We start from the raw sequence: 288,358 nt of genomic DNA, 5'->3' as shown, positions 1-288,358 counted from the left end.
ACTGTATTATTAGCGAAACACCTTTCTTATAAAACATCCACTGAAATGTTGCAAAATGACGTGCACAAGGCAATGCTTTGGTTCTCTAATAATGGAATTGTTGTAAATGCCCAAAAAACAAAACTTGTTTGTTTTCGCTCCCCACTTAAGACTACTGTTATTAACTTGCCTCTCTACCTGCATGAGTCAGACTGTGTTCATTGTAAATGCGCACCTATTCCATACGTGGATTGTGTGAAATATCTCGGAATCTATTTCGATAGTAATTTATCGTGGCAACATCACTTATCACTTATTTGTTCCAAACTGAGGTCAGTAGCCTGGCTGTTATTTAATATCAAAAGTATTGCACCCTTGTGTGTAAAAAAGATTATAGCACAGGCACTAGGTTACAGTGTGTTAAGGTATGGCATTACAGTCTTTGGCTTTTGCTCGGATCGTTGGAGATGTAGAGTTGACCGGATTCTAAAAAACATTCTTAAAAACGTTGCGTACAATTCCCCAATAGTAACATCTGCAAACATCTTCCGTGAACTTGGGCTACCAAACTTCCATTCATTACTTATAGAAACAGTTGTCGTTAAACATTTCTGGAATTCCGATTTCAAACAAAAACGTGCCGCCGCAAGGGAGCTAAGAAAGCATGTCCGTTATGTTGTTCCACGTTCAGCCACAAGGTATGGCGCGGCCAGACGCTGTGCTTATGTGCCTGACATATTTAACAAACTACCAGAAGAGTTATTTAACGCGACATCAAAAAGAACGCTCAAACACATCTTAAAACAGCTAGAGTAAAATTACCCTCTTGTACGTCGCTTTTTTTTTCATCGCAATATTTACCTCTTCAATTTTTTGTTATATGTAGATAAACAAATGTTATCTTGTTCTTAATTTTTTGCCTTTCATTTTTTTGTTTTTTTTTCTTTTTCTCTCATCAATTTTTGTACATCTTTTGCCTTGTCTATCATATTCATTGGCACGGTCCTACAAGCCAACTAAGGCTTAGACCGGCCTGCTTGTGTTGTTTTGTATATTGTGTGGCAATAAACATTATTATTATTATTATTATTATTATTATTATTATTATTATTATTATTATTATTATTATTATTATTATTATTATTATTATTATTATTATTATTATTATTATTATTATTATTATTATTATTACGTGACGATGGTCTCAATGAACACCCGTTGTCAGATTTATTTGCAGAGCATGACAGGGCGGGTTCAGTAAGGGATGGGAACAGATTGTAACCTTGGTCGTGAAGGACGTAGAGACCACAACAAGGTTCGGACGAAGTCGGATCATTAAACCGAGCCGATTGTCGCAAAAAAAAAGCCATTTTCACACGTATCAGTGTGCAGCACCCCATTTGGCCGCTTGCCCTACAACAGTTGCCGGTCACTTGATAGCCTTTGGGGAGGTTCACGAGCGCGATGCGTGGCACGCACGCGAGCTTTGCCAGGCAGTAAACACACGTCGCTCTGGCGCTGCTTCTCCGCATTCCGGAAAAGACGATCCAAGCTCATTTGTTGCCTGTGAGGGATTATATCTGCCGTTCGCACCTGTAATCCACAAAATACAGCTGGAAGAAATACTGTTCGATTATATGAAAGGGAACACTAAATGCAAGCTTTAAGTCACTTAGGCTAATGAAACATTCCTTCAAAGCTCTACTCTTGTTAATTTCGCTGTAGGAGGTTGGTTAGTAGAATATAAAACGAATGAAATAGCTTTATTTTAATATTTCGCCGAAACGGCGGTGCCGCTAAGTCAGCGTGACGTCACTGATTTCAAAGCATTTTCTCGCATTTAGGTCTCTGGTGACGCATTAAAAGTTCTTCGAAATTTACTAACGGTGTTCGGCTCTTTTAGAATAGCATCTAGTCCATCTTCGCCGATGAAACGTTAGTTAGGGTAGAACTGAAAGTTTCCGGGTTGGTAACCGTTGTTAAACTTCAGCACGCGCAGAAGACAAAGGACGCAGGAAAGTTAACAAGCAGACGTTGACCCGTAAGCCAGTTTGTTTTTGCGGTAAAGATCACGCCCAGCTAAGTACGGTGAGCACGTGCGCAGAACGATCGAAATAAAGTTAATAAAGGGCAACAACTAGCAAAAGGGCACGCGGTGCTTTAAAGAAAAAAAAAAGGGGGGGGGGCGATTTTTTGCCACTGAGTGCGACAGCTGACTCGCTAACGCACATATCTGAGCGCCGTATCGTTTCTAAAAAATTACAAATGAACTCTGGGGCGAGCCATCGCCTGTTCACTTGCTTGCGACCTTCGCCTTTAGCACGCGCTGGTGTTTAACGAGGGAATTGGGCCCGAGTTGACGCCCTGAATATTCACGTCGTCCTGGCGAGCTGCTACGTGACATCGTTCGCCACGTGTCGTTGCTGTTTGCGTCCTTTCTGGACTATACCAGGCCACTTATCAGGGTAAGAGTGGGTTTCTTCGATATTATAGCAGAATAATTTAGAAATCAAACCGATCAACCGAATTATCTCTTTAGCGTCCCTTTAGTGGCACATGGTTTGAATTCTGCGCTCGCATACTAGAGCAAAATGCCAGATCTACACCTCTGGTTAAGCTCCCTGCCTTTCCCCTTTCCTCTCTCTCTCTCTCTCTCTCTCTCTCTCTCTCTCTCTCTCTCTCTCTCTTCTATTTCAAGCAAATGTATGCGCATACTTTTACGCGGAGTGCATGCTCGACGCATTATGTTGTTTTCTTACACGCTAGAAAGGCGCCTTCCTTTATTTTATATGTTCTTTATTAGGCACTAACTTCTTTGGTTCTTCCAAGTTCTGTAGGTGGTGTTGGCTCACGAAATGAGATGAGTTCTTTATTGACAGGGTGAAAGGGCTTGAGGCACAAATTTGGCAATAGCTTACTCGTTGTTTCATGAACAGCTGGTACAGTTATACGCACAGTTTTTAACATTTACGCACTCTCATGTGAAAGGGTTGTTGACTGGCAGCGTAGCTGCGTCCATGTCAGTGACGATGGACGAGGGGCACGATGTTCCACTGTGGGCGTTTTGATAAACTGACCGCGAGCGCTCGGAGATCGATCTATGCCACGTAAAGTTTGATATAAGTCCTTTATTTTGAAATACATATTGGTAAAGAAGTTTTTATGCACTCGCGTTGTAAAGCCTAATTCATTTCATGTGTTCGCCGAAGCCTGGTTTGACTCAGCAGCTGTTAACAATGTTTTTTTTTTCTTTTTGGCCGCCGCGTTCACATCGGAAGTGGCAGGTGATAGGCCCCCTTCCCCCATATTGTACGAGAAAACTGAAGAAAGAGGGAAAGGGGCAGCGTGTGAATGGAGGAGTATATAGTATTCAGTATTTCGAGCAACGTGCATGATGGTGCGCGCCGTGGCGTGAGCCGAACATGATATCTGACATGCCTTAACTATTTAAGGAGGAGGAGTGGTGTTTCTTGCTGCAAACGGACCTAATCTTGCAAAAGTCGCCGGCAATTGCTCCAACGGAGCAAATGTGCTAGCGTCTGCAACCCGTTGCGGTTCGTCTGTGAACATGATAGCACCCGGTAACGTGAAACTTAACACGGAGTGCGACAGGCGGTTCTGTATTCAATCCACGTTGACTTGCACGGCTCCCCAATTACACTCCAGCCACGTGAAATTCGTTCTTTAAGGAATAACTACGCCAGCTAAACGTAAATTGGTAGCCTAGCTGTCGTCAGCTGGCCGAGCTTGATTTTTTTTTTTTGGTTCACGCAATTAATATATAAGATTCAGAGCAAGCAAGAGTGCTGAAATTCGCAGTCTATGCAAATTTCCTGAACTGCCTTACTGTTGTAATCTGTTCATTTCACTTTATGTTACCATTCTTAATTCACTCAACAACTTATAATTCCTTGACAGGCCCGCGGCGAAATGGTGGACACGATTTTCAACCACCTCCGGGTTTTTCCTTACCTCATTAAATTAAGATTCTCGCACGACGTTAGAGATATGCGATTATTTTCTGTGTTCTTTCATGTTTCATACAGTTGCGATTGCTTGTTTACAATTTTTTGTTCATATTAGGCTTGCGCAATAATTTTTTTTTCTGTTCGAAGCGAAGTCGAAGGGAATTGTAACTGGCTTCGAATAATTTCGAAGTGAATAGTTCGAATGGTGTCGGGACTTGCATAAAAGCTGAACCAAATGAAGAAATATGGGGTCGCAAAATTTAAAAAGAGAATTTTTTTTTAAAGATGGCAAAATATTAAGAAATGGTTTTGCCAAGAACGAAAGTTTCATCTCTAGAAATAGCTTATTTTCAAAGTGCTGTTGTTCGGACGTATTCACTCAAATATGCAAGTTTTTCGACGTTCTTTACAATGCCAGCAGCACTAAATTCGTTTGCACGCTTTTGGTCAATGTTCCATACTACAGTGGCTACTTGTGCTTCAGTCTATATTTGAAATTGTGTGATGGCCGCAGCCGCGGGCGCGTTTCCCACTCGTCGGTTGTCGCAATGCCACGAAGTGCGACCGTGATTGCATGACGCCGGCAAGCTGTTTTGCGCGTATATTTAGCTCGCCGTTTTCTGTCTTTGCAAGCGAGCTTGATCCGGGCAGTAGGAGCACAGTAGAACTTGATAAGTGCGATCGCTCTAAGTTGCAGCTGGTCGCCCCTGTGCACAAAGGCCGCTTAATTCTGCAGCCTTCAGTGCTTCAGTCCAGACCACGCGCACGCGCGATCTCATTCCCGATCGCCCATCAGCGGCAATCTTCCCACCACGTGCATGTGCGTTTGCTGTTACGTCAGGCCTAACAAGTGCTGCTTTACGGGCTGGCGACGCAGTGGCCATGCGGATCTCGGTGAAGCCGAGATACCGTGCCGCTAACGAAAGCGAGAGTGCGAGGGACAACCTCCATGGCGTCAACTTCCTTCACGGAGGCCTTCACGTATGCGCGGACTTAAAATCGAGCCAGGCACCTTACGGCTTCTGAAGCTTCAGTCACCGTTGGGCCTGATTTTCACGCAGCTGTCATCCACCCCGCCCTGTCACCATCAGGGCAATGATTTCCGTGAAAGCAGAACCTGGAGAACATTTCATCGTTTGTTCCTCCTCAATAAGAGGATTAATTTTGACCATCTGGAGATCTTTAACGCCACCCTAAGGCACTTTGCACTGGTTTTTGCATTTCGCCCTCATCGAAATGCGGCCGCCGCGGTCGGGATTCGATCCCACGACCTCGTGCTTAGCAGCGCCTACCATAGCCGCCAAGCCGCCACGGCGGGGTGGAAGGACGAATTATGTGCGTGCGTGTTGAGAAAATTTTTTCGTTGTATCTTTCAACGCACTTTGCAGAAATGCTGCAGCAGTTAACGGGAAAAGAAAAAAAAAAGTGCAAGACAGCGTCCGCGGTATGAAATCTCGCGTAAAATACTTGAAACGTAACATCGTGTCACAACGATGACAGGAAACATTTTGCGCAAGTTCGTAGCGCCATTAAGTGTCAGCACGTGAAATCATTCAGACGAGACGCATACAATTCTGCTGTTGACAACTTGCTGGTGCAAAAGGCGTGCTTTCTCTAAAGGACTATTCGCTGGCGTTTGCGACATGGGCTGTACGGAAGCAAAAGGAAAACGTAGGACATTTGAGTATACAGTTACACGAAGTTACACGCGAGCGGATCAAGCCCAAATTGCACGTGCCATGGGAATAACCCTGAGCGCGTTTTTCCGCGTGTTTATTTCGGCCGCAGCGAGACAAGGAACTAATGCATTTTCACGACGGACATAGTACGTTTCTTGCGAGACATTTACGCGCCAATACGACCTTTCAACTTGCGCATAACTTCATGTATTTTGCTCAACCCGCCGTGTTGGTGTAGTGGTTTTGGCGTTGCTCTTCTAAGCAGGAGGTCGCCGGATCAAACCCCGGCAGCGGCGGCCGCATTTTTTTAGGGGCGCGCACTGAGTAGACGTTAAAGAACCCCAGGCAGCCTAAATCAATCTAGAGTCCCCCACTACGCCATGCCTCGTAATCATATCGTGCTTTTGGGACGTAAAACGCTACAATTTATTTACTTTCTTCTACTGATGTATACGTACGAACGCTTAGGGTGCCTCGTGGGTTATTTCTTGTTGCTTAGCGCATTATTTCTCGTCTTTGCTGTTCCGGTTTCGATTTTACCTCGAGAGTGGTAGACACTGCACTTCGTTAACGCATGACCGACGTCAGCTGTTTAGCGTTGTCGACTGACTATCTTGTAGAAGATCGGTTTTTTATCTGATCGTACCCGCAGGAAAGTCGCCTTGGACGATGTTATCACTCTCTCTCTCTTTGCTTGTTGTTGTCGTTGTTTCCTCTCAACGGCTTTCAGCTTCAGATTCACTGCACATCCGCCTCTACGGCGTTTTTCATCTCGCCCATGTTTGCGTAAGTTGTATTTATTGTTGTGTTCGTAGGGCATTGCACGTTTTGATGATCTGTTGATGGCGGTATTCGTCAGTAATTAGGAAAATAAAATATGAACCTTTGGTTTAAAGTTACGCGCACAGTAGGTTAGGAAGGACGCATTAGGGGAGAGTCCCGTCAAAATTTTGATCATGTTATAGTCTTTAACGTGCGCCTGAATATCCGTCAAATTAATAATCGCGGGGGGAGCTACGTGCCAGAACCTCGATCTGATTATGAGGTACGCCTTGTAACATAGGGGACTCCGAATTAATTTGCACCCATTGAAGTTCCTTAACGAGCACTTAAATCTAGGTACCTAGGTGCACGAATGTTTTTTCATCCCCCCTGGGACATGAGGAACGGGGTACGCGTCAAGCACCTAAACAAAAAAAAAAGAAAGAAATCTTGCAAAAAGAAACGCACGCACGTTGTGTCAAGAACAATATCACCATCATTTATTATTATTATTATTATTATTATTATTATTATTATTATTATTATTATTATTATTATTATTATTATTATTATTATTTGTTTTCACAACTTATATACACTTGACAGGAAACGGAAATAGAGGAGCAGGCTGGCAACTGCCAGCGGAAGGGACGCAACGCCTGCCTACTCTTCAGAAAGGAGGAGACAGAAACATAGAAATGGAAGATAGGAAGGAAGGGAAATGAAGAGGAAAGAAAGAGCAAGATGGGGACAAATTTCAAAGAATTAAGCACAACACACACCGTACAAATCACACACAGTACAGGTCACACAGTAGGGCCGGTCACTGCAGGTCACGCCACTAAAGAATGCCGAAACAGAAGAAATAGTGTTTGAGGTCCCGTCACCGGAAAACAGAGATATATGCTACAAATGTGAGCCTTAGTTTCTTTTAGAAAAGTGAGAAGAGCGCGATGTGCCTGATCGCGTCGAGACGCACAATCACAGGGGTACAAACATTCATCGAGTGTCGTAGACCGCAGGCCAAGGCTTTGATAGCCCCTCCCTAACGACATGCACTGCGCAGTGAAAGCGGTACACTCCAATACCAGGTGCTGAAGTGTCTCGCAGCAACCGCATATGTACATGATGGACTGGCCACACGTCCCCGTCGGTACAAACTTTCACACACGTTCACAAAGCCAACCATTAGCGTGAGTAGTTGTGCTCTCGACCGCCCGAACACGGAGCGAGAAATTTCCATTTACAACGCGTTGGTCTGTATTCTGCTCGAGCTGCTTGAGTAGATGTTGACGAATCAGCAGTCTAGCGTAATATAGCTTGGACGAAATTTCAGGGCAGACACAGTTGTTATGTGTGCAAGTTGGAGCCGACTGATCAGCCACTTCATTTCCGGCGATCCATACGTGTGAATGTGTCTATTGAGCAGCGAGAGATACCCCATGCGATAGAATTTGGTTGGCAGAGTCAGTAATGCTGTCTAACTAAACAATACTCAAGCAAGTAATTACGGGATTTGTGTGTCATGACGATGACAATACCATAAAATATTATTTCTAACGCTGGCAAACTCTCTTACTGAAAGGCAAATTGGTTGAAATTAAGCAGTAGACAGTTTTGTGGAATGAGAACAAAGAAAAAGAAAGGAACTGTCCAATCTTGGAAACACCATGGCACATCTTCATTCTTTGTGTATGTGTAAGGCTATCCTGAACATAAATGTCTTAAAAGTGAGGTTTCTTGCTAAAAGTAATACGTGTGCTTCAACTACTGCACATAATCGCAGCGCATTAACAGATTGCGTGCCGAAGTTTGCTCCTACTAATTGTTCGTGAGATCTTCCCACGAAGAAAATTAGGTCAGAGCAATAGTGTCGGCGTACATATAGGCGACACTTGCTCGAAGGTGTCGCACGTGCTGCAGCATCTCTGCGTGCCATGCGTACCGGTCCAGGCAGGCTTTCACGTGCATTTCACCGTGAGAATACGTCGTCTTTGCGGTCACATTTATTCTCTTCCACGTAGATGTTGAGTTCAAACAAAAAAGAGCATAATTGACATGTGTTTCGCCTATGAACTGGTGGTCTTGTATTCGAATATCCACTACATTAATTCAACCTGCGTCTGTTTGGAGGAAAGCATGATCAGCCTAATGAGAAAGGAATTGCGGTTGCTACACGCTACGCAAAAGATTAGTTATCGAGAATGCAATGCAGGGCTAACATCAGCATGCAAAGCATCACTTACAATCTGTTTCCTCCAACGCGGTGCTTAATGTCAGAACCGAACGTCATACTCTTTCATTTTTCTTTCTTCTTGCCGTTCGACGTCGCGTCATATGAAGCCACGACTTCGCTATCACCGGGATCGGTCACTCAGTGCAAAGGATAACATGAAAAGAATCTAATCGGAGGAACGCGACCCTTTTCAACACACCGACTCTGGAATTTCTGTGTACTGAAAATTGAGGCAGTTCATTATAGGCTCATTTGAAACGTCATGCAGCGACGGGCAGCTAGATCGCTGCGACAGCCAAGAACATGGATCAAGTTCCAGTGTGAACTGAACCAGTTCCAGTACCTCATTCATGAGTCGATCAACGGGGTTGTGGTTAGCTTCCGCACTTCTCAAGTGGACACTAAAAATCCACACGAAATCAGTTGCTGCTACTCTTAGAGAAGTCTTTCAAAACTACCTTGTTTGATTTGGCGGGATATTGTTTAATACTGGATGAGAAAGAAAAAGTCAGAATTTTCCCTTTTTGAATTTCCAGCAGTGACCTTCGCTCTTGGACGTCATTATGACGTCACGCCTATAGTTCATTGTAGTATCGGTTCCTATTTGAGGCATCCAGCGCAAGAAAAGCTCTAAAAAATTCCTAGGTTCACTGTTCGGTTTCTTCAGAATGTAACGCACTTCTTTGGGGATAGACAATCAACCGGGCACGAGCAGGTGGTGTCGACATCCCTGACGTCAGGCCGAGCTGGCGTGGAGACTATAGGATGGCGTCACCACGCGTCTTTCATATTTGCTTTTTTTTGTTTGTTTGTTTTTTGTTCGAGTAGCCTACCACGGTCAGAGTGTTCGCTATGCTCTTGCTTCGGCGTAATTTGCTAATAAAATCTAACTTAATATTTGTCTTTATGTCTCTTTGAAACAGTTGACAATGAAGTCGTCCTTCTTTTTTTTTTTCTCTCTTTCATGGTGATTTCACTTTCTTAGAGCAGCGACCTTTGCTTACTGGATATTAGCGTGACGTCGTAAGTATTTAGCAGACAGACATTGGTGTGCATATAAGGGGATGTTGTGACGTTCACGGAAAGTAATGACACAGAGCGGCTTACAAGACGGGGGAGGGGGGGTGGAGGGGGGGCGGAGGGGGAAGGGCGTAAATGTGCTGACAAATTTCCCCGTCCTTTAATACCGCGTAATGAACTCGAGAGCTGACCCACCCCATCTGTTAGTGCGCTCAGAGTTTACGACACAATTCTGAGCATTTTTTTTTTAGAATAGGAAAGCCAGCGCTGAAGCGAATGGAAAAGACAGCGATACCAAAAGCACACTCGAGGACAGCGACATTAGACTCCTGCTTCCACCGAGCTAAGAAAGTGCGAAATTACACTTTTGATATTGGTAGCCATTCGGCAAGCTCTGGCACAAAACTACGAAGGTGAGACGTCATTATCAGTGAATCGTAATTCCTTTCTCGATGGATATTGAGGAAATATCATTCCTTTTTTTTTTGATGAGTTAGTTGTGGTGTGTCGGATTACACATATGTGATCGCGTGACCCACCAGAGAGCCGAGTTGTATATTCTATAAGGTACAGCTGATTAAATTTTGTCGACGGTTGGGACGGCTAGCGCGAAGTACCAACACTCCCAGAGACAAGAGAGAGAGAGAGAGAAAGGCGAAGGAAAGACAGGGATGTTAACCAGAGATTCTCTCCTGTTGGCTACCCTGTACTGGGGGAGAGGCAAGGGGATGCAATAGGTGAGAAAGAAAGAAGGATAAAAAAAGGAAGAAATAAACCTAAACACACACACGCACGTACACGCGAACTATTTCTGTGGGCACTAAGCTTGCGAAACAACGCAATGTGTTGAAGCGCTCTTCGACAACCCTGACGCGCACACGCTCCGTGCGCGAAGCAGACAAGATGCCGTGTGACACGTTGTACTCGTACGTGTTCTTTCAGATGCAATTGTGGTACAGCGATTGCCGTATTTGCAACAAGGTTGGTGCTATCCCAGCAAGTAAAATTGAATTCGAGCGCTGCAAATTTCGTCAGAAATAATGACTTGCGATATTCGCGCGGTGGCGCCCAAAAAGTACCCTGTCGGTGCATCACTGCAAAATTTGATCTGCTCTGGAGTTGGAATTTATTGGACGTATCTCGAAGCGCACCGGCACACGCACACGCAAAAGTAGAACGGAAAATGCCTGGACACCGGTTCACTCGCGATTTTCTCGGGCGCAAATATAAGTGGCTAAAATTGTGAGTTCTACTTTTCCACTTCTAATTCTACGTTCTACTTTTCTAATTCTCTTCTACTTTTAAGTGCGTGCTCGTGCGCTTCAAGGTATGTCCATTCTGAACGTCTAACAGCTAGCCTGACTCGCTTTTTTGCCTGTCATATCACTCGTATGACCTTTGGCAACGAAGAGGTCAGTCTAGAATCAAACGCAAACCTATCATGGCCTTATAAAACTTCCTGTGAGGATCTGCTTTTAAAATGTTCACGGTGATCTCGTGTCTCTATTGTTCTTTCTTACTTTATGTTATTTTTTAAAATTTTTGCTAAAACAAGCAGTCAACGTTATAGAGGGAGCTCCTACCTAACGACGCACCCGTAGGTTAGTCGGGCACCTAGTCTACGGAACGCTGCATGTGCATGTCTCGAAAACCAGTGAATGCCATTCGGCAGTCTGGTCGCAAACGGGCAACACCAGCGCGCCGCTAAGGCGGGCACCCCACGCGAGGGTGGTTCGAGGAAGCCTGGCTCACATGCGAGTTTGACATGTTGCGAGAAACAGTGAAAAATGACCATTGACTGATTGGGCGATCGATTTTGCGTGAAAAGCTGCATCGTAGGCTACGAAGGATGCCGTGTACAGTAGATGCTTACAAATAAATTTCTACTGCGTGGAGTTCTTAAACACCAGCCTGAATCTTAGTGCATGAAGGATTTGCACTCGGCCCCCATCAGGATACGACGGCTGTGGCCGAAATGACAAACCCGCGACGTCATGGTCAGCACGCCGTACGTCGTAACCGCTGAGCTAGTTATCAAGCGGGCCATGTGTACCGTTAATGCGAACGCAGTTTTCAGTTCATTCAACGAATGCAGCAAATATGCGTTGCCTCCTCGGAGCCACTGTTTGTCGGGCCTTCTGTACCTCTTGGCAGTCAACAGGTAGCCAGCTGGCTTCTCCTCCGAGGCAACTCGCGAGCCCGTCATTCACGGAGAGGAGACGCATGCGCTTCGCTCGAAGGACGCGCTCTTTTCTTGCTTTGCGCACTGCCGCGGTGAACGCACCGCTTCGTGCCGTTGTTTATGGGACCTGCGGGGCCCACTCAGGCAAACACTGATCCTTCCACGACGCCACTCGTCAACCGCACTGCGTACCGTGCCGCTTGCGAGGACACAAACACACACACACACACACACACACACACACACACACACACACACACACACACACACACGCACGCACGCACGCACGCACGCACGCACACACGCACGCACGCACGCACGCACACACGCACGCACACACACACACACACACACGCACACGCACACGCGCACACACACACACACACACACATTATATATAGTTTTCTTTTTCTATTTTCCTTTCTGAGTTGCGCCAGGATCGTTGACGATGCCATTATTCGCCTGTTTGTACCAAGGTTATCAAATACAGGACAAACAAGGTCAATTATTTCGAGCGTTCGAGCCCCTTCCACAATGACCAGCGAGGTCTGCCGGGAGCTGTTAAAGTTACGCGCGACTCCGTGCCTGACGAGGGTTTGAGATTCCTTGTTTAGTGTCCCGTTGCAACGACAGTAACATTCTTAACTCACACTTTTTGTTGCGTTTGTGGTCCTTCTCCGTCACTATACAGGGTGTTTCACTTTACTTGAGCCAAACATAAAGAATATGCAAATGCTATACTGGACAAAACCAAGGTAATGTTGTTTGTCGTCGCTTGGAGATACTGAGATTATTGTTTGTTTCTGGATAATTAGATAACCTTAATTAATTACTGTAATTCTCAATTATTATAATTAGATTAAAAGTGTCAATGTGAAAATTGTACAGTAACGTGAAAAACTCCCGATACAGCTTTCTGTTGCTGAATACGTGCTACATAAAAACCGAGCGTGAAAGAAGCCTGCGAATACACGCAAATGCCTCGGGTGGCCAGTTGCGCGACAGCTACGTGGTATTTGCATAATTTAAAGGTTGGCTCAAGTTACGTGAAACACCCTTTATAGCCTTGTGTTGCTCCCCGATTCGCGATCACCGGCCCCGCAAGTGGCTTCTCCTTACACAGCTGAATAAGCTTTTACAGCCAAGCTGTCAAAGGCTACTTTCCCCACTATTGTATCCGCGTGTAGAAAAAAGATCCCGAACAAAGTGCAATGCCGCGCCGACAACGGCGGAGGGGACGCAAGTGTTAAGCCCTCCCCATGCGTGGGCCGATCCCGAAGATAGTGCAATGCCGGGCCGGCCCGCAGTGGAAGTGCAGTGGGCCCACATACACAGCTTCGCTGGTCATCCTTCTTCACAGAGTGGAAGGACACTGAGCTTTTTGCTATTGTACTTTTTTGTCTCAACTACGATCGCGTTGTTAACGTTGCTGCTCTACCACCACTGTCACCGCATTTGCATTGGCATCGCGTGCAGTGCATCCGTGACCGCCGTGTGGCGACTTTTGACGCGTCACCCACAAAACGCCGAGGAACACAACAAAAGGCGAGGGACGACGGGAGGACCCGGGTGGGAAGAAAGAGCACATCTTCGCGTGAAGCTTGTCAATGCGAGTCAATGCCGCACGCTCGGCTTAGCTACCTGCCTTGTGGCGCAGCTCTCGCCCTTTCACCACTTCGCCTGATCTCTCTCACTCTCTCTCTTTCTTTGCGGCGACGGAGGCTGCTTCTCACTCGCGCGACTTCTTTCCTCCTTTCCAGCGCTGCCTTCACCGGCTTCAGCGAAACCGCGGTTGTGGAGTGCTGCGACGGCGTGCGCGCGTGCCCCCTCCTCACCCCGCAACAAACTCCCCTCCACGTCCTCCGGATGGTAGCAGACGCAGCAGCGGCTGCGGCGGGACCCTCTAGTATCCGGAGCATAAATAGCGATCGCACTTTCTCGGCCGGCATCAGTCGCTCAAGGCAGACCGGAACAAACCGATCGGAAAACCTGGGCGCGTAATATATAAAGCCGAGTTCTTTACTGGGACGGGTGTTTTGGGCCGGCCGGTACTGAGCGGGGACCACCGCATGTGCTGATCTGACCGGCGGTTCGGAGCATCCTACGCGGAGTTCTCACTTCTGTTTTCCTGTTCCACTCGTCGCCTGGTGCGGATTGCGCTAAGTGGTGGATACGAGAGTCGAGCAGTACCGTAAGTACCGTAACGCGCGTGCCTTAACACACTTTTATTTTTATTTTCTTTATTTTTAGCACATGTTATGTTAGTTCATGTTATTTTAAGCTCCTTCAGTTCTTTCTCTTCACTCTTTTTAACTTTCACGTTTTTCTTTTTGTTCGCGTATCAATTTGCGCATTGCGCCCGAACCAACTTGTTTCTGTGATCTCGTTGCATCTATGAAATTTCACATAAAACGCTGGATCGAGCTTCTGCTTTATGGGGTGATTTTTTTTTTCCTTTCTTGGTGTTGTAGCTTGAGAAGTGCGTTGATAGCTGGGGAGAAGCAAAAAGAAAAATATTTTTTTTTCTTTATCAAACCGGAGCTAGAATGGAAGCCCTTCCTTCAACAGAAAACCTTGCAGATAGGGAATAATTTGTTCCTAAGTCAATGATCCAAATGCGCAACGTCGGTAAACACAGACCCAACCGCTCGTATGTAATAGCTTTAGGAGTCCCAAAACAGCTTGCTCGGTTTTTAGTGTTCCATTACGCCCTCTCGATCTGATACCGACCGCATGCGGTAATTCAAACACAACGATCCCACTTTCCCCTCCCTTGTTTTTCGTTTTGACGAAAACGACTATTTGATTACTGCACGCGTTATCCTGAGCCGTCTTTCCCTTTTTTTCATTTTTACCTTTTGTCCAGAGCTCACCTCACCGTTAGAGCTCACCTCATGCTCTCCTGCGTTCTCGGCACTTTCAAACCTTAATGGTATAATGATTACAAAAGTGAGACTATCAAAAGCTCAAGAGAGAAGAAAAAGCTCGAGAAAGACAGCCTTGCAAGATAACCCTATAAAATGGAAGGAAAAGTGCTTCTGCCGCCTGCATTTGACCTTGGGAATTATTGTTTGATTCCTCGTTCTTTCTCTGGCACTTTCGCTCGTTCTCGTGCTCGGTCGTCGGACTTTGACAGCCGATGCAAAGGGGCGCGCGTTTTCTTTGATTTGCGAGTGGCGTTTTTCGGCGTATGCTAAATTATACGATGCTCTGAGACACGCATGCGGCTCTGTTCACTGCGGAATTACGCAATCAAACACGAAATGCCACCTAAATATTCTCGCTAAAACAAATATACGCCTTCAAGCGCCTCACTCAGTTAATAAACAAATCTCTTTATTGAAGCGTTCGGCTATTCGATCACATTGACGATCATCGTCAATGGCTTCTGCGCATTTTTTTTTCTCTTTCTGTCAATGTTTCGGAAAGAAACTAGCTTCGCGCAGCAGAAGCACGGCGTTTTCGGCCAGTCAGTCTATGCCACATGTAAATGCGCACTTGGACTGGACGTGCAACAACCACTGGGCTATCGTGCAGCATTCAGGTTCGATAATCTGTGTGAGGTTTCGGACGCCACGCTAAACTCTGAGAACGGAGGCATCTATGCACGTACTTCGGAAGCCACGACATTCAATATTATGGCGGGCGAACACGACGTTGTGTGCACGCGCAACGAAAGGACCATTCATTTTAATATCTCCGAATTTCTATCTTTTTGTAAAGGGCACGTTTTCTTTTGAAGCCCTGTTCTCTAAAGTTAGTCCACGTTACTATTTTTTTTATGCGAAGCATATTACGAGGGCTCAACCCAGCTCCTCAGGCGCGGCGGTGACCATGAAATCACGTGACACCGTGACGTCACGACAGAGGAGAAGTGGCTTTGGCTCAACTCTTGCAAGACGGGCTGGGTGGGAATCGAACCAGGGTCTCCGGAGTGTGGGACGGAGACGCTACCACTGAGCCACGAGTACAACGCTTCAAAGCGGTACAAAAGCGCCTCTAGTGAATGCGGTGTTGCCTTAGAAACGCGCTGTTTCTAAGGCGTGCGTCTCTTGCTCAGGCGCACATTTCGTTGCCGCGCCGAACGCTGCTTTGCTCGACGCTCACCGCGTCCAATGCGGGGCGCGTAGTCGCTGCCCTGTAGCCCATTGTCTTACACCCCTTGGCAGGTCGACGGGAACGCTGTCGCGTTCCACTCTTGAAGGCGAAGAAGTAATGCATGAGTTGTTTCTTCGTCTAGCCGAACCAAATATAGCCAAGCAACAGCAGTTCACCAGGCTAAACAGTGGTTCAACAACTAAAATAAAGGCTAGTATGCTTCGCATCCTGGGCTTAACCTTACCTAAGCCACAGCCATTTTTTTGGTAGAATTTACACTTTGCCCGGCACCATACTTTCTTGCCTAAGTTTTGTCTCCCTTCCTCCGTCTAACCACCTGCGGCATGGCAAATCCCCCACAGTGGATAAACGCCGTAGTAAGCAAGCAAGCACATTCATGTTAACAACGGCGTCCGCTGCGAGAGCTCTGCGGTATTTTAATGCCTCACCATCTCACGTGTAGTAGAATGCCAGGCTTGTCTTTCGTTGATGCTAAGCTACATGGTTGTTTAAGGGTAATTCATATGAAGAAGTAATCGTTTAGGTATGCATTTGCGTGATTTCGAAGGGCAGAACACTTGTTGCAGGATGTGAAGTTGTGAACGCGCGTTGCGCGCCTCCCAAAGTGGTTGGGAAGTTTTGTTAAGTCTCTCTCCCACTGTCTCTATCTTTCTCTCTCCCTGTTGAGGTCACAATAAGTCAGTTCTGCGCCAAAAGAATCACTGAAATGGGTTCATCTTTCGATTTGTCTATTGCTAATTTGATTGAACACCGAATCGAGTTCTCATCGACTCAGTTTTAGGCGCTGGCTATCGCGATTTTGGCCATCGATACTCTCAACATTAATCTTTTTTTCCACTTCACTTTCACTGCTTTGTTAATGCTTTATTATTTTGTCATAAGCCTTTGAAACATTCTTGCAAGTTCATAACCTTTTCTTTTCATTGTTCTTTTTCTTAGGTAATATTTTGGCATAGCCAGCCCGTTCTGTGGCCCCGCTTCCCATATTCGACAACTAATAATGAAGAAAATGTGTTATTATTACTAAATGTATGCAAGGAGCTGTTGCCTACTCCTTTGCTGCGTGTACTAAAAATAACACTCTAAAAAGAACGCAGCCATAGCAAAAGGAATTGATCTGTTCTGTTGCACAGGGACTGCTGTGTAAACATTGAGGTATGGACGGTCTCGGATAATTCATTTCTCTGCGTTCTGCAGCTTGCTCCCTGTACTAACTTCGATTCACTGTTATGTTGCTGTGGATGGTTCGTGGTAATAACCATAGTGAGCCGGTACAGATCGTTCTGACGTGTTACGTATTTTTGCTTCTTGCATCTCAGGAGAGTCCGATCTACAGACAGAACAAGCAACCTAAATTCCCCTTTCACTTGGTACAGGAACCGACACTTGGTAAGTCTTCAATGTCAGTCTTCAATTGTAGTGCCCTGCAGTGGGCGTAGCTATGGAGGCTGCTGCTGCTGGTGCTGCTGCTGCTGATGATGATGATGTCCTCCAAAGCCGGATCACGTGTTCTTGCCTATCCTCTCGCTCTCTTCATCCGCGCAGCGCCGTTGCCATGGCTCTCGCCGCTATCGTCTACTCCGCCCTCACCGTACCTTCTGCCGCTGTCGCGGCACTGCCGCGGTGCCGGTGGCAGGCGCTCCTTGCCGCCTCGCGCGTGATCCACGGCTCCCCGCTCCTCTATCTCACCATCGCGTAGCTGTACGACTCTCAGCCATGTCTTTCGCTTCCTCCTTTTACGGGGCACGTTCCTCGGTGCCATTTGTCGCCTCTGGCAGTGCTTGCGCCTGGCTGTCCTTCTCCAGCCTCCACTCTTGCCCCTTACCTGGTGCAGTGCCGATGAGTTGACTCGGAAGACAGTTATAGCGTTTCGTCCCCTTACTTCTACTTTCCACCCCAACCTTGTGCGGCCATATGGAGGCCTGTTTGTGAGTGAATGAATATGTGACCTCTACTCAATACTCCTGTTCTCCACCCGTTTTGTCATCCCACCTCGGAAGAAACATTAAATAATAATTGCTAATATTACTCCCCCCCCCCTTCTCCGCGGTGGTGACCAGCAATAATATGGCTGGATGGCGCGTCGCCGCAGCGCCGGCTCGATAGCGTCGGATCGCAGTGTGTGCTGCCCAATCCGAAACGCAGAACCGCCTCCGTTCGGCACTGCGTGTTCTGTGTACGGTTGCCTGTTGTTGAAATAAGGCAGCAGCTGCGCTCAAAGATGGCATTACCAAGAAGCGTAGTCATCGGTCAATTTTTTCCTTCAATGCCTTTCTGAAAAACAAAATACCATATCAAAAGCCCTTAACTGACTGTTTCACTTTTGTTTATAATTATATTTATTGATATTTCTTGCGCTAAGAATATTACTGTCTTAGAGCTGGAAACCCAATGTTTAAGACCACAAAAATAAATTTGTAAAGTAACTACTGTCTGCTGTTTGTCCTTGAAGGTTTCAATCCTGCGTTTAAAGCATATAAATAAGAATATTAGCAGGTTTCCATCGCTTGCCTTGGAAAGTCGTTTTGTTTCAATCTCCTCGACTCTGCAATGGAAGATCATAAATAGTCCAGAGAAAGTAGCACCATTTGAAGCTCGCGAGCTGTCGTCAATAGGAAGTTTTGACATAGCGAGACGAAAAAAAAAAGCGTAGCTTCAGACGAAAAAAACTAGGATACCGTTTGCTACCCTACCCTCGAGGATGGCTAATATATCGCCCTGCCCAGCCATTGTGAAATACGCAAAGCAATAAGACTGGATAACTGAAATCATAATTCATCGTTAACGAGCGTGTCGTCTCTGGTTTGATCTACGGAATACAGTCTCTATGATGGTTTCCCGTCTCTCAACGCGCATCATTCTGAGTTGGAGCCAGGCTATTGTGTGCGCTGTTTTTCTCTTTGAGAGCATGACTTCAGTTTACACCGAGGAAAGCTGGCAAGATGGCGCAACTTGACAGGGTTCCACAGCGACCACCCTGGCGCGGAATAATGCAGCTTTAGGAACAGTGTGTGCACGTGGCATGCATAAGGTGAAGCGACCGCACCCTGCACCCGCCGCAGGGGTTTAGTGGCGGGGGTTTCGATTCCCTGCCGGGGCGGTTACATCTCTAAAGCCCGGACCACACGTACGCTTGCGGACGCGCGCAAGCTCGCGTTCACGCGCCCACGCATGCGCAGATGGTGCGACATGGCTCGTACGCGTCGAAACGCGGCGTGAGCGCGGGGAACAGCTCCTCCCTGTTATCGCGCGCTTGGGTTGCCTCGCGTCTGCGCGCCTGGCTACGCACCTACGGCGCGGAACGTTCAACTCTCCGTGAAGCAGATTTATATCATGCAAGAAAGTGGTTCTTCTTTCCTTTATGCGCTGATCTAGCAGCTATAAAAATATAAGAATTAAGTTTATAGATATCGAAGCATTTCGAAACACTATCGATAACAAAGTACGAAGCGGTGCCTACCAAGGCGTCTGTGAGTGAGCCCAGTGAGCGCGCGCTGTCGCGCGTCTTTGTGGATGCAAACCGCCATTACTCGCGAGGCGCTCAAGGCGCTAGGCGCGCGGACGCGAGCTTGCGCGCGTTCGCGAGCGTACGTGTGGTCTGGGCTTAAGGAGACGAAATGCAAAAACGCTCGCGCATTTTAGGTGCGCTTTTAAAGAACCGCAGGGTGTTGAAAAGGTGGAGCTTCTGCGAAAACGTATACCATTACATGAGGACGGATGGATGGATGGGTGGATGCTGTGAGTGTGCCCTTATGAACTTATATATATATATATATATATATATATATATATATATATATATATATATATATATATATATATATAGAGAGAGAGAGAGAGAGAGAGAGAGAGAGAAGAAAGAAAAGAAAAGTATAGCGCGCAGAATTCCCATCATCAAAGAGTTTCTGAACGCCTGTTGGGAACTTTCAGTCGCCTCTTGCTAATCGATTGCGGATACGTTGACTTTGCCCCGGCTCTCCCTGAACGCAAGGTCTTCAAGGAGGCCAAAGGCACGAGCAACCTAATCATTAACCGTACATTCGGTTTCTTTTTTATATAGTATTCGCCCACAGCACTCATGTTACACGAAAACATTTCAAACGCGTTATAGTAGGACAAAGCACAGCAAGATGTCGCCACCAGCGTTGCTACGGCAGTCCAGGGCTCTTTTACCGCAGTATTCTGTAAATAATCGTATGTTTACCGCAAAACCAAAACTCTCAAATTTGTAAATTCAGTAGAGTGTTTTAGTCTGTCAGGAACTTCTTAACGTTAGCGGATTACCGGGTTCCTGTAACCACGGACGGCAGTAGCAAAGCTGGTGGCGACTTCTTCTGGTGTTTTGACCAACTGCAGTGTTCATTTTGTCCCGCGTCAGTGTTATCGTCGTCAACAAATAATAAAAGTACGGTACGTGAAAGATTGCGTCGCTACCAACGCTTTACACCAGCAGTGAATATTTCGGTCTCTTCAGTATCAATTTTGCGCCACCAGACGTTGCTACCTAACAGCTGCGGAAGCAGTTATGGACAAACTAGAGTTCTTTGGTAACATAAACTATTGTACGTCACCTTACGCAAAGAATGTGCTAATTACGTTGACTTCACAAACATGTTTTCACGGCGATGGTGGTGAAATTATCTGCGGCTAGTTTGAATTTGGAAAACAACGTACATACGCTGACGACCCGCGGCCAGCGTGCGCTTAGGCGTTTTCTTTTTTTTTCTTGTCGATAAGCCAGCCGGTCGCATGGGCAGTGTATCCTATTCCTTTTTAAAAAGGACCCCCGACACCCTCCGCCCCCTTCCCCAAAATTTTCTTCTTTTTTTTTTCGGCGACCGTCAACTTCATTGAATTAGGCTGCCATCCATACTCTAATTGAATTGAAGGCATCGTTCTGCCGGCGGCGTTCGCTGTACATCGTAAAAAATGATGCGATGTTTTGTGAATTGACTTCACGGCGAGATGATTGAGACGCGGCTCCGAGGCTCCACAGGTGTTTTGTTTTCTGTTTCCCTATTGCTGTATATTTGCCGAGATGTATTTTAAGTTCATCCGCGAGGAGATGGTTACGAACCGCAACAAGTGTAATCTTATCAGAGATATATACACGACTGCGTCAAAAATGACCCAATAAGCAGAAGGTTCTCCAGCCAGCCAGACTTTCCGTCAGCATTCAATTTGCCTGCGCATTTTCCTGTCGGCGTCCTTTCCTGTCATTTACGAAAATTCGCCGCTACCGCTGGCTGCCTTGAGCATACCGCGACGTCCATCTGATGATGCCTGTCAATTATCTTTTTCCGCGCTTTGTGGCTTGTTAGGCGATATTCAGTTGCTCTCTGTTTTTTATCTTTTTTAATCTCAGCTGTTCGGTGTTCAGCTCAGGAAAGTGTCAGATAACACAGGTGTTTTCCTGGGACACTCCTCCTACACGACAGCGCGGTTATTTTGAAAGCGTTAACACGTGAAACACCGATAAATGCACTAAAAACACAGTTTCATTTCCTCCCAAAGAAGCGAGCTTCTAAGCGGCACGTAATTACCGCGCAATTCCTGCAACACTTGAATCTTCTGTCCAGCCGGGGCTTTGGCTGAACATTCGCTTATAGCGCTGTAGCATTCCCAGGACCGTGGCAGCTGATCGGTGACAATTCACCAAAGAATAAACTGCCGAAGGCACTTGCGCCAATCATGCGCCAATAACCGCGGCTGGCCTCGACAAGCCGCACCAGGAAGCCCCCGGAATGTTTGTTGCGTCCGTGAGGCATTTCACGGAAGACTGCTCGGCACCAAGTTCAGTTCGCGATGTAATAGATAGTCTGTTAATAATGGCTCGGATACGAGAAAAGCGATGTAATTGCATTATCAAGTTGTGGAGGGTCTTTCTCTAGGTTATATATATATATATATATATATATATATATATATATATATATATATATATATATATATATATATTTATTTAGAGAGAGAGAGAGAGAGTCAAGTTTTTATGCACCTGCATTTTTTTTTTAATTTTGAAGGTGGCGCCTAATTCGAGATATTCAACAACGAATTGAAAGTGAACCGGCATCACCCCGCTATTACTTCGGATAGAAATACCCCGCGACGAACATGTGGAAAAGTTTGAAGGATTGCATGACGCGGCAATTACTGATACGGCACGTTGGGCCGGATGCTAGCCAGGCAGAACGTTCTTAGTGTTCCTTAGTGTTCCTTGTTCCTTAGTGAAATGTCGCTACCCACTCTGGGGCATCGGCCATGAATCAGGCAGTCAAAAAAAAAAAGAAACTCTTCCCAATCTTTTCTTCATTTTTAAATGAAAATAAGGTAAAATGAAGTAAGTATCTTGTAAATGGGAATTAATGTGTCTACTGTTAGAGGCAGAACCTGCCGTATGAGTGTGTGCGACGAGTGCAGTAATTCGAACTTCGTCGCTCTTTTCGACAAGGGGCGTTTCCGTCTGATGTGATAACGGGGCTAATTTCGTGCCCTCGCAGCGCGCTAAGTTTCGATATTGCCTGAATTCAGCGTTGAACTTCGGTTATGAATATCTCGAATGAGATATTCATAACCGTACGATTTTCAAGATTACGGAAACGATTTGCGTACGATTTGAGTACGATTTTCAAGATTTACGGAAACTGTTGGTGCATTAAATACTGATTGCCTCCAAAGAGAGAGATAGAGAGAGAAAGAGAAGACAGAAAAGGCAGAGAACATAACCAGACACACGTCTGGTTTGCTACCCTCCGCTGAGGGAAGGGGATATACTGATGAAAAGTGAGAGAAAGAGAGAACACTTCCGCGCACATTTGAATGTGCGCACGCAGTCCACAAACGGTCGCCAAGACCTGTCGACGTGAGGTACTGCAACAACGTTTTCGTGGCTTTCTACGCCATTGACGCGCGGGGTCATATGCACAACTACCCCCAATGCACTGATAAAAAAAAAAGCTTATTTAGGAATTTTTGTGAAATCGCCTTTTCAAGCTTACGAAGCGGGCCAAGTTCGTGGAAGGCACACACGGCAATATAACCGGAATGGTTGTAAGCTAAGCTTGCTGATACATATCTGCGTGAATACTGGGGGCACTGCGAAAAAGCTGGACACGATTAGAGAACACGAGCGAACAAAAACAGATAGTCGGGTCACTTTCATCCCTGCACATGCGCTACAATGTCACTGGCGTTACGGTGCTATCTGGAATCGGGGCTTCCATTGTAGAATCCACTGATCTGCCCGGTGCCTGTCGTAGTGGCACCTCGCACCACATTCAGACAAAGTACCTCGTTGCAAGAGGAAAACGAAGGAACTGGCATACTTGAATCGACAGCAGGGGCCGCACTTCGCTCTCGCACCAAGGCGAGCACGTAACGCAGCCATGCAATTCAGTGATCGCCTGCGCGTCCTCGGGCTCGTCAACCGCAATAGCGCTTAAAGGTTCGTTTCTTGTTTTGCGGCCAACTGCCGCTGACCGATTGTCATTTAGGCCATAGTGCATAAAAGGGGAACACAGGTGCATTGCGACTGTCTTGCGGAGAGCAGCCTTATAGTACTTCGTATATTGCCTGAAAAGTTTCCAGGGTGTTCTCTTCGCGGCAATTCATTGAAACTTTTGGTATTGCATGTAGTTGGGTGGCCTTTCACCTCCAAAGGTTCAGTTGGTGTTACCTGTCTGTCTACATTTCAGAAAAAAATAATTGGTATATGTCGCGATTTTTTTTATTTGCCAAGTGCCGCTTCCCCTACCCTTGTTCGATGTAATGAGTGTTTGACCTTTTACTGCTGAATGGCTTTATCGCAGGCTTCGAGCATTTTTGCTTCTTTTTTTTGCCTGATTTTTATTAAGAATTATGTTGCTAAGGAAAAGAAGCTTCTGAACCGGAGCGCTTGGTTACTGAAGCGCTAAAGTAGAATATGCATTTCCTTTCTTTCTAGTTCCGCAATGGCCAGCCTTGTCATGGACCTGGTGGAACTGCTCAAGTCGCACGCCGACCCCCGCACTAAGGACTTTCCGTTGATCGGCAACCCAACGATGGTGCTGACCCTTATCGCCGGTTACCTGTACGTGGTCAAGGTGTGGGGGCCCCGGTTCATGGAGGACCGCAAGGCCTACGACCTCAAGCGCGTCATCATGGCTTACAACGCCTGCATGGTGGCGCTCAACGTGTTCTTCTTCTACAAGTTCCTTTCGCACTCGTACTTGGGCGGTGGTTACAGCTGGCTGTGCCAGGGTATCGACTTCAAAGACCCCGGGTCGATCACCATCGTGTCCTACTGCTGGTGGTACTTCATGGTGCGAATCCTGGACTTCGCCGACACGCTCTTCTTCCTTCTGCGCAAGAAGTATAGCCACATTTCGTTCCTACACGTCGTCCACCACAGCCTGGTCGTCTGGAATGGCTGGCTCTTCATCACGTTCGGCGCCGACGGCCAGGGCATCATGGGCGTCTGTATAAACTCGTTCATCCACATCGTCATGTACACCTACTACTTCCTGTCCGCCCTGGGACCCTCCGTGCAGAAGTACCTGTGGTGGAAGAAGTACATCACCACCATGCAGATCGTCCAGTTCGCCGTCTTCATCGCTTTCGTCTGCGTGCCCCTGTTCAAGGACTGCGGATACCCGCGCTTCCTGACCTACCTTGCCGCGTCACAATGCTGCTTCTTCCTGGTGCTGTTTGTCAACTTTTACATTCACACCTACGTGAGAACAAGAAAGGGCGAAGTGCATTTTTTCTGCGGCAACTACGAGGCCACTTCGCGGGCCACCGTGCCGGCCAAGGAAGGCGAGCAGCCAACGACGAATGGAAGGAGAGTACTCACCAACGGTGCCGTCGCGAACGGCAACGGTCACGTAAATGGCTGCTGCAACGGTGCTGGACTTAAGAAGAGGGAAGCCAAGATACGCACCCATTAGATTGCGGGGGAAAAAAAAGCGTGGGCAGTGAAATGTTCGGAGTGAGTGCCAACGATGTCACGAGCATCTTCAACGTTCGCGACGTCGTCGGGACTGACAATGGGCGCCTTGCGGGACTGAATCGTTATCATTGTGGTGTCCACCAGCTGACCGGAAGCGTCTATTTATTTTCCAGCGTTTGTCAAAACGTGGCGAGCTCTACTGATTATTCTAGGGCGGCGAAACTAATCGGACCTACAGCTACGGACGTGCGAAGGTTGTACAGCCGCCCTGATTTTTAATAATATAGCGCGAGCGTCGACTGAACTGCTGGTGAGCGCCTTATAACGGCGATAAGCGTTCAACAAGGCGAGTGCAACAAGGCAACAAGGCGAGTGCGCGAACTCTCGCCTTGTTGCACGCTTATCGCCGTTATAAGGCGCTCACCAGCAGTTCAGTCGACGCTCGCGCTATATTATTAAAAATCAGGGCGGCTGTACTTATGGACCGACGCAAAGCGCACTGTCGCACGGCGTATTGTCGCTCATCGTAGTTATGTGTGTTACCACATGGTGGATGGTGGTCGTGTGCCTGTTGGGTGTTCCATCTATTGCCTGCCGGGCAGTTAGAGATCAACGAACTCATCCTGCGTGGACTGAAACATTAAATGTGATTCGCGCAGCGCATCTGAGACGAGACGTAAGGACACAGATACACATACGCAGGGCAATAATGTCCTTTTGTCCCGTGCTAGATGCGCCACGCAAATGGCATTTAAAATCACGCGTCAACAAGCCGAACTTGCAACCTTAGCTGAAAGTAATGTTTCGTTTTTTTTTTCATTTATTCATATTGCACGTTCACCTTCATTTCACGTACGTAGTAAAACATTTCTAGTTCGCTGCCCCCCTTTTTTTAATTCATGGCAAAGTATGACAGTGCAGTTGCTGCAGAAGCTGTGATATAGCGGCTCTTGCGTGTTTTGTGTGTCGCGGTCATGCGTCTTTCAACAATTGTGCGTGGCGTGTCTGCGATTTCATCATGTCTCTTGTTTTATCACCTGGCAGCCAACTACTGTACATAGACGTTTGCTGTAATGTTGTGCTTTTTATGAATACACACGTTTTCATCAGTCATTGTTGCATTTCCTTTTGCCGTTGACAACCTGCTGTCTGCAATCTTGTCTCCGCGTATGCGTTCAAACCAATTGAGGGCGTCTTTTTCTTCCTTTCTATTCCGTTGCGAAAGCAAGCGAAGACACTCGCTTCTTGCCTGGCGATTCCGTACCCCGTGACGTCTACCCAAAAGAAAAAAAAAACATATTCTGTTCACCCACTTGCTGTCGACGCTAATCACTCATTGTTCCGTCGCCGCAGGTAATATAAGCATGTAACAGAAAATATATTCTTGTTTTTTGTTCTTTTTCGTTCTTAAACCTTGTCCTTAATATGTGCTGACCTCGAATACGGCTGTTCTAGAGCAGCGCTCTTTATTTACGGAACCGTCTTTTTTATGAGAAAGCATCAAATGACCCATTGAGCGAAAAAAAAATCGGACCCTTTCATAAAGACCGTTGAATATGAAGCTTTCCCCTAATGCAAACTGAATCGAAGTCCGAAGCCGACGACCATGCAACGAACCGAAGAAATGCTATAGCGGCCCGATGCTATGCATATGTGATTTGTTTGCTTGCTTAAGATTATATGCTTAGAACGTTGAAGTTGAATGAAGACACATTTCGTCAAGTTGCATAGCGCCGTGTGATTTATGAACGGTCTCGGGCATCTGACACGATACGATCCCGTGTACCGACAATGGCATGCAGAAGCCATGCGCATCCATCGACAAGCCGATCCAAGCGCGCGCACCAACGAGACGGAAGCCAATCGTCGTCGCCGCGCTGATCCCGAGTTCCGCAACCGGGGGAACGCGGCCAAACGCCAGCCACTCGACGCTGAACCACCCGAAGAGACGTAACTGTTCAAGTGGTTCCGCGTCGACTCGCTGGCGATACGCATGGCTTCTGCATGCCGTTGCCGATGCACGGGATCGGCCTTACGGGCCCGATCGCGCTTACGTTCGCGTACGGAAGCATCTTCCTCTGCCGTGCGGTGCACGTGCGGCTTACCCGTGGTGACGGCCGAGAACACACTGCGTCACGCCCGTAATGGCAATGCAGATATATTCAGTTCGTCTGGGTGACGTGGCGTTTTCCCGTTGGTCGAGAGCATGACATTATCCCCATTGCTCTTATTGGTACAACTGCGAATGCAAACTAGGCAGATGTGTAAGTCGGCTTTCCTGCAGTGCGTTTTCGGCACCCGCGGACGAATCGGTGAGACATAGGAAGCTTCGCTTTGACAGCCGGCGTCTGTTGTCTGGACACCGATATTCCCATTGGCTGGGTACACCTACTGGGGTTCGCATTCACAACTCATAAATGCTTAGGTGTCCGCGCATATTTTTTTTTTGTCTCCATAATTTCTTTTTATTTTATTTGCCTGACGTAGTATGCTCGACGCATAAGGCCCTGGGACATCCAAGAATGCCTTGGTGAAAAAGACGTGTTACCACGCAAGATAGATGCAGAAAAAATCTTATTCATAAAGCGAGGCATTGTCTATAGGTTTATCGAACTTGACTTCCGAATTGTACTGTTGACGACGCTTAAGAGCCCAACTTCTGCCGTCTTGCGTACCAAAACCACGATGAGATTATGCGGCACGCCCTAGTGGGGCCTCCGCATTTGTTGGCCACCTGGGGTTCTTTAACGGGCACCCAAACCTAAGTACAGGAGCGTTTTTCTATGTCACCTGCATGGAAATATATACCGCCGCTGCCAGGAATAAAACCCGCAATCTCGTGCTTAGCAGGGCAACGCACTTCTCTGTATCGCGGCATGTAACGGACGATCGCACGCTCTTCCTGACGTTCAGTTACGCAAGATTGTGGATATGCCATCGTCTAAACTTCTGGTTTCATAGCAAATAAAAAGTAATAACACAGCCTCTGCTATTGGTTCAAAGTTCCGGACTGAATACTGTGTTGCACATGCATCATATATTACTTCCATTGGTCACGAGCATTGTCTCTCAAACCGGTCAGCAGCACGCAGATATTGATTTATTTCCATTGCAGCCCATCGATTCATCACTCCAAACAAGACTGTGGACAAATGAAAGCCTTCGACCACACTGGAAAGGCAAACGTTGCGCGTTTTACTTCAGATTCACGTTCCTTTTTTTACGCAACTCACATATTTCTTTGTGGTTATAAATGACGGATGAGGATAACCGTTAACACTGGGAACTCGCACGAGGTAAACATGAATGTGCAGCAAAATTTTCCGCTATTGAAAATGAGTTATGCGTCCTTTGCTGACAGACGACATTAAAGCCATCGGTGGTGTAACGTTATAGCAAGCACAGTCTTGCTTGCGCCTCCTAAACTATGTCGTGTTTCGCGTTTGTTTGATAATCTTACTGTTTCGCGTGAATCTACAACTGCACGAGTGTTCACAAAGAGAGGTTCATCAAGCATTCTTCATCGATTGAGGGCACATCGGTAGAATAAGTTCTCCGGCATTGCGACTGACTTATAGCCACACTCAAAATCATGGCAGCTGTTGCATCCTTCATAGAAATCTTGTGGCACCCCTGCTTGTGGCTAGTAATAATTGCCAAACTATGTTCAAGCAGGCTGGTTCAGGTTTCAGTTAAAGCTCCTTGGTCCTCGAATATTTCGATTCGTTTAGGTGCATGACCCACTTCGATTTCAGCAGCACGTTACCCCACGGAGTGAGTGTCAGTTATCACAGTAATATAACGTGAACAATGGTTAAACCTATAAAATGACTGCCTCTAGAATAGAGCGTATGCTGGGAGAACTAAAAGAAAAAACTTTTTTTTCTATCCTATGGGTTGCATTTCAACCCTGAAGATTACAATGAGTTCTTTTCGGCATCTCTTTCTCGTATTGACATTCGGGCTACGACCCTGAATGCCCGTCTACTCACACCTAATGTTTTGTCTTCTATAGCTCAGCTGAATCAATTGACAATGTCGGGATCGACTTGGAGCCACTATAACCCTGCAGGTTGATCCAGGGATGTCGGCATGGGTCCTCTTCAAAGACGAACAAGCACACTGTCGAACAAAAGAATATATGGGGGAGAAAAGCACGACCTCGGAGACAAATGAGAGAAACTGGAGGAAGTTGCGGCGCCCGTTGTAAGCGGCGCGTCTCGCTGGGACACAATAGACGCAGCTGACACAATGGAAAGGCATGGCGAAGCCATGTCGTCTGATGTCAATGCCGCTCTATCGGCTCCACCTCGTTGCAGCATTTCTCAACCGCCCAAGGACGGATGCTTGGCGGCACTTTCGAACAACGCAGCCGTCGTGGGCACGGCGAGTCATTACACGACGGATGTAAGCGGAACGGGAAACCGTATTATTCGGCAAATCCCTCGCGCCCGCCGCGAAGCATTCATTAGCATCGACGTGAGCTACCGCTATTAGAGCCACTTCATGTTGGTGCAGTACGCGATTTCGCCTAATGAAGTGAGCGCTGAATAAATTGCTCATGCGCAATTGGCTGGAAACAACAACGAAACGCGATCACTGCAGCGTGTGGTGACTGGTATGCATACGTCATTAGGTGAATTTAATGAAACACGGTCACGTAACGCGTTGACGTCACGGCCGTACGCCAGCTTATAACACAATTTACCTGGGCCGCTTGGTCCCCAGATGTTCCAAACACTACGCATACCATGCGATTAAGGGCTTAGTTGCCGCGAAGATTGCAATTTGATCTGGCCGACTATGCCTTGGACTGAAAATGGATTGTCCTGGTGCCGGCTGTTGGTTTTCAACACTGAGCGACAAGCGTATACCCTGCGAGCTCAGATCTACAGGGGAGCCGGTCAGAAAGTGCAAGTTAACATTCCCCACTATTACGGTGATCCGGCCTATTAAAAGAGTAATACATAGACGACTTCTAGGCACTGTGTACGTTAATAGGTTTTCTATGCCGAATATAGGCTGATCCGAGACTTTGGCCGGCTATAGCTCAGAATCAGGGCCCGTAAGAAAGATGAGAAAGAGGGAGAGAGAGATGTATACTATCCTAAACGAGAGCTGGAGACTCTTGCTTGGCTGACGGCAGGGCATGCTATTCCAGCTGTAGGGTCAAAGATATGGCGTGCACATTGATCAGACAAAAACACAAACGAGAAATACATATATTGACAATTACACAGTCAAACTGATCATAAACTCTGATTAAGGCCCGTATTCACACAACTTAGTCCTTTCTTCGCTGGCCGCCACTCAGGCGCACCCACCTTCACACAGAGAGCAGCGTGAAAATGAGATGACCGCCTCGTTGATGACCGATCCGATGGCAGGTGGCATTTACGTATACCACGGAAAGAGATATTGAGCACGCCTTGTTGCACCGCCTTAATCACTCTCTTCAAAAACAAAAGAAGGATAACCTAGGCGAGAAACTACTCGCTCCGGACCGAACGTTGCTCTCACGGGGAAATATTCTAGCCCTCATCAAAAATAGAAGTGCAAAAGCATGCCAATTAGCACCTCAGCATATATATATATATATATATATATATATATATATATATATATATATATATATATATATATATATATATATATATATATATATATAAAGATGTTATCCTCAATTCATGACACAGAAGCAGAATAAAATAAACTTTATTAAAAAGAATGGTCTGGTGGTTTTGATTGTGGTGGCCTCAGGTGGCGACTCGAAGTCCTTGGACTCACGAAAACACACACACACACACACACACACACACACACACACACACACACACACACACACACACACACACACACGCACACACACACACACACACACACACACGCACACACGCACACACGCACACACCTGCAGCCACCACACTCAAAACCACCGGACCATACTTTTTAATAAAGTTTATTTTATTCTTCTTCTGTCTCATGAATTGCGGATAACAACAAGAGCACGTTTTGCATACACCATACCTTACTTAGTTCCACTGATGCAGTGTCATCTTTCCACGAAGGCCACCTGAACTGTGTCTGGACTCCTGTGAACTATTCGTTACTGCACCGCGACCTTTAGTTACATTTTGTTTTATTACTTCTCTTACCGCGGCCTTTATTTGCTAAAGCATCGCTTAGCTAAGCGATCAGGAGTGGCCAGCATCGCGCATTATGCCAACGTCTCCTGCGCACCATTGAAAAGCTACACAAAGCCTAAGAGCGAAACAAATGTGCTGATCATATTAGCAGCGCACGTATGTAGACTTAGCGTGGAAGCATGTTATATGTCTAGTGGCCACATCACCCCATTCCTCAACAGACAGAAGTACCACGCACTGTACGGAAATCAAATGGGTACGTACGCTTTATTTCTCGCATATTCATGCTCGCTTGTATTAGAACGACGCAGTGGCGCCATTTGAGTTCTCTTAGGGTAAGTCGACACCCCTTGGAGGAGGATAATTCTACAGAGTTTCCTACAAAGTTTACTGCAGGGAACGCTGGAGCTACGATTGTTCTGCTACCGTAGAAATGATGGTCAGTGCATAGATGGATTTGACTGATCTCCGTGCTTGTGGCTTCAAGCCTTCTTGTGAAGTTATTTATTACGCGCTATATACGTAAAATTTTCCGAGCATTCATAGTTTTCTAGGCACAGCAAGCGATTCGTGCATGCTTAGTCATTGCGAATTCTTTCAATTATGACGCAATATTTTGCTTAATATGACCCACTTCTACCAAGTTACAAAGCCGTTTGAAGACACAGGGACGCAGTTTAGTCAAACATATGCACTGTCCATCACTTTCATCACGAATTCTTTCAATTATGACGCAATATTTTGCTTAATATGACCCACTTCTACCAAGTTACACAGCCGTTTGAAGACACAGGGACGCAGTTTAGTCAAACATATGCACTGTCCATCATTCCCAGTCTAGCTGAGCCGCCATACTTGATTGAAACTCCCATAGACGCTGGCGCCAGAGTTCCTTTTAGTGACGCTTTTAGAATACTGTATGAGCAATTCAGCGCTGGTGGGATACTGTCTTCTTTAAGAAATAATTTCGAGGTAGATTGTCACACGATCTTTCTTAATCACGATGCCACCGGATGGTTACAGTGAAGGTGTTACCAATCGAGAAACCTATGAAATGACTCTGGTGAAAACTTCCTAATTTTCTCGCTCTCATTTTTTTATTTTTTTTTTACACTGATTGAGACAATTCGAGTAGCATTGCCTCGTTGACGAAAAACCTCTTTACGGAGACAATACGACTACCTTCTTTTTTTATTTATTATTTCTTTGTTTATTTTTTTAGAAAGCTTCAGGTGATTGCTTTTGCTGTTCTGTGAAAAATTTTAACATTTGAGAAAGATTATTGTAAGAAGCCCACTCCTAACACCGATGTTGTCTACGTGGCCAGATAAGCACAAAAAACGACTCAAGTGCACAAATACAAGGAGTGGGCATGACTCGGCGAAGAATGGTTCCGCTCCGCCACGTCTCAAAAGCACCGCGTGTCGTGAAATCTGTCTGCATATTTCCCACTTGGAAACAGCAAGCCAGTCGTCCCTCCAATTCTTTCTTGTTCCTCATTTTCCTTTACATGCGGTGTGCAAAGTCGCCCAAGGCGCTCCTCTCCGTCTTCTTCTTTCTCCGTTTACAAAAGTAGGGTTGTGGCCGTGCACGTTGCACGAAAGTAACCTGATACAGGCCGCTCCATCTCCCATTTGTTCTGCAGCGCTTTCCTGCCAAAAAACAAAACAAAAACAAGAGCACTATGCGACGTATACAAAAAAACACCGCCCTCTCAACCTTCGTCACTCGCCACTACGCGACCTTGAGCTCGAAGTGCAAAAAAGACGCAAGCCGCATCGGGCGCTTCTCGAGGGGGCATTGAGGGGCACTCATTGGGTGCAAACAGGCAGAGGATGCCGAGAGCGTTGGCCGCGACTGCCTCGAGTCACTCGGCCCCCCGAAGCACAAACCGCATCGTTAAACAAAGAAAGGCAAAGGAAGGCGACGAAGAATGTGTCCAATTGCTCAAGCACAAAAACAAACGTCATTTAATGCGCGCGCGCATTCGTGCATGCAAGCAAATGCAAACGCGCGTACACGCGCTCGCTGACATTCCCGTGTGAGTGCATCTAGGTCACGAGTGATGATGGAAAGGAAACAGAGAAACGCTGCCTGACCATCTTGGACAAGTTTGCCTCGGAGGGTAGCGAGGTTGAGGGGGATGGTTGAGAGCCTCGGGCGGGAAAGAGAGAGACGCGCCTTTCGGTGCCTCAAACAAGTGCACGCGAGGTTCGATAAACTTACACCGATAAACTTACAGTACGGGGTCCCAGAGCACAAGAATGCATGGGAACCTCCTGTCAGGAAGTTATATAATCAATAATTGTGGAGTACGACAGCACATACATTTAAAAATGTCGGGTCAAATATTTAGGAAGAAAGAACAGGGGTGAAAAAAGGGCCAATACAATAAAAAACATATGCGCAGTAAGAATTTGATGTTAGATATTGATCGGAAATCATAGCAACTACTTTTTGAAAATTACTGATGAAGAAGGATGTTTAAGGTGTGATGGAAGAGAGAGAGAGAGAGAAAGCCAGGAAAGGAAAGGCAGGAATGTCAACCAGATGGGCGTCCGGTTTGCTACCCTACACGGCGGGTAAGAGAAATGGGGAATAGAAAGAGGAAGAGCGTGTGCACTGAGAGCATGTGAGAGGATGCACAGAGATACTATAGGCGTGATCTCAAACCGGTGCACTTCAAGTACTGTACTAGTGCACCAGTTGCTTTTTGCGCCACTGACGGTTGTGGCCACAGTCCGAGTATCTATAACTCAGAGAACGGTCTCGAGTCCAGTCGGTTTAAAGTTGTCCGGAGAGAGGGGCACTGCACGTCGTGGCGAGGAGAGATATACAATAAGTGCTGGATGGTTTCCTCGTGCCTACAGGAGTCTCACATCGCGCTCTCTGTCATTCCGATACGATAGGAGTAAGCGTTCGTGAATGCCACACCCAGCCACAAGCGGCACAGCAAGGTTATTTCGCCGCGGGAAAGGCTGGATGGTAGCTGTAGCCATACCAAGGGTTCCAGCAATGGGAGACGATTACACAATGCTAATGTAGTAAAGTGAGTGGTATGTCTTGCTTAACTCGAGTGCATCAGGGTAACAAGAACTCCCAGCAGAAGCGAATCTGCTTCGGTTAACAACTACCAAGTATCTGGAAAAATATTGGATGAGATGAACTAATTTATAGATTCGAAAAACAGAAGCGTGAGATCAAACTGGACTAAATTTTGCTTAGAGCGTATGCTGAAGCTTTGAAGTAGATGTGAAACTCTGGAACGATGTGTATTGGATGTTAGTACTCTAATAGCTTTTACCCGCCGTGGTTGCTTAGTGGCTATTGTGTTTGGCTGGTAAGCACGAGATCGCGGCATCAAATCCTGGCCATCGCGGCCGCATTTCAATGGGTGTGAAATGCGAAAGCACCCGTGTAGTTAGATTTAGGTGCACATTAAAGAACCCGAGGTGGTTTAAATCATTCCGGAGTCCCCCACTATGGCATGCCTCATAATCAGATCGTGGTTTCAGCACATAAGACCCCATAATTTACTTAATTTACTCTAATAGCTTGGTTCTGTATGTATTGTAGCGGTGTCAGGTGAATTGGATAGGTCTCTCCCGTTGATTAGATGAGTGATTAAGATGGCTAAGAATAAAAGTGAAGTATAATTTAAAATGATCGACGTGGTAAAATGTCGCGTTAAATATTGTCGGGCTCTTATGACATACACAAAGTTTCGTTTAGTGTACGCTATGGGATTTCCATACTTGAGGTTAGAATCTAATATTACTACGAGAAATGAGCCCTCGTCGAGTGTGGCAATAAAATTATTCCAGAGGGTACTTAGCGGGTTAAATTAAGGAGTTCTTTTACTGGAGTAGAATATCTTGAATATCGTTTTAAAAAGATGAATTGTAAGGTCATTGTGGCGGCGCCATGACCTTACAATTCATCTTTTTAAAACGATATTCAAGATATTCTACTCCAGTAAAAGAACTCCTTAATTTAACCCGCTAAGTACCCTCTGGAATAATTTTATTGCCACACTCGACGAGGGCTCATTTCTCGTAGTAATATTAGATTCTAACCTCAAGTATACGTTGTTGAGGTCAAAGTTAAGTTTGCCTGTGAAAGCACACACTGTTCGGTCAACAGCTAGTATTGAGGTGTCATCTGCCTAGAAATATGGTTCTGTGCTAGAAAGACAATCGGGAAGATTATCCATATAAATTGAAAACAAGAAGAGTTCCAAGAATGGATTCTTGAGGGGGCACCCTCAGTTTCTTTTATGTAGACTTTGGTGCAACACCATAGCGCAGTAAACAGAACGATGTCATGCCAGCTAGCCCTAGTCGAAGCCTTATAATGAACATAAGCACGAAGGTGTCGTACCATGAAAACATTTTGTCTCGTTTTCAAGTGTTGCGACGACCCTGCCTACACAGTATCTGCATTTCCATAGCACGCGAATGTCATGAGCACACATTTCTTTTGAATGCGAGTCATGCGGAGGACCAATCTGCTATGCACAAGCACACCACTGATTCGGGCCCCAGCTGAAGGCGAACTGCATTTTCGCTGTCCTGCCGCTAGGCCAGTGCGTTTACGCCGGCAATAAAATATTGTGGAGAGTGAAATGAGAGGCGTGCCGTTAATAGGCCTTTTCTCAATAGGGGCATGCCAGTAGCTGAGAACAAACGTTAAGTGCCAAGAGTCATCGGGATACGTACACGGAGAAACGGGAGGAAGTGATGTTTCGGTCAGAAGACGTTTGGCCGGACACAGTGACTCATTCGGTGGGAAACACGAAGACGCGATGTCATCAATGAGACACGATGTAGGTGTTTGCCAACACTCGGTGAACACGAACACGCGCCTCTAAGGACGCTTACTGCGAGCTCACGAAAGCTTGTTGCCCCCAACTGCAAGTTGAGTGCCTCAAGGAACGTCGTGTAAGCTGCCCATTTTGTTCGGCTCAGAGCAACGTCCAGTGAGTCAGGAAAGCCTTGGAAGCCACGTGCCTTCCTTTCTGGCTATGTTCGTCACTAGGACGAGTACAACAACAAAACAAGAAAAGTAAAGTAAAACCACCGCGAAATCCACGAAGTTGTTCGGCTAAAGACTGCAAGCAACACCTCTTTATGTTCTGACATGTGTTCCCCACTCAACGGCCCCCTCTTCCCCCGACCCCTTCTTACTACTCGACATTGTTGTTTTCTTTCAGGCGGGCTTCTGGCAGCCACGAACAACGAGCGTGGTGAACCTGAAACGAGAAACACAATGTATTTGTCCAGGGTCCACCACCTCTTCGGCACGCAGCAACACTGACGACCTTTTCGGAGGACCAACACGGCAGATTAGTGAGTTTTTGACCCTGCTTCGTGTAAAGCAAAAAAAAGAGGCCGGGTCATCTAGAGGCTGTTTTTGTTCGTGAAGTCAAGCGGTCTTGGGGGAGAGGGGTTCTCAAGACTGTACAAAAGACGAACGCCGTCCCATTCTTCACTATTTCTTAACGTTGCCTTTCACCACTTCGCGATACCTTCGCTGTCCCCGCAGTTTTCAAGCTTCTACCATGCCGCACTGAGAAACCGTTTACTCAAGTGCTCGTCGCTGAGGCAAGTGAGTGAGAGGCAGCTCCTAAAGATTTGTAACGCCTGTCCTGTAACGGATGATAAAATGCGGGATGTGCTACTGAATAGTTGGTCCCCTAAACCATGACAACTTTGCAGGCTTTTCTTGTTGCGGTGCCAAGCAGTGAGTACGCACACCCAGACACTAGCTGCCTTCGTGTTTTGTAAAAAAAAGCATCAGTTCCGAAAAGTCCGCCCCCAGCTTTTCAAACAATCCAGAACCCGTGCAAACTAAGTTGCTATGGCGAAGCTGAAGGATACCTCATGCGTGGCTAGGCGTAGTGGCAGAAGAAACTGCAATCAGATTTAAAAGGGGACCCCGGCTAACGTTAGAAGGCTTTTAAATATGTGTGTATGGAAACTACTGGCACAAAATTGACGCAGTGCTGTTTGTAGTCGCCCTTTGCTGCCGACGGCACCTTCTGCATGCCATTAAATTGTTGTAGTTGGCTAAGATTGCATATTGCTTCTTAAGGTGAGAGAGAGGGACAGAGAGAGAGAAAAAAACATTTATTACGGTGAAACTTTGTTTGCCTGTAGTCCCCAAAACGCAAGAATATGCATTCCATCATTTTATTTGGTGGCCACATGTCTTAGGTTAATAAGGATCTTTTCTCACCTGACAAGCTTTAACACGAACGTACGTGAAAATATGCGCAAATTTTATTTCTTGTACTCTTGTTTCACACATGCGAATCAAAATCTTTACTGTCACGAGTCATCATGTGACTTTCGGTTTCGCATTCGGAGGAGGAGGATGAAAAGGAAGGATGGAAAGGTAGGGAAGTCAACCAGACGCACGTCCGGTTTGATACCCTACATAGGTGAAGGGGTTTAAGGGATGAAAAGAAAGGAGATGGAAGGAAGAAGGTCCTATTGGTGTGAGTACATGCGGATGTCCGCAACTTCACGCCTATAATCAGTCACTGAGGCCAGTCGTTTTCATAAAACGTAGCAGCGCCCGTGTCGCTTTGTAAGCCTGCGACACATGGGGTCATGGTCCGAGAATCTTAGTCTCTGAAAATGGTCTGTTACTTAATCGGTTTAACACCCTCTGAAGAACATCGCGTTTGTTGTCACAGAGATCACAAAAACACGACACGTGCTCAATCGTCTCTTCACAGTTGCACGAGTCACAGATGGGTGTGTCGGACATTCTAATAAGGAAAGGGTGGGCTTCCGTAAAGGCCTTTTCGAATTTCGCCTATAACACCATGTGTAGTTAGGTGGATGAGAAGGCATGCTATTCGCAAGCTGAAAGTCGTGTTGAACAATATCCAATGGACATTAAATACCCATTGGAGATATCAATGTGTCGCCGATATAACTGGTTTGTGTTTCTCGCCATCGTTTTGTGTGTTCTTGTATCATCTAGCGAACGGGTGGGGGGTGGATGGGCGCTGTACCTGGTAGCGTAAGCGGGGTGGTTTTTCAACATCAGGCCGGACGACAATCTTGGCAAAGCCGTGTTTGCACCTCCATACTGCATGTTATGCATACTATCATCGTTAACTTACTTAAGACCAAATGTGTCCTTCATACAACGGCGTCATTATCGCTTCACGGCAAATATGGCATTGAAGATCCCGGCTGCAATCATTAGCGTTTTTATAGAGGCCTGCATCGCTCACGTCAGGGACGAAAACTTCATTGAGTCTGCGCGTACCTTTCCTCGTTGCAAGATTTCAGACATATGTCTCTACTGGGGAGACAAACTGGAGCTTATATGGAACCAGATTAAGAGCGTATGCACACCTCGGAGTCAGCAACCAGAACTGGTTGTCGCAGTGCTCTATATAGGCGTTGCATGTTTGTTAAGGTATGTCCATACTGGTGTCCATCTTGCTTCACTGTAGTTCATTGTACAACTCTAATGTAAGCTGGCTTTGTCTAAATCAGTTTGACAAGGTGCGCACGTTACTTCCAGCATTGCTGCCGGTATTTGATCGCCAACAATGAGCGAGTGGGAAATACCTTGGACATTCTTTAAAATCCCAAAGCTACTAGATGCCAGTCAGCGCCTGTCAGTCTTCCGGTCCGGTGTGTGTTTGCCGTGCTACATTTTATTGCGAAATCATTATATGCCGCATAACGCGAAAATCTGTCACCGTAGTCGGCGTGACCGAAAGATGGTACCAAAAATGGACGACGGCGCAACAAGTTAATACAGGCCACAAAATGCTCGGATTGACGTCAAGTTTCTGAGGGAGGCCTCTGTAAACAAAGTAAATTAATGGCTTTGAAAAGCAATGTTGGTAACTTTCGGTCTGAACTGCTTTATCCTGTAACTTAAAAGTTCGTGACCACATCGCGTTTTCATACCGTACGTGTGGAGACAAGCTTCATAAGGGAGTCTATGGGGTCCGAACGAAGGCATACCACGAAAATCAGAAGGTGTGTAAATTGATGTAAGGGAGGCACTTGTAACCGAAAAGGAAAATGATAGATCTGATATGTGGTGACAAAGAAGAAATGGCATTGCTAAAAACTGCATGCGGTATGCTTTGTGCTTGTGCTTTGAATGGTCGCTAGAAACGCGCGTGGTATGTGAACGCATATGGTGACTGCGGTGCCTCGGGTCGAGTTTGGCTGCAATGTATTATGGCGGCGGACTTTCTGACCTTCACCTGCGCGTAGTACAGCACGGCGTGCGCTGCAGAATGGTCGATAGACCACAAACAGAACCTATGCATCCTCACAGACGCCAGACAGATTCATGTGCGACATAGTAGGGACTTTCGACGGTAAAAAACGAAGCACCAGTTTTGGACTCTCACTGAATCATGTCGCCGAGTCCCATCGCAGACAAGCGTACTACTACAATACATAGGTTACATGTGATTCACGAGACTTCGCTCTCCTCTAGGTTTTGTGTCGTCTGGGGAGCACGTTAGTAGAAGCCGTTCCCGTGCGTCACAAAAAAGGTTTCTTTTGATGTGGGTATTCTTCTGGTGATGCAGGTTCGCTACCGAAATGTTTAGATCGACGGAAAATACGGTTGCCTGCTTGCATCTCCTGAATGACACATCAGCCCTTTCGAGCGTTTGCTGCAGCCCAGCAAGAGATACCGCACAGCGTAGGTTCATCAGTTGGTCCACTCCTAGCTTATATCATATACAGGGTGTCCCACATAACTTGAGCCAAAGTTTTAAATATGAAAGGCACTCGGGACGCAAGTTGAACCGAATGCTTAATGTTGGCACTGGCCTAGTGTTACTCAGGCTATTTTATTTATTTTCCCCTTAACTAACGGCTTAGTTATGTTTAATTAATCAACTTTTTTAAGTATTGGCTGCAGACCCCCAGTGTGATCGCAAAGCCGTAGGGCACCTTGAGAAACCTCTCAATTGTTTCCAACACGATATATCTCCCGTACTTTTTTCGGCGCTCCAAAGAGTGCCCGCGAAATATGAAAAAAAGAAAGGCCGGAACACGTGACGGAGCGCTTGCGCACTGTGATTGGGCTGCCCTCAAGCGTGCGATGGATGAACAAGGTAGGCTGCAGCGAGACTGGCCCGCGACAGGGCGTTATGCCTGGTGTAGGTATATGAGCATGCGGCTCTTATTGCATGCCAGTGCAAATGCATGCTGCTCGCCGAGCGTTATGGCACATAAAACCCCCAGAATTTCAACTTTTCTTGTAACTGAGCATAACTAGGCTGGATCGTATACGTTATGTTACCCTCGACCAGAGTTAATGCACCTCGATGACTGGGACAACAACCGGTAATACTCTACCAGCCGAACGCCGCGAAAAAGCAGCACGTGAAACAATGCGCTGTAATCCGCGGCAGCATGATTTCTCCTTGCATCTGTTTGTGCTGCATTCTTTAAAAATGTCCACCCTTTGGGGCTTGTGTAGTCCCATAACAATAATCGCCACCTGTGTTGCCCGTATTTCCTTTCTTTAACAGTGCGAGCCCGTTCCAAGTCACGAACAGCTTGTGCGTTATCAGCGTGACACAGCATTCTCGACAGGAAGGTAGAGAGCGCTGAGGTTTCAAGAAAGGAAACGCAAGCAAGGCAGATCACGATTATCTTTGTAGGACAAATATGCACCTCAAAGGGTGCAACTGTTTTAAGAGGTCGCAGACATTTACGCAGAGAAATTTGCAGGTTTGAGATCGCCAGGCTAAACACGCCGGTAAGAACATAATAAAGGACAAAAAAAAGAACACTGAGATAAATGATAAGGATGGGTGGTTGGGATAAGGATGCTATGAGCGTCCCCTTTGGAACGGGGTGGTGGGTTGCCCCACCAAGCTCTTGTTCTTGTATTTCTTACTGACCTACCCATGTTAAAAACAACTAAAAAAGCAAAGAAAAATACAAACAGCGATGAATTCCCATAACCAAACTTTCTGAACCCCGATTGTAAACTTTTTTGCACGACTCCATTGGTTGTCGTTTACCTACTTTTCTTCCACCAATCTTCTAATCGCCGCTTACTAATCTCTACTGCGGACACGTTTACTTTCCCCTTGCTCTCGCTGAACCCAAGGGTTTCAAGGAGGCCAGAGATCCTTAAAGCGACCGCTGGGCAGATATCTTCACATTCTACAGCAAAGAGGCCGCGCCATCTCACGTGAAAGACTAAAAGCCACGCTGAATGGTTTCTTGAAGGTGAATGTAGATGGCGCCAGGAAGGCATTCTTTCTGTGTTTTCCTGCTCGCGTTCGTTGGGGTGTGCACGCGCACCGAGATGGTCGTAAGCAGTTCGGTCGTTAAGAAACACGGCGTTATTGCCGATTTGGGCTCCCTCATGTTTTGGCAGCTTTAAGGACAATGTCTGAAGGCTCTGAGACAGAGATAGTAGCGGAGAATCATGCTCGGTCCGCACAACACGAAAATCCCGATTTTTTCTCATTCGCCCTCTTTATTTTCTCCCCTCTCTCTCGCACACCCTGCACACACACACACACACACACACACACACACACACACACACACACACACACACACACACACACACACACACACACACACACACACACACACACACACACACGCGCGCACGCACACACACACAAACACACACACACACACACGCGCGCGCGCACGCGCGCACGCACGCACACAAACAAGTTTTCCTTTTTTTTTTCGGCATATATAAGTGTAACTGGGGAGATACGAATAAAATAGGACCACTCGATTTCATTCACATACAGCATACGTGCACACGGAAGTTATCAAAAATATTTCCCTACAGGTTGCCGAAAGTAATAAGCGCCTTTCAACCTTTCAACGCAGGTTAGTTGCCATGACGGTGCAGCGTTATCTGCTTCCGGCATTTGCAGAAAAAAAGAGAGAGAGAGAGAGCTCTTTAATGTTTAAAAGAAAAACGTGCAAGGAAGCTTGGATTGTGTTTCACGGCGAAAATGCGTACCGTGACAAACAGTATGAGGACAAAAAACATATATTGTTTTCTCCATTTACTCATATCGATGTAATCACTTTCGTGTGAAATGCGCATGTTCCTAAAATAAGAAATAGCATCAGGCCGTGGCATGCGACATCTGATAAATAATCCAGAAGAGGCAGGAGCGTCCATAATGCGATTCCCAAGTTTGGGCTTCGTTTAGCTTACATTCGGAGGGAACTGGACCAAGTTGTTTAAAGGGACACTAAAGGCAAATATGAAGTCGACGTGGACTCTCTAAATACCATTCCAGAGACATCGAAACACTTGTTTCGTGCCAAGAAAAGACTTAGTTTACGACAAAATTGTATCTGAAGGGTCCGAATATGTTTTTTTTTTAATTCAAATCTCCCGTCGCCCAACCGGGCGAGTGGTGACGTTACATACGTGAGCGAGTACAATTATGTTGAAATTACAATGACTAACAACCTAAATTGGAATAGTCACATTACTGCTACCGCCTCTTCTGCTTTCAGACAGCTATGTCTACTTCGCCATAAGCTTAAACATGCATCGCATGAAGTAAAATAATTAGCCTACACCACTGTTATTCGACCCAAATTGGAATACGTATGCGTTATTTAGGACCCGTTTACCAAAATCAACATTAACGCCCTTGAAAGGATACAGAGAAGAGCCATACGTTTTATTTTTCCAAATACGGCCGAGAAGAGTCTATAACTGAGTTACTGCAGACAAACGGTTTTAACACCCTTCAAACGAGGTGAAAAATAATACACCTGAAGTTCATTTACTCCTTCATAAACCGTAAAATTTCTTTAGATCCTAGTCCATACATAACTCTCTCTGTATCCAGGAAAACCCGTCATTCCTACCCCGTTGCTCTCTCCCCTTACGTTGCCAGAACAAACCTCTTTAAGTTTTCTTTTTTTCCTTGAACTATATAGAAGTCAAAGATATATATATATATACATATATATATATATATATATATATATATATATATATATATATATATATATATATATCTTTGACCTTTCCCGAAAGGTCGCCGTTTCATGTATGTATGTATGTATGTATGTATGTATGTATGTATGTATGTATGTATGTATGTATGTATGTATGTATGTATGTATGTATGTATGTAAATGATCCAGATGCCTTAGCGCGCGCATGCGAAATACGAAGGAGCGTTTTCATTTGTAGTGTACGTGTAAGCTAGAGCATCAGCGTACCCACTGCCTACACTGGATGCTTTTAAAGCTGCCGAACTTCATTCTTCCTTGATTTCTCTTTCAACGCGATATGTTAAGGGCCCCGTATCGCAGAATATCCGGTGTCGGCGTCCGGTGCCGGCGGCCATCCCCGTGAGCGATAATTCTCGTATATATTTAGGTATATGTACATGCCATGCATTGGTATGGACCGTTTTACTGAGGGCACTGACATTTTGCGATCGCAGCGCCGCTAATCGTGCGGCGCCATGCTGGTATGTGGGATCGCGCTGGAGGGTGTACGGTGAACGTGCTGTTGACGACGAATGAAAAGTTTTCGCGCTTGGCCGAGAGGTGTGAACAAGTTGTTTGGATTGGAAAGCTTCTTAGCGTGTCGTCACTAAGCTTTTCGATTCGATATAGCGGCAATATTGAACGGCGACGGGCATAGAGGCGCTCCCGCAGCTCTCCCAGCGATCGAAATAGGAGGCGAGTCAAGTCTGAACATTGCCAAAACGTGACGTATACATGCAACGTGTTATTATTCTATGGCTAGCCTTGAACTCTATTAAGGTATCACTCAGGCGATAACAATCAGAGGTGTCTCCATGTGTCATGCGGTGTGCCGCACCAGCGTACATACCAATCCAGATAACTGCGAAATTCCGAGGAAGCACGTTTTGCTAGTTTTCTTGGTCCTAAAATTTAACCGAATCTATCTTATATATAACTGCACATTTTTTAATGTCATCCCTTCATTAAGGCACTTACTACATTTGAGGCTCTGAAATTTCCTTCGGCACTACATTCCACTATTATAAAACATTACTTCTTATCTCTTCTGTGTATTAGATGGCCTCCTCGACTTCACCTATCTTTCACTTTTTTGTCGGCTGCACAGGACTGAATTTAACTTCCCTAGGAGTTGATTGGGCTTAATATAATACATCACTAATTATATGTTCTGGGCATTACAAGGCCTAGCCACTTCCACTTCTGCCTCTAATTTACAACTGAACAACATCTTTAAACTAACAGCGCTAACGTGAAACTTGGACCCAAGATAAGAGAAGGGATGATACACTATTCTCTTGTGTCCAAGTTTTACTTTTCATGCTGTTAGTTAATACTTGTCTAACCAAATAGCCCAAACGTCCAGCCTTTTTAAACAGCATCTATCCATGCCTAATAACTAATTTTTACTGCCATTACTCAGCCACAGCGTCTTGTGCGTGTGACTAACTGGAGAATGCGAAATTAGAGACAACATGGTTACATAACTGTTATGGGGGTGGCCAGATTGCTTAGAAAATTGGAAACTAATTTCGCAACAGCAGTTCCGGACAGCCTCGAAAGACACAGACAAAGGACTTTCGCGAGCAGTCTAATTTTTCCCGCTACTCGGGAAGAACCACTACCTTTGACGTCATTACGTAATGCTTTAACGCATAATTCTTCTACTCGCATGAAACTTTCACGACGCACCATCCGCGAGATGAGGGAATGCTTAAGGCGCTACTTGTTTCTTTTCAGTGGAAACCAGCGATGAACATCAGCATTAATCTAACTTGCATCCACTGTTAAGTTGGCAGGGTTAACAAATTAAGTTAATTGTTGATTAAGCCTTGCGTTGGGGTTAGTCAGTATAACATTAATGTATGTGATAATGCATTTACACGATGTATGTACCGCTCGCTTACTAAACAATGTGTTATTAGGCGACAATATCTTTTGTACTTTTGAGACTTTCATCTACATAAGTGTGGAGACATTTAGATTGTATATTGTATGTACCATGTATTCCTGACGTCATAGTCTTCCTGTGGAAGCGTTGCGTGATAAGTCCTGATGCTTGTGTGAAAAGACTATTTGATATGTAGCCTTGAACCCTGTACGATGTATGACGGAACCACTCAAGAGATGAGGAGTAGCCGGCGCCTTAAACTGTGCGCCAACATCTCCTTATATCATATCAATAAAAAAAGCATTATTGGTATACAGCCCCGCTCCACAGGTTTTCGAGACTCGCACAGCAGTCTCGTAACCTGTGGAGACTCGCACAGCAGTGAAACCAGACTCGCACAGCACCAGGGACCATATTCAAGGAATATGGTCCCACACTTCATTAATGTTGTTCGCTGGGCAGTTTATCGTGGTTTGCGCTGGTTTATTCTTGTAGGCCAGCTCTCGTAACCAATTACACTTTGGTCATTGGGGGATTAAACACATAAATTTCTGCTCATCCGCGCTCCTTCTTTTCTGTTCTTTTTTTCTTTGATTGTCAATTTGACAGGTCGGCTGACTTTTTTTAACAATGATAAAATCAAGTAAACCCACAGTGTCAAATCCTTTCCTAAATTCCCTATAAAAACGCCACGAAGTGACAGCCAATTCAGTTTCTTTATGTGCTATAGCGTGCTGCGGAAGACAAAGACAGAAAGCGACTAAGTAGCCAGATCTTGGTCCCTCTATACTCTTTACAAAGAAACATGCGTTCCAGTAACATTCTTACTACACATTTGCATTGTCTTCAGGGACTGCATTTCCTTTCACCAGGTGTACTTATGCCAATGCCTTTAATTCCAGGTAAAGAAAGAAAAGCACCTCAGGCAATTTTTTAATTTTCTTTTAAATGCCCCTCACCAGGTTTGGTCGTTCAAACATGCAAGCGCAGTGCATTCTGCACACGCTGACGATTGCGTCTTGCCCCCCTCCCCCCCCCCCCCCCCCCCCCTGAAATGCGCCGAAATTTAAAACCGAGCGCCACGTGTCCTTCCTCTCGAGAAAAGCGTTGCTCCGAACCAGGGAGTCAAGATAGCACGCACAACAAAGGTGTCGTAAAACACAGCCTAGCATCGTAGGAACTTATTAGGGTACAGGCGCATAACGGCGGTGTTTGGTTAACGCACGAAAGTAGGCAAGGAAGGACATAGACGAGTAAGTAGCCAGTCTCATGTACTACGCAAACGCCGCCGTTATGATCCTGGCAACGTCTCTCACGATGACCTGTCACTTCGGTAAATCATCCAAAGCGAAGCACACGACGACGCCACCAGAAATGCATCGCGCAGAAAAGAAAGAAGAAAGGAATAAAAAGGTAAAAGAAGGAAAAAAAAACAGGACACGACAAAGAAAAAGAGGAATAAAAAAAACTAAGGTGGGGCTCGTCATATCAGATCGAAGCGGTTCCTCGGCTCCGGTATGCGAGAAGGAGGGGAAGGAGCGTCCCTTGCGGACGCTACTCAAGACATAGGGAGAGAGTGCACCTGTTGGGATTCACGCTATAGGCTCTTGGTGGTACGGTAAAGCGGCATTTAATTTCTTCTCTCTCCTCTATGAATAAACTGATTAAAATATAGTTCGGTAAAACAATCCCTATAGACGATCGTTCTAGAAATTTCAGGGTATAACTAAAATTTACGATGGGGCCTGGTGACGTGCGCTTTCAGTGTTCCTAGTTTTCATGTATTTTCTGTTCATCTCCATTACGCAGAGACTACGGCAAGGCAAGATGGCTGCGGCCACCAATGACACCCTTGAAAAGAGCACCATCGTCGAGAACTCTGTGTACAAGTCATTCATCGACAATCCCATCTATTTCCTGGCAAACCTGCAGCAGCTGGGTGACCCCCGCACACGCCACTACCCTTTAGTGATGAACCCGCTGTTCGTATTTCCTCTCGTCGCCCTCTACATATACTTCGTCAAGGTATCTGGTCCACGCTGGATGAAAGACCGGCCACCTTTCCGTATTGACGGTCTAGTGCGGGTGCACAACCTTCTCATGGTGGTGGCCAATCTCAAACTCTGCGCCACGCTTATGTGCTCCATGTACCTGCCCGGTGGCAGCTACAGTTTCTGGTGCCAGGGTATCACTGGCGGCGTCGACAACAGCCTCCAGGAGTTGTACAGGACCGGTTGGGTCTACGTACTTTTCCGATACGTGGACTTTTTGGACACCGTGTTCTTCGTGCTCCGCAAGAAGTTCAACCAGATCACTCACCTCCACGTCATCCACCACGTCATGGTGACGTTGAACGTCTGGTTTTGGGTCCTCTTCGCCCCGGAGGGTCAAGTGGCATTCAGCCTGGCGCTCAATTCCTTCGTGCACGTGGTGATGTACTCCTATTACTTGTTGGCCAACATGGGACCGTCGATGCGCAAGTACCTTTGGTGGAAGAAGTACCTGACCACGCTCCAGATAGTGCAGTTTGTGATAATAGTCGTGCACATGTCCATACCACTATTCGTCGACTGTGGTTTTCCCCGGTACCTCATATTCTTGGGTGTCGTGCAGACGCTACTTGTGCTAGCATTGTTTCTGAACTTCTACAAAAAGTCCTACATTGAACCTGAGCGCCTCAAGGCGCCGCCAAAAGTCACGGCGAGCTATGGAGACGCCACCATGTACAAGCATGAACACAAAAAATATATGTAGCCTTTCGGTTATTTTTCTGAGAACTATTACGCATCCCAGAGTCGTGAAGAGCGTTGAGAATTACTCTTTATGCCACGGCTATTTTGTCGCTTCATTGTTTTTTTCGAGCGAAATGCACGACGTCCAAGCTGTACAATCTCGTCGCTTTTGCCTCTCTATTGCATCGTTATCATGCCAGCAATTCCCAATTTTTAGACATCACGCAACGAACCACTGTTCCCATCCAAATGCAAAGAGGAGACATTGCAATACCATAGGAAGTTCATAAAGATCAAAGGAGTGCATCATTAGCAAGAAAGATTGATGATGTTCGCCTTTAAAATGTTTCTGCGATGTGGAAGGATGCGGGACGAACTTGAAAAGTAGAGCTCGACGACAATCACTGCGGATGGTGGCGACGGATGAATCTACGATTCGATCAGGAGAAACAAGTGCTGAATAAATTTTGAGTTATTAATCAGACCTCATGAAGTACATAAACACGAATAATGTATAGGTATGGGGCCCTACAAGGTGAGACCATTGTAAAAGGTAAAAATACACGGTATTCCAATCTGTTTTCATTTGAATCTCGTGACATCAAATTTACATAACCGGTGACGTAAGCATCGGGCGGTGACCCGCAGCGTTGTTCGAACCGACCAATCAAACGCTCTCCTCGTATAATTATAGGAGGCCACTTCTGTTTGCTTTCAAAACGAATACTATTGCCTATCTTAACAGGTTGTTCTTATCTAATTGGCTGCTGTGAGGAGCACGCAGCATTGAAGAGGGCTTTGGTGAGACTAAGCTAGCGCCGTGAAAAGAGATAACCGGATGAGGAGGATGGTGCCGGCGTGTGCGATTGGCCCGCTAACACTTGCGTAGGTTGCGGTAGGTGGTCGAAAATCGGGGTGCCGTGCAACAGAAGGTTAAACATGCCGCTAAAACGAACATCCACAGAAGAGGAGTTATCAGAACGGTGCCTTAAACACACCGAAAGGGCTCGACAACTCTATGCTACCATGCTAGAATGTTTATCACACGGAAGTAAATTCATACACCCTGGCAGCACCGAGTAGCCTGTGTGCGGGTGATCGGTAGAGAAACATCTATTCCTTTCGGAACGGGGCAGTCTCCGGCTATAGCGAAAAGGATGCAGTTTTGTGAGGCATATTAATGCATCTTTAATGCATACAAGTAATTTTGATGTGGCGAGTTTTCGCACTTTTGCGACGTCGTGTGACAGACAGGCGAAGTGAACGCAGCCTAAAAACTTTTGGCCAATAGCGATGGGCTAATGGCAAAACGGCTGCAGAATTTTTTCTTTTGTTCGGTCAAATCATGGATAACCAGAGTGTACACGTCATATAATATATTAGAGCCATATGGGAGAAATGGGATAGAAACAGTTTGTAATAACTTTACATATTAGCGCTTATGGTTCATCGAAGCTTGCACAATTTGTTCGAAGTTCTGTTTTTCTTTTTTTTTCTATCCTGTTGAAAAACCTCTGTGACATGTTATGCTACGTCCAGAGCCTTATTTTATCACAGGGTATGTCTCCATTCAAACACAGGATCATGTACATCATCATGTGTTTATACGTTTGTAATTGTATTACGCGACATGTGGGAAGCTATAGCAATGCCTGGAAATTGGTAAACACCACTACTTAAGAACTTGGTCGACAACTACATTTCGCGTGAAAAGTAGACGTTGCTCTTGATTTATGTATTCTTTAAGCAGGACAAAATAATAAGATTACCTTGCGCTTTTTGCGTTGTATATGAATTGACGTAATAGTTTGGGGAGATCTGATCAATGATTGGCAGGTAATGTTTATATCACGTACAATTATTTGCTCGTTTGGACAGAAGGCGTGGCTGCGTAGTAAATATATAAATGCTTTCACAAACTCATTTATACAAATAAATATTATAATTAAGAGTATCTTTACAAAAATTAACACACGTTTGTCTTCCATCGCTGCACAGGTAAGGAAGGAAGTGCATTAACCAAACAATAAGCACACGTATGATACCAGTTATTATGGTAAAGACAGCTTCGACAGGAAAAGCGTCAGCCGAAGGAATACGTTAAGCTATAGGACGCCTGCTTCAACAGTTCACCGGCTGGAGTTACACTGCCGGTGAATGTCACTTTCATGACCCATTATGGACTACACAAATATAATCAAGGGAAGTTTTCCGTTATATTTGTACAGCATTACTTATGCTCTAAAAAAATGAGAACGTCAGTTTTCACTTTTATTTTTTGGTCACAATTTCATTTATGCTGTTCTTTTTCTGTTTCGTAGCAGTTTTTTCGGTGTCATTCATCCTTTAGGAGCCCTTATTTTAAGGTCATCCTTGAAGTGCCGCGAATGTACAGCCGTCATTAAAAGCATGCGGACATGGGGCTTTGCAACCCCACTTATAAAAAAATGTACAAATAAATTTAAAAATAAAGTAAAGTAAAAAATACCTAAAAGAAGGAGAAATAAAGAATCGCTTCGCTACACCATCTAACAACCTAATGGGGACAAATTAGAATCTGTTTGTAATTCCAGTCATGAAGTGCTCTTTTCAGTTACAGGTTGCAAGTCAAGGCATAAAAAGCATTCGCTTTAGAACGAAAGCTCTACTCCTCGAGGTACAAATCCTATGATTGGTCTCGGCGCTCGTTTCACCTTCAGCCACCGGCGCACAAGTGTGAAAGTATGACGTCGCGTCACGTGATCCGCTGCGGAGAGGCGTCGCATGTGCGCTAGCTCGAGCCTCGCCGCTGTGTACCACGTGACTAGGCGACGGTTTAACAGCTGCTTCGCCAGCGCTTGGTCGCTCAGTCTCGCCATCGATGAAGCACTCGCCGGTGCGAGCGCGTCAACTGTTCACCGCAGGCCTCAGGCTCAATCTGAGAACCCTGCCGATATGGCTCACCAGGAAGAAGCTGTGAAGAAGCGTGCTAAATTAGCGGCCGACAGATGAAGAGCGAGAAGTGGAGAAGAAACGCAAATATTACCGAGAGAACCCTCTTATGTGCAATAAAACATTAAAAGAAGCAAAACCGTGTCAAATCATGCTTAACAGATTCGCTCGTATAACTAGCTTGAAGCGACGTTAAATCCCCGCCACCTTTTTTGGGGGTTTGCCGGGCCCCTGGCCCATGGTCCTCATAATTTGTAAATGGGTTTACTTACGCTCAGACACACGTAGCGAGATTATGCACATGCTGATATCGCACAGACACGCGTGGCCGCAACTTAAAGTTAGACATCCTTCTTTATTGTCTTACTTGTGCTTAAAAAATTAAGCAAATCAAACCTATGTGAAGAGAAGCTTTCGTGAAGCAGTTAATCAAGTGCTATAAGTTTGCCCATTTCATTCCTGCCTCGTTGACGTAAAGGAAGGTAGCGCCCGCCGGTACTACGCAATGTGCCACATTCGTCGATCATCTCACGGGGATAGCTGGCATTGGCAAGATAGAAGTACACATACGATTGTGGCCTGATTGAGTGTGCGGAAATGCGCAGTCTACCGACTTGCGCAAGCGCGTCATGTCCAGGTAAGCCGTTGTATAGTGAGTGGTATTCTTCGCCTCGAGATCGAACTACAGGTGGCAGCACCGTCGTCGCGTTAGTGCGGATATATAAAGGTTGTCGATGGCGCGCATTGTAGTGTACACTGCGCAGTTCCGCTCTAGACACTTTGGCCAAATTTTTAAGTAATGATACGCGCTGACTGCAGTGAAATGATGTGCACGGTCTAGCGCTGCAATACTATATTTTTGCACGTAATGAGCAGCACGCTTCTATTTACAAGAGAAAAGCGAAATCTTATTCAACGGAGGACTGACATTCAACCATCGGTATATTATTGCGGCTTTTTGTGCATGTTTTGCTTGCGTTCCGTCTACTCTATTACTATTTTTGCGTGATTTAATTAATACCTCATTCTCTGAGAACCTCGTAGTGGCTTAAAAAGTGCTTATTCCTGTACAGCGAAGATGAAGTAATGCAAGTGAATGCGCCCTCTACATCGCCAACTGTAGGCATAGATCTCCGTTTCCTTTGTTTTTTTTTTCTTTTTTATTTCGCTGTGAAATGCAAGCAGTCAATGAATTCTACTAAGCAAACTAGGTGTCATTGAATGACAGTACTTCAGTATGAGCATCTGGTTGCTCCAGACTAGATTATTTTGACCGCCCTTATACGGTTGCCCGTCCGACAACCATGAGGCAGAGGTAAAAATTATTCGAAGAGCTAAAATGATAAGGCTGTTTTGTTTCAGCTAATAATGGCCACTGTTTTGCTTCAAGCTAAAAACGTCACAACGAAGATCAAAAAGAAATTGCAATAGCCGCCTATCAACTCAGTGTTATAGCGTCCTGCCTCTACAGAGCGCCATGTCGAATAAGCTTCTTATAAAAAATGCGATTTTAACTTTCACTTTGCGGCCGCGAATCACAGTATAAAAGCGCACACTTTAAATGCGAAGCATTGTGAATTCTCCATAGTGGCATCAGAGCCGCATATTGAAAGAACATCCCTGGCAGCGTAATAACTAAGCCAGATAATTGAATCATTTAATCATCGATAATCAGTGTGCACATATAATATCAGATGGTGCATTTTCGCCATCTTTTGTGAGATCGCGTGAAAGACAGGCGCTGTAGGGGTGGTCCGAAAATTTTTCGGACAACCATCAAGGGCTGGTTGCAGAACGGGAATAGACAAGTTTGCAATAGTGTTATGTTACAGCAACTCTGGTGGCCAAATAAAGGTTGCAAAGATTCAGTGAAACCGCTGAATGTAAACCCTGAAACAATGAAGTATTTGCCGCACATAGAAGTATTTTGTTGCAGAAAAAGAAACTGCACCTTTTAACTCTACCAATGATGGAAAGGTTAAGGGGAACGAATGTATGGGCATCACGCTTTTAGGGTATGTACGTTCTTTCCATAAATGTGCATATGACTTATATGCATCCAATGGAACACCAAGGTATTTTTGTCGAACACAAAACACTTTAATGTCAGCGAACCCTGTCAGCTTAAATATCCATGAGCCTAACCACAGTCGCAAGCTTTTAGCAGAGTTCATATGTGTATCGAAAATAGTTTTCAAATTCCTCTATCATTACCAACCACAGTTTTGATATTACATTTGTTCGTATGAAAAAAACAATCAAGGTCGTCCGTATATCCGAGTGTTATTACCTCACTTCGAGAACACTGAAGTCATGAATATTGCTAGAGTGAATTACTGTTAAGCGAAGTTGCTTTGTGCAGAGGGCAAATAGTAATGATGACAACGTTTAACCTTGCTTCATAAAGGAACGCATAAACACAGGCTTTGAGATGCGACCAATAACAATCTGACGAGACATTCGTCTATAATACCGAAATGCTGCCTATTAAAACCTGCTTAAGTAGGAAAGACATCATTCTATTTATATTCGATTAACTGCCGTCCTTGCGATGTACTAAAGACTATACAATACTGCTTTATTGGCTGCAAGGATGCCATATTATTTTAGTACGTTCTCGAAACGACTTTTAAAAGGAGCTTTATGTAAATCCTTATAGCCTACAATATCTTATGCCACCTCAATGTAGAGATGTGCCTTTTGGCATGCTGATACTTGTAGGGTTACCGAGCTTAAGGAAAACATGCATGTAAGATCGGAATGCAAAATCAATTGCATCTTCGCAGTCAAATTTCATTGAAATGGCTTCACAGCTAAATGTCATTTTCGATCAGATTTCTAACCAGTCTTGTATTCATGGTTTATGAAGTGTATCTCCTTGGCTCTTTTTTAGAGAAATGCTTCTTGCATTATTGTGCTGTGAAGTATTTGCTTTGTGCTTGTAGGCGTGGTCATAGCTGTTTTGGCAGATATGTATATAACTTATGTCTGCATTGTTTTTTTTATATTTATAATAAATACAACTCAAAAAAGCGATTGTGGCCTGATGATTAGAATATCAGGTTTCTGTTCTGAGGGACCGAGGTTCTATCCCACCATCGGGCACGCATTTGAAATTTCCATGGGGCACCTAATTGAATGTGACAGTAGCTGCACCCCACAACCATAGTCTGCAAAGTCCTGAAGGATTAGAAAAACAAGGTTACGTTAAAATACGTTCATTAAGTTCTGACCGATGCAGAGGAGGAGGAGGAAGAGGATGAGCAAATAAAAAGAGAAGGCAGGGATGTTAATCCGAAAGGCGTCTGGTTGGCTACACTACCCTGGCGGACGGGAAATAAGGAACAGAAAGGTAAGATAGAGAGAGAGGGTGGGAAGGGGGAGGAAAGCCGTGGTGAGCTCGCGCACGCACGTGCAGGGACTGAGCGAGTCAAAGACGTTCACATAGGCCGGTCGCCCTCAAGGCAAAAGTGCCTTCACAGCTTTGTGGGCCGACGAGCGATGGAGACAGTCGTCAAGTAGCACCTGCACAGACAATGGCCGATTGTCCAGTCATCGCAATGCGATAGATGATGTTTCTATATCCGACTGAAATTGATGACAATGGCGAAATAAATGTTCGATGTTCTCTTACAGACGTCGCTGCAAACGTCGCATGCAACACTATCTGTCATTCCAGTCAAAGTGGTGGACGCCTTCGTAAAAGCCACTTCCAACCACAGCCGGTATACAGTCGAAGCGATGCCTCACGTCGGTGAAGCCTGGGTGGAGGTCGCAGTTTGAGCGCAGGGTTCAGTTCGTACAACCTGGTGCGCCTTATATTTGGGGTTTTCCACACTGGTAAAGAGAGCTTGCATGCCAAGTGACGAAGCTGCCTTTCAGCTGTCCTGGAAAAAGGAATGGGAACGCTGTGTTGTTCTTGGTGTGACTTTCGCGCAGCTTTGTCTGTTTGATCGTTTCCGCGGATCCCGTCATAGCCAGGTAGCAACTGGCAAATAACTTTGTGGACATTCTGTTTGACGCCGCGGTGAAGTTTGACGATTTGTTATGTTAGCTGTTCGTGAGCTCCACGTCTTAGAATTGACTGCATGCTGTGTAGTGCCGGTCTCGAGTCTGAAAACACGGCCCATGTACCAGGACTCTCTGTGTCAACAAATTGAAGCGTACTGTGCAGATCAGTGAGTTCTGCAGCCATGGACGTCGTGACATGTCACGTATTGAATCGCAGTGTTACTCCTCATGTCGGAATAAACACAGCACCACCAGAACTGTTTGATGTGGTCGATCTGCCAGTATATATATGTACGTGGGTACTATATTTGTCGTACAACAGGAGTAAGCTCAATTTTTTAGTGCAGGAAGTGGTAGATATGACTTTTTCTAAAATCCTAAAATTCTAAGGTGTACTTCAGCACGGCACAAACACCATGGAGAAGACAACAACATGGCCCCAAGTATTTATTTATTTATTTATTTAAAAATACCTTACAGGCCTCAAAGTGAGGCATTGAGTAAGGGGGGCAGTACATAGAAAATACATTGAATACAAGGCATCTATAAACCGTGTCTGTTTACAACCTACAACCAAAGTACAACTGAGATGAAAAAAGAATTATTTAGATCACGATTCACTAGGGAAAAGAAGAAACATAAAAAACATAATATAATAACAAGGAATAAATCACACAGATTTTTCAGTGAAGTCGTGTAATTAATAACAACAGTAATGATGAAAAACAGTGACATAAAAGTTACGGACGCGACATTCCAACGAAACGGTAAACATAGCGACATAACAGCAATAATGCGAAAATAAGCTGTAAATATAGTGCAAGTATAGAAAGCATTGTGCGACAAACGTAAAACTTCACTTTTCGTTAGTCATGTATTCAGTCAAGGCATCATGGAATGAATCGTAGTTAGATTGGCTTGCAATGCTGTCAGGGAGCGAATTCCATATTCTGATAGCACGAGGAAGAGCAGAGCAATGGAATGCCTTTGTAGACCCGTAAAGGCGGGCATAGCTGAAATGATTATGAAGCCTATGTGACGTGGAGTAGGGTCGTTTCAAGCATGCGGGTGTTCGAGTGGAGTGAAGGAATTTGTGGAACAGTGTTAAAAGGGCAATGTCTCGGCGAGTGCTCAAGGATTGTAATGAAAGTTTAAGTTTTATTTGTGTAACACTAGACTGGTAGCTGTAATCGTTCATGATGAAGCGGCTTGCTCTATTCTGGATCCGTTCTAGCGTTTCAATTAGGTATTTCTGGTGAGGGGACCAAATGGGAGATGCATACTCGAGCTTGGGACGAACGAGAGTTAGGTAGGCTAGGTTGCGAACATTTGAAGGAACATTTCTTAAGTTGCGTCGCAAGTACCCCAACGATTGGGAGGCATTAGCTGAAATTGACGTGATATGGTCTGTCCAAGAAAGATTTGATGTGAATATAGAACCCCTAGATACTTATATTGTGTAGCTGTTGTAACAGTGTAATTGTTAATATGGTAGGGATACTGTGAGGTTGCCGACTTCCGGGTAAAAGACATTACTTTGCATTTTGTGGTATTTAATGTCATTAGCCATTTATTGCACCAGTTATTGATTTGTTGAAGGTCTTGCTGAAGAATGAGATGATCATCTGAGTTTTTAATTGGGCGATAAATTATGCAGTCATCGGCGAATATTCTGATGGTGGAGGACAAATTTTGAGGTAAGTCGTTAATAAATATTAGAAAAAGCAAGGGACCGAGGACGCTACCCTGTGGTACACCAGAAGAAACGTCTGTTACGGAGGAAGAGTAGTTATTTGCAATAGTAAACTGCTGACGATTAGACGGGAAATTTCGGAGCCATGACAAGGTCAGACAGTCTAATTTAAGTGCGGAGAGTTTTGATATTAGGCGACAATGTGCTACACGGTCGAATGCCTTCGAAAAATCAAGGAACAAGCAATCAATTTGTAAGTTATAATTTAAGTTAGTGTGTAGGTCTGTTGTAAATTCAAATAATTGTGTATCGCACGAGAGGCCCTTCCTAAAGCCATGCTGATTATTAAAAAGGAAGTTGTTAGTCTCAAGATGCCTGTAAATATGCGAAGCGATAATGTGTTCAAGCAACTTGCAGGGAATGCATGTCAGTGAAATGGGACGATAATTCTCACAGGAGTTCCTGTTGCCATTTTTAAATACAGGTATAACTTTCGCCATCTTCCAATCTGCGGGAAGGTGGCCTGTCGCAAGTGATTGTCTGAATATGTAAAAAAGAATTTTGCTAGATATTTCTACGGTATTCTTTAAAATCTTTGAGTTTATACCATCTATGCCACATGAAGAAGACATTTTAAGGTTATTTATGAGAGAAGAGAGGCCCTCCAAAGTGACTTCAATAGGTTCCATGTATTGGTAGCCTAATTCTGAAACAAAAGGTATATTTAAAGTGTTCTCTTGTGTAAATACAGAGCTGAAGAATGAATTAAAGACCTCCGAACATTCACTGGCTGGAATAGAAATATTGCTGCTGTTATGTAATGACAATTCATCTGATTCGTTCTTAGGCTTTATTATTTTCCAAAACTTGGCAGGATTGTTCTTAAGCAGCTCAGGAAGATCATTAGAAAAATATTTATCTTTAGCTTCGCCTAAAGCTGAGCAGTACGATTTCAGGTACGTTTTGTAATTCTGCCACGCTGCTGATGTGCGATCTCGATTAGCGATATTATACAAGCGTTTCTTCTTGTTCCTCATGCGATGAAGCTTTTTAGTAAACCAAGGGTGCAACTTATCGTTAGTTATATTAACGAGTGGAACATACTTGTATACTAATGCGCACAGTGTATTTTTAAACATGAGCCAGTTTTCTTCAACGGATCTATCGTAAAATGATGGCCACATTGTGTTTTCGAAGAAAGTTTCAAATTCTGAGATTATTGTGTTATAATTGCCTTTATTGTAATCACGAATTTGTTTTGTCGTTTTGCCCGTAACCGGTGGCGTTGTGTTTATCGTTATTTGGAGCAAATGGTGGTCGCTGAAACCATCCAAATATTCTATGTGACCTATTGTTTCAGGTGCTGTACTAAGAATGAGGTCTAGAACATTGGCACCACGTGTGGGTTTCGTGACAGCTTGAAATAGATTAAAGTCTAACGACAAGTTGATGAATTCAGACCATATATGACAAGGAGATGATAAATTCGTCCAATCGATTAGTGGATAATTGAAATCCCCAAGAAGATAAATTAAATCAGCCGGGAAGAGTTCAATGGCTTTGTTGATTGTGTCGCGGAGAGCATTAATGAAAGAATTGTTAGAATCTGGTGCACGGTAACAATTACCTATTAGCATTCTAGAAGATGACATCGTGCAGGCCACCCAAACAATCTCGAGATCAGAATTAGTGTTGACTAAAAATGACGTAATGGTTTTCTTTACACCAATCAAGACACCACCTCCTCTTTTAATAGTGCGGTCACACCTATATATGTCGTACATGTTTGAAGATGAAAAGATTTCATTATTTGTTATTGCAGAATGCAGCCATGTCTCTGTGAAAGCGATAATGTCCGATTTGCTGTCTTCCAAGAAGGAAGAGATGACATCGCGCTTTGATAATATGCTTCGTATGTTGGCGTACGATAATGATAGCGAGGGTGAAGTCGAGGTTAGCTTTAGTACTTGGTGACTCTGTGCGCATGCTCCAAACCGTAGCGGGACAACTGCACTTGCAGAACCATCGTAGATATAAGTTCTCGATTCAATACGCAGCTTGTCCACTGAAAGCTTGAAAGCCTTATTCTGGGTTTTCGCAAATTCAATTAGCTTTTGTCTAGCACGTCGAGTTTCAGGTGAAAAATCTTCGCGAATGGAATATGACGTTCCCTTCAGTTTGTGTGCCGAAGAGAGAATGCGATCTTTGTCCTTAAAGACGGTCAGCTTGGCTATGATTGGTCTCCGTTTGTTCTCGCAGTATCTTCCCAACCGATGCACCCGCTCAAATTGTTGTTCACTTATTTTGATGCCCAGCTTATCCCCACAGAAGTCAATTATTTTTTGCTCCGACTTTATCCAGTCTTCTCTAGGGTTATCTTCCAAACCGAAGAAAAGCAGATTCGAGCGTCGCAGCCTATTCTCGGAGTCATTACAGCGTGCCTTAATAACCGCCACCTGCTCAGACACCACGCGTACGGCGTCGGAATCTGTCCCAGCTTTAATTGTGCAATTTAACTCCATTGCCTTTTCCAAAGACACAATCTTATCACTTAAGATTTTAATTTTGTCGTCAGCTTCCACTTGCTTCTCCCTGGCAGACTTCAAATCGGCTATCAGGGAAGCTTGACCCTCTTCAAGCCGGCGGATAGCATCTATAGCTTGGGCAAGTGAATCTGCTTCACCTTTTGTCATAGGGCCAGGATTAGATTCTATATCTCCCGAAAGCAACAGCAAAATAGCAGACAAGGAACGAAATTTGCAAGTAAACAGAGCCATCAAAAACTTCAAATTTTCAACAGACTGTGGTGGGCACGACACCGCCAACAAAGAGTAATTACTACTTCTAAAACAATGCGCAGCTTTCAGGTAACTAACCTGTAATAATAACCAGCGTGAGTGCGACATCTTGGATGCGATGTCGTGCCCGAAGTGGGAGCCAGCCAGCTGTCCTTTATATCCTGCCTCGGCCGCCGTGAACGCACGTGTAATCCCAGGTTGCCAGGTGGACCACTTGGATTCATCTGTAACTGGTGGGTGATGTGCTGAAGTTAGCAATCGTCGATGCGGATTGGCAGGCGGTAGCAGCAGGTCGGCAGGCGGTTGTCGATCCGGGCGAAGACGCATGGACGATACCATGAGCGTTATCGTAGCCTGTAATGTAATGTACCCCGATGTAAGCGAGGCATGATATGCGCTGACAGTTGTGCTAAATGACGTGCGGGGTCTTTCCATGGTGAGTGCGGTGAAGTGGTGGCAAGGGGTCCGGGCAATGTGTCTGACATGTGAACGCATTGTCCCGACGGTGCTATGCGTCGTGATTGAATAATCTTGAGCAATGACGATAGTTTGAGCCGTTAACGCACTGCGTGGTAATCCAAGGCATATGTTCAGAGCTTGGGCTTGAATGCTCTGAATTGTACGCAAATTGGTTTTCCAGGTGTGGATATAACAGGTAGGCTTTACCGGAGAAGCCCAACCCTGTGCAGCTGTATAACATGGATTGTGTACACCCCATTTCTTTCCTGCAAGGAACCTGAACCGATGACATAAAGCAATCAGTCGCTTTTTCACGTGGTTCACGTGAGGAGTCCAGGACGAGCCTCTGTCAGTCACAACACCTAAGAACCTGTGACTTCTCCTGGACGATATCACGTGTCCGTTGATTGATATGGCGTACGCAGGCATTGGCTTCCGGGTAAACGCCACTACTGCGAACTTTTCCCACGTCACCTCCAGATCTTGTTTACGAAGGTTGCATGGTGTCGATGAGGCCGCCTTCTGAAGCCGAGCACAAAGCTGAAGCCGTATCACCTCCGAGGTTTAGACACAGATGTTGTCGGCGTAGATAGAAAGTCGAACGGCGCTTGACAGGTCCTCCACTAGTCCAATAAGGGCTAGATTAAAGAGCGTTGGGCTTAGTTCTCCGCCCTGAAGGACTCCGTGGCTACTGTAATACTCGGGTGTCGGGTCAATCCCGGTGAGCACGTAGAATGATCGCATCTGCAGGTAGCTGCGAACCCAGAGTTATGTCTTGCCACCAAGTCCTATTGCTTCTAATACCTTAAGGACGGCTTCGGGCGCGACGTTATCGTACGCCCCTTTAACGCCTAGGAACAAGGCAGTGGACAAGCGTTTACAGGCCTTCTGTAATTCGACGTACGTTACTTAGTCGACAAGATTGCCTATAGATGAACAGCCGCGCCTGAATCCTGTCAACGTGTCTAGATAAATTTCATGGTGCTCTAGGTAACACTCCAGACGTGTTAGAACCACCTGTTCCATCACTTTTCCTACACAACGAGCAAGCGCGAAAGGACGGTATGACGCAACGTCCAAAGCGACTTGCCAGCTTTGAGAAGCGGAATCAGGCGACTTGTGTTCCATTCCTGGAGAACCGGGCCAGTCTGTCACGAGTCGTTGTACAGGAGCAGGAGTGCCTTTCAAGCCCGTTCACCAAGGTTACACAGAGCGCGGTATGTCATGCCATCTGGCCCTGGCGCTGAGGAACGCATGCATAAAGCAAGCGCAGCCTCTAGTTCGTCCAGATAAAAAGGGCACTCCATACGGGGATCACGTAAGAATTGTAATTAATTGTAAGTAAGGAAGAAGAAGTGTATCTGTTCGGTCGCTGTTTTTATGTGGTGCTCTGAGTTTTCTGGTTTTTTGGATAGTTACGGTTACCTTTGACGACGATTGAAGATCGGGTGAAGATCGGGTGAAGATTCGACGAGCCAGGCGCCTTACAGGTACGACATTTCTTTTTTGAAGACCTGTCTATTACCCCGCCGCTACGGTGGTCGGAAGCCGAGAACATCGTCACGAGCCTTATGCTCGTCCAAACCTAACAAGCCATATGAATGACGCTACGGGCCGTAATGAAAAGCCTGGAGCCTTGCAAGCGTCACAAAACTTCATAAAGCCGGCACGTTTGGTTCTCCCCAACTCAGAATCAACTTCAGCGAACTCAGGAATGATGGCTGATGGTGAAGCCGAGACCAAGAAACCTCGCCTAGAAGACGGCAAGGACGATGATAGAACATCGACTTATGAGCTAAGTGATGATGAAGATATGGGTGAAGATGCGCCATTTACTGTGGTCACGTATAAGAAAAAGCGAGCCGAAGGCATTCCGGTTGTCTTTCGCCCAACAAATGAAGGTACTACTTTTTGGCAAGTAAATCCAAACCGAGTGTCTGCCGAAATAGTTTCTGCTGCCAAAGAGAAAGTACAGTCTTTCAGGACGACCAGAGATGGAAGTTTCAGTGTTAGCGTTGCTTCCTTAGCATCGGCGAAACGCCTTTTGATGCTCTCAAGTGTAGGTGGCCTGGAAGTCAAGCCATTCATCCCAGAGTCGTACACGCAAAACGTTGGGAAAATAAAACATGTGCCTCTGCAGTACACAGACGATCAACTCCTAGACTTCTTGAAAGACGCAGGAGTTATATCGGCACGCAGACAGATAAGGTATTCCCGCCAAGAAGATGGAGCAGTGAAGTCATATCCACTTCACACGGTAATCTTGACTTTCAGAGACGACCGCCCTATTCCTGGAAGAATTTACTTGGGTTTCACCAGTCACCCTGTCGAGGAATACCTAGGACCCGCACTTCGCTGCTATAATTGCCAGAGATTCGGGCACATGGCGAAAACCTGCCGTAGCACACGTAGATGCAAAATATGCTCAGAAGACCATGACCACAAGCAGTGCAAGTCACTTCTTCAACCTAAATGTGCGAACTGTGCGGGGAACCATGCCGCCTCCTTCTCAGGCTGCCCACAGAACAAAGCAGCGGCGCAAATGCGTCGACATGAACTAATTCATGGAAGACAACCGCGACGTAATGAACCCGCACCAAACCTCGAGATTGTTCATCCAGTGCCAGATCACCCACCTCAGCGGGCACCGGAACCACCACAGCCAAGAGCACCAACAAGATATCCCTCCTCTAGAGAACAACCAACAGTGCAATCAAGCGACCAATCAAGAGGATCACAGTCAAGAGCCCAGTCCTATGCATCAGTACTACGGAAACCCAGAGGACAACAGGCAGAAAGTAATACACAAGAAAGCTCCTGTACTCCCAAACATTTCTCTCAGCGACCTTACGCATCCACTGCAGAAGTAACACCAGCTAATAGCGAACATACTACAGCATCGGTGACACAACTGATTTTGCCAATGCTTTTCGCAGCTCTTAAGGCAATCCTATCTGCTTTGCCGGAAGCAAACAACCTACCAGAAGTAAAAGCCTTGTTGCCTCTAGAAGCACTGTTGTGTCAACAATCCGGGCCGAAACTGCGGCAGGCACTACATGAATAACCGCTACAAAAATGTCTCCATATTTCAGTGGAATGCCAACAGTCTTCGAAGAAAGTGCGCTGACTTTCGTAAACTGCTTGTGCAATACAACTTCCCAATACTTTGCATTCAAGAGGCGGGAATCACCGACGACTTTCGCCTCTCGAATTATGTGATATATAAGACTTCTCGTCAAGGTGCTGTTAGCAGAGTGCTCCTGTGCGTCAGAAAGGACCTACCATCTTATCAAATTCAGTCCAGTGATTCAGACTTCCCGGAATTCATCGCATGTAAAGTATCCTTTGGCAAGCTCTGTATAACAGTGATTAATCTATATCTACAACCTTCAAACCGGATTTCAGTAGAAGCGCTAGTGGATATATTCAAAATAGCTCATTCTAATGTATTTATATGTGGCGACTTCAACGCACACAACATCATCTGGGGCAGTGATCACTGTGATGCACGGGGTAATGTTATTGAATGTGCCATAGATAAATGCAACTTGACTGTTTTAAACGATGGGTCGCCAACATTCCTTCGTGGATATAATTACTCAAGCTGCATAGATGTTACCCTGTGTTCACATGATCTAGTGAATGGTGTGGGATGGACAACAGATATGGAAACGCGCGGAAGTGATCATTTTCCCATTCTTGTTAACCACCCTAGCATGCACTATGATATCAGGCGTTACAGCAGACTAACCAACTGGCAAGCTTTTCGATACCGCCTAACGGATCAAATTCACCAACATGCAACAGTGGAAAAATTTACAGAATTTTTGCAGAATAATATGAACATATGCACAAAGAAGGTCCCAATACCAAAAGACTATGCTGCAGTTGACGGAGAATATGAACACCTAAGAGCCATCCGACGCCGATCCGAAAGAGCTTACCGACGGAGCGGAAGTTTAGAAGCATACAGAAACGCTCAGAAAATACACAATGTAATGCGCAGACGAATGGAAAGCTTAGGCAAACGGCGCTGGCGCGATTTCTGCGGCACGCTGTCTCCTCACACGGCTGTCCCACGAATTTTTCTAGTAATTCGTTCTTTAAGCGGACCTGTAACACAAAGCTTCCCATTTCGTGCTCTCGCTGTAGCCAGGGACACGTGTGAAATATTAGTTGCAGATGAATTTTGTGAGCTAATTTCCAGATCTGCCTTTTCATCGTAATGTGCAGAATTTGATATTTCAGTAGAGTTGGCTAAGCGAAAAATTACTGCTTGCTACTGGGCCCAACATCCTCAGTTAGATCACACTTTCACATTAAACGAGCTCCAATGTGCAATTGCATCATGTCGCCAAAAGTCCGCTGCTGGGCCGGACGGCATTACGTACAATATGCTAAGAAACCTCGGACCGACAGGTGCAAATGCGCTCTTAGACATCTATAATAACTTATGGATAGAGGAAACTGTACCTGACTCTTGGAAAGTCGCTCGAATCATACCAATTTTAAAACCTGGTAAGACGCCCTTGTGCCTTGAATCCTTCCGCGCCGTTAGTTTGACAAGTTGTTTATGCAAAGTAATGGAGAAAATGATTGACGCGCGACTTCAATGGTGGTGTAATGAAACGAAGGTGTTGTCCAACTACTTAGTAGGTTTTAGAAAACATAGATGCACAATGGATGCAATATTAGATATAGTAACCTGTGTGGAGCACGAGAGTGCACGTGGAAACATGACGATAGCAGTATTCCTAGACATCAAGAGGGCATTTGACACCGTTAGTCACGTTCATGTCCTGCTAAGCATGTTGGAACTTGGTCTGTCTGGCCGGTCCTTGCGATGGATTTCTGAATTTTTATCAGGTCGCAAAATATTTGTTCAGACGGGTGAAGGAAAGAGTTCTGAACATATTGTCAAACAGGGAGTACCACAGGGAAGCGTACTCAGCCCCTTCCTTTTTAACTGCGTCATGGCTGATTTAACGCAAAGACTGCCATCACAGTTAAAGTTTTCACTGTATGCAGATGATGTGTGTATTTGGACATCTGGGTCTAAAGCTCAACTACTCCAGATGGCATTGCAAGACAGCATAAATATCATCAACCAATTTTTGAGAGAAAGAGGAATGGTACTATCACATGCAAAGACTGCTGTATTGCCCTTCACTCGGAAGGTGTTAAAAAATTTCACTCTTAATCTGGAAGGACACTCTCTAACGATTGTCACACAGCATCGATTTCTTGGCATAATACTTGATAGGCAGCTATCCTGGGCACCCCACTTAAAAAAACTCGAAAACGAGGTCAATGCCATAGTGACTGTACTTCGCAGACTTGCAGGCACATCATGGGGCGGATCAGTATCGTCCATGCTGACTGTTTACAATGCATTAATACGACAAAAAATTGCATATTCCGCGCCCATCTTACACGGACTTTCCCACACGTCAGAAGAGAGACTTCAAAGACTTTTAGCTAGAGGACTACGCCTGTGTCTAGGAGTTCCACGAGCGACTTCGAGTTCTCTTGTAATAGCTGAGGCTCGCCAATCACCATTTCCAGTTATGCGAACTACAGAAACATGCCGGCATTATTTCCGCCTTCAAACCCAGCATAAAAACCACCCATTGGCTCTAGACATAATGAATCGAGATAGAAGTTATGTTCATATAGAAATTCAAGAAAATCTTCACATATTGCCAGAAAATGAATTTTGGAACTCAGACATCGAATATCCTCCATGGCTGCTTGCAGTTCCAAAAATTGAATTATCAGTAGAAGGGATATTCAGCAAAAGAGACATGTTCATTCAAGCTGCTCAACAACTAGCACTATACCAGATATATATGCGGTATTCAGGATACACACACGTCTATACAGACGGCTCCAGTACAGCAACCTCTTCAACTTCATCATTCATTATACCGCACCTCAACAAACAAGAATCATTTAAGTTATCTCGTGCGACTTCGTCCACAACGGCTGAACTGTTCGCAATCCTATGTGCGGTAAAATTTATATTGTCAGTAGCAGAAGCGCAAAAATGGGTAATTTTCAGCGATTCACAGGCGGCACTAACATCACTCTGCAGCACAAAGGGGAAAACATTCAGCGACAGTATAATATATGAAACACTTAAATACCTCACAAAGGCAAGCGAAGCAAAACATGCAATAGCATTCCAGTGGATACCAAGGGCATTGCAACATTCCTGGCAACACAGCAGCTGATGAAGCAGCACGACAAGCGCACCTGAAAGATGATACGGCTCCGCTCCCAATATCAAAGAATGAATTACGCTGCATTATAAGGACAACGTCTTTCAACATGTCTAGAAACACTTGGTTTGACCAGAATTCTAAGAGCTCTGACTTATATCATATTGATCCATTTATTGAATTCAAATTTTCATTGTCATTAGATAGAACTATGGAAACGCTTATTCATAGATTAAGGCTAGGCACTGCCTACACAAAGCATTTCTTACACAGAATTGGCCGAGCGGAAACCCCCGAATGTGATTGCGGATTTGTAGATGAAGATATATATCACCTCCTTCTAGATTGCCCACATCACGACACACCAAGATGCCGACTTAAATCAGCGCTAAGTAAATTAGACCGCAGACCTTTCAGTTTAAGGAAACTTTTGGGCCCTTGGCCAACAACGGCCTTGCAGAAGAGCGCTTTAAAAGCACTAAAGACTTTCTTTGAAGACAGCGGCATCGCTGGACGCTATTAGTGCTTTCATTGTTTTGTTCATTTCAATGTGCCTCTATATATCCATCTGTTTGGGAATTATGTTATGTTGACTGCTTTGTTGTGACTGTGAATGATTGTTTACACGATGTATATACCACCCGCTGACTAGACAATGTGCTATTAGGCAACAGTATCGTTTGTACTTTTGAGACTTTCGACTACATAAGTGTGGAGACATTTGCCATGTATACTGTATGTACCCGCTGACCCGCTGACTAGAAAATGTGTTATTAGGCGACAGTATCGTTTCTACTTTAGAGACTTTCGACTACATAGGTGTGGAGACATTTGCCATAGTCTTCCTGTGGAAACGTTGCTTTATAAGTCCTGGTGCTTGTGTGAAATGATTATTTGATATGTAACCGTGAACCCTGAATGATGTATGACGGAACCACCCAAGAGATAAGGAGTAGCCGGCGCCTTAAATTGCGCGCCAACATCTCCTTATATCATATCAATAAAAAAAAAGTAAAGCACGTACGCTTTCTGATGCGTGATTATATGTCATACGCTTTACTTTGATATCGTTCTGCGGAGAAAAGAGGCCATTACTCGATCATTCAAGTGTCGCATGCACAAATGGCGCCATCGTCGCGCCACGCATGACGCAATCGGAGCTAAAGTGTCTTTTATAAAATAACAAAAATACAAAAATACTAAACATAATGAATGCAAAGATGGTTATTGAAAAGCTTCGTTTCATTCAAAAGTTAATCTAGGAGCTACCTCGTGGCAGATATGGTGGCATTTTCTTCTCTCTGATGTACTAGAACATTAAAATTATTGTGCCGTTTTGGTGACCTGTCTAGTGCTAATGTGATAACGTGCTTCTATATGCGTACACCTGTTTTGCTTGAGCATTAATGAGTTTATTCCAGCAAATATGTGTGCGCGAATATAAGTAAACTTGGTTTCTCTCTGTGTTTATTATTATTTTTTGGTCCTGTAGTATGTGCCAAGCTTATTTTGTATCTTATTAACTTTGCCTAAACAACTTTGTTATTACTTATTGTTTGGCAATAAACAGTTGATAACCGTTTCAAGTTATGTGCATGCATTTATTTCCAAGTGTGCGTAACTTGTTTGCCCTAATTGTGAAGTACCAAATTGTTGTGTATTTATGTAACGAGGACCGACACCCCGTCAGGCAGTGTTCACCTTTTGTCTTGGCCACCCCTTAGACTTTGTCTGAGGAAAGAAATAAAAAAACAAAACAATACGTTTGCCTCGCACACGGCATGTAAAGAAGCGTAGTCATTTGTATACCCCTTAATGCCCATACACCATCTGCAGCATGCACGAGACGTTCCACGTACATCACAGCCGCTGCGCACTCTTCAAACAGCCTATCTATATATTTTTTAGCGGACTTATATACTGGGAAAAATTTCTCAGGAATAAAGAATACTCCCGCGAGTAGGCACTTTCTCTGCTTTTCGAAAGCGGTTCTTGCACATTTTCATAACGTCATGCTTCCTTGTCGAAACACTGACGAACTCTTTAAAGCGAACTTTTTGGACTTTAGATGACGCCGAGGCCATTTAATGTAGGTCAGAATGCGCTTCATAATGACACGAATGAAATGTACGCAAGTGTCCTTCGTCGTTTCCCCGAGACGGCTTGCGTAGAATTATAAACGTCATATCTACGTCAGTGTCGCCCTCTGTAGGCCAATATCAAGCCAGGACGCCATGCTCGTGAGTACAAAAGAGGACAGCAACGAAAGAAAACAAAGCTCAAATAATGTTAACAAGGCGAACGAACAAACAAGAAGCTTGCAGCTACGAGGAAGCGAGAAAGAAAAATCTGAATTGTCTCGCATGCAGACAATGAAATTATACCTACTCCCGTGGCAGCAGGCATTAAGCCGGGGCGCCTCTGCGCGATCTCCATTGTGCGAGACAAACAAGCGGCGGCTTTACTGAAGTGAGAAAAGAACACAAGCAATAAAATAACGAGCAATCTAACGCGGATTATCATGATGGGCGAAACTCACAGAGTCTCTCTCTTTCTTTTCATCCACGTTGGAAAGCGCCGGGAAAGAGAAGTCTCGGTGCGTTAGGCATGCAAAAGAACGCTGCCTCGGAACAACCTCACAGAGAAATCTACACGAGTATCGCAGTCCGTAAAGACGGCGTTAAAGGGAGCGACCCGCTACCGACCCCCAACCGCTCGTTTTATATCAAATTAAAGGCGTGGAATCCCCCGATAACCTGGAATCAACAAGAAAGTATTTACACAGGAGAAAACGAAGAGTTCAAGGGCGACGTGGACCCTGCTGTCATATTGAATACGGCGAAGGTGAGCATAAATATGACTTCGATTCTTTCGTGTTAGAAAAAAGGTAATACGGGCTACAAGTCGACAGTATTAGGCGACGAGTATTTGCAGCAGCGGAGAAGTAATTAGTACCATTTAGAAAAGCCATTCGGACTTGCAGTATAGGGACTGACAAAATAGCCAAATTACAGAACTTTTCTCTATCTATTCGACAAGAGAGAGAGAGAGAGAGAGAGAAGGGAAGACGGAAAGGCAGGGAGGTTAACCGGACTGAGTCCAGTTTGCTACCCTACACGTGGGGAGGGGAATGGGGAGTGAAAGGGGAAGAGAGAGAACTTAAGTGTAGGATGTCTATAGTCGGGCACTCAAGTCCGTTGCCTTCAGGTAGCGAAAAAGCGCACGAACTGCTTTCTGGGCCAATGAACTGTGAGGCCAGGCTCCCAAGATCTTCGCTTCCGTAAATGGCCTGTCATCCAGTCTATTTAAGGTACACTGGAGAGCCTCACGTTGATTATCGAGGCGAGAACAGTGGCACAGAAGGTGACTGATGGTCTCTTCACACTTGCACTTAGCGCACATTGGTGAGTCCGCCATTCCAATGCGGTAGCTGTAGGAGTTGGTGAATGCTACTCCTACCCACAGCCGACACAGCAGTGTTGCGTCACGTCGTGGAAGGTTCGCTGGTAATGTAAGTTTCAGTGATGGGTCGAGGCTGTGTAAACGACACTTAGAGTTCTGTGGTGTATGCCAGCAACCTAACGTGATTGCACGAGCAAGACTGCGAAGCTCTCTTGCAGCGTCGACTATGGATAAAGGTATAAGGAGTGTCGGTGAGCCAGCCTGGGCACGTCGGGCAGCGTCATCGGCGAGGTGATTACCAGCGATGCCACAGTGTCCCGGCAGCCACTGAAATATGATATCATGCCCTCATTCAGATGCGCAATGGCAGGTTTCGTTGATTTGTGACACCAGCTGTTCATAATTGCCACGGCGTAAACTTCGCAAGCTCTGGAGGGCTGCTTTCGAGTCGCAAAATATTGCCCATTTGTTGGGCGGTTGTTCTTCAATGTAGTCGACAGCAGCGCGAAGAGCGGCCAGTTCAGAACCTGTAGATGTCGTTACGTGTGAAGTTTTGAACTTGATGACGACAGATTGAGATGGTAGAACAACGGCGCCCGTAGAATTTTCCGAGACGGAACCATCCGTGTAAACATGAATTTGGTTAGCATATGAAAAATGCAGAAGTTCCAAGGTGATCTGCTTGAGAGCCGCGGTGGTCAGGCTAGCTTTCTTCGCTATTCCTGGAACAGCAAGGTACACAGGAGGCTTCTTCAAGCACCACATAGGGGATGGCGTTCTTGTTGCGGGTGAGTGCCTCAAAGACAAAGAGTGCCGGTTAGCCGCAATCGATCTGGAGAACGCTGCCTTGGGTCTTTTCTCAGGCAAGTGAGCGAGATGGTGGTCTGGGACTCTGGATATATGGCGAATATGCGTCCGGAGTGTGTCGATATCTATATAGGTCCTTATTGGGTTGTCTCTCGCGATGGCAATTGTTGCCGCGGTTGAAGCATTTCGAGGTAGCCCCAGACATGTTCGAAGGGCTTGGCCTTGAATGCTCTGTAGGACATGGATGTTAGTTTTGTTAGCATTGGACAGCACTGGTGTGCTGTATCGCAAGTATCCTAGGAAGAGCGTCCTGTATAGTTGAAGCATAGATGCCACGGATGTGCCCCACGTTTTACCGGCAAGAAACCTTAGTATATGGGAGATAGAAGCAAGCCTCTTCTTCAAGTATGAGATGTGGGGGCTCCATGAAAGGTCTCTGTCTATAATAACGCCTAGGAATCGGTGAGTTTTTGCGTAGGAAATTGGTTGGTGGTCAATAGAAATGGGGTACCAGGTCATGGGCTTGTGGGTAAAGGCGACTAAGGCGCACTTCTCGGTCGAAATGCTTAAGCCTTGCGCACGCAGGTACGATGATGTTAGGGTCACTGCTTTTTGGAGCCGCGCACGCACCTGGAGACGTGTAACTGCCGAGGCCCATATGCATATGTCGTCAGCATATATTGAAAGGTGTACTGTATGCGGTAGAACGTCGGCAAGGCCAAGGATTGCAAGGTTGAACAAAGTGGGGCTAAGAACCCCACCCTGAGGGACGCCACGGTAAGTGTAATGGTCAGTAGTTCGGCCATCTGCACTGTGCACAAAGAAGGATCTTTTGAATAGATAGCTCCGAATCCACCGAAACATGCGTCCACCAATTCCATTATTTTCCAGGGCATCAAGGATGGCTTCATGCGTTACATTGTCATAGGCGCTTTTCACGTCGAGGAATAGTGCAACCGATATACGCTTGTGGTGTTTTTCTTGTTGTACAGACGTGACTAGGTCGATGACGTTGTCAATAGAGGAACGGCCTCTTCTAAAACCAGCCATGGCATCGGGGTATACGTTGTGGCGCTCAAGATACCATTCTAGGCGGGTGAGAATCATTCTTTCCATGACCTTCCCAACACAGCTGGACAGCGCAATGGGTCGGTAGGACGCTAGGTCAAGTGGCGACTTTCCAGGCTTCAGGAGTGGTATCAAGCGGCTGGACTTCCACCGCTCAGGAACGACGCCATCATTCCATGACTGGTTATAACATTCCAGAAGTATGCTTCGGCCATCTTCACCTAGGTGGCATAAAGCAGCGTAGGTGATGCCGTCTGGTCTTGGCGACGATGAGCGCCTGCATGAGGCCAGAGCAGCGTCCAATTCCTCAAGTGAGAAGGACACATTCAATTCTGGGAAGCGTGTCACAGGAACCTCACCCAGAATTTCGCTACTGATGGTGACCACACTGCCCGCAATCTTCACACAGAAGTCTTCGGCTATATCGACCTGTGAGCGGCCTTGATAGAGGGCTAGGGATGAGAATGGGTATCTATTCGACAAATATGCTGACGGAATTATCGCATGCCGTGTGCATCACACTGAAAGCTCAATCGTGTACGCCAATCGAAGTCCGAAATTCTGCTCCTGAATGGGTCCCAGATTTACTAATACGAGTGCATTCGAGGGAACTAAAAACGTTTTGCTACCAGCCGATTTGTATAGGGCTGACTCCAGGCAATTCATCAAAAATAGATCGACCAACCACTCAAGTCGCAGTTAAAAAGCAACTGAACCGAAAACATTGTTTGGGTTAATTTAATTACACAAGTAAGTTAACTGCCTGTGTTACTTATAAGAATGGTATCTGAACTTCAAAACTAATTAAAAAAATTATAAGCACTAAAATCAGCAGTGACTTCTCATTTATTTCTAATGTTCAGTGATTCTAACATGGCAGACCGCTCACAGACTTATAGTCAAATTTAGGTTTTGCTTCTGAAATCGGCTTTAATATACAAGGTGTAATTTTTTTACACAATGCATATTTTGACAGAAAAATCTATAAGCGCAGCGATCGTGAAATTTTTGCAGACATGTTCCTAGGCTAGGCGGGTATATTTTGTCGCTAATAACGTAAGCTTCAGAAGACTAATCAACAAAAATAATTAACTCTTTTTATTAAGGGCTCAGGACGCAGTTGCTTAAATAGCGAACTTGAAGGCAGCCACGTTATAATGCATCCACATTTCTTAACATTCCTGGAAATAACACCTAATTTGAGGTATTTGCCATCGAATTTCAACGGTAAATCCAGGCAATATCGAAACCTAGCGCCGTGGAAGCGTAGAAAAAATTCCAAGTTTTACCTGAAAGGCCAAGCATTGATTGCGATATCAAATTAGTAGATAGCGTTACGAAGTAAGAGTAGTAGTTTTGTGGGCCGTATAAACTTTTAAACATTCGCTTACTCAGTAAATTAACAAGCATGGTGTCAAGCGCGCACAAGCGAACGTGAACACGTCTCACTCGATGACCGGGAAAACTCGCTGTCCAAAACACTGGAGTCAGCAAGTGTGGTAGCAACAGTGAGCGAAAGGGCATTCGCGCTGCCTCTCGCTTTAACGCGAACTAAGCGGCAAAAATACAGCGCATACGAAGCTATCGACGCGCGGCGCACTCTGTCCCCATCGCAGATAGTTTTCAAGGGAGGGCTCGCGTCATACGCAGCAGCCACCGGAGAAGAACCACCGGAGCGAGGAAGCTGGAAACCGAACGTCTCGGTCAGTCGCGGTGGCAAAGGTTTGCCTGGCAAGCCTGTGCGGCTGCATAATGGCAGGACTCGTCACGGCAAATTATCATTCGAACCTCACCCCACGCCTCATTACTGGGCGTTGTCGTCTGACGCGTGGCGGGACATGCTGAGTCTCAATATTGCTTCGCTTGAGCCTTAGAATATGATGATTAGCATCTAGAATTAGGTGCAACCTTCAAGATAAAATAACATGGGGGGGGGGGAGTGTTCATGAAAATCTCAGTGCCTCCGATTAGCCACACAGACAAGTGCCCGCAGGGCACCAATGAAAATGTTAATTAATGAATTTTCGTTATTTCGTCTTCTAATGGTAACATTAATAACGGCAACTTATATCCACCTTTCCTAGGAACTCGTTTGGAGAAACGATACGTTCGCTGCCTCCTTACAGTTTTATAGAAAATCCGTACTTTATAGAAACAAAAGCACCCTGTAGATTTTCGGTGCTGCTTTAGAGTTGTTAGGCGGAAATCACTCGTTTTCTATGCGTTAACACGTATTAAAATAAAACTTATAGATGAAAATAAGCTTGGCTTGATGTTAGATAATATCATCAACGCTTAGAATAACCTACACATGTTTGGTAAGCCTAGCACTGGTCTGCCTGGGAAGTAAGAGAAGTGACGGGAAAGAACGCTGTTACCAGCACCATCAACGTGCCCGTTCAGCCACCATTGTGAACCTACGCAATGCTTTTCTATGTGAGAAGGAGAGTACGGATAAGACTAACTATCCGGGCGCTTAATTCTGCATAAGTATCGCGACAAGCGGGCAACTTACAGAAACAGTCTTGATGCCACGGTCCGTTTATAGACGTTTTTTTCATGAAATGACACTTATTCTTACATTTGCAAATAAAACAACACTTCATCTAAAATGACATCCGTAGAAATCCCGGATGCATTCACTGTCACCAGGTATTGCCTAGCTTGCAAAAATACTTTTTAATGCTTCTTAATGTGGCTCGAAATACCGAATTCACGTACGTTTGGTAAAGCACCCGTGCGAATGGCGCAAATGCTCAGGTGTAAGAACAGCCGGCTAAGCATGCCAGGCTAACCTCGCCGGTTGCAGTACCACCACCTGCAGTCCCATTTATTGAGATGGAGTAATCTAATATTCAACGAAAACACCGTATCGGTCTCTTGCGACTTCGCTTCCACGATGCTATAGCTTCACCAGGAGCATGACTCCTCTGTTCGAATACAACCAAGTCGAATCACGACTTCTCACTTAAGAGGGCGTGTAATTGCAATTGAAAACTGCATTCGTAGTCGATGACTTGCGTGAGCACAGCGTCTTGATGCCTTCCGAAAGCTTCTTCCCATGAGTTCTTCATCCTACAGCTGTTCTCACATAGCTGATTTTAGAATCATTAGCGATAGACGTGCTATTGTGTGTGCACAGTTCCCACTTATATTACCATTGCTCGCGTGGTACATTACTTTTCTTTGACGCCAAGGCACAACACGAAAACATGAACACTGTAGCCACCAAGTCGATAGGGTGAAAATAAAAGGCTGGTAAATCCTAGTGTCATCAAGGAAATGCTCGAAAACAAGGGCTATTTGCACGGTTCCACATTTAGTTTAAACGCTCTCTCTCGCTCAGACTTACATAAACATATGCGTGAACATGGACCCCCAACACATCCATAGCCAGGCTACGCGAATAACTAAAAATTTGCTTTCATAACGCAGAATAAACGCCGACCTTAGAAGGGCTATACAGAGGACAAGCAGATGAGCCACCCGAAAATAAGAACCTATTTAAAGCTTTGCACTCGCATAAATGTATGGTGTAAATTGAGAAATAAAACGCATCTACTGCCGTGAAGTTATACAGCAGACAAAGCGGCGAAAGTGTGTTCTTCGTGCGTTTATTTTCCTGAATGCGAGGGAGTGTACGATAACAGCGAAATCAGCTAACGCTACGATGTTTTGCATTATTTCTTGCGTGTTTTTCAGACATTTCCTCGATAACTCCTGCAACATGGCTTCCCCGGGCCTCAGTCTAAATCCCTTCAAGCTGGCCAGCCAGATACAGCAGATGGGGGACCCGCGAACGCGGGACTATCCGGTGGTCATGAACCCCCTGGTTGTGTTCCCGCTGACCATCTTCTACGTCTATTTCGTCAAGGTTCTCGGTCCGCGCTGGATGAAGAACCGGGAACCATTCCAAATCCTCAACCTCGTGCGCGTATACAACTTGGCAATGGTGCTTCTAAACGCCCGTTTCTGCTACATTGTCGTCTTCCACGCCTACTACCCTCGCCGGCGCTACAGCCTCTGGTGCCAGGGCGTCACGGGAAAGATGGACGAAGAACTGGCGTACTACTATCGCACTGGTTGGTGGTACGTGGCCGTGAGGTACGCCGACTTCCTGGACACAGTGTTCTTTATAATGCGCAAGAAGTTCAACCAGGTCACTCACTTGCATGTCATCCACCACGTGATCGTGGCGGTGAACGCTTGGTTTTGGGTGCTCTTCGCACCCGAGGGCCAACCGGCGCTCGGCCTGGCCATCAACGCCGGAGTGCACACTGTCATGTACACCTACTACTTCTTGGCTGCCATGGGCCCGGCCATGCAGAAGTACCTTTGGTGGAAGAAGTACCTGACGCGTATCCAGATCATCCAGAACGTAGTGTTCATGAGCCACATGGCCATCCCGTTGTTCGTGGACTGCGGCTTTCCCCGGTACCTAATTTGGGTGGCGAACGCCCAAACTTTCCTTGTCATGTGCTTGTTCATCAACTTCTACATACACTCATACATCAAGAGGCGAGGGACGCCGAAGCTTGATGCAGGCCACGGAGCGGCTAAGGAAAAGTCTCATGGTGTGTCGAACGGCAAGCACGACTAGCATCTCGGCATAGTGTGGAAAGTGAAACTTATATACTCATATATGATAAACTCATTTAGGCGATCTTGTGCAGAAATTCAACGTTTTTAGCTTGAAATGATTTGCAGAAAGGACAAAATACACAGTTGTGTGTGTTAATGTGTGTGTCAGTGTTAATGTTTTTTTTTGTATCTTTATAGTAATTCTTTGTTATATTCAGTGGCAGGCCACTGAAGGAGATGAAATTGGGGAGGGCTGTGCGTATACTTGTATTTGAGACCTCATCGAATACGCGTAAGTTGTCAAAGGGGATAAAAACAGCGTAAGGGACAGGACGAAAGCAGAGACTACCGACACAGTGCAAATGTAAACTGGTAAAACGCCCGTATGATAGGCGTGAGAGATGCTCAGGTGGAACGATAGCACGCCAAGCACGTCGGGCTAACCCCACCTGCATGCAAATTTTAGAGTGACGAATATTGGCCCAGCATCGTTTAAACTTTATTCGCTAATTTTGAATGAAGCTTTTTTCGTGACAGGATCCCAAGGATAAAGCAATGCGCGATTCACTCTATCATAAAGACGATATACTAAATATATATGTTTATAACATTCTTTATGAGCACCAAAAAGTACAGTCATAAAGGCTGACAAGAACAAGGAATCGCCTTGCTGAAGCGCTGAAGTGCTGTCGACGTCGTCTCTGCTTTCAACCGGTTCTTTGCGCTGTTTTTATCCTTTCGTCACGAACCAACCAGCCCAGTTCCGCACACTCCTGCAGTAGGGTGCAAAACTGGGTGAGTTAGTTTATGTCCATTATAACGGCAGCGCAAATGCAACAATAGTTTTTTGTTCAGTCACTGCACCACCACCTTATTTGCACTGCCTCTTTAATGAATGGAATAGAAATCAAGCAGTGCCAGAAGCAAATAGAATCGAATCGCACATCGAATACTGTTCGAATAAATTTTTAATAATGACCAGCTGTTTTCACTGTTCATAAAAAAAATGTTCACATATATATTCACAACATTGGCAAGGTTCGGTCATTACTTGGTAAATTATGAAGCATTGTTCATTAATGCGCAGAATGTTAGCATCAAATAAGTATTGTGCCCAATAAACATCACGCTTAAAGAGGAACATGCATATCAAAAGCACATGTTGGAATCTACTGGAAGCGAAGCTTTAGCGAAACTGGTAAATATACGCTATGCAGCTAAATGCGATGCGTACGACTTTGTCTACTTTCATGCTACGCGACGTGTAATTTCATGAAATATTTGTTTATCGCCACACAACCGAAACTACATTGCGATACAATTTTGTGACTATGCACTACATAGCCCACAAGCGCTGTTGAAATGGAAGCGCCAAATTAGGCGGATGCACATAGTGAGACGTATAGGCAGTGATGTCACAAGGGCGAAGGCGATGTTGATGCTTGTCAAAAAATTAAAGTAAATTATGGGGTTTTACGTGCCAAACCACTTTCTGATTATGAGGCACGCCGTAGTGGAGGACTCCGGAAATGTCGACCACCTGAGGTTCTTTAACGTGCACCTAAATCTAGGCACGCGGGTCTTTTCGCATTTCGCTCCCATCAAAATGCGGCCGCCGTGGCCGGATTCAATCCCGTGACCTCGTGCTCAGCAGCCTGACACCATAGCCACTGAGCAACCATGGCGGGTGATGCTTGTCAAGGAAAGAACGCTGATGATAGGTATATGTACAGATAGGTATGACATGTATCAAGGCGCACTTCAGGATTCTGTACCTTCCGTGTCACAGTGGGACATGCCCATTCTGGAGGATTGGCAAAGAACAAACACCTGTGCATTACAAGCTTTTGCCCTGATGATCGAAGTTAAGTCAGGTGTATTCACTTGTGATCTTACCGATCATTTACCACTTTATTGTCTAATACCGTCGAAACAAAAGCGTATATTAGAAAAAGAAACTCTGGGTAGAGACTACCCGGAACAAAACATGTTAAGGATAAAAGAACTTATGGAACAACAGAAATGGGATATTGTCATAAAAAAAAACGATCTAAATGTTGCCTATAATGTCTTTCTGAAGTGTTTTATTTCTGCCTACAATGCCTCCTTTTGCGCTAAAACATCTTCAAAACACGCAAAAAACAAATAAACCTTAGATATCGCATGAATTACATACCCGAATTAAACACAGGCAGAGACTTTTCCAGAAGTTCTTAGACACAAGATATATTTAAGAAAGTGAGGAACAAATTATGTTCGTATATTAAAAAGAAAACCGAGAATTCTACACGAACAAATTTTCTGAAATTGTAGGAAATTCTCGTCTTGTACGGAAAGCGATCCGGGACATAGGCAAGACAAGTTCACCAAAACGTGTTTTGTATGAAAGTGAGTCCATGAGTGACATTGAGGTCACAAACCTGTTTAACCAACACTTTATTAATGTGGGTGCTTCTGCAGATGACCACGCTAGAATACTTTGCCAACATTTTGTGAAAACACACTGTCAAAATACTATATTTATGTCACCCACTGTTCAATATGAGATAACTGATGTCATATTGGCCTTAAAAAACGATTGCGCCGCGGGAGCTGATGATATTAAACCTAGACCACTGAACGCTGTCGCGAAGATGGTAAGAATCCCCCTTGCACATTCTCAACCTCATTGTTTCAAGCGCAGTGTTCCCAGACGCAATGAAGTTAGCCCGCGTGACCATAATACATAAAGGTGGTTCCGTTAAAGACAACAACAATTACAGACCAATCTCAGTGCTTCCTATCTTTGCGAAGATATCGGAGAACATAATACATAAAAGACTTTCTGGCTTTCTGACCATAAAAAGGTTTAAGAAAAACAAGTCGATTGTAAGTCCACTTCTTGAAATAAAGGAGCACATACTAGACAATATTGAACAGAATATAGTTACCTTAGGAATATTTCTGGATTTTAGAAAGGCTTTTAACTGTGCCCAACATGATGTGCTCTTAAGGAAATTGCTATCGTATGGAATACGCGGCAAAGCTTGGTCGTTGATAAAAAGCTACTTAACTTCGAGAGCTCAATTTATTTGTATAAATGGTGTAAACTCTGACCTAACATGTGTAAGATTTGGTGTACCACAGGGATCATTTCTAGGACCGACGCTATTTTTATTATACATTAACGATATTGTAAACATTAACAAAAATACAATGTTAATTTTATATTTAGACGATACGAATGCATTCTTCCCAGGTGCTCATGCAAGAGAAGTATTTCATCGAGCTAACGAATGGCTAACAGGTCTGGATTTGTGGCTTCAATCTAATAGACTTCAATTAAACATCAGCAAAACGAAATACTTACTCTTCTGGCCGCGAGGAAACCACCCGACTGTAAACTTAAATTTAAAATTTCAAAACGTTACCATTGAACAATCTGTATCAGTTAGATTTTTGGGGGTAGAATTTCAAGAAAACCTTTCATGGACGCCTCACGTTGACAAGCTCTCAAGTGAGCTAAGGTGAGCTGTTAGAATCTTAAATAAAGTAATATATTATATCCCGCCTGTGGTGAAAAGGCAGATATAATACGCGCTTATTCATTCCGGGTTATGTTACTGTTTATTATTATGGTCAACAACGACTAAGACCAACCTAGTCTGTCTTTCTTCCTTGCAAAAGTGAGCGGTGTGTGCAACCGGAAATTTAGAACTTCCGGAAGACACTACACCTTTTTTGAAATCAAATCAAATGCTGCCTATTCATCAACTGTATAAATATAAACTGGCCCGAGAAATTTTGCATCAGCACCAAACAACTCCTTTGCAAAGCAAATATCGAGTAATACCTGGTCCGTATGACCTACGAAAGAATTCAATACCCAGGTCACATTCCCGTACAAAATATGGCGATTAAAAACTAAGTTTTAAACCAAACCTACTAAACGAATATCCGGAAATAGCTGAAGCACTGGTTACTGCTATCTGAGTGCAGACTTTCAGAAAAATTCTCAGAAATACAGACTAAAAATCGTGCCGGACTGATCCTAGTTGGTTTCCGCTTAATCTGTGAGTCTTTGTTTTTCATTGTGAAAGTCAGATATGTTTTCTGTACCCGGACGACTGCTGCTTCGACATACCTGTATCATGTATCTGATTGTATCTGTATTTATGTTATCGATGTAAACGAAAAGAAAGAAAGAAAGAACAGTTATTGATGTCTACGTTTTACCGTGTCTCAAATTGCTGCTTTTCTATCTATACTTCTTGTTATTAGTCTATGTGCTTGTGTGACCGCAGCTGCCAAGGGTGGATCGAGGCCCAGTCAGGCACGTTCGGTGCCGTTTGTCGCGTCCCCCAAGGCATTTCTGTAGGGAATGTCTTGAATAAATGAATAAAAACAGAAGAAAGAAACACACTTCTTGCGATTAAACGCAGCTGTGGCATACCCGGCGATACGCCTTTGCTTTATGCTTTAGTTCTTTTAGCTCTAGAGTGACCGCCATCTTTTTTTGCCTACACACAAAAACCGCTAGAACGTAGCGTACGACAGCTGCGCAGTGAAAAATAGACGCTGATGGGTGCCCAAATAGCAGCGTTTGAAGCCAATGCCCGCTCCGACTTTCCCATGCAGGACCGACCATCAGTTGTGCGCAAAGCGCCAACAGGACACCTTTCTTGTATTACCGCGCCTAATGAAAGAATATTGCTTCGCAGCCATCAACGAGTGAGATTCGAGTCCGTGCTTCCCCAACATTCCTTACTCTAGTGTCCCGGTCGCCAGAGCGCCGTGATGACCAGTCATACTAACGATGCGCGCAGTGCGTCGCCTTTCGCCACGCGTAGTACTGCCGTGTGACAAACAAACGGGGTTAGAGGAAAAATGCGTTCAAGGCTAGCGCCGCATCTCATGTTCCTCTTAGAATAGGCGTTCGGACAGTGTGTCTCGGGGCTGCTGGAGTTTATTTCGCGTTATCTCAGCACGTGCCTCCGTCTGCCGCACGCTCTTGTCGAGGTCGTAGCTTGTCCAATCACGGTTCCCGAGTTGTGAGCGCTAACGGACGAAGGACGAAACGAGAGGGTGACACAAACGGGGCGATGCGTGTGTCACTTTCTGGTCATATCATTCGTGTGTTGGCGCTATTAAACGTTCATCGCGATTCACAACCAACTGTCTCACTATTAAGCCATAACAAGCTATCCGAAATTTGGGTGGATATTTTCCTACTTGGCCGTCGATGCTATAGATTAACAACGCCCCGGAAAAGGAAAACGGTCACATGTAAATAGTGCGGCTTGCGGCTACGTTCTGCAGCATGGCCGGCCACTCTTCTGTAACGACATACGCTGCTCGCGCAAGTAGCAATTTCACGTGCGAGCCTAAGCTATATATATACGACACGTGTACACGTATGCGTGCCGCATATTCGTGTACGCGTAGAGGCAACGGGTTTTCGCTTTTAAAGACGATAGAAAGTCTTTAAAAGCGAATAGCTGTGGCGGGAGAGGGACTGTCAGTCTTACGGGCGCACGTGTGCTCCTGCCGCTTGTGTTCGATTCTCCGTCGTATTCAGCGGGCACATGGACCGGTGGGCAATTACAGCTACAGATGGATTTCCAAGGGAAGGTAAACGCCGTCGAGATGGCAGAAAGTTAGGTGGGGCGATGAAATTAGGATATTAATTTGCTGGCGCACGAGGGAATCAGCTAGCGCAAGAAAGGGGATAATTCGAGATCATTGAAAGACGGCTTCGTCCTGCACGTGGACATAAACATAGGCTTATGATGATAATATTTTGGAGTTTGTTGTAGGTTGTCTTGAACAACTTTGGTTCCACCTATTTTCGTATATATGTTCGTAGCCAAATGCGCGCGTTCAGGAGTTGCCAGGCAGGCAGTATGAACATCCTGGCAGGAGCTAAAACTATACAACTATATACTACAACTACAACTATACTACATCTACAACTATACAACTATATAGTATTCATTTTGACAACCCTGAGTTCTTAAGGAGCAATTGTGCAGTTAATTGACATAAGAATTGTAACAGCGCAAACACATGCAACCACAAAGTAACAAGGACGAGACACAAGCGCTGACTGTCAACTAAATTTTTATTTTAGTGCACTTAGTGTAAGCAGAGAAGAATGGTCTTTATTTCGCCGGTATTGGCAGGAGAATACCTCGGCTTCGAATCGAATATGCGATCTCGTGCGCAGTGGCAGAGTGTCATAGCCACTAAGCCACTAATGCCCGTGTCACACGGGCGTCCACGAACTTCTTTTGGATGAGGGAGCGTGAAACTTCCCATAAGGGAGTTCGACCTCAAAGAAGTTGTGGTCGTGTCACACGGCCAACAAGGAGTTTTTAAAAGTAGCTGCCAGAGGCGTATTCAGCGGTTTTTGGTTTTTGTACAAGGATGTAACTTCTAATTATGTCCGTAGCTGTTATAATTAACGATCCTCCCAAAACAGAACATATAGACGCACAAAGTCGATTCTAGACCTTAGGGAGGCCAGGCGCACGCAGAAGAAAAAACGTCGTCGCATGGACAAATTAGACAACGAACGATGGCAATCATTTTGTAACTTGTTGGACCCACAAAAAGCTTTCTCGCGTACGGCGAACTCTACATGGCCTTCGCTCTTCTCCTCAGCAACGCCACCCCTTTAAGGCACTGGCTATCCACCAACGCTGTCGAGAAGCGGATGTTGGGCAAGAGTTTTGTGAGGCAATTGCAGGTGACAGAGAGCTACTAAAGGATCTTCAATAGAACGAAGTTCCCTTCATGCAAGTCGTCGCTTTAGGCTTTTCGTCTCGCCATACCCTCCTCATCTTTCTGCCTCACGGTTCTGCTACACCCTCCTTTCCACTTTCCTCCTCGGGCCTCTTCTCTCTCGCTGCTTTTTTCATCTCCCGCTGCGCAACGCATTCGCTCTCATCTTTCGCAGTGCTCTAGAAGAGTTGATTGTAGGGCTAGTTGGTTTTCCATAATTGTAGTAACTTAGTGCGATAAAGATCATACTGACAAGAAAGGTGGACAAAGGCAAGCACTAATTTACAGAGGACTGCTAAAGATACACAGAACAGGAAGTGCCCAATGTACGAGAAGTTTATTCTAGAAGAGTTGACGGTTGGGCTAGTTGGTTTTGCATAATTGAAGTATAGTAATTTAGCGCAATAAATATCATAGAGACAAGAAAGGTGGACAAGGACAAGCGCTTCATTACAGAGGACTGCTGAGAATACACAGAACAGCAAGTGCCCAATGTACGAGAAGCTTAATCTAGAAGAGTTGATTGTTGGACTAGTTGGTTTTGCATAATTGAAGTATAGTAACATAGTGCAATAAAAATCATAGAGACAAGAAAGGTGGACGAAGAGAAGCGCTACTTTACAGAGGACTGCTGAGAATACACAGAACAGGATGTGCCCAATGTATGAGAAATTTATTCCAGAAGAGTTGATTGTTGGGCTAGTTGGTTTTGCATAATTGAAGTATAGTAACTTAGCGCAATAAAAATCATAGAGAAAAAAAAGGTGGACAAAGACAAGCGCTGCTTTACAGAGGACTGCTGAGAATGCACAGAACAGAAAGTGCCCAATTTACGAGAAATTTATTCTAGAAGAGTTGATTGTTGGGCTAGTTGGTTTTGCACAATTGAAGAAATAACTTAGTGCGGCCAAAGAGCCATAGAGACAGGAAATGTGAACAAAGACAAGCGCTACCTTTCTTGTTTCTGTGATTTTTATCGTGCTAAGTTACTACAATTCGTAGTGCTCGTTCGCTTGGTTACTCCGGGAATGCCTACGCTTGCCGCAGAAACGAGCGCATAAAAGCTGGGCTCAAAAATATTATTCCATAGAACTTGAACATATAATTTCGGCTCATATAGGCATATCCAAAGCACGCCGATCTCCTACTGAAAGAGTAATTTATATAGAGTGGTTTCTTGGATTTATTTTGTTTTCTATTATTTGGCCATTCGCTATGTTCCACGGGGTGTGTGCCTATTCTTGGCCAATTCACCAGGATTGGTATGGGCCAGCCTGACACAAGAGATATTGAAACATTAAATGTAGAGAGAGAGAGAGAGAGAGAGAGAGAGAGAATTTATTAGGAAGGCCGAGAGGTCCGACTGAGCTAGCATGCTATGGCCTGCTGCTCTGTACCGGAGAAAAAGGAAAGGGAACTAAAAAGAGTGATGTAAGATGATGAGGAGGCCAGGAAGAAGGGATGCATATGTGTATACACCGCGCCAAATGTATTTGCAGGCATGTATCGGCCAATGTGACACAAGGGATATGCAGCTGCGTTTTTTTTTCGTTGTTTTTTTAGACAGTGCCGATTTTTTTATAAATAGAAAGCTATGACCATGAGACACCTGCCGTCTTTCCATACGAGGTATACGGGTGAAGCGCAAATACTCTGCCGCTGCTTAAGTTACACTGAAAAGAATAATTAACAAAGAAGTGTTAATTAATCTTTTTATTAATGATTTAGGGGCAGTTCTTTAAATAGCGAATTTGAAAGCAGTCACATTTTAACGCACCCACATTTTTTTTTTAAAGATCTTGAAAAGCGCACCTAATAGTATATATATGTAATCGAATTGCAACGGTAAATACAGGCAATATCGAAACCGAGTGGCGCGAGAGCACAGAAAAGGTGGCCCCGCTGTCAGATCAGACCGAAACGCCCCATGACGACAAGCGCGAGGCCGAGACGTTCAGTTTCACTGAACGTCTCGGCCAGCCGCGGCGGATACTGATACGACACGCTTTGCTTGGTGAGCATGCGCCTCTGTTTGTCGGGTCCAAATTCGCCGCGGCATGCTGTCATTCAAACTTCGTCCCACACTTCTTTACGGGGCGTTGGCATCTCACGCGCAGCGCTACGCGCTCAATCTCGAAATTGCCTGGATTTGGTTTTCAATTTGTATTATGAATATCTCAAATTACTTTAAGATTCTCTGTGTTTCTAAAAAAAAAGCGGGCATAAAATGCGACGCCCTGCCAGTTTCCCATATAACCAACTGCCCTCAAGTTAATAATGGAAAAGCTAATCAACCAATTTTTGTACTTGGACTTTTCAGAATAACTTAAGCAGCAAATTATTTCCGCCTTGCCGTAGAACTCGTACGCGAAGACTACATGTGTCTCACGGCAAGAGCTCCTTTTATAAATATCTGTATTGTCTAAAAAAACTTCCTGTAGAAGTCCTGACCTTTTGGCTGCAGAAGAATAACCGTTCCACAATGTGTCGCGTTGCATAGGAAGAACATGAACACAACTTTAGGCATTGCATTTAGTCCCATCCCCCTGTGCAGAGTAGCCGGCCGCACACTTTATCTGGTTAACCTCTGCTTTTTCCTTTATAGTATCCCTGTGCATCCTCCCACGAGCACTCAGTGCTCCCTCTTTCCCTCTTTCCCTCCTTCTATTCCCCTTCTCCCACCCCCTGTGTAGGGTCGCAAATCTGGCGCTCGTCTGGTTGACCTCTCTGCCTTTCCTGTCCTTGCTCTTTGTCTCTCTTTCTCTCTGCCTTTCACCTCTTCTTTTCCTTCCTTCGCTCTATCTGCATAATATTTTACACCCGTTTATGTACATGCGCGTGAGTACGCTATTCGAGCCGAATGACAGTAAAATAAGCTTTATTTTGAGCGGAGTTTCGGTTCCCTTCTTCACCACCATGCAGCATACTATAAACTAAGTCATCGTAAGTTGGTTCCCTATTGTCGTAAGCACGTGGCGCGCTACTAGGGGGCATGTCCAAACACGTCAGCCACTCGTCAGCTCAGTCTCTAGCACAGTACCTAGCGCCAGAGCAGACCCCTTGAGCCATCTTACTGTGAAGCGCTAGGATAAAATATCTGCATTTCGATCTTCTCCACGACACAGCCGCCGAGGAATGTTATGTGATGACAGTGTGCAGGCATCCAGGACTTGTCGTACGCCTCCCGTGAGGAAGTCTGTCGGGATGATGAAAGGGCTGTAATAAGGAATATGATCATGTGGGTTATGGCACGTCGTCATTTTGCGCTTACGGTTATGGCGAATACATAATCATAAGGAAACGAAAGGACATCTCGCAAATGACCTAGACAATAAGTATGTCTCTTTATTACTACCCAGGAAAACAATAACGGAAGATGAAAGGGTTTACTGAGATGCCGCTGCGTCAATATATGACATCACAGGGTTCATGTCAATAATCGTTGTAGCATGAAGTCGAGAATAGCAGTTTTGAAGCACGTCCTGTTTGCTCCTTGTCGTTGAGAGACCGTTTGCGCAGACCCAAACAAAAAGTTCCATATGGGTCACGTTTATTAGGTGCCACTTTCTACTAGCAATCGTCTATTCGGCCTCTGGAGCTCCATTATAGGAACGGTGCGCTTGTTTACCCAGCTTGAGATGATTTCCTTCACACAGTTGCTTGAAATTCGCCCTTCTTGGTTCGATCGTCTTTACGGCTATTTTTATTCGGTTCTTTTTGACGTTAATTCGTCATTCCCCATTCGTCACATGGCTATGATCAACTTGAGTAAGTTAAAAATATCTCCCATTTGGTAGTTCTTTTGGAACATTATTAGAAGAAAATGACTTTTGAGAATGTCACAAATAGTTGTACCCTCCAAGACATATATGAATGGCTAAAAGTACTGTACATAGAGCTCTCCTTTGTGTATCATACGATCTAACTCGCCAGCGTTTTGTCGTCATCAGAGGACACTTACATACTCGGCAGGGAAAGCGAGTCAAATCATTAGTTTCGTTATTGAATAAAAAAAATGTAAAAGAAATATATTTAGTGACCATGCAGTGGTGACGCCTGCCCCTTTTCACATAAGAGTAGTAATAAAAAAATATACGTGAAAAATAAAATAAAAAGAAACTTCACGTGTTCCAACACCTAGAGCGGAATGAGATGAAGAAAGTAAACTGAATTAACATGGCAAGCTGGGCGAGTTGATGACTGAACATGTTCCTAGGGGTTGCGCGGCCCACCCCTAGGAACATGAAGAAAGTAAACCATGTCCCCATAATGCTGATATAGTCGAAAACAGAGGGCAAAAGACAAGGACAAGTTGCACCACATGCTGCACGTACTGAGTCCGGAAGAAGCACACGAGCTCGCGATGTGGTCCAGGCTAGCAGGTGCCTAGATGAGGACGAAACACAGATGGCATAATAAACGCACAGAGACTTAACAGTCCAAAGCTGGCTGCATCACACAAGAGACAAGGAAAGGGTGCATAGAACGTGAGGGAAGGAGGTCAACCAGAGACTGTTCCAGTTATGCACCCTGCATGGGGGCAGTGTGTAGGGGGAAATAAAGCGAAGGAAAGCTGAAGAGGAGAGCGAGATACTAGCACAAAGTAGCCGCATACAGAGCGGTGGTGAGCGCCGCCCTCAAAATCTATCATGAAGGTGCGTAGACCACTGGATCCTGAGTAACGCGTAGAAAGCCTTCCATACGTAATTTCTTTGGGAGCACTTGCCTAGAACCCTTTTATCTGATAGTGGATGATTGTCCAATTAGTCCAGCACTCCCCACATCACATGCCACTCGGAACTGTAGTGCGGGCAGACACAGAAAATGTGTGTCAGCGTCTCATCACAGCTGCACGTGTCGCACATGAACGGGTCTATTGGACAGTCCAATAGGGAAGTCACATAAGTTTGTAAATGCCACGCCTAGCCAGCAATGGTAGAACATGGTCTGTTCGAGTCATGGTGACCCTGGTGGTAGATATAGCTGCATTTGCGGAGACAACGAATGTAAGCAACATGCGGTGGAAACATTCGATTCCCACAGGGCCAACGTGCATTCACGGGACCGATCGCAGCCCAGCCGGAGAGTCAGTTCACGAAAGTGGAATCCAAACACGTTGACCGATTTCATGAGCAGATCGGATGGCTTCGTTGGCGTAGTCATTCCCACTGACACTGCAGTCCCGGAAGATATTGAAAGATTAGGTCATCTCTCTTGTCACGGCTGTGATGATAGGGCTGTCAAATTTCCGAGGCCAGTTGCCCATCGAGTGAGTGGAGCATTGCATTTTAGCACTTTTGTCACATACGAAGGAACCGGATACGTCGGTTCCCGTATGCAAAACCTATGACCAAAAGAAGATTGCTAAATTCTGTTTGCCTCGCCTACCGAAAGAGCATGTTCGAATCATAATCCGTCCCCGTGGAGGACTGGACATCAAGAAGATGGGCCACTTCAGAGTTGCCCAAGCCCTCACTACCGCTGCTAGACTTACGGAGGCGGATACGGCGGAGGATATTATCTGTCCGAACGTGGTGCAAAACATATTGGTGGCAAGCACGCCATCAAAACGCAACGCCGTGGCCTACGCCGATGTGAAAGCTTTACTCATTGGACAAGCAAGCTACGAAGTTAGTACATATATCGCAGCCCCCGAAAACTCATGCAAGGGAGTTATTCGTGACATTGATCCCACCATCGATCGAGAGGAGCTCAAACGCCTTATCATTCAACCCAAGAACCCAAGCGCCCTCGAGGTGAGACGAATCAAGAACACAAGCACTGTAGTCATCCTGTTTGATGGACTCAAAGTCCCGGACTACGTAAAATGCGGTCCCAGTTTAATCAAATGCTCACTCTATCGCAGACAAACTGACGTTTGCTATGCATGTGGAAAGCTTGGCCATAGAGCTGACGTTTGCCCAGCCCCTGAAAATGCCATCTGCCGCGGCTGTGGTGCGAGCAACCCGGACGATAAGCACGAATGTACACCGAAGTGCACCCTTTGCGGAGGCCCTCATCTCACGGCTGACAGATCCTGCAAGCAAAGGTTCCAAATTCCGTTTGTAGTTAGGCAACGGAGAAGAGAACGGCGCAACCGCGACCAATCCAAACAACCAACTGGGTCGCCAATGCCTCTCAAGCCGGCCCTCAGCAGCTCGCACAGATCCAGGAGCCGATCCCGAGACCCTGACGGCGAGGATAGCGGATACCAGGACCGTGTCCCTTCTAGGGGTCGCTCGACGGAACGCTCGTCTTCCAGAGGCCGCAAGGTCCCCGGGACCCGCTCCCGCTCCAGAGGCCACTCTCGTTCCAGGGGGCCTGCAGTTCAGATTCAGGAGCCTGCTCATCGTGGTACCACATGGGCTGACCGGGTCAAGGAATCACCGAAAAAGGTAACGGGGGGTCAATCGCCAGAGCAGGACAGGATTGCACAATTAGAAAGAGAAAACGCTTCGTTAAAATACGCTATGGAGCAGCTCAAAGCAGAAATTGCAGAGCTAAAGAAAGCCAGCAAGCGAGAGTCAGTTCAACCCAGTCAGGCCCCTGCAGTAGAAACGCCCATGGAGATCCCCGTAGCGGAACCGACTGCCAGCAAGCAAGCCAGCAAGCGAGAGTCAGTTCAACCCAGTCAGGCCTCTGCTGTAGAAACGCCCATGGAGATCCCCGTAGCGGAACCGACTGCCAATGGTTTACCCAAAAAGAGGGCGCTGGCAGTTCATGCCTCAGACAAGAGCGCCAGCGTTCGAAAATTGGAAAAAACGATAGGTAAAATTGATGAATCCCTCGAAAAAGTCCAAATTGCTATTGACAAACTTGCGGAGGCGGTCAAAGCACTAGGAATCAGATGCGATAATCTGGAACACCACGTTTCTACAATGGCTTCAGTTACACCGTTGGAAAAAGTGAATGACACCGACACTGAAAGGTCGGCAGCGGCTGCGCTCCGCAGCATTTTCTAATACTAGCTATCTACTACGTCCCACCATGGCGGCACATCACAAAGTAATTAACATCTGGCAGTGGAACTGTAGGGGATTCCATCGCAAAAGGAACGTCCTCCAACAGTTCATTCGGACCCACTCGGAAAAGCCACATGTAATATTATTACAAGAAACGCTCACGGATAAGGTCACCCTTCCAGGCTATAAATCGCATACCCAATATGCTGATGGGAAGAGGGGAATAAGCACATTAGTCTCGAACAAATGTGCGTTCATAGCCCACGATCTGAATCTGCAATCCAATAAGGTTGAACACTCGCTTGTTGAAATAATCCCCAGCGGACCATTCAAGACAAGTATCTTTATACTTAACATATACAGTACTCCCAAAGACCTCAGGCAAAGATTCGCGGCAATTATTAACAGGGCTACAAGCAAGGCCAAGACATTTCCACTCCTGGTGGCCGGAGACTTCAACGCTCCGCATCCAGCATGGGGGTACCAACAAGCTAACCGCAAGGGCGTTGACCTATGGCAAACTACAGTCAATAATCACCTCACGCTTATAACAGATCCGGCTTTTCCGACCAGGATTGGCAACTCCTGCTCTAGGGATACCACACCCGATCTCTTTTTCATACGGAATGTGGAATCGGCATCTTGGTCCAACCTCCAAGTTGACCTTGGCAGTGATCACAACATCCTGGCCACCTGCGTCAACGTGAAAAGCGGGGACCTCAAAGAGTTCATTATTACAGATTGGGATTACTTTCGCAAGATTCGGGAAGAGCGAGCACAAACGAATGACTCAGCACTTAGCCTCGAGCAGTGGGCTGAACAGTTAAAGGAGGACATCAGCGCGGCGACAAAGAAAATCCAGACTGAACTGGAGGTGGACAGGATGGACAGCCGCCTCGCTCATCTTCTAGAAGCGAAGACGTCACTTTTGAAACGATGGAAAGGGCAGAAACTCAACCGAAGGCTCCGAAAAAAGATCGCGGAGCTCAACAGAACTATAGAAGATCACTGCCAAACCTTGAGCAGACAACAGTGGGATGAGGTCTGCAATTCTGTGGATGGCCAGATGAGAGTTGGAGCTAAATGGAACCTACTCAAGCATCTGCTGGATGATACCAATACCAAGTCAAACCAAAGACAAGTGATAGCGAAGGTTCTACACCAGGCATCACAATCAGAGACATTGCAGACCGTACTCGACAGATTAGCTCGCAAGTATTTGCCACTGGGCAACTCGAGTGACGAAGACTATCCCCCCTACAAAGGCTCATCTTGCCCCGAGCTAGATAACCCCTTCAAGACATGCGAGGTAAGGGAAGCTCTCCAGCATCTAAATGGCAGGTCTGCCCCTGGTCCTGATGGCATCCCCAACCGCGCCCTCCGAAACCTGGACGACTGCTCTATAGAATGGTTGACAGAGGAGATTAATGGAATATGGGAACGAGGGGTTGTCCCGGAGTCCTGGAAAATGGCCTCGGTCATCCTCATTCCAAAGCCTGGAAGACCCCCGAGTCTCTTAAACCTCAGACCCATTTCCCTCACGTCCTGCGTGGGGAAAGTAGCGGAACATGTCATACACAATCGAATTTCTAAGCACATCGAGAAACAAGGATTGTTTCCGTACAACATGATCGGCTTTCGTCCGGCCCTGTCAACGCAAGACGTCATGAAACTCATCAAATGTCAAATCATTGACAACACCACAAGAGATATAAGAGGCATCCTAGGCTTAGACCTAGAGAAAGCCTTTGATAATGTATCCCATGCTCACATTCTGAACTCCATCTCAGAGCTCAATTTGGGAGACGCCTTCCACAGATACATCAGCTCGTTCCTACGGGATCGCAAGGCCACGCTCAAAATCGGTGACCTCAAGTCCGACAATTTCAGTTTGGGCCCCAGAGGCACGCCACAAGGTGCGGTAGTCTCACCACTGCTTTTTAACATCGCCATGACGAAATTATCGCAAAGACTCTCCAACATAGAAGGGATCAATCATACGCTCTACGCTGATGACATCACAATCTGGTGCACCGGAGGAAGCGAGGGAGCTGTTGAATTAGGCTTACAGGAGGCTGTAGATCAAACAGAGATGTACCTGGAAAATACGGGGCTTAGATGCTCCCCGAGCAAGTCTGAGCTCCTCCTCTACAGGCCAGTCAGGAGAGGCCCCAAACCTAGAGGATGGAAACCGTTGTCTGAAATAAACATCAAACTCCACACTAAAAGCGGCTGTACCATCCCCAGAGTAGACACCATTCGGGTCCTTGGCATGTTCATCGAATCGAATGGCAGTAATAATACTACGCTCAACAAGCTGACAGCCAAGACTGAGAACATGATGAGACTCATCAACAGAGTCTCGAATAGGCGTGGAGGCTTAAAGGAAGACAACCTCCTCCGGTTGTTCCACGCCTTCCTCATGAGTCATATTGTTTATGTGGCCGCCATGCACAACTGGTATAACTCCGAGAAAAAACGATTAAACACTCTCATCAGAAAAAGTATAAAAAAAGTACTAGGCATTCCGTTACGGGCGAGCACGGACCTCCTTATGCAACTAGGAGTGCACAACACCTTGGACGAGATAATCGAGGCCCAGGAGTCAGCCCAACTGGCCCGTCTATCCTGTACCCCGGCTGGAAAGAAGATCCTGGCAGTTCTAGGGATCAACCCTATCCTCATGGAAGAGCGGAAATATGAAATATCAGACAATCAAAGGAACAACATACGAGTTGCACCGTTTCCCCGTAATGTTCATCCTCGACACAACGTAGGCAGACGCAGGGCAAGAGCCCTCGCCCTCCTCAAGCGTACCAAAGACGATCCTTACTCGGCATGTTTTGTCGACGCAGCCCAATATGGACAGTCGTCTAACTTCGCCATTGCCCTCGTTGATCACAACGGACAGATAGTGAATGCGGCTTCCCTGAAGTGCTCAACACCAACCAGAGCGGAGCAGGTCGCAGTTGCTATAGCACTCCTAGACAACAGCAGATCACAAATCTTCACTGATTCGAGATCGGCGGTCAGGGCTTTCGCTTCAGGATCCATCGCTGAGGAGGCTCACAAGATTCTCAAGAACAAGATAATCTCTCCGCACACCATCACGTGGTTTCCGGCTCACCTCGACCCCCAGCTTGACTCGTTTCCCAATCTTAATGACATTGCCCACTCCCAAGCGCGCGCACTAACCCACCGCGCGGGAGCAAGATTGAGCTCAGACTCTGGGGTTCTCGAGTTTCGGGACACTCTCACTACTTTCAGCGAAATTACTATGCACTATCACCTGGGTAGGAGGACTTATCCTCCCCCTCACTGCAAACTGGCTAGACCTCTGGCGTCCACTTTACGCATGCTTCAGACGCAGTGCTATCCGAACCTGGCCCTTTTTCACATGATCACTCCAGAGGCTTTCAGCTCTACTTGCCCCGACTGTGGGGCTGTTAGCAATCTCGAACACATGCTCTGGCGATGCCCCTCGTTACAGGGACCCAATCGCATCACAGAACAAGAGTGGAGCTCTGCCATCCGGAGCTCGGAATATGCACATCAAACTTGGGCTGTCCAGAGAGCCCACGATGCGGCGGTTAGGCTCGGCCTACCAGTCCCCACGTGGGAGCGGCCCGCAGCTCTGCCCTAGGGCAAAGCGTCTCAGGACCTTGCTATTAAAGTTCTTTGTCTGTCTGTCTGTCTGTTTGCTTATGTCTGAAACTAACTGGGTTGACGCTCTTAAATCAGGGAATACACCTGCGGCGTATAATATATTCATAGATAAAACAATGGAAGCATTTAACAACGCCTTTCCATTTGCACAAGTAAAATAATGCATGAAAGCCAGAAAGGAGTGGATCTCCGGTGACCTTGTGAAGCGCATTAAAGAAAATATGTGTTATTCGCACGATTTCTTGATACACGCAATCAAGAACATTTAAGGACTTTAAAAAGTTTCGGAATTAATTAAACCAGGATTTAAAGAAGGCAAAATGACTTTTATATCGTCTTAAGTTTTCATCAATGCAAAACACTAGATCTCTGTGGCAAGGCATAAATAAGCTCATTGGTAAGAAGCAACATACTCTTCCTTCGGAAATGCAAATCTGTAGAGTTTTATATATCGGTGTCTCACTCGCTGATAAACTCAATGACCATTTTTCAAATGTAGGAACTTCCACGTCTAATCTTCCCTGAGCTGTAAAATCAGTCGTCTCATTTTGGTCCCAGCATGTGTAAATTTAATATTTTATCCCCGACATCTGAAGATGAAATTCTCCTTCATCATAAACTCAATTCGCAATACATGCTCTCCCGGCCCAGACGGCATTACTGCACTTGCAATAAAAGCTGTTGCTACGTTTATTAGCATTCCTATTGTACTTATTTGTAATCTAATGCTTCATACAGGAGGGTTCCCGGATAAAATGAAATCCGCCCGTGCTACAGTAATCTTCAAAGGAGGCAATAAAAATGATCCCAATAACAGCCGTCCTATTTCCATGCTACCTTTGCTTTCTAAGGTTGCTGAGCGAGTTATCTTCACGAAAGTATACAAATTCCTGCATCTCAACAATATGATTTGCAATGAGCAATATAGATTTCAGCTCCAAAAATCCACGCATGCAGGACAGCTCGAAATAAGAAATAATCTGATTAATGATATTGAACATAAGCATTTCACTGTTGTTGTATACCTTCACTTTTCTAACGCCGCCTATTCAATTAGGCACGACTTTCTACTTAATAATTTATACAGATATAGTATTGATGGAACGCCTGACAGGTTACTGCAAAGCTACTTGTTGAACCGCACTCAGTACACGGGACTACACGATGATGTATCCGATACTGAAATAATAAAATTCGGCGTTCCTCAAGGGTCTATAGTAGGGCCCCTTCTTTTTACACTACATATCAACGACATAGTAAGCCTTTCATCTTATTCTAACATTGTTTCATACGCAGATGACACGACCGTTTTTTTTTTCGGGTTTTGATCATCGCGAACTCGAGCGTAGTTCCAACTCCTGGCTACATGAGCTTATGCTGTGGCTTGCGGTGAAGAATCGAAATTGTATCTTAAGAAAACAAAACTGATGATTTTCTGTCCTAAAAATAAGCCTATAGATTATCCCATCCAGCGTAACAATGGGCCCTATAACGTAAAACTATTCCAATATGTTTCAATTCCAATCTCCTGACGTCAAATTTGCGTAACCACCGACGCAAGCACCGGGCGGTCACCCGCAGGGTTGTCTGAACAGACCAATCAAACGCTCTCCTCGTTCATAGGAGGTCACTTTTGCTTGCTTGAAAAACGAATAACGTTGCCTACACTGAGCGGCTTGTCGTATCTAATTGGCTGACAAGAGGCGAGGGGAGTGCTCAAGTGGAGAGGGATTCGCTGGGGCAGAGCCAGTGCACTGAAAATCGATAACCGCATGAAGAGGGTGGTGCCGGCATCTGTGATTGGTCGGCTTTCCCCGACCTAGCTTGTGGTGGCTGGTCGAAAATCACGGCGGCATGCAACGGAAGCTTAAGAATGACGCTAAAACTGACCCTCAGCAAAAAAGAGTTGGCAGAATGAGGTGGTAAACGTGCCGAAACGGCTCGAAAACGTTACACGGCCATGCAAGAAGCATTATTATACGCAAATACACCCATGCTCTCCGGCAGGTGCGAGTAGCCAGCGTCTCAGCGATCGGCGGCAGCCATATTTTATTCCTTTCGGAACGGGGCAGCCTACGGCTTTCCGAAGAAAATTCAGTTTTCTTCGGCATATTAATGCATCTTTATCGCGTACACGTCACTTTGAGGCGGTAAGTTTTTGCGGTTTTGTGACGTCGCGTGACAAGCAGGTGAAGTGGGTGCAGCCCGAAAAAACTTTTTACCAATAGCCGAGGGCTCATGGCGAAAAGGGGTCAAATCAGAAATAACTGTTTTTCTTTTTTCTGTCAAATCATGCATAATCCGTGTGTACACATCAAATCAGATGGGGAAGTATCGCGGTTTTCATGACGTCGCGTGACAGACAGATGAAGTTGGGTGGTCGAAAAAAGTTTTTGACCAATCGTGGAAGGCTGTGGCAGAATCAGAATAGAAAAGTTTGGAATAGTTTTACGTTATAGCGCCCAATATCCTGATTGAATCCATAAATTCATGCAAATTCTTAAGCGTATTTTTCCTAGTGGCCTAAGTTTGGGTGACCGTGTAAATCACGTCCATTTACACGTAGCTCGATCTATTGGTGTAATCCATGGCATCAGGTATCTGTTGCGCATGCAGATTAAAAAGCAGTTGTGTTTTGCTCTAATCCATTCACAACTGTAATACCCCAATTTAATTTGGGGTACATGCAACAAAACCGTTTAAGACAGATTATTTTCATTACAAAAAAGCACTTTGCGCGCTTGTTCTCCAAATTCTCCCATGGGTGGCCAATTATTTCAGGCCTTTCAGGTTCTTCCATCTCCACAGTGCCATAAGTATTTTGTTTCTGTTCATATTTATAATAAAATTAAGAAAGACGACACATCTTTTCGAAATGCATACCTCAACAGAAATATAAGCTATAGTGTACGAGTTACCTCTATCTTCTCTACTCGCGCCCTGACAAACTACGGCGCCCAACAAATAGATAACCGAATTGTTACAGTAAGCAATGTGTATACTTCAATAATTGATGACACTGTAACCTGTAAAACTATTTTTCAATTAAAAAACAAAATGAAGATGCTATTTTCGCTTAATACTAAAGCCCCAAATACTTGTGATATGTATTGATTGTAGTGTTAGCCTTATTTTCAATTACCTTTGTATGGTGAATTGTAGCGTTCCTGCTGCATTTTCTTTCTTTTATAATGCCATGTGTCTTGAACAATTTACGACCGTGCCAGAACTAAACTGCAGAATTCTTGTTTTGTTTTGTTTAATGAACATGTTCACCCTTCTGCCATTCATGTGTGGCCCGGAGTGAGGCCGTGTCAGAAAGTATGCTGCTAGCTTCTTACTTTTGCCTCACTCCATGGGCATGTTCTGTACAGACAGGTTCATGTCAGAATAACTGATTTGATTTGATTTGATTTGTACAGTAGTGCATACGAGTGTCGAAATATCACTTGTTCGTCGAATACAGTACCTATGGAAGGCATGGAAAGTAGCAGAGGTCTGTGTGCCAAAATGTCTAACGCGGAAGTCATGAAACATTGCGTGTATCTTCTCACCCAGACAGTTCCTTATCAGTGAAAGAAGTGGGTGTAGCAAGTATGAGTAGCAAGTCTGACGAGTTGCCGGCATGTCTCCAGGCTGCAAAGGGCAGCAAAATGCGACTTTCGTGCTTCTGCTATAGTGACCTAACTGGGTTTGACGCGTTCGTTTGTTTGTCGCGTTGTGAAGCTCGTCAGCAGCTCAAAGTCGTGTTTACGTGAGGTCTCAGAGGTGGCTTTTATTCCAGCATCACCACACCTTTCGAGAAGCCTTTACAGAAACTGTTCTCCTTTGACATTTGTTTTGCACGTCAGGTAAAACACATTAATATGGTTCAGAATTCAGGGGCGTAGCCGGGGGGAAGGGGGGGGGGGGGGTGGTTAGGGCTTATAGGGCTTCAGTCTCCCCCCGAAATATTTTCGTGCTGTCGTGCACCACCGACCAAAATAACCCCAGCGCCGGACATCATTCTGGATATTGTCTAGAATGTCCTTTTCACGCTTGAAAAGACATTTCAGCGCGAACAATACAAACTGCGGCTGGATTTCGGGGCAACGCCCATACACCGGCAGTCACATAACGCAAGGAACCCCATCCGAGCACAAAGTTTCAAGGGCGTTTTGATGGCGAGCGGGCTCGTCGCGGCATCTCGCGGAGGCCGCAGAATTTACGGAGCGCATGGATTTCAATTCTGAAACTTTATATGTATAACGTTCTCATAAACTTTTGACGCGAAAGGCACATTGACTTTTCCAAAGTCGTGCTTTACATTTTCAATGCCAGAACTCTGTGGGTTTCATGTTGTTATAAACATTTGACGCCATAAGTGCATTCACTTTTCTAAACTCGTACATTGGACCATACAACGAGACAAGCCAAATCAACACACTATCACACAAGTTGCCAAAGCATGCAGCGAGGTCCGATGAGACGAAGCGTTGTGGTGGTTCATTCTTGCCGTCATGTCACAGAATGTAATATCAACATTTTTTTTTCACCTGCGCCAAAGCATCCGTGTCAAAACACTAAAGCCAGGAAAAGTATTTACGTTTTTATTTTTCTACGTTGACATTTATTTGCGACGACACATTGAGCCTCTTCATTTTTTTTTCTTTGTTGTTCTCGACACCCGCGGGCTGCCGTAACCAGCCAGAGCGCATGCGTTTTTCTCGTGTTGCCCCGACGACCACGTGGCGTACTTCGATGCACGTTCGTTTTTTTTTCGCCGATTGGATTTTCGCCTGGCAGATTATTGGGCGTTTTGTCGCTAGCAGACGAGAAAAAGGAACAATGGGTGGTCGCTTGCCGCCATCATGCACTGCGGGGACTCGACGGATTGCAACGCGTTCGTTTGAGCGTAACCACTTCTCAAAATTTTGTCTCACCGGTGTAGAATACCTAGCATTATGCGTATGGTTCTCTGTGGACCAAGTGTCTCACGTTTTCTTCGATATTAATTCGGTAGCCACATTAGATGCCCAAAGTACATCATTGGATTGTGTCCAACATGCTTTCCATTGCGTTTTTTTTTTTCATTTCCGTGCCCCCAACCATCAAAAACGAAAAAAGCGGCATTGTTACGATGGAGCGAATTGTCGCATGGTGAAAGTTCCATTTCGTTAGTTCTTCTTTTGAGGAAAGTAATGGGCCATGGGACGCTTCATTTGCAGTATACTCTTATTATATTATTGCTATATCAACTATATGGACACTCCAGGCGCCTTCCTGCCATCGCCGTCGCCCTCATGTTTCGCATAAAGCCCAAGGGCGATAACATCGTGACCACGCGCCGCCTATGTATGTGCGAGTGAAAGTGTGTGTGCTGGGGGGGGGGGGGGGCCTGGGGGGGGAGGTCGGGCATCAGTCAGCTGACGATGGTGGCTCAGTCCTGTGTGTGCAAAGAAGAAAAGCGGGGAGGAAGCGCGCCGCCTCCTGTCGCACGCGCTACATCCGGGGGAGTGGAGGGAGGGGGACTGTGATCTGTGAATCTCTGGTTGTGCAACATGTTTATTTGCCTTGTTTGACACATTATATACAGTGACTTTTTCTTATATACGTAGATTTATTGGAGACTTATAAGTGTATTTACATATCTTGTTTGCGAGGTTTGGTGTATATGTGAGGTGAACTTTGCTTCCACTAACACATTTGTGCCCTTTATCAATCGCATTTGTATATTCCATTGTATATTCGCATTTCTAATGTACGAGGGCGAGTCAAAAGTGTGAGCCAACCCACCTCACGCAATAATGGTTCGGTTCATCATGTGCGAGGCATGCGCGTAGTACAAAGGCATCTCTCATTTACAAAAGTGGCACGCAGGCGTGCTTTAATGCTCTCATAGACTGGGTTCAACATGGTTGCGTTACATAATGGGCACTCCAAAAGTTCAACAGTGTCGTGTCGTGAGGTTTTTGACAGTTGAAAGTGGTTCCCAAAAATAAATTATTCGCCGTATGGCTGCCGTGTACATTGAACATTGTATTTCCTTGGCCACTGTGAAGCCTTGGAGCAAACGGTTCGAAGAAGGACGTCAAAGTTGCAAAGACGATCCAAGACCGGGCCAAAGCCACCTTGCAATCACCCCCAACACATTTGCAAAGGCTTATGACCTGATTAGACAAGCACGTAGGATAAGCATAGATGAATTGGCAGGGCGTGTGATCATCAGTCACACTTAGGTTAACACCCTTAATCATGAACATTTCGTTTATCGGCTCTTATGTGCGCAATGGATGCCCAAGATTTTCAACCACCGCCAGAAGATGGAGAGGTTCGGCGCTGCCCGGCTCATCTAATCCGGTATCACAATGAGGGGGGCGACTATTGTCTGCATTTGTGACCAGGCACGAATCATGCTGCCACTACTACGAGCCTGAAATACAATGGCAAGCGCTTACAATGGAAACATTTGAATACCCCACCCTCAAAGAAAGCAAAGGCCTTCATTTCTGCCGGAAAGGTGCCTGACATTTTTTTCGATCGTTAGGGGCCGTTATTGATTGAATTTGCTAAACCTGGAGAGACTATCAATCGTTTCTGCTATTGTGAAACGCCGGATCGGCTACGTGTCGCGATCAAGAAGAAAGGACGTGGAAAATTGAGGAATTGGGTCTGCTTCCTCTACGACAATGCCTGTCCCCACGTAGCTGATGTGGTTAATACGAAACTGGCAAAGTTCAAGTGGGAAACAGGCAACATCAGACATACAGCCCAGACCCGTCGCTTTGCAATTTCCACATTTTGGGACATTTAAAGCACCTCAAGGGAACCAGATTCGTGTCGGACGATGACGTGAAAGAGTCAGTTACAGATTTTTGATGCAGCAACCCAAGGAGTATTATAAGGCGGGAATCACGTGACTCGTCAGTCAGTGGGACAAATGCCCAAGTGCTCATGGAGACTACTTTTAAATAAAGTACCCCATTTGTCATTTCTTCGCATTGGCTCTCTTTCATTTGACTCGCCCTCATATATCTTGCAGAACTCCTGCTTTTTACATGTGCTCGTTGTTGCGACTATAATTTCGGTGCAATTATTCACAATACACGACCTGTCACAGCTGCTCCTGCGCAATACGTTGTAATGAAGGACAGCTTCATTTAGATTTTTCGCTGACCGGTGGATATGTACAAAAATGTAAACAAGGTTCTTGAATGACAAAGTTTAATTAAATTATTCGTCCTCAACTAGGTCATTTCATTGCCTTTACATTTTTCATATCAGCGGCATGCACTGCTTTGCTGGTTTCAAACTGATATAGATATAAATTTCGTGGGATATTTTTAGTACTTATTAAATAGACATAAGATATGGAAGCATTGACATCAGTTATCTCGGGCACAATGTTTGAGACATACAAGCATATTATTTCTGAAAAAAATACATATTTTACTTGTCTTGACAGTGCGTAGCGTTCAAGAATTTGTTTGCAGCATCTTTGAAAATCGCAATGCAGTTATTATTAATGTATTTGATCCCTCGACAAATTCTATGAGGAAGAGGTCGAGCTGCAACGTGAGACCCCTCCCACTCCAATGAGATTTCTGGCTAAGCCACTGGTTCAGATATATTCACCGTCTCCAAGCGTGGCTGTTTAATCAAGTGGGAAAGGCATGCGGCTTCTGAGCGTGAGGTCGTATGTTCGAAATTCACCACCGCCAACGTTTATAATTTCTAGTTTATTCTGTTTAATGTGGTCACTGGAACTCCCGAAGTGTAGTTTTCTTCACACTAAAACAAGAAGTTCTTAGAGCAATAGCAACTTGACCTTGACATAAAAAATACCGCACCACAAATCCTTATGGGTCTAAGATGCAACTTTCTAATTTTAGCAATTTTGCAATAATAAGAACAGATGACTCTGCAATTCAGAGACATCTGCTTACTACATGTAATCCCATTTTTCTTTGAAGCCAAGTTTTATTTTTTACATTTATTTCTTTTTTTGCGTAACAATAAAGATTGTCCAGTGATGACTGCAAAGAGGCTCCATCTCTTTTGCTTTCGTTTATTGTTTTTCTTTTCGGGGAGAGAGGGAGGGTCTGTCATTTCTTTATTCCTTTGCTTTCGTCACTCCGTGTTTTAACATAATTTCTATTTCTTCATTTTTGAAGTGAGCCTATTGGCACTCAGTTCTTGCTTCTTTTTTTTATTGCACGCTTTAATTTCGTTCTTTTGTATCTCAAAAATCAGGAGCCAATCCCTCAGAACGGGTATGAAGAATCGCCAGCCAGTACTACTTCTACTACTATGGCTCTATTCAATGCAAGGAACAATGCCTTAGCACAATGTACAATCCGAACATGCCAATTATGAAGGTATTCCTATAGAGTGCCTCCTTTTTGCCACAAAGGAAAGGTAAAGATCGAAATCATCGCCCCCATCACGCGAGTACATTTGCACAGAGAACAAAAGCAACTAAGAAGCGCACAGATAATGTCGCCATTCGTGGGAAATAACGTCGTGCGGTAGTTACAACACGCACGTGAATCGACTTCGGTTTGCAGGAAGCCTGCCTGCCATTTGTGCTTTCCAAAGACATTCAAATGCCGGGCTCCCTCTCCCACGTGACGTTGGCGCTTCCAACGTCCATCCCGTGTTTCCGCAGGTCGTCGTCATTACGACCTTTGGGGCAAGTCTGCTTAGTCTGTCGCGATCGGGCGGCCAGCCCCGGCGTCAATTCATGCAGTCCGCTACATTTTTCTTGCCTCCTGCGGGCGTTTGCTAGGGACAAAGATTCTAGCCGCATTCTTTGAAGAGCTCAATCGACGTACTGAGGCAACTTACAAAGGTAAGAGTGGTGTGAATTTTCTGGAAGTATAGGAGCATTGCAGTTATTAGGGATGCAAATTGTTGTCAGCGTTGCATGTGCTCGTATGCTTTCTTCAAGCACGCATGAAGACCGGCTGCGTGTAAGTCTTTCATATCCATATAATTCCATACAAACCTAATTAGCATTCATAAAGGTGGAATGACCTTGACAACTAATATTTAGGCCATTTCACACTGGTTCTCAATATTACAGTAGAATTACGAATTCAGAAACTGCCCTGTTATTGTTTCTCCGTTGAGTCGCGAATAGGATCGAGATACTCGATGGAAAGATGCCTGCACATAATTCCTTGTGCTCAAACGTTCTCAGGGAAAAAGCACACGAAATAGAAGATAATGGACAACAGCTCATCATTTGCTATCTTAAGCCGTTGGATTTTGGCATTATCGTATAGACACCAAAGTTACGCATGCTGCAGCTTTTCGCTAATGAATGCTTTATTATACATTCCGAACCGAGTGCGTGGCATATTACTCAGCACCACTGCGATTAACACGCGCACACACGAGTCTCTTCATGTAGGCACTCTGGGTGACAGTATAGAGATGCCGCGTAGTCATCAGTCTCGCGTCGCATGTGCGCGTTCAGGCTGCGCAATACACACGATCAAATTTGTCACGGCGTTCGCAGTTTACTCTCATTGTGTATGCGTGGTGCATGTTCTGTCTGCATTGTATAGACAAGGCTGACACTACAGCAGCGGTGATATTGCTGCTTTCTTGTCTCTCATATGCTAAGCGTTTATAACGTTTTCCACGTCGTGGCAGAGATGTGTTGACTTAACGAGTCCCTTTCCTTGCGATAGAATATTTGCAGTCCTACGGGGTGCCCTAATACATAGCGAAAGGACGTGTCTCTCTTTTTTTCATATATATTTATTATTTTAATTTCTTATGCATTTATAATACCATTGACTTCGTAGCCAATGCAAGCGGCGCTCATAGATCGAATATGCCCCATTGTATTGTTGGTAATTATATTTCAGTGGCATTGGTAACTGCACTATATCGAGGTAGTATTGAAAGTACTAGTTAGTGAAAGTACTAACCATCCTTTTACTACCTGCCCTTACAAAGAAGGTAATGCTTCTTCGGACAAGTGACGCGTTAGTATTTAGTTAGCGAAAATGACGACTTTTTGTAAAGACTGTTGCAGCATATACCACGCCACTACTTCGACTGAATTTGGCAATAACTCGGCTTAGGTTAGTAACTCAGGTCACGTGTCCCCTGGTATCATGCGCCGATCGTTTCAAGGTGTTATTGTCGACGATTCTGAATATCAATAGAAAAGTCTCCCTTGCTACTCCATTTTAAGCCGCCTTCACGTGAAATACAAAAAAAAAGATAAAGAAAAGAAGACTTAATCTTCGTTAACGCTACTCCATACATCTGCGCAGTTAATAAAAAATAATAATTTGCGTGACATGCACCCGACGCACCACGTTGGGAGACGGAACAAATGAGCAAGCGACCTTTAAAAGAAGTTTGGCAAAAGCAACGAGGCGGTTTACATAGACGCCGCATGGTATGAAGAAGGAAGAAGCGCACACGCGATCGCGGTTGTAGACCACACGGGTGCGCCTCGCCAATGCCACGGTAACCACGGGACACACGGAGGCGGCCGAAGAAGCCGCGATAGCCCTAGCGTTGGCCGCGGTGCCGAACGCTGCGATCGTGATCAGCGACTGGCAGGCGGCAATGCGCAGCTTCACGCGCGGCCGCGTCTCGCGGGAAGCGGCCCGCATAGTCAAAATTTGTGACGACGGTGACCCGACCGCACCCCCGCAACACCAAAATTCTAGGGTCTCCCTCCTCCGGACCCCGGCACACACCGAGCAGCCGCAGATTATGTGGCCGCCGCTTCCACCCCCGAGAGTGGGGCACCGGATCTGTCGGATAGGGACACTACTACAGAAATGCAGAAACAGGAATCACAATAGGCCTGGGGCGATCGCCTGACCACGTTCAGAGACCTCAGCCAACACTACAGACTCGAAAAACGCACATTCCGCCACCGCACGATGCCGGAACGAGGCCGTAACCTTACGCTTGCTCCAAACACTCACCTAGACCCTATAGCACCGTCGTCTTACATCACTGCTACCCGAGTTTATGCCCGACTGCTGCGCGTAAAGCGTGTGGACAAAGAGCAACGCTGCGATACATGCTGTGGGAATGTGCCGGCAACAACGATACTGAAACGACCTCCGTTCGGCGACGCGTCCGTAACTGCGGCCGTTACCAGCGTACATGAAGCATCGAGCTGGCTTCTTCCCGACACCGCCCCAGCTGCGGGAGCCACCGGGGATCTTCTCCGTCGGCGTCCTTGGCGCTGGCAGGCGGCTCCCAAAAGTTCGGAGTCAGAAGACCAGCTCTGGGCCGTCCGGCAAGCCGATGATGCCGCCCGAGTCCAAAGACTTCAAGCTGCCACCTGAGGCCACCACAACCAAAACTGCAGGACCATTCTGTTTAATAATGTTTATTTTCTTCTATATATATATAGATATATATATATATATATATATATATATATATATATATATATATCACAATTATATAGCATCTAGGTTGGTAAAGACCATTTGTTATAATAGACGCAATAGGGCACTCGTCTGTATATCTCGTTCTTCCTACGCACTCGTTCTTATTTTCTCTATTTCTATTCCCCTTTCCCCCACACCCAGTGTAGGGTAGCAAACCGGGTGCTCGTCTGGTTGACCTCCCTGCCTTTCCTGTCTTGCTCTCTCTCTCTTTATTTTAGTACTCGAAGTAACGCCGCTGTTTGCCGTCTTTCTCACATCGCCTAGAAACATGCGACCCAGCGTAGCGGCTTAGCGACTGTGGTGTTGCGCTGCTAAGCACGCGGTCGCGGGATCAAATCCAGGCCGCGGAGGCCGCATTTCGATGGGAGCGAAATGCAAGTGCGCCCGTGTCCCATGAATTAGGCACGTTAAAAATCCCCTCGTGGTCAAAATTAATCCGGAGTCCCTCACTACGACGTGCCTCATAATCAAATCGCGGTTTTGGCACGTAAAACCCAAAAATTCAATCTAAAATATGCAAATGTAAAGGGTAACTCTTGACAACAGGTTTGGCACGTTCCATACGTGTACTGGGAAACAATGCTACAGTGAATGTGTTGTGCAGCAGGATCGGATAGTTGAGCAGCGCTAGAAACGCCAAAGTTGTTACTAGAAAGATACCAAGAAGCAACTTTTGAAAGCAATTTTTTACTTTGGTAGTAGTCATCCTTCTTTTCATTATAGTCAGTTCATTTGAATTCGAGCAAAGTGCAATGATTCTACTACAGGGACGTTCATTTACCACTCCTCTGCCTAAACCGAATCTATCTTATATATAACTGCAAATTTTTTAATGTCATCCCTTCATTAAGGCCCTTACTACATTTGAGGCTCTGAAATTTCCTTCGGCACTACATTCCACTACTATAAAACATTACTTCTTATCTCTTCTGTGTATTAGATGGCCTCCTCGACTTCACCTATCTTTCACTTTTTTGTCGGCTGCACAGGACTGAATTTAACTTCCCTAGGAGTTGATTGGGCTTAATATAATACATCACTAATTATATGTTCTGGGCATTACAAGGCCTAGCCACTTCCACTTCTGCCTCTAATTTACAACTGAACAACATCTTTAAACTAACAGCGCTAACGTGAAACTTGGACCCAAGATAAGAGAAGGGATGATACACTATTCTCTTGTGTCCAAGTTTTACTTTTCATGCTGTTAGTTAATACTTGTCTAACCAAATAGCCCAAACGTCCAGCCTTTTTAAACAGCATCTATCCATGCCTAATCACTAATTCTTACTGCCATTACTCAGCCACAGCGTCTTGTGCGTGTGACTAACTGGAGAATGCGAAATTAGAGACAACATGGTTACATAACTGTTATGGGGGTGGCCAGTTTTGCTTAGAAAATTGGAAACTAATTTCGCAACAGCAGTTCCCGACAGCCTCGAAAGACACAGACAAAGGACTTTCGCGAGCAGTCTAATTGTTCCCGCTACTCGGGAAGAACCACTACCTTTGACGTCATTACGTAATGCTTTAACGCATAATTCTTCTACTCGCATGAAACTTTCACGACGCACCATCCGCGAGATGAGGGAATGCTAAAGGCGCTACTTGTTTCTTTTCAGTGGAAACCAGTGATGAACATCAGCATTAATCTAACTTGCATCCACTGTTAAGTTGGCAGGGTTAACAAATTAAGTTAATTGTTGATTAAGCCTTGCGTTGGGGTTAGTCAGTATAACATTAATGTATGTGATAATGCATTTACACGATGTATGTACCGCTCGCTTACTAAACAATGTGTTATTAGGCGACAATATCTTTTGTACTTTTGAGACTTTCATCTACATAAGTGTGGAGACATTTAGATTGTATATTGTATGTACCATGTATTCCTGACGTCATAGTCTTCCTGTGGAAGCGTTGCGTGATAAGTCCTGATGCTTGTGTGAAAAGACTATTTGATATGTAGCCTTGAACCCTGTACGATGTATGACGGAACCACTCAAGAGATGAGGAGTAGCCGGCGCCTTAAACTGTGCGCCAACATCTCCTTATATCATATCAATAAAAAAAAAACATTATTGGTATACAGCCCCGCTCCACAGGTTTTCGAGACTCGCACAGCAGTCTCGAAACCTGTGGAGACTCGCACAGCAGTGAAACCAGACTCGCACAGCACCAGGGACCATATTCAAGGAATATGGTCCCACACTTCATTAATGTTGTTCGCTGGGCAGTTTATCGTGGTTTGCGCTGGTTTATTCTGGTAGGCCAGCTCTCGTAACCAATTACACTTTGGTCATTGGGGGATTAAACACATAAATTTCTGCTCATCCGCGCTCCTTCTTTTCTGTTCTTTTTTTCTTTTATTGTCAATTTGACAGGTCGGCTGACTTTTTTTAACAATGATAAAATCAAGTAAACCCACAGTGTCAAATCCATTCCTAAATTCCCTATAAAAACGCCACGAAGTGACAGCCAATTCAGTTTCTTTATGTGCTATAGCGTGCTGCGGAAGACAAAGACAGAAAGCGACTAAGTAGCCAGATCTTGGTCCCTCTATCCTCTTTACAAAGAAACATGCGTTCCAGTAACATTCTTACTACACATTTGCATTGTCTTCAGGGACTGCATTTCCTTTCACCAGGTGTACTTATGCCAGTGCCTTTAATTCCAGGTAAAGAAAGAAAAGCACCTCAGGCAATTTTTTAATTTTCTTTTAAATGCCCCTCACCAGGTTTGGTCGTTCAAACATGCAAGCGCAGTGCATTCTGCACACGCTGACGATTGCGTCTTGCCGCCCCCCCCCCCCCCCCCGCTGAAATGCGCCGAAATTTAAAACCGAGCGCCACGTGTCCTTCCTCTCGAGAAAAGCGTTGCTCCGAACCAGGGAGTCAAGATAGCACGCACAACAAAGGTGTCGTAAAACACAGCCTAGCATCGTAGGAACTTATTAGGGTACAGGCGCATAACGGCGGTGTTTGCTTAACGCACGAACGTAGGCAAGGAAGGACATAGACGAGTAAGTAGCCAGTCTCATGTACTACGCAAACGCCGCCGTTATGATCCTGGCAACGTCTCTCACGATGACCTGTGACTTCGGTAAATCATCCAAAGCGAAGCACACAACGACGCCACCAGAAATGCATCGCACAGAAAAGAAAGAAGAAAGGAATAAAAAGGTAAAAGAAGGAAAAAAACAGGACACGACAAAGAAAAAGAGGAATAAAAAAAAACTAAGGTGGGGCTCGTCATATCAGATCGAAGCGGTTCCTCGGCTCCGGTATGCTAGAAGGAGGGGAAGGAGCGTCCCTTGCGGACGCTACTCAAGACATAGGGAGAGAGTGCACCTGTTGGGATTCACGCTATAGGCTCTTGGTGGTACGGTAAAGCGGCATTTAATTTCTTCTCTCTCCTCTATGAATAAACTGATTAAAATATATTTCGGTAAAACCATCCCTATAGACGGTCGTTCTAGAAATTTCAGGGTATAACTAAAATTTACAATAGGGCCTGGTGAGGTGCGCTTTCAGTGTTCCTCGTTTTCATATATTTTCTGTTCTCTCAATTACGCAGAGACTACGGAAAGGCGAGATGGCAGCTGCCACCAATGACACCCTTGAGAAGAGCACCATCGTCGAGAACTCTGTGTACAAGTCATTCATCGACAATCCCATCTATTTCTTGGCAAACCTGCAGCAGCTGGGTGACCCCCGTACGCGCCACTACCCTGTAGTGATGAACCCGCTGTTTGTATTTCCTCTCGTCACCCTCTACATATACTTCGTCAAGGTCTCTGGTCCACGCTGGATGAAAGACCGGCCACCTTTCCGCATTGATGGTCTAGTGCGGGTGCACAACCTTCTCATGGTGCTGGCCAATCTCAAACTCTGCGCCGCGCTTATGTGCTCCACGTACCTGCCCGGTGGCAGCTACAGTTTCTGGTGCCAGGGCATCACTGGCCGCGAAGACAACAGCCTCCAGGAGTTGTACAGGACCGGTTGGGTCTACGTACTTTTCCGATACGTGGACTTTTTGGACACCGTGTTCTTCGTGCTCCGCAAGAAGTTCAACCAGATCACTCACCTCCACGTCATCCACCACGTCATGGTGACGTTGAACGTCTGGTTTTGGGTCCTCTTCGCCCCGGAGGGTCAAGTGGCATTCAGCCTGGCGCTCAATTCCTTCGTGCACGTGGTGATGTACTCCTATTACTTGTTGGCCAACATGGGACCGTCGATGCGCAAGTACCTTTGGTGGAAGAAGTACCTGACCACGCTTCAGATAGTGCAGTTTGTGATAATAGTCGTGCACATGTCCATACCACTATTCGTCGACTGTGGTTTTCCCCGGTACCTCATATTCTTGGGTGTCGTGCAGACGCTGCTTGTGCTAGCATTGTTTCTGAACTTCTACAAAAAGTCCTACATTGAACCTGAGCGCCTCAAGGCGCCGCCAAAAGTCACGGCGAGCTATGGAGATGCCGCCATGTACAAGCATGAACACAAAAAAGATATGTAGCCTCTCGGTTATTTTTCTGAGAACTATTACGCATCCCAGAGTCGTGAAGAGCATTGAGAATTACTCTTTATGCCACGGCTATTTAGGCGCTTCGTTGTTTCTCTGAACGAAATGCACGGCGTCCAAACTGTACAAGCTCGTCGCTTTCGCCTCTCTATCGCATCGCTATCATGCCAGCAATTCCCAATTTTTCGACATCGCGTAACAAACCACTGTTCCCATCCAAATGCAAAGAGGAGACATTGCAATACCATATGAAGTTCATAAAGATCAAAGGAGTGCCTCATTAGCAAGAAAGGTCGATGATGTTTGCCTTTAAAATGTTTCTGCTATGTGGGAGGATGCTGGACGAACTTGAAAAGTAGAGCTCGACGTCAATCACTGCGGATGGTGGCGATGGATGAATCTACCATTCGATCAGGAGAAACGAAGCACTGAATAAATTTGGAGTTATTAATCAGACCTCATGAAGTACATGCACACGAATAATGTATAGGTATGGGGCCATACAAGGTGAGACCATTGTAAAAGGTAAAACCGCACGGTATTCCAAACTGTTTTCATTTGAATCTCCTGACGTCAAATTTACGTAACCGGTGACGCAAGCATCGGGCAGTGACCCGCAGCGTTGTTCGAATCGACCAATCAAATGCTCTCCTCGTATAATTATAGGAGGTCCCTTTTGTTTGCGTTCAAAACGAATAGAATTGGCTATCTTAACAGGTTGTACTTGTCTAATTGGCTGCGGTGAGGTGCGCGCAGCATTGAAGAGGATAACCGGATGAGGAGGGTGGTGCCGGCGGGTGCGATTGGCCCGCTAACAGTTGCTTGCGTAGGTTGCGGTAGCTGGTCGAAAATTGGGGTGCCGTGAAACAGAAGGTTAAACATGCCACTAAAATGAATATCCACAGAAGAGGAGTTATCAGAACGACGCCTTGAACACACCGAAAGGGCTCAACAACTCTATACTACCATGCAAGAATGTTTATCATACGCAAGTAAATTCAAACACCCTGGCAGCACCGAGTAGCCTGTGTGTGGGTGATCGGTAGAGAAACATCTATTCCTTTCGAAATGGGGCAGTCTCTGCTTATTGCGAAAAAAAAATGCAGTTTTGTGAGGCATATTAATGCATATTTAATGCGTGCAAGTAATTTTGATGTGGCGAGTTTTCGCACTTTTGTGACGTCGTGTGACAGACAGGCGAAGTGGACGCAGCCCGAAAAATTTTAGCCAATAGCGATGGGCTAATGGCAAAACGGCTGCAGAATTTTTTTTTTGTTCGGTCAAATCATGCATAACCAGTGTGTACACGTCATATAAGATTTTAACGCCATATTAGCGCCTGTTTCAGAAATGGGATAGAAACAGTTTCTAATAACTTTACGTGATAGCGCCTATGGTTAAATGAAGCTTGCACAATTTGCTCGAAGTTTTGATGTTCTTTTTTTTTCTATCCTGTTGAAAAACCTCTGGGACACGTTATGCTACGTCCAAAGCCTTATTTTATCACATGGTATGTCTCCATACAAGCACGTGATCATGTGGAATTGTATTACGCGACATGTGGGAAGCTATAGCAATGCTTGGAAATTGGTAAACACCACTACTTAAGAACTTGGTCGACAACTACATTTCGCGTGAAAAGTAGACGTTGCTCTTGATTTATGTATCCTTTAAGGAGGACAAAATAATCACATTACCTTGCGCTTTTTGCGTTGTTTATGAATTGATGAAATAGTTTGGGGAGATCTGATCAATGATTGGCCCATAATGTTTATATCACGTGCAATTATTTGCTCATTTGGACAGAAGGCATGGCTGCGTAGTAAATATACAAAAGCTTTCGCAAACTCCTTTATACAAATGAATATTATAATTAAGAGTATCTTTACAAAAATATAACACACGTCTATTTTCCATCGCTGCACATTTAAGGAAGCAAGTTCAATAACCAAACAATAAGCACATGTATGATACCAGTTATTATGATAAAGACAGCTTCGACAGGAAAAGCGTCAGCCGAAGGAATATGTTAAGCCATAGGACGCCTGCTTCAACAGTTCACCTGCTGGAGTTACACTGCAGGTGAATGTCCCTTTCATGACCCATTATGGACTACGCAAATACAATCAAGGGAACTTTTCCGTTATATTTGTACAGCATTACTTATGCTGAAAGAAATGAGAACGTCAGATTTCACTTTTATTTATTTGTCACAATTTCATTTATGCTGTTCTGTTTCTGTTTCGTAGGAGCTTCTTCGGTGTCATTCATCCTTTAGGAGCCGTTATTTTAAGGTCATCCTTGAAGTGCCGCGAATGTACAGCCGTCATTAAAAGCATGCGGACATGGAGCTCTGCACCCCCTCCTCACTCATAAAAAAAATTAAGAAATAAATTTAAAAAAGTGAAATCAAGAATAAATAAATTAAAGTGAAAAATACCTAAAAGAAGGGGAAATAAAAACGAATTGCTTCGCAACGCCGTCTAACAACCTGAAATGGACGAATTAGAATTTGTAATTCGAAGCATGAAGTGCTCTCTTCAGTTTCAGGTTGCAAGTCAAGGCATAAAAGGCATTCGCTTTAAAGCGGAAGCTCTACTCCTCGAGGTACAAATCCCAAGGCCAGTCTCAGCGCGCGTTTGACCTTTAGCCGCCTGCGTGCAAGTGTGAAGGTGTGACGTCACGTCACGGGATCCGCTGCGGAGAGGAGTCGCATCTGCGCTCGCTTGAGCCTCGCCGCTTTGTATCACCTGACGAGGCTGACGGTTTAACAGCTGCTTCGCCGGTGCTTGGTCGCTCAGTCTCGCCATCGATGAAGTAGTCAAGTCTTCGCCGCCGGCTCCAGGCTGAGCCTGAGCACCCTGCCGATTTGCGACAGAGACAGGTGAAGAGCGAGAAGTTCGACTGGAGAAGAAACGCAAATAGTACCGGGAGAACGCTTCGATGTGAAGTAAAACAGTAAAAAAGCAAAACCGTGTCTAACCGTGCTTAACAGAGCTTTCGCTCGTATAACTAGGTTGAAGCCACGTTAAACTCCAGCCACTTTTATTTTGTTGTTGTTGTTGCAGGGCCCCTGGCCCACGGTCCTCATACTTCTTTAAAACAGGTGCACTTATGCTCAGAGACATAGAGAGGTTATGCACATGCTGATATCGCACAGACACGCGTGGCTGCGACTTATTTAATTATTTATTCATTTAAAATGTCCTTACAGGCCTCATATGAGGCATTGGGTAAGGGGGGCGTTACAGAAGGATTAAAAGATTAAATGGTTATACATGCTTCTTTATTGTTTTACTTGTGCTTCAAGAAATAAAGCAAATCAAACGCACAAGTTGGAATCTATGGGAAGAGAAGCTAGCGTGAAGCGGTTAATCAAGTGCTATAAGTTTGCCCATTTCATTCCTGCCTCTTTGACGTAATGGAACCTGGCGCCTGCGTGTGCTCGCTCTCACCGGTGCTACGTGATGTGCCACATTCGACCAGCTCACGGGGATAGCTGGCATTGGCAAGATAGACGTACACGTGCGATTGTGGCCTAATGGAGCGCGTCATGTCCAGGTAAGCCGTTGTAAAGTGAGCGGTATTCTTCGCCTCGAGTTCGAACTGCAGATTCCAGCACCGCCGCCGCGTTAGTGCGGATATATAGGCTGTCGACGGCCCGCATTGTAGTGTAGACAGCGTAGTTCCGACGTGGATGATTTGGTCCAAATTTCAAGTAATGATACGCACTGAATGCAGTGAAATGATGTGATCTTGCGCTCCAATACCATATTTTTGCACGGAATGCGCAGTACGCTTCTATTCATAAGAGAGACGCGAAATCTCCTTCAACGGTGGCTGACATTCAACCATAGAGCCTCTGTTTCGGCATTTTATTGCGGCTTCTTATGCATGTTTCGCTTGCGTTCCCTCTACTCTGTTACTGTTGTTGCGCGACTTAATTAATACCCGATTCTCTGAGAATCCTGTACTGGTTTAAAAAGTGCTTATTCTTGTATAACGAAGATAAGGTGATGTAAGTGAATGCGCCCTCTACATCGCCAACTGTACTCACAGATCTCCGTTTCCTTTGTTTTGTTTTCGCTGCGAAATGCAGGCAGTCAACGAATTCTACTAAGCAAACTAGGCGACTTTGAGTGACAGTACGTCAGTATGATCATCTGGTTGCTCCAGACAAGATTATTTTGAACGCCCTCATACGGTTGCGCGTCCGACAACCATCAGGCAGAGGTAAAAAATATTCGAAGAGCTAAAATTATTAGGTTGTCTTGTTTCAGCTAATAATGGCCACTGTTCTGCTTCAAGCTCACAGCACCACAACGAAGAGCAAAAAGAAATTGCAATAGCCGCCTATCAACTCAATGTTATGGCGTCCTGCCTCTACAGAGCGCCATGTCGAATAAACTTCTTATATAAAATGCTATTTTAACTTTAACTTTGCAACCATGAATCACAGTATAAAAGCGCGCACTTTAATTGCGAAGCATTGTGAATTCGCCGTCGTAGCATCTGAGCCGCATATTGAAAGAACATCCCTGGTAGCGTAACAACTAAGCGAGATAATTGAATAATTTAATCATCGATAATCAGAGTGCACATATCATATCAGATGGTGTGTTTTCGCCGTTTTTTGTGAGATCGCGTGAAAGACAGGAGCAGTGGGAATGTTCCGAAAAATTGTCGGACAACCGCCAAGGGCTGGTTGCAGAACGGGAATAGACAAGTTTGGAATGGCGTTATGTTATAGCAACCCTAGTGGCCAAATAAAGGTTGCAAAGATTCAGTGAAACAGCTGAATGTAAACCCTGGAACAATGAAGTACTTGCCGGACATAGAAGTGTTTTGTTGCAGAAAAATAAACTGCACTTTTTAATTATACCAATGATTGAGAGGTTAAGGGGAACGAATGTATGGGCATCACGCTTTTAGGGTGGGTACACGTTCATTCCAGAGATGTGCATATGACTTATATGCATCCAATGGAACACCAAGGTATTCTGGTGGCTCACAAAACACTTCAATGCGAGCGAACCATGTCATCTTAAAGATCCATGAGCCTAACCACAGTCCCAAACATTGGCATAGTTCATATTTGTACCAAAAATAGTTTTCAAATACCTCTATCATTAGGAACCGCAGTTTTGATATTAGATTTGTTCGTATGAAAAAAGAAACCAAGGTCATCCGCATATTCGAGTGTTATTGCATCACATTGAAGAAGCTGAAGCCATGAATATTGCTAGAGTGAATTACTGTTAAGCGCAGTTGTTTTGTCCAGGGGGCAAATAGTAATGATGACAACGTTTAACCTTGCTTCATAAAGAAACGCATAAACACAGGCTTTGAGAAGCGACGAATGACAATCTGACGAGACATTCGTCTATAATACTGAAACGCTGCCTATTAAAACATGCTTAAGTAGGAAAGACATCGTTCTTTTTATATTCCAATAACTGCCGTCTTTGCGATGTACTGTAACCTATACAAAACTGTTTTATTAGCTGCAAGGACGCCATCTTATTTTGGTACGTTCTCCAAACGACTTTTAAAAGAAGCTTGATGTAAATCTTTATTCCCTAAAATACCTTATGCCACCTGAATGTAGAGATGTGCCTTTTGAAATGCTGTTAAATAGGGAACAGAAAGGTAAGATAGAGAGAGAGGGAGGGAAGGGGAAGGAAAGCCGAGGTGAGCTCGCGTACGCACGTGCAGGGCCTGAGCGAGTCAAAGACGTTCACATAGGCCAGTCGCCCTCAAGAAAGACAAAAGTGCTTTCACAGCTTTGTGGGCCCACGAGCGATGGAGACCGTCGTAAAGTAGCACCTGCACAGACAATGGCCGATCGTGCAGTCATCGCAATGAGATAGATAATGTTTCTATTTCCGACTGAAATAGATGTCAATGGCGCAATAAATGTTCGATGTTCTCTTCCACGCTGCAGACGTCGCATGCAACACTGTCGGTCATTCCAGTCAACGTGGTGGACGCCTTCGTGAAAGCCACTTCCAACCACAGTCAGTACACAGTAGAAGCGATGCCTCACGTCGGTGAAGCCTGAGTGGAGGTCGGAGTTGGAGAGAAGGGTTCCATTCGTACAACCTGGTGCGCCTTATATTTGGGGTTTTCCACACTGGTAAAGAGAGCTTGCATGCCAGGTGACAAAGCTGCCTTGCAGCGTCTGTCGTCGAAAGAGGAATGGGTACGCTGTGTTGTTCTTGGTGTGACTTTCGGGCAGCTTTGTCTGCTCGATCATTTCCGCGGATCCCGCAATAGCCAGGTAGCCATTGGAAAATAATTTTGTGGCCATTCTGTTTGGCGCCGTGGTGAAGTTTGACGATTTTTTATGTTAGCTATTCATGAGCTCCACGTCTTAGAATTGACTGCATGTTGTGTAAAGCCGGTCTCGAATCTTACAACATGGCCCATCTACCAGGACTCTCTGTGTCAATAAATTGAAGCGCACTGCGCAGATCAGTGAGTTCTGCAGCCACGGACGTCGTGACATGTCACGTATTAAATCGCAGTGTTACTCCTCTTGTCGGAATAAACACAGCACCACGAGAACTGGTTGATGTGGTCGATCTGCCAGTATATATAGGTACGTGGGTACTATATTTGTCGTACAACAGGAGTAAGCTCAATTTTTAGTGCAGGCAGTGGTAGATATGACTTTTTCTAAAATCCTAAAATTCTAAGGTGTACCTCAGCACGGCACAAACACCATGGAGAAGACACCAACATGGCCCCAAGTCTGTAGCCCGATGTAAGCGAGGCACGATATGCGCTGACAGTTGTGCTAAATGACGTGCGGGGTCTTTCCATGGTGAGTGCGGTGAAGTGGTGGCAAGGGGTCCGGGCAATGTGTCTGACATGTGAATGCATTGTCCCGACGGCGATATGCGTCGTGATTGAATAATCTTGAGCAATGACAATAGTTTAAGCCGTTGACGCACTGCGTGGTAATCCAAGGCATATCCTCAGAGCTTGGGCTTGAATGCTCTGAACTGTACGCAAATTGGTTTTGCAGGTGTTGGATATAACAGGTAGGCTGTACCGGAGAAGCCTAACCCTGTGCAGCTGTAACATGGATTGTGTGGACACACCCCAGTTTTTTCCTGCAAGTGACCTGAACAGATGACATATAGCAATGAGCCGCTTTTTCACGTGGTTCAAGTGAGGAGTCCAGGACGAGTCTCCGTCAGGCGCAACACCCAAGAACCTGTAACTTCTCCGGGACGACATCACGTGTCCGTTGATTGATATGGCGTACGCAGACATTGGCTTCCGGATAAACGCCACCACAGCGCACTTTTCCCACGTCACCTCCAGACATTGTTTACGAAGGTGGCATGCTGTCGATGAGGTCGCCTTCTGAAGCCGAGCGCGAAGCTGAAGCCGTATCACCCCCGGCGTTTAGATACAGATGTTGTCGGCGTAGATAAAGAGTCGAACGGTGCTTGACAGGTCCTCCAGTAATCTAATAAGGGCTAGATTAAAAAGCGTTAGGCTTAGTTGTCCGCCCTGAAGGACTCCGCGGCTACTGTAATACTCGGGTGTCGAATCAATCCCGGTGAGCACGTAGAATGATCGCATCTGTAGGTAGCTGCGAACCCAGAATTATGTCATGCCACCAAGTCCTATTGCTTCTAACACCTTAAGGACGGCTTCGGGCGCGACATTATCGTACGCCCCTTTAACGCCAAGGAACAAGGCAGTGGACAAGCGTTTACAGGCCTTCTGTAATTCGACGTACGTTACTAAGTCGACAAGATTGTCTATAGATGAACAGCCGCGCCTGAATCCTGTCAACGTGTCTGGATAAATTTCATGGTGCTCTAGCTAACACTCCAGACGTGTTAGAACCACCTGTTCCATTACTTTTCCTACACAACGAGCAAGCCCGAAAGGACGGTATGACGCAACGCCCAAAGCGACTTGCCAGCTTTGAGAAGCGGAATCAGGCGACTTGTGTTCTATTCCTGGAGAACCGTGCTAGTCTGCCACGAGTCGTTGTACAGGAGCAGGAGTGCCTTTCAAGCCCGTTCACCAAGGTTACACAGAGCGCGGCATGTAATGGCATCTGGCCCTGGCGCTGAGGAACGCATGCATAAAGCAAGCGCAGCCTCTAGTTCGTCCAGAGAAAAATGGCACTCCATACGGGGATCACGTAAGAATTGTAAGTGGTCGGGAGCCTGCGTTCCCGTGAAACTTGCTTAACCGGCAATCCTCCTATCAGAAGGATTATGCGATTTCAATCTCTTTGCATTGTAGGTAAAGAACCAGGGAATTAAATAAGTGGCGCTGACCAGGGGTGGCACGGAGGCCACGAACAGTTCCCCGTAGATGGTGTTCGCAAGGCCATCTTTTCCTTACCTGCAGTGGCAGTAGCTCAGTGTCTATGGCATTGTGCTCCTGTCTATGAGATTGCGGGTTACATAGCGGGCAGCAGTGGCCGCATTTTGATGAAGGCCGTATGCAAGAACGCTCACATACTGCTCTTAGGTGCACAATAAAGAAACCCAAGATTTTAATATCAATCCGGAACCCACCATCCTTCATAAACCACTTGGCAGGTTCTTTACGATAGACGTCACAACCTAATTATTATCCACGGCGTTCTCGCAGCTAAAAAAGTCGCTCGAATGTTTAGTCACCTCATGAAGCTGACAGACCCCATCACTTTTCTTATCAACGAAATCTCAAACTTTCGTCAAATGTTATCCTTGAGACGCCTCACATTTTCAACAAATGAGAACTCGCTGTCACGTGCAGTCATTACAGGTCCCTCGTAAACATTGTGATAAGGGCCGTATAAGGTTTTTGTGTACTTACTTAGAGAACTTATTTTAGAAAAGCCGTTATAAATGATGCTTCTGCTAGCTTTCCCTCACATCACCCAAAAGATGCCCATTATTATCTCAAAATTAGTGACTGTGTCCTCTCCCGTTGTTCCTGAATAATTGACAAACTTCGTGCGTTTTTTTTTTTCAAAAGTAACGGTTTAAAGCCCATGGAACGCTTGTACAAAGAATTTACTGCAAAGGCTAATTAACCGACACACTTTAAACATTGAGTACCAATAATCCATAATTTATCCAATTTTTATCCACCAAACATAAATATAGTGCCTCGTTTATTTACCAGAGGATACCGGAGAAACAATCTAGGCGCCAAGTATTACAAATTAGGAGAAAACGAGTATGGAGTAATTATTTGTAAAACTTCTAATTACCCTTTGCACTTCAAACTTTCGGTGCACATCACCCACAGCAGGGCAGCTATTCTCTCAAAATATAAATTTGCTGCCAATTATTTTTCAGGGCAATGGATGATTGCTAACGTTTCATATACAGCCTCCAAGAAGCCAGGAACGAGTGTTGCGAAACTTTCATTTTGCCGTGATTAACCTACGCATTTCTATTTTTGCCCATATATCGACCCGAAGAAGGCCCTTATTCCTTCGAAAGAAAACATGGTGCACGATCTAGTTCTGCCAGGACACTGGGGAAAAATGCACATAACGTTTTCGAACGTAGCTAGCCGCACTAAAAGCTTCGCTGTAACACAACAATTCTGGAATAAGTCCGACAAACACCTCAGTGCCGCAACACGGGGCATTCTTTAGGAACAAATCCACGTGCGGTGAGATTTATCAATTAATTCGGCACAAGTAATGCAGTGCGAGACGCTAACATACAACTTGAAGGGGTAAATAAAGGCATGACTGAAAGGAGTATGGGCATCTTTGGGACAACTTGCCAAATATACGAATGTTGCGGTTCCTTAGAACCGGAACATCCCTTTACCGACTTGCCCGGGTTTCATTTTTTTAGAACTCTGACGAAAGTTTTTGAAATTGTAGGAACTCTACCACAGCTATCTGAGACGTATAGTAATTTGCAGGTATTAGGATTTGGACAAGCTTATGAGCTATATACTTGAATTTGATAGTAAAGTATTTGCATTATCCGAATGCCCGATAATGCCGGCCAAATAGTCGTTACAGAAATCTGTGTTGAACTCGTCAAGAATACTTTGCATTAAAGTGATACAAAATTTTTTTGGATATCTCCACAGAGCTTTGAAATTATCAATTCCTTACTTGGAAGACCTTTTAATAGATGTGAGGCCAATCTTCCAGTATTCACCGGCGCTTCACTGAATTGTGTGAAACGACATATATTAGTGAATATTGTGTGCATTCCCAGGGTAAGACGCTGATGAATTAAGAAAAAGCAATGCTTGCGCCACGTGTCTCGCGAACAACAATTGGTGATCATATAAATGGGCTATACTGTTTAAGGAAGTATGTCTCTCCTCAGAGGTCAGTAATAGCCTCGGTGCATTCCCCAAAACAGACAAAAAAAATATAAACCATGCTGCATATCTGAGCGTTTACAGGCGCAGAATGCTTCTAAAGCAATAGTTAGGCGATCATGTAAGCTTTGTTGAAGAAGTGCACGAAGCGCTAACACCAGCTAGTGAAATCAGCAGCAACAGACTACGACGCCTTTCCTTGTCTTCGCTGTCGAAGATTGTGGTATCACTATACCGGTGCTTCTCAGGGTGATGCAACAATATAAGTTTGCTCAAATTAGGTAGTTGGGACGTTTTGGCATCCTTTAATGTTTTTCAGGTATGCTTTTCACCAACCTTCGAAGGAACGACGAGTGGTGAATATATGGGGTGAGACAAACTTCATCCCCGCACATAGGTGCTGAGCTTTTAATAGGCACTTTTCTGTGACGTCACAATTTATCGCAGCGCCCATTAGAAATAATCTTATGGCTAATAGTAAAACAGTAATACCGTGAGCAGCCGATGCCAAAATGAGCAGCAATGAGCTCCCGAGTAGTCCCGCCAACTGGCCGATCTCGGAGTCAAGGAAAGGCAGTGAATGTCGGACTGCAGGAGAAGGCAGCATAGCAGACGAGAGACTGAGCACTGAAAATTCCCGATGTCTTGCAACACCGTTACTCCGTAAAACGACGTAATGTTGCATCTATATTCCGGATGCCTAACTTAAGGTGCTTCACAAAAAAAAATATATCGAGTCTTGTCAGTATCTTTCCTAAGGCTTCGAAGGCTTTCCCATGCATTTCACGTAAAAAATTACAAGTCACAAATGTATGGTCAGCATTACTGTCTTAAAGAATTTTTTATTGAGATAAAAATTTGCAGAGAAGTATTTGTCAGCGGTTACTGGTGACCGCTACCCCTTTTCATTTGGTTAATAATACAGGATAAAGAATTTGGAAAATGATAAATTCATGCATTAGGTGATACGATAACAAACTACAAGAATATGTAACAACACTAACAGTAAAAGTCTTCGTCGGAAAGTTCTCGATGTGACAAAGTCCGTGAACGTCTGCGGTACGCAAGTTTCAGATGCAAGAATGAGACGCACAAACCATGCAGTCAAGTCAATATTCGTCGCAATAAGCACCATCGTCAAAGAAGCGTTGAAGCGATTTCATTGATTTGCGATGCAGTAGTTTTGATGACAATGAGTCTAACGCGTTAGCAAGGAAAAATACGATCCGAATCAAGGAAATGGAGTTCTTGTTTGAGACGACACTGCCTTTGTGTAATGTGGCAGGGACAATCGAGGAGCACGTGCAAACAGCTTTGTCGTCCCGGCCGCACGAACTTGTTCGAGAGCACGTACGCATAATTCGAAATGAAAAACGCTTTGCGCAAGCAGTTCCAAAGCGGAGACGATGTAAGAGAGTGTCGATGCGCCGCGGAAGCTCAGGGTGTAGCTGATATTCAAGATGGGGATCAATGCACAGAAGAGTGGTTATTTCCTGCTCTCGGTTAACCAGTTCAACACACAAGCAATTCTCACTTGAGCTGCGCCTCCGACTGGTAGATGGGAATTGACATGCTTTGTTTTGTTTCTCACGTTCATTTTTTTTTATGTCGGCTTCTTCAAATGCAATGAACCAGCAACGGTGAGATGTAATTAAGGTATAGAGGATATGTGGGTGTTCCAACAAAGCAGAAAATATACAACAAAAGCCCGGCGCTTGTACTCATAGAAACCGTCTGCACCTTACTCCAAGGAAATAAAGACGTGAGAGCCGGCTGTTTGTTCCCAATTTAGCATTTTCCTTGTTGCAGCGAACAATGGCAAGGTGCTCGTACTCTTTAGTGTGGTAAGTAGGCAGAACAAAAAAAGATCATGATGAGAACAGACATTTAGAAACGGGTGTTGACGATGCCTATGGGGCAGAAACCCCGAACAATCCGTGCGTGTGTGTGCGTGTAAACGAGTGAGTGAGTGAGTGAGTGAGTGAGTGAGTGAGTGAGTGAGTGAGTGAGTGAGTGAGTGAGTGAGTGAGTGAGTGAGTGAGTGAGTGAGTGAGTGAGTGAGTGAGTGAGTGAGTAACTGATTGATTGAGTGAGTGAGTGAGTGAGTGAGTGAGTGAGTGAGTGAGTGAGTGAGTGAGTGAGTGAGTGAGTGAGTGAGTGAGTGAGTGAGTGAGTGAGTGAGTGAGTGAGTGAGTGAGTGAGTGAGTGAGTGAGTGAGTGAGTGAGTGAGTGAGTGAGTGAGTGAGTGAGTGAGTGAGTGAGTGAGTGAGTGAGTGAGTGAGTGAGTGAGTGAGTGAGTGAGTGAGTGAGTAGTGAGTGAGTGTTTTATCAACAACTATCTGTAACATTTGACAGAGAAGATAGTGACACAATCAAGAAAAGAACAGCAACGAGGACAGTGCTACTTTCAAGCGCTGTTTATTAAAAAGCAGATTCCTAGCATTTTATGAGCACCAACCTTCATAAAATGCACGAAAAAAACACCAGCGAAGAAGTACAATAAAAAGACAAACCTGCAAGACACACGAACGTAGATAATGAAGTTCAGGAAAAACCGCGCCTGCGACTCAGATAACGGTGCTCTTTGGTTACAACTTACAAGCGTGACGTACATCCTCCAGGAAGCGTATTTCTTTATCTATTAGCGATAATGAAGGTGTTCATCAAAATTACAATTCTTCAACCTCGACTGTCACACGTGCCGATTCCTCTCGATTCTTATGCAGCACAGCCGCGGTGTCAATGTAAACGCTGCAGCCGCATTCGCAGCAGGAAACTTTCAAACCCCAGTCCGCGCCTTAATCTGCTTTGCTATCATACTCCCTGAGTCATTACGCTAACGCATTGCTCAGTTTTTACACTCGGCCACAAGGGAGCGTAATTATGTTAGAATAATCTATTGATTTTTGCATAAACGTGGCGTTACAAGGTGTACAGCTGCTCTCAGGAAACGTAAAGCCTCGTTCGTTCTCTCATCAAATTTCAACCGACAATGTTGCCCGAAAGGAAACACTTTCGAATAATGAAAGCTAGTGACGTGTATAGTGTGATCCTACATGGACACTAAGGCAAGCTGCAGATGAAATTTGACAGCCTTTCTTTTTCTCTTACTTTTCGTAATGATGACGCTTCAGCAACGTCAACAACACCGATTAATTGGCCACTTGGGAAACACTATGTTATTGTGAAGCATTGCACCTGTCTCAAGGCTTACGTCTTGGGCAGTCGTGATCTCAAGAAGAGCCGCGGTCATTTTTTTTTCATTTTGTAATTTCGTTCTTTACATTACCATTCCTTGTTTACCGCACGAAAGTTCCCACGTGTAGCTGTACCGTATTCAGAACAGAATGTTTCTTTTGTTTTTATAACAGACCTATGCTGACACGGTAGGAACCGCGTCTCCACGTACCCACTCGTGGAGAGGCGCCTCCCAAGTCCTATTACGGCTCAAGGAGTTGCGGGCGAAAATCTCACTCGCCTGACCGCTACGCGGAACCCGCAAGCAGTTTCACTCACGAGCTTAATTCCAGACACGGGTCAGACTAAAAGACAATGGCGCACAACCTTGATGGCGTGGCCTCTCTTAGGCGAGAAGCAAGTTTGCATTTATTTGCAGTTTTTTTTTCTCTTTCCCTGCTGGACTCCCTCGCGTGATATGTGCGCAGGACAATTTTCGAGCGAAACAATAACTACTACGAAAGCTCCTTTAATGCGGCATAAGAATGCGTAAAACGTCACCTCCGGTTCGCAGGTGCTTGAAGGTAGGGATATTCCGCTGACGGCAGCAAAAGGGAAAGGAACAATACGCTTTTAAGAGTAACTGTAAGGACAGTTCTTTGCTAGCCGGAGCCGCGAAAAAGATAACTCGTGGTTGTCGCGGGATCTATTCGAGCATGCTGTAGCGAAAGTAGGACCTCTCGCTGAATTTTCCATCTTGGTTTTAAGCTGTTAGGACATTACCACGGGTCCGTGAAGGGAAGTCTCTCTCGTGGACGGAACTTCTGCCTTATGACAACTCTGCTGTAAAGGTGAGTTTCTTTCTGCGCTTGCACCATTTTTTTACTGATTAATCGCGCGTATTACTCGCGTGCTTGCTAACCTTTTAGCAATCTTTTTACAGCGATGGTTAACAAAGTGCGCGAAAATTCATATTATCACGTGTTTCAATACGTAACTTGTAACGTCTAATGCTGCCCGCTTTCGGTAATACTTCGCACAAGTGACCGTGCCTGTTCGTAAAGGAGGCGTTCTAGTAAATTATCCGTGCGCGATACTCCCCCAACGCCCTGCATCATTGTGAGCACAATCTATATTTATAATTCTTTGCTGTCAGAGAAACAAATCTCTATCAGAACGATTTGAATAGAAAACAAACGCACAAATCTTAGAGTATCATTTTATAATTCAAGCTATGAAGTATATTTGCTATTCTATGGAAGATGACTAGACACTCTTCTATAAACACTTATTCTGAAAGAATCGTCCGCGCATTCATGCCGTTTCGATTTGAGCCTGTGTCATAACAACATGGCCATTTTTAACGAACAATGCATCACACGATCAATACGCTCAGTCTTCATCAGATGCCTTCATTTTGCAAGCGGGAATCTTTCCCTTTTCTAGAGCAAAAAGATAGAGAGAAAAAGAGACATTGTAAAAGGGCTATGTCTTCTGTAAACAAATTTCTGAGAAGTTGGAGTTTTGTATTGTTGAAACCAGAGGTCTAAATTAGACTGTGGACGACATTAAGTGTACTAAATTTGTGTCTAATTTGGTCTTTTTCGCTGATTTATTTTATCCAAGTCGTATGAATGCCCGCCATAAACAGCTCCTACAAACTTCTTTTCAATGCATGCCTACTGGTATGTAACTTGGTGCTTCATGGCATCATAACAGTTTGAATCGACTCATGCGACACCCATATCCTGGGCGAAGAGTATAGTAGTGTCGTCTGACGTCGGTGTCCTGCTGTGAAGGATACGTAAATGCTGTGGCGCCATCTGAGTGACATGAATCAAAGCTATTTCATTTCAGCAGTAGCGTCCTGTGTTTGGCCTATACACCGTGGAAACTGACAATAAATTCAAAAACAGCCACAAGAAAATCATAATACTCTTTTCTCAAAGTGAGATTATACTAATGGAGGACAATTTGACAATTTAATAAATTTATTACTCGCTGCCGCGATGAGGAGCCAGTAGCAAGGATGAATTCAAATTCCCGCCAACGGCCTGGACAAGGAAACAAGGACAAAGAAACTTGTACTGAAGTCCCCCCCCCCCCCATTTTTTCTTTATTGATTTATTTATTTATTTATTTATTTTTTGCAGACACTGCCGTTTCGTGTATGCTAGCATCATTTCTGTGTGAGTGGGTACAGATGTCTTGTACCAAAGCTTAGCCCCCTGTCACATGCAGAAGAAAAAAAAACACAGCGCTTGCACGTTTCTTGAAACACTAGTTAACAAGCCGCACGCAGATGTGCTTACGCACACACATAAACGCACCTAGCACAAGCCCAAATTATATGCACGCGCGGGCACGCACGTTTAAATTTGCATTCTTAAAAAAGTAAATGCGTGCAGCAAACGGCATCGAAAAGAACATAGTTCCTTCCTCCATACCCCCATTAACTTTAAAGTTTGCGTCTTAATAAGCGAATGTGGGCGGGTGAAAAAAACCGTACTGTTCGAATAACAACGTCGAGTAAAATTATTTATATATTTTTTTTATTTTTCCAGAATAACAACAGAAGCCACCCAGCCATGAATTCTAACGCGGGAACCTTCACCATCAACGTTAACAAGACCATGAGCTGGAACCCCATTACGCTTGTAACGCAGGTCCAAGAATGGGGCGACCCAAGGACACGCGATTACCCGCTAGTCATGAACCCCATGTTCGTCTTCCCACTCATCATGTTCTACCTCTACTTTGTGAAAGTTCTCGGCCCACGCTGGATGAAGGACCGGCAACCATTCGAGATAACCAATCTCATCCGCTTCTACAACCTCGCGATGGTGGTACTCAATGCCAAGTTTTGCTATATTGTGCTGTACGAGACGTACTTGCCCAGTGGCCGCTACAATATTTGGTGTCAGGGCATCACCGGCTACATGGACGAGCGACTGGAAGAACAATACCGCAACGGCTGGTGGTACATAGCCGTGCGGTACGCCGACCTTCTGGACACCGTCTTCTTCGTGCTGCGTAAGAAGTTCAACCAGATTACGCATCTGCACGTCATTCACCATACCATCGTGGCGGTAAACTGCTGGTTCTGGGTTCTCTACGCCCCCGAAGGTCAACCGGCACTGGGCCTGGCCATAAACGCGTTCGTGCACGTGGTCATGTACACGTACTACTTCCTGGCCACCCTGGGACCGTCGGTGCAAAAGTACCTGTGGTGGAAGAAGTATCTCACAACGCTGCAGATTGTGCAGTTTGTCATCTTCCTCGTACACATGTCGATTCCCCTGTTTGTAGACTGCGGCTTCCCGCGCCACCTCATCCACGTGGCGAATGCGCAGACCGTGCTGGTGCTGAGCTTGTTCGTGAACTTCTACATCAAGTCGTACATGCGGGAAAAGGAGAACACAGCCTTGAGAAGGGCAAAGGCAGCGGCAAAGTACGAGGGAACAGCAAGCGGAGACGTTCGGACCGACACGCCAGCGAACACCGTCAACGGCAAAAAAATTAACTGAATTTTGGACTGTTTTAAGAGATTTAGTTTTACATTAGCACGTACTGCAAGAAAAGATAGCAGGCGAAAAGGCGAAGGAAGTTGGCAAAGTGTGCCCCAACTTCTTCGAAAATTATAGACACCTGCCCGCATGTCCAGAGCCGCTGTAGGATATCACGCGGAGGCTGTGTGGTACTTTTCGAACACTAAGGCTGTTCAACGTGAGCGCATCAGCTGCCATTACCGTCCGGTGCTTCGACTTAGTAGTGTCGTGAAGGTCGGGTCTAAGTTTGGGTGAGGAACCATGTGTGCACTGGGAACTTTTTTTTAAAAGAAAGACGCTAGCCGAACTTGCATAAGACAGTGTTTCACATGCTCGCAAGTGCCGGGGAAATATTTCACAAACCTAAGAGGATTCCGAGTACCTTCGGTTTGAAACTCAAACTCGGGGAGAGGTGACATACCTCTGTAACGTAAAAAATGGCTGTGGCTTAGGTAAGGTTAAGCCCAGGATGCGAAGCATACTAGCCTTTATTTTAGTTGTTGAACCACTGTTTAGCCTGGTGAACTGCTGTTGCTTGGCTATATTTGGTTCGGCTAGACGAAGAAACAACTCATGCATTACTTCTTCGCCTTCAAGAGTGGAACGCGACAGCGTTCCCGTCGACCCGCCAAGGGGTGTAAGACAATGGGCTACAGGGCAGCGACTACGCGCCCCGCATTGGACGCGGTGAGCGTCGAGCAAAGCAGCGTTCGGCGCGGCAACGAAATGTGCGCCTGAGCAAGAGACGCACGCCTTAGAAACAGCGCGTTTCTAAGGCAACACCGCATTCACTAGAGGCGCTTTTGTACCGCTTTGAAGCGTTGTACTCGTGGCTCAGTGGTAGCGTCTCCGTCCCACACTCCGGAGACCCTGGTTCGATTCCCACCCAGCCCGTCTTGCAAGAGTTGAGCCAAAGCCACTTCTCCTCTGTCGTGACGTCACGGTGTCACGTGATTTCATGGTCACCGCCGCGCCTGAGGAGCTGGGTTGAGCCCTCGTAATATGCTTCGCATAAAATAACACAGAGACAGAAGAGAGCATAATAAAAAGTGGCTGCTCGTTCTACTTCGCTCAATGTGTCATCACTGCTGTCTCTCTGTCGATGCCGATACGCATCAGATATGCATGAGCATGGTTATGGCGCCGGTACACGACGAGCCTCATGCTTCTCGGCCTCTGCCGAGCAATGCGATCCGTCGAGTCTTCGTCCGGGGAGTTAGGCTTAAGAAGAGTCATGCTGTGCGTGTGTCTAAGCTTCAGCTTCGCGAGAATAAAGTAAGTTGCAGGGTTTGACGTCTGTTTTATGTATTGCTAACAACACGACACCCTTACTTGTTCTCTGACTCACCTCACAGCTGCGCCACTGCGCCACACCTGCAGCTGCGCGGCTGCGTCGACTACACTTACACGCAACAGCGCCGCACTCCAGTCCCCCCTCCGCACTCTTCTCCCCGAAAAAAAGAAAATAAAACACTTGTCTCCACACTACTTGAGCCGCTCCCTCTTTGCTCTATGCGCGTGCGTTGCCTCTATTTCCAAATGAAACCTTGTTAAGAACCCATTCCAAGAGTACCTGAGCGTCTGCCCATAGCGCTATTTGTAGTCTCTGCGCACACCTGCGCACCTGGCGTAAAGCTCCAATGCTTCCCATTCGCCTACAATTAACTAATGTTTTTGAACATGCTGTTAAAGATAAATGAGTTCTTAAAGCACGTAACATTTTACCGCCGCAAAAAGACTGGCGGTACAACCTGCCCTTCTTAAGTGGCAAGCAGGGTATCTCGCAATGCGTAATTGCCCAACATATGACAGTCAGTATATTGTTAAAATGGCGATTGGCTGCGAGTTCCCTCTGTTCCGCCTGCCCTGAGATAAATCAATGTGGCACGGAGGAATGGACTAAAGCAAGTTAGTTAGCAAGTTACATGGGATCAAGCAAGCAAGTTACATGGGATTAAAATAATCTTAAAAAAATACCACGGAAAAAAAATTAGGCTCTACGGCTTTAAGTGCCAAAACCACGATCTGATTGCGAGACATGTGGGAGATTGCGGAGCAATTTTGACCGACTTGGTATTCTTATACGTGCAGCTGAATCTATGCACACGCGTGATTTTGCATCTTGCCCCATCAAAATGCGGCCGCCGCGGCTGGCATCAAATCCGTGACGTCGAGTGAGAAGCGCAACGTCATAGCCACTAGTCGTTGAGGATATCACTATGAAAACTTAGGACGACCCTAAACACTACACTAAAGAATCAGTCAAGCACGCAACAGCAGAGCTTGGCAATCAGTGCAGTCTCGCGCTCCGAAGACTCTGAGAGCAGTGGAGTCATTGCATGCGTTCTGGAGGCCATGGAACAAGCAGTACTGCAGCGCACGAAGATGACACTATTTGCGTTGCACAGAATTTGTTCGTGGCAAGACGGTGGTGTGTTGGCGTGCAAAACTTCACCATCATGCTCGAGAAAACAGTGTCGGCGCTGCAAACGAGGTGTACATGACGACGATGATGACAAACCTGAAACTTGGCACATACCCTTATTAGTATGATGTGCCAAGAATCACATGGTTGGTGGAAAAGGACGTACATAGCATTGAGGGCGTCCACGCGAAACTAAGACGCAATGTTAAAGCATACTTCTTTTTACATATATAGCAGTCCACAAAATTAACTGCCTAACCGCCGTATTCAGAAATGCGCCTTAACTTGAAGCCCATGCTTGACGTGACCGCGCCTAAGGAAAGGCAAGGAGCATCTTGGGCATGTTTGCACCAGGCGTCATCTCGACGAAGTGAAGCATAGGTATCAATTAAGTAGGCGCATTTATGAATACGGGGGTAATGACCTATATGACATCAGCGCAAATGTACAGCGTAAAAACTTTGGATCAAATATCCTAGGTGAGCCTACACCATTTCGTGGTCCTGCACCCTTTGGATCCTGCGACACCATTTGTAGAAAATATTTCGGCCTCAAGGTTTATTATTTTCCCGTTAGAAACTCCACCATTAGTCTCTTAGCCTGGAAAGCAGGAGGCCTTTAACAATGCAAATGCTCCATCACCGGAGGCTTCACATTAATTTTCCCGAAAACTGAATTTAAGAAAAGCTGCAAGAAAACTATATTAAGTGTCATCTCAGTTTACAGGCTGCCGACAACTCAGGTGGTTAGGCAATCGGACGTTGTCCTATGGTATAATGAAGGATCGAAACAGAAAATGTGACTGCTTTACCGAACTTCTCCAATCCTGTTATACTGATCACAAGGCAAGCTCGATGGTCACACACAAGATAAATGACAATATGCATGGTTCGCCAAGATTGTCTGAATGAAACACTTACTAATACTTCAATGTTGGACGACTTCGAACTAAACTACCATAAGCCATTGGCCTAACATCTGTGAACATTAGGTTACATAACGCTATATATTAAAACCAACTAAATCTAGTCGACTTAACCACGGCTGCATTGTACAGCCTTTGTAGAATGTTGTCGTGCTTTGTCAGACGTGCTATCTCTGTGGCTGTAAGCTCTTCCGACAAAGTTTCCAACAATAGTAGATGGCCTGATGGCCATGGTTCATCGGCCTGTTCTGGTAATGTTCATCGGCTCAACGCATCTGCGTTTTGATGGTTCTTGCCATGCCTGTAGAGAATGTTGTAGTCATAAACAGATAATTTGATGCACTATTTCGTGATTCGTGGTTAGGTCACATGAGGCGTTACCTTCTGCAGACCCAATATGCCAAGCAGCGGTTGATAATCAGTGACGAAAGTTACCTTTCTTCGCGCTAAATATTTGTGGAACTTATAAGCTGCAAAAACTGCAGCAAGGCCTTCTCTGTACAGCTGAGCATAATTCCGTTCTGCCAGCCCTAGGGTCCCAGATGGAAAAGCGATCGGTGTTTCTTTATTCTGGCCATCATGCTGAGAAAGAGCTGCTCCTATGCCGTATGGTGAAGCATCGCGTGATGCAAGAAGCTCCTTGTCTTCGTCGTAGTGACCCAGTATGGTTTCACTGAGAAGCAATCTCTTAAGTTGTTCGAAATATTTTTGATGCTGGGTCTCCCATTTCTACGTTGCGTACTTCTGAAGCAGCTAGTAGAGCCAGATGGCAATTGCAGCCCTGTAATTCAAGAATATGTGGTTGATATACGGCATTCTGAAAAATGACTGAAACGCCTGATTGCTATTTGGTATTCGAGCCTCAGTGGTAGCTCTAACTTTTTATTCGTTTGTCTGAGCCCGACTCTCCAATTCGGCGTCTTAGGAAAGAAACTTGTTGAACTGCAAAACAGCACTTTTATTTGGCGAGGCAAAGTTTGCACTTTTGCAGCCTCTTGAGAACTTCCAATCTATCGGCGCGTTCTGCGGCATCCTTTCCACTGGCGATCACGTTATAAAAGCATGCACAAACGCTTCTGATGGCAGACAGCATAGTATCCATGAAGCGCTGAAAAATCGCTGGTGCTGCATATATTTCAGAGTAACCGTTTGACAGTGTAGAGCACGTTTAGCGTCTTTAGTGTATCTCAGCTGTCTCCAGAGTCATGTGAAGTTGTTGGTAAGCTTGCGCAAAATGCAGGGTGCAGAAGATTTTTCATCCCTTCATGTTGCTGTGCCCCTCATCTGCTGTGTGAAGCGGACAAGCTGCCTTCTTCGATACCTGATTTACTGTACAATGGCAGTCGCCGCATAATCGCAATAACCTGTTCTTTCGAAACAGTACCAGAGGCGTTGCCCAATTCGAATATTCGGCAGGTTCGATTATGCCCTAATATTGCAGTCAATCCAGTTGACTCTACAGGAGAACGCAGCGCGAAAGGACTCGGCCGTGCTTTTGGAAATCTTTGCTTTGCTTCTTCTACAATTTCTAGTTTCACAGAATGTTTGACATTTCTTGAGGTGTCCCCGTTGAACACAAATTGATACTTGGCCAGTAGCTTGGAAACAAGTTGGTTTGCATGATACGTATTTGATGCCTGTTATCTGTATACAAAAAAAGAAGAAATCATTTTCGTTCGAGAAGGTTTCACCCTGCTTCTTTGATAACCCAAAAGTAGTAATCTATAGCCGTCTTGTACGTGTGGGTCACTTCCACAATTGCACGACCTAGAACTCGTGAGTATGTGAGTAGGAAAGCGTTCTTCGTCTGAAGCCATGGCGGGTCATGTGTCCATGAGTTTCAACGTAGCCTCACTGGTGAGTGTGCATGCTGCACCTGATTCAACTTCAAAATCCAAATACTTAACAAAGACGCCTAGCTGGATAATTACTTTCCGTGTGCTGGATGTGCCCATTAGGGTGTTAAGTTCGCACAACGCCGTGTCTGGTGAGTCCTGATGAGCCACGACCGGTGCTGAGGCCGCTGTCCTGTTATTCCATCCGACTGTTATTCCAAGTTATTGTGCAGCTTTTCCCCGGGACATGTCTTGAAAGCCATTCTACCTACATTGCTAGATATAGAAGGAACCTCTTTATCTTGGCCATCACTACTTGTAATGAAGGCTGCGTGGTTGTTCTGTGTACGTCAGGCGACTGCCTCGCTGACAATAACCTGTCTCGCCCGGCATCGTCATGTTGCCGTATGTTACAACGGCATCGTCATGTTACAAAAAATTTATAGAAAGTCTATAGACAATTTATAGAATTTATTTAGACTAGTCTATAGACTTATGGCCTTAGAATTTTTGTAAACTAGTCTTTAAAAACTCTGGGTCTATAGACTGTCTATAGACTTTCTGTATATTATTGAAAACACATTTGCAGACAAATGTCTGGCAGAATGTCTACAGACAAAAGTCTTAGGCTTATACAGTTTTACTTTTGTAGACTGTACTCTATAGAAGCTCTATAGATAAATAGCTATAGGCTGTCTACAGAGAACTCTCAATACACTGTCTATAGACATTTCTTTAGACTAGTCTATAGATAGTCTATAGACTTATGGCCATACGCTTTAAAGGACTTGTCTATAAAATGCTGTATAGGGTTATAGAGTTCTACTTTTGTAGAGTGAAGGCTATGGAATGTCTATAGACAAATGTCTATAATAAACATTTTATAGACTTTAGTCTACAAAAATAGAACTCTGTGCAGCAGTTCTAATTTTGTAGTCTGAAATCTATAAAATGTCCATAAGAAAATGTCTATTGATGGTCTGTAGACCTTTGTCTATAGACATTCCATAGACTTCAGTCTACAAAAGTAGAACTATACACAGTTTTACTTTTGCAGACTGAAGTCTATAAAATGTCTATAACCAAATGTCTGTAGACTGGCTATAGTCATTTAGCTATAGAAATTATATAGACTTCAGTCTACAAAAGTAGAACTGTATATTCCTATACACTTTTCTCTATAGACATTCTGCAACCATTTGTCAAAAAACATGAATTTTTATTATTCTGTAGACAGCTTAAAGAGTGTCTATCGACTCACACATTTTTAGACTAGTCTACAAAAAGTGTACGGTCCATCAGCTGTCTTTAGACAATTCCAGCAGATCAGTCTATAGCTAATGCATAGACTTTAGCTTTACACTATAGGTCGATTATTGTGGATACACGGTATCCGAGCTAACATAAATACAGTGAAGCTGTTCAACGAAGAATAATGTAAAAAAAAAGGCAGTGCAGTAAGATCCGAGTGTAAAACTTATGGTGTTCAGCCGTCAGAGATCTCACCTGTAGGTCTTCTTATAATAGTATATCTTGCACCGTGTTCTTTTTATATCTTTTACTTTCGTTGCCCAGATGGGCTAAACTAGCCGGGATCGACACGTTATATACTAGCTATATAAACCGCATTTTGCCAACTATGTTTCGAATATATAAGAACACTCGCTCCTAGAGTTGTTAATAAGCCGTCAATTACAAATGTCTATATGTACTGCACTCAGCATGCATATGGGAACACACCCTGGGAACTGTACATAGAAAACCATGCATGCGGATGGAAGCAGTCAAAAATCTCAAATGCATCTAGCCGTAAATCTTTATGCAACGCTGCATCAGCATTTGGGCACAAGCACATTTAAGAAATATTACAGTTGCATGCAATGTATCCGCTTGAACGAAATCTGCTAGCTATCTGCTATGTAGAAGTTATTTTACATTTTTGTTTACATATGGCTGCAAAAAGTTTTGAATGTTCACGTGTTGCTTCTGATCTGTACTTATGTATTATTGTCGATAGCTTAATAATGCTAGTGAACTAGCGGCACTCACACATGTTGCATAAAGAGAAAAAAAATTGAAGCAATTCAAGTAGTTCTTAATCATGCAATGCCAGAAAGAAGAGTGCACTGACATTGCATTAATTGTTTTTATTGCGTGAGACAAATTTTCTTAAAATGCAGGTCTTGAGCTATGATCGAAAGAGTCTACTTACCGATTTACAGACTGCTTCCACTTGGCAAACAAGGTTGCCAGGCCGGTCTTGACCTTCGTGTCATATGTTCCAAAGATGCTTCAAGTGTATGGGGCAAATAAGTAGATGCAACAACGTGAGGCAAAAATAGCAATTGTGTATTCCTTGTATGTTCATTAAGCAGTTTAATATATTTGCTCAAAGCACTTAGGTCAATACTCAATGCGGTTTAAGTATGAATAAGGGCTGCTTGGTGTATACGAATCAGCACTATTATACAATGTTTCATTTTTTTGGCTGGTAACTAAGTATGCCCGCGCAGAGGAATATGATCTGAAGAGTGACTGGAGTATTCACAGTATGGTGACAAAGATTGCAATTTATTTTCCTCAATTCACATTTAAATGTCTTTCAAAGCTGCTGAGCACGAGATAGCGGGGTCGAATCCCGGCCACGGCGGCCGCTTTTCGATGAGGACGAAATGCGAAAACACCCGTGTACTTAGATTTAGGTGCAAGTTAAACAATCCCAGGTGGCCGAAATTTCCAGAGTCCCCCACTACGTCGTGCCTCATAATCAGAAAGCGGTTTTGGCACGTAAAACCTCACAATTTAAAAAAAGAAAAATTAGAAAAATGTTTTTCTCATGCGCTTAAATAAATGGGCCATTGGCTATAACTTCAACAGAAGGCGAATGGATTAACTATTGATATGGTAACTTAGTTTCTTACAGATAATGAGGCCTCTTGGGCATGCTAACACGTTTGCAAGTTAGGTACACCACGCGAGCACTTTGTGTAATGGCACGACAGATATGCACCGTCTGGGAAACAAAACTGAAACTATAGAACCGAGAAGAGAAAGACAACACGAACACCGGTTTTTCGGCGTTCGTGTTGTCTTTCTCTTCTCGTACGTGTTCAATTGTGCGCTGGAACGATGTTTCATAATGCTCCTTAGAAGTGTTTTCCCGAGCGTGCAGAAGCCCCCGATTACACGCTATGTGCCGCGAGCGGCCAGTCACGCAGCAATATATATATATATATATATATATATATATATATATATATATATATATATATATATATATATATATATATATATATATATATATATATATATATATATATATGAACGAGAAGAAAGGGGGTTAACCGAGGGGCCCGATTTTTATTAGTCATATCATAAGAAGCCAACAAACACTGACACCAAGGACAGCACAGGGGAAATTACTTGTGCTTAATAAATGAAATAAAGAAACGATAAAGTAATGGAAATTAAAGTGGATGAAAAAACAAGTTGCCGCAGGCGGGAACCGAACCCACAACCTTCGCATTTCACGTGCGATGCTCTACCAATTGAGCTACCACGGCGTCGTTTTCCCATCCACTATCTTGGGTATTTCTGTGTCCTAGTAGAACCCTGGGAGTGTTAGCCAGCGCCACCACTCACAGACCTTGGCGGCGGACGTGGAACGTCTTTTTTGCCGCAGGCGTCACGAGAACGTGATCTTTTAGGGTGAAGGCAACTGGTCAATAAACCCACATATGCTACCTGAAGGCATCAATGTTGCCGGATTCGAGACCCTCGTTATGTAATGAACGAGAAGAAAGGGGGTTAACCGAGGGGCCCGATTTTTATTAGTCATATCATAAGAAGCCAACAAACACTGACACCAAGGACAACACAGGGGAAATTACTTGTGCTTAATAAATGAAATAAAGAAACGATAAAGTAATGGAAATTAAACTGGATGAAAAAACAAGTTGCCGCAGGTGGGAACCGAACCCACAACCTTCGCATTTCACGTGCGATTCTCTACCAATTGAGCTACCGCGGCGTCGTTTTCCACACCTATTGGCACATACCCGGCGAGCCAAGTTGGCATCAAAGAGATTAATAGAAGACCAGCCCAGACCGAGTGGCGCATACCCGGTACTCCAAGTCGGAGCCAAAGAGTTTCATCGAACACTGGTGCCCACCCAGTCCCGCATCAACAGTGACCCATGTCGGCGTGAAAAATCTTCATTGAAGAGAAGACTCAAGAGCAACCACCTCGATGGTTCAAATAAATGTTTTTTTCTCTCTCTCTCTCTCATTGAAGAGAGCCACGTATACACATTGGCACATACTCAGTGACCCAAGTTGATGCGATGGTTGCTTTCGAACCCTGATCTCAACACTGCAGCCCGATGCGCTAACCATTCGACAACGGACTTCCCAGTGACCCAGGTAGGTGCAACAACGGTTAGATGCATATATAGATACATCGATAGAAACATACATACATAGATACATACATATGTACATCGATACATACATACATAGATACAAACCTAGATAGATAGCCCCTGGAAAGCGCGTGAAGTACCTGAAGAGTGCTAACGCATTAGAATGTGTTTAAATATTCTGCTGTGACTAGCCGGTTAAGTGGCACACAACAGTTGCCCGGGCGGCGAGAGACGACTGATGACCGAACGCCGCGTCTCATAGTCGTATATTGTATAATACTTTATTTACCAGCTTGGCTATCGTTAGCTGGCACAGATTGTATATTTCGCAATTGGTTATAAGCCCACATTTCTGCAAAATGAATATAACTTCACTATTGCTCGCCTGAAATCGCGCAGATAGTACATGGGCCTTAAAATAAATTACAAAATTAATAATTCAAACTTTTCTATCAGCTAAAATAACGGAGCTAGCAATTTTTTGTGCGAGTAAGCCTCACTTCAAGTATTCCAGCTAATGTGGCAGAATTGCGCTATCTGTCACCGGAGGTTATTGAATATATCCTTCCACTAAAACATTGCCTTGCATACAACTTAAACATAGGTAGAGCGTCCTCGGATGGCACAAGTTTGTTCCTGCAGAGCATGTATACGCTTCTTGAAACAACTATTTGCGTTGAAGTTCGGGCTGGAGCCCAGAATTTTGGAATTTTTCTGAACGCTCGTAACCTGAAGCGTTGCTACTGCAAAGTGACATGGTTGTGGCGGTTTACCGGTAAATATCCTTCCTTAGAAAAGGAAAAAAATAATAAGAAAATATACATGCGTGCTTCGGGCCCTCCTAATTGTTATAGTAGCCATGTTTTGAGGCAACAACACCAACATAGGCAAAAGTGTTCACGTCAGTACACTATAGTCTTAAATTGGATGGCGCAATCACCCATGTATTACCAGTGCCTCGGCAGGCAAGTGCTGCTTCAAGAGTTCATGTTACTAAGAAAGTTGCCTTAATGTCACAGGAGTGTCGGAAATCTGTTCCACATTTCATAATGAACAGAGCTGGCATGACATAAATATAGAAGAAGAAAGGCCGCACGGATGTAATTATTTCCTTGAAAAGGGTGCTTTTTAGTTTCGCTGGGCCAACCGCTCAAATTTCCAACATGAAAGCGAGGCTTTTCATAGGCATCAAGTATCACTAAGAAAGCATTAAAGGATTATTAGCAACTGCACCGCCTCATAAATAAGCAGCAATAAATTGGAAAAAGAAATGAAATGATAAATCTTAGAAGTGTGGCTCTGTTCCACACGCACACTTGCGTAACTGCCGTCTATGTAAGTGAAGTAACGTTAACTCTTGAGCACAAGTGTTGGTCACGTTTCATCACGTTACGTATCGTTCCAGTCAAAACGCAAAGGCTTCCTTTAAGATGAGGGTTAGAATCCCGAGGCGATATAATTATTACCATCGGCTAATAGGCCGCTCAGATAGACTAGAGCAGCTCTCGCAAATGTCATGAAATTACAGTTTCCACAATGGAAATGCGCAATTTTTCTGCATGCAAATGAAGACTGTCAGCGTCATCTGAAAATACCAGATCTCTCAAGATTTTGTTTGCCTACTTCTTTAATTTGCAGGTGTGTTAAACCTGCAATTATTATTCCAACAATCGGCGCAGAAATTACGCATGTGCGTGCGTATACTTAAGGCATTGTTTCCGGGCGTAATGCACAACATTCGAGGGAACGAAATGTAAGCTGGCGCGAACCCACTGTCATTCAAGCTTGCAGCCACATGCGTTTCCGCCCTTTCATCCAACTGGTCTTTATGAGAAAAGGACTTCGCTTCTTCTTCCGTCACGCAGAGTTGATACAGGCGTGAATGTTTTGGCTTTGCGCCCTGTGCTGGTGGTTATAGGTGCCCAAGCATCGTGTTTTGGGACGCTGCCTTGACTATGACAATACCCTCCTTCAGTGCGTCGCAAAGAAAAGCTCATGAACGAATGCGCCGGCTCAGTGTGGCCCGAAACACCAGCAAGAACAAGAACCTGAGATCCCAGCTCCAAGCGGCAGCACGTACGTGTCAGGTAAGCGCAAGCCTATGGCCCCGTACTTTATTGTAAATTCTTTGTGGCAAAGAAAACAACCGGTATGATCTTGCGCTAAAGCATAAAAAAATTCATACGAAAGGTTTAGTGTATTTCAAGAAGGCGGCTAAGTGAGCATACATGGTAGCTGGATACAACCGTGAACCATGTTATTTACTGTCTTGAGAAGGTGGTCTTTCTGGGTCGCCCAGTTCGCGCCTGTGTCAAGAGACTACTGAGAAAACGCCAATGAAAGTATCTATCACTCAGACATTTCTGAACGTAGAAGAGCTATTTCACCCTCGCGGGTGAAATAAGCATTGCAGTACTACACATTTAGCTTGCATCCATAAAGAGCAATGCTCACAGAAGAAAAATTATGTGACCACAAATAGGGCCATTGACAATGCGTGGCCAACACACACACGAAAAGCGATGAGGCCGTCTTTTCTTCTTCTTTTCTGCAGTACGCAGAATAATGTACATGCAACCTCCTTGCAAGGCATTATTAGAAATCAATTTTCAGTTACCGAGGGGTTCAACTATGCCGATGTGACTTACCTGAACACTACAGGGCCATCCCAAGCTGCCTGTTCTTTCCTTTTCTTTTTGCGATGTCGCACAGTTCATCTAATGACGTGCACTGTTCTCTGAGCTCAAAAATATATACCCGTTGTCTATGAAATGCACCAAATTTATGCTGCTAAAGATATATATAGGGCAAGCTGTGTATGAAAGAACGCTGAATACGGGAATTCGCCTTTTTGCTGGCGCGGATGTGCATTCAGTCAAATGTGATCCTAAGAAATACGTCGAGCTTGTTCGTGTTTATTGAAGGCAAGCACCAGCTTCTGTTCTCACTGCCGAAACTTCACTGAACATAGGCTCCGAAATTCTGTGTCATGCCTATATAGTAAATGAATGTGAACATACAACCGTAGCACTTATTTACGCGAGTATGATACCCATCGCATTCGAGGAAACAGCGCTGGCACTAATGTCCCAGATGGTAGTTCGGTTAAGTCCAAACGGAGACGTCACTCTCAGTCAGTTCACGCGATCCAAAATCTGGCTAGATAGTACTACAATCGGCCAAAATTGAAATTAATCATTTCAGTCCGCCTCTCTCCGCTTTCGAAAAGGAAAACTAACGTGTTCCCCATCTTGCTTTGGCGTTGCTAAACTAAAAATGCCGTTTGGAATTCAGCTTCTTTTGTTCCAGAAGCTCTTAGATGCGTACAAAGCAGTAGGCTAGACAGCACCTCGGTAGCAATCCGATGAAATAGCGCGCGCCTTTCATCTAATATTGCCCACAAGGGCTCCACTAAGATGGATAAATATTGAAAATGGGGTTATGAGAATAAAAGAAAAACTAAGAGCTTTAGCTTGGTTTACGTGAGTATGATTATATGTAATATTTAGTGGAGTGGACTTTTCCAATTCTAACTTATACGAAAAAACAAACTATATTCTTAAAGTGTTCATTGGCATTTCAATGTAGTTGTTAATCAGCATGTGCATTTTCTCATCGCAACTGAAATTAGGAACCATGCTAGATACGTTTACTTCAGATGCAATATTTAGGTAAATACAATTCAGAGAGAAAACATACTTAAGCTAAGTTCCTGTCGGAGAGCAATACTGGGTCACGCCAGCACACTACTCGCCTTGCCCATTTCGATTCCTATAAAGCAACCTGAAGCTCTCCATAGATATTTTTCTGGCTTGTAGCAACATCAGAGCATGTATAACTAAAGTAATTCGCGCTGATATTCTCATCGAACTTGCCGATGACAAATTTTCCGAAATAAGATATTCTTTATGTTTTGTGGGTGTTAAGATCAAGATTCCTGTATGTTTACTTAGGCGAGGTCTTGCGTGCTCGTTGTTTAAGGGCAATGCCTTCTATTTGAGGCAATTTCTCCCGCACGTGCTCGTTTTCGCAGACGTTTGCTGCTACCCTCGGTGAGGATCCACGATGCTGACACTTGTCCTGGCTCCCGTGAGATACCTATGGGAAGTGTACGAGAAAGGAGACCCCCGAACGAAGAACTATCCTCTCGTGCTTAACCCCTTGTTCGTGTTCCCCTTCCTCGCTGGCTACTTGTACTTCGTGAAGGTTGCCGGGCCCCGATGGATGACGAACAAGGAGCCGTACAGAATCATTAACCTCATCCGTTTCCACAACGCATTCATGGTCGTCGCTTCTGCCTGGTTTCTTTACCTGCTCCTCAAGTTCACGTACCTTCCTGGAGGCCGCTACAGCTTGTGGTGTCAGGGTATCACTGGCTACATGGACGAAGAGATGGCACGCTATTACAAGTACGGCTGGTTCTTCATTGCAGCACGCTATGCCGATCACTTGGACACGGTGTTCTTCGTGCGCCGTAAGAAGTTCACTCACATCACTCACCTGCATGTCATTCACCACACCATCGTCACGATAAACATCTGGTACTGGTCTCTATACGCCCCTGAGGGACAACCGGCGTTCGGCCTCGGTCTCAACGTGTTCGTGCACATCATCATGTACACCTACTATCTGCTGGCAACTATGGGACCGGCTGTGAGGAAATACCTCTGGTGGAAGAAGTACCTGACGAGACTCCAGATTGTCCAATTTGTGCTCTCCATAACTCACATGTCGATACCACTGTTCGTTGAGTGTGGATTTCCAAGACACCTGATTGTCATAGCCAACCTGCAGACATTCCTAATACTGTGTTTGTTTGTCAATTTTTACGTAAAAGCTTACGTTACCCGAAAAGATATTGGATCTGGTAGCGTTCACGTGCGTTTGACCACAAATGGCTGCGATGCACTTCGCAAAGAACAATAAATTGCGCCAGCTGATGTATAAAAACAAAAGCAGATTACACGTTGATAATGAAATGTCATCAACGAACGCTTGATGATTATGATGCGAAAGCCGTTGAATCTTAATTTTAGCACTGAAACAAAGAACAGGCTTCCATGAGCAGATGTGAGAGTAATTGATTTATTATAAGCTTTGCTAGGCGTTATAAGATTTCCTGGAATTATCTACAGGCCTTAACAATTTAACTAAAAAGGAGGAGTTCACGTTTCCGTTATTTCATCAAACTGAAGAAAATACGTTGCTTACAGCAGTATAGCCGGTTATCTCCGTATATGTGTGGTAACGATTTCATGGAACAAGTAACTATAAGTGGCTCTGTTTTTTGTGATTCCTTGAGCACAAGCACACACTTAGCCTAAATTTTGTAGGCATAGTTGGGCCCGAGTACGTAGACTAATGTTGTGAGGAAGTTGATACCGGTGTCGGTGAGCACATCAGCAGAATACACTATGCGAAAGAAATGTGGGGGTGGGAGGCGAGATATTGATGAAGTCTTTCTGCACTTAATTTGTAATAGTGGAGCACCTGGTTTGAAGTCAGCGTCGGGCCACAAGCACTGCCAAATTTCACCGTCTTGCGTTATACGAAACGTCTCCTTGTGCATTTTAAAAATTAATTTCATTTCTTGCACTGGTCTTTTGAGGTGTCATAAATCCCGCATTGACTGCATAAACATATATTGATGTAAAACACCCAGAATATTTGAATTGTTATTAAACACATCAATGAACCAATCTCGCGCAAAATTTGTTTAAATGCGTTGTTGTGCATTACGACATTTGTATTCAATTGAATCCCATGCTTATTTAGGACCAGAGCTGTGCAAAAAGAGCTTGTGTTCCTTGTCATGGTTCTGCATAAACTATACATGGCATAGCAAGCCCAGTAACGAGTGATAACTTCGTTTTTAACTTGGCTCTTTAGTAGAAGCATTGCATTTTCTAGTGTAATGCTGGTAGATAGTGAAGCAGTGTGTATCAAAAAAGTCTTGCTGGTATTCTTGCTACCATCATATCCATTATTGTTTCAGTCGGCATCTTCGGAATTCATCATCTCTTCAAAATAGTACTGAAAGCGATTTCGTTTGTTGTACTACGATTCACTATGAATGGTATATGGGCAATACGGAATCACGTCACTCATGCTTAGCTCGAAAAACAAACACGAAGGTGCTGTAACCTGAAACAAGAATGAAGGTCTTTGGCAGCAAAGCCAAAACCACTTGATTGCTCGGGAAAGTGGCGTCGACTGCTTCCTTTCCAAAAATATTGTACGGCTGTCATATCTCCTCAGTCTTATGGCGTGCAACATATACTCAGTGGTGGACTATGCTACGCAGCAAGCCGCTGAAATCTCGGAGGCCACGCGCATAGTCCACAGGTGAAATCAGATCGCGCATGCATATATATATATATATATATATATATATATATATATATATATATATATATATATATATATATATATATATATATATATATATATATATATATATATATCTGCGATCTCATAAAGACTGAAAATCATTTCACTTCATTTTAATTTTTGCCATTAATTTACCATTTCTTTACTTCAGTTAGTAAGTACAAGTAATTTCCCCTATGTTGTCCTTTGTGTCAATGTTTGTTGGCTTCTTATGATATGGTTAATAAAAATCAGGTCCGTCGGTTAACCCCCTTTCTTTCTTTCTTCTCGTATATATATATATATATATATATATATATATCTTCAGCCGAACTCTGCTCGCACGTTTCACTATATTCCTTTATTTAACTAAAATTAGTACGTCCAGGTGTCCGGCACACCAAGAGGTCCTGCCGATTGATGGGTGACAGCATTGTGAAAGGGGGGGGGGGGGGGCAAGGGTTTTTTTTTTCGTGTGTTTGACAAGGAATTGTAAATGCCCTGCTGCGCGCAGTGCAGTTGTAGTTGGCTCACATGTTCACACTAGCCCCTGCAACAGATCGACAACGTTTCCTTACAACGTTCACAAAGTGCTCCGGGGCCCTTTAAAAAATTATCAGAGATAAACATCGTGGTGTAGTCGCCCAGCCCCGAATGAAATCACGGTATAATAACTGGATTACTGGAGGTCGGACTGTTCGTCCAATCAGGAGTTTCGCGAAGCGCCAACCGGAATCAGCTCGTTCTAGGAAAGACACAAGACGGCAGCTTCATTTTGCGCCAGGCTTTTCACGTCACACATAGGTTGGAGAGAGAGCCGCGCATCGAGGTGCCGCGTGCGTTATCACGTGATTTGAACGAATAACTTGACGCCAGTGATTTTGACATACGTTACCCTATCGAAATGCAAAAACCCGCAATTAGACATTTATACCGTTTCCTGTCAACATTTCATTTAAAGGGAAGTGCCGTAACATTTATCATTGAAACGTAATAATGCGATTACTTTTATCTAGCGAATAAATTGCCTTGGTCCTTTCTTCCAGATAATGTCCGCCTGGCCACATAAATTATCTTTAGCGGCGTAATTCAAGTAAATCTTGTAGGTTTTAAAAAGTTTGCCATATAAAAAATTCCACCTCGCACTTACATCACTAGTGTAGAACACTTCTGCATTGCAACCGCATAGAAGCTCTCCCAAACCAGCAATAAAAATAGACTCCCCACATTTTTTACACATCTGCAGCGTCTTATAATACTTATATAACTTTTTAACAAAGCAGTGTATATAAATCTACCACCTCGCAATGCATGTTTCTTGCTCAAACAACTAAATATCCGATGAAGACGCAAAGATGATTCGCCTGTAATGAAAAATAGCACAAAATGAACAATATCACAAGATGGGTTACAGTGAACCAGTGCACCGAAGTGTGATATAAAGGTATGTCATATAGACTTCGTGTTCATTATGAACATGTTCCATATCCGTTCCATATCTATATTTGCTGGGACATGCGCGCCCAAGGCTCCAGCGGCACACAAGCATCATTCATCGATATCAATGAGTGCCGCCGGCGCTCGCAGCAATTGAACTAGCGGCATCGCGTACACAGATATACGAAAATATAACAAACCCAATGTCGTCTACCAGCAGGGCTTTCTTCTGTGGTCTACTGCCCTACGTATAAAAAGGAGGAAAGGAAAAAAAATAGAGCGTGTGCGCATGACAATGATAGTTTACAGCGAACCATACACACTTGCGATGTATGTATAGGCACTTGTCCGGCGCGCGTCGCCACCCACACACGCCTATCACGCGGTGCTGATAGAAGAACATCACAGCTAATGAGCCGCCATGCCAGGTCTATTGCATACGACACGGAACAGATGCCGTCAATAAAATTCACGGATCTCGAGATCTGAGAAAAAAAACAGAAGCTTGATATCTCCGCTGCCCAGGAATGCACTCTGGTATTCCGATTTCCAGTCACTATTAGTGTACGTGAACAGTATAGTACAGTACAGTTCTAACGGCTATATACGGCCGCAAAATGCTCGAAAATATAACGTTTTTCACAGTATCCACTGTTCACAAGCATTTGTGGTCAGCCGCAAATGTGAATTGAATATCGTTCTTGAAGAAGGGTAAAAAGAAGGACACCGACCACTGAACGAATACGTATTGACGTATTCATTCAGTGGTCGGTGTCCTTGTTTTTCCCCTTCTTCATGATGCCTCCCGATCAGACGGGCTTCCGTCAAAACCTCGACTTCAATATCGTTGTTGTCTCACATTCTCGCAGCCTAGTTAGAATCATGCTAACTTCGCACGCGCAGTAACTAAAGGATTGTAAAATGTAATTAAAAAGGCGCCCATTCTTTTATGTTCGGTCGCACTCGATTCGGATAGTGTAATGTACACTCGTTGAAGGCTCTGTCATTTTAACCCGCCGCGGTGGTTTAGCGGCAATGGCGTTGCGCTGCTAAGCCCGAGGTCACGGAATCAAACTCCGGCCGCGGCGGCCGCCTTTCGCTGAGGGCGACATCCAACAATGGCCGTGTCCCGTGCATTCATCATCATCATCATCATCATCATCATCATCATCGTCGTCGTCGTCGTCGTCGTCGTCGTCGTCGACGTCGTCATCATCATCATCATCATCAGCAGCAGCAGCAGCCTGGTTACGCCCACTGCAAGGCAAAGGCCTCTCCCATACTTCTCCAACAACCCCGGTCATGTACTGATTGTGGCCATGCCATGCCTGCAAACTTCTTAATCTCGTCGCCCACCTAACTTTCTGCCGCCCTCTGCTACGCTTCCCTTCCCTTGAAATCCATTCCGTAACCCTTAATGACCATCGGTTATCTTCCCTCCTCATTACATGTCCTACCCATGCCCATTTCGTTTTCTTGATTTCAACTAAGATGTCATTAACTTGTGTTTGTTCCCTCACCCAATCTGCTCTTTTCTTATCCCTTAACGTTACACCTATCATTCTATCATACACCCGTGCATTGGGGGCACGTCAAAGATCCCCTCGTGGTCAAAATTAATCCGGAGTCCCCCCCCCCCCCCCCGCGCCCCACCCCACTACGGCGTGCCTCATAATCAAATCATGGTTTTGGCGTGTGAAGTCCCAGAACTCATTCATTCTCTTTCCTTTCTTTCTACATCCACCCATGAAAACTCCGAAATGGATCTAAATGTCTCTATATATACCACGATCTTGACGATTTTTATTCCTCGATAGACTCGCAACGTACGTTTAGTTTTCACTGTAGCGTTAAAATGTGCTTCCAGCGCCCCTGCTGTTTTGTCCTTCGTTCCGTTTAATCACCTTTCTTCTGTTAGAGCCAGTGCATAGTTAAACACTTTCGCTTTATTTTCTCGCAACATCAGCTAGGCAAGAAATAACAGATAGAACAAGATCCGGGGGGTAGTGAGTGGGAACATAGGCTTACAAAATCCACACAAAAAAAGGTTAAGCACAGCACATTATGTACCTTGTTCAGGCTCGCTTAAGGTCCAGCTTCCACACTTAAAAATTCAAAGTCAGCACTTGTCTCGGTTCTCTCACCCCTCTTCATGGGCGAAGGTCTCCGCATAATTGCCTAAAGTAATTACGAAGGGAGCGAAAAGAAAATTAAAAGAAGGAAGAAGCAAACAATAAAAATGTGCCCCTCTCTTTCGTGCTCGCACGGTCGGGATAAGAGCGCACCATCGCGCTGCATGCACATTGCGTGTTGCGGGCAACAAGAACTCGGCACAGGATTACTTCTTTCCCGCTTGCGACATGGAAGGCAGAGGTAGTAACCACGGCAACAAGAGAAGAAAAAAAAACGCGACCTTGTTTGCACTTGTGACGTTGCAGAGTAGTGAGCGCACGTCGATTTTATTGTTCTCGCACCGAAGGTGCGTGGTCTACACTCCAGGCCAACGAGAACGCCACCGCCCGGACGCGGTTCCCCCGAATGCACGATTTCTTTCCTTTCCTTCTCCGCTCGAGTCAGGAAGGCACTTAGTCCGCTGTGTTTGGCCAACATTCACGCTCCTGGAATTCGGATAGCCGAAGAACAAAGAACGCCTGGACCACTTGTAGCCAGGTAAGAGGAACGCTTGAGGCGCGTTTAATTTTGCGTTGAGTTTATGGCATCCCGCAAAGCAAAGCTTGAAGCGTATGTCGTTACCCATTTGATTAACAGCATACGATATGTTTCAGAAACACGTTAATTATCAGTAAAACGCGCTTGAGTTTATTGTTAACAACTTTAATGTGGATATCTGTGTTCCGTGTACTCTAGAAACAAGCAAACTTGAACTTTAAACGTGAGACATATAAAATAGACTTGGCAACCATATTCAGCGATGAATATTGTAGTGCGCAAAAAAATATCGTGCCAATTCTCGTTCCAAGTTAAAGCAGAAAGCTTTGAGCGTATATTAACACTTTGTTTTATCCCGACGGCTGGGACTTTCGGTAGCAAGGCATGTTTGAACCAGGTAATAAATTTTCAGCCAACCAATGATAAATAAAATTGACTTTCGTATTACTTTTCATCGTACTCCTATCTATATATAACCACTGAACATCGCAGCTGACTATTGGTTAGAGATGTGAACGCAGTCTAACAGGGATCACGCTTTCGCCAAAGCGCCATCAACGAAGTCACAGTAATTAAGCAAACGCTGGTATTAAAATTACGTCACAATAGAGCCTTTACTTTTACTGTGGTATTTGTATTGCTGTATAGGAAGATCTATTTGCAAACGTTATTTTTGGGTAAACCACTCTCCGCTCTCATGAACTATTTAACGCATCTTCCACCACGGCATAGCATCTGTATAGTGCGTGTAGTCAAGGTGTCCTTAATTAGGGGAAATTCGACCCTGCCGGGATCACTACAAATCAAGCGGATTTAAGTCCTTGTAGCTTCCTATTACCTTTCTTAAATATTTAGAAAACATTTATACCGACACATTTTGAAGAGAATGAAGACATGATAGAACGCGAGCATAGTTGTTAACAGAAGTTCACAAAGTTACCGTGAAGCGCGGTGATGTGCATTGATGCACAACTTTACAATGAAATTAATTTGAATAAAGATTAATTTATCATAGATATGATGGGTAGGAAAACCACAAAAACGTTCACGTGCCTTTTTCTTGACACTAATCTCACGAGAGTACTAAACGTGACAGAAGTTGCTACATCAAGAGAACCATCATCGCTTAGCTCCAACGGCTCTATTGAACCACAGAGAGCTAGCTGTGCGTAAAATTTTTATCTGAGACACTAGAAGGATGAATAAAAGGACACCTTTGGCATTTTAACTATCATTGAGAAGGTATCGAAAATGTGAAAATTTTTGTTTTGTACACACTCGTCCCATTGACAGACTCACAGTGCCATCAAGAAACCTATTTTAAGGTTCGTCTGAAAGAATTTCTAGATAGTTAACCCAAGCTACTGTAGCGATGATATACTGAAAGTCGATGAGAATGTTTTGACTACAGCTGCATTCAAAAAGAATCAAATACTTAACTTAGGCGCTCAATTATGAAGAGATGTGTACCCAAATATATATATATATATATATATATATATATATATATATATATATATATATATATATATATATATATATATATATATATATATTATAGTTTTATATTGGCCTTTGGTAATTTCAACAAGTGCTGCTGAGATGGCCGTGCTCAATCAAGGCGTCACTTTTTGTCGAGAACGAACACCTAACATGCCAGCGGTTCGGTTGTGTGCCTGATCGTAACATGGTCGATTCCTTTGACAATCAGCCAGGTCTTGAGCTGAATGCGCAGCCGCAACTAAACCTCCTCTAGTAATGACGAGCGAGGTTACCCTCTCAGGCATACTTAACACACACTTGGGTTTCAGAAGTCCAGCAGATAGTTAGTACAAATTCTCTGTTCGATTCATATTTGTTTGGGCTGGCGTGTGATTATTGCAACGATGCCGCTATCTGCGTCAAAAGAATTCTATGCACTTTCTGGCTGTACTGGATTTCCTTGTTCAAGGGATGGAGCTGAACGAATTCTTTTTTTAAATTCTTTTTCCAGAATGGTAGGAAGACACGTGTAAGGTAGTTAGCAGAAAATAGTTTTCTTTCCCATAATGGACAATAGACAATAAACTTAACGGCAACGAAACGGCAAGTGTTCCTTGTTACGCGGCCCAATTTCAGGAGTGCGATCTCAAGTGAGTACATAGGAAAGGTAGAAATTCAGCCTTGATGGTACGACATACTGCAAGTGGGTCGCTAGGTACAGGGACAGACGAAGGGTAGAACACTGTGCTAACTGGTCCAAGTTAGCGCCTGTGTTATGCCCTCCGTCTGTCCCTGTTTCTTGAGCTTTACTAGCATAGTATATAGGGGAGAGTGGGAATTCTCCTGGCCAGTGCGTAGCAATGTTTTCATAAACGCAACACACGACGATGAATATTTTGTGAAACACACTCATTTCAGGGAACGAGAAGAAAGGGGGCTAACCGAGGGGCCCAATTTTTATTAATCGAATCATGAGAAGCCAACAAACAAGGACACCAGGGACAACATAGGGGAAATTACTTGTACTTACTGACTGAATTAAAGAAATCCACTTTCGTTGAGATTAATTTATCATTTCTTTAGTTCAATTAGTAACTACGAGTAATTTTCTCTATGTTGTCCCTGGTGTCATTGTTCGCCGGCTTCTCATGATTATTTCAGGGAAGTGATAAAGGAGATCTCATTTCTTCCTGCACAATTGCCCCCGAGGGAAGGTCGATAAGGAGCGCAAGATAACATTGTTGTGATTTTCTTGCCATTCGCTCATGTACCAGGGTAATTTCTCGCTCATAGGACTACTTATATAAGGAAGCATGGCTCCGCATACAGACAGGTTAGCGCAAACAGTTTATTGCTGAAGTCGCAGTATGTGTGGAAGTTAAAAAGCATTTTTGTCTGATATGGTAATGGCAATGAAAATATACACACCTCAGACAACACTGTTCATTTCTTTGTTATTGAGATACTTTTATAGCCTTTTTTATAGTGTCTTCTATACCAGAAGCGCCATTATTGAGAGTTTGACAACTCGCTCATTCACCAGCCTTTGCTAGCTAACAATAGATATCAGAATAAGGAATGCCTATTAACTGTCCTTCTACATAGTAACTAAACCTTTTGTTAAGTTGAATGGTCCTCGCTTCCACCACTCAATCAACAGAAATGATCTCTTTAGCTGTAGATACACATATTCAATAAAAGCACTTATAGCTACATCATTCAAGTTCTTGTAGATACCGGAAAGTAAGTACCTTCCTTAAAATTATGGTAAATCTTCTTTAATCTAACTTGATGTCTTTAAGCATAGCGAAAATCAAAATTTTGAATTCTAATAAACTATATTCAAGAAAACACGTTGACAGAGATCTCCCTTCTCTTTCTGTCATTCGTATTACCACCAAATACCTCGAATAATTTTTTATCTCACTCGCTTAAGCTTAGGTCGCATGTCCACACTCTAAAATATAACCTATTTTATTTACGGCGTATTTCAAGCTCACACTAGCCCTAAATCAGTACAGAAAAGCTCACCAGAGTCATGCGAGATGGAAGTTAACAAACAACGAACATCATCTGTTTTAGTTTCCAAACAGCCACGCATCTGAGCCTTTTATTCGCGTCTGATAAATTGCTCGTAATATTTCCTTTGTACTTTTTTGGAGCTCTGTGTATAACACAAAAGGAAAAGAAATTAACACACACGCGCAGCATATCTTAGAATATTGTGCTTTCTTTTTCAGCTTTTCCCTTCACCATCTTCCAGGACACCAGGCGTCAGCGACAAGATGTCGTTCACAGTGAACCCTTTCGCATTAGCGGACAGGATCGTGCAGATGGGTGATCCCAGGACCAGAGACTACCCGCTCGTCGTAAACCCACTTTTCGTGTTCCCGCTCGTGTTCTTCTATTTGTACTTCGTCAAGATCGCCGGTCCGCGCTGGATGAAAGACAAAAAGCCCTTTGACATCATCAATGTAGTGCGCGCGTACAACCTGTTCATGGTCGCAGTGAGCGCCATATTCCTTTACTTGCACCTGAGGCTCACATACTTGCCTGGTGGCCGCTACAGCCTGTGGTGCCAAGGTATCACCGGCTACACGGACGACGAGCTCACCCGCTACTACAAGTATGGCTGGTTCTTCGTCGCTGTGCGATACGCCGATCTCCTGGACACTGTGTTCTGTGTGCTGCGCAAGAAGTTCAACCAGATAACTCACCTGCATGTCATCCATCACACCCTGGTGACGGTCAACGTGTGGTTCTACACTTTGTTTGCGCCCGAAGGACAGCCGGCGCTAGGACTGGCCATAAATGTGTTTGTGCACATCGTCATGTACTTCTACTACTTCCTTGCCACGTTGGGCCCAAACGTTCGCAAGCACCTCTGGTGGAAAAAGTACCTGACCACAATGCAAATCGTGCAGTTCGTCATAGTCATGGCACACATCTCCATACCGTTGTTCGTGGACTGTGGATTCCCTAGGTCCATTATAATCATCGGCAATCTGCAAACATTGCTATTGTTGTGCATGTTCGTGAACTTTTACATTAAGGCGTACATGAATAAAACTAGTTCCTCAAAACCTATTGCACAGTCAGAATTGAAAGTCAGCGGAAACGGGTGCAATACTACCCAAAACGACAAGAAAGATTGACCTATGTTTATGTGCCACAGCTACTGTGTAAATTCAGAACATCTAATAAAAAACAAGAAAATCACATTTACACTCTTTTTCCTTTTTCTGTCGGATTCGCTTGTCAGACTTACCAGCAACCAGTAAATCTTCTTCCCACAACATTCTTTTTTGTTTAAGTCATCAATGTCAACTGCAAGATACAATGGTGACACATAACGAGACCGGGACATATCAGGGTGAGTGTGATATCGAAGGCCTACGGGGACGCCATTTTAGTACATCCAGAGATGCGGAGTTTAGTAGATTGGAGTGCCCTTTTGTGGAGGAATTAGTTCCTCGGATACGTCCCCTTCACCATCTCGTATTGACCAAATGGTGGCACCACCTCTTAAATAAACTGCAATCGCATTGGCTGCTTAACGCATTTATTTTGCCCCGAGTGCCTATGACATGAAGACTCTTGTGGTCTAGCGTTCTCCACAAAGCAGCTTCTGTGTCATGTACACGGTCGAGGGCGCATCGCATTCAGCATCTTACGAACTCCTCACAAATAACAAAAGTGGAAGCAGAAGAAATCCGCGCTATGGCACTCTTAATGCGTACGTTTATATCTATCATTCTATTTTTTTTTTTTTTGCTGGGCTACGAAAGACACCGACAATGTCACCTTCGCCATAATACAGCATTTCCTGGTCGTGTCTCTACAGATCATTCCCCTCTCCTGTTCATCCTGGAGCAACTGCTACCATAGCATTTGTTTTGTTTTATGCATTCAGAACTCGCTCCCTCGTGGGTTTGACCGAGCCGGCGAAACCTGTCGTCCCAGTAAGAAAGCGGAAGTCATTTTCCTTAGCTACTGAAATCCTCGAAGCAGCGAAGCAAAATCACGCCTTTCACATTTTGATGCCTTCCAGCCTGCGGAGGCTGTCATTCAGTGCTCGTCAGCTTTACCGGCCCTGGGAGGAGCGGCTCCTTTCTGTTCCCCGTTATGCGGGCGATGACACAAATGAAAGTATTTCGTCACGACCACGCTCATTTGTGGGTCAAGTCCTAAATTAGACATGTGCCCGCCCACGTACAAGATCCTGTGAGAGAAGTTACCCTCCCCAAGACTGTGCTGCTGCTGCCGACATATCAAGCCAGTGTCGCTTGAATCAGTCAAGGGCTCCAGCCACGCACAGAGAAGTCGCTTAAAGTGCACCCAAAGTGCGAGCTCATTTAACTATTTTTCAGTGTGACGTCGAAGTAGGTGAGTTTCAGATCTTACTAAACTACTTTCATTATTTTGGGTATGTTCGCTCAGAGTTACATTTCTAGCACTTCCGGCGTACAGTGCAGTGATAACCAGGTATAATTATGACGTCTTGTGTAACTTCCACTTTTACAGCGGGAACTAACACTTTCTTTTTTGGTCATGGGTGAGCATCACTTGGTGCCCATATATTACATTGGTATGCATGCTAAAAGAATTTGTTCAACAGGATCTCTTCGTTAGTTGAAAACAAAGGACTTAACTTTCCATGAGTGTTACTTAAACCGCTCGCAGTTGGTTAAAGAGCTTTGTACATTACTTTGTGCGCCACCTAAAGCTAGGGAAAGAGTTCCGCCGAATGGAAAATAGCAATCCCGCAAGATGTGGCTAAATGTTGGCGGTGAATTTTTTTGCTTAAGAAAAAGAACAGCGTTAATAGGATTCGCAATGGATACGTGACCGCGATGCTGATAGCACAGTCGTAAACATAACTTTGTACGTTTTCCATTTCTTCTTTAACCACCGTGTTTTGTGGACATCGCACACTCCATGAATTCTTCTATATCAGCAATATTTCAGATGCTTCACGCATACTCGGCGAGCATTAAATAAAATTATCGCAGGTGCTTAGTAGGGTGTTGCTAAAGCAGTACACATGATCAAACAGAGAGTAGCTCGCGAAGCCGTTAGACTACTGTAAGACGTGCGCCCTACTTTACTGATGCTGAAAGTTGTTCAATTTGTTTACTGGCATTGTAGAATATGGCAACAGCACTAGGAAGACGATGACAAACAAGAACTATACATGATGTTAGGTGCCTTTTATGTATGTAAGCATTGGTGCGCTAAAGTTAGTTGGCGCCGGCGCCCGTCTTGTGTAGTTAGCGTTTGTCTTCGTCTTCCTTAGCGCTGTAATGATATTTCATAATGATCTACCTTAAGCGAAGTCTACATGTTAAGCAAAAATCATTGAAACAGACCAATCTATGTAGAGCTTTTTGTTTCACCACAAAAGTGGCGCTTACGCAGGCCAATTGGGAAACATGTATTATCGTTGCTACATGAAATGAAAATGAAATTTTGGGGTTTTACGTGCCAAAACCACGATTTGATTATAAGGCACGCCGTGGTGGTGGATTCCGGAGTAATTTGGACTACCTGGGGTTATTTAACGTGCGCCTGAATCTAAGTACATTGGTGCTTTTGCATTTCTCCCCGATCGAAATTCAGCTGTCATGGCCGGGATTCGATCTCGCGACCTCGTGCTTAGCAGCCCAAAACCATAGCTACTGATCAACCACTGGCGGGCTTCTTTGCTACATCCTTCCTTTCTCATAGCAGAATAGGAAACTGCATAAAACTGAGAGATGAAAGATGAAAAAAAATTGTAGGGTTCTGTGTGCATAGAGCTCACAGAGCTGAAGCTGTGCGTGCCACATACATTGCACTAAAGAACACTTGTGTTATCCGTTGCCTTTAATTCACCAAACTAAACTTAATATTAGAATATTGCCTCCAGCACATTATATTCCAGTCTTTCAGTCTTTCAAACCTATTTTACACTAGCGGCGCAAAACAAGCATTTTTGTGTTGCCTAGTAGTGTTACGATCCCTTGCATAAGTTACCCATATTCACATGCAGAATAATATTTCTATGCACAAAAGAGCCCTTTGCATTATCGGCCGCTTACTAGCCCCCCCCCCCCCCCCCCCCATCGCCATCGGGAATCAAGCGCTTGTATTTATTAAGTATTTATTCTGTCAGGGACGACCATTGCCATCAGTGATGCTCGGAACACCATAAACTATGTGCTGAGTATAGCGACAGCGAGGCTTTTTACAGAGCTGAGTTCATGACAATGCAGCGTTCCTTGCTGCAAAATTTACTGGAAGTATAGCGCCGTCTTGTTTTAAATGCTATGTTACAAATATTATGTTTCTGAGTTAAGGATGCACCGCATGAAAAAAGAAACCTTAAGCACTCCAACTAAACTACTCTAAACGGACGGAGTTTCATTAGGGAAGTCCCCCACGACTTCACACGTTTCTAAGTGCCAAAGCATACAATACCAGTCACACTGCATGGCACAGAGTCAACTTAGTTCACGTGCTTACTGTCCGGAAATGGTTCGAAAGCACTGTATGGTATACGATACGCATTAAAATCTTTACAGGTCAACGTTTGCCTGCGCTCGAAGACAGCAGGCCTCAGGAATGACCATGGTGTTCACATTAAACCCCATCACTATTGCCAACAGTATTGTGGAGATGGGTGATCCGAGGACGAGGGACTATCCCCTAGTGTTGAACCCCCTGTTCGTTTTTCCTCTTGTGGTTTCCTACTTGTACTTTGTCAAGGTTGCCGGGCCGCATTGGATGAAAGATCGTAAACCCTTCAATATCATAAACATCGTACGTTGCTACAACCTCTTCATGGTCGCCGTCGCTGCGGTATTCCTCTACTTGCACCTGAAGATGACGTACCTTCCTGGGGGCCGGTACAACCTCTGGTGCCAGGGAATCACCGGCGAAAGCGACGACGAACTCGAGCGGTACTACAAGTACGGGTGGTTCTTCATCGCCGTGCGCTACGCCGACCTCCTGGACACAGTGTTCTGCGTACTGCGCAAGAAGTTCAACCAGATTACGCACCTGCACGTAATTCATCACACCATGGTGACCGTGAACGTCTGGTATTATGCCCTGTTTGCGCCCGAAGGCCAACCAGCCCTCGGCTTGGCCATGAACGCGTTCGTGCATGTCGTGATGTATTTTTACTATTTCCTGGCCACGCTGGGTCCGAGAGTTCGCAAGCACCTGTGGTGGAAGAAGTACTTGACAACTCTACAGATCGTACAGTTTGTGATCGCTATCTTGCACATTTCCATACCACTTTTCGTTGACTGTGGATTTCCAAAGTCCATTATAATCTCGGGCGGCTTACAGACATTTCTTATGTTATGTTTATTTGTAAATTTCTACATCAAGGCCTACATTCAGAAAGGTAGTCACCTGAAACATTCGCCAGAGGCTCTGGATGACAATGGTGAAAAGAATCCGGAAAAGAATGGCAAGAAAGATTAGCGCACTGCAGTGCTTCAGTTTACTCGTGTAAATAAAAAGTCAAAGTTGGTTAGGTTATTGGTACTTTAGCATGGTTATAATATGTGCTTTTATTAATTCCTTTTGTGGTAGAGTAACATAGTAATCTATTTTTTTTCCTGTGCTAAGAAATAGCAAAATTAAACGCCTCTTGACTCTGCTGCAGAAATGTTTAGGCATGCGGCATGAGTGACCTTGAAGCTCACACAATCTTTATTAGTATGCATTTGTGCGTTTAATTTTCATTTCGCTATTTTGTAGCTAAAAGGATGTTGCAAAGGAAGAAATAAAGGATTGAGACACACACACACAATATATATATATATATATATATATATATATATATATATATATATATATATATATATATATATATATGTATGTATGTATTAGCACGGAATTTGGTGTGCAGTAAACAATTCTTGAAGCAGCTTCGAGGATAAGTGAGTCAGTGTATTTTATGTACAAGCGTTATTGAATGGCAACTTTTAATATAAGCTTAAGCGATATACTTGGACCGATACACCTCATCTACATTAACAACATTATTAACAACCTGAGATGTACTACACGCCAATTTGCAGATGACTGCATTATTTATAGATCGATTACTAATCGCGCTGACAACACTGCTTTACAAAAAGAACTTGACAGCATTTCCGCTTGGTGTGATCAATGGCAAATGAAAATTAACGCTTCTAAACCCACATTTACAACTCTGACAACTGCTACTGACTCCACCCCCTCCCCACCCCGGAATCCTTACGTGAGTAACACAAGGCCTATTGAACATGTTTGTCCATTAAATTACTCAGGCGTCCACCTGTCTGCCGACCTAACATGGAATACCCACATTGACGCAATAACCTCTAAAGCATTCAAAACACTCAGTTTCACCAGACGTCGCTTACATCAAGCTAACCCAAAGACAAAACTTATGGGATACATCTCTCTGGTTCGTTCTAAAACAGACTATGCGTCATTCATTTGGTACCCGCGTCAAATATTCCTAATTAATAAACTAGTGTCCGTCCAGAATTAAGCTGGCTGATTTATAACAAGAAATAATAATAATAATATTTGGGGTTTTACGTGCCAAAACCACTTTCTGATTATGAGGCACGCCGTAGTGGAGGACTCCGGAAATTTTGACCACCTGGGGTTCTTTAACGTGCACGTAAATCTAAGCACACGGGTGTTTTCGCATTTCGCCTTATAACAAGAAATCTCTTACGTCATTCCAGCATCACTAAAACTTTTATCACTACAAGAAGGAAGACTGCTGGCACTATCACCACACATTCACAAGCTTTATCACAATCATTCGTCATCTGCGGCATGTTACATACAGCCTGCCCATCGCATTTTCCCGCACCTAGATGTAGCCCAGCATGCACGTGCAAACCTCTTCACTCGCCACTCTTTCGTGTCATCCGTCATTGAAATATTCTACCACATGATGTCATCTTGATAATACACTACGATAAATTTGTGCATATGCTGAATAGTGCGCTTAGCATCGATTATTATTTGCGTCTGAATCCTTATGTCTACAGCCCTGTAATATGTTTTGTATACGCGAGTGTCATTTATTGTCCGTTTCATTGATGTTGCTGTTAATGACTGCTCACCTGTTCCACTGTAACCCCTATGTTTACTCTAGACCTCCCCTATGTAAGGCCAGGAAAGGCTTTTAAAGTATGTGAATAAAAGAAATCCTATTTACCACTACCATTAGTGTTGTGTTGTGACACAGCGAACATCCTGCCCAAGGCCCTACGATGTACACGAGCCTGAATCTCATAGGATTGGCTTGTTGAGCCACACTGCGAAATACAGACCTCTTATGGCAATGCAACCTGCTTTGTTATGAAATTAAGAAGCCAGACAAAGTGAACTGTTCAGCTGCACTAGGTGTATTTATAAAGCTAACAGGTTGACATTTTAGATAGGACTGCACAAGTGATATCTCAGGTTGCTTATATCACAACGCCAAGATGTCTGAGATTGAGTCAGGGAAAGAGTGTTTCACAACAAGGGCTTCCAAATGAATGTTGTAGACTTGAATGGACTGCGTATTGCGCTGTTTGGAAAAAAAAGAGAAAAAGGTTCATTACATATAATCGTTTTGCAAACGGTCATGGGAAACTGTTGCAAAGACCAAGTATATTTAACGGGCGGTTTCACATCAGGCTCTTGTAAGAGCACAGCGTAGCTCGCAAGTATGAAAAGGTATCAGGCTCTTGTAAGAGCACAGCGTAGCTCGCAAGTATGAAAAGGTACGGAGGCTATCCACTTCATGTCCATTCGAGTTGTGCCAAGTTGTGATGCTCGCTGGAATAAAACTGGAAGACACATGTTTGTTTGACAATCGGGTAGTTTCTTTAAATGTGTCCCATCACGAACATAAATCTATTGCGTTATTCAGATATAATAATTTCGGCTCGCCAGCCATTGTCACTTACGAATCTCGACAAGACAGGAAGTGTGGGTGTGCTACAATGTGAGCAATCTCTTTATAAGACCTGCAATATAAATCAGTGGAAACGGACGTTTCGTTACATATAGTGCACGTTCGTTTGGCCATCCGATTCTGCTACATTTAAGTTAGTTTATTTGCTTTCGAACGAAAAAAGAGGAAAGCGGACAGAAAGCGAATGAACCTGAAAGCGCTATCATCAGAAGCGATTTCCCTAAAATATTTTCACATAGCTTACATTGTAACTATACGCAAACTTGAGATGCGTATTCTTTACTCCTATAAAAAATTTGGGCGCAAGCAGTCTGAGTCGTTAATGTAAAATGTTTATTTCTTTCATTTAATACCAGGCTGAGTCAACAATTGTAGAACAAACGTGCAATATGTGGTATTACGCGGCAGTGGGAGCTGTAGATTTTATCACTGTTACATTACAATGCAAAGCCCTCTGTCTTCAATTAGCACAATTGGTAAAAGCCTTCTGAAATAGCTTCTTTTGTCAACTAAGAAGACATCTTAGAGCTATTATAAGTTTATTGAGGCGCCTGGATCAAACATTTATGCTCCAGTTATGGCTTACGAGCATGTGCCCAACTTATAAAGTAATACAGGTTAGTTCCGCGATAAGATTATTCAGTGTACGCAGAAATAGTTCATCATTTCTTAAATAATTTGCTGTGGAATTTAATGCCGGCATGATAGGTTGGCATTATAAAAGAAATGTGAAGAGCAGCAGCCCGGCTTGGCAGCAACGGCAGCCTAGAATTTATTTTGTTTGGTGATAGCGTATACACCACTGTTTGCTCAATCGGTTATTGCCTAACTACCGCCGGTAACGCAAGCACTTTCTTGCTGCGGTGATATGAATATCGCTGCTTTCGGCATAGAGGAGGAGGAGTGTTCCTTGCTGCAGGTGGGCGCAGCCTTGCCAAAGCTGCGGGCAATTGCTCTGCTCTAACGCTGTTTATCAAGTGTGTTAGAGCCCCGGAAGCCCCTGTTCAGTTGCACGACGTTATAGCCGAAGAGCAAGAGTGGTGGGTATGCCTATTTTCTGGTGCGTCGTTTAAGAGAATACGTCAACTTCAATCCGTAGCACGAATCAACTAGACAACTTACCGTGGCGCGGTATAGGCCTTCCTTCTTGCGCGCCAAAAGAACAGGACAAACCCACAAACGGCGCGGACACCGCCGCTCGCGTCTCAGTTTTCGCTTTTTCAGCAGCAACAGCAGCAACAGCATTGTCATGAGCAGGAGGAGATTATTTCTCCTGGACACTTCTGCATACATGAACGTACCCTAACCGGGTCGTCATGAATAGAATTAATCCGGACTGCGGGGTTTCAGTCAATTGTAGTAAGTGTGGGGGTTTGCTCGATTTAGAACACATGCTTTGCGCTGCTTGGCGTTGGCCGGCGATGGTTCTCAAGGTGAACAGTGGTGCCAGCGGATGCTGCACAGTGAAGGGCTGGCGGACCAACTCAGGGCTGACCAGAGGGCCCATGTGACGGCAGAGGGGCTCGGCCTCTCTGTTCTGGCGTGGAAGCGGCCCGCATCAGAACCAGACAGGTCCCTCAGGATCTAAATAAAGTTCTTCATACCATACTGCTGGCCTCGTCGTGAACAGGTGTGGGCAAAGCAATTGCACATGCATGCCCTGGTGATCTCGGGGGCAAATCGCGTTCACGAACGCCTACTCCTACCGTATGGGAATGGCCGAGTGCCCGATGTGAGACTCCTGTGGGTGCGAGGAGACCATCGAGCACCTATTGTGTACCTGCCCTCGCTACGATGTCCAACGCCACTCTCTGAGGGCAACTTTACGCCGACTGGACTCGAGACCGTTCATCGAGTAAAAAATACTCGGACCATGGCCACACCCATCACTGGCTCGAAAAGCGATTCGTGCACTAGTGCAGTACTTGAAGTGCACCGGTTTAAGAGACCGTTTATAGTGGTGTCCCTCCCACACGTACTCAGTGCTTACTCTCTTCCTTTCTTCCTTTTTCTATTCCCCTTTCCCCCACCCCCAGTGTAGGGTAGCAACCCGGATGCTGTTCTGGTTGACCTCCCTGCCTTTCCTATCCTTGTTTTCTCTCTCTCTCTCCCTCATCTCGGGGGCAAAGGTGGCTGTATCGACTGTGTCTCCCAAACGTTGTCCCAATGTCACCGTCGTCGACGTGAACGCCAGTGCCGATGTCGATTACTAGTGGATACTTTTGTTGGTGCGAACACTCAAAAAGACAAAACAATTGTGGCAGGCATAAATTCAATAATCAAACGGGCTCTTTATGTCTACGAAACCTGCTAGCTGGCTTACAGGTCATGAACTTATTAGAGAGTTTTAGAATAGGGGCCCCAATACTTTGGGTCGCCAAAGAGCTTTGCGGGTGTTAGCGTTGGGGCACGCAGGAGTGAAGAGTTTTAGAATAGGGCTTTGCGTTTCCGGCTTTGCCCTGCGCTGACAGCGCCACTATGGCATCTAAGAAAAAACGATTAAAAATAAATAAATAAAATATACCATTTTATGATATGAATAGTAATGTTCACTTGCGTGTATTCGCGTTTAATTACAATTTACAGGCTATTCTTCAAGCAGCAAACAATTAGTTGTGCTTAGTTTTGAGCAACAAAACCAACTTTACGTGCCTTCACCAGCCAAGCTTAGCCGTGTTAGGCCTAAGAGCCATAAGATCCACACGCGAATTCGGAATCAGCGGCGTCTGATGAATCAATCTTCATAACACACGCTAGTTGAGAGAAAGCGATAACTGCAGTCACTTCTCCTAGCTTGCGAACTTCACGCGTTACCGCGAATCGAACCCAGTTTGGTGCTAGGTTAGAGCCGTCGCTTCGATGGGTGCCGCCATGTTTGTTGACGCAAAGCTTTTGGGAACGCTATTTGAGATCCCGCTAAATCGGTGAAATAGCGTTCCCAACGCAAAACCCAAACGCAGTTTGCGTCTCGGGCATGCGCAGTGGCTTCGGCGCTATTTCTTTGGGGCCCCAAAACGTTTGGGGCCCCTATTCTAGAACTCTCTATTGGTTTCAGCTCATTCGACAGCACCGTATTTTACGCCGTGCTTGGGTGGTTTGAGATACAAAGATCAAGTGACACTGCGTCGTAGCCGAGGAGCAAGCGTTCCCGCTTGTGTCATGTGGTTGCCTGCCCTTTTCGTCCAACGGGCGTGATGCGACGCATTGTCGCGTAGGCGCGCCCACGCGTGCCGACGCGTGCCGGATGTTGCGCCATTAAGCGGGCGCGGAGTTCATTCGGGACACAACGCGCTGCGCACCATCCCCTTTACCCTGCTTTCCCGCCCACACAACTCACCATTCACAATCCAGTACCGTAACTCGGTGTGATGGAAGAAATTAAGAAAGAGCGGGAACACTTCCCTCCAAAATACCCAAAGTCCTCGCAGAAACAGCATATCGACGTAGAGAGACAGAGAAAGAGAGAGAGAGAGAGAGAGAGAGAGAGGAAAGGGGAAAGGCAGGGAGGTTAACCAGAGAAAAAGATCCGGTTGGCTACCCTACACTGGGGAGAGAGGGGAGGGGGAGCTAAAGTGGTAACAAAGTAGAGAAAGAAGCAAAGTATTAATAGATATACTGAAGCGTAGAATGCCTCACTTGCCTTATGCCTAACTATCTACTACACCTAGAATGGTTCGTCTCAAATGCATTTGCTTATTGACCCCTTTTATGTAATTAATTGATAATAATTCGTTCTCACGCATAATATGTTTTTAATAGTATTTATGTACTATATATTTTGTTGTATATTATGGTTTCTTTACAGTGATTTTGATGTTACTACTGCTTGCTCGGTTCCCTCCTGAGCGTTGTTTCCGTTTCTATTCTTCGGCTATCTTTCCTTCCTCTTTTCCCTCTTTAGCGTGATGAGTTCCTCATACTTTGTTTGCCCCCGCCTTATGTAATGCCTCCGGGCCTTTAAGGCTTCAATAAATGAAATGAAATGAAAATGTACCGAGCCTTTCTAAGCTTCAGTCCTATTAGCACATTTGAGATTGCATCAAATTCAGGACAGTGTAGCAAATAATAGTCAATGTCACCGAGAGCTTGACAGCGCACATGAAGATGACACACTTAAGTCCCGCTCACACCGGCGCACCGCAGTTCGCGCATACCCTGCGTGCATGCGATAGACGAGGCAAGCTTTTCTTGCTTTTAAATCCTTAGTCACTCGAAGTTGCAGCTGTGAAGAAAACGAACGAAAGTGGATTACTACAGCTTGCTACCTCACCATTTTTGTGTCCTGACGAGCCTTCTTCATACGTCCAGGATTATATTTGCAAAACGTGCAAAATTCTCTGCACCCTCCTTCAATGCTACGCCGATGTGTGAGGGTAGACACTGAAGCACGATGTTGCAGTCTATGATACGTAATCTACAGTACGTATCATACACCTTGAACGCCCTTGTAACGGGATAATTCTCGTTGTAGTAATTGCAGAACAGCCTTGCTTCCGGAGAAGAGAACAGGCTGCAGCTGGTATGATTTTAGTTTCCTCAATGCTTACACTTTCACACGCCGTAGAGGGAACGACGTAGTCACCTCTGAATAACCATGGCACCTTGAGGACAAGAATTACACGAGCCACTGCAAAAGGTCCGGCCCCTCTGCCGACCAAACCGTGAAATAGCTTAGGATGTGTCACACTGCCAAGTGTGGAATTTACGCTAAATATTTCTAACATTCGCACCGCGCACCTTACTCTTGTGGCGGAAGAAAGGTTTTGGGTGCCAGAGCCCCTTGACGAAATGTACTACAGTTACTACGTTTTGGTATAAATGTAAAGCATCGTTATCACTTTTCTCGGCGCGTTTTATTTTTCCTGAATAATAACAGCAACAGAGCCCATTCGAGGCTCCTGGCATCGAATAGACCCATACACAAACTCACATTTTTCTGTTAACTTATTCGTTGATCCCCCTACTGCCTTTCCCCTGTGTAGGGCAGAAAAGCAGGTTCTGTATTCACAAAAGAGTTACGCTAGAAACGCCTGTAAGAGAAAATTTCAGCTAATCTTAATGTCAAACATATTATTAGCGATGGTAGCCAGACAATGGCAAAAACCACTTATGAACGAAAAAAGCATCGTGAATTCGGCCCCAGATTTTTTTTCCGTTGTCGACTTTCCTACCTTTCCAGTCCTCATCTCACTCCGATTATATGAGGAGTAATCACACGACGAACTATAGCGAGTAACTGTCGAAGGCATTCAAAGAGCCTCCCAATTCTCATTTTTTAAAAGTCTATGCTGAAGTAGAAAAAGGAAAGAAAGTGTACTTCACAGGCGAAAGCCAGATGGCAGGCCAAAGGACACACGCCATAGTAAAAGCTCCTTCCTGTTTGCACTCCCTGTAGTTGTTTAGTCATTTTTGCCGTGTTCTAAAAACGTACCACCCCTACCACCAAGGCGGAAGCGAGGCCCGCCGTGGTTCCCTCATAAAGCGCTTTCGTGCATTCATGCTTGCGTGTTTCTGAACAGCGTTTGCGTGTTCGCGAGCATCTTCGTTTCTTTTCTTTTTTTCCCCTGGTCCCTGACTGCACGCCGAAAACGTTACGTCCACACGCCTCTTAATTCACCTCGTTTCAAAACTTTCATTCTTTGTGTTTTAATAACATACCTTGCACATCGTCACCAAATCACGCTAGTGACTTATAACCCTGGTGCTACTACCTCACTCCGCTCAGACCAAGTTTGCTTATTTGATTTGCTCCGTTTTTGCCAATCATCGGACAGGAAGTCACGTCTCCCCGAGGCAGCTGCCTCTCGAAATAGAATAAACGCAAGGCGTACGTACGTTGCTCGGACTTCACTACTACTCATCATTATGGCCTGCCAACATTGACGAAATTGTCGTTTGTCATTCGTTTCCTCGTCATATGAAATGCGTCTTTTGTCTCAGAAGCTGCGTCGCCGACGGCACAAATCAAAAGGTTGGCATTCATTTGCTAGCCGGTTTTCGGCCCGGGTGGATGCCAGAGGGATCGCCGAAATTTTTTTCGGGTATCCCTTGGCTGCAGTTCAGTGCGTAAAAAGAGGCGTAAGAAGAGCGAGCTATCATATGAGGCTTAGCATAACGTCAGGCAGTGGCATCATTTCATTTTGCTAGAGTCACGTGTGATAGCTCGCAAAACAGGTAAACAAGGACAACCAGCTGTGCGCAGCGCCGACTCTGTGAGTAGCCGATTTCTGTTCAAACGTTTCTTTCGTGCATCTGTTGCACAGTCCCCTGCACTTAAGGCTGCTCTAGCAAAATAGTGAACCATTGTTTTCGTCAATAACTGTTTACTGACTACAACAACCCAAGCTTTAACGAGAGAAATAAGAGGCAAGTTGACGCGTTAAAGCCGACTTGTGAGAGCTATTACTTTAGCACAAGCCTGGGCTCCTATTTAAGTATATGCAAATGTAAAAATCGTTAATTTTGCGCACCAAACACAGCACCATATTTGATGACACTTGCTGCGTCTAATGAGGAGGAGACAAAGGGGAGAAAAGACAGGGAGGTTAGCCAGTGTAAGTACCGGCTGGCTGCCATGTAGAGGAGCAGCCATGGTGCTTCTCAATACGGGACAGTACCGGCTTCAGGGCATCCAGTATTTGAAGTGCGCCTTGAGCCACCGGAGTGTGTATGGCAGTCAGTAGTACTCGTAGCGTGTTCATAAGGGCCCTTATCATGATGACAACTTGTTTGTCGTCGTCTTGGTTGCTGCCAGAAGGTGAAGCATGATTCGGCGAGCGTACTACATCTTGTCGCTACGCTGGTGGATCTAGCCGCGGCAATGGCGGCCACTCCTCTAATGAGGCAATGATATTGGAGACTTTCTGCTGAGGAACCTCATTGCTACTATTGCTAGTTGTATGCGGAAGTTTGTGGACTGTCAGTGGACGAGGTGCATCCTTAGCAATAGCAGTGGGTTTCCTACATCTCCGGCGACGGGAACGTCGACGTCGCACCTTAGCGGCAGCCTCCCTGTGCGAGAAACCATCCCTGACCATTTGCCTCAAGGCTTATTACACACTTGCGACATCATTACCTCCCGCGAAAAAGAATTCGGTCGACAGCAAGATGCACACAGGACAGGACACCAGACTTCTATTGAAGTTTTACTACAAAGAAACATAAGATGCATCTTTTTTTTTACTATTTTATTGGCGCCAATATGCCCTACGGCATAAATTATATAAAGAAATGTAGCTCTGTTTGGCACGAACCTCTGCACAGACCTCTGCACGGACCTCCGGACACGCCGTTCCTGGACTTCATCCAGGAGCAGCCTGTGCAGAGGTCCAGGAGGTGGTTCAGCGTTGCCTCTGTGGCTGGGGCAGTGCACAACGGGCGGACCAATGGGGGGAGGCTGTACAGCGGACGTCCAAGGGGCCCGGATGGCGGGAGTCAAGGCAGCTCCTGCAGGGATTCTCCTGAGCGCAACCTCCTTCCCGGCGACTTAAGCCGCCGGGAAGGTCCGATCCTCGCGGAGGGACGAGTGCACGCGTGGAGCGCCGGAGTGCTTTTTTGTGCCGGAGAAAGTTGCCCTTTCGGCATAAGGATCACGTGATGCGCAGAACCTGGACGCAAGGAAGCGACATTCATTTTTCCCTTCCCCCTCTAATACAGGAGCTATCGCAACATGTTAAAGCGGGAAAGGGAAAAATGAATGTTGCTTCCTTGCCTCTAGCTTCTGCGCGTCACGTGAATCTTATGTTTATTTGTGGTAAAAATTCAATTGAAGTGTAGCGTCCTGTCCAGTGTGCTTCCTGCTATCGACCGATGTCATTTCCGCGATAGTTAATGATGTTTCAAGACGGTAGCAAGCATAAATTTTATTTAGGCCGTAAACTTTTTATTAAACATTCTTGAAAACTGCGAGATTTAGAAAAACGAGACTATCAAGTTCGCAACTATAACTCAGCGATAAAAAGAAAACGGTATCGCAATTCTGTAAACATTACTCATTAAAACAGCGAAAGCGAATATAGGTGATTCTTATATACTGCTATAAATTATACCACTAAATTGTGAGCAAGACTTTTGCGAAACCCTCGCAAACATTGTGAGAACTTCAAGTTGAAATTTTTATACCTAATTCGTCCGCTTTATATGCTCTAATAGATGGAGTTTTAGAACTGAGATACCCGTCTTCGGCGCCGAGTTACGAATTCGTAAAGTGCGTGCTTGTATTTTTTTTAGACGGACCGATTTCTGGCAATCTTCATAAAAATTCCACCCGTAAATTAAAATTCTTCTTGTTGCAGTCACTAAAATTTAACTTGCTCTCTCAAATGCAACAAACTTAATTTGAATCGGTCAGGCGGTAGTTTCATAAAAGCACTTCTGCGTTTTACATGTATTTGAATGAGGCAGAATCGTCGTCAACTAAACCAAAGAGCACAAGCAGCGCATCTACTCACCCTAAGCTCTACGATACTTATAGCAACATAATTCGACAAGGCATCGCTCATTTCCCTCAGCTATGCGATTGTCTCTCCTCCCATGTAAGGGCTTCCAATGCAGCGATGTGCATTCTGGCCGGGTTTTTAAAACAACTCACCCTATGTGATATTAGGAAGCTTTAAGCACAACTGCCTCATCACCTCAGGCCTAAATAATAATTAAATAACAAAATAACAATTACAAATAATAAATAACAAAAATTAAAGAACGATGTCAAGATACGTTAAATTTAAAGGCAATCTCAAACGCCACCGGCCGAGACGCCAGGCAGGTGGGTGTTAGGGCGTTGTCCTACTGAATGACGAAAACAGAAAATGTGACTGCTTTGCACAAGTTCTAAAAACTTACCATGCTGACCACAACGCCCCGTCACCTCGATACCCCACTAACGAAAATAAACATGTTGCACGAAGGTTGCCTGAATCGAAAAAATCCAAGGAGCGAAACGTGGAACAACCTCGAACTAAAAAGAAAAGAATTAGCATAACAATTTGGCCAAACAACTGCAAGAAAAGGTTCCATATTGTTATACATTTTAGCTGAATAAATCTTGCCTACCCTATTGCAAAACCCAGTGCCACTGGGACCCAGTGCGCCTGATTATGGGCCCAGTGCAGCGCGCTGGATGCTGGGGCGCTGGGATCGCGCAGCGTACTGGGAGGCACTGGCTACTCGCGCGAAAAACAGCTCTAGCGCGTTAAATATGCGATGCATGGACGCCGTATATATTTTTTTGAATATAGAAAGCAACAAGGAGCGTTTTAGTGCAATAAAAAAAAACGCAAAAAATAAAACTGCTACGACCAGGATTCGATCGTCCGGCCTACAGATCCGAAGCCCGACACCTTACCACTACGCCACGCGAACAGACGGAAACACGAGCGTAATTTACCATGTCAAAGCCGAGAAGCAGTTCGTTTCGCAAAGTTATGTCTTGTGCAGGCATGGTTGATGCGCTATCGCCCAGCAACTTAAACTCACGCCTGTACCAGAAAGAAAAGGTTGCTGTCCGTATTCAGCAGTATGCTTGGAAGTGCCAGAACATCGATTTTCACTTGCGATCGCTATTTTAACTTCGAAAAAAGTCCTAAATGAACCGCCGACCCGGGACGCTGTATGGGCTGTTTCTGCCGATTTCGATAGCCGTTTCTTGTTCTTCACGCAAAGGATGTGCAACGTTTCCTTAGTTCAGTGGTGCCTTTCAGTCAACACGCCTGTCTAGTCATATATCTTCGTCCGAGAAGCGCAGGCTAGTGCTGGGAGCCTTCGGCGATAGCGCATATACCTGTGTTTATGACGCGTCACATCAGCGGTCATCGCTTCTTGTGCTGACACTGTACACATGAAAAAATTGTTTATTTAAGAACACCGATGCGAACGCTTAAATATAGAGTGATTTATCCTTGTTATATTTCTTGATACCTGAGCCTAGACGCGCCGATAGTGTGAGGACGGACTCGGCTGATACGCTAGGCCTAAGCTTCGGTGGGGACCGATCTCGGCGCGGGTAGCTGGCGAAAGCTAAGAAGTGCGTATTTTAGTCTCAAAACTTTTTTCAGTACAATAGGGAAAGTGGAAGCGCACGAATCACTTCAGCTTTGTTATCGGTGCGATAATATCATTAAGCGATAAGCTTCGAACTCGGGGTCCGTCGCGCGTCTGAACGACTTCTGCATTTCATGTCCACTCCACAACACTGCGACAATTCCCAGTCAAACGTTACGTGCGAACTACTTAAAAACGCGGCGTCCTCTGCGTTTACGTGGTTTCGTTCAAGAATTTAGCTATCCGCCAAGTCCAAAGGGAAAATAAAAAAAGCGAAAGTGATTTTCAGTTTCAAGTGCGCATGAATAAACATGGGCAGCTCAAGCACCTTTATTCAAAGCTGGGACACGAAATAGGGTTTGATAACCCCAAGATATAGCGTTATTTAGGACAAGAGACTAGTATCAAGCGATAAAATTGTATAAATTAAGTATTAAATATTCAGCAGCGCTCGTCCATGCGTATAGAACCAGCGCGGCACAAACACAACCAGCGCAGTTTCCAGTGCGAACCAGCGAACTGCAGCGAGAACCAGCGCCTGTACAGCACAAACCAGTGCGCCCCAGTGTGATGGCACTGGAACCAGCGTCTCTTCCAGTGTAACCCAGCTCTTATCCAGCGTTCTCACTGGTGTCCCAGTTAGTCCCAGCGAGTGCCAGCGTACCCAGTGCGACCCAGCGCCAAAAAGCGCGCTGGTTTCACGCTGGAAGACGCTGGGAGACGCTGGTTTTCGCAATAGGGTACTTATACGTGGGAAGCCTGACAGCCCTAAAGTATGTCCACGTACTTAATTATAAATCAACACACCACACGATGGAGCCATGGGAGGCACAGCTAACCAGCTCAGACCTGGCGGGTCAACAGTCCTTCATAAGACAGGTCAAGCGGGCGGCCGAGGGCAGCGGGGCCTTAGACTAAAGGGTCTCCGACCACTGCACGTAAATCGTTTGTCAATAAATATTTCTCTCTCTCTCTCTCTAAATCAACAACATGCAATACATTATACAGAAAGAAAGTAACGTACATCACAAAAAAGAAAAAGTTGGAAGTCATTTCTCTAATCCCCGCTATTGTTTATTTTCCATCACAACCCTGTAACTACCGTATAAATAATTTATTATTTTATTCTTCAAATTCCTCTTTAAACGAATACATTTTTTTATAAAACCATACCTCTGCCCCTTAACCCACCATCCTATAACCGCTTGGTACTCGCCGAGATACACTTTGTATCTTTGGAATAGTCGTCCAGAAGGGTGGAGCGGGGCTTGCCACATTACACCAACTTCAAAAAGCGATCACGCAGGTTACACAGCTGGTGAAGAGGGTCACAAACAGAAGACACGGATTAACGGAACAAGACACCCCTAATTCTCATGCTAGCATTGTTCACCAGCAGAATCACCTACGGTACAACGTACTTAGATATGAAAAAAATAGTCAAAAAAATTAAGTTGACCATATGGATAAGGAAGACATACAAATTGGCAAAGGGAATACCACCAACCACGTCAACAAAAAAACTGCTGAAACTCAGAGTACATAATACCTGGGAAGAATTGGTGGAGGCTCACAAGAAATAAATCGAAATACTAAAATTTACCTCTGCCGGTAGAGCTCTCCTCAGAAGAATTGGGTACGCTGCCGAAGAAAAACACAACAGTCCACAACGTGCACCCGACTCTGAGAGCGAATATGTACGTAGCACCCGTACTAAGAAACGCGCACCTAGAATACAACAAAAAGAGAAGACAAGCGCGAGCCACCGCGCTATAAAAAATGCTAAACAAAGAAAGCAACAAGGCAGAAATATGGTGCACGGACGCCACCAGATACAAGGCAAGGAGGTATGTTGCCTGCGTAACCATCTTTGCAGAACGAAGAGATAGCAGCTGCATCAGTATTTGCTAGGGACGTTGAGGTAGCCGAACAGGTCGGTATAGCAATGGTCATACGGCCCTGCCGATGTGACGTGCCGGTCACCGTCGTCACAGACTCGCAGGCAGCCTGTCGCCATTTTCGGACAGGAAGAATTAGCAAGAATGCACTCAACATCATCAACAGCCAAGACATCCCTGAAACGTACGTTGTCTTCACCCCGGGAGACGAATCCTTAGTGGCAAACCAAGCGGCTCACGCTGCCGCCCGAGAACATGTACGCCGGACAATTCCTACCGGGACATCTTCTACTGTGAAACCAAGACCAAATGATACAAAACAAATACTACAACATTCTAGAACCTTACAAGAACAACAGGATGGAATATCCGCCACCACCACAGTGCAAGCTTAACAGAGAAGCCGTCGTACTACGCCGAATTCAGATGGGCAGTCACCTCTACGGCACTCTATACTACGCGCGATGTGCCCCTCAACATTTACAAGAAACAGCCAATTCTGCAATACACCAAACACCTTTACCACATGGTCTGGGAATACAAAAAGAATCCGCGGACAACGCCCATCTAAGCAGCAAAAGAAGATCAGTGGAAGGCACAGCCGACGAGCCCAAAACCTGAGGACCAACTTTGGTTGGTGAAGAAGCCCAGGCTATCAGCGCAGGGCCACGGCTACCTGGAATAGGGTGGCCGCCCACTTCCGGGCATCAACAGCTTGGTCTCGGAAAAAAAGTTTATTCAGTCACTCAGTCGTCGCCATCGAAATGCGGCCACCGTGGTCGGGAAACCAAGCCGCACCTTGGTGCTCAGCAGCAGGTAGTAGTTGGAGCACCAGGCGGGTAGCAATTAGGTTTCGGGCTCAGCCTTTCCACTCGACTGACCAAACTCACTAGCTAGAGCGCAGGAGTTGTAGATGACAGCAGCTTTTTAATCTTTACCGCTCAGAAAACGTATGGTACGACTTTTAAATATCCTGTTAGAGATACTCGGACGTGATGTGTGTTTCTTTATGGTTCCCTTTTTTAAGTACCGTGCCACTTTTCTTTCAACATTTTACTATTAATGCTCCTAATAAAGCCGGTGACACAATTGCGGGCGTTTCTAGTGGAAGAAACAACAAAACTCAATGAATGTAGCAATAGTTTGAACTAGTACTTAAGATTTAAAAGCGAACGCGCCTACGACGAGAGCGAAACTATTTCTTCAACTTGTCAGGACAGAAGTGAAAGTCGGTGCGTAAAAAGCAAAAACTGTCCTTTTCTATTCCTATAGCATTGCAGCGCAAGGATTAATATGCAGAAGCGTCCCACAACATAGTCTATGACAGGAGTGCAGTCACGTTGCGCGGTATACCTCGTGTCCCTTTTGCCACAAGCGGCAAATTTCCCAAAGCTTGCAGTGTGGTGTACTTTCGTAGTACTTCCTCCGGCAAAAAGAAAGAAGAAAAAGAAGGACAGAGAGCCCGTGCGACCCGGTCATGCCGTACAAGGAAAAAGCGAGTACAGCGCAACGAAAACAACTGGCCGTGACTGGCGTCACTTTCTTCAGCATTCAAGCGCTGGCAGGCTTAACACTATGCATTCAGCCAGTGTGATTGAGGGTGGCACGTGCACAAGAGAAAGGGACGAGAACCAGTTATTGTCTGCGGCTTTCTCTTTCCTTCCCCATCCTTCGCATTCTAGGACCACGACGCTAGTTTGGACGTTTCCTAGGCAAATGTGCCGCTCATTAAGTCGCTTTCCTGGTAGGCAAATGAAGCGGCATGGCCCGGACTTGCACAGGGATTTTCATACAATGCCAGAAAGAAGGCGTGTCCACCTACCGCAGTATCCCTGGAGCTATGGCGCTGTGCTGCTGTGCATGAGGTCACAGGGGTTTCAGTACCGGTCGCGGAGGCCACATTCCAATGGGGGCGGAATGCAAAACGCTCGTGTATCGTGCATGGGAAGTACGTCAAAGAACACCGCGTGGTCAGAATTAATCCGGAGTCCCCAACTACGGCGTGCGTCATAATTGACATTTTGGTACGTAAAACCTAAGGTGTTTCTGAAGTAAAGGCAGCAAGTGTACTGAAAGTCTTCGAGCCTAAGCGTAATGAAAACGCTGAGGGGAATACTAGAATCAGGCAGGAAATGCCGCTGCGATTAGTCTAAAAAGGAAGGAGTGATAGCACATGTGATCAGGCAAGCTCGATGCTGTTATCCAGATTGCCATGCTAAAACACGGAATTTTGATAACAGGGTAAAAAATGAAAATAAAAGACCACATTAGAGACAAGCATTAATACTGTCCTTACTGTTTGTGCAGCAGCGACCAGCCCTGGCTTGTAAAGCTGTGAAAAATAGAATGTAATAAAGTAAACCAAGGGTAGTTACGCATTCCTCATATTCTTGACTATGATCACGTCGTTGATGGAACAAGGCATATACATTGAGCGCGTATGCAGTAAAAACTAGTACACTTCAAGCACTCGGCAGCATAGCAATAAGCCGTCTTGGCGCCAAGCTAAAGATTATTCATATTTGCAGGAGGTTAACGGGCGCCGCAGCTGGCTGGCGATATATCATTCCAAAGCCTCAAACCCAACTCCCAACCACCTAGAACGTTACGTAGATTACGCGTCAACCCTACGTCACCGTAATACAGCTACAAAGGAAGCCTGACATCGATGTAAATGACCAAAGACACTCAGCAGCAGTGGCGACGGGTTTTCTCCTTTCAGCGATAACAAGGTCCTACATGTGTTCAAGATTTCAGGCGTTGCCGATGGCGCGCTACGTGTCATTCCTAAAGCCCGGTACTTAACTGCTAAGCACCTAGAACATCGCGTCAATTATACGTCGATCTTACGTTACCGCGAGACAGCTATTCAAGCAGTTCCACATCGATGGAAGTGATCACAAGCAGTAAGCTGCAGTGGCAACGAACCGTCTTGGCCATTTTCTAGAGGATTCTTCATATCTTGAGGTTGGTTTATTGTTTTGTGTACATAAATATAGATACAATTAGTCCCACTCTAGACGTTGCTGCTGAGTGTTTATATCTTGCTTTTTGTTTTGTGTTATACATCGCTGTTAATAGTAACAGTGTCAGAAACATGTCTTGTGGCTTCACCAAATTGTTCCGCGATCACTAGCCAGGCCTTTGATATGCTCAAAATAAAAATTCACTTGTAATCTTGGAAATCGCTCGACAGTGACGTTAAGTACGAACCGAAAGAAAATGAGCTGCCTCAATACCGGCTTGAAAAGTGCAACGTGCTAATCAAGAAGACGTTCAGACAGTCAGATCACTTGATTGCCTCAGGCAGACCACTGTACGTGTAACATTTCACGGGAGTATGCAACACAGGATCTCATAGCAGCAAAGTGGCGCTTTAAGGTCAGCAGTGGATCTCCTTTACGATCACCGTTTCTCTGTAGACACGCTGCTTGGGCTGCGAGGTAATGCTTAACTGCATTTTACTGCACCAAAAGCCTTAACAATCTGATTTATTGTATATAGTATTGTATCTGTGTATTATATCTTAGCGTGTTCTTGTTTATGCGTATTGTTTTAGTTTGCACTGTTCAATTTACTTGATTAGTGTAATTGAGTTTAATTGCAGCAACAGAAGAACATGCCTTTTTTCTGGTTTTGGCTGTTTAAGCATGTTTGTGAAGTGTGCTTCATTACCGAAACGTTTTTCATATCAATTCTTGTTGGCGGACAAGCGTCTGGCATAATAGTTAACATTTTCAATTTAATTCAGATAAATCCCTCTCACGCAATAAGACCAGCACAAAAAGCCACAAAGTAGCTGACGTGAACATTTCCCGTGAAATAATAGAAATACGCCGTAAACTTGATATTCCGTTGTAAGCGAAATGAAAAATTGTTGCATTGGATGAAATCGAGGAAATCGTACGGAGCACGCGTTGAACAAACAATGCAAGAAATGGCTGAGAAATATAACCAAGTAATTGCTCAGATAAAAGAGCAATATTTTGTTATTTTAGAAGTCCGAAAAAAGATGGAAAAATTTGCTGTAGAAGTCGACCAGCAAGATATTTGTGAGCTTAAAGAAGGGCTAAACCACTTATACTAATTTACCTAGAAGGCTAACCCTAAATATTCATGGTCTCCCCATTATGACTATGGCAGTTTTTTTTTTTTTTCAACGTCAGGAGACTGCCTGGTGACCTTCACATCGAGCACTTCTCTGAATAGGATAATGAAGGCACTCATTGACTTCCATTCAAAACCATATCAGCCAATGCAGTCAGGGCCAAAACGATTCCACCGATACTTCTTAGACCTGAATCTCTGGAAATCTGAAACAACTTGACTTTTCAAGAAGCATGCTTTTGTGATAACATCTCTCGCACCAATCCAGAGTACTAAGTTACAAGAACCAGCTTGTTATTGTGCGCTTGAGTGCGCAAGTTTACAGATTAGGCACCATTTTCTTTGCAAGCTTTGTTAAGAGTTAGATCATTACTTCGACATTGTATTTCTTTTTAAAACCTACTTTAACGACAAATATGACGTGCTACTTACAGAATACAGGTGTCCCTCGCTATCTAGTGAAGAAAGAAACGATGTTGGAGTACATTGTTATGTTAAAGATTCACATAAAAATAATCTGGTTGTCTGTTATCGCTATAGTAGCCTTTACGCACCACCTTCTGGTGTCATATCTATATATTTCTTCTTTTTAACTGAGCTAGAATATTCTAATGAAATTGGCGTGTCTGTTGCTTTTACAGGGGAAATAAACAATTATGTCTTATATTCGTAACGCGATATGCATGTACTCGGCAACTGTTTCCTTCTCTTTGACTCCGAAGCGTAATCAGTGTATACACGCGCAACCTGTCTTTTCGAAACACTTACTGACTTGTGTTTCACAACGCAAGCGAATGCAGTGGAATCGGGTGCTTTAATAACTTTTGCTAGCAATCATACGTCTATATTCGTATTTTTGACATCCCTATCAAGAACGCGTTGTCAGTATGTCAGTAACGTATTAAATAGATAGTTGTTATGAAAGTACATTACTACTTTCGAAATATCAGTCAGCAAAACAATACGGACAGATATTTAGCAGTAGACGAACTCTGTTACTGCTTATAAGGATTTTGGGAACGCAATTCAAAGTATTTTAACCAAATATCATCTACTATAGTAATGACAAGGAACAAAACATGTAGAGTGACTTGGATTAGTGCCGTGCTTCCAAGGAGGAACAAAGAACAAAGCAGCCTCGTTACTGCCTTCGTGAAGACGGGACAACTCGAGTAGTTAACCGGGTACAAAAAGATTACAAGCCAACAAGATCGTTACAAGGTAGCAAAGTTCGAAAGTGCTCTTAATGGTTCGCACAAGGTTTGAAAAACGATATACGACTTGCTGCCAAACGTGAGAAAGCTTCTGTTTTTGAAATATAACTGAGATCATACAATCCGCTGAGATTTCGATAGTAATATAGTAAATAATGAATAGTAAATCAATCTAGACTGGCAATTTTAATTTAATAATATGTTTACATCAGCCACAACACTGTGAAGTCGCATTCTATCAGGCCGACTACAACACACCATATCGCAAGCCTTTTTGCTAATATTAATAAGTGCCTCCGCACGGTGAGAATGACATAAAAGTTGATCCGACGATAAGAGCAGTGGCAGATCTTATGCATAAGCCCTTGTCACGCACATGTGACCTTATTTTGTGATCATGTACCTTTCCTGATAGACTAAACATGGCGAGAGCCCCCTTAATTTTATTTGAGGCAGATAGGTAATTTCAACATGCCAATCTGAGCTCTCTGATTATCTTCAAGAGTTACGTGCACTCATTTCTAATTTCTGCATATTTACATCCCTAATGCCGCGAAAAAGAGAAGCAATATGGTTTCAAGACAAAAAAAATTAATGAGATGACGCTGTAAACATGAAATAAAAATAAAAATAATTTGTATGCTTGAACAGACATTACACGTTGTATTCGCACTCCTCAATTTCACACAGCTGGTTTGGTCTGTTTAGCATGACATTGTATTCGAAGATGCAGTACGGTGAGAGGGGCGCTACTCTGGCACTAATACATAGTTAAAAATCAAATTACTATCACTCCATTCCCATCTCCGGCATTCGCCGGGTGTTCACAAGAACACTCGTCATACAAAGTCCCCTTTAGGAGAAATTAAGTGGGTTCCCTTCTAGGCCGCTTCTTTTTCTATTATGTGTGCAAGCATTGCATTTTACACGTTCCATTTACGCAAAACAAAATTCTGCTAACTGATCATACAAGCTTTTGTTAATGGTGAGCACATGTATACTCTTAGGAGGCTTGCTAATGAATGGGTCGTAATTTGTCAGATTGGCTTTGAGTAACCAAACTAAATAGAACCAATAACAAAATGCACAAATTTCCTGCCACCATCGGCATAGTAAGAACGAGACGAATCTTAAGTTCCGTAATGAAGTCATGGCACAACTTTCTTGCGTTTTGCTGAAAACAAATACAAACTAGTCTCCTTACTTCAAGGTCAGAAGCCATATTTCATGTTCAATGAGCTTTACTTGCAAACTATGACAGTTATGACATTTGGTTAAAAAGAAAGCTCTACTAAATACTTGTTTGATTCCCGTTTGCAATATTGTGCAAAAACGTATGAGAATATATCTAGTAAGTAAGGAAGCAGCAAGTGCTATGTGCAATAATTACATTGAAGTAAGCTATTCGAAGCTTTCTCTGGAAAAACAGGGGCTTAACTATGGGTAAATACTTCTTAAAAAGGGTACAATGTGAACCTACTATGGCATGCAAAGAAAATTTTATATAAAAGTTCGTCTTCTGGACCATCATTCTAGCATCATCAATATAGTACAATGATCGGTATGTTTAAAAAGGTTCAGCAAAAGGATAAGCGCCTATTTCATATATTATCTTTTTGTTTAATTTGCTATTGGTTTGCTACTGAGCCAAATATTTAAACTTTAATGTTATTTTGTCTTCTCTTTGTAATGAAATTTAAGTCGCACATTCTGGTTTCTTAAGCTGTTTTTATGTATACAGGGTGATCGTACTTAAGTTCTATGAAATTTTTAAGAATCGCCTGTTGCAGATAACGTAAATCCAGTGTTTGAGCTGGATTGTTCAGAAAGGCGGACATGCACAAGAAATTTAAACACATATTCAATTAATTAACAAAAATCAACTAATAACCTTCTTAATTATTTACGGAACGGCACATTTTGTAATTTACTATTTCTAGCCGGTTTTCAAGATGGCTCCACTTGAAATGACTTTCCAGGATGATACCAGTTTCAAGATATTATTTCCCAAAGTGTTGAACAATATACGTAGGCGTTCCAATTACTTTTCTTCTTAAGTTCATAAAAAAGTGTTTTGTTAAAAAAGAAAGTGGACCAAGAGTGAATTTTTGTGGCGAATTTGATGGCACATATCTCTAAATTGGTGTCATTCTGCAAATTAATTCCAAGGTGACAAACTCACCGGGTACAATATTTAAAGCGCAATATGCGCCGTAAGTTAATTAATCAAGAAGTTAATTAGTGCATTATTTTAATTACTTAAACATGTGTTCCAGTTACTCGTGCAAGTAGTGTCTGCCTCTCTTAACAATCACGTACAAGGATTATAATAAGATCATATGCAACAGGCGATTTTCTTTTTAATTCCACAAAACTTAATTGTGATCGCCGCGTATATACTTGTGTATTGTGGGGCGTGTGTGTACGTACAAATATTAAAATTGAAGTGAATAATTTGTGCGCCTTGCCTCTCATTTCCTCTCTACACTGCTTGTACTTCAATACCTATTATACTTAATTTAAACTGCTTCTATTTTTCTCATGTCTGTATCGGAACGGGGGAAAGGAGAGCGATATGATACTATGTGAGGCATTCGTGTATTGTTATTAGCCTCCTCAATAAGAAAATGCAAGAAGCATTGCTTGTGTGAATGAGCAATAAAAATATGCAAAATTTTTGTAAAACTTTTAATGTATACGTGACTAATACCCCATGATGTTATGTTGATTGTAATCCTCTACTAAATAAAATGTGATGCTAAAGACTAGCCAAAGAAACAAAATTCATCCCCAGCTGTTGAAGCATACGTCTGCCGCAACAGCAGAAAATCATAGCAATGTGAAGTTTAATTTAAGCTTATATTATACGTACCTTACAATATTACCCCGTTGCTTGCTACCTTGAAGAAAGGAGTTTCTCCTCACTCAATCATGCCTTGTCGTTCCAGGAAATTCAAGCGTGGCAGGAAGAAATGACGCTGAGCTTCGGTCTGACTTTCCTAATGCAGAAACTGTATTCCATCTCGGATCCCAGAACCAGGGACTTCCCCGTCGTGCTCAACCCTTTCTTCGTTTTTCCCATGGTGGCCGCTTATCTATATTTCGTCAAGGTGGCCGGTCCACGGTGGATGAAGAACAGGGAACCATTTCGCATCATCAACGTCATACGCGTTTACAACGTCATCATGGTAGTCGTGAACTGCGTGTCCCTCGTCATGATTCTCATCCCAACGTATCTGCCAGGAGGCACGTACAGCCTATGGTGCCAAGGAATAGAGGGAAACTCGCCCGAGGAGCACCTCGATTACTATAAGTACGCCTGGATCTTTATCGCGTGGCGCTACGCCGACCTTCTCGACACCGTGTTCTTCGTGCTGCGCAAAAAGTTCAACCAAGTGACTCACCTTCACGTCATCCACCACACGATCGTTGTGGTCAACATTTGGTTCTACGGCCGATTTGCGCCCGCAGGTCAGCCGGCGCTTGGCATAGCGCTCAACACATTCGTGCATATAGTCATGTACGCGTATTACTTCCTCGCAAGCTTCGGTCCTCGAATGCAGAAGTACCTGTGGTGGAAGAGGTACCTGACGACGCTTCAGATAGTCCAGTTCATCATCATCATCGCCCACATGTCCGTGCCTCTTTTCGTCGAGTGCGGATTTCCAAGACAGGCTGTGTACGTCGCCAACACTCAGACATTCCTGATACTGTGCCTTTTCGTGAACTTTTACGTTCGATCATACACGCGCGGCAATAAGCCGGTAGCTCAAGGTCTAAAACATGCCAGGGGGGAGAATGGAACAGCGTCGGCAGAAAACGCGAAGACAAGGTAAAATATAAAGAGCGTGGAATGTCAACGCGAATCCTTTAAGCTGACCGGGAACACTCCTTGGAGGTCTTAGGCTTTTCGAAATCATCCAAGAGTCTACGCACACTATGTTGTGGAAAATGGTGGCACCAAAGCAATCTGAAATGAACAAACAAGTAAAAATAGCTCTAATACGTAATTTGCTTCATTTGAGGGCAACCCCAATAAGCGGGGTCTCAAAACAGCAAGGCAGGCAGGCTGAAATGAGAGCAAACGTGGATATGTCCTGCGTCATAATTAGAAGCTGGGAGCGCGGGTACCATGCAGTGGACATGTCCTCTTTGTGTACGCACACTGCGACGCATGCTGAAGGTAATTTCCCTGGCCGTTTGTAATTCCCCTCAAAGTGACAATCCGTGGTCCTGGACGGGCAAAGAACTGCATGACAGCACATTACACACATGTCGATCCGGAAGTATTCTAATAAATTCGCTCTGATAATTCATTATGGGTTCACAGATCCGATGCGTATAACGAAGAAGGTCGCGCTTTGCACGCGTGTGTATCTGTGGCGCGCGCCCGCTCGTTTTCCCTGTAGTTGTCGTTACTGGTGTCAGATCCTGCCGTGTTTTATCAGTGGCGTGGGTGCTGGACAGTTGTGAGCATCATTTCCAAAGCTAGGCCGTTCTGCAGATCCCTACCCCCTCCACCAACTTCGACAAGACAACGTAGTCTGATTACAGATGCCGCAAGCGAACAGCTGGCAACAAAACAATACTACGAGCTGTTCCAAATATTTATTCCCCATTGCTTCCTAATATCTGTGCTTGCGCGTTTATGTATGTGCGCGTGCGTGCGTGCGTGCGTGCAAGTGTTTTTGTGGTGAAGGGGGGACCTGAAGAACTCACTAGTTAACATTTTAATTGTTCACGTAATCGTACATACTGCAATTGCAAAATTGGAGCCGAGCAGAAGTGAAGTCATGTGTACTGCTTAGATGAAATTCTCAGAACATATGAGCACTCTTTAGGTATCCATCCCCAAAATGTGCTAACAATATAGTGCATTACAATCCTCTCTGTTACCATTCTCCAGAACTTAACTCTTAAGCGGACGCTTAGGGGGAAACTCTTAATCAAAACACCATTGTATTTTTTACGTTACGTCTACAACACACGTGCCCTTTAGACGGTCACACAACGCGGCACCTTAAACACTGTGCACAGTTTTTCTTTCATTGAAGTCTTCTACTGATTTGTGCTTCGAACGTTTTCTTTTTTTTCTTTTTCATGTGAACTGTTGGCAAACAGCTGAATATAGCGCATCTTTTCAACACAGGACATGAATGCCGAAATGAATGTTTTGCAAGTTTTTAATTGTTCATATCCCAAAGTCTTTTCTTTGCTCCAAGACAAACTAACGTTAAGCATACAATGACATACGAATGCACAGCTGAATGACCAAGCCTATGCTGATAGTTCTCACGTACGAACACAAGAAACTCGAGCTTTGCGGTAAAGCATCCCACCTACTCACGATCCGAACAATCACAGGAATCTCGCAGGGATTATTGCATAACTTACGTTACATAAGCGCAGTAGTGATTATCATCAGAGGATGTTTAAAGCAATGACATATAGTTATCAAGAACTCCTGGATTTGAAAATTTGAAAAAAAAATGAATCAAAATCAACCGAGTGAGAAACGTTTAGTGTGTTTTCACGCAAACGCATCTTTTGCTTAGCGTGAGCAAGTCCGAATTGTTCGGTGTCGGCGTGACGTTCCGCATAAAGTCGAAGTGCGATAAGATCCTATCACACCCCCGCGCACTGTATGTTGTGGGTCCGAAGGAAAGCGTGCGAGTGTAAGCCAAGACGGATTGCGGCTCTCGATGCAAGCCCACTATTAGAGGTCACATGATAAAGCTCGCGAGACGAGGAAGCGGAAAAAGGGCGAGGGGGAGGGGGGGCGGGAGGGTTGAGCCGCAGCCCTGTTATCGAGCGAGCGCTAGGCATGAAGGAGAGGGGCGAAGGAGTGCGCGTTTCCTGTGCTGGCCCGGCCATGGCAGCGCAAGGCTGTGCGCGCGAGTGAGTGCGTACACCGCCCGCGCCCCGTTTTGGAAATAACATACGGATGGTGCAAGCGTTGGGCGAGCCGATTCGGCTGGTGGTTGCATGAGAGCGAGGCAGCAGAAGCATGCGCTGCCTTCTTCTCAGTGACTGTTCGTTGAGCGAGATCTGTTCATGTTCACCTGTGCGCGCGTGAAACCATGCTTGTTAATTTATTTGCAAACGAATGTTTACTACAGTTTACACGGCCTATAAACCTACAAACCTTATTTCGTGTTTGTGTCTCATCATTGCTATTGCTATCAATGCTTCGCCTTTGGGGTGAAACTGCGACTTTTTTATTTCATTTTCTCTGCTCTCAATAAAGACCGGTGTACACTCAATCCTTCCTTTCCCAAAGCAGTTAGGAATGTCATGGAAGTCGACAAATCGGTAACAGTGACAATCGGATGAAGAACGGCGACCGTCCGAAAGCAAAAACAATGTACGTGGGAAATTATCAACAGGATAATAGAGTAGAGGTCCGTGGCGAGGTTATTATTTTGTAATCAAATCAAACGGAAGTATTGACTTCAGTCATGGTGCCAACATTTGTGTGCTTGATCTGATTTGCACAGTTCTGTCCAGCAGTGTGTGTGTGTGTGTGGGGGGGGGGGGGGTACGTAATTTGGGAGGGCAACTTAAGGCTTTTTTATAAGAAAGGGGGACCTGACTGACCATACGCTAAATCGATATGTAATGACTGTAAATAAAACAGCTCATTAGAAAACATGCGAAAGATAATCCTACCATATTGTTTTACTTTGAATGGAGTCTGTTGCCCTTTGGAACAAATTGCGTAACATTGATACATTTGGCGGTTCTTTATGAACCGTGGGTAAAGGTGGTATGTAACTTGTTTCGTGTGCAGAATGGAATGTCAAAGAGATATGTTTACGTTTCTAAAGTTTACACGCGTAAACGGGGATGAGACGAAAAGGGTAACAAAACACACTCATGCCATTGAAAATGGGTAAGTTAGTCAAAGGGCTCCCAATTACGGAGCATGTAAATTAGCGTCGAGGAAGCGGTGGCCGCAATCAGTGGTATTACTATAACGGCAAAGGCGACGCAACAAATGGACCACACAGGACTTCATGCACACACACCCTTTGTCGTCGTCTTTTTTGTGTCTGTGTGTGAGCATAAAGGCGAACTAACCAAAGAGGAGTTTCAAACTGAAACAGAAACAGTGCGAGTCACATGACAAATTATAAATGAGCATAACATATGACGCAATAAGAGCGTTCACTTTTATGCAAGTGACCACGTCGACAAGCGTGTGACTTTTCTCATTAGTCAGAGAAGGAAGCAAATATAAATGCCGAAATGCATACTTTTGCTTGCGATAAACTATATCTATAGTGACATCCGATAAATTAAGTGGAATTTTACTTCGCTATAATCAAGAATGACAACTTGTGGATACGCTATTTCATAGGTGTGCCTTGTTACTTCGTTGGACGTTGTGATAAAGAAATATGAACCCTTCTACATGAGCAATAAAAAAATGCAAATTTTTTGCAGCACCACAACGCGCGCTACGATAGAGTACCACCCTTTTTGAGCCACACAGCATAAATACGTAATTGTTCGCTGATCTGTATGATAACAGTGTTTAATTGAAGAATCCCGTACAAACGGGTTGGTGCCGCAAGCATATTAAGGAAAGTGCAGTACGCATGTAGATTAGGCAATGATACAAACACCCCAAGACATCGGAATATTTTCGAAAGCGGAGTTCAAATATAAGCATAGGGATAACAACCCCTCCCCTCCCCCCCCCCCCCCCAAGTCATCAATATTCACACAAATTTGGAATATAAGCGTCACTATGTTAACCCTTTGTAGAACGGTGTATATATTTTTTCAGAACGTCTGAAAATGTTTGCGTGATATGAATAAGTGCATAGCAATAATACAAAGTAGGTTTCACTTCTCTACACCTTGCTGCTTATTTTTATAAAAGTGGGACGTATTTTTCTCACTGATACTAAGTGGTCTTTAAATATGGGATGTACGGGCGTAAAACCATTCCAATATGCTTTTATTCCCAGCTTTTGACGTCATATTTGCGGAACTGCCAGCGTAAGCATCGGGCGGCGACCCGCAGGGTTGTCTGAAGAGACCAATCAAACGCTCTCCTCGTTTATAGGAGGTCATTTTTTGTTTGATTTAAAAACGAATAACATTGCTTACACTGAGCGACTTGTCTGAGCGCTTAATGTGAGCGATAGGTGTAACTTTGAATGCAGGAAAGATGGATAACTTATTACGCATCTTGAGAACGTTTTAGTAGGGAGAAAATGTGGGGACAAATTTAGAAAGCGTTCTAACAATACAAAAAAAGATTTTTAGATATTGCACGCCTGTCCCCTGTTAGTAGTAGTTAGTACCTCCTTTCAAAGCTATTGTCACATGAAGTGCTAAACCTTTAGATAGAAGGCAGCACCAAACAAAGGAGATCAATACGTATATTTGCTGCTGAGAAGCCTTTTCGCGCACATAATAAAGCGGGACATGTCTCATTTTTCTGCAACATTGTCCTGCAACATGACTGGCATAACATTAACGATGACAAATAGAAGAACATAGTTCAATAGTAGGGACAAATATGCGCTATCTGTACACTCTTCGATTCGACTGAGCCAAAAGTGGTGTGGTGGCGCTGCAGCTGTCAGCGCTGGTCTAACCTATAAGTGTGCACAGATAAGCAAGCTTTTGTGCGTGGGTTTGCACAGGAGAGAGGAGATTGGCTCCCGCGAATCTAGCACTGATAATTGGCTGTGTCTACGCATGGTGTGACCACTTTGGTCTGAGAGCTTTTGTGGTCAGGAGGACGTTAGCCCAACTCACGGAACGAAAGCATAGGCCACAGCGGAAGACTGTGGCTCATGCATTGTCATGAGGAGGAAGAGCGCGATCGAATGAAAAAAAAACATGGCGGCGGGAAAAGACCATTAGGGCGAACGTCCGCCTGCAAAGGTAAAAATACGCCCCGGCGTTTCAGTTGGCCGAACCGGCGCTGCGGACTCCCGGAACTGGGGCAGTGGCCACGTTGCTTTCTTCTCAGATGCCGGGGGAGGTCGATGTACCGAGACCTTCCGTTAGGAGAGTGGGTGAAAGTCGAAGGGTTCGCCTTGTGCAACTGAGACCACATGCTTTTGTGCGCCCACAGAGGCAACCGGGCAGCGTGCACTGTCCCACCACTGACGAAGAAATGGAGGCCATCAGGTTCCCTTCCGGTCACAGGTGAGAACACTTTCGCATGACTGGCGAGCATGCGTTATGGGGCTTTACGTTTGTGCGAAAAAAAGCGACAAAATAACACCAAACTTAAACAGCAAGGTTTCGTGCGCTAGTATATAGGCGTAGAAAAAGCTGGTACAGAAATGAGAAACATTTTTCATCGGTCGAAACTATAACTTGGCAGTAGTCCTTGCGTAAATAAAATATATTTCTCCTTTTAGCTAGGCAGCCGCCAGTATGCTGCACTTATACGCCAGTTTGGCACCATGTTTACGCAAGCTGGTACACCCAAGGATGATTTGATTCTCCTGCAGCATGGGAAGGGGGGGGGGGGGGGACTGCGCTTATTTCTGACATAACCGTCGGTAAGGACATGAGTATAATTGATGTAACCTGTTACCACCGGAAGCACGACAAAATTCAGTTATGCAGTGCGTCCGATACACGACGCGCAGCCTTGAGGGAATAGTGTCACGTTGTAGTGACGGTGAACAACAAGACAGCGTCGAAACTGTGCATTAGAGCCTGACCCTCTAGTGGGCTAGCACGTGCCCAGGAAAGCGGGCAACGCGGAAATAACAGCGATAGCGCTGAGCCCCGTCGTCTTTTGTCGATCCTTATCCACGAGGCAAGTGCGTTGGCTATCGACACATGAACACATTGCTCATTCCCACGTTACTGTGTAATCGCTGGTGCTCACGTAAGTTTGAGAATGTACACGTAACGAGAATTATTCACGTAACACGGCGCAATACGGTTAGGCGATTCTCATTTTCCTGTAGAATCATCAGCAACACTCAGGAAATTTCAGATGCATGAAAGCGTGTCTTGCGGCGAGTGTTAGTTATGTAACAGTGGTTAGCCGGTGAAAAATGATCACTGAAAAAAGCTAAACAGTGTGTGCGTGTCAATATGGTTCCAGACGCTTCCTTACTATGTGGAATGGTTGCGAGTGCGCACAGTCGATGCATAATTTCTGCCAGGCTTAGATCTTACAATGTTCTCCACTAATTGAAAAGCAGAGGTAAACAAGCGCCGGTACGACTTCATGAACTGATTTATCCGCAGGGATATATACCTTAAATGGACTGCCAACTACCCAGAACGTGTGATGAGATGTTGGTCGAAATGAAAAGACAATAATTTAGAGTGATATAATTGAGAATTCCATTCGCAATTTAATTATGGAAATATAATTTTACATTCGCACATAAATTCACAAATAACGGTAAATGGCGCCAACTGACGGTGAAGCCATGGTAGTTAAGATGTGGTCAATGAACCACATCTTTCAACCACATCTTGAACCACATATTTCATGGTAATGAAAGTCGAATGTTATGAAGTGCCGCAAACTTATCGTTCTAAATCACGGTCTTTATGTTACATAGGGGTCTGCGCTTTATCCTATGCGCATAACGAATTAAAAAAAGGTCCACGCTAACGAGTGGCGCTGCTTTTGTGGCAACGAGTGGAGTGGCGAATCCGTGTCTCCCCTCACTGCATGGCAGTGCGCACGAGTGCTTTTGTTCGCGCGCAAGTAAGCGAGTGAGTACCCCAAGTTTTGTGGTCTCTCTCTCTCTCTCTCTCTCTGACATTCAAAATGTCATGGTATAATTGTCTCGTGAATGGGTGCCAACACTGCAATAATAGCCCTACTGGCATATCCTACCACCTTGCTTGCCTTGGCTAAAAAGAAAGCCTGGAGCATACAGCCAGCAAATGCATGGCCTTTGGTTTCTGTTACTTGGAGGGAGCCGGCACTGGGGAGTAGATTTCGACACTATCCATTATTGAAGAAGTAATTCAACATGTTAGAAAACATCAACCGCAGCGATATTGCTTGATAAGCAAACTATTGGGCTCTTGCAGCTGCGACCACACTTGTCTGCCTTCCCACCGATGCCAGCGTGTAATCACTATCGCACTCTCCTATCACTGTTTCCAGCATGTTTCCTGAGCACGACTGCATCCTCAATATAGATGAATACTCTGATAAAAAAATGTTTCACGCCATCTTCCACGTTACTATTGCATGATTGGACACTAATGCTGGTAAGCATTCCGTTGTGTTAAAAAATCACCGGCTTGCGCGGCACACGCAGCAGTCACAGCGTAAACTGGAGGAACGTCCCAATAGAAGTCCCTATAGCAAATTGCGCGAAAATGGTAACTGCAAGTACAAAGTATGTGAACAGTAGCGAGGTTGGTCGCGAAGAAGCTGCCGGGCAGCATTTTTGGTAGTACGTACTTGAGAGTTTGGGCGCCGAGCCGCATTTTAGGCAGTACGCACTCGAAGGTCCTGGCAGCAAAGATGTCGGGCTGCAGTTTTCTCAGCACGCCCTAGAGGGTCTTCGCAGCGTAGTCTTTTTGCGTGGTTTTCTCGAGAACAAACTGAACTGTCCTGCCAACGTCGACGGTAGCCTGTGGCTTGTGCAGCTCTCTGCATAATGGTGTGCTGAGCCTGACGTTGCCTGGCTGAAGCTGCGCTCGCGGCTCTAAGAGTCGTTTCTTCAGCAGCAGCTCGCACTTTCTGAGGAGGCGCCATAACGTGCACCGAAGAGATTACACGAGTATCAAGACTGTGCGGCGCTAATGTCGCATTCCACGCTACGTGGCACGATACGATGCACGTCTCGAAAAATCGAAGGACGAAAGCCCTGGTCAGCAGGATCTGTAGCAAGATCGGACTCTTAATACCTCACACTAGTCATTTCTCTTGGTTCGCTGTCTCCTAAATGCCCATATGTCTTACCGTCATCTTCCTTGCCTGATTACAGAAGCGGCATTTTTTCTCCCTTTCAAAGAGAATGGAAATGCATGCGTTAATTATGTAAAGGTTATTCACTTGGATAATTAAAACTTTATGCGCACCAGGATATGCATATGCGATGCAAATCGTAGACGTATCTTTTTTTGTATACATCTATGTAATCTTTTTCTTTTTTAAACCTTCTCTATTTACCTTGTTCAACTGCACAACCAAGTGATATCTCTTTCCTAAATTCGATGATCTCTCTAACTTCTTCTCTAACTAAAAGCTTACAGATCTCCATAATCTTCTTTTTCTTCCTCAAGACTTCTCTATCTACTTTGTACTGCTACCTGCGGTATACCGATGCGGTGCTAATGATGACGGTGATGAGTTATTGGCATCCCCTTTGAAACGCAGCATCTTGATATGACAAGTGGTTCAATACGATGCTAATGATGGTGAAGCTGAGGATTTATTGGCACCTATCCAGCTTGAATAAATCAGGTACACAATATGTTTGTTTCTTCTAGCATTCTTTAATACATCTCCTTAACCTTCTTTTTCTTCTTCAAACTTTCTGATGTAAGGATACGCAACTGCAGGGAAAACTGTGCACGTATCGACGCAATGCGGCGCACATGTCACATCGTGCGTTCCCTCGCGCGCTAAAACACGTTCATAGGGCCCTTTTAGGCTGCATGCTAGCAATCGCTGGCGTCGCTCATAGGTGGAGTAGCTGACTGCCACGCAGCAGGCTCGGGTTTGATCCAAATGGGAACTGGATACATTTTTTGTCTCGTTCCCGGCGATAGCTGCTGACACTGGACACCCGCGGCGGCGGCGGACACCGTTGCTAACCGAAACGGCTCTTGGAATGAGCCTATAACATCTTACGCTGTAAAATGGGTACCATTAGAAGTGGTTGTCAGTGCCTTTAAACTGCGGGGTATTCCTGTGCTGTAGGAGGCGCTAAATGTGCGATTTTCGTAAAAATATATTTGCAAACGTTGCTAAGGTTAAGCACTGCTATAAAGCATTATTTTCATGCATCGAATATTGACCACGAAGCTTCACTTCCCATGAAGCTACTCAAAACTTCATGACTGGGGAAAAGCAATGACATAGAAAAATGTCGTATCACTTCATCATTTGTTTGGCGGCATAAGCAACAGCTCGAACAAGCGTGTTTAACATTGACGTGCTCTAACCTACCGCTCGATCTAACAACCTTCAGAAGTGAAACCATTCGATGTCGATGAGAAAGAAACTTAACGTCCGAAAAGTGTCTGCTTAAAAGCTCTGCAGCTTGGCATACTATATCTACGACGTTCTAACCAGAAGGGACACTGAAAACAATTGTTGTATGTAGTCAGATTGGGCCGCGCTGCTCCTTCAGAAACTCAACCTCCGTCTCTTTTTTTTCTTTTTCATCAAATAAAAACCGATGTTAAGCATAAGATTTCCTTCGAAAGCCAAACTTTCTTAATAAGCGGAAGCAAGAGCATATGTGCGTAACTTCGCAGTTATTCGAAACTTCTCGCAACCTTTCGTCATTTTCTTTCAGAATACAAACTTGCCAACGTACGCTGGGTTGAATGTTCTATTATTGCTATACACTACGTAACAGTTTATAATTTTGAATGATCTAGCAACCACGGTTGGCCTCAAAGGCATGCGGTGTTACATCGTGCGGCTTAAAGAACACCCATGGGATCCCCATCCGTTGTTCTTGCTTTTGTGCTTTTTTCTGGCATTTTGATGCCACTTTGTCCTATGGCTTCAACCAATTAGCTTCAAGTCAACAAAAAGCACTGGTTGACGCAAACAGGATATGGAAAGAACTGACGTCATCTACGTCAGAAATTAAGGCAGTACCTTCTGACTACCACTCCACATTTAACTATCCATTTCACAGAAAAGAGAGAACAGAAAAGAGAGAGCCGTGTGAAAAGGACAATGTATCCCACTTAACCTTCTGCCCTTGCAGCCCTACGCTCATTGTTCTTTACGGAGGTCCGTTCTTCAAGATCTCTCGACTTACTAAGGCTGCTCGCGTGATTCACTTCACGTACCCTTCCCCGCTATGACGTCCTGCCGACAGGAAAAGTAGGGTGAACAAAGCAGCTCGTTTTCACACAATGATATCAACCTTCGTTCTATCCGTGTCGAGAGAGGGCGGCGAAAGGAGAAGCGAGAAGCGGTGACGTTTCCGTGCATTCTTTGTGACGTTATTTTTTTTAATTCTACCTAGTGACAAACGCTGTCAAGTTTCAGGCAGGACGGAACGCGTAGCCTAACGTTGTTGCGACGACGCGCAGGCGCACTGCAAGATTTCAAAAATTGGGCACCATCTCTCCAAATTCTTTCTTTTCAACAAAGGCTAGCAACAAGTACGTGTCTTGTCCACTAAAAAGCGGCGAAATTGGAGCTACTTGTTCACGATCGCAGGTAAGCAGTCCTTTCGGCATGGAGTGAAGAAATGTCTGATGCGTTCGATTCAGATTTTTCTACCCCACGTGTGGTATAAGCTAATATTTAGATGACTGTGCTTTTCGGCATGATGTGAATGATGTTGTTTTTTGTGTGCATAGTTGAGAGGGTGTTACGTGGTCACTTTAATATTCGGGAAAGGTCTAAGGGAGGTTCTCGGCATGACACGACGCATTTCCCGACACAAAATTTCTAGTGCAGTTCCCGATATCCGTCCCTAAAGAATCCCACTGCGATAAATATTCAAGCAACAATGATTCACTTTAGTTGCAATAGCGATTTATTCGAATTGCTGAGTGCAGCAGCAGCAGTCATAGGACATGATGACTGAGTTAACTGAGAGCAGGTGAAAGGTCATTGGAGTGCTTATATTTGTATAATTTTCTAGTCCAATCAAATTCTCTATTAGTTACGGGCTCAGTCTCTAAACATCATACTCTAACTTAGCAGTTCGTCTGCTCTAAGTGCAGTCAGACCTTCTAGCTACAATCAGTCTGGGTGTGAGCTATGCATGACATAAGCCTTTATTATTTGATTTTGAGGAGTTAGTAAAATAAACGCCATGTGATATGGCACTACACTTCATAGTGAAAAATGTCGTCCTTTCGACTTGTAAGTGTACCCGTCCTTAAACTTATGAATACGTGCTTCCTGCGGCAGGCTGACATAGCTTATTTTCAGAGATTTCGGTCATTTTTCGAGCCCGAACAGCTCCCTAGAATTGGCTCTATGCAGTACGTTTGCATTTTATTGCTTCAAGTACGCCAAGTTCCCTGAATACTGGATATACTTACGATGAGCACAAACAATAAAAAGAGTATTTACAGCACTAATTTCCTCAAGCTTCCGAAATGAGCTCTAAAAGGTAAGCTGTATTGTGCATAGGTGTAAGTGAAAATAACGCGAATTAATTACGGCCATTTTTACATCATGCATCACTGTTGGACACAGCTGTCTTGTACAAAAGATTGTTACTGCATTAGATTTTCTTTATTCTAGAACTTCTTCCTAAGTTACACAAGTTATATATAGCTCCAGTCCGACATTAACATATAATTACTTGGAGCTGTAGCTAGGCTTGGGTATGGTCACCGAACTACAATATCATCGCAGCATGGTGCGACATATAAATGGACCTGAAGCTACTATGGGCTATTGCAGCATAATGAAATATGCTAACAATTAATTCAGACAAAGCTGAGTAAGCAGGGTGAGGACTTGTACATATCGTAAGCGTCTCGGGCTCCTCCCATTCGCCAAGTCATTTGTAGCTCAATCCAAGGCCTGTTGGTGTTCTTCATTTCTAGTTCGGTAAACGGTGATCTGGTACGCATTTTTACGGTTATGAGTGTTCTTCTAAGGTCAAACCTCCGGACATTATTCACTAGTAGAAAATAGAAGAACAACGTTAAAGTTATCAAAATAATTGATTGCTGGTTCAATTCCAATCGGCCATAATTAACAACGGTGTGTAGTCTTTGTTTATTTGCCTCAGTCTATTAGTGAACAAGACTATGTTCCAAAATGTGTATAAAAATATCCAGAGAAAAGTCTACTTCTAATTTAATTCAGATACATCTAGAAAAAAAATCAAAATGAGATATTCTATTGTTTCGGGCTATTTCTTGAAAATCTGAGCGTAAGGTAGTTCCAGTGTCAGCAGAAAACCGCAATCGATAACTTAATACAGCCAGAAATTGCTGAATTAAGGGTGCTGACATGTGTGAACGAAACGATGAAGTTAATCAGGGTGTTCTTTGAGAGCCTAATTTAATCTTATCCCGTTTGCAGGCTTGGGCGAACCAGTATGGCTCTCAGCCTCCAACCCAAAGTGTGGCTAGACAAGCTCCACGCCATGTCTGATCCTAGGACCCGAGACTACCCGGTAGTCTTGAATCCATTCTTCGTCACCCTGATGCTCATCGCCTACCTCTACTTTGTCAAGGTCGCCGGGCCGAGATGGATGAAGAACAGGGAACCCTTTCAGATTACAAACATCATCCGCGTGTACAACGTCGCCATGATTCTCGTGAACATCGTGGCCATCTTCGTGATTCTCATTCCCACGTACCTGCCCGGAGGCACGTACAGCCTACTCTGTCAGGGACTGACAGGCAAATCGCCCGAGCATCACCTTAAGTACTACAAGTACGGCTGGATCCTGGTTGCGTGGCGATACGCGGATCTCTTGGACACCGTCTTCTTCGTTCTGCGCAAGAAGTTCAATCAGGTGACCCAACTTCATGTCATCCACCACACCATCGTGGTCATCAACGTCTGGTTCTACACGCGCTTCGCTCCCGAGGGTCAGCCGGCGCTTGGTCTAGCGCTTAACATTTTCGTGCACATCATCATGTACGTATATTACTTCCTCGCCAGCTTCGGAGCCCGCATGCAGAAGTACCTGTGGTGGAAGAAGTACCTTACAACAATGCAAATCGTGCAGTTCCTCATTATCATCGTGCACATGTCCATACCGCTCTTCGTCGACTGCGGATTTCCAAGGCGAGTCGTGCACATAGCGAACGCCCAGACCTTCCTCATCCTCTGCTTGTTTATAAACTTTTACCTTCGGTCGTACACGCGTTACGACAGCAAATCAAAAGCTGACTCGGAGTCCTCAACCAGTGCTATCACCAGCCCCCGCACACTCAGCAAAGGAGAGAAAAAGGAATAGTGAGAAAAAAGTGCTTGTTCGCTTCAACATATGCATCCGTTCAATGACTTTTGAAATACTACTCTACAAAGTTCGGTTGTTCCTATGTTGAAATAAAATGATCAGGTGTGTATGCATGGCAACGACACATAGTCCATTGTCTTTCTTGTAATTCAATCGTGCTGAGATACATTTATAGTCTATGCTGGTAGTAAGTGAGATTATCAATTTACTTTGTAGTCTACGTGAAACGCAAGAACTGCGAAGAAATGAAGAGAAGTTAATGGAAGGTAAGAGAATAAGGTAAGTGTGTGTTTCCTTCGTTGTTCTTTGTCCTTTGTTGTTTACGCGGTTACATGATGCATTCCAATAACGACCACCAAATATCCCGACTATCCCTGTTAAATAAGTTGTAGATCAAAGGTAACATTCTCAGCAAGGTACCTCGTAACAATGTCTACAGGCGCTTGCTTCGGTAATCTGCTTCAGTGAGGGCCAAGTAGTCGCTCTCATGAGTTCTGTATTAACAACTGAAATTTGTCGCGATATTATTCTAATGTTGACAACCTGCGGAAGTAATGTAATTCGATGTTATGACTAATTATGACTCCACGCAATAGGTGGCTGCTGCAAAGGCTGTGCAAGCCAAGCTGTTCGCCTGAAAAAGATATCCAGTACGGACCTTCGCTTTCGCTGTCGGCTGGGCATTCTCTTGCGCTCACCTCAATGGCCCTGTTCCAATGGCGGTTCAATAAAAATCAATGTAGCTATTTTGAAAAATATTTCACATAATCGAAGTAAGTTCTGAATGTGTTATGGGCTGCCAGACCTTACTGTTTCCTGTCCTTTACGGCTAGTGCAAATGTCGCCATTGAATCAGCCTGGCGGGAACTGAAGTCTTGCCAGCATCAGCTTTTTTCTTTTTTTCAGACAGCAAGGTCGCACTGTATTTACTGCAACGTGGGTTGCCTCTTGGCAATTGCATCCAACGTACGTTACGTTCCGCGAAATAATTACACATGATAAGCTTTACCATTGTTTTTGAGTGGTTCGGGGGGGAAAGTATGCTACGAGGAGACGAAGCAAGTTCGCTTTTTTTTTTATTTCGCCGCCTTCTTGCATCTTATTTCCTAGTAACAAGCGTAACACCACCTTTACTCTGAGATGTACCAACATCCACTAAAGAGGGCGGGAGGCAGCACGCAGTGTTGTACTACTGTTGGATGCGACAGAGACGGGAACAGTTCTTAAGCCATGTGGGTATCTTACTGACCTGGACCACGGGTTTTTGGCAGCTTCCTTAGACGGGCTGGTTGGCACAGACGAAATTGGCACAGACCGTTAAAATCGAAGGGAGGAAATGCTCATTGAAATCGAAGGAAGACGAACCATTGGAAGCAGCACGAAAGTTCTCGGACAAGAAACGAAAAGGTGGCGCTACAGGACTTCCAAGACACCAGAGTTATTTTTATCAAGTGCAGGGCCAGCTTCACGTCACCAAACAGAGCATCTGTAACTTTGGGGTGTACAGAACCAAATGAGTACATGTTCAAGAAGTACATCGTGATGATACTTTCTATACAACAGAAATGGAGCCATTTCTCTTTCGCTTCTACAATGACTGTTCTTCCAAAAATAATAGACTCCCGACTTGTTCGGCCGATGGACCTGTACTGTCCAGATTAATATAGGCTTGCCATTGAGGCAAAGGAGAACAACTAAGAACGAAGAGGTATCCAAGGCCAGAAGAGCCAAGTAGGACTGAACAGCAGTGACGTAGCTAGGTCATTTGGCACCAGGGGCCCATAGGTCTGCTGTCACCCACCCACCCCTGGATGCCGTCAGGAAGGGGAGGATATCAAAAATTTAAGGGGAGTAAGGATCGGGGGGGGGGGGGGGGGGGGGCAGGTAATCTTCCAGCATCAGCGCAGCCGCCTTGGATACTGCGCATGCCTCCCCCCCCCCCCCCCTCCTCCTTCGCTTTCGTTAATGTAGCAGGTATACACGCTATTTCGGTGCTGCACTGATAACTTGCGATAAGCCCATTTGCACATCTCTTTTCAGACTGTAAGGCTTGGCAGACAATACAGATGGGGAAGCATGGAAGATATGGCTCTCAAGAAACAAAAATATTTTATTAAAGTTTTAATTAACGATTTCAGAGGCAATATTTGCAATATTTCATTTCCAAAACTGAAGCCCGAGAGTCGTATGTTGCCCAAGAAAAACTCCACAAAGTTCGTCGTAGGTACTACGGCGTGGAGTATTTTGGCCGTGGGCAGCCCTGAACCCAAACGAAAATAGCGTGTTATTGACACTGGTCTCCCCACGCTGTTAGAAAAAGCCACCCATCTGCTTCCCTGCTGCGCGGGCGCCAATGATATTACAATTACGAGTTCTCTTCATTCTGATCCATAAAGCCTCTCTTTGCTGCGATTACAAAATATGATTGTCCAAGCTGTGGTGCCGCCACAAGCTTGGGAACAGAATAGAGCACGCTTCGCGTCGATTCCAGCCCTCATCATGCAAAAAAGAGAAGGCTGCGATAAAGCCCACGCCGGCGAAAGGTTGCGCTAGTGTTCGTAGGGTCTGTACTCGCAGCACTCTTAAAACGGTTGCATCCTTTGGGGTGTATATTTGCCCCACAACGATAACCGTCATCTGCCTAACTTGCGTTTCCTTTCTTGAAAACTCCGTGCTCACTACTTTCATGTCGAGAATGCTTTGTCACGTAGATAACGCCCAAGCCGTTCATGACTTGGAAGTACCAGACTCGCAGCGTTAAAAAAAGAAAATGCGACCAAGACAGATGACGACTATCGTTGTGGTGCAAGATAAGCCCCAAAGGGCGAAAATTTAATTAAGAGTGCATGAAGAGGGTAGGGAGATCGACGTCAATGGCGTACTATTCATTCTACTGGTGAACTATTCGTAACCGGTCATTTTGAAATTATTTGACAACCAGGATAAAGCTAACATACTTAGCAATTGCAGAAAGCTAAAAGGGACCGAATATTCAATTAGTGAGCATTATTCGCCTGCAGTAAGACAAATTAGAAAGAAGCTATCGGAAAGAACGAAAGCACATCGAGACCAGAAAGAGGAAGTTTTTTGTCCTGCAATAAAGTCAAAATAAATAATCACCTGTACACCTGGGATGATCAAGTGAAAGACATAGTGGAAGTTGCAAAAAACTAAAGCCTGCACAACGGACCAGCCACGCGAACTCGAAACCGCCGTCGGCCCTAGTTGTTCTCAATGTTAATGCGCGCAGCCTTTTGAACAAAATCGAACAGCTAGAGTCGATTCCGATCGCTCTTGAACCTGACTTTATCTGTATGACTGAGACATGGCTGCACGCTGACATCGCAAACCATGAAGTGGCCCTTCCGGGATACTCCATTGTCCGAAAAGACAGAACAACTAGAGGTGGTGGTGTTGCTTTGCTCATAGGCCAAAGCATAAATTACTCAGTGATACCAGATGTCCCTGGTATGGAGGCAGTCCGGTGTAGAATTCAGCTGGGACAGACCCACGTCTATGCTGGCGCCGTCTACAAACCGCCCAAGCCGAAGTCTCGTATCTCGAGCAGCTTCTAGAGTACATGTATCAACACACGCTGGGGAACGCCATAATAATGGGTGGAGACTTTAACCTTCCAGATATTAACTGGGACTCTCTGAGCCCATCCAATGTAACAAACAATACCTTGCTGAGTTTTCTGTTTACCTTCAACCTGACCCAAATAGTATCCAAGCCTACCCGTGTCCATGGTACTTCAAGCTCCATTTTAGACCTTATTTTAATAAGCAATTTCTTTTCCAAAGAAGATAACAAGGTCGATATTCTTGAAGGACTATCGGATCATCACATGGTATTTTGCGGATTCACCATTCCAAACCGAATCCGCCAACGTAACACTAGAAAGCGCGCGTGCGCATATAACAAAGCAGACGATGACGCCATTATGATCTACCTTGCCCACGAGTACTACGACTTTAACGAGCTAATCTCAAAGGGCTCCGCCAACATCGACGAAATTTGGTTGCTGTTCAAAGCACATGTTATGCACTGCTTGAGGCAGTTTGTCCCACAAATACAAAAGAACACCAATAAGCACAACCAATGGATTACACGCGACGTAATTCATTTAAAACGTAGAATAAAAAGCTTGCGGAAATCTAACAAATTATGCCCAGTTGCAGACTTCCACCACAAAATAAATTCGTTAAACAGACTACTAAAGGAAGCAACAAAGGTAGGAAAACAGCGCTTCTGCAGTAAAACACTTAGCAATTTTATCAAAGACTCACCCCAGAAATTCTGGTGTTATGTCAGGCACAACGATAACCGTACAAAACCGTTATCGCCGACAGAAGAAAAGAAACAAGCGCAAGCGTTTAACACATTCTTCCATTCCGTATTTGCCCCCGATAATGGCATTACGCATGCTTACAAGCCAGAAAATATAAAGCCCAAAGAGACACTGAGCGCTCCAGTCGTAACTGAAGCAGGCGTGCTCGCACTATTAAGTTTAGACGATAAAAAGTGCAACGGTCCTGACGGAATCCCGAACTGTTTCCCGAAACGTTATGCCGAGCCTATAAGCAAATACTTAGGCCTTATTTACAATAAATCAATCGCCGAACAATGTATCCCAGCAGAATGGAAAATTGCTAAAGTAGTGCCCGTCTACAAATCGGGCAATATTTCTGGATAGTCAAATTATAGCCCTGTTTCTCTCACATGTACATGCTGTAAAATCTTGGAACGTATTATTATCTTAAAATTCGTTACAGAGTTCATTGAGGCAAACAATGTCCTCCATCCATGCCAACATGGCTTCAGGACTGGTCTGTCTACCGTTACTCAACTCGCTGAGGTACTACACGATTTCGCCAAAGCAATTGACGACCAGAAACAAATAGATGTAATTTACCTAGACTTCTCAAAAGCCCTTGATCGTTTCTGCCATGCTAAACTGCGTCTAAAGCTTAAACATATACTAGAAGACGGACCAATTATTCGTTGGATTAGCAATTACTTATCTGACCGCCGCCAGTTTGTACAGTTAGGCTCCCACGCTTCTGAAACTGTGTCACTACTTTCTGGTGTACCCCAGGGTTCCGTTTTGGCCCCTATCCTGTTTCTTTTATTCATAAATGGCATAACTAATCAGACTGAATCCAAGATTAGGTAATTTGGAGACGACTGCGTCCTGTATAGAGAAGTACTACACCGGCAAGACCAAATTAGTCTTAACAAGGAGTTTTTTTTTTATAGTCCAATGGCGCGAAAACTGGCAAATGGCCATAAACTTCGATAAAACAGTTTCAATGTCAGTAACAAAAAAGAAATCCAAGCTTACTTTAACATACGGCTGTGATAATACTATACTTAACACTGTCACTCAGTACAAGTACTTGGGCGTTATCATATCATCAGACTTAGTATGGTCGGCTCATGTAGAGCACGTAGCAAGCAAAGCGATGCGAAATCTTATGTTCTTAAACCGGGCCCTGCGATACTCTATGAAGGAAGCCAAGCTTTTGGCCTATGTTACAATCATACATCCTGTCTTAGCATATGCGAACATGGCGTGGTTTCCCTTTGCCAAAAATCATATCGCTACTCTTGAGTCTGTCCAGCGAAAAGCCGCGCGGTTTGTCTGTAACCGATTTCGGCGCACCGATTCGCCTACTCAGATGCTATGCGAGATCGGCCTTCACACACTAAGCAGTCGTGCGATGCTGTACCGACTCAAATTTTTGTATCTCATCCTGCATAATAAGGTTCATGTGGATTCTAACACATATATTTCCTATAACACTTCCAGAGAAACCCGTCACAAGCATCACCTTACACTCCAAGAATATTCTTGCACTAACAATACATTTAGCTTTTCGTTCTTCCCGCGAGCTGTTGGCGATTGGAATGCTTTAGCCCAGACAGTAGTCGCACAGCCCAATGTTGACAAATTTGTTGGCCGAGCAGTACCGTCCCCCAGGACTTAATGGTGTTATCAACATTGTCATTATCATTGTATTAATTACCAAATGTTTTTGGAAATCTGTGATGTGAAATGACGGATGACGCTATGAATTATATATCCCATATTCTTATCCTTCTTTTCTTCCTTTTTGTCTCTTTGCAAAACATCATATGTAATTGAAATAAGCTCTTTGTGCGTTATGTTTCTGCCATACTTATTCCTGTTAACATAGGTCCATGAACCTCTATACTTACTAAGTACCCTTGTGTATTCTTATGTAAATGCCTGTAATACAATGTCTACAGACCCTTCTAATCAACTCCTGTAGAAATCCCTGATGGAATTGACACTATCACAAAATAAATAAAATTTCCTTCAGTACTGCCATACTGGAGCGCCCGCAGTGCCAAAGTACTGCAGGCTCTAGCACCCAAGACGATACTGTTTAGAGAAGTTTTGTTGAGTTAATATTATGACTCTGGGTCCTCAATTCTCGAATTGCAATGTTTCCACTATAATTGCTAAGTAGTTATTTAAGACATCCTATTTTAAGATAGCGTGGACTGAACGGAAGAGGGACCCAAGAGCCGCATCGCCAGACCATAGAGAAAGAAATACAACAAGAGCCGACACTCCCGCAGAGACCAGCGACGGAAGTGACTGCAGCGCACCAAGCCGCCGGCGTTAATACCTGAGCCACACTTCCGGTTCTGCTTTTGTGCGCGCGCGTTTTGAATGCTAGCGGATACGCGTCGCGCCGGCTTCACTGCTTTTTTTTTTCTGCTTCTACAGCTCAACCGCGCGTGGTCTTCGTGCGAAATCGTTTTATTATTAAGTAAAATTGATCGCGAACGATCTTCACAAGGCTCCATTGAATGTGTCACGCGCAATCTCATATAGACGCAAGACGCCTTGTGAAATTAGGAAATATTAATTTTATTCTATATAAATGCTCGTTGCGCGCTTTTTGTGCATTCATCCAACGTTGTGGCGCCAGGTAAGCAGCAGTAGTTCCCGTAGGAAGCCCCACCAGACGACGCCAGCTGAAAAAGTTAAATTACAAGGAAGTGAGATTTTGGTATTAACATTCAAGAATAATGTGTAGAGGCGAATCGTCCGAAAGTGCTGAATGGGCGGCATTACAAACAAAAGCAGTTCGCTTTTACATACACGGCATAGAAAATACCCCGACTCATCGCAAACAATACCGTACATACCTCGAAAACATTGTATTTCCAAGCATTCGCTCTTCCCGGGCCTTATTTCCTGCACTTTAATAGCACGAATACGCGGAATACTGCGCATTTCCAAAGGAACTTGGCTACAATCGACATAATAGTACGCTACGAATACACAGAGGTGGCCACAACACAGGCCCTCAACGAGATAATGCTGAACGCTCGCAAGGTTCCTTCTACTCACACTCAAGACGAATGTGTGGGTGCAAAGTCTGTCTTCAGTCATTCAAAAGACATAATTTTTAAGTTGCTGGTGTTTGAGCTCCTTGGCGTCATCTTTTGTGCATCCTGCCGGCGCAAGCAACACTCCCGTGTTATCACTCTTGGCAATTGCTCGTCGCGTTTTCGACAAGCGTGAGTACAGAAAGAAGGTTTAAGTTGTTGCTGGGCCATAAAAATTGCCACAATCTTGTCGCAGTAAGATTCAGTACGCGCCGAACTAACTTTGTCACCACGACCGAGCTGCTTTTCGCTGCGACACGACAGGCGCGGCGAGCGAGCCTTACAAGTAACAAAAAACAGTAGCTAACGCAAATAATTTTTGACAATGTTGGGCGTCAGAGAAAGCGCCATGAACTTGCCAGTGCATTAAAGCGCGAAACTTAACTGCGCACCACGGCCCAGCTCCTTATCGCTAACCACGTCACAGCGTCAGGTGGGCCGCTGCGCTTGAACAGTACCCCAGAAAGTAACGAAATTAGTTACAATAATGTTGGGGTCAGAGAAAGCGCTAAACCTTGTCGCAGTAAGATTCAGTACACGCCAAACTGCGTCCCAGCAACCTGTGGGATCAGCGTGCCAAGAAACTACCGAAATAAGTTAACGTAATATTGGGGCTCATAGGAAGCGTCGCAAACATCTCCCGGTACGAGTCATTATTTCAAATTAACTGCGCCACGACGGCCGCTCTGTTTTTCGTTAACTGCGTCACAAGTCTAGCCTATAGGTGCCGGGCCGTAAGCTTAATTGCCTGAAATGCGGCGCAGACTGTCGAACAAAATTTCTCACCTTACCGTAGTCCAATAGTGCAGTGCTGCCATGTCGAAGTTCAGGAGGAACGCAAGAATTCGCCGGGAGCCCACCAAAGCAGGCTAAATCCAAAAATAGAAAAACAGGCAGACGCGTCGCCGAACAGGCCAACGCTCAGATCCGCAGCTGGTCTCGCTCGCTTCGGCGGTGTGCCTGACGAATGACGCATGCATCTGGCTCGTCATTCGCCGATTCACCTGTCGCTAGGCAACAGAAGTAAGCCGCAAAGTTTATTTAGTTTATGCGCAGATATTGTTACTTTGGCCGGGAAAGAACTATAAAAATCAAACACTTTCAATTCCTTCATTTGACATTCTCTTTTTTTTTCTATGTTCGCGGCAGCAAACGGTCGGCGTTAATACTAGCGGGACGTATTTCATGTTGCCAGTTTTCGCCGAGTGTCCCCTCTTATTATATCTCTTTCTCTATGACCAGACTGTGTGTTTAGTGATGCCCGCTCCGAGCATGGGCGCACCGCACATGACACATTCCACTAAGGTGAGTATATAGTCTAGCGACCACTTGGCGAATTAAATTTTTTAGCGCGCACATTTGTGCAATTATTACATAGGGTGTTGATAAAGCTGCAGCTGATAATTCCGCGGCACAACACAACTGGTACATCGGGTACATGAGCTCGGGTTACTGGTCCAGTCAAGCCGGCGGAAACAGAGGGTTCTTCAGGCATATATGACAACCCCCCCCCCCCTCAACTGGCACCCAGGTCCCTAACAATCAGCTTCTATTTCGGTTGCTAGATATTGCGCAAACCCCATTTTATCACGTGACTTCATATCCTGGAGTGCTTCCGTCTGCGCTTCATCCATTGGCCATACAGACCGAAAGTCTAAGCTATTTCTCACGTCTGTATTCTGGCGCCAGGCCACTGCACATACTGATGGCAAACGTTGCGTTGTTTTTTTTTCCCCATGCTTCGATACGCCGACGAGTGCCCAAAGCCATTCGGCCGGTTGGTCGGACAATAGGAAACACAACGTCCATCGAAAAGGGAGAAGGAAACGTGCCACGGACAGGAGAAGATTCCACTTTCCTCGACCTTCGTGTGATAGCGTCTCCTCATCTTCCTTCAGTTTTGGTGCATTTTTCGTGATGAGGAATTGTTAGTGTGTGGGAAGGGGTCATCACTTGCCGCCGTTACTGTAACTGCATCGCATAAGGCGGGCGTTTGAGCTATTCTGTGGCAGACCCAGTTATCACGGGTCGTCGTTCCTGAAGTGGTCACTGTGGCAGCTTCGACGGGGCGACCGGACGGGAGACCTACAGTGTGAGGCCTCACGGCCGGGGTGCGGAACACCGCAAGGAAAGAGCCGGGCTGCTCTAGTCGCGCACAAGACAAAGAAAAGAATGCGTTTATTCCAGTGAGTAGACATTAAACACGGCAGGGTACGCTTACAGCGTTGGGCGCGGAGTGGCGCTAGTTGTCATAACCATTCGAAACCGAAAATGGATACCAAACCAGGATATCACAGTCACCCTCTCATGCACTAGCTCAAATCAACGCTGCTTACCTTCCGCGATTGGAGGAGCCGGCGCTCTTGCACAAGAAAATGGCCGATGGACTATAAACATTTGTTCGCCACCCTAATACCAATCCATGTTCATGCAATTTGCAAACAGCTGGGTAAAAAAAGAAGTCAGAAAAAATCATTCAACACATGAAAGTCGGCGGTGCCTCTTACATGAACTGCATGTATTTTGGGATGCATGAGGATGATAGTGCTTTATTTAGCTACACGCAAATCCTTTTCATCGCTCATGTATATAAAATAAACCCTTTTTGGTGCACTGCGAGGCGTGCAAAACGGAGTCGGCGTATTGTTAGCACGGAATCAATGGAACGGGGCTTGCTGGGGGGCTTCTGGACGTAGGGAAATAGGCATCAGATAACGCGACACATGCGTGACGCCCATAGGAAGCCGATCAGTGCTTTTAATGCAGTTCGTGCCGACGTCGGCTGGGACCAGGGTCCAAGAATTATTTTTCTTTGTTCTAGCTTTCCTTCGTTTTGGAAGTGTTATCTTTATTAAATACAAGCCCACAATAAACAAATTCAAACGAAAGATTTATGCCAGGACCTGTCGAGAAATCCGTGTTTCTTTATCCGGACATGAACGAGGAAGAAGTTGAGGGTGTGAAGCCGGTAGGCCTAAAACCAAAAGCAAGGAAAAACATGCAAAAATGTTTTTTTGTCCTCTGCTAGCACCTCATCCCAGTAATACATATATACCCTTTAGTGGGTTGTGCCACTTCACCTGAAACGCACACTTAATTCAGCCTAGCTAGGCAAGGGCACGTGGCCAACCACTCTGCCTGAACAACGCCTTTCAAAATGTTCAGTTTCAGTGCAAGGAAGATGCAATGGTAGAAATTGGCCACGCGGAACAAAAACGAGGAGCTGGCAAAACCACGAGTCCCACAGGTTCAAAGTCTGAAAAGTTGACTATACTGGTTTGCGCTTAGGTTAGTTGACCGTAAAGTCCACTTCAGAAAAGAGTAAAAAAAAACTGTACTTTTTCCCCCTTTCTGATCTCAGTACCCGCCTGTCGAGCTCCTTTCAGAGGTTGGAAAGTGCAAAGTTTGTGGGAGTACCATTGGCATGATGGGCTGGACTCGCTGCTATCACTCTGCAGTATGGAGTACGAAACAAGGTAGTGGGAGGTCTACAATAAAACAAAAAATTCCGTCTCAGCCCAGCTACGATGATAGCCTAAGTTACGAAATCATTCGGGCACGCACGCATGCACGCGCAGATTCTTTGTTTACCTTATTCGACATCTATGACATCATTGTTCACTTCATCCGTTGTGCCTAAGACCGTGAAGGTGCGTGCTTGTAAAATTCCTCAGCCCTTGTCAAATGTTAGCGTGCCACCGAGCAAAATCACTCGCTTAGCGTGCTGCAGGGGCAGGTTCAATTTCTCGCAGAACACTAAATCTTCTTCATTACTTTTAAAAGCCAAGCACTCTTAGCCTCTTTTCACTTTTCGGGTGCTGGCTGCTAACTGTTTTGTACTATTGGCCGGTACCGGACGGTGTGACAACAAACATCGGATATAAAGCAAAATGAGGCGACCCGGAGTGGCAGGTGATGCACGTAGGTGCTGATGTGAGCTCCAACACCAACACGCCGTCGTCATCATATCGTCGTCGTCGTCGTCGTCACTTCATCACCGTCATGCCGTTGTGATTGCTCATTTATTTGTCATGTCGGCATCTGTCCGCTGTCCGCTGTTCACTCTGTCATCATCACTGCGCTGTCATAACGCAGCCATCACTGACCCGCCGTCGTCATACTGCTGTCGTCATTTCGAAGTCTTCATTCCATGACCATCGTGTAGTCGTCGTCGGATTGTCGTCATCATACGGTCACGCCGTCATGGCCGTTCCTTCTTCGTCATTCTGTCCTGGTGACTGCAGTGTTGTCCTAACATTGTCGCCATGCCTTCGTCGTCACGCCCTCATTGTCATTACATCGTGGTCATTGCTTCGTCGTTTATCCAGCTTCTTCACGCCATTCTCATTAAGCCGTTGTCGTTAAGTCGTCGTCATACAGTCGTCGTTATTATAACATCGTCATCCCAGTTTCGTCACGTCATCGTCGTCATATCTTCGTCATTCCATTGTCGTCACATAGCCGTCTTCATACCAGCATTGTCACTTTGGCGTCATCATACCGTTGTCGTCACGCCGTCTTTGTCATTCCCTCGTCGTCGTGTCATCATCGTCATTGCACCGTCATCGTGCAGTCATTTTCATGAAGTTGTGAACGTTCCGTCATCAATAGTCTGTTGTAGTGAATCCATTGTTATCATGTCATCGTGGTCCTGCCGTCGACGTAACACAGTTGTCATCTTGACGTCGTGGTGGTCCCCCCTCACCCCCCCCCCCCCCCCACATAGGGTCATTCCTTAGCTCTCATGCATGGGATGCGCGTGATTGAAGGCCACAAGTCTTGTTGATCGAGGCGTTTCGCGGTGAATATTTCTAAAACTTGCTCGTGTCCTCTATACTTCCAAGCAGTCGCTAAACAATAACAATGTTGTTGGCAAACACCAACAAAAGTTTCATTTATACCAATTCGCAAAGCGCGTAAGATCCACATATTCTTTTACTTCCCGCAACGCAGTTTAGAAATGACAAACTATTCTGTATTTAATAGGACATTCGAAGTTTGTTTCACGATCAATTATATAGCAATTGTAGGGACACTAGGCAAGCTATCGCAGTCGCCGCCTCCGTGATGTTCTGAATATATTTAAGTCTATGTCTCCTATATGTGTGCTATATTTTTACCTGCCGTGTATGTCAGATAGATGATATACTGCTCAACCGCCAGAGTTGCTCAAACGAAGTCTTATGTTCTTGACTAAATTTGTCATAAGATTTTTTTTTAGAATTGCAGCTAGCAAAAAAAGAATTCCCATGAAACATGTCATTCACAGCGCATGCTTCTGTATCCCAAATCTCAGTTTTTTACCAGCTGCAAAAAGTTAGTGCTCACAATCTCAAATTGATGTAGTTTAACTAGCTCCGCTCTTTACAGGCAGCGCAAGGCACCTGCAGGAAGCCATTATGGCCATACATGGCATGTTAAAGCAAGCGTGCCAGAGATTTCGGTTTACCTGCGTCTGTCGCATCCGCGTATAGTCGTACGCTCGTATGGTTAAAACGCTGTCGAGGAGTCGAAGCGCTACGCTAAACATTGATATCGCTCGCAGTGGTTCGCACTGCTGGTGAAATTGCCGTTCCGTTTTCTTGAATACTCGTACTCAATCGTACGCAGTAATTAAGCTATTCTAACACTCTTGCAAATGACCATTGCAACGTCTAGGCCTTATGGCCTCCATGCGTTTACATGTTTATAAACATTTGCAAAAATATGGAGCGCCGTATTTTGATAGCGTTGTTCAGTGTAGGTTTACGTAATGATACGAGCTTTCGTTGTTATTTTATAACGGTACTTACGATGGTCTTCGAGCCACTGCGTACTGTGCCTTATCGCTCTATTATCGTCCAGAAAAACATGCAGTATTCAAAGCAGTTCTTCCTCTGTATATGCCCTGACACTTCCTTAACAGTGCTGTCGCTTTGCCACATTTATTCGTATTGTCTTCTGCGGACAAAGAAAGAAGAAATAAAAACAAGCCGATGAAGCTTTTGCACATAAAGATAAAATTGGCTCGGGGTCCTTCTTTCTTCCTTGTACCCACACGTTCGTCCCGTTGCGTAGGTTCACCACTGGCGCATTCTAATTTCGTTACAATTACGCACAGTGAAAACCCCTGCCATTTGTTATTCAAATTTGGTTTCATTGCAATAATGTCTAACGTTGTTAGCTTGCTTGACGTTGTTCCTATCTAGAGCATTTTCGCAACAGGAGACAAGAATGCCACTTGCAGCCACAATGCTGCTTCTGTCTTAGTTGCTGCTAATTTCCCTTTTTTTTCTCTTCTCTTCCTTCTTTTTTTTTCTTTCCTGCGTTTGTGTCTAAACAAGGATCGCGCTTTGGCACGGACACCTTTGTTCAACAGCGAGGTTTTCTTTTTTTTTTTTTCAGCGCTGCGCAACCGAAGAACGACGTCACCCAAATCTTTCAAAGCACGACTGAGGGAAAACAGCCGAATTTGGGAGAGAGCAACGAAGTCAAGGCCACCAAGATAAGTTTTCTTTGTTTACTTCTTAGAAAACAACTTTTGACGCAACGCAGATAGCTAGAGGGGAGCTAAAGAGGTTGTAACTGCATGGGTGCTCGCCAGAGAAATTTTCTTCGCCACTGGCCGTCCTAGTGTTAGGCTCACTCGCCGGCTCCGAGACCTGTGCGCTCGCTATCTACAAGCTGTGCTAGTGGTCCCTGTGCGTTGACACCAATAACCAGGCTTGACACGACACAGGTACGTCTGTCTATGGATACCATACGTCAGTCAATTGTATTTAGGTAACACTTATTTTCCAGTACTGACGCTAGCTATGAAATCTATCCCTCATGCTGGCAAAGACGATTCAAAATATATGCCCATTCCTGTGGTTCTTGTAATGGCCAACATTTTCACCGAAAGGTGTGAGATACTTATTTGAGCTCTATACACTGCCAGACGGTCACACAAACGCCTATCATTTTGAAAGCACCACAAAGGTAGGCGTAGATTCTCGCGCGAGGTATTATATAAGAGGATCTCCGTGCTTGTGTCCTTTTTTGAGCATATGAAAGTGTTAACAGCCACATTAAGGAATTAGCCCAGGAAATGCGGTTTTCTATTCCTTCGCCATGTAATGCCTTGCCTATGCGAGCTGTGGTAAAGAAACAATGCTCGGAGAATCAACTAACTGTGTTTGACATAAAATTCTGCTTCGCATGTGAGTTTTATCAGACACACAGGTTGACTACAGCCGACGGTGTAAAATGTATGTCCTTTAGGTGAGGACACTTGCGAGGCGCGATTGACTAGATAAAGTATTAACGGCGCATGCCAGTCTGTTCTCTGACGACAGCGAATATATTTCTGTGGGGTGACTCAATTCAAGGGAAGAAAGGTTTTACCTCCCGTTGCTACAGCAAATGGTGCTTCGCGGGAAATCTGAATTCAATTCAGAGACCTAATTTCGCCGCCTAGCTCAATCATTTCGATTTTCCCGCGAAGCGGCAGTTGCTACAGCAACGAGAGATGAAGCTTTTTCGGTCTTGAAGTTGCATAGTCCTGCCTAGATGGATAGTAGCTGTCGTCGAAGGACAGACGGGCGTGCGCCATTGCTACGTTATCTGAGTGCTCTACTCTCGACACGCATGCCGGCTGCACGGCTGGGCCAGCCGACATTATCCGCCATGTTGGTTCTCTGATTTGCGGTCGAAAGGCGCGTTCATATTAATTTGGACCAGGAAGCTAAAATTTTGCAAAACGCAATTTTGCGTATTCGTCAAGAAGACGAAACGGTACGTGCAGCTGCAGACATTTTCGAATAAAACTTTTTGTTGTCCTTGGCAGCTATAGTGCGTTGTTCGCGCTTAAAGAAGAAAGTGGTGAATGACGTGTTAAAGCCCATGCAGTGCATCTGCAATTTCCTGAATATGTGGTGGCTGTCCAAGATATCCGTCATATCAGCTGGCTGATTGGCTGAAGGAATATAATGTGACGATAATGTCAGGAATGGGGTTTTCGTAAACGTCCATATGACGTGGCATGACGTTGCACTGCATGGGCCGCCATTGCAGAGAATTTTCGCCATTATTTTTAGTGCGTTGATGAACGCGATATGCGCTAATGATCATTCATATGCAATGGAAATCGAGAGGCATGTGTATCGCGACATTTTCCCCGTCAATTGGGACAATGAAAATCTTTCGTTCATAATGCGGACTCTTATCGTTCGCATCGCTCTTGGGTGGATAGGCGGTTGTGTTTTAAGTCATAATTAAAGAAAACGCGTTTATTTGAAATTATATTGCTTGAGCATACAAATCTTCTGCAACTTATTGCGCTTCTCACTGCTGCATTCGTACTGTAATCAGCATTAATAACTTGTGTCGTGCCCGTTGGGAGAATCGAGTCTATTATGAAAGGCCATGTCAGACGAAAGGTTCGCTGCAGGTCGTAAGCTAGGAACTGGCATTAGCGATCACATCCGCACAGCACCCAAGCAGCGGATTTGGGAACAGGAGGACACAGCAGGAAGGTGTCCATGCCAAACTAAAGAATTACTTGCTGCGAAGCAGTAGCGCACCAGAAGCGCAGCAGAACTTTTCATTGTCTATCTAAGTAAGCGTCGGCTAGACTGTCTGAGGCTAGACCCTGTTTAAAACTATTTGTAGCACACAGCGTGTCTCTATTTGTTCGCATTCATCTTAGCATTGGATAATTCGTACCAAAGACATTCAATTGACTATCAAGCCGAAGGAAGCTTTATGCTAGAGGTTCATCCTGATCCAGTCAACGAGAATTTTACAACAAACTGTTGCTTTTGTCACTTTGCCTGCTTTTATTGCTGCTTTTATTTTATTCCTTTTATTGCCAGCTTTTACGTGCACTTATTACGTATAATCCAGTAGCTATAGTGAATTCCTCGGTCGATACGGAAAGAATTGTCAGAGTTGGGACAGCAGGCTAGGACATAGCTGTCACGCTGTTCGAGTTCGCCAGCACTGCTCCGCATGGCTTTTATTTTGTTCCTTGAATAGATAAGACGACGAGCGACATGTATGAAGAAGGTCCTTGGGTAAAGCAGCCGACGCACGTGACTAGCAGAACTTTACAAATATCATTAGGAACATAAGCTTCACACAAAATAGTGATGAAGCCTAGTTTTAAATATTGAATGTACCACGTGCTTTGTAGTTTTGATTTTCTCGCTGTATGCGATATGTTGCTTAATTGAAAACTCCATGAATACAAATTCGTTTTTTATCGATAGTAACTTGATTCGTCACTCGTCCAAGCGCTGTGTACAGTGGGTAGTTATCGACTTCGCTTTTGCAGCTCCTACGCAGTAAAGGTTTATTCACGTCGTGTTGAAATAAGAAATGGTAGGCGACCCTAATGTTTGACTTAGGTGTTTCTTAGCAGTGCTTGCACCTGGGCGTTGGTGTTCTGTAGGTTAAGCGAGCGAATGCCCTTCGAAGGAGGGCGTTCGAAGGGAAGCGAACGCCCTTCGAAGCGAAGGAGGCAGCGGAGGAAGCGCAGCGCGAGCCATCTGTCGGGGCGCAGCCCCCTATTGAGCGGCGCATGAAGCGCACCTTACGCACCCTCTCCTGTGCTGACGGCAGAGCATGTTACAAGCGCGTGCGCGCAGCTGTTGCGAGCAAGCGAACACCGGGCGAGAAGCGAGACAGTAGGGAGTGACGTCACATCCGCTCGGTTAGGCAGATGTTCAATCCATGTCAGGCAACTGTTTTCCATTAGTTAACGGGTAAATATGCCACCTTATTATGTGTGACATAATTAGTGACGTCGTTACGTCCGCTCTATACTTGCGGAATTCCAGGAATTTCACCTAAGTCAAGCTCTCATGGCGTGTCTCTAAGGTCTACGTTTCTGTGCTTTGGTGGGTGGTAATCAGTGATATGTAATAATTCCTAATTATTCCAGGCACTTCAGTAACTCAACTTGCAACTAAACTTATGGCCTGATATATCTACAGTAAAACTTATGAATTTAGTACTCTACTATTTTTTTAAATTTTCCTTTTTTCTTATTTAATTTGAATTTTGTCCCCAGTCGTATCAGGAGGAGAACCAGAAGTGCTGCGCAAGAAACAAGAGTGTCGCTCGATGCTCGTGCCACTAAAAGGTGGTGCCATACGTTGCACGATCATACCGTCCGCAAATACCATCAATCACCACTGCTCGATCAAAATTAGAGCGACCATTTCGCCAGCGATATTTTCATAAAAGAAGAGGAAGACAGTCCCTATCAGCACAAACCCTTGAGTGTGATTCCTGAATAAGTTATTTCGAATTCAAGACGAAAACTGTTTCCGTTCTTTATTGTACGTAGTTTCCACTGAAATATTCGTCCATTTTCTTCAGCCTATATGCTTTGAGGATGGTTAGCCTTATAAACGGCACCTCTGCTGGAATTCTATTGATTTAATAACCGTTTTTTTTACAGATATGCGCAAACAGAAAGTAAATTTCAGCTGTGTAACTTGCGAGCATTTACAGAGCAAAATAGTTTACGTTGAGCACTTTACACAAGGAGAGAAAACATCGGCGTGCTATCTGCGCTGCCTGTGTCACATCAACGACCAATAGATGTAGTTTCCTTGATAAGTAGGCTGTTCTTTCGGATTTCATAACAAGTATATTAGGTTAAGTAAAGCTCTCGTGTCGCAGATCCTGTTTTCTTTCTTTGCAGCAACGAAAACGGAGAGCCTGCGGAAGGAAATAACGGCGAAGATGAAGTTCACCTTAAACCCCGTCACCTTATCCAACCAGATAGTTCAGATGGGAGATCCTCGAACGCGTGACTATCCATTGGTCACCAACCCTCTCTTCGTCTTCCCGATGGTCGCCCTCTATCTGTACTTTGTGAAGGTGGCGGGTCCACGCTGGATGAAGGACAGAAAGCCGTTCAACGTCGTCAACCTCGTCCGCGCCTACAACCTGTTCATGGTGGTAATGTCGGTCAGGTTTCTCTGGTTTATGCTACCGTTCACGTACTTACCCGGTGGCCACTACAACTTCTGGTGTCAGGGCATCACTGGCTACATGAACGATGAGATGAGGGCCTACTACAAGCAGGGCTGGATCTTCACGGCCGTCCGCTACGCCGACCTGCTGGACACGGTGTTCTTCGTCTTGCGCAAGAAGTTCACCCACATATCGCACCTCCACGTAATTCATCACACGCTAGTCACCGTCAACGTCTGGTTCTACACGCTCTTCGCGCCTGAAGGGCAGCCGGCGCTGGGCCTGGCCCTGAACGTGGCCGTTCACGTGGTCATGTATTCGTACTACTTCCTCACCACTTTCGGACCGAAGGTCCGCAAGTATCTCTGGTGGAAGAAATATCTCACGGCCGTGCAAATAGTTCAGTTTGTCATCATGATCATCCACTTTTCCATACCGCTGTTCGTCGACTGTGGCTTTCCCAGGCATCTCATTATCATTGGAAACGCGCAAACTTTCCTCGTCCTGTGTCTGTTCGTTAACTTTTATGTCAAAAACTATTCATCTAATGACTCTCCATCGAGCACAAGACTTACACAGGTGCAAAAGCACGACAAGGTCACTGTAGACGGGAAAGCTGAGTAGATTTAGCAGCGTAGAGTAATTTAGCAGGTATTCTATGTCACTACTTGTCATTGGGCAGTTTGTTGTTGCTATATGGCACGGTGCGCGTAATCGCAAACCCCACCCGCCTTTCTTTCTTTTTTTTCTGCTGTACAATCATCGTCATCATCTCTTGTAGTGTGCGAGGGGAGAAGTTTCACTCCTAGTAACTTGGTATACAGCTGTGCTGTATCGGGAGCTATGAACAGGTGCAAACACTTGTAAGTTCTGTACTGTGTTGTGTCTTTACAGCTGGACATCAGCCCATATGTCGTTCCGAGCAATACCGATGTCGACGTCCTGTTGGAGCTGGCAGCCTTTTACAATTCTTTATCGTAATCGTGCACGGCTGAGACAGCACTGAATGTAAACATACTTTGCCCTTTCCAATGCCTAAGGACTCTATCAACTTGCTGTTATGTATCAGGAAACTAAAAAAAAAACAGTCATGACTCTCTTACACATTATTTCTAGCAAACTAACACACTTATGAGTCCAACCAGGCAATGGTATCATTTGCATTCATACCTTATCTGGCCTCGTTCGCAAACGAGGAACCATGCACAGCGTGAGTGGAAAGAATTCGTTCAGGTCCACATATAAATATTATATATTGCAGCTTTCATCAAGTTGAATAGATGACTAGAAGTGAGCAGAGTGCAGTAAAGAAGTGGTGGAAAAGACGGTTACGTAATATTGATAATTTTACTATGAATAAACATGGGCTAATTCTTACTCGCTGATGCAACTTTCTTATACAAGACATGCAAGTCAACAGTGAGCCTGTGAATGCTGAAAAGTGGTAAGAAGAGTTGCTTTGGACGACAAATGCTTGGCGATGTCTTACCTGGCTGGACATTTTGTAATATAAGGCTTTTAGCTAATTAACGTATGAGAGAACACGCTTGTTCATTTGGTTCACACCGATGTGTGAATGTGTGTGAATGTACAAGTCTGCCAGAGAATACTTCACTCTCCTTGAGAAAGAATCCCAGCGTTAACTGGAAGACAGAGAAATGTACCTGTAGAACATTCGACTGCAGTTTGTGGGACGTTGTACATTGTGTATAAATGGCAAGAGAATAAAGTTATTTACTCCATTGTCGCATGTTCCATCTTCTTGTTCAGACTCGCCAAGAAAAAATTATAATAGAGTGTTAATGTCGTAACGTTGTAGTGACGGCGAAGAATTGAAGTGGTAAAACGCAAGTCACGAAACTAAATGTTTATCGGGAGAACCTGTGCCCAGCTTCACAAGTGACACTCTGCACAAGGATACCGGAATCTTCAAACTCTGATCTGCACATCAGACACATCGGCTATTTATGCATGGCTCAACGAACCTTCCAGTGTAATCCCTGATGGTTACGTGAGTTCTGGAATGTACAGCAGCGCTCTGTTAGCGTTCAGAATTTGGTTATACAAAGCTCGAGGACGACGCAGACAATAAACAGAACCATCAGTAACATTCGAGAAACTTTCGGTACAGAGAGGTGGGTCATGAGTTGAGCGATAACCTTTAATATGCGCTAGCCGGTGAAATGCGGTCACCTGATATATATAAACAGGTACACGTGTCTCTATGCTCTGGTGTGTATAGATTGGAACGTCGGAAATAGAGTGCTTTACTCATTCTCGCTCCCCTGCCGCTGCGCTGTGCCTCACTTTCAACATATACGTGCACCACATTTGGGAGAGAGGGAAAAAAAGGTTGCTAAGGACGATTTCAAGTATTGGTTTTATCGTCGCCGTATCGCGTCCATAGCTTTCATCTGGCACCTGCTGCGGTGTCAGTGTTTCGGGAGTAGAAGCCGAACGAACATCAGTACCGTACTTGTAATAATGCGGGATCTGAACCACTGGGCCTGCATTCACAAAATCCCCTTACGCTACAATCGGTCGTAAGAGTGAGTTCTGGCCAATCTGCATGCTCTAAATGTTATTGGCGAAGGCAGCCAGCCAATGGAAAATAGCACTCGCAAATGAAAACATCTGTGAATTGCGACCCTGATCAGCAAGTTTGAGTGTCTGCAGCACTTAATAACTTAGTGTCAATGGTATATCATTATGAGTATATAAAATGACCATCCTCAGAGCAGCCTGTACGATAATGCGCTTGCTGAAGCAATATAATTTAGTAAACTTAAGTAGGCGCGTTACACTAGCGCAAAACAACGCACCATAAAATAAGCTTAATGGAAATAAATCTTCATTTTATCCGCTATGGTAGGAGTATATACACTGCATCCGCTGACAATCCATTACAAATGGCTGCTCGTAAGCCTACTCCTTATTACAGACTTCCAAATCATATCTGAAGAGGCTATAATGAATATAATAACGCCTACGGAGCTCGCACGACAATAAAATTAACGTGGAGACTCCAATTTGCGTATTAGGTTCCTTTCATTTGGGTAGGGTGGGTTCAGTTTGTTTCGAATAGTTAAACAACATAATTGAAGAAGTCGCTCAAATGAAACAAGTTCGGTAATGCAGCTTTAATGAAAAATTCAGCACTGAAAGGCATCATTGTCTAATGTTCTTCAAACTCGCGTAAACCGGGTGTTTCTACGAAGACTTTAAGTAATATTTAAATATCACCGCTTAGAAATAGAAGGATGGTTCCTTCGGATACGTGCGTCAGTGGTGGCGATAACGAGGTTACGGGTGAGACGTGGTAATTAGTCGCTAATCAAGAAAAAATCATTAATTAAACTTTAAGCGCTTAGTTCGAGCTGGCTCATTATAATTGGAAAATTGAAGCGACCTCTCAGTACGAGACGTATCCACTTCTGGATAAGGAAAATTGCGATTACCCGCAGAACTGCGGCACGACAAATTTCACCTCCCAGAACGCGCGACACCGAAACTGGGAGGCTGCAGCGAGCGCAAAGCCGCCCCCCTCGAGGCCGCGTTCTGCTTACGTCACCCAGCAGTGGGCAACCAGTGAGCCGTGCCTTCGTATTGCTCGCTGAGGGCAAGACCATGAGGAGTACGGAAGAAGGTCAAAGAAGTTTGTAGAGGGCCGGAGCTTTATCAAAAAGCGTCAAATCAGACTTTGCTTTCCTCAGGGGTTTACCTGAGCAGCTCGAGGATGGCGTACTGCTATGGTACTAATGGGCGCAAAGGAAGAGGAACGTATTCGCAGTGATCGAGCAACTAGGAAAGCCCACGCTCTTTCTCGCCTTCAGCATGTCCGAGGTAAACAGCCAACGCCTGCTCAATTCATCGATACAGTCAAAGAGCTCATCGAGGCAAACTACTGCAGGGTTGACGTCATGGCCAGCCACCTGCAAAATGCTTCGCATAACTTCGATTGTCACAGTACGTGGAATCTGCATAATTTTTTCGCAGTTACATTGTCTTTCTTATATGCATCCAGGCATAAAGGTGGGGGTGTACTAATTGCTGTTGAAAGCTATCTTGAATGTGTTAGATGTCCTCTAGCATTTTATCTCTTCTCTTCTCTTCCTATTTCTTCTCTTCCTTAAAGAGACAGTAAAGACGAGAGAGAGAGAGAACGAGAGAGGTGATATAAGGAAGGCAGGGACGTTAACCAGTCAAGAGTTCGGTTGGCTACCGTACGCTGGGGGAAGGGAGAAGGGGAAGAGAGGGAAGGGGAAGAGAGAGAGGGTTAGAGACGCGCACGGGCAGTACTTGTGTCAAAGCCGCTCGTGCAAACCAGACGTTTTGAGAAAGCACAAAAGTGCCTTCGCTGCCTTCAGAGCCAGTTATCGGTGGGGATGCTGCTCTAGTGCTGTCTGTTTACTCAGGAGACGACCATCTGGTTTCCTCAATGTGTTGGACAAAGATTGCCATTGTGCTTCAAATTGAGGACAGTGGCGCAATAAGTGGTCAATGCTCTCCGCGCATTCGCAAGCATCACATGCAGGACTATCAGCCAATCAGACAATTAATGCTGAATAAGCTTTCGTGAAGGCAACTCCCCGCCACAACCGACACAGAAGAGACGATTCGCGTCGGTGCAGTCCGGCCGGAGGTCTGAGTTGCAGTGAAGGGTTTAGTTGTACGTGCGGTATTCCATTCTGCTAAGGAGAGCGTGCGTGCTAGAATGCGGAGTTGTCTCGCAGCGTCGCTCCTTGAGAGAGGAATAGGAACGCAGCGGCCTTCTTTGTTTGAGGTCCGAGCTGTCTTACCTGTGTCATCATTTCCAGTGATACCACAATGGCCCGGTATCAATTAAAAAAAGAGATATCATGGCCTTTTTCTCTAAAGTGATGGACAAGTTCCACGATTTTGCCCGTGAGCTGATTGTGAGTTGCGGAGACCCGCCAGCTGTGCAGCTGTAGACGTAGCGAGATGGGAAGTTTGAGCCGCTGGGTTATTCCCTTTGTTGGTATAACTATATATAGCACCACCGGAACTGGTTGATGTAGTTGAGCCATCAGTATAGACGTTTGTGTAGTCGCTGTATTTCTTGTACAGGAAGAGTAAACTACGTTGCTTGAGTGCAGATGGCGGTAAGTCCAACTTTTTCTGAAGTCCTGGGATCGTTAGGTTTACTTGAGCACGGCTCACACACCATGCAGGAATCAGAGGTCTTGCTGTAGGTGTGTAACCTGACCTGAGAGAGGCACGGTGCGTGAAGACAGACAGTGTATGTCGTGTGGGGCCTTTCTGCTGGGAGACTTGCGAGGTAGTGGGTAGGGGTCCGGATGAAGTGTCTTATGCCTACGCGCATAGTTTCAGTGGTAATGTGCGTTGTAATAGTGTAATCTTGAGCGACTGCAATAGCTTCAGTCATTGACGCACTCCGCGGTAGACCAAGGCATATCTTGGAGGCTTGGACTTGGATGCTTTGGATTGTATTCAGGTTGGTTCTGCAGATGTTGGAGATTACCGGTAGACTGTACCGCAAGAGCCCGATAAAGAGTACCCTGTAGAGTTGCAGCATAGACTGCTGTGGCACTCCCCGAGTCTTCCCGGGTCTCTTCATGCATGTTCATGCGTCTTACTTTCAAAATTAATTTTCTTATGAAGGTGAACCCATGTCTATCTCCACTGCCTCATTATTTGTTTTATTTTGTACCCGCAAGGACATCTTCACCAACCTTTGGTTAACGTCGGACCCTTACAAGATGCCTGATTTTAAGGACAGAATGGCGTCTGCGAACGTTAGCGCTGGCACCATTGCGCCTTTCCAGATTACTCGCACCACCTCATATTTAGTGTACCCTAAAGTGATCTATTTTTCATTATTGCTACATTCAGCTTCCCCTTTATTCTTAGGTTGTCTTGATGGGAGCTTCATTAAATTTTTCATTCGATTATGTATGGAGCAAGGTATTTATTTAGCTTCACTATGTGTCTGGACTGTCTGTCGAATTGATTACACTTCATTCCTCGTCTCTTCATTAAAGATGACAAGTCCCGATCTCTCTGCGCTAAACTTTACACCTAGATTTGTCACTGCGTTTCCGCACATATTCTCAAGTCTCTGTAAATTTCTTGCATTGACCGCTAATAGCACTATGTCGTCCGCCTTACACCAGCCCAGGCACCTTCTGTTAGACCCTTTCACCATTACGAAGGTAAAATAAATCAAACACAAACTTACTATCTTTAAGTCCTCTTTCTATGCCCTTATAAAGCGTGAACACCAGTGGAGACAGATTACAACCTTGCTTCAGTCCGCGGCGGATTCCCACCATTTCATTGTATTTTTGGCTTCCCCATACAATTCGTACTCGGTTGTCACTATGTATATCCCTCAGCAGCTCCACGAAATCGTCATATTTGCATTCCTGCTTGAAAATAGCTCACAAAAATTCGCTGTCTACCTCATCATTGGCTCGCTTCATAGCTATCAATGATACCCATAAAAGATTGTGCTGAGCTTTTGAAATCTCTATGCACTGGGTTAATACAACATATTATCCCCTAAGCGCCCGCATGCCCTGTACGCGTTTTGTAGTTTCAACAACATGTTATTTTTCTCCAACCACTTTGACAACTAATTTTACGGCTTGCGTTGCTATTCTATATATCGCCGGCCTTGCTGTCGTTCACATACAACTCGGCCCAATGGCGCCATCTATGATGTGTCCTAGGAAGTACCCTGCAAGCCTGACGCGTTGTTACATCGCCACCACGGACTCGCGAAAGAGGCAGGGCTATTACACCTCCGCTTAAGGAAAGCGGCGCGTCGTTTATGACGCTAAATGGCCAACAAAGATCCTTGTCAAGTATTTCCTTGAGTTCCTTCGTGGGAGATTACGTGCCTACGACAGGTTGTTTGAATAGCGAGGCAGAAGACAAATAGCCCTCACTAATGCAGCGCTTAGGAGTGAAGGTAGTCATCATGCGGTGTCAGAGGCAGCCGTAGGAATGACAGCTCCAACATTTGTTACGGTGTTTTGGAGCTGTTTTCTGCAGCAAAAGGCGCCAAGGCTCATTTTGTGTTGGAGATTAAAGTAGCGTGGTATCTGTAGCTAGTAACGGGCAAAGTTGGGAGATAACTATGTTTTTGTGTACAGCACGGGGGACATAGCACAAGCCTTCTTCCTACTCGTTCTTAAGATTACTATCACTAAGAGAAAACTTCAGCTTCACCGCTTCATGTGCAGATATGCTGTCATCAGGCAACGGCGACCACACTTAAGAATTACACTTGTTGCAAATCAAAGAAAGCGTATTGGTTAGTGGCGACAGCTATGCTTGTGTTGAATGCCTAATTGCGTATAAAGTTTAACAATTATTGCTAAAATAACGTTTACTAAACTTTTCTAACTATCTCAACGTAAGAAACGAAAAGAATGAGAACCGATGGGCACAATATTTGTTAGTCGCAGTCATATGAAGCCAACAGACAATGGATCCAAGGAACGCACAATGTAAATTGTTGTTTTATTTGAAATGTAGAAATGATATGCTAACGGAAGAAACAAAAGTGGACGAAAAAACAACTAGGCCTCATTGAGATCCAATCCAACGTCTGTAGCATAACGTGAGTGATTCTCTAGCACTTGAGATATATGGCGACGGCTATGTACGTCAATATTCTCCGGTATGTTATTACTATTACGACCATCACTAAAATACGATTACGCCTTTTGCGGCTGTCACTGCGGTTAATGTTCTACGGCTATAACAAAGTATCAACTGAAATGTTTATAGTGCGTTAATTCCCAACGAAAGCGGGTCTTCAATAACCTAATCCTCTATAGTGCGAAAAAAGGCTACAAGTTGCGTTTGTTTACTATATTACCCCTACACAAGTTTGGCAAGAGTTCCGTTTACAAAATGCAGGTTTGGTCTGAATTCGATTATGACGCGCTTTCACATTTGTATGGTTTGTTTGAACAAATTGCTGACTGTCGCAAAGGGTGCGTACCCCTCGGCGTGATCATCTCGTCCACCAAGAGGTCTCGCTATTGCCTGCACGGCGGTAGTTCTGACAGTGACACATAATTCTATACGGAACTTTACAACAGCAAAGCTGTAACTAGGCGTCACATAAAACAGATTTGTGAATTTCATCAGTTATCACAAAAATAGTTGCCCCCATAAATGACATTTCCCCCACAACCACTGCTAATTGACCTATGTTTATTTGAAGAAAGCACATCGAGTGCTTCTGTAGGCTTGCGTGTGTGTACGCACCTGCGGACGGCCGTATGCGCGCGCGCGTGTGTGCGCGCGTGTGTGTGTGTGTGTGTGTGTGTGTGTGTGTGTGTGTGTGTGTGTGTGTGTGTGTGTGTGTGTGTGTGTGTGTGTGTGTGTGTGTGTGTGTGTGTGTGTGTGTGTGTGTGTGTGTGTGTGTGTGTGAGAGAGAGTGCGTGCGTGCGTGCGTGCGTGCATATGTATTTACGTGCGCGTGCGTACGTGTGTGGTGTGTGTGTGAGTGTTGTGTGCACGTGCGTGCGTGCGTGCGTGCATATGTATTTACGTGCGCGTGCGTACGTGTGTGGTGTGTGTGTGAGTGTTGTGTGCACGTGCGTGCGTGCGTGCGTGCGTGCGTTTCACCTAGTTACTGCTACATTGTAAGGTCAAGGGAAATTTGGTTTAGGAGAAACACTTAGTCCTTATAACACTCCTGTCATATTGTCTAGCAGTCTAAGTGAGAAATTTATCGTTACCACTGGTGTGTGCAATTAAAGATGCCATAATTTCTATTTTGCTTTTGGACTCAGTAGTTTAGAAAATGTGCGGGAGGAGACCCTTACTATATTAAGCAGTCAATGCCCATCTTGCGGCATTGTCATTATACTGCTGTTATAGTTTACCAGTTTGAACTTTCAAAAGTAAGAGCAAGTTGTCAGAAACTCAGCCAGTAATTTTGCTATAGTGGCAGAAGTACGACCTGACTGTGAAGTGACTTTTGTCATCTGGTGCTTGTGGCTTCAAGGCGTGGATAACGTCGTTTCAGTTGGTCAAACCATTTCAACAGTATTATTGAGTACTAAGCAATGAAGAGTGTTTTGTTACTGCATATGATAAAGTGAAGTACTTCCTTGGCAGGCATAACGTAAAAAAGATTTAGCATTTTCGACATTTGTAGAGCTTGTTGCTGCAGATCCCATGTCTTGAGGGCTAGCATGTGTATACCCTTGTGCTGAGGCTTGTAGTTGTTCTGCAAGCCTGAATTTTAATGTCCGTGTTCTAATGTCTCATTTCGATCACACAGTAGTTGGAGGCATGTGCGACTGCAAAGGCATATTATAGTTAATGTTGGGAGCATTTACTCTCCAGTTAATAGCTACAAATTGGGCTCCCCTTCTCCGTTCGTCCCGTTTTGCTGCACCTTTTGTTACACTAACGACGTCTGTTGTCGTTCTCTCAAGCATTCTCATTGCCACACTGAGAAGAAATATTCGACTTTTCAACAACAGGCTCCACTGGGATTTGAGCTCACGCAAGGAGGGCAATATCAATTTAGGATACGAGCACACTAACCACAGATACATCACCCAACAGCGGTGTCGGGTTACCGAGACAGGTTTTGGCGCTCCACAGAGACTCTGACAGCAGTGGCATCTGTGCATGTATTTCGGAGGCAATAGTGAGCAATACTGTACTGGACGTGGATAACATTATGTGCATCGCATAGAAATTGTTCTTGACGAGATGGTGGCGTGTTTGCGAGCAATTCTTCATTGTCATGATCTACGTACTTTTACGCAGCAGTTCACAGTATTCAAAGTGACTATATCATCATCATCATCATCATCATCATCATCATCATCATCCCCTACATCATCGTGAACCTAATTTATGCTCACTGCAGGACGAAGGCTTCTCCCAGCGATCTCCAGTTTCCCCTGTCTTGCGTTAGCTGATTCCAACTTGCGCCTGTATTTTTCCTAATTTCCTTATTCCACCTAATTTTCTGCCGTCCTAACTGTGCTCCCCATTCTGCAACTTTAATGTTCCATCGACTATATAGTAGTAATGCAAATGCGCAGAGGAAATGAGATCACTCGAACATTGTAGGTGGCACTGCGTCATTTCACTCGTAGCAATAGTAGTAGAAGTTTAAGCCACGGAGTCTACTTGAAAGTTCCAGAAGAGGCATTCAAAACGTGTCCACCTTAAAGAACCCACCTTAAAGAACGAAACCTGTAAAAAAGCAGCTTCTTCCTCACCTGAGGCCCAAATATTTATTTGTGGAAAAACTTAATACAAACAAATGGTGTAATGAGACTTCAATTCGAAGGTAAACCAAGTAACGCGCGCATTCGGCTGCGACCATATTTATGTAGAGTAAGTGAAGCTGAACTGTACTGGTGGGCAATTGTGAACTTCGAGATTGAGTGGCATAAGCAGAGCTTCTGCGTGAAAGTGACATGTGCGGCGGTGCTCGGTGTTCTAAAATGTACGTAAGTGGTCAACCCTACATATGACGCCCTGAAAGCAGTTTTTCCAGAGTAAAGCTTTTTGAAATGGGTGTGTTGCAAGGGCAGCTCCGGGATAGCCTCTAGAGGGAGAAAGGGTACCCTCAAAGCGTACGTTGAGTGTGAGCAGCGGAAAGAGAGGAGGGTAAGAATCTTTAGGTTCTGGTATTCTTTTTCTACAGGGTGTTTACTAATCCGTATTAGGAAAAAAATAGGACTGCCCTGCGGCCTAGCCTATTCTTTCGTAACAAAGATTTATCTATCTATATTATGGTGCCAGTTTTTCTCGCACCCTTCTCCTGTATTAAAGAAAATTGTCCGGGTTTACCTCGACTAGCTTAAAAGAGTAAACCCCACGTGTCACGCGTACGCGTCTTCAAGAGAAAAAGAGAAACATTCTTTAAAAGCATTTATAAAAGCCAGCTCCCGTGGTGCTTCCGGTGAGGTGCCTATAGATTTAGAAATAAAATGTGAAGGCGAAGATCAGCAGTGCGTGACGTGGCCTTCGGCCAGAGCGGACGTGTCTCCCGCTGCGCTCTGGAAACAGCAGCGGGCGGTGCGCCTTACAAAACCCGGCCCTAACACAAGAGCCAGCAACAACGCACCAGTCAGCCGTCCTCCTGCTGCACCGCGAGAGTGCATCGGTGTCAAAGGTGTGGTTTCAGCTGCCAGTCCCGGCCCCGTCCTGTGCCCCGGAGGCAAGCCAGGGCCTCGACACGTCATTATTCAACTGGCTTCGTCCTGCACTACACCTGCCACTCACAAGCCCCGGTGGTCACCTGATTACCAGCCCTATCCTGTGCCACAGCAGCGGTCCCGATAGCCCCACACGTCGGCGACGACCTTTAAATGGTCAGAACGTTTGACATGAGCAGTGCTGCCTATATTCTATAGTAGTTTGTAATATTTTCGTGCTGACAGCGGGTGTTAAGTGCATGATTTCTAGGATGGCCTTGTAGTAAGCGTTAGGTCTTGGAATATACATTTTCTGTTGGTGTGCCACTCTCCTAGTCGGTTTTCCGTCTGCCAAAATCGGTGACCGGTTCTTCGTGGAACCAAAGCAGAATCGTTCACTTATCCTATACATTCGGGAAATTTCAACCAATTAATAATGGCGAGCAAAATTTCGAAAATATTACGTTAGGCTTGAGTTTTGAAGACCGCGCTGGAGGCTCACCTCCAACTTCAGCATTTCTCGACAGACATCAACGTGGAGTAAACGATTCGGGATATTCAGTAAGCATCAGTATCGCTCCCACCCTGTGTTCACGCGAAGAAATAGCATAAACCAGCTTACCTTGAGTACTGTGGAAATCTACTTTCTAAAGCGAAACTTTCTTTGCCTGCCTTCCCGGGTTTGTTGTGCTTGTGGCTGCTATCTGCAGCTGGGTCGGCCTGTGCTTCGGCGGATATATTTGTGCATACATACACAAAGGTTATATGCGCGCCGAATGGGAGTACAATCTAACGGGCTTTTACATATCTTTGTATGCTGACCGACAAAGTAACGCACACATGCGCACTTCTGTTCAGTGTAATAAAGAAGCTAATACCTTCATAAAACCGGATCATGTATTGTATGCTCCATAGGTCTCTCATAAACACACTGGCATCTTTAAAGAATATAACACTGTGTTCTGTGCGTTCTTTGATTTACTTGGTTTTCTTTCATTTAATCATTCGATATGAGCGTTATGATCACTGGGTATGTGCCCATTCTTCGTCAATCTTCTAGAATGGGTATGTAGGTGCGTTTCAAAGGATTTGCACCTACCTGGGGCGCTATGGCACAAGAGGTACACATTCCTCAAATGTACCAGTAAAGGTGCCGTACTTCTCTGTTCCTACACCTCGGTGATATCGCATAGGCATCTTACACTGTGCCTCCGCCTGATTTTGTGCTTGCATTTCGGCATAGGTTGTGTGTAGTGTAGTTCATATACAATTTGCATGAGGGTAGAGTTGTGGCCATTGTGGTGGATAAACATAAACAATGTATGAGATTTCTCGTAGCACAGGATGAAAGTAAACAAAATTGTACGCATCGCTATTCTAAAGAATCTTTTAGCCACTTCAGTAACGCTTCGCTTCAAATTGATCCTAACATGTGCGTTGAAACTGTTTATTTTTTTAAATGAAGCTTTCTTTGCGAACTACATCGCGATTTGATGTGCCCCCATTGTCGTTGCTATCTCTACCAATATATGCTGCTTGCATTGGTGGCAGCACATGTGCGCTTCCACCAATGAAAGAGAGTTCAGTCACGTGACCCGCGGTTCGCCGGTACTGCGCAAAAGAAAGTGAGAGAAACACAGACCGTAATTTGGGTGCAAAGGATGGAAACTAAGAAATGAGAAGAAAGAAAACAAAAAGAAAGGATCTGTATGATAATGCCTTACTTTTCGAGGCCCGAGCTGCCTGCGTGACGACAGAATTTATAGGAACGCTTCACTTCGCGAACGCGGGTTACACGCAGTTGTATTGGTGCTATTACCATAAAGCTTACACGTAACCTGCACTCCCACAGTCGGAGTCTGTCGACTCGCGCTCGGTCTGCCACTGCTTGCATTGCTGCTCGACCTTCTTGCTCGAAGCTTGGCACTCGGCCTCTTGATCGCCACAGAAACCCGGTATATTCATAGCGCACACAGCCCGTAGCGACTGCCAGAGGAGGTGAACCCGGCGTGCCTCCGCCTACCCTCCACTACGCGCTATTCAGTACCTTCACTGCCGCGCGCTCCTCCTCTCCACCTCCAGGTGCCCTTCTCCTCCGGCATTCTCTTCCCTCTCCCAACTCAGCGGCCTGCGACTTAATCTCGCCAATTTCACAGAGGGGGCATGTATGGTGGCGCGTAAAAAAAAAATGGAGCAAAATTAACCACATGATGAGGGATGTGTGTGCTAGAATAAAAGCCCGGAAACGACTCGGCGCATCGTAATGGAATGTCAAGATCCTCACCAAGCGAGACCCGTAGGGAGAGTCCACCGTCCAGAGGTGTTGGAATGCAAAGAAGATGGAAGGATTAATTGGGAAGCAGTCGAAATAAGCAAGAGACGGTTAGAGTTCGGGTGGGGGGGGGGAAAGCAGGGCAAATATTGATAGAACCAGAGTCGATTGCAAGCGCAGGCAATGATATAGTGATAAAGGCTATGAATATGAAAGTTAAGGTCGAGATCAGATAGTCAAAACACTGGATATCAATTGACGTAGTAAAACTTGATTGAACAGAGCAGGCTCGAAACTATTTGTGACCGCTCGGTTTCAAAGTGGATGCCAATAAATATCATCATCATCATGGTCAGTGGAATTCACTGAGCACCAACGTACTGCCGCTCTCCTCCCCACTCCCTTCTTACTTCGTGCGACGGGACCGATAACCAGCAACGTAATGCTGCACCTGGCTATACAGTGTATTCGAATAATTAACCTGGCAAGCCAATGAAAGATGCCTTGTGCGCGAAAATTTGGGTTACTAGCAATGCATCCTCGATCCCAAGCAAGGATTAGCGGCGCAGGCGCAGAGGTAGAATGCGATAAGTGGGATAGGAAAATGGACAAAAAATTGATTGTCTCTCAATTTCACTGCTGGGAAGCACCATCTCCACCATGAATATGTTTCAGACCAGGGCTTTAATAGAGACAGATGCCTCACATAGTAATGAAATGGCAAGTGTAGGCTTTTTTCCTCCTCCGGATTGATCATTTTCGATTAAACTGCTATATCATCCCAATCTATCAAGCATAAATTATGACTGCAGTTTTAGCTCTGCATAAATTCAACTCTTTAATCACTACATATTATCACCGACTCACTTTCTTTATACATAGAGCCGCAAGAGTAAAAAAATTTGCGAGCATTAAATTAATAGGCTCCTTCTCATTCGCGCTTTCTTTGGTTAATTGAGTGCCGGGAAATAAAGCTGTGTTTTTGAATGATCCACTGGCAAAAGCTTCCCTTAGTGGCCTCGTAGTGGAAGTACACCCGGCAACAAAAGTTTACTCACCATGGGATCGCAGAAAACGTTTAATTTCCAAGCAGCCTGCAGAAGTAGCCAGTAGAACTGCATATGAAAATGTTCTTAACATATTCTAGTCGATGCCATAAATGCCTATACCAGCTAGGCTGCGTTGTGAGGTCACGGAGATATTCCGCTTTTTCTCAAATTTCATGGTCCGTAATATTTTGTGGCCGGGTGTACATCCCCTAAATGTTTGTATCGCAGCTGCTAGGTTTGGGAGATTAACGATGCTGAACGAGCTTTAATAAATATGGCCTCGTTTAATATTGTGACATCCGACCCCTATTATCTCGCTGAAGCCTCAAATTCTGCCCAACGCGCAAACTAGAGGTTAAGTTAACCAGGCTACGCTGCCGCGTTCTGGCACTAAACTTCTGATTGCACAGCCCTCCTCTGGCAGTATCCCTTTCATGTATACATTGAAGTGAAACGGCAGCATTCGGCCCCTTTCTACTTGCGTGCCAGAAATTTTACTCATGAAAAATTACAGCGGGTGCCCCACACCTGTGGGAATCGGTGTTCAACAAAGCTTTTGTAGATGATTATGGAAATGTGCACGAAAAATATTACTGCTGAACTTGCGTTAAGGCGTACGTGCCAATCTGTGTGATTTCAAATTCTTAAAAATCCCGCGAACGTGAAAGGGACAGGGGGGAAGTATGGAACGCCTTCTCAAGAATGTTCCCCTGAGCACACTAATTTTCTGGCCCATGTGTACGCGCTTGTTTTATATATGTAACTGCAGGCGCACGACCCGATCAACTTTGCTCTCACCGATTTCGCCTGCTCCAGAACTATGCTAAACAAACTTGCTCAAAGCAAGTACCCCAAAGCATACAGCGAACGAGGCTCAAGTACCCCATAATTCCTTTTTTGCATGCATATGTTTTCTTCTAGCTCATTTGCGTTGCACAGCACATCTTCCCTGTGCTCGGCCAAGTTTTAAATAAGTAGTACTAAGCGATTCCCGACCTCTCACCGGAACGTTGCTGGGCCGGTGGGCTGATGCCTGCTTGCTCTCGATTAACAAGGCGTTCCATGTCGGCGGGCCTGCCGTGGCCTCTGGTGCACACTGCTCAGACTGCTCCTTGCAAAAGGTCTACAGACGAGCTTTGGCTCTGCATGAATGTTCCCTTCCTGCCTTCCTTCGGGCCTTCCATGTTGGGGTATACACCCACGGGAATGTTTGCGATGCTATGAAAGAATTCATTCCTGAGTCAGATTGTCTGCCTTCTTAAAAAAAGTTAAAATATACGTCATTCTTATCTTTGATAATTGTCGATCCGCTCCACTATAGACGATATCTGAAAAAATCCTCACCGTTCACTGACACGTCTTCCCCCAGTAAGACAGTTTTTATACTCTACAAACCTCTTTAACGCGTTGTGCGCAAGCCGCCCAATTATTGGTTGATCTCTCGTGGTGGGCATGAACAACAGCTTCTCCGCTAGCGGGGAGCGCCACCTCCAAAAAGGAAGATGATCTGGACTGTCATTCCACAATGAATAATTCTAAGGATGCACATCTACATCTACACAAGAAAATGTTATTGTTGGTTTCATTCTGCACACTGCTCGCGCCAATCTGCAAATGTTTACGGCAAGTGATTCCAGATGAAATACCGCAAGAATTGCCGCGGGTACGACAGCTACTCCGTCATTGCTTTGCTATGGCGTCAAAATTCGAAGGACAGGTTTTCTCTTGCACAGTGGCGCCCAATATTTGTTCAATGATTAATGCGGGCTGACAAGTGACTGGAAGCTGTTAAAAGAGACATTCTCAAATTATTATTAGAGCAGTGTATTTTGCCGAACAGGCACAAGCGGGCAGTAAAACCTCTGGTAGCAGGCTGGGCGCCGTCAAATTCTTGCTTTGTGAGAGAAGCGCTGGCTAAACGAGAGTATAGTTTAAGATAATTAAGCGGGAAGGGGGGGGGGAGGTTATTTGACATGGTCAATTTCTTCAATTTACTTCCAACGAGAGGCTCCGAAAAGTGTTGTGCTTTTCCATGACGTTTATACGTGTATTACCGCAAATTTTCCATTAATAGCAGACAGATAGCTACGTCATCGAAAACTCCACTAAAATGAAGACGCCAGCAATTAAATTATCTGCAAATGGCCTCTCCTAGAGAACTATCATCTTTAGATGCAATTTTCGCCTTTCTGTCTGCAATTTTTCGTAACACGCTGAAAGAATACCACGTGTCACACTTTCTGGCTTTTGTAGCAAGTATAAATCGTATTCAGATCCTCATAGCCTAGCACTGCATTGTCGCTACCTGTCTCAAACGGATGATAATTACATTTACTCGCATATTACCAAACGGTGGCTAATATCTGCAAATGACGCAGTGTTGTGACGTCACGGCACAAAGACTAAACGCCAACGCGTGAAAATGACGAGCGCCACAAATGAGTTCACTTGTCATACCTAAACTGCCCGCCACGCACTGTATATATACTCCTCCGCCAGAACCCTCTCCACTTGCCCTCACGAGAAGGCAGTTTGAGCGACCCTCTTGACAAAAAATTCACAAGCTTAAAAACCCGTCTTTAAGTGGTAGAGCCTTTGTCCTGCCACTTCTTCTGTCCATTAAACCTTCCTTTTTTATTACTGCTTTATTTCTTGGAGCCAGGCACGTAGCATATTTCTGCATATATATATTCTTTTTTAATCAAATGAAACGGCTATTGTCACGACGCGACTGTGATGACATCTCGCGAGAATTACGAGAACGTGTGTTTGCATTTCATTTTGTCGCTTCGTCTACCATGCTTTCAGCATACTACCTGTTGCGAGCGCTTTTGTTGTCGTCAAATGGTCGCGGGCTGGCCACATTATAGCCTCACCATTTTGGCCAGTACTTTCGTCGGTCACGTGGGTCAGTTGCAAGTGTCGCTTCTTTGGAAACCTACAAAGAATGCCTCTTCTTGAAATAACAGTTTTGAGATTCATTTCGGTTTCAGCGTACCGTTTCACTCTTACAGTCAAAACACGTTAAACTCGGCGTTCATAACAGCGCTGAAAGTCCGCTTAGGTGCGCTAAGCTCAACGAAAAGGGATAATACGTACGATGCGTTTTGAAAACAGCGCACAAGAAATGAGCATAGCAAAAACACCTATTTAAGTACTCAACCATAATACAACTTGCTAGCAGAACTGCGAAAAAAAGCGAGGAATGCCTGAGAAGATAACGTCCTGTTTAACCATAAAAACACAACGCGGAAACCGCCGTGGGAAATAACACGAAGGCTCTGCACACTAATAAAAGGGTAAACGAAACTAAGGAAGAAGGATGCGGTGGTGTTGTGAGTGAGCTCAGAGAAGACAGAAATAAAAGAGGGAATGTAAATATAGCAAAGTTCTGTTTCCCTTTTTTTTTCACTTTAAACAGGATTTTTTGGAAAACGCCGGGGGGAAGTATAACTCAACTTTGCCACTACATGTGAGTCACATGATGAGCCGGTGGTGGCTACTTCAACAACCCGCAATGATTACTTTCCAATGTAACGACGTTTTACTATATACTCTCCTAATAACTAACATTGGGGCTCACGTTGCAATTGCAGAAAGGAAATTGAATAAGGGTACCCGTCGCGGTAACCCAGTGGCTACAGGGTGCTTCCTGTAACTTGAGCCTAACCTTAAAAATATGCAGATGCCACGTAGCTGGACAGAACCAAGGTAATGTTGTTTGCTGTCACTTGGAGATACTCAGATTATCTTTTTGCATTCCGCCTAATGAGATAATTGGTTTTAATTAATTAAGCAATTTCTCAGTGATCATATGAAAAGTGCCAATCAGAAAATTGTAGAGCAACATGAAAAGCTCCTGATACAGTTTTCTATTGCTGAATACGTGCCACATAATATTTTTTCTAAAGCGCACGTGAAAGCAGCCCAAAAAGCCCGCGAATACACGCAAAGTGCCTAAAGTGTCAGTAGCGCGGCAATTTTGCGTGTATTCGCGGGCTTATTTCACGCTATAAAAAAAACCTTATATAGCACGTATTGAGCAACAGAATGTTGTATGGAGAGTTTTTCATGTTGCCGTAAGATTTTCTCATTGATACTTTTAATCTAACTATAAGAATTGAAAAGTTGATCATCTAATTAAATCTAACTATTACATTCGGCGTAATGCAAAAAATAATCTGAGTATCTCCAAACGACGGTAAACAACATTACTTTTGTAAGTTACATGGCGTTTTCATATATGTTGAGTGTGAAGATGTTAATATACCAATTCACCCAGAGTGCTGTTTCGATAGAGTTTTCCCAGTCTGTTTTCGATGAGGTGTTGGGCAGTATCGTTACGTAGTGTGAGTGTTTGAGCCGGACGGATTATTTCAGTGTTCTCTTCATTGTTTGTTCATGATTGGGATTATAAGTTAAGTCTGTTGTCTTTTGAATTCATTGAGCGGATTATGGCATTGTACTCGATGGTCGGCTCGGACACATTTGGGGCAATATGCCTCTGGCTGCTTCGTGTGTTTGCTCGGTATTACGGATGATGAGAAAAGACATGAAATCGTTCCTTTTCCTCTCTTTTCTGATGAACTGTAATCAACTTCAGGAGAACCTGCAAAGTAGGGTGTTTGTACTACGCGTACAATGTTTTCTTTCTTTTTTTCTAATCTGCACTATGTTTCTTAAAGGTGCCTGTGGTAGATTGCACAGTTACAACCCTTGAGCTACATTACAATACAAGGCGACCATTTCTACAACGAGAAATCAAAATGTATTATACAATAAGTTAAAGAATTCAAATAATTAACGGTTTTAATTAAATACTTTACGGGACATGCGCTAATCTGCAAACTGTAGCTGGTGAATTGGCAAGGTATATCCACTCGGAACGAATTCTGAGAATCGTACCGGTTTCGAGATATGCGCCTCAAATTTGCCCTAAAACTGCATTTTTGTTGAGATTTACTTTTTAAGAAAAACATTGTTTTATACATTACCGCACAAAAGTAACTGGAACGCCAATTAATTTCTTCGGACACTGAAAATTAGTATCTCGAAACCGAGAATTAGTTCCAAATGGATAAGCCTTGCGAACTCGCCGGCTACAGTTGGCTATATAAGCTGGGTTTTATGGCGCCAAAGCAACTAAGGTAATGATGTGCATGGTGCATTGGAAAGTTGAAATGTGTGCAGTAAGTAATTAATAAAGAAGCTTATTAGTGTAATTACGTTAGTTATTCAATTAGGCATTTTGATTTCTTGTAGGACTAACGGCCGTCCCATTCAGTAATATAACTAAAGGGTTAGAATTGTGCTATCTGGCGCAGATAATCTTTTAAAACTTGGTTTGGCAAAAAAAAAAGCACCTGGTATATTTTGTGACTGCAGTACGGATATGATAAGGGAGCGTATTGTTCGTAGAGGCACGTAATGCTCCCTGGCTGTCAGAACAAATTCTGACAATGTTAGTCTCCTGTGTGTGTGCGTGTGTGCATGCGTGCAATGAAGCAAATGGCTTTTCTAATGAACTGCGAGGAAGTTCGCCCTGTCCACTGGATTTGCTTACCAGGCATACCTGGCCGCCACTCACTTTACACTACCCCTGTTTAACGCTGACATGCAAAAGAAAAACGTTCGACTAATTTGGACAAGCAGTTGTAGTCACCATTCTTTGTTTTGTGAAACCACGCCTAAGTCGTCAAAAAGAACTGCGACCGTTAAAGAAAGAGAGAAACGCGTGTCTGTCCTTCACAGATAGCGCGTGCCTAACTGCCCTACGTGTTTATGCAAATTTAACCGGCCCGCTGCATTACAAGTAACTCAAGGGCATCGCGCTCTCTGCCAGTTTTGGCCAAGGTCCCACGAAGAAATGAACATCATAATCGCGCCCGTTGCCCTTGCCGCGTTAAAACTTAGCAGCTTCAACTTCTCGCACATTATATGCTGTGCGGTGAAGGCTACCAAACATGATTCCGTTTTCATGCGGAAGCGTCAAATGTCCCATTAAACGAAAAAGGCCGCGTCTGTCATCTGGAGCAGCGAAACAACGCCTAAATTCCCATTGCCTGCGACACCATGCCACGACCACACGTGCGCGCACAGGAACACACAACAGGGGGCGCCATAACATAAAGCTATTCCAAATGTGTCTATTACCATTCTGCAATCAGCCCTCCGCAATTCGTCAAATAGCTTTCTCGGGCTACCCTGCTCCGCCTGTCTCTCAAGCGACATTACGAAAACTGCGACAACTCCCCATCTGCTATGACGTGTACACACGGATTATGCATGATTATACAGAATAAATTTTTTTTTTAAATCGCACTTTCGCCCAAATTGCGAAGCATCGATTGCAATAGCCAATTAGTACACAGCTATACGAAGAATAGTAGTAGTTAGAACGGAAAAAGCTAACTCCGAAAATTTTCAATGTAGGTAGCTGTGTCGTTAGAGTTTGATGGTTCCCCCTTCAACTTTATGGAGAGCTAGTTCTTTTAATTCTCATAACGACATCATTTAGTGCCCAGATAGGTCGCGTTTCATTGCAACATAGTTTAAGTGCTTAATATATGTGTATGCTGAGTTCTGCCTGTAGGGATCGCATTTGTTTGTCATTCAGTCATGGCTTTTATCATACATTTTATGTTAGCTTCCTTCTTTTTTTTCAGAACCGTCTTATCTTCTGTTAAAATTTATGAGTAGCCCGTACAAATAGGATGAGTCACTTCCCGTGCTTGGAATAAAATATATTTTGGATATTGAATAGAAAAAGAAAAACAGCACTACCTTGTTTCACTGTCTCATTTGTCTTTACACATATGAACTCCAGTAATAGGAAGGAGTTTCGGAACATAAACATACAATACGAGAGGAGGAAAATGCGGTGGTGGGAGGGGGCAGATCGGGTGGGGGGCGTGGAGGAGCTACGTTCTTACGCATGAGCTGCAAAAACATGCGTGCCATCAAACCATGTCATGCTCGACCCTTAGGAACCAAGGAGGAAGAAAAAATTCAGAGCCCTTCCACTGTGTGAAGATGGAAGACCAGTGAAGCTGTATTGCTCAATAACTATATGAAATCCTATATGGAATTTATGCTATATTGCTCGAAGAAAGACACAAACACATAACTGCGTTGTTTGTTTCATCTTGATTTTATATTTCTAATCTTCTTTTTTCTTTTTTGTGATGATGTTGTTATTTATTTATTTATTTATTTATTTACTTATCTATTTATTTACTTATTTATTTATTTATACATACACACTGACGTTTCGACACGCATCGTTTTTTGCTAACAGCACAACTTCATTATTTGTTCAGGGTGTATTTTTTTATATATTTTTTGTCCAGTTTATTCTATTTTTACTTTTCTTTTTTTACCTTGTTATTAACACGCTTATTTTTTATTTTTTATTTCTTTTACTTCATATACGTATACGCTGACGTTTCGACGCGGGGGTGCCACGTATGGTAAGGGTAGTTCAAGCACGCGTTACATGTCCCCGTGCCCACAAGATCGCCGTGTGGGTGGCCGCTCGAGGCGCTTTGCTTGTATTCGCGGGCTTCTTTTACGTTCGGAGAACATTTTTATGTAGCACGCATTGAGCAACAGAAAGCTGTAGCGAGAGTTTTTTTATGTTGCTCTACAATTTTCATATTTATACTTTTCGTCAAATTATAATATTTGAGAAGTTGAATAATTAGGAGTAATGTAATCAGGCGGATCGCAAAAGAAATTATCTGGGTATCTCCAAGCGACGGCAAACAAAACTACCTTGGTTCTGTCCAGCTGTGTGGCATTTGCATATCTTTAAATCTTGGTGCATAATATTTGGGACACTCTGCGTAAAATATTTACGCAGAAACTCTTGTGTTCGTTGTCTATAGGTATGCGTAAGCATAGCGTCACTCGCTCATCTCGACGCAGCCCGGTGTCACTATGAAGTTTATGAAACTCTGTTAAGCTGTTATGGTCCGCCCAGCATAAACGACAGTGCTGCGGCGACACGAAATACCGCGGACGGGGCAGCGCAAGGTGAATTGGTGACGCAGGCAAGCAACTGCAGGTGGCGGCTCCAGGTGCGCTGGTGACGGTCCGACCATAATAACCTGTTATCTCTCTTTAGCGCCTTATCCATGGGCGTCGAACCATTGTGAACCGTGATCAACTGCACCGCGGCAGTCCATGTTGTCCACGCTGTCCATGCTACGCTGGCTGGCGCGCAGCGTAGCATGGACAGCGAAGTGTAGACGGAACGCGCGGAATGGTAACTTTTCCTGGCGAAAACTACAGATAGATACCTTCCCGAACCCGTATATCCTACACAAGTGGCATCCTGAGGTGCACTCATCCAAATGCAAAAACTGTGAAGGCATATAGCGGCTCTAAATCACATGCTCTGGGCTTGCCCAGCACTAAACGGTCTATATGGAAATAAAAAGTCATGGGAATCCTCCCTCCGTAGCCAGGAAGAACAAGCCCAAAAACAAGTCATCGGTCAAGTCCAGGCCGTCGCCGGAAGCCAACTAATTCCGGCCGACGTCTAAGGGGGAGGTAGACGGTGAAAGGGGGAGCTGCGTCTCACCCCGATCACCCATACTCCATGACGGGTGCGAATAAAGTGCTCTCTCTCTCTCTCTCTCTCTCTCTCTCTCTCTCGACCGAACTTCTTGTGTAGCTTCCACAGCGTTGACTGCTATTTATGGAACAGGGCAAAGAGCTTACGTGTCCTCATCGCATCACCGTGGCCTCTTTAACCGGCTGATAACCTCAGCCATCGAAGAGCACGCCTCGTGGCTGGTCGCTACGTCGGGCTTTCCACGCAGCGTGACTGTCGCACCTGGGCGCACTTGATCATTCAGCGCCGGCGTCCCAAAATTGCCCGGCACCTCATTTCGCAACTCAGAGCGTTCTCCCGCCCTTCGGAATGCTGCCCACACGTTCACTTTGACATCATTGGGCCCTTTTCAACAGTTGGATGGTATCGGTACTGCCTCACCGTCATCGATTGATTCACTCGATGGCATGGAGCATGGACCCTCGAAAGGATCACGGCAGAGGACGCCCCGTTGTCTTTATTTGCCCGCTGGATGTCGTGCATTGAAACTCCTCGTCGCATCACAATCGATCAAAGACGGTACTTTGAAACGCGATTCTTGAGGATCCTCAGGCAAGCCACCACTTTTGAGCGATTTAGGACTACCAGTTACACCTTTTCACCAAAGGAACAATCGCACGCTTTCACCGGCAATTCAAAGTAGCCATCATGCGCCACCCCGACTCAAACTGGCTCGAAGCCGCTCACAGCCGTCGGCCTACGTCTCCGCGCCACCATCGAGTTCGAAATTCAAGCGACATCTGCACGGCTCATCTACGGGTCACTACTCCCCCTTTTCAGAGAATTCCTCTCAAAACCAACCGACGAAGATGGTCACCTAGTATCACTCCAATAGCGTGGTCCGTCTCCGGTGCAGCATGACCACCCTCCGTCTATCGCTAGCGGCACATCATTCCAACACCCTATGTTTTCAAGGAGCTCGAAACATGTAATGACACTTTTCTGAGCGATGACCCCATGTATATAGGCTTCTTCCCAACCACTTTACACTGGGGCCTAGCGTGCTACCCATCGCGACAACAAAACTTTCACCCTGCGCGTCAAAGAGAACGGCATGTGCATGTGTATTGACAGGCTGAAGCCATGCATACATTCTTTCCGACGAACCACCAACGCCCAGCCGCTTACGGTAGTTCGTCAATCCTCGGCACCTCCGCCCTCACCATACACCGCCGTTTCTAGGTGGTGCATGAGTTCTAGGTTTACCAGCTTCTATCATCCCTCAGGACTCTGTACTTCGCAGGTCTCTGCGATAGCTGGCCGCCACAACTGCTCACCATGCGGACTACTCCATCAAACTTTCTGCGCGGCCTATAAACCGCAGCTGCGGCTCCCGCTCCGCTAAGGATCTCCTGTCATGCAAAAGAATGAACCGGCGCACGTCGGTATTCGGGGTTGGGATCTATCATACAATTCGCCATGTGACACACATTTGAAGATGGAAACAGCACGCATAATTGACAGAGATCTAACAACAAATACAAATACATCGATGCAAAAAACAATTTTAGCCCTCGCAGAACAACGCAAACTGAATCAGCAAATAAACAAGCTGACAACCACTCATTAGACAGACGTACGAAAAATAATCTAGCCACAAAGATTTAAAAAAAAAGCTTTTAAATTCAACCAGTTCATTTGCAGAAAACCTAATAAGGAATCGCAATGTATAGCAATGTGCCTATAAGAATAGTTGATTAAGCTCGTTTGTTCGATTTACTATATTCCAGTTCAATATGAGGGAGTCGTGAGAATCGGTCAGTGATGCTCTCGTGTTCGGTATAAAGAAAAGTTGGCTTTATCCGAAGTTGTTATACTTGGGTTTGACTTTGCAACTGCTATCTAACAAACTTGAATATAATCTAAATGAACAGGAAAATACGCCTCACCCACTAATCCCCATATTGGCGAGCGCACAATAAAGTCTCATGAGACTGTATAGGGGTTTGCCGGCGTTTTCATTAGATTAGGTGGCGAAAGAACAAGCAGCGGAAACACTATGGACGCATCCATACAGGGGCCAAATTAAGGCCGCCGGGCTGAGACTGGCCTGGGATTGCTTTATCAATCAACGTGTTGTGGGACGCACTGGTATCGCTAGCGCGAGGGCCACCTATTCTTGCTCCACTAATAAACTGAAGATTTTGCATATTAGTTGGTCCCGGATGTTCCTTGCATGCTCAGTCCCGCCTTGAGCAAAAGCACAACATCTGTTTTCTTAGTTTCAGGAAGAGCACGATGTGCAGCGGGTCGCTACCATTAGGACAATGCGTTCAGCAGACCCCCCAACTAATAATAAACAATGCAAAAAGCTTAGTTGTCAGGTACAGACTGCAAACTCTAGATGCGAAGAGACGGCTTGCGACAAAAGCATCATCGGGACACTGAAGTGATGGGCCGACGTTCTCTCTCTAGTATATAGTGTTCCCTAAGCTCGTATGTACTACACATGAACCTGGTTAACTGCATTTTATAGTGAGTCGGTGTGCATTACGAATAACCAAATCACAAGCGCCTACATCTTGAGCAGGTCACCTGCGCGCCAGAAGTCATTCCAAGTTGTTGAACGGCATCCTTTTGCCTACTATAGACTTGTCGAAGCTAAGACTGTCTGGCAATCTAATGCATTCATTTCGTTGCTCAGAGTGTCAGATACATTATCATTGCGTCACTACAGCGCGCCAAAAGACAAAGGCTCGAAGTACAAGGTAAAGAATACTTGTGGTAGCAGACATCCTTGTTTCACAAGAAAAGAGTGGGTAAAGGCTCTCAAAGACAATGGCGATGACGGGGGGGGGGGGGGGGGGGGGAGGCGGAAGAAGAGTAGAGGTTATTGTAACAGACGCCATTGAAAGACAGCCGTACCCACGTCTACGTGTTCAAAAAAAAAATTGTCTCCAATCCACGGTGTGAGGGTGGTCGGACATCTAAGTAGTAAACGATACTTAGAACGATTACCCATTGCGACAAAGCTTGAAATTATTCACATGACGACATTCATAGGCGCGTTTCCTAATTATTAGCCTAACACGCTTCAACGGCCAGCGCCTTCGCTTGCGCCGCTGCTTCGCGCACCTACAAAGAGTGGACCAGAGAGAAGAGACATGCACTCAACCACACGTTCACCGTGCCTCGTATGCACGCTGCTCTTCGGTAGTCCTGACCATACGTGGTATTCCCATAGCACTGTCAGTGCATAAAGCAGTTTCTACCTGTGGGTTCTTATTTTAGATGCGAAGGCGCAGTCACGTCACTTCCGGCTTCGTTGGCTACAGTTGCCGTTTCCCGGCAACTGCACCTTATGCAACCGTAATCTTTACCGGGTAACGCTTGTCGCGAACGCTATGTGCGAAGGTGAGCTTTCGTGATTATTTTTTTCCCCTGCACGGCAGGTGCCAGCGATACCACGGGTACGCTGAAGCGAGCGCCGTAAAGGCAGGAAAAATGGAAGTGGTTGGCAATGAAATGCATTGGTGTCATCTACAGCGCAAATCAGCGAAAATAAAGAGCGTGGCGGTAAACCGGCAACTTAGTTTACGTAGAACATACTTATGACATGCACGCCTTGTTAGACTCCATAAAAATGACATCAGGAGCTGCAGTGTTACAGTAGCGTACCAACTATTTTACGAGTGGGGGAGCGTGGAGGGGCAAGTAATCTCTCTCTCTCTCTCTCTCTCTCTCTCTCTCTCTCTCTATATATATATATATATATATATATATATATATATATATATATATATATATATATATATATATATATATATATATATATATATATATGTATATTCTGGACCTTATTCTTCTCAGCCAGCACTTCCCTATAAGTGCTATTAAACCAAGTATTATCAAAGGCATCTCAGACCTCGACATACCAATATGCACCTTACCAATTAGCAACACCCTCATGAATCATAGCGAAATCTCTGTGATAACCAGCTTTAACAAGGCGGATGACAGCAGCATACTAACGCACTTAGATTACGAGTTTCACAGCTTTTCACAGGTCGCGTCGGACGCATCCTTTGACGTAAATACTCTATGGCTTACGTTCAAATCAATTGTATTTTTTTGTGTGTTGATAAGTACATTCCGAAAAAGATAAACAAACAACAGAGGGCAACTCCTTGGATCACGCGAGAGGTTATTTAGTCAAAGCGCCGACTGAATCGGCTTCGTAAAACCGTAAAGAACAACCCAAGCCAGCCGACTAATTCAAAACTGCAGTGCGCTAGAGATGATCTACGAAACAAGACTAAAGCGGCAAAGGATCATTACTTAAACGAAACCCTTCCGAACTTCCTTGCAAACAATTCTCGTAGGTTCTGGAAGCACTTCAGTGGAAACACAGCAGTGTCACAAATATCTGCAGAAGAAAAATACAAAAGAGCTGATTTATTAAATTATTTCTTCCAGTCAGTATTGACTGTCGAAAATGAAATTGTACCCACTGTCAATTCATGCTTTACCACGACCATCGATGACCTAATTATTACGGATGCCGGTATCATTAACGTTCTGTTAGAAATAGATTCTAAGAAATCTAGTGGCCCCGATAACGTCCCGAATGGCTTTCTTAAGAGGTACGCGGAATGGAGAAGCAAATATCTAGGCCTAATATTCAGGAAATCTTTCCAATCCTCTAAATCACCTTTATACTGGAAATTAGCTAAAATTAGGCCGATACATAAATCCGGAGATAAAGATATGGTATCAAATTCAAATTATAGGCCTATATCTCTCACAAGTACATCGTGAAAAATTATTGAACATATTATTTTTAAACACATCACACTTTTTCTTGAATGACTAAAGTTTTTTTCTCCGAACCAGCATGGATTTCGAGATGGTTTATCAACTACTACATGGTTGATCGAAGTTTTACATGACCTTGCTTATAGCCTGAATAACCAAAGTCAAACAGATATGGTTCTACCAGATTTCTCAGAAGCCTTTGATAGTGTAAGCCATAATAAATTATTATCAAACTAGAAGCCGTTTGTCTATTATCCATTGGATCAAGGACTTTTTGCTTAATCGTAAACAATTTGTATTCTTTGGACACGTTATATCACAAACTATTTCTGTGTCATCGGGTGCACCACAAGGATCAGTCCTTGGACCATTGTTATTCTTAATCTACATTAACGATATCGCAACGAGAATCGATTCCAACATTAAACTTTTTGCCGATGACTGTGTTGTTTACCGGGAAATCAACAGTCATGCAGATCACCTTGCGCTGATTGCATCCCTCAACACACTATCTGAGTGGTGCGACATGTGGCAGATGACAATTAATGTAAAAAAATCCGCCATGATTACCAACACTACAAAAAAAGATCCTTCTAACTTCACTTATGCAGTCAATGACACCATGCTAAGTAAAGTTAACAAACATAAATATTTAGGTGTGACACTTACCGCAGACCTTAAGTGGACCCCGCACATTGATAACATTACCGCAGCAGCACTACGTGAGTTATTTTGTCTTAACACTTTCGTGACTGCGGGAAAATCGGTAGTTTCAGGGTAGTCTGGTAATTATTTTTTTTCCTGCCACAGGAACTGATTCATGTTGTAGTGTATGATATCAAATTGTAGAAGAAAAATTATCTTTCCAACGGTATTAATTTCAAACAACATTTTTATTAATAATAGTACGAAAAAAATTAAGCAATACGAAAAAATTGCAACAAAAATGAGAAAGATCGATAAAAACATCAATGCTGCTTTGCACAAAAAAATATTTTAAAAAATCAAAATATACATTTTCAACAAATGGGCCATATAAAATCAGCCTGCAAATATTAGCTCTGTATCTACAAAAGCTCTTCAGGTACACAAGAAAACATTAGACCTAGTGTTGTCTATCGTGCCACCGTGCGAAGCAGTTTCTCGATGAAGTGAAACAGAGGTTAGCTGCACGTTTCGCAGATTTGTTTTCTGCGCAACTTTCCTTTCTTCATAGCACAGTTTACACTTTCTATATCTTTCCATTTTTTGTATTTGATGCTGTTGAACCTAAGGTGCGCTCCGACAGGGAACAACAGGCGCAACTGGGGGGTCCGAAAAATGTGGCTCAGCATATCCCAGCAGCTGGTCGATTAGTTCTAACCTGAAGGCAAACTGGTTGAAGTGCAAACTTCGCGATAATTCTGGGACTTCTGGATGCTGCTGATGATGCTTGTCAAACATCATAAAGCTATTTACTACAGCTATATCGATACAGTGGAAAAACAGTGTCTTCCACCAACGCACGGACTTCGTAAGAATGTTGTAGGATCCGATGAGCTGGTCAGATTTATCCACTCCAAGCATGCCCACATAGTATTTCTTGATCAGCACCGTTCTTCACGGACACTTCTGTCCTCATATTCCCAACTTTCTTTCTTCGCTTTGTAAGGACGAGTTTATTCGCTGTCTGCGCGGTAGACATATTCACAACCCACCTGTCTTTCTATTGCAAGTACAAAACATCCTGCTCCCGCAGCCATCGAACTCTGCCTTCTCTTTTCGCTTTTCGCCTTCTTTTCCCACCGTGTGCCTTTGAGTTCACTTAGAAAGCCACGCCGATCTTTCCACATTATCCCACATGGAAGTGTCTTGCGCTCCGGTAAATGAACAAACAAAGATGTGATGTGTAGGAATTGGCCAAAGAAATGATGCAACCCGGATGAAGATAATTTTTGCACAGCCGCATCGCAACATCGAATGCCAAACCTTGCACGCTAGGCTCTTCGCGCTTTCCCGTGTAGACGCTGAACTGAACAGTGTACCCCGTTTCTGAATCTGCCAAAACCCATAATTTGTAACACTTTATCCCTCATGCACTGGCGAATTCCAGACCGACCTTTTGATTTCACCATTTTCTCCCCGACTGAGAGGTTGCGACGCGGTTGAAAAAATAACGAGGAAGAATCGTTGATGTGCTGAAGCAGAGGGGATATGCGGTGAAGCTTGCCATGGGATGCGACGGTCGTCTTCCCTGGATCAGACACCCTCAGGAAGGCAAGCAACGCCTTGAACCATTTCCTTGGCATCACTGTAGGCAGAAAAAGCCCGGAGAATAATCTGCATGTGCTCCAATAACAATGCAAGCATGCGACTTGCACGATTCCCATGTATACGAGAAGTCCGATGAACTTGAGCATCTCCTCTTGAGTGACTTCCTTCCGCGATCTATCTCTCGCTGTACGTGGGCTTCTCGAAAATATGCATCCACGCATACTTATTTGTGTTGTTGCATATATCCCTGATGATTTCGGCGGCGAAAAACAACAACAAATTGACGGCTCTTACGAACCGCCGCGCAGCACTCCGGAGCGCGATTCCAAGGTCCACTCCCGGCGGTCTTCATATACAAAAATTCACTCTCTGCGTGGCCGCCGGCAAATGGTCCTGTCTGAATGACATTGACACCCTGCAGATAGGACCTGTAACCCTTAGAACACGGCGGAAATCCTTACGATGTGATAACATGGTCCGAGAAGAAAGCAAAACTCACCGGCGGATACCTGTCGATGTTCCACGGCAGTTTGCTGCACTGTCGTCGTCCGTACTGAAGTCCGACGAATCGAAGTAGTCTTCCGAGTTTGTGGTGCTGTGATCATGCACAAATTCGAGCCCAGATGCGTCGGAATCCGTCGAAACTCACCGTTTCCATGGAGCGGATGCGCACGACGTAAATGCCATCTCGAAAACAACGAGCGCTGGTCACCCCGAACATGCAGGCGCTTTAAAAATCCCTACACGGTGGAAAAGAGAAATCCATATCTGAACCTGATAAAATAGTCTCACTTTAACCTGTTCGATGGCGCTAGCTGTCCTAAGCACTCGGAGAGGCACCAAAATTCGAACTTGTACCACCGAGAACACACTGTCGACGGGAATAGGTGCGGTCACGAAAGTGTTAAAAGGTGCCTAAATCTAGCACCTACTCCAATTAAACTGCTCGCCTATAAGACATTCGTAAGGCCGATCTTAGAATATGCCAACGTGGTTTGGTTTCCGCAAACAATGACTAACTTAAGAAAACTGGAAGCAGTGCAAAGAAAAGCCATAAGATTTGTACATAATAGGCACAGGCGCACAGATTCACCTTCTAACCTTCTTACCGCATCTAATCTAAGAACGCTAGCAGATAGAGAGAAAGAAGCTCGCGTCACATTTTCATTCCAGATACTTTATAAAAATCTCAATACAGACGAATCCAAATACACTTCGTTTTCCGACAGTCGGCCTACATGTCAAAGCCATGCAAACAAATTAATTCAATATTCCTACAGTAATGAAACATTTAAACATTATTTCTTTCGGCTTGCCATAAGAGAATGGAACCAACTTCACCCATTTATCACAAACACTAAATCGTTCTCGGAATTCGCTGATGAAATTGAAGGCAACAAAAACTATACTTTTTTCATTGTTTATAGTATCAATTGTAGCGTTCCTAACTAGAACGGCAACAGAAATGACATAATCTAAGTGAGACGGGTGTCGTCCGCCATTTTATTCCAACTTCTTCCTTCTCACTTCTCCCCTAGCACCTTCCTTCGTCTTCTTTCATGCGTCCAGCGCAGACCGCTTCACTCTTCCGGATTTCTTTTAATTACACCTCCTGGGGTAATACTTGAATACGTTTCCAATAGCGGCGCACTCCGTTTGGCCCGAGGCTCCGGCGTACCAGACATTCTTCAATATTCCATGCTGGCATGCAGTCTTAATAACTTGAAATGGTCCGCAATATTTTGAATTTGAGGGCACAGCTCCTTTCCTTACAAGGACATAGTCTCCAGGCTGTATGTCCGGTATCTCACTACTGTGCCTTTTATCAAAGTTTCGCTTCATGCGGCGCTTGTAGATCTCCTGTTCTTTGACAGTTTTTCTTACTTCCGCAAGTTCGAGGTTCTCTAGGAGACCTAGCTCACGATCTGCAGGAAGTATGGGCGCTGTACCTGAAGTTACAAAATGAGGGCTGCAGCCTAAACTCGTGGTGTATGATCTGTTGTGATGCTTCACAGCGGCCGCGAGACAGCACTTCCAGCCACCGGCAAAGTCTGGATACATCTTCAGATACTGTTTGATGTCTCGTATGGCACGTTCCGCTAGGCCGTTTGCTGCCGGGTGGTATGGAGAAGAATACTTTATCATGATGCCGTGCTCCTGGGCCCACTTTGATAATTTGGCACTCCGAAAAGCCGGCCCGTTGTCGCAGACGAGCGTCTTTGTGTGTTTAAAACACTCAGCTTTGAGGAGGTCTATTACGCTGTTTGCGTCTTCTTTGCCAGCTTTAGCCGCAATCGTCCGTGTGCACTCATCTATGGAGAGCAAGAAAGCTTGCGTTCGCTTGACTCCTTCCCCCTTCTTTTTGAGCTCCGCGAAGTCCAAATGAATTACTTCGAACGGGATGCTTGAATATTCAGGGTTTGTCATAACGTCTGTCGATTGCTTGAATTTAACTTTGTTCACCTGGCAGAGGTGGCATGTGCGGATGTAATGGCTGATGTCGTTTTTCATGCCCGGCCATGTGAATCTCATGAGCAATTTCTTATAAGTGCGCCAGAAGCCATCATGTCCACCCGATTCAGGGGTGTCGTGGTATAGATGAAGAATCCTTGGAATCATAGTTGGTGGTACATGATACCTTCCATTGATAAACTGGAGCTCTTCTGTACCTTCCCATAGCTTAATATGATTGATTGTATCTGGATTATTGCTTGCTTCCTGTACAAGTAATCTTGATAGTGCGTTAGCGTCAGTGAGGAGTGGGCCAGGACGGTGCGAAATTACGAAATCAAATTGTTGCAGATAGTTCACCCATCTAGCAATGCGGCCTCTTGGCTGGGCCATGCTCAGAAGTTGAGTCAATGCTTGATGGTCCGTGAAAAGTATGAATTTGGCACCTTCCAGGTAAGTACGAAAGTACTGCACAGCTTTTAAGACGGCCAGAGCTTCCTTTTCTGTGGTACAGTAATTGATTTCGGCGGGTTTCAGGGTATAGCTGTAGTACCCCACGACGTAGTGTTTGGTTTGATCAGCTTGTTTGGATGGCTTCTGGTATAGAACTGCACCGGTAGCATAATGTGATGCGTCCGTGTTCAGCACGAAAGGCAAGGAAAAATCCGGTATTCGCAAGATGGGGTCCGACGATATTAGTTTTACAAGCTCACGATAGACAGCTTCGCACTTCTCGTCCCAATGAAAAGGCACGTCTTTCTGAGTTAAACGTGTGAGGCACCTTGTTCTCAGTGCGTAGTCTTTGATAAACGCCCGGAAGTGTCCTGCAAGGCCAAGAAAAACGCGCAGGGAGTGCACATCATAAGGCTTTACCAGCTTGGAGATTCTCTCTACCGATTCTTGCTTGGTGCTTTTAGTCTGTCCATCAAACACCCTGCCAAGAAATACTACGGTATCTTGAAAGAACGCACTTTTCTTGAAGTTGACTTTGAGTTGGGCAAGACTGAGGGCATGAAGAACTTTTGAAAGATGACTACGGTGTTCGTCCTTTGTCTTTGAGTAGATGATGATGTCGTCGATGTACACATTGCAAAATGTGCCCAGGTAAGGTTTCAGAATGTCCGTCATAATCTTCTGAAACCACGCAGGGGAGTTTTTCCAACCAAATGGTAGGCGGTTGTACTCAAACAAGTCAAATGGGGTTATGAACGCGGTGTACTTCTTCGTTTCTTCACTTAGTGGAATCTGCCAAAAGCCCTTGCAGAGATCTATTCGTGAAAACCAATGGCAACCACCGGTTTCGTCAATGATGTCGTCGATTCTCGGCATTGGATAAGGTATCAATTCAGTTTGACGATTGAGAGCCCGGTAGTCTGTGCAGAGGCGGAATGTCCCGTCTTCTTTAGGTGCAATAGTGATAGGAGAAGCAAATGGGGATACAGAAGGCCGGATGATACCTGCGTCTAACATTTCTTGCAACTCCTTTTTCAGCCACACCTTTTTATCTCTGGACATATTATAGGGGGTTCTACGAACCACTGTTTTATCTGCGAGCTCGAAAGGAACGACATGGGATTTCATTGCTGGAGGGTAGCTTCCTATGCATATAAGCTCTGGGTACTTAGTCTTGATGTCTTCGTGGTGAAAAATTAGCCTTGATACACTAGGTTCTTCACCAGGGTCTTCTGTTCTTATCGTGTCTTCGGCCATTACCTTGTCATCCCAATAGAGGTTCATCTTAAGTTTTTTCATGTCTGGACGGGACAAAAGAAAATCGTAGGTGACATTGGGAATGGCCAATACGTCACTGGTAATAGCATTTCCTTGAAATTCAATAGCCAGGGTTACCCATTCGCTATGCATGGTCACTGACCCATCGTAGGCTTGGACACGCAATGTTCTACCAGCGTGCAGACGACTGGCATCCACTCGAGTCTTGTTGATAATAGATACCGAAGCTCCACTGTCAACGAGAGCCTTCACTTCAATGCCATCTACCTTAATGGGGGCGTACAATAAGCTTGACGACACCAAATATACTGTCTCACTGAAGCTCTTTTTCTGGGGCTTGTGATGCACGGTAGACAGATTATGTGGAAGTAGGTTGCCGTGAACTGCGGTAATTGGTTCTTCACCATCCTCACAGTCATGATCTACGCTTCCCAGAGATTTGTTTATGAAGCTGTGTTCACATTCAGTTGACGGCAATGACTCTAGATTGGAATCAATTTGCTCTGTTCTACCATCTGGCTGTCTTCTCGATGTAATTCTTGGCACTGAGGTCTGTAGAAAGTTCAGAAGGTCATCAAACGTTCTTGGACCTTTGAGCTGGACATGACTACGGATCTCGATACACAACCCTTGCGTTATCAAAGCTACAACAGCAGAAGACGACAGCTTCGGTTCTGCAGAATACAACAGGCGACGCTTCTCAAGACAGTACTCAAGCAGAGAGCCACCTGTATAACTGAACCGCAGTGCCACATCCCATCTTTCTACTGCGTTGCCTTCGAAAACCCCTAAAAAGTTGCTTTTCCACAGTTCCCAACATGTTGTTCCATAATCCATGAGTTGCACGTCATACCATTTTCTGGCTATACCGCCCAAATAGCGGCGCATATGCAAAATCTTTGTGTCGTCGGATTGCCACAGATTCTTGTCACAGGCGTACTCGAAAAAACACAGCCAGTAGTGTGCATTTTGCGATTTTCCTTCAAAAACATCTGGTTCAACAATACTTCGTGCTGACTGCTCTCGACTAAGCGCTTGGACGAAAGTTCTCATTATTTCGATCTGTTGTGTAATGTTCCTTTGCAGTTCCATAACACTCAAGTCTAGGCTCACCTTCCCGGCAGGCGTTTCCTCTTTGAGGGTGCCACGTCGTATGGGCTCCAGAACGAGTTCGCTCAGTGTCTGCAGTTGTAGATTCACTGTCACCGATCCTGTTTGCACGAGGGCTTGGCGGCTGATTGCAGCCTGTTGCAGCACCACGTTGATCAGCGCGGTAGAACTAACTTCAAGAGGAAGGTCCGTCGCTGGCTCACCGTGCACTTGGTATCGGGTGAACACAACAGACTCTGATGACGCCTGGTCGACGAAAAACGTCACCCGCATCGCTGGTCTTCGAAAACTGTCGGCTGCGCCAAAATGTAGCGTTCCTAACTAGAACGGCAACAGAAATGACATAATCTAAGTGAGACGGGTGTCGTCCGCCATTTTATTCCAACTTCTTCCTTCTCACTTCTCCCCTAGCACCTTCCTTCGTCTTCTTTCATGCATCCAGCGCAGACCGCTTCATCAATATTGTTAAACACTAGAGTGACGTTCACTGTTTGTATTCATGTAACCAGTACATGTTGTACTGCGTTACTGTAACCTCTTATTTCGTACATTTGTTAACATATTTGATTGTTTTGTAAACGTTTCACATACTGTATTCCCCTCCTGCTATGCTCTCAGCTGAGAGCAGCAGTATATATATATATATATATATATATATATATATATATATAGAGAGAGAGAGAGAGAGAGAGAGAGATTTGCAGAATGGAAAGTGATCTTTGCAGTACGTGCCGCCTGGGATCGCTCTGCCGCCGCTTTCCAGTCGGCACGTAAGCCTGTACATAGTTTCTCCTTTGACTTCTGCAGCAAATGTTTGTTTTTCATACGCTTCACGACAAAGCCTCACACGAAGGGCTCCTGCCAAAAAGGATCAGAGCGAGCAGGCACGCAGCGTGGGTGGGAGCGGTGTTATGCAGATGCTGCATTAGCGGCCGCAGACCAATGAAAAATGACACGTTCTTTTATTTGCTCTGTTAATAGCACGCTGATTTATTTTAAAATAGTCATTGGAAGTTATGCAGAAGTTTATGTTTACGACTGGGCGAAGCATACTGAGAGCGGGCCTAGGTGCTGCGTGCTGCAAAGAACGCCTCCCTTGCGGACTATCCGATGTCGATTGCAATAAAAAAGGATGAAAATGCGTCGTGAAAGTTATATTTGTCGCGTAGAGATCTAGTTTTTAGACGAACATCACGAACAATTACACGAAAATTCACTTACTTTGCAGATTATCCCTAAATTATTTGTGCCTCTCAACGTTCGTGCTAGAAGAACTAGGTTCTGCGAAACGCGCTTGGCCATGTGTTTTTAACACGGCGATGGCAACTACCCGAGCTTTGTACAGGTTAAATGCCACATTTTCGCCCTTGACCTGCCGGAAAGCCGCCGTGAAGTTCTGATTGGTCCGAAAGTCGCGACAGTACAGAAGTGATTCGTTCTGACACGCGTGAACGAGCTCAGTCGTTCCGATATTAACGCCATGTTACGCTGTCGATATGCCTCATTCAATTAACTGCTGCGCTCTAAATCTGAACACAAAATTTATTCCATTTTGTTTTGGTAAATTAGCTCTCTGACACGCTTGCACACGTCTACCAGTCGAATGGGTCTGGTGACACCACTGAACCCGCAGCGTTTAAACGCATTCAAATAGGTTTTGTAAACAATAAAGAAACTTCATTTTTGTAAGCCTTATGATGGCTAGGAAGACCACTGTGCTTCTGAAGCACAAAAATGTGGAGGCTACCAATGTGAAGGCAACCGTTAGGTCATCATGATGAAGAAGCCTATGCATCGTACAGCGAGTTTCGGCCGCTTACATGTAGCTTTTCAATGTACGGCGCTCCGCCGTACATTGCGAGGAGGGGGTCTTCTGTGTTTGCCGCAAGATGGCTCTGCGTGTGCGCGAAGCGCAGAAGAAATGTAGCGGAAACGTACTTCGCTACTCGTTTAACTGCGACTTCTATAATTTACATGCTCATAATTACCTATATACACCGCAGTATAACCTTCTATGGCATGTTTCGAAGGCAACACCACATTCACTAGAGGTGCTTTTGTCCCGCTTTGAACCATCGAACTCATGGCTAAGTGGTAGCGTCTCCGCTTCACACTCCGGAGACCCTTGTCTGATTCCCACCCAGCCCATCTTGCAACTTTTTTTATTTATGAATTGCCTTCCAGGACTTTTTCACTCACGGCCAACGCCGCCGACACCGACGACGCCGGCTTTTCTGCGACACGAGCTCCTTAACGCTGTCGCGTTAAAAACAGCTGATGCCAAGTTTTCTCTCAGAATTGCGCCCACATAGGTACGATTTCTTTCGGCCAGTAACCACCCCAAGAATGCGGCCCTTGCTTAACAAATAGCCCTGTTTTTCCTTTTCAAGTGAAGTTCCAGAACACACTCCGATTACCTACATGATAAATCCCGATTTCCAGGCATGTAATGAAAAATATTTACTAATTACCATGTTCATATACTTTTCGTCACATTATACAGCTACGAAATTGAAGTCGAGCAATAGTGAAGTCACGTCTGCATTGCGAAAATTTTGATTACGTAACCACTTTCGGGATATCCGTTCGAAAATCTGCTAAGATATGCGTTGGCATTCCAGGTAAGTTCTTCCGAACTGCTGAAGGGAGGCATTTTCGGAAAGTGTTCACTGAAACACCAATGGATTGCGTAGCACATTCTAAGGTAGGTTGTCTATAAAGTGGTGAGCACCATACGACTTACGTACTGTCGAACACTGATCCTAAAGCTAACGCTTTAAAAAATGTTATGTAAATATTTTTATTTTCTGCCGGACATTTCGATTCATTGTGAAAGTAGTGCCCCCTGTTCAGTATCCATCTGGGCAGGCCGAGTTGCGCTATATAGGGTCGATGCAATCTTTGAAAATTATTTTCGAACTTACAAAACGCGATAAAAGCTGATTTTGTATTCTTTACCAGTTCGAGAAATACTAATCGCAACTGCTTCAGAAAATTTCGTCAGCAGAAGGGACGAAACAGAAATTGTAATGAAAAGCCTTCGGAAATTTTATGATCTTGAACGTCAAGCGCCTTGCCCGTAAGTAGAGAATATCTGCCTTGTTAAGTGTCATCTTCAGAACCATCGTGCACGCAGGGTTCTTCGATTCAACGATTCAAGTCATCGATTCAGCAGGTTGGTTTTCTTAACGATACCAAGCGACAACCGCAAAAATTCACAGATCAGCTCTTACAGAGCATTACCTTGGAATTTCTGAAGGGATACACGCTGACTCTGTTTACCCACCGGTTACCCAAACGGGCAAAGGCATTCGCCCGCCTGACACTTGGCTTTCTTCAGGGGTGAATTGCTGTGGGTAAGAAATTAATAATGTGCAATCACGTCGGACTCTCTGTTAGCACAGCTAAACACCTTTTTAGAGTGTCAAGTAAGTGTCAGTTCGGTCGTTTGTCAATTTTCTCTCCATTGCAACAAGTCGGCCTTATTAACGCTACCACATGACTGCCGCAATATTATCACGGTTCTGCTCTTGCATAATTGTCTTGGAATTTATGAAGCGATATGCGCGCTTGTTCAGTACCAGACTCCGCACAATAAATGCTGACCATTCAGCATTTCGTATTCCTTGCGAAACCTCTGCCGCAGGAATATCGTTTAATTGAAAAAAGCAAGAAAGCTGTTCTCTAAACTGCTCAATGATACTGATAACCATCGAGCCTTTGTTTATCGCTCACATAAAACATAGAAAAGCCCCACCTCTTTTACATTAACTGTTCGCATAGGTACGTCAATGCGCGAAGCCACCCAAAGTCGCTCACAAAATGCTCAATGACGCTACCTATGTTCACGCGTTGTTTAAACGCTTAGTTACAACCACCAGCCTTGAGTACTGTCATGTGCGGTAAAAAGGGGCAAGCTGTGACAGGTCAGTGTCCCGACAGGGTCAATGGAAAAGATGTCTTTGCACAGATCCTCAAGGCTGCGTCGCACATCCTGGGTTCTCTGTTTTAGAGAGTATTTGTTCTAGGCGTAAGCCCAAGCTCTCTCATAAGCATAAACACACGTATCGGGAATGCCCTTTTATGAAAACGCACGTGATAAACCTTCTACACTGTCTGGTGGAGTGTCTTGCACAAAACGGTTGTTCCTTTTCTACGTCCCCCCCCCCTCCTCTGTAGATGACGTCAGATGAAGAAGTCACGTGCGCAGGGCGACTCTCTGCCTACGTGCGCCATTCAAGGTTTGTTCGGAGACAGGCGCAGTTGCGAAAAGACAGGCCACGTGTTATCAGTCAGAGCGACATTTAAGCGAGCTCCTTGAATACAAGAGGTTTCCGTGATTCCAGAACCAGCTATCCGTGTCAAGGTGGAGAGAATCTCGGTGCCTTTCTTCCATTGTCTTCGCCATCTCCTCATTGTAGTCTCCAGAAGGACAGCAAGGCCACGGGTGCGACGAAACGTGAGCGGGTGCGCGTTGGTAATTGCTTAACACGTCACGCGTGCCTAACAAGAGCTAGCAAGCTTCGTTTCAGCTGGTTCGCAGAAAATAATGGGGAGGTGGGAACCTTTATGACGTAGTTGGATCCCTTTCCCAAGAACTGAAATCGCGATTAACTGGAAAGACGAAAAAAAATTAGAGAGATTGCGGGGAGGGTGAGAGAGCCAGGGAAACCAACAGACGTCACTTGGTTCAGATCACATCTGTACAGACCACAAAGTCGTCCTGATATTAATAGGGCACGCAAGAACGGTTAAGCGTTTCAGTTACTCCAGACCAACCGCGCGCTAAAACACTGAGTTGGGATAGCCGCCCAGCTTCGGAATTCAAGCACGGTAAGTTACGGTCGTTGTTAACTTCGTCACCAGAGCAACATTGTACCAGAGCCAAAGACCACTGCATTCGCTTGTTGTCGACGACAGACCAAGATACAATCGAATGTTCGTGTTAAAACGATACTGCAGATAGACATTGTTGTGACATCTCGGTTTTAGGATACGGTTACGAGAATTTTCTCAGTTAATTTTACTTTGGCCTCTCTAAGGACAGTGTGAGCGTAATAGACTGCCATCATGGATTACATTTGTTTGCCTGCCGAAATGAAGTGTTGCCGTCTCTAATAAAGGATTTTTTGTGCAGATCACCGCTTCCCTCATTTTCGCAAAGATGTCGACGCTGCTGAACCCGATCAAGCTGCTCGACAACATCGAACAGCACTGGGACCCTCGCACCCGGCATTACGGCATGGTTCTCAACCCGTGGTTTGTGTTCCCGCTCATCTTCTTCTATGTGTACTTTGTCCGCTTCGCCGGCCCCCGATGGATGAAGAAGCGCGATCCTTTTCCCATCACCAACCTGGTGCGGGTCTACAACGTGGCCATGGTCGTGATGAACGCCACTTTCCTTTACCAAGTGCTGCGCATCACGTACCTGCCCGGAGGTAGCTACAGCCTGTGGTGCCAGGGCGTGACGGGCCGAGCGGACGGCGCGTCGGCGGCCGTCTACCAGTCGGGCTGGTGGTATCTGCTGGTGCGCTACGCGGACTTCTTGGACACCGTCTTCTTCGTGCTCCGCAAGAAGTTCAACCAGGTGTCGCACCTGCATGTCATCCACCACGTGTTAGTGGTGTTCAACGCATGGTTTTGGGCCATGTTCGCGCCCGAAGGCCAGCCTGCACTGGGACTCTGTATCAACACGTTCGTGCACGTGGTCATGTACTCTTACTACTTCCTTTCCACGTTTGGGCCTGAAGTGCGCAAGCACCTTTGGTGGAAGCGCTACCTAACCCAGCTGCAGATCATCCAGTTCGTCGTGTTCATCTTCCACATGTCGATCCCACTCTTCGTCGACTGCGGCTTCCCCAACATGTTGGCGCCATTTGCCATCGCGCAGGCGGCGTTCGTCCTGGGCATGTTCATCAACTTCTACTACCAGACCTACATCAAGCCAAGGAAAGCGCAGGCGGCTGCGAAGGACGTCGCAGGAGCCGCTGCCAACGGTGTCACAAATGGGACGACGCACACGCTAAAGAGAGACTAGAAACTCACCTAGTGATTCAAGGGACTGTGTGACAAAGTGCCAGCTGTTCGCAGCGAGCAGAGCTCGCAAGTGTTTATTTCAAACTTGGGTAAATATTGAAACGGGTGGCGAGGACCGCCTAACGTACGTATTTACGAGAAAAACTCGTGTTATGGAAGTAACACCATCAGAGTCGCCCTTCCTGCATGTTGAAACCTGTTAATGTTAAACGTTAAACTGTGTAACTAAGCATTGGTCAGGAACCTAAGCTGTCAAGTAAGAGACAAAGTCCATACACGATCTTTATATCGTGTATGAATGCATGTATAAAATATATAGATACTTGAGGTTTCCTATTGGTATGCTGTAGTGAGCAAAGATTACCTGGGAGAGTAGTTGTGCAGATGCAAGAACTCAGATCATTTCTTGTATCTCTTTCCTGGAATTTTATCTTTGTGTCCACTATTTCAAAAACATGCTGTCTAGGCTCTATTGGCAAGGACATCCGTCCACTTCACTAACATAAATTCACTCAGGAATCACCCCAACCGGTCAAATAAATGCGAGGAATAAACGTGCCTTCAATTGCAGCCTACAACATCAGCATACTGGCGTATGAAACGTGCAAGGCATCATCCTTCTTGTTGTGTTTCTGTTTGTGTGTGTGTGTATGTGTGTGTCTGTACAAGCTATCATAAGTATCAAAGTAAGCGTTTTTAATATGACTGTGGTTAAAGCAGGTCATTATTTATGTCAGTCAGTGTTAACTATTACCGCTGCAAATATACAACGTTCTGGATAATGTACTGTGAGTCAAGTTTACAATTCATTTGTGTCAGCCTTGTGCAAAGCTGAAACATGGCCCACTGCGTTTTTGTTTTTGACTCTGTACTAGTCATATCTGTTGAGAAACAGACGTGTCTGATGTAACTGTTTGTGTGAAGCGTAGATGAATTTCTTGGAACATGCACTTAAATTCGGAATTAGGATTATTCGTCCATTTGGGTGCTTTTAGAAACAGCCGCCTGACGTAAATCCTGAATTTCCTGACTTCTAGCACGAAACAAGTGTAGAGCTTGGTAACCTGAAATGTGTACGGAGCGACGAATTTACGGGATTAAGTGCGTATGATCACTGCGTTTCGAACACTGTAGTAGCATGCGTGAATTTGTGTGCAATGTGGAGAATAAATGCCATTCGTATGTGTTTCCCATGACATTCTTTCGAAGCATGGTGTGTACCGCCACGATTCCAGACGAAATAGTTGTCTTGACATGCTACCCTGACGAAACGGCGTTTTCTTGCTATCTTAGTAACCCGAGATGGCGCCATGAAATCGGGAAGATTGTGTAGGACCTATACTGGGCTCACAGAAACTCTCCCGCAGAAGCAAAAAAACAAAGAAGACCTTGTTAATCTTCTCCATTTGCGAGACGTCCCTTCGCATTTGTGGCAATTTCTGACCAACTAATAGGAAATCGATCATAGCCTGAACGTGACAACACACGACCTGCGTTATTATAACAGATACTCTGCTGCCATAAAGTTAAAGACGAGTAGTCTGCTGACGCCGGCATGACCTTCTGGAAGAGCGAAAGGCTGCAGGAAACAATTGCGACGAATGAAAATGCAGGCTGGCGTAAAATGGGCACTTGCAACCGCAACAATGTTGCATGACACCGTGGCAAGGGCAGGGGATCCCACGCGGTGGAATTGCAACGTCTTTCGCAACAAATACTTTATTTTCAGCTGCATGAGCGTCAAGAAGCAGGGTGTCTCAAAGTGCTTGAAGCTCCACTTCAGCACAAAAACAATCGACGACGGCCTTATTAGCGAAAAGAAAGCCCCAGCGGAAAATATTGTTACGGTGAAGTGAAGGAAGACGTTGAATTGGACGAGAGAAAAGACGAAGTCTGGCAGTTGCCTGAACGCCATATCCATCATTTGTAAATATAAGTTATTTTACACTCGTGGGCCTGCTTTCTTCCCGCAACATTTTGGTGGAAGGTGCGGGGTACCACCACGGAACTTCGCAGCGGACGTCATATACCTGCTGCCACAATGGCAAATCAACCGACACAAGCGACAACGCCTCGGCAGCCCGTGCCCACGGTCATCCTCACTCACCCACGGGACCCGGGAACATTTTGTGGCACGGACAACGTCGACGTCGAGGACTGGCTTACGATGTACGAGCGAGTGTGCGACAACAACAGGTGGGATCCTACAATGATGCTTGCAAACGTAATATTTTATCTGAAGGGAACTGCGAAGCAATGGTATGACACACATGAAGCTGACCTAACGAGCTGGGATGTTTGCAAAGAAAAAATGCGAGACCTGTTCGGCAGACCTGTCGGTCGTCAGCTGGCAGCTAAAAAAGAACTTGCGTGCCGCGCTCAGACGTCCACAGAATCCTATGTCGTGTACATACAGGATGTGCTGGCCCTCTGTCGCAAGGCTGATGACAACATGACTGAGGCAGACAAGATTGGCCATATATTGAAAGGTATTGCAGACGATGCCTTCAATCTCTTGATGTGTAAGGATTGTGCCACTGTGGATGCAATTATTAAGGAGTGCCGGCGCTTCGAACAAGCGAAGGGCCGCCGCGTCACTCAAACTTTCGACCGGTTGCCCAATACCGCCGCGACATCTTCTTGCGAAGACCCGCCGCGGTTCGTTCAGCCCGCAGGACCGGAAGAAATAACGCGCATCGTTCGCCGTGAGCTTGAGGCCATGGCCCCGGCTCCCGTTCGTTCAGACTGTCGGGAAAGCGTACCCGCTATCTCCCTTATACAAGCGGTCGTTCGGGAAGAAATAGCAAGTTTGGGCATTCCATCTCTCTGCTCAGTCCGCCATACCAACACCTACCAAATTTCTCCGACCGCTCGCTCCCGGACGCAAAGCTTTCCACCACTCCGTCGCAACCCAGCTGAATGGCGCACAGCGGATGATAAACCCATCTGTTTTAATTGTTCCGGTATTGGACACATCGCCCGTCATTGCCGCAACCACTGGTCGTCGCCTCCTCGGTGGTCGTCTCCGAGTCACTACAGCCAAGTACCCGACAATCGCACTTTCTCGCCCTATACGCCGACTAGGAACATCAACGCCGACAGTGCTCCACCAAGATCCAGCCGATCCCCGTCTCCGCAAGGTCGTAGGTCCCGTTCGCCTCTCGTTCACCGCTCTTCGTCCCCTTCTGCAACCGGTCGCTTCGCTTCGGGAAACTAGGCGGTGCAGCTCCCGGAGGTGAAGCTGCAACTCCGACCCGGCCCACAAATCCTCTATTGACCCTGCCTACATGTGGAAACCTGCTGGACATTGAAGTCGATGGCGTTCCTGTTAGATCTCTCGTTGATACAGGAGCGCAGCTCTCAGTTATGAGCGCTGCTCTCCGCCGCCGGCTCAAAAAGGTTCTGACCCCCGCCGTACCGTGCACCGTGCGAGTCGCCGATGGGAGTACGTCACCTGTCCTTGGAATGTGCACAGCACGTGTGACCATTGGGGGCCATTATACCGTTGTTCTATTTATCGTCCTTGAACACTGCCCACACGACCTAATTCTCGGCCTCGACTTCCTTTCGAAACACTCTGCCCAAATTGACTGCTCCGCAGGTGTTGTACAGTTGGACCTGCCGCTTCCTGCCGACGCAACCACTTGTGCTTCACACCGCTTATGTGCTGCTGAATTTGCAAGGCTGTCTCCACAGGCTGCTACAAATGTCCTGCTGACGCCCTGTCCTCCCGTACCTGATGGCGAGTACGTCCTGTCGCCGCTTACTGACGTGGTTTTGTCGCGTAATATTGCCCTACCGAGCACCTTAATTCGGATCCGCGAAAACTGCGCTCGCGTGCCCATCCTCAATTTTGGGTTCTCGTCACATGTTTTGCCACACGGTATCGCCATAGCGCATATCACTCCTTTGGAAGAATTTCAGATTTCTTTTTTGACCTCTGAATCCTTCCTCAGTACGAACGGACCTTTGTCATCCACTCCTTCGTACTCGACGCCTGCGGACGATGTTTCTAAGATGATCGCCCCCGACCTTCCTTCCGAGCAAACAACAGCTCTTCGTCATCTCCTGTCATCTTATCGGGACATCTTTGATTTGGACGACCGTCCACTTGGCCAGACATCTGTTGTCACGCATCGCATCAACACCGGTGACGCCAGCCCCATTCATAGGCGGCCATATCGTGTCTCGGCAACAGAAAGGGCCATCATACAGAAAGAAGTAGACAGGATGATGGACAAGGACATCATTGAACCCTCCAGTAGCCCGTGGGCATCACCGGTTGTCTTAGTAAAGAAAAAAGATAACTCGTGGCGCTTCTGCGTTGACTACCGTCACCTCAACCGGATAACAAAGAAGGATGTTTATCCCTTGCCTCGCATTGATGACGCTCTTGACTGCCTTCACGGATCCCAATACTTTTCATCAATTGACCTCCGCTCCGGCTATTGGCAGATTAGCGTCGATGAGATGGACCGCGAGAAAACCGCCTTTGTCACACCGGACGGTCTGTACCAATTTAAAGTCATGCCCTTTGGATTATGCAATGCGCCAGCTACATTCGAGCGCATGATGGACTCTCTCTTGCGCGGCTTGAAGTGGTCTACATGCCTGTGTTACCTCGACGATGTGATTGTGTTTTCGCCGAACTTTGAGAGCCACCTGCGGCGCCTCACAACCATACTCTCCGTGTTTCGCAGGGCTGGCCTTCAGCTAAACTCCTCCAAGTGCCATTTCGGTCGCCGTGAAATTAACATGCTTGGTCATCTCGTCAACGCCGCCGGAATCCAACCTGATCCACAGAAAGTTCACGCCGTGCGAAATTTTCCTGTACCTTGTTCAACGAACGATGTCCGTAGTTTTCTGGGCTTATGCTCTTATTTTCGGCGATTTGTGAAAAATTTTGCGGACATCGCTCACCCTCTCACTGACCTTCTTAAGAAAGACGCCTCTTTCTCTTGGGGACCGCTACAGGAGAAAGCCTTCTCTACCCTGATTGAGCGGCTTACCACTTCCCCGATTCTCTCCCACTTTGACCCTTCTGCGCCCACTGAAGTACGAACTGACGCGAGTGGTCATGGCATCGGCGCTGTCCTCGCTCAGCGTCAACAGGGCCAAGACCGTGTCATCGCTTACGCTAGCCGCCACCTTTCCACGCCCGAGCGAAATTACTCCATTACTGAGAGAGAATGTCTCGCGCTCGTATGGGCGGTCGCGAAATTTCGCCCGTACCTTTTCGGTCGGAGCTTCTGCGTTGTCACCGACCATCACGCCCTCTGCTGGCTCTCCTCTTTGAAGGACCCAACTGGACGACTTGCACGTTGGGCATTGCGCCTACAAGAATATACATTTTCTATTATATATAAGTCAGGACACCTGCATAAAGACGCTGACTGCCTGTCCCGCAATCCCGTGGATCAACCGGACGATACCGATGCAGACTCGGACATCAGTATTCTGTCCCTCTCCGGCTTCCTCCACATTGGCGACGAGCAGCGCAAGGATCCTGTTCTTCGAACACTTATGGAACGCCTAAGCTCCTCGCCCAATGACCCGTCCCTTCGGATGTTCACCTTGCGCGATGGAACTTTATACCGTCGTAGCGTTCGTCCTGACGGCCCGGAGCTCCTCCTAGTCGTCCCCAAGCACCTTCGACTCACCGTGCTCCAGCAACTTCATGACGCTCCTACTGCTGGACATCTGGGCGTCACTCGTACTTACGACCACCTGCGGCGCCGCTTCTTCTGGCCTGGCATTTATCGCTCTGTGCGCCGTTATGTCGCTTCTTGCGACCTGTGTCAGCGCCGGAAGACGCCTGCTATGCCTCCGGCTGGTTTGCTTCAACCCATTGATATACCTACAGAGCCCTTCTTCCGTGTGGGCCTCGACCTCCTTGGTCCGTTTCCAATTTCCATCAAAGGAAACAAATGGATTGCTGTAGCAACCGATTATGCCACTAGATATGCCATCGCACGAGCCCTGCCAACCAGCTGCGCTACAGATGTCGCCGACTTCTTACTAAAAGACGTCATCCTGCACCACGGCGCCCCTCGCCAGTTGCTGACGGATCGCGGCCGCTACTTTCTATCGAAGGTCGTTGATGATCTGCTCCGCTCCTGTTCTACAGAACATCGGATTGCTACCGCGTACCACCCTCAAACGAACGGCCTCACCGAGCGACTCAACCGCACACTCACTGAAATGCTCGCCATGTACGTTTCCAACGATCACCGCGACTGGGACGTCGCTTTACCATACGTCACTTTCGCATACAACTCGTCCCGTCACGACACTGCCGGATTTTCACCATTTTTCCTTTTGTACGGCCGCGACCCCACCTTGCCTTTTGACACGTTGCTACCTTCCGCAGTACAGTCACCCAGCACTGCTTACGCTCGCGATGCTATTGACTTAGCCGCCCAGGCCCGAGATGTCGCCCGTCATCGCCTCACAGTCTCGCAAGCTTCTCAAAAGCGACGCTACGACCTTCGGCACCGAGACCACCATTTTTCACCTGGTTCCCTTGTCCTTCTCTGGACGCCTTCACGTCGTGTCGGCTTGTCGGAAAAATTACTGTCCCGTTTTTCTGGTCCGTACCAGATCTTACGCCAACTGTCCGACGTGACCTACGAGATCGCCCCACTCGGTCAGCCTTCCGTGCCTCCCAACTTAACCAGTGATGTTGTTCACGTCACCAGGCTCAAGCCCTATGTCCCCCCAATAAGTGAGGCTGTTTAACTTGCACCGGGACGGAGCTCCCCCACCGGGAGGGTGATGTTACGGTGAAGTGAAGGAAGACGTTGAATTGGACGAGAGAAAAGACGAAGTCTGGCAGTTGCCTGAACGCCATATCCATCATTTGTAAATATAAGTTATTTTACACTCGTGGGCCTGCTTTCTTCCCGCAACAATATGATATCGTGGTAACAAGAATAAAGCACCAAAAATTCGACGACGTAGAGAAGGCCATTAATTAGGTGCCATTAATCACAACGCGAGCACTACACATACCCAAAGGCGTGATGCGGTCTGCGTTGGAAAGTACGAAGGGATACGTTTGACAGTGGCGTAGTAATTTTTGCAGTGGCGTCGTTTGACAGTGGCGTCGTAAAAGACAAAGTGTGGCACTAACAACCGAAACTGTGACACCAATGTCTACAAGGGCTAGTGCAGCGACACCGTCCATATATACGTCAAAAACATTCGTCCGAGAAGGGAGAGGACTTGGTCTTTTTGGTGGTGACGCAATACCTGCCTCTGGAACTGCTGCGATTAGTTTTCCTGTTAAGGTGTAGAGGAACGACGACGCATCAGCGAAAGCGAGTGGCGTCGAGGCGATGGTGAACGGCCGTCAACAAGAGGACAGTGGTCGGAGTATGAAGACGTCTAGGCGGGGTTACGAGATGCAGAAGACGACGGGCACGGTGAAGCATACGGATCACAGTTTAAGCATCGTAAATAACACCTGCCGTAGAGTCCTTGTCATCTAGTATGTAAGAGCGTACGTTGATGTACCCCAACACATTCACTTTGTTCAACACATCCGGTGCACTACGCTGCGTAACGTCGATAGCGAGAACATTCTTGCGACCATTGGTCCTCACATCGGTGATTTGTCCCGGGCCGAGGGCCTCAAAACACACGGACGTGGCTCGACGATTAAGCCGGTTGAGACTAAAGCAGCATCCATCGGTACAAACAAAATAGTGTGAAACGGTGGCTCTCGCGTAATCATGGTATCTTTACTTACTGAAGGAGAAGACATAAGCAGTCTTCCTTTTGCTTTCTGCCTTGTCACGGGCACAAAGTCACCTTCATCCGAGCTTTCGTCTCTGACCGAAGGGTATATCAGCGTGTCCTCACTGTCGGCGTCGCTAGTGTGGCCGGAGCGCTTTCTTGAAACGGCTACAGTCGACGTGGAAGGTATAGGCGGAGACCCCGGTTATTGCACATCCATTTCTTTCCGCAGTCACAGGAACGGCGTCTTCCGCATACACCAAAGAAAAACTTGAAAGATCACAGGGACTGAAACCACTGTTCTAGAGAGGAATCACTTCGTCTTCCTTCCCACAAACGTATAAGGAGTTAATAAAGCGACATCACCGACGATGCCGTAAAGGCGGTGATTGCGCTACCTCGACACTGCCTTACCTGGGTAAACATATATTTAGTAGATACACCACACATTCGAACCCAGAAGCCTACTTGCACCATCACGTGACCTCACCCAACGCTCTAACCTAGTCACCTACGGAGTGTTGAGGTTTTCATAATCAAGGCGCACTGCTTAGCACCGCCCGTGCTGGACCATGACCAGGTGGTACAAATAACCGACACCCAGGCGGAAGCAGCCTTCCATTCGAACATCACGCGGTCATTAGCGGGTCCAGTGCTATCCGACGAGGGTTGCGCCACTGACAGCATCGCGAATACCGAGCGCTTTTTTTTTTCTAGCTACACTAAGTGATCATGTTTTCTTTTTTGCCGATGGAAAACTGGGGTCGAACTCACAAAGCTCTTTCTTCGTAAGTGCTCTTCACCATTAGCTGGCCGCCTTTGGCATATGAGCAGAATCAGACATTAGTGCAAATCATATTGACCGCAAAAAAGACGGGGACAGAGGAAGAAAACACATAAACAGCACGGGCGGTAACTTTCAACTGACATTAGTGGCATCTATTCGTAGTTCTTTGTGAACACGGGTCCTGGGGAATTCAAGGTTGCCGAAAAGTCGCCTACAGGAACTTCATTCAGAGAATGGTGATTGCTCAACTGATGTTAATAAATCACGCATAGTAGTGAAAGTGCGTCTGTCATTAGAAAGGCACGACAACGGAGCTGCGGTCAAAAATATAGTGCAAATAAGCAACACATTTGACCTTAACGTCTCGAACTGGTGGCTTGGCTAGTAAGCTTGTATGGAACGCAATGAGCAGTTGAATGGTGGTCTGCGTGCCGCTGCTACACTTCTTGTCGTCACAGTGCCTTGTCATCTTTCTATCCTGATATATATATATATATATATATATATATATATATATATATATATATATATATATATATATATATATATATATATATATATATATTGCGTCGGTGTGGACTTCGGTCGGTGCAGACGGATCAAAGTGGGCAAGTATGGGAGGGGTGGTCAGAAACCCGATGAGAGAGGCGAACGTGTGAGCCTGCTCCGGGCCCCATGAGAATGGCGTGTTCTTCTTTAGAAGATCTGTGAAAGACCGAGCAACGTCTGCGAAGTTTTTGGCGAAACGGCGAAAGTAGGAATACAGACCGACGAAGCAGCGCACGTAAGAAGCAGAACGTGCCACTGAGAAACTGCGTACGGCGTGAACTTTTCCGGATCTGGTTGGACACCGGATGCGTCAACGAGGTGTCCCAACACGGTGATCTGACACTGACAGATCACTGTCAGTGACACAAAGTGTCCACTGACACGTTGTAGGGTTCAGTTGAAGGCCGGCTTTTCGGGAGACCGCAAGAATTGCAGCGAGTCGGGTAAGGTGGCTGCCGAACGTGGGAGAAAAAACAATAACGTCGTCAAGGTAGCAAAGACAGGTGGTCCATTTGTAGCCTCGCAGAAGAGAGTCCATCATACGCGGTAATTGGTAACTTTACGGCCAATATTTCCATCTATGAATTATAGCCGGTCAGTTCGCAGGGCGTATCTACTTGGAACGAATTCTCCAGACTGCACCAGTTTCGAAATACTAATTCTTAAAGTGTCCGACGAAATGCATTGGCCTTCCACCTACTTTTTAAATAAAACGCTGTTTTATTAATTGAAGCACAGAAGTAAGTGAAACACCAATTCAGGGGTCTTGAAATGGTTCCCAGTTTGATCGGCGAGATCATTGCAGTCCCTGGCCGTCTGAACGGAGGGCTTCAGGTATAAAGAAGTACGTACAGGTGGCAGATATACATGGTCTTTTCATAATAGACGTGCCAATGTACCGATGCCGATGTACAGGGAAATTTGCAGGGTTAGGAGAGGAAGAATATGAAATACAATAGAAAAAGAAGATAGAAATCTTGCATCTCATTTCTATGTCGTGAGAGTTAGTCTGTATGGACATGCTACTCTAGTAGAAATACTTTATAAAACAATATAACTCTAGGGCTTTGAATAGATTCGAGTGGCGACCAGGCTGGACAGGAATATTTTATTTTCAGTTGCTCGTTTGCCAAATATGCCAGTAGTTTTACAGAAAGTGGTGCGAGTATCAAGGAACGACGCATGTAATCTAGAACGCAGTTAGCTTCCTTGCTTATTTTAGTGCGAAAGCTCTACTTGGCCTACTAGCCTACCATACTGGATTTCTCTTCTGTCTGGATGAAGCCTCTTTATACAGCCCTAGATAACTGGAAAAAACTTGACACTCACTTTAGCATACGCCAAAGAAGGTGAAGGCAAAAGACTGAGCGCTGAAGAAACATTTATTAAATGAATTTTACATTCGCATTCAAATGCGTTGTCACTTCTTATACATTGTTTTCTCCAGCCAAAGGTCGTGGGTTGGAGTGCCTGAATTAACGCTACCTTAATTATCTTCGTTTTAATTAGCACCAAGGGTCGAGTGTTCGAGTGCCTTAATTAACTCTATCTTAATTAACCTTGCTTTTTTTATTTTGGGGGGCACGATGAGCGGCATCGGAGCCAGCTGCGGAAGAAGACGACGACGAACGCGCGTGTCTGCGCGATGCAAGCTCAAACGACTTTCTGTACCGCAGGCCACGTTTTCCAGGTTATCGGGGGTATGAGCCACGTAAAGCTTTTGACTTAATAATGCGCGACCGAAGGTGGAATCAAACCTCGGCCGTCCAGCACATCAGCCCGGTGTTCTAACTATTAGGCCACGATCCCATGCATACTTCTCGCGTTACAAAGCCAGCCAACTCTTTGAAACGGTTGGCGCATGCACCCCATGCCACTTCTTGGTCATCTTTCTTTGTGACAGCTCCCGCGTGACGTCATTACAATCAACTGTGCTCCCTATAATTTGCACACGTGCCGTGCCGCTTAGTCCCTCCTCCCTTACGCCTCACCTTGTGCGCAACGACGCCCGCAGGCGTATATATGAAAAGAAATATCAAGGGGGAGACAAAGGGGAGGAAACACAGGGAGGTTATCCAGTGTAAGAAATTGGCTGAGTACCCTGTGCTGGGGAAAGGGATAAAGGGAATAAAAGGAGAAAGGAGATAAACAAATAAAGGAAACCGGAAAATTCACACAGTAACGCGATACTACGGGCTACAACACTCAAAGACGGTCGCACAATTCGTATGTCCGTAAAAACTTCAGCAAAGCCCTTAAGGCCTTGAGTGCCAAAGCCCGTCTGGACCAGTGTCCTAGAGCTTTTTCCTCTGTAAAGGGGCGATTGTCCAGTTTTTCGAGCATGGTCACGAGCACTTTCCTTGGCACTTTGTAACTGGGACAGTCACAAAGGAGGTGCGCAATCGTCGCCTCGCAGCCGCAGGTGTCGCAAGTAGGGCTGTCGGCCATTCCAATGTGGAATGAATAGGAGTTCGTGAATGCCACGCCGAGCCACAGGCGGCACAGAAGTGTTGCTTCCGCTCGTGGTAACCCCGGTGGTAGACGGAGTTGCAGACGTGAATCCAATCTGTGGAGACGTGCGTTCGTGAATTCACTGGTGTTCCACAGATTCTGCGTAAGCTCACGGGCGAGGGAGCGAACACTTGTGGCTGCATCTATTCGTGACAGTGGTACACTCTAAGAACAGTTTACACCCTTTGGCTTGCCCCTTCTGCCACACAAAAATAATCGTCATCTGCCTCGATGCGTTTCCTTTCTTTATCGCTGCAAGCCCGGAACTTTCCAGTGACGAACGGCACGCGCGTTATCAGAAGAGGCACTCTAAAGGGTGTAAACTGTTCTATGCTGATAACGCGCGTGCCGTTCGTTACTGGAAAGTTCGGGGCTCGCAGCGATAAAGAAAGGAAACGCATCAAGGCAGATGACGATTATTTTTGTGTGGCAGAAGGGGCAAGCCAAAGGGTGTAAACTGTTCTTAGAGTGTATGGGTATACCATGGGCGCCATCGTGGGCCGATCGGCAGGCGTCATCTGCACTGTGATGTCCCGAAATTCCGCAGTGACCCGGTATCCACTGGTAAATGATGTTGTGCCACTTGTTGATCGCGTGATGGTGGAGTAGTCGGATGTCTGCGACTAGTTGCACATTTTGTCCGTGGTTGAAAGGGGACATCAGACACTGGAGAGCTGTCTTCGAGTCACATAAGATGGACCATGAATGTGATTATTTGTGACCAATAAGCTCCAGAACAGCACGGATAGCTGCGAGTTCTGCAGCCGTCGATGATGTGATGTGAGGCGTCTTGAACTTGAGGGTGACAGACTCTGCGGGAATTACCAGTGCTCAAGCTGAACTTTTAGAGGAGACAGAGCCATCCGTGTAAACGTGGATGCGTCTTTCGTGCTTCTCATGTAGGAATGAAAGCAAGGTTTGTTTTAGGGCGAAAGATGACAATCTCATTTTCTTTTTGATACCGGAATAACAAGAAGAGCCTGGAGTGGATGGAGGCACCAGCGGGAGGGATGGTCGTGCTGCAGGCGTGAAGTTTGTCGACGAAGTTCCATGGTTGGCGGCAATAATCCTGCTAAACGCTGAACGAGGTCGAGCGGCAGGAAGGGAGGCGAGATGATGCGATGGAAGTCCGGCGAAGTGTCTGATATGCATCCTTAAAGCGTCGACTTGAAGACACGCATTGATGGGGGGGGGGGGGGGGGGTCATGCGCGATGGCTATTGTTGCTGCCGTGGATGCACATCTGGGAAGGCCAAGGCAAATCCGCAGAGCTTGAGCTTGTACACACTGGAGGGCACGGAGGTTGGTCTTACCGGTCCCACCCAGTACAGGTAAGCTATAGCGCAGGAGACCGAGGAACAGTGCGTTATAGAGTTGGAGCATCGCATTCCCAGACGCACCCCATGACTTTGCCGCAAGAAACCTGAGCACGTTGGTTATCCTGACTAGTTTCCTTTTTAGGTAGGAGATATGAGGAGTTCAGGAGAGGTCTCGATCTATTATCACTCCTAGATAGCGGTGCGTCTTCTCGTAGGCAATCGGCTGTCCGTGAATTCTGAGAGCGTACGGTTTCATTTCTTTGCCCGTGAAAGCGACTGTAAAGCACTTCTCGGAGGACACCTCCAGACGTCGCGCTCGAAGATAACCTGATGTTATTGTGGCTGCTTTTTCAAGTCTGGCACGCACCTGGGGACAAAAGAAGTATCAACGTAACCAAGAAAAGATGGAGGACGCTTAAGCTTCGCCTTTAAGAGTGGAACGCGATAGCACTCAAAGATCCCTGACTGCTTGCTTCTCACGCTTTCCGGCAACTGGAGCGTATGTAACCGTAATGATAACCGGGAAACGCTGGCCGAGAACGCTATGCACGAAGGTGGGCTTCCTGGTAGAAACATGGCCTCTTGCCTGGGCCGTCATGCGGCGGAGGCGAGCGCCATCTGGATGGTGTTGTTGGAAGGAATCGGGCGTGCCGCTCTGTGGCCTCCAAGATGCTCAGGTGCCGACGCGTGCAAATGTCGAACGCCGTGGCTGGTATATGAATGGTAGAAACGCTGGAAAAGGGGCTCCATTGAGAATTATGTTTTCTGGTATAGTAAAATTACAATCCTACGCTTTCGTGTCTGTAGGTTGTGTGCAAGTCGTACCTTGCGGTTTTTCTGCGTATTTTAGCTTGAGAAGTTCGATTAGTTCACTAGCTTCCGTGCACTACATGGAGGGCGTGGGTATGGGTGGTTCGAAAATCTTTTCGCCGGAACGACGTGCGACGCCGGATTTTCTACGACAGGGGCCCTTAACGCTGTCGCCATAGAGAAAGAAATTTCAACAAGAGCGGACACTCCCATAAAGCCCAGTGGCCGAATTGACTGTAGCACACCAAGCGGATGGTATTAACTCCTTCCGGTTTCGGTTTAGGGCGCGCGCGTTTTGAACACCAGTTGGTACACGCCGCGCCGGCTCCGCAGCTCGGCGCGGCATCCATTTTGTTTTTTTTTTCGCTTCTGCTAAACCCCGCGTGGCCCTGGCGTGGAATCGTTTCATTACTTAGAAGAAATGATCGCGATTGACCTTTACAATACTGCGCCGAATATGTCAGGTGCAATTTCATAAAGAAAACGAAAGACGTCTTCTGAAATGATGAAATGTTTATTTTGCTCTATATAAATGCTCGTTCCGGGCTTCTTCTGCATTCATCCAAAGTTGTGGCACCAGGTAAGCAGCATTCGTTGCCGTACGAAGCTCCACCGGTTGCCATCAGCTGAAAGAAAGTAAATTGCAAGCATGTATCATTTCGGTATATTGACCTAACAGGAGTATTGCGTGTGGAGGCGAAACGTGAGTAAGTGGTGAATGAGCGGCATTACAGATAAATTCACTTTTACGTACATTTCGCAGCAAATACTCCTCCCAAATACTGCCACAAAATCTGAAGAAAACATCCGATTTTCAAGCATCCCTCCCTTCCCGGGCATTATTTCCTGCACTTTAAGAGCACAAATACACGGGTGACTGCGCGTTTCCAAAACAACTTCGCCTCAGTCGATGCGATGGTACGCCAAGTACACAGAGATGGCTACAACACAGGCTCCGCCAGACCATGTTACACGCTCGCACAATGCCTTCTAGTCGCACTCACGACAGATTCGTGGGTGCAAAGCCTGCTTTCAGTTGCTTAGAATACATAAATGTCAAGTTCTTGAGCTCCTCCGTGTTATCTTTTACGCGTCCTGCCAGCGCAAGCAACACTCCCATGTTATCACTCTCGGCAATCGTTCGTCGCGTTTTCGACAAGCGTGAGTACCGAAATAAGGTATATGTTGTTGCAGGGCTATAAAATACGTCACAAACTTGTCCCACGAAAATTCAGTACATGCAAACCTAACTCACTATGGTCGGCTTGCTTTTTTTGCTAACAGCTTCACAACCCCAGGCGCGGCGAGCATGCCTCAATATATCCCGAACAGTTACCAAATGGATTACAATACTTTTTCGGGTCAGAGAATGCGTCACGAACTCCTACCACTAATATTCAGTACACGCGAAACTAACTGCGGCACACAGCCGAGCTGCTCTTCGCTAACTGCGCCACTACGCCGAGCGCGGCCACTGTGCTTGAAAAGTACCCCAAAAAGTAGCGAAATTAGTTACAATAATGTCAGGGGTCCGAGAAAGCGCTAAAACTTGTCCCGGTAAGATTCAGTACACGTGAAACTGCGTCATACGGCCAAGGTGCTTTTCGTCACAAAGCCAAGTGCGGCGAGCGTGCCCAAAAACTACCGAAATAAGTTTTAATTATGCTTGGGCTCATAGAAAGCGTTGCAAACATCTCCCAGTATGAATAATTAAATTAACTAGGCTTGGACGGCGGAGCTGTTTTTCGGAAACTGCGTCACTATATAAGTTCAGTTTTGTGCAGTAAGCCTAAATGTGCTTGAAGTGTGTCGCAGACTGTCAAACAAAATTCCTCACCTTGTTGTAGTCCAGTAGTGCAGCTGTGCCGTGCCGATATTCAGACGGAACACAAAAGAACGCCGGGAGCACAAAAAAACGGGCTACATCCAAAAAAGACGGGTCGTTGAGCACGCGAGCTTCCCATGCGCAGCCGGCCTCTCACTCCTGCGGCTTGTCAGGCGCATGACGTACGCACGCGCGTCTGGCGTGCCGCTAGCTTGTTGCTAGGCAACGCAACAAAAATAAGTCGCTAAGTAGAAGTTCATTTACAGGCAAAACTTTTTCACTTTTAGTGGGAAACAATAAAAAAATAAAACGTTGTCTGTAAGCTTATTTCACATTCTTGTTTTTCTAATGCTCGCGTCAACTAACGGATGGAGTTGAAACTAGGCATGACGTGTTTCCTGTTGCCAGTTATTGAAGAGTGTCCCCTCTTGTTGAATTTGTTTCTCTAGGCTGTCGCGTTCAAAACAAATAAACAAGATATCTGATCGGTGCAGGCTGGCGCACGGCTACGAGTGGTGTTTTTGTCGAGCCAGCGCAGCCTTATCAGTGCCTCATTTACCGCCAGCGTTTGAAACCATATGCGATGTCCCAACAAGTTATAATCGGGCTGCGATATCCGACGCTGACTTGCGAATTTCTTTCTAGCGTTAGTCGAACGCGTCCTGAGCAGCGGCCTGTAATCGAACGCCGGTGCGCCAATGTAAGGCGCGGTTGGCATCTCGGGCCATTCTTTCGCCCGTTATTATGAGCAGTTGTTAGGTGCACGCAGGAAACATGAGCGCCTGTGAATGCCAATACTCGTGCAACGACACACCATGCAGATCACATCCGCACAGGCAGATCAACTGCATACCTGCATGTCGGCTCTGTGAGCGGCTATACGAAGTGACAAGCAAGCACCGGTGGGTGATTCGGCGACAAATTTTAATTTCCCAGGAGCAGTAGAGCAAGCTACGCCCTTCACTTCCATGCCCAGACAGAACGGCACTCGCATGAGGTCTAGCACACGCATGAGGTCTAGAATATTAACGTATAGCAAGGAAGCGTGCCATATAGAAAGGTGGGCGCACGGGCCGGCAGTGTATCGCTGATTCGTAGATGAACAGCTTTCTGACGCAACAAATAATTCAAGTTAATTCGAACTTACTGCGCAGTCCTTCGACAGGAGCCTGAGGATCCCCAACGCTGCACGGTTGGACTTTGCAGCAGCGAAAGAACATGGGAAATGATGAAACGCGGGAGCAAGAAGCCGCCGCTGCTTGCACATCCCGAAACCACCACAGAAACAGGCCTGCGTGCGCCTGGCCGTGTTCTTCCGCGCGGGGACGTCGCCGCGCAAGTTCCGAGCAAAAAGTTAGTTCGACTGAAGTTTCAGTGCAGCATTAGCGGAACGGATATAGTATGGGCTTCCTGGCAATAGAAGATAATAACGTTACTCACCACATCAGTCACACTAAACATAACTGCTTATCATAGATCCCAAAATAAGATTCCATTGTTAAACTGGTTCATAGCCGTTGAAGCCCGTGACAGGACGCGGCAAGTGCGGTGTTCGTGCGGCTGCGGTCCAGTAGGATGTTCCTGTAATTGTACGGGGAGTTTTTTTGCAGTGATATATAAACAGAACGTATTCACCGGAGATCAATTAGCGATGTCTCGGCATGGCACTTTCGCTGACGAGGCCCACGAACTCCTGGCACTCGGTATTTGTCTGACGTGGAAGCCCGGCCAGCCGAAGAGCCGAGTCGGAAACGGAACGGCCAGTCAAAAGCGCAAGAGAAAATTGCGATTGCAGATTTGTGTTTAGTTTGCGACACATCTGTCGCTATGACGACATCTATTTTTACCTGCAATAAGTGATTTTGTAATAGCCCATTCCAGGTTCACCGTAAGAAAAGTGTTTTCACGTTCTTTGGACATATATTGTCAAATATAATGTATAGATTCTCTCTCTCGCTGCTAATACGAGGTACCTAACGTAATCGTACATCGTAAGAGACCAACATGCGTCTGTACGGATATGACCTTAGGAGTGTGAAACCGAGGCCAGGGAGATTCAGAAAATATTACAGGCTGGGAAACAAAGATGATCTGTAATTTTATAGATAAAATACCTGGGCATAAAATATGATAACCAGCTTAGTTGTCGCACGTACATTGAACATATTAATAAAAAAAGATTGCGAGCGGCTGAGGTTCTAAGAAGGCTTAGCAACATTCCATCCTGGATGCGAAGAGACTCTCTTGTGATCATTTACAAAATGTACGTGCTGCCAATTTTTAGAATTTGGACGGATTCTTTATTCCGACGCGCCGGCATATAGAACACATTCATGCGTTCTACTGGAATAGGAAGCTTTGCGCCTGTGCCTTGGTTCACCAAAGTTTGTTGCCAACAATATACTATACCTAGAAGCACGCTTACAGTCTCGTTTGTGTAGATTTCCATTATTAACGCTTCAAACATTTTAACATGACTCCCCGAGTCCATTGAGTTATATGCTGCAGGCGGTAGTTAAGATTTATATGTATTGGATCCCTTAAAGAAAAAACTATAACTGAGCATTTTCTCATGTTAATAGACACATGAACATCCCGTAACAAGTTTTCTATGGCGCACAGGTATGTTTGCAATCGAGTACATAAAAAAGTGGATGTTATTGCCTGATGCAAAAAACGTAATGTCATCTCCGTATACGTATGTGCGTATGTCATTATGTCAAGATATAGAGCTTAGAAATGTTTTGAATGATAAAGGTGAAGTGACAGCTGCTTGCGGAACCCCATGCAACTGTCGATGTCTACTTGAAAAGAAAAACTTTCAGAGACCAATAAAGTTATCTGTCAGTTAAAGAATTCACTAAGCCATTTCTTTATATATTTTGGGAAATTAAGGTTTATCGATTCAATAAAACTACGTGTCCTACCCTATCCCAGTTACTAGAGCGTCAATTTGTCTCTGGCGTCATGCTAGCTTTATCCGGCTTTCCAGGTCCACATGAACGTGCCAAATGGAACAGCCAGATCCCAATCTAACTTGGCAAGGGCTCGCTGCATCTTTGTCTTCCAATAATTTCATAAATAAGCCGAACATTCAGAATTCTTTATAATAATTTGACCAAATTGTAAGCTAGAGCAATTGGCCGGATATTATGAAGCGTGAATCCTTCATCGCTACTTTTAAGAACCGGATTTATTTTAGCAATTATCCAACTGGAAGACATCCCCGAAGACTTAGCAGAATAGCTTACTACGCCTGAAAGGTCACTTGGGGACTCCTTGAAAAAACATTTACATTATTGCGGTTACTCCGTCAGCACCAAGGGCGGAATGTGGCACACTTCTCACTGCCTTAGGCAGTTCCAGCCTTCAATCGGGCTGCCACTTCTTTTCTGACGTGCTCATCCTTTAGGCGCCGTGCTTCCTTTCGTCTTCTTTGTCTTCTAAGGGATCGTAAATATCCTCTGCTATTGTCAGTCCTGACTACTGGTTAGCTAACGTTAAGCCAAAAGAAATCTATTAACCTGAAGCATGTAGCTCTTGCTAAGTGGTCGCTCGAAGCGCCTTTAGAAATTCAGAACCACAATGTGGTGCAGTTATCGAGTGAAATGGTCATTAACGCGTAGTGTCGATGCCACACAATGTCGAGAGATTGAATGGTGCTTCCACCTGACAATGCCAGATGAACCAGTTTTAGTTCGCGCCTGTATAACGCGAAATCAACGTAATATCAACCGCAAAAGCATTCGCAACACACAATCTGGCAAAAAAAGAAGACACGTTTCTCGGCGTGCTTGGCTGCGAATGACGCCAAAGCTGGCAAGCATGATTGTGCTACGTCAACCCAAGGCACAGACACCAGTGGTCACCTAAAAACAATGCCACTGCAGTGCAGGTTTCACTACATAATGCAGATGGGAACTTTGGAATGAACAATATAACTTAAATGAACATCACTGGGAGGTTTTTTTTTGCTCTCCTACTACTCATCTTTTGGCCCATTTTCACCCTTCCCCTGCGCACGGTATATCGAACGCGTTACCATCCCCGGATTTCCTTTGTAATTTTCTCTATCTCTCGAGAACACATGACTGGAATCCACATGCTTTAAGTAATGTTTTCAAGTGCATAGTAAAAAGTATACACTTTGGGGCCTTTCGCTGACTTTATTTCTCGAAGCATTATATGGTGCGGCGTCCAGTTTTCTTGTATGGTGTAGTGGCACCGCAGACGAGAATTGCCTGAAGCGTGAACTTCGCGAATATTTCCTGTTGCACAGTGCAGGCTTCGTTCTACCTCCCGAAATCCTCTCATCGCATTAACTTCGTTTCCGCACGCAAACAGTGTTTGATGGCAAGTAACAAATACAGATGTTTATGAGCGAATTATTCAATATTGCGAAGCAGCCGGTGGCACGCGACAACTGTGAGGGCTTGAGACTACACCTTAATTGATGATGATGATGATGAAAAACGTTTATTTGCTCTATTTTGCAGTGATTTTGGCGGCTTCAGATGGGGTCTTCCATCTTCTCTTCAGGGTCGGTTCCCCTAGTCCAGGGCTCCGCTGAGGGTAGCTGCCCTGCGTGCACGCCTTACTAGTCCTTGTTGGACTTTCAGGATGTCGCTGGATAGCATCCTCTCCCACTGTTCCGCACTAGGGTTTTTTATTATGGCTAGCCCATCTGTTTTCTGGCAAGCCCATGTGGTATGGTATAGGGTTGGTTTGTCTCCACACCATGGGAACTTGCTCTCGCACTGCGTGGGATAGATCTTGCTTAGCATGTTTAGGCACGGGAATGTTCCCGTTTGTAGCTGTCACCATGCTACGACGTCTTCTCTATTTAGTTGTTTGTGAGGGGGCGGGTATTTTCGTCTGATGCCTCTGTAGTAGTTTAGTATATCTGAATAGCTTTGGGCTACCGGCTCGGGTTCCTCAGCGGGGTCGGGATTGTTAGATGCTCGGTTTGTTGCGTGCCCTCGAGCTATCCTATCCGCCTCCTGATTTCCCGTAATGTCGGTGTGGCCCGGCACCCAAACTATCGTGTGTTTGGCCTGGTTGATGATGGTTTTGCCACTTGAGCGGAGGATGCGGAGCGCGCTGTGGCTGATTCTGCCGTTTAGGTAGTAGCGGCATGCTGCTTGTGAGTCTGTGAGTACGGTTAAGGACCTGTTGGATTGGTAGCCCTCCGCTGCCGCTAGAGCCACGGCTGCCTCTTGGGACTCAACTACCGTACAGTTCCGAATTGATGCGCTGGTGATTTCTTTTAGGTCCAAGTTGATCACCGTTGCGACTTTGCTTTTCTACTGGTTTCTGTCCATAGTGTAGGTAGCGGCGTCTACGTACACTGTGTCGTGTCTAATTGCCAGTGTTGTTTGTACATACTCTGCTCTTGCTTGTCTTCGTGCCATGGGTAGGTTCGGGTCCATATTGCTGGGTATCGGTAATTGAATTTGCTTTATGGGTCGTCAGATGGAATCAAAAGCAGGTTTAACAAAATTGGTGTCTTGGAATTAGCTTTTACTAAAAACTACGTACACGTGCACGACTTAATTCAATGTAAGTCAAGCTATCAATCAAGTGATAGAGAAATGTGCAGAATATAACCAACCCTTATATATAGCTTTCATCGATTACGAGAAAGCGTTTGATTCAGTCGAAACCTCAGCAGTCATGGAGGCATTACGGAATCAGGGTGTAGATGAGCCATATGTAAAAATACTGGAAGATATCTATAGCGGCTCCACAGCCACCGTAGTCCTCCACAAAGAAAGCAACAAAATCCCTATAAAGAAAGGCGTCAGACGGGGAGATACGATATCTCCAATGCTATTCACAGCATGTTTACAGGAGGCTTTCAGAGGCCTGGAGTGGGAAGAATTGGGGATAAACGTTGATGGAGAATACCTTAGCAACTTGCGATTCGCTGATGATATTGCCTTGCTTACTAACTCAGGAGACCAATTGCAATGCATGCTCACTGACCTGGAGAGGCAAAGCAGAAGGGTGGGTCTGAAAATTAATCTGCAGAAAACTAAAGTATTGTTTAACAGTCTCGGAAGAGAACAGCAGTTTACGATAGGTAGCGAAGCACTGGAAGTGGTAAGGGAATACATCTACTTAGGGCAGGTAGTGACCACGGATCCGGATCATGAGACTGAAATAACCGGAAGAATAAGAATGGGCTGGGGTGCGTTTGGCAGGCATTCTCAAATCATGAACAACAGGTTGCCACTTTCCCTCAAAAGGAAAGTGTATAACAGCTGTGCGTTACCAGTACTCACATATTGGGCAGAAACCTGGAGGCTTACGAAGAGGGTTCTGCTGAAATTGAGGACGACGCAACGATCTATGGAAAGAAGAATGATGGGTGTAACGTTAAGGGATAAGAAAAGAGCAGATTGGGTGAGGCAACAAACGCGGGTAAACGACATCTTAGTTGAAATCAAAAAAAAAAAGAAATGGGCATGGGCCGGACATGTACTGAGGAGGGAAGATAACCGATGGTCACTAAGGGTTACGGACTGGATTCCAAGGGAAGGGAAGCGTACCAGGGGGCGGCAGAAAGTTAGGTGGGCGGATGACATTAAGACGTTTGCAGGGACAACATGGCCACAATTAGTACATAACCGGGGAAGTTGGAGAAGTATGGGAGAGGCCTTTGCCCTGCAGTGGGCGTAACTAGGCTGATGATGATGATGAAGTCACAGCTATGTTTATTCAGAACACTGTTCGAAGCAGCCGCTTGAAAAAGGCGGAAAGCCAGGGGAATGCCTTAGGTACGAGAGAAGTGGTAGCGCAGAACCGCCCAAAAGCTTGTCCCATGTAGAACGCGAAGAGACGTGCAGAGGAACGACTAACTTCGAAGTGGAGGGCTCCTGCAATTGACTTTCATTCTTTTTTAATAAGTGTTTTTACCTCTATGGCTATTTAGGAGAGTGAAGGTTACCAACGGACAATGCGAGATAGAGAAAATGATAAATTAAAGGCAGGGAGCTTAAAAAAGACTGAGTTGGTTGGCTACCCTGCAATGGGGGAAGTGGAAATGAGCGGGAAAGATTAAGAGAAGAAGAGAAAATCGACTGTGAATATCACCGACGTGGCAACGTTTTCTGCTCTATATCCACTGACGGTCCCTCAGTCCGGTAGCTTTCAGATATCGCAGCAACGCCTTTGTGTCCTTGTTCAAAGTGAACGGATTTCTCTTTAACTGATTTAGAGCTGTGCAGAGGTCATGTCTTTCATGAAATGAACATTGGGTCAAATTTTCTGGTTCTTGAGCCTATCAGTTCCTATAAGCACATGACCTACTGCTACTCACAGACGATGCAATTGAGGAATAGAGGGGGATGAACTTTATTGTCGAAATTGAGAGTCGAACGCAACCACGCCCAACCACACACAACGGACGCTCGCATTTCTGTCCTTGTTTCGTCCTTGTCTGAAAAGCTGCAAACAGACGGTACCTCTGACAATACATTACGAGTTCACCGTAATAAGCGCCTATTTTTGTCGAAGCACTTGTTTACTTTCCTTACCGAGAGACATTTGTTTCTATTTTGGTCAAGCAAGTGCATAATATGTTATAGTATGTCGCCTGAACTCCTTATTAGGGTGTTGTTTAGTCGTTTCGCAAGCCGTCGTGCAGAGCTGGCACAGTCGTAAAACCCTCGTCAGATATGCCATCACAGCATGCGGGAGTGGTTGCAAAACGACGAATGAACATAAAGCGACTCAAATGGCTTATTCTTGCATCGTCAAGGTTAAGAAAAAGAAGCTTCCTAGACGGCGTCCTGCAGGATACAGACATTTTGAAATCTAGAGCTTGCGAATAGTAACCTCGTTGCGCATCCGTTTATCAATATAAAGAGGAAATTGGACATCCACCCAGTTTTAGCAATTGCTAGAAAAAAAACCCATGTGGGTTCCTCGAAAGAAAAGATCCCGGGACCACCGCCTTTCTGGGGCAGCCGCTCTACCATCCGAGCCAAGCACGCGGCTAGCAGATGGCAGGGCGAAGTCGAACATGTCAACAACTCGATGCAAAGGCAAGAGTTTGAAGCAACAGTTCTGCGGGAATATTACTGCCTCAACTGGAGCTTGAAGGTCTCAAGTCTTCCGTCTCACCAGCACTGCGCTGCTTTTTTCTTCCACTTCTCACTGTCCGAGCCAATATGGGCGACCTTTGCGATGTGACATGAATAAGATAGATTACGGGACTCGTCCTTGCACCTTACTTGCTCCTCTTGCTGTCCAAAGTTGGGGCGCAACGTATTCAATTTGCACCTCTCCTCCCTCCTCCCCCTTGCCCCACACACACTTTTGTGTGGTCGGCTGCACACTGGCAAATCCAACAAAACAACAGCTGAGACCAAGTTTCGTCCCAATATAGTGGTCACGTAAGCAATACCTTTTTATTACGTATTTTGATTACATATTTTCCCTTTCTTAATTTCTTCTCTCCACTTTGCAGGTTTCCGCAGAACTATTACTTACATTTATCACAAATGTCATAGCACTACTCCCAGCTTATGAGGAGCTCCAAACCTAGCACTCTTTTGTGTCATAACTATAGCTTAAGAAACAGTCTGAAGCACTTTGTTTATTTCTTACACCGCGCGCGTTCCACGTGATGCCTGTGGTGTGAAAAACATGTTGCATGCCCTTCCCTATGGCCCTGAGTGGCGCTAGTTAACGTATTCCAAGGTTAGGCATCCGCCATGCATATCCAAGGTCATGTTGCACGTACCTCTAGTATACATACATGCCGAAGAAAATCGACACGCTACAGCCACCACCGTATTTTTCACCTCGTAGAGCACCACACACCACACTGCTTCAACTAGAGCTTGAAGGTTTCAATATCTCCCCTCCCACTGGCACTGTGCTGTTTTCTTCCACTTCTCATTGTCGGAGCCAATATGGGTGACCTTTGCTATGTAACATGAATTAGATTACGGGACTCGTCCATGTGCCTTACTGGCTTGAGGAGAAGCCCTTGCTGCTCCTGCTGTCGAAAGTTAGGGGGGGGGAGGGCAATATATTCCATTTGTACCGCTTGGCCCCCCACCCCTCCCACACACATACATACTATTGAAGGCGTCTGTGGTCGGCTGCACACTCGCAAATCCAACAAAACAACAGCTGAGACCAAGTTTTGTTCCAAAATAGCGGCCACGAAAGCAATATCCTTTTTATTGAATATTTTCTGCTTGGGCCGCAAGAATTGCCTTTAGGGCCTCGCCGCGACGCCTTGTAGCGGACAACAGGTGGCAGGTCACACTAAGCACTCACTTATATGCAACGTCTGGCTAATAACTGTGGACAACAAGGCGAGAAATTAGGTCTGAAATTTAGCGTTAGAAAATCAGTTATTATGGTACTTAATAAAAACAGTGGACAGTCAAAACAGGGACAGAAAATACATTGGGTAAAAAAATATAAATACTTCGATATATAGGCCACGAAGGCAACGAATACCTGGAAACACTGACAATACAATAGTAGTAAAAGAAAAGAGAAATGCAGCCATAATGAAACGGAGCGCTATGGGGATACAATAGGTGTGAGGTACTCCGTGGTATGTGGAAAGATGTAACGGTTCCAGGACTTACACTTGGAAATGCGGTTGTTTGCTTGAAATGAGTACTACAATCAGGACTCGATGGCAACCAAAGGTCAGTGGGACGCCAAATGAAGCTGTGCAGGGTGAAGTGAGGGAAGTTCACAGTAAAATCGATTACGGAGAACGGCTGAGGAATATAAAATAAAGTAAATGGGCTGGGAGAGTGTTCACATATTTGTACGTGGAGAACATTGATTTCCAGTGGAGGTAAAGAACTACGAAGCTTACCAGTAAGTATGCGACTGGTATGGTGAGCAACGTGGCAACAAAGAACGTCAAGCGGAAAGTCAGAGAGGCTGAGATAATCTCATGGGTGGCGGTAATGAAAAAGAAATGTGCTATGAGTGACTACTCATGAAGAAAAACGAAATCTGGAGAGAAACAAATTATGATAACTCAAAGGGAAGCTCTATACTTTTCTATGTGAGGTAAAGATGCCTTAAAACCCGCACTTATAAATCAAGATTCAACAAAGACGCATGTGTTTTCTTCGGTAAAGCTAGAAAAATTATGGAGCATGTTTTATTAGAATGGGAAGATATCTGCCCAGCGGTAGATTTATGCACTTCTGGCCTCCTTGAAGCCCTTGGGTTGAGGGATAGCAGGGAGAAAGTAAGCGTGTCCGCAGTAGAGATTTGTAAAAGGCGATTGGAGCTTTGGTGGCAAAAAAAGTAGGGAGGCCATAAACAACGGAGGCGTACAACAAAGTTCCTAATAGTGGTTCAAAAATTTGACGCCAGCAATTTTTTATGAAGAGAAGTATGTACGACGTTGGGCAAAACAAGAAGAGGAGCTTTGTTGCGCAACCCCACAATCCCGTTTCAAAGGGGACGCTACTAACATCCATCCATCCCTCCATTACTTTTCTCCGCAGTGGAAGTCTACTGCTGGAAACGCCAGAACGCTTGAACTGCCACTGGGCATGTCCCGCCTAAGCAAGTTTTAGCTTCCGTTGCTTGCGTCATCACGAGCTCTTTGGGGCCGTCCAACAATCTTTGAAAACTCATAAGCGGCGCTGCTACCTTTTACATAAGGGTGTTGGAACGGGTACGTATAAAGTATTATCATTTACCAGTCTGTAATGGTTCCCTAAATGTGATAGGTAATCACATCTGTTAATTACAAAGATAACTTCCACTGTAGCAGTTTCCAGCGTCATTAAATGATGCAGTAATCCGTAATTCTGATATACACAGCTTATTTTTTTCCACTTTGAACACTTAAAAAGAAAGCGTACAAAATGAACTCGCACTGTCAGCAGCTGATGCGCTGACATAGCTGGCACAGCAGATATCAAAAAACCGAAATATAATGTACCCTGATTTTAATGAAAACCATCCACCTGAGGAGGTTTTCTTCATTTTCGCGCTACATCAAACATTAAAGAAAGCAATGGTCATAGAGTCAAACAGATATTGTGACAACCTCATTCCTCTGTGACACCTATTATTTCGCGTAGTCGAGAACTTCCCCTTTAGCTTGCCAGGCTCACAGCGAGGCCCTAGCTTCCTTGCTAATAATTGCTGCCTCTATATATATATATATATACATATATATATATATATATATATATATATATATATATATATATATATATATATATATATATATATATATATATATATATATATATATATATATATATATATATATATATATATATATATATATTTGCAGCAATTTTATTACAGCTAAGCACCTAAATTAAAGCGTGGGCTTTGCTGTCCCAACAGTTCACACTGGATTTTGAGGGACACCGTAGTGTGAGACTGGTTTAATTTCGACCACCTGCGGCTCTTTAAAGAGCACCCCATGCACGGTACATACATGTTTTCTCTCTTATTTTTTTTTTCATTCCGCCTACATGGGAATGCGGCCATTGTGGCTTAGATCGACCCCGCGACCTCGTACTTAGCGCCAGAACGCCACATCTACCGAATACCTGAAGTTGATCAGAAGCATAATGCTTTTTCAGTACGTTGTGCTTCGCGGCGCCAAGCAAACTAACTCGAAGTGCTTAAGTGCTAATTTTACGTGCCCATTTTGCGTGCCTAAGTGCCCATTTAAGGATGCATTTCTGCACAGTTGCATAGGTAGTGCTCCAAAAAAAGAAATCTTGGGTGAATGCCGCTTCAACAATGGCTGACCGCGAAATAAGAAAACAATGAATCAGATGGTTCGACCCGTTTTATTAAAACAAATCATAGACTGTTCGCAAAAAAACGTAACATAACGGTAAATGAAACAGTCCAACAAGATGATGCAGGTGTAGCTTGTCACTTGCGGTGTGAAACAATAGTAGGCCGACCGTGCAAAATCACACTGCTATGGCAACAACAAAAAATAGTAAAAACAAAAGCATTACGTAGAAGTTCTACTCATTCACACAACAGGAAAGCTGTAAAACGCTGAGAGGCTAATGAGAATGAAGCACATTGCTGAGAAAAAAAATATTCCGACAGATGTTTAGGGCACCTCACATGCCTGCTAGTAAAGCGTCACGCGAGACTATCCAAAGATAAGTTGCCGCTCAAAGACAAGCTGTTCAGAATAACTGCTTGCGTTCCCACCAGCGTAGGATAGAAAACATCGCCTTTAACAAAAAAACAAAGCGTGCAAAGGCGTCGTCGACGCCGTACTCACGCGGTAGTGACACTAAGCTAGTCTTCAAAACATGTCCACACTGTAATGACTCTTGCAACTTAGGCTTTCTTCGGCCTGTCTCCGGGAGACCGTCCTGTTGCCTGAGTCTGGCCGACGTCACTGTCTACCTGTTTCACAGCACTCTTGCGTCCTTTCCTCTTGATGTACTCATGAACATAGAAGTTTATAAAGAGCACCAAGCCCAACAGGCCTTGCGCAAAGGCCAGGCCGATCATAATGCGCGGGTATCCGCAGTCATAGACGAGCGGGATGCAGATGTGAATGAGCAGCACGACGAACTGCGTGATCTGCATCGTGGTTATGTACTTCTTCCACCAGAGGTATTGTTGCACAGACGGTCCCATGCATGCCAGGAAGTAATAGGTGTACATAATCACGTGCATTCCAGCGTTGACGCACATGCCGAGCAACACTTGGCCGTCACCTCCGAAGGCGAGCCAGAGCCAGCCGCTCCAGACGACCAGGGCGTGGTGCGAGACATGTAGTGCGGACATGTGGGAGTACTTCTTGCGCAGCAAAAAGAAGATCGTGTCCAGGAAATCGCCTATCCTGACGAACAGATACCACCACGAGTAGTGAAGCAACATGAGAGAGTGATAGTCGGTAGAGTGTGTCATGCCTTGGCAGAAGACGCTGTAGCCGCCATACCAGAAGGAGTGCTGGAAGAACTTGAACATGAAGAACACGTTGAGCACCACCATCGAGAAGTTGTAGGCCATGATGGCCGGCTTGAGGTTGTACGGCTGCCGGTTGTGCATGAACCGTGGTCCCGCGTGGTACACGATGTACAAGTACAGCCCCAGCACGGCGACGATGAAGCGTAGGTCACCGATAAACAGCATGTCCTTGGTCCTGGGGTCCCTCTTGGACATCAGGTAACGCCATGCCTCGGTAAGGGTCGCCGTCACGCCTCCAGACTCCATCGTGCCCCTGAGCGACTACCGTCGCCGCCGCCCGGTGCTGATTCTTTTCTGTTCGCGGTGCGTCAGAGTGCTTTGAACGCCGTTTGCGGGGGAGCTTTCTCCACAACAGAACACTGATTCAGGCCGTGTGAGCCACGGCTGGGATGAAACGACCGACTTCCCCGCCGACCGCAGCCATTGGGGTCGCGCCAGTGAGGAGATCCGGCGAGGGGAAGAAGGAAGTGAGAGTGCGTTTCCTGACAGATCAGACGCAGCTTCCATTTCGTCCGCCCCGCCGCCATGCACCGTCCTGGCGTGCGACAGAATGCCCGGAGAATGCAACACACGAACCGGTTCCGCGTTCCGCCGCTGTGATCATAAGACGCATAGGGAGGTAACTTCATTCAGAACTATACTCGGGGACAACTTTCTGTGGCAATGAAGGGAAAGCTACGGATGCCAAGTGCGCACAAGTGAGAGCGCTTCTGAAAAGAGTCCCGTGTTTTAATCCACGGTAGCTTAAGCTGGGAAAGATAAAACATAAACACCTTATTAGCTAGAGTTACGTAAGATAAAACACACCACTGAATGTCAAATTTTACTTATTTTGCGGCTTTTCCCTTCCGTGTCAGGGCAAACGCTAAACTATCGCCCCTGAAGCAGCGTCGATTCAACGTCTGTTCCGAGCAACCACAAGCACTGTCAAACGCTGGCGGACTACTTGGCACCGTGACACATGTGCAGCAGCCATGCGCCCGTAGTTTTCCCTTCATTGCCACAGAAAGTTGTCCGCGAGTATATCTGTCCTTTCGCTAGAAGGCCCGTAGCTAATAAAGCTCCAGTCAGCTGCCACCATCTCCCGGTAACGAGAATTTTATGCAAGTCCCCCATTCGTCGATTGGAAGGAAATAAATCAGCCGGCTGTGCGGCATTGTTTCGAATAGACACATGGGCGAAACGTTCGTACGTATTTGGCTGTCACACGTCACAAGTTATTGTATTTGTATGCATTGTGACGTCCGCACGCTAGTATTTTGCACGCTTATTGCTGCTGAAGGACATGAGTGGGACATTAGGACAGAGTCGATCAATGCTGTAAAACTGGCGGGTTGTTGCAGCGCAAATTTGACAGGAAACGAAAAGTTAATAAATGATAGACAGGCGGTATTCTCTTCTTTCCATTTTCTCCTTGCACGCTGGTGTCATTTTCCGGGACTTACGAAACTGCGGTCCCTGTGGCATCGCTTCCTATCGCCTACGCTTCGCACGAACAAAAATGAATGCAAAGCGACTTTTTATTCAGAGTATTAGACGATCTCGAAAATAGCCTCGGAAGTGCATAACCGCTGGGAAGTTGGCGAGCACGATTACTTCTTCCTTATATCAGCTTCGCAGCACAACCAGGACACACTGAAGGAAAAGCAAGCAGCACGGCAACAGGAAGCATTTAGGAAAGACGCGAGTGACGAGGAAGTTCCCCCCGTATTCTGTCTAGCCGACTGGGAAGCGTACTTCGAGAGTGCAAGAGTATTATTTGCGGATCAAGGTGTTACGTGCTATCGGCCAGTGTTCTCGACATACGTTGCGTAAGGGAGTTCAATGGCTTCCACTCAGCGCAATAGCAGGAAAAGAATGTCTCAGATTTTGTTAGCGAAGGCATCCACGTGCCCGCAGACTAAGAACTGGTCTTCGACAAACCTACGTTTTGTTTATCCCAAGCGCGCCGCTGAAGATAAGATGCAAATCAACCACGCTGCACAGCGGAAGTTCAAGGCCATCAGATAAATCGAGCTGGCGTTTATAGTGCTCATTTTCCTCGGTTATCTCATCGGTCTAGCAGGTGGCCCCGTCCACGAAAGAGCCAAGGACGAGGAAGCATGGCCGTATGTATGACATACAGCCTGCAGAAAGAGTTTATCGACAGGCTTATAATACCAAAAGTGCTCATGTGTGCGACAGAAGCGCTATTGCTTTGTAAAACTAAGCCCAAGATTTTAGTTTATAGCCACTCAAAACTTGTGTGAGCTTCTTTATGCATACACTATGGTATCAATGCCTCCCTATCAAGATATCTTCGAGGCTTCGCATAGAACGTGTGGAAGCACTCTATCCCTTCATGTTCTCCTTCAAGCGGTTAAATTTGAAATCAAGGAAAACTTAGTATCATCTAGAGCTCGCGTATGCACAAATACTTATATGATATACTGCGGATGAATGCCAATGGGAAATAGGAAAAGCCCATGTGCAATGGGCAAGTGGTCTGAACAGAATAATGTCCATTTGGAGTGACAAGGTCAAAAGAAAAAGCCCACGAAGAAATCTAAGTAAGGGATAAATAGATACGCCGCCACTTGCACTCCTGATAGCATTTGCGCACTGTGGCGTTCACTGTGGGATAAAAAAAAGATTTATCCAATCTAGCCATGTGTATGGATACTCGAGCGTTCAAAAAAATGATTATTTGTATTTGTGTGCGCTGGTATATCTTGTGTGTCGTACTGTTGTTGTTGTTGTTTTTTGCGTCTCGGGTGATGAAGCTCGCTTTTGACTGTCTTATCTCTGTGCGTGCATTGTTTTATGCGTGTATCTCCCTCATATTGTACACCTCTTCACGAGCTCGACCTGCATTGTGGCCTCGTGTAAGTATGTTACTCTGTATACGTGTGTAGGTAGGGACTCACAGTATTGTGTGGTGCGAACTCGTTCTGTATGTTCGTGTGCAAATAGGACTACACGCGAACTTTATTCACTCCTTTTAGCGAATTGCGCTCTAGATTTCGCGGACCTGTGACGTTGCTTCCTCTTATCTTACAACATGTTTCTTATTGTTATTACTATTATGTGGAAAGGAGCAAGCAGTCACCATTATAAGGTAACTGAAAGGAAAGATATACAACCACCCGAATGTAGCACGAAGCCACGAAAGAAACCCCACGCGGGTTTCTTCGAAAGCAAGCTTCGCAGCTGAGCAAAAAGTTCGTCCATGTCCGGGATTTGAACCCGGAGCCAATGCTTTTCCGGGGCTGTCGCTGCCATCTGGGCTAACCAGAACGCTAGCAGCTCGCGGAGTGAGGGCGAATTAATCGTGCAAGGGTTAGTTGAGGTTAGTTTGAAGGTGACAGCAACTTTTTCTGTTATTTTTATTTCAGTGAAAGAAAGGTAATGGCTGCTATTATTAGAAAGCGAAAAAAGCAACAAATTCATCCTCTACGTTGTATGATAATGGAAGAAAAAGGGTGCGGGAGTGCGGGGCGAATTCCAGGCCTGTTTTCTCGTGTTGTCAAGGTGTATATTCTAATTGTCCCCATTCTATGGTGACGATCTTTTTGGGGACATTTGGTTAGGTAAGTTACTATATTGACACGTAGAACAAGCACTGCAATTTTAATATCATCATTTTAACAAACCTGCAATTGAAAAACTAGAAAACAGCATATTCTGGAATCTATTGGCGACGGGTGTACGATCTCATCAGACATGCTATTTGGCGACAGACAGAATTGGCGACAAGGCTCAAGTTTGAAATACTGTAGACACGTATTGCGCCGAGCGAAAACAAAACAAATAATTCGGTGAAAACGAACACCGGCAAAATTAAAAGTATTGCTTCACGTTGTCAATTTCCCAGCAGCAGTTAATAACCACTGAAAACAGATTTGTCACCGCAACTACACTGTTACTTCCTCATCATTCAATCCTTTCACTTGTCTGCTAAATACGCGCTTGCCGAAATCAAACCCGCGCGTGATCTTGCCAGTTTTCATTCCACTTGCGTCACTCATTCACCTCACCTTAACGCTACAGTTACCTACTTTCCTATACGTCACCGTTTCACAAAAGCAAAATCCGCCCGACGCCATCTCCGGCGAGCTCCTATATCTCTCGGCCAGTCGTCTTTGACCTCCCACGTGACGCATCGCAGCTCCTCAAGCAGGTCACTGGCATGGCAGCCGTGCGGGACGCGGGAGGTGAAAGATAAACGCTTAGGCAACTCGCGCGGCCGACAATGCGGCCAGCGGTGTAGCGCCCCGGCCGCATACGATTCCGATTCTTAGGTCCACGGGAAATTTATGCCACCTCGATAGCCGATACACGTAAAAACCTTCGCAAGAAAGTCCGCTGGCCCTGCACCCCTCGGGCTAGTCGGCAGTGAAAGTGCCGCGTTCGCGTGCCGGTAACGATGTCGGCCCGCCGTGGCCGTGCGCAAGCTCGTTTTCCTCTTCCCCCCGCGACTTCCTTCACCGTCTCGTCTCCGCGCCGGCTGGATGGCGGCTAGGAAAGGAGTAACCCGGAAGTGCCGAGTTGAACCGCGCTGCGCCCCGCAGGAAATTCGGAGCAGTGGCGCAAGGCCCCGAATGGGGACGCCAGAAGGCCGGCGCTGGCGTGTACGCGCCGGGAGTTACGCAAAGGCGGCGAGCGGCGACCTCAAACTCACTGCGCCGGAGACAATGCACGGGGAGGCCGTTCTCGTAGGCAGTCTATAGCCACGGGTGTAGACGCCGCTTCTTGCGACGGGGTTACACTACGGGACTGGGAGGCTGCGCGCAGCACTCGGGCAGGCGGGCAAACACACGCACGCACACAAAACGCGCCCGCGGACGCTCACGAACAATGGTGACGACGCATTCACTCTCGCCATAGTTCGACAAACTGTAGAGGAGACGGGGAGATACCGAAAAGCGGCAGTGCTTTATGTGCAGTGCACGCGCTTGGCAATGGGTGCACGCCATGAAGGGGATTACGGGCAAGGTCCACATGTCCTAACACAAAAGAATCAACGCGTTCTTTCAGCTGAGGCCAGATTCACAGGTATACTTCAGATTTTCTTGCGAACGGTTTGCAACTAGCCGGTGCCTTCGTCGTCGTCCTGTTCTGTGACTCTTGGGGGCGTTCTTTTTATTTATTTATTTATTTATTTATTTATTTATTTATTTATTTATAAGCCAAGACGCTTGTCTAGAACACGCAAGCCGACGGCACCAGTTGGTGCTTTCGTGCACCAACTAGAGGACAAGTCGCGTGCTCCATGCTGCACGGGTGACGCCTAGCCGTAATAGCAATAATAACCCGTAACAGGTAGTTCGAGACCGGCTCGATGTGAGCATGTGCCTCCCTCACCCTGCTGGTCACCGCTAGTGCCGCTAGTACCAGCAAGGAAGTATCCAGACGAATACAAATATGTTAGAGCAGATATATGGCAGATAGCCCCACGCAGCATTGTTATATTTTTTTGGCTATTGGCGCTAAGCTGAAACAAAAATTTCGCCAAATTTTCACTAAATTTTGTTTCAATCTCGCTAAAGTTATCGCTAATACTGTCAAGAAAGTTTTAATGACATACGCATTTTCGATATCTATAATATAGGCTAACGTTGCCTAAATCATCCGCCAGAGCATTTCATGTTTGTCTAGTGTTCACGCAGGTGGGGAACAAATATTTAACGGCAGGGTGAATACGACACTTAATTTAGCAGTATATGTCTACACAACAGATGAAAAAAAATGAAATCACCCGCCGTGGTTGCTCAGTGGCTATGGCGTTCGGCTGCTGAGCACGAGGTCACGGGATCGAATCCCGGCCACGGCGGCCGCATTTCTATGGGGGCGAAAACACCCGTGTACTTAGATTTAGGTGCACGTTAAAGAACCCCAGGTGGTCGAAATTTCCGGAGTCCCCCACTACGGCGTGCCTCATAATCAGAAAGCGGTTTGCACGTATGGTATGGTATGGTATGGTATGTATGGTATGGTGAACTTTATTAATGTCCTGAAGATCAACCCTTAGGTTGACGCAGGCGGCTCCCACGTCGGGACAGTAAGGTTTAACCTTACCGCCGTATCATGGGCCTTCTGGACGGCCTGTACTTGATCGGAAAGAACTCCACTGTGTAGGACTCGCTGCCACCAGTCTCTCTCCTTGTCACAGTCTGTGAAAGTCACAGGACACTGCCAAAGCATGTGATCCAGAGTAATGATGCCATTACACTTCTCGCAATTGATTGGTATCTCTCTTTCAGGATATATCTTGTTAATAAAGTTTGGACTTGGATAAGTTCTTGTTTGCAGCAATCTCAGAGTCACCGCTTGAGCTCTATTGAGCTTAGCGTGTGGCACTGGGAATTCCCTTCTGTTCATGTAGTAATGCCTTGTGATTTCATTATATGTAAGTAATTGGTCCCTGTTCTCCACCTGTATATTATTAAGGTCCTGGTCGCGTAGTGCACGGATAGTAAGCCCTCGTGCAGCTGCGTTAGCCATCTCGTTTAAATTCTTCCGAGATGGATCGACAGACCCCATGTGCGCAGGAAACCAGCGGATTTCGATCTCTTGGCTGTCCAACTCACCGATCAGCTGGGCAGCCCTTTTGGTTACAAAGCCATTGGTAAAGTGTCTAATAGCCATCTTAGAATCGCTGTAAATCTTCGTCCACTTATTATTCCTTAAAGCCAATGCTATCGCTACTTGTTCCGCGACTGTCGTGTCTTTAGTCATGATTGTAATAGCATCCCGAGTGAGACCATCTGCATCTACTACTACTGCCGTAAAGGCTTTCTTTCCTCTGACCCACGCAGCATCTACAAATGCCGCATGTTCTCTGTCGTGTTCTATCTCTTGCAGGAGAGCTTTGGCCCTTGCCTTTCGTCTTTCCAGGTTGTGCACTGGGTGCATATTTCTGGGGAAAGGAGTCGTCTTGATTATCTCTCTTATGCTATCTTTTAGTTCTACTGTGCCTTCACCTGAAATTTTGGATTCGGTTGGGCACCATCCTACCTCTTCTAGTATTGTTCTACCTGGCCTTGTTCTAGAGAGCCTCTCTCTGTGGGCAATTTGCTGAGCTTCAATTATCTCGTCTATTGTGTTGTGGAGCCCCAGTTTCATTAATTTGTTATCCGGGGTGTTAATCGGTAGCCCCACTGTTGTTTTGACAAGCCTTTTAATTAATCTGTTCAACTTGTTTAGCTCTGTCTGTGTCCAAATGAGCATCCCAGCTACATATGAGAAGTGGCACAAGGCGAAAGCGTGGACCAGTCTCATGGCGCTCTCCTCTCCCAGCCCTCTTTGTCTGTTAGTGATTCTCCTTAGCAGTCTTATTACCTCCACAGTCTTGCTTGTGATGTGTCGTATTGTTCTTCCATTTGCCCCATTTGCCTCCAGGAATAACCCTAAGACTCTTATGGATTCTACTTGCTTAATAGATTTGCCTGCCTTCGTGGTTAGTACTAACCGGGGTTCTTCTTCGGGAACGTATCCCCTCGGTTTTCTACCCCTTCTTCTGTTCTTGAGTACAAGGAGTTCAGACTTACTAGCAGAGCATTTGAGTCCCATGTCTTCTAAAATAGACTCTACCTCATAAATGCTCTTCTGAAGTCTGCTTTCCGCATGTCCCATACTTCCTTCAGCGGTCCATATCGTCACATCGTCTGCATAAATGGTAAAGTGAATGCCCTCTATCCTTTTTAGTCCCTTTGCCACTTTTGACATGGCCAGGTTGAAAAGCATAGGTGACAAGACCGACCCTTGTGGCGTCCCTCTGTCACCGAGATCCATCTTCTTTGATATAATATCCCCGAATCTAAGATGAGCTGAACGATTGCCAAGAAAGGCTTTAATCACTTCATAGAGTTTTCTCCCCAATCCCAGTTCGGAAATCACTTCAAGTATTGCTCTATGCTTAATTCTGTCAAAAGCTTTTTCGACATCCAACCCCAAGAGAGCTCGAGTGTTTGTTGGTTTAGCCAATAGCAGTTGATGTTTGATTAACAACATGGCATCTTGTGTGGACAAGCCTGATCTGAAACCAATCAGATTGTACGGTAGGATGTCATTGTCCTCCACATATTTCGTTAGCCTGTTCAATATGACATGCTCCATTGTCTTCCCTCAGATTATCCAAGTTGAGTTGCTTGCCCGGCTTTGGTATTAAGATAGTACTGGCC

General features: G+C 45.2%; 10 protein-coding genes, 1 long non-coding RNA gene, 2 other non-coding genes and 3 pseudogenes across 18 annotated transcripts; 12 read left to right on the top strand and 4 right to left on the bottom strand.

The window, feature by feature from the left end:
* Positions 1–13,772: 13,772 nt before the first annotated feature.
* LOC135898747 (very long chain fatty acid elongase 7-like) lies at positions 13,773–25,984 on the top strand. Of its 4 annotated transcripts, XM_065427876.1 has the most exons (3): positions 13,774–14,017; positions 17,265–17,334; positions 23,888–25,984. In XM_065427876.1, exon 3 carries the CDS (start codon positions 23,895–23,897, stop codon positions 24,867–24,869), a length of 975 nt encoding a protein of 324 aa, XP_065283948.1. In that variant the 5' UTR covers positions 13,774–14,017; positions 17,265–17,334; positions 23,888–23,894; the 3' UTR covers positions 24,870–25,984. The 4 variants fall into 4 exon arrangements, with proteins under 4 accessions (XP_065283949.1, XP_065283948.1, XP_065283947.1 ...); XM_065427877.1 differs by lacking the exon at positions 17,265–17,334 and having other exon boundaries at positions 13,773–14,017; XM_065427875.1 differs by lacking the exons at positions 13,774–14,017; positions 17,265–17,334 and adding an exon at positions 23,126–23,389.
* Positions 25,985–36,349: 10,365 nt separating this feature from the next.
* On the top strand, positions 36,350–47,667 carry LOC135898813 (very long chain fatty acid elongase AAEL008004-like). Its single transcript, XM_065427981.2, has 2 exons — positions 36,350–36,365; positions 46,723–47,667. The coding sequence occupies exon 2, from the start codon at positions 46,741–46,743 to the stop codon at positions 47,665–47,667; it is 927 nt and encodes a 308-aa protein (XP_065284053.1). The 5' UTR covers positions 36,350–36,365; positions 46,723–46,740.
* Positions 47,668–68,344: 20,677 nt separating this feature from the next.
* LOC135898745 (very long chain fatty acid elongase AAEL008004-like) lies at positions 68,345–79,823 on the top strand. The gene is made up of 2 exons (XM_065427874.1): positions 68,345–68,602; positions 74,738–79,823. Exon 2 carries the CDS (start codon positions 74,763–74,765, stop codon positions 75,633–75,635), a length of 873 nt encoding a protein of 290 aa, XP_065283946.1. The 5' UTR covers positions 68,345–68,602; positions 74,738–74,762; the 3' UTR covers positions 75,636–79,823.
* A 5,538-nt stretch (positions 79,824–85,361) lies between these two features.
* LOC135898704 (uncharacterized) lies at positions 85,362–268,523 on the bottom strand. Its single transcript, XR_010563398.1, has 3 exons — positions 268,378–268,523; positions 133,393–133,470; positions 85,362–85,594 (listed from the first exon to the last, which is right to left on the bottom strand). It is a non-coding gene; the product is annotated as an uncharacterized lncRNA (long non-coding RNA).
* Positions 108,018–109,221, top strand: LOC135898703 (very long chain fatty acid elongase 7 pseudogene; annotated as a pseudogene).
* On the top strand, positions 123,042–127,496 carry LOC135898702 (very long chain fatty acid elongase AAEL008004-like). The gene is made up of 2 exons (XM_065427802.2): positions 123,042–123,298; positions 125,012–127,496. The coding sequence occupies exon 2, from the start codon at positions 125,036–125,038 to the stop codon at positions 125,972–125,974; it is 939 nt and encodes a 312-aa protein (XP_065283874.1). The 5' UTR covers positions 123,042–123,298; positions 125,012–125,035; the 3' UTR covers positions 125,975–127,496.
* On the bottom strand, positions 134,671–134,743 carry TRNAS-UGA (transfer RNA serine (anticodon UGA)). Its single transcript has one exon. It is a non-coding gene; the product is annotated as a tRNA-Ser (tRNA).
* TRNAS-UGA (transfer RNA serine (anticodon UGA)) lies at positions 135,138–135,210 on the bottom strand. The gene has a single exon. It is a non-coding gene; the product is annotated as a tRNA-Ser (tRNA).
* LOC135898701 (very long chain fatty acid elongase AAEL008004-like) lies at positions 137,609–140,902 on the top strand. The gene is made up of 2 exons (XM_065427801.1): positions 137,609–137,688; positions 139,635–140,902. The coding sequence occupies exon 2, from the start codon at positions 139,667–139,669 to the stop codon at positions 140,525–140,527; it is 861 nt and encodes a 286-aa protein (XP_065283873.1). The 5' UTR covers positions 137,609–137,688; positions 139,635–139,666; the 3' UTR covers positions 140,528–140,902.
* LOC135898700 (very long chain fatty acid elongase AAEL008004-like) lies at positions 145,812–150,792 on the top strand. 2 transcript variants are annotated; one of them, XM_065427800.2, is made up of 3 exons: positions 145,812–146,012; positions 146,043–146,077; positions 149,800–150,792. In XM_065427800.2, the coding sequence occupies exon 3, from the start codon at positions 149,845–149,847 to the stop codon at positions 150,712–150,714; it is 870 nt and encodes a 289-aa protein (XP_065283872.1). In that variant the 5' UTR covers positions 145,812–146,012; positions 146,043–146,077; positions 149,800–149,844; the 3' UTR covers positions 150,715–150,792. The 2 variants fall into 2 exon arrangements, with proteins under 2 accessions (XP_065283872.1, XP_065283871.1); XM_065427799.2 differs by having other exon boundaries at positions 145,813–146,077.
* Positions 154,160–155,032, top strand: LOC135898810 (very long chain fatty acid elongase AAEL008004-like). The gene has a single exon (XM_065427980.1). The coding sequence runs from the start codon at positions 154,163–154,165 to the stop codon at positions 155,030–155,032; it is 870 nt and encodes a 289-aa protein (XP_065284052.1). The 5' UTR covers positions 154,160–154,162.
* Positions 172,303–179,803, top strand: LOC135898699 (very long chain fatty acid elongase AAEL008004-like). Its single transcript, XM_065427798.1, has 2 exons — positions 172,303–172,426; positions 177,729–179,803. The coding sequence occupies exon 2, from the start codon at positions 177,753–177,755 to the stop codon at positions 178,614–178,616; it is 864 nt and encodes a 287-aa protein (XP_065283870.1). The 5' UTR covers positions 172,303–172,426; positions 177,729–177,752; the 3' UTR covers positions 178,617–179,803.
* Positions 183,666–191,992, top strand: LOC135898698 (very long chain fatty acid elongase 7-like). Of its 2 annotated transcripts, none has more exons than XM_065427795.1 (2): positions 183,666–183,951; positions 190,985–191,992. In XM_065427795.1, the coding sequence occupies exons 1-2, from the start codon at positions 183,773–183,775 to the stop codon at positions 191,868–191,870; spliced, it is 1,065 nt and encodes a 354-aa protein (XP_065283867.1). In that variant the 5' UTR covers positions 183,666–183,772; the 3' UTR covers positions 191,871–191,992. The 2 variants fall into 2 exon arrangements, with proteins under 2 accessions (XP_065283867.1, XP_065283868.1); XM_065427796.1 differs by lacking the exon at positions 183,666–183,951 and adding an exon at positions 188,900–189,151.
* On the top strand, positions 205,651–211,990 carry LOC135898697 (very long chain fatty acid elongase AAEL008004-like). Its single transcript, XM_065427794.1, has 2 exons — positions 205,651–206,019; positions 209,974–211,990. Exon 2 carries the CDS (start codon positions 210,015–210,017, stop codon positions 210,870–210,872), a length of 858 nt encoding a protein of 285 aa, XP_065283866.1. The 5' UTR covers positions 205,651–206,019; positions 209,974–210,014; the 3' UTR covers positions 210,873–211,990.
* LOC135898696 (very long chain fatty acid elongase 4 pseudogene) lies at positions 250,335–252,889 on the top strand (annotated as a pseudogene).
* A 10,501-nt stretch (positions 268,524–279,024) lies between the features above and the next one.
* On the bottom strand, positions 279,025–280,726 carry LOC135898695 (very long chain fatty acid elongase 7 pseudogene; annotated as a pseudogene).
* Between the last annotated feature and the right edge of the window lie 7,632 nt (positions 280,727–288,358).

Source organism: Dermacentor albipictus, chromosome 3 (assembly GCF_038994185.2).
Source record: "Dermacentor albipictus isolate Rhodes 1998 colony chromosome 3, USDA_Dalb.pri_finalv2, whole genome shotgun sequence".
Classification (NCBI taxonomy): Eukaryota; Metazoa; Arthropoda; class Arachnida; order Ixodida; family Ixodidae; genus Dermacentor; species Dermacentor albipictus.
This window is presented reverse-complemented; position numbering and strand designations above follow the sequence as displayed.

Excerpts from the sequence above, each read along its gene's own strand:
- LOC135898747 (XM_065427877.1), top strand. The coding sequence starts at position 23,895 with ATGGCCAGCCTTGTCATGGACCTGGTGGAACTGCTCAAGTCGCACGCC.
- LOC135898813 (XM_065427981.2), top strand. The coding sequence starts at position 46,741 with ATGGCTGCGGCCACCAATGACACCCTTGAAAAGAGCACCATCGTCGAG.
- LOC135898745 (XM_065427874.1), top strand. The coding sequence starts at position 74,763 with ATGGCTTCCCCGGGCCTCAGTCTAAATCCCTTCAAGCTGGCCAGCCAG.
- LOC135898702 (XM_065427802.2), top strand. The coding sequence starts at position 125,036 with ATGAATTCTAACGCGGGAACCTTCACCATCAACGTTAACAAGACCATG.
- LOC135898701 (XM_065427801.1), top strand. The coding sequence starts at position 139,667 with ATGCTGACACTTGTCCTGGCTCCCGTGAGATACCTATGGGAAGTGTAC.
- LOC135898700 (XM_065427800.2), top strand. The coding sequence starts at position 149,845 with ATGTCGTTCACAGTGAACCCTTTCGCATTAGCGGACAGGATCGTGCAG.
- LOC135898810 (XM_065427980.1), top strand. The coding sequence starts at position 154,163 with ATGACCATGGTGTTCACATTAAACCCCATCACTATTGCCAACAGTATT.
- LOC135898699 (XM_065427798.1), top strand. The coding sequence starts at position 177,753 with ATGACGCTGAGCTTCGGTCTGACTTTCCTAATGCAGAAACTGTATTCC.
- LOC135898698 (XM_065427795.1), top strand. The coding sequence starts at position 183,773 with ATGCCGGGGGAGGTCGATGTACCGAGACCTTCCGTTAGGAGAGTGGGT. Across the intron at positions 183,952-190,984 it reads AGGTTCCCTTCCGGTCACAG|GCTTGGGCGAACCAGTATGG; the intron begins GTGAGAACACTT and ends TCCCGTTTGCAG.
- LOC135898697 (XM_065427794.1), top strand. The coding sequence starts at position 210,015 with ATGAAGTTCACCTTAAACCCCGTCACCTTATCCAACCAGATAGTTCAG.